This window comes from Neovison vison, chromosome 13 (genome assembly GCF_020171115.1).
Source record: "Neovison vison isolate M4711 chromosome 13, ASM_NN_V1, whole genome shotgun sequence".
Lineage (NCBI taxonomy): Eukaryota > Metazoa > Chordata > Mammalia > Carnivora > Mustelidae > Neogale > Neogale vison.
In genome coordinates this window covers 76367497-76636258 of record NC_058103.1, presented here as the reverse complement: position 1 = coordinate 76636258, position 268762 = coordinate 76367497, and the positions used below count along the sequence as shown (strand labels likewise).

The 268762-nt window shown below is 40.7% G+C and overlaps 5 protein-coding genes and 1 pseudogene across 6 annotated transcripts; 2 read left to right on the top strand and 4 right to left on the bottom strand.

The window, feature by feature from the left end:
• Nucleotides 1-1800: 1800 nt before the first annotated feature.
• Nucleotides 1801-18213, bottom strand: LYSMD2 (LysM domain containing 2). Of its 2 annotated transcripts, none has more exons than XM_044230934.1 (3): nt 17903-18213; nt 3884-4215; nt 1801-2352 (listed from the first exon to the last, which is right to left on the bottom strand). In XM_044230934.1, the coding sequence occupies exons 1-3, from the start codon at nt 18173-18175 to the stop codon at nt 2310-2312; spliced, it is 648 nt and encodes a 215-aa protein (XP_044086869.1). In that variant the 5' UTR covers nt 18176-18213; the 3' UTR covers nt 1801-2309. The 2 variants fall into 2 exon arrangements, with proteins under 2 accessions (XP_044086869.1, XP_044086870.1); XM_044230935.1 differs by lacking the exon at nt 17903-18213 and adding an exon at nt 17671-17741.
• Nucleotides 18214-39806: 21593 nt separating this feature from the next.
• Nucleotides 39807-88743, top strand: TMOD2 (tropomodulin 2). Its single transcript, XM_044230924.1, has 10 exons — nt 39807-39893; nt 54473-54666; nt 56147-56303; nt 60816-60938; nt 64649-64735; nt 68768-68898; nt 70966-71073; nt 79684-79827; nt 85806-85950; nt 87835-88743. The coding sequence occupies exons 2-10, from the start codon at nt 54541-54543 to the stop codon at nt 87867-87869; spliced, it is 1056 nt and encodes a 351-aa protein (XP_044086859.1). The 5' UTR covers nt 39807-39893; nt 54473-54540; the 3' UTR covers nt 87870-88743.
• Nucleotides 88744-105221: 16478 nt separating this feature from the next.
• Nucleotides 105222-181792, top strand: TMOD3 (tropomodulin 3). Its single transcript, XM_044229757.1, has 10 exons — nt 105222-105399; nt 135987-136185; nt 141856-142012; nt 160327-160449; nt 161878-161967; nt 169494-169624; nt 171323-171430; nt 174743-174886; nt 175777-175921; nt 179474-181792. Exons 2-10 carry the CDS (start codon nt 136060-136062, stop codon nt 179506-179508), a joined length of 1059 nt encoding a protein of 352 aa, XP_044085692.1. The 5' UTR covers nt 105222-105399; nt 135987-136059; the 3' UTR covers nt 179509-181792.
• On the bottom strand, nt 107959-108041 carry LOC122894821 (annotated as a pseudogene).
• Nucleotides 181793-186120: 4328 nt separating the features above from the next.
• On the bottom strand, nt 186121-197205 carry LOC122894569 (RNA polymerase-associated protein LEO1-like). The gene is made up of 9 exons (XM_044232361.1): nt 197193-197205; nt 194963-195057; nt 193541-193686; nt 192332-192416; nt 191153-191247; nt 190510-190644; nt 188614-188749; nt 187609-187768; nt 186121-186176 (listed from the first exon to the last, which is right to left on the bottom strand). Exons 2-9 carry the CDS (start codon nt 195041-195043, stop codon nt 186121-186123), a joined length of 894 nt encoding a protein of 297 aa, XP_044088296.1. The 5' UTR covers nt 195044-195057; nt 197193-197205.
• Nucleotides 197206-199594: 2389 nt separating this feature from the next.
• On the bottom strand, nt 199595-244279 carry LEO1 (LEO1 homolog, Paf1/RNA polymerase II complex component). The gene is made up of 12 exons (XM_044230315.1): nt 244175-244279; nt 234426-235178; nt 232056-232160; nt 228415-228509; nt 227292-227437; nt 226227-226311; nt 212668-212762; nt 211960-212094; nt 210751-210886; nt 208440-208626; nt 206505-206602; nt 199595-199832 (listed from the first exon to the last, which is right to left on the bottom strand). The coding sequence occupies exons 1-12, from the start codon at nt 244230-244232 to the stop codon at nt 199728-199730; spliced, it is 1998 nt and encodes a 665-aa protein (XP_044086250.1). The 5' UTR covers nt 244233-244279; the 3' UTR covers nt 199595-199727.
• Between the last annotated feature and the right edge of the window lie 24483 nt (nt 244280-268762).

Below are 268762 nucleotides of genomic sequence, written 5' to 3'. Positions count from 1 at the left end.
CCCCATCCTCTCTAGAGTTGTAAAAATAAACAAAACCAAAGCCTGACACCTACAAAAACTAAACTTGGTATGTTCTAGAGAAGTCATTACTCCCTGGTGAGCAATAAGAGGGAACTAGAAACACCTCTGCCCAAATTATCCTTGCCCAACTCAATGAGTCAGACACTTTTAATGTCATCTTTGATAACATGACTGATCATTCGCCCATGTCCTATAGTCCAAGTAGGCTGCTTGTTCATCAGGACAAAAAAAAAGTCTGGCTGCAATTAAAGCATTTTATTCATTCATTTTTCTATAATTTATCTAGATATCTATGCAATCTATTTTAAAATAAGACATTTATGTAGGGAGTTTATTGTAGTTTTCTGACACACAGACCTTCAGTAACCAAGACAAAAGAAAAGGGAGCTCATTCGCCTTGTTTCAGAAATGAGGACACTGGTTCACGAGGACACAGAGCATACTCAAAGTAAGATGAGCAAGAAGTGGTTAAAAGTGGGCCTAGAGGCCTCGAACCCGGTTTCTTGTGGCTCAGTCTGCTCCTCCAAGGCAGCACTAGAGTACTCTGGTCTCAGACAGTTCAACTGTGGCCTCAACAAATCCAGAGTTTTTAATTACTTGAAGGAGAGAGATGTCCTGGCCAGAAAGTGCTAAGAGTAGACCTTAGGCAACAAAGAAATACTCAGAAGAAGCTTTTTAAGATTGTGGTCTGAATTTTACATTTCTGCTTATATTCTATCTTTTGGACAGCATTTTTGGATTTATGTCTTTTGGATTACTCTCAAATTTCAGATCATGTCACGTTAAACAGCATGATAATTTTACATTTTTGAAAGTTCCTGTGCCTCCGGAGGCCTAGACCTTGTCTTATGTACACAGTGTTTTCCCTTCCTTTATTTTTCTGTTTTCTCCTCTTCCAACTAACCCCCCATAGTCAGGTAGTAGCAAAACATGATCAAGAGATCACACTATATCAAAGATGGTAAAAGCATGAGAAAAAAAAACCCCAACACATCAGGGAGTGTGCATGTTATGAACAAACAAGAAATTCGAGACAAGGGCAGATGACCAGTGCTTCCCATGCGTGCACCTGTTGGTCACCCTCCAGGGCTGGAAATGTGCAGTTCTGGTTCTGGAAGCTCTGCTCCATTGATGCCTAAAGGCACCTGTTTCCTGCTTAGTGGAAGACCTGGAGGAGCAGGACAAGGAAGAGAAAATGAGGGGAGAGTCCCGTTTTCGCCCACAGAAAGCAAGATTCCTTTGGGGATACAGGGGAGAGATAAATATAGGGAATTTTTGTGGGAGCTCAGTGATTTCTTTAACCTGGTATTTGAATAAAAACTGAGACCAAAAAGAGTTTAACTCTAAGTAATATTTTGCTTAAGATTTATGGCTGTAAACTGTACATATGATAAAAGACAAATTATGTGAATAAAAATTTAATCCTCAATTCAAATGAACACAGTGACTATGAAACACTCTATAAAGTGACATAGTGAAATCTAAACTAGAATTCACCAATGTGTCAAGAGCATGGCATTTTAAATTTCTCCTTCTCATTATATTCTATGTTTATACCATATCTCAAACAAATCAGGAAAAATATTATGAAAATGTAAAGGTTACTAATACCCATGATCGATTTACTTTTACATTACTGAAACATTTTCAAAATTCCAGTTATAATAATAAAAGCATTTAAAATGGAGAAGCTGTCACCATTTCAAAAACAATTTAAAAATCAATTTAAAAATCAATTTTATTTTTCCATTTGTTGAAAAAAAAAAACGAAGACTCAAATATGAAAACATAGTTTATTTTCTCGATCAGGCTTTTGTAGTTTATTTTTACAAAATAGCAGACAAAATTTGGTTCTTTATATTAATACAGAATATGTAATGCATATCGAAATATATAGCACTTAAGTTATAAACACATAGCAAAATCAGCATCACTTTAACAGCAACCATGTATGTCACATAATTAGGACTTCTCAGAAGATCAACATTGTTTTCAGCTTGAAGATGTATATAGTCTTTGATGCTTTATGTTAACTAGTATTTACAAAACTAGTCTAAAATCTACCATCACCTACAAAAGTGATGAGCTTTAGGATACAATTTTGCTCTCATGCCGTAATAGGGACTTAGAATTATAGAAAGCCAGAAGGAAATAATCACGTCAGTGCAACTGCAGAAGGTGGACCTACTAAATTGCGATTTAATGATGCACGCTTTCAAATCTTCGGTTGTTGGTTTCCTTATGATCCAGCTCTCTCTTAATCCAGGTTAGATGATTACCCCAATCATCTAACTGTGATAGAGGGAAGCTGCATAGGGGCTTTCTTCATCTCTGAAAAAAATACATTCAGTATAAATCAGTGCTTAAAAATGATATTCAAAAAACTAATATACAGGGGCGCCTGGGTGGCTCAGTGGGTTAAGCCACTGCCTTTGGCTCAGATCATGATCTCAGGGTCCTGAGATCGAGTCCTGCATCGGGCTCTCTGCTCAGCAGGGAGCCTTCTTCCTTCTCTCTCTCTCTCTCTGCCTGGCTCTCTGCCTACTTGTGATCTCTCTCTGTCAAATAAATAAAATCTTTAAAAAAAAACTAATACACACACTTATTACATAAGTTAATATCCATTTGCCAAAGAAGGGTATATCAATTTATAATATTTTATATATCAATTTATAATATTTTGCATGTCCTAGAAGTTATATGTGATGCAAATACTCATTAGGATGGACCTTATTATCTGCATTTTATTGGCATCTCAGTTATTGGAATAAAGAGGGGTACTTGTAAAAAAATACATATTTATTCTTATATATTTAAATTTTTCTATTCCATTTAAATAAAACATTTTAAATTATACAATGATTATATTTATATTTGTTTATATTTTTTATATTCCACCTTTTCCTCAAAAGGACTCGATGTGTCTACAACAAAAAAGCATACATACGATAAGATGAGTTAGATAGAAACAGAAAATCAGGACTAAGGAAAGGAGAACAGTACGAATATATTAACCATAAGAAATACTGTAGTAGCTGAACTGAACATCAGTTTTAGTTGTTAGCTTCCTAGAGCCAGGGTTAAAAAGGAAACACAATAGCTTGTGCCATTCTTGGATTCAAAAAGGAAAAAGAAAACCAATTCTGTAGGGAGAGAGAAAGATTTGCCCGAGGACCAAATTAAAGAACAAAGCAAACAGCTCACGTGAAAAACACCCAGGAACAAATAATGGACAATGTCTTTGACAAATTACATTAGGATCAGTATTTCACAAGGAGCTGCCCTTCCCAGGGAAGTCCTTCCTTTGATGGGATAAACTAGATGTTTCTGCTTGGCTGCTATCCTGACTTGCTTGCTGGATAGACACACTACTAAAGCAAAGAAGCAAACTTTTTATAATAAATAACAAGGACAAAAGCAAGTATACTGCAACAGATCATGCCCTATGCAGAATGCAGGAGCTCTTTTTACACCTCACATATTGAAAATCAATTTCTAGAATTAAAATAGTTTTTTTTTTAATTTTTTTTTAAAGATTTCATTTATTTATTTGACAGAGAAAGAGAGAAAGAGAGCACAAGCAGGTGAAGTGGCAGGCAGAGGGAGAGGGAGAAGCAAGCTCCCCAACGAGCAGGGAGCCTTATGCAGGACTCCATCCCAAGACCCAGGATCATGAACTGAGCCCAAGTCAGACGCTTAACTGACTAAGCCACCCAGTTACCCCTGAAATATAGTTTTTAAAGCAAAAGGAAAAAAAGGAAAGAGAAGAGCAAAGAGAGAAAACAAAACACTACAAAACTTAGCCAAGCAAGGACATCGTTAAGAGTATTCAACCTCTGACATTTTGCCAGCATATTTTTACCTGCTCTCTTCTTTTAGTTTCTTGGCTGCCTGTGTTGACAACTTAATCTGCAAGTCTAGTCTCTGCAGGAAATCTCTAGCTGACACTTCTTCAGGCTGTACAGGCTGAACATCGGATTCTTGAGGACTGGGAGGAGAAAGGTCTTCCCCAGCTGCCACGGGCTCTTCTTCATGAGAAAAACTGCTACCAACAGTTTCACTTTCTGGAGAATCTATTGAGTTAAGTCCATTAAACAACAAAGGCTTCTCTGATATAACTGGGATGTTCAAAGTTTTCTTCAGAAATATACAATCATTGGTAAACAGTTTATTTGCCCTTTTAATCTGTTCCATCTAAAATATAAAAAAGGAAACACAGAGTTAGATATAAGTAAATCCATGAGTAGGGTTTATTACATAAACAGAACTAAAACTATCCAGGTTTAGAATATGTGCAATGCTTTCTCTGGATTTGAGTGTCTTGATTTGGGTTTAGTCATTTCCCCAGGTACTCCTGGTTATTTCAAGAGTAGTCAGGAAATTCTTTTCCACTTTTAAAAAGGAAAGACTCATTTTCCCCCCACTATAATATTTTCCCTGTAAGGCAGCTTTTACCTTAAATCCCTGAAGTTAAAGAATGTGGAACTTTAAGCTCATCTAATAATTTCTATTCGTGTTTTAACATTTCTGTGATTTGATTTTTTTAAAAAAAACGAATACTATTCTTTTACTTACGGAGTGCTTCTGGGGTCTCTGGAATTGTGTCTGGTAAATATAACGGAAACAGGAGCTGGTACAGGGATAAATACGAGCATTTGCAAGAATGGTGTGGACTGGGGCTGCAGGCATTAAGAAAGGCCTCACAGAGAAGGTGGGGTTCTGATTTTGATTCTTTCGACTTTAGATGGGCCTTAAAGAACAGGTAGAAGTGGTGCAGGTAAGGAAAGGAAGTGGGGAGTGCATTATACACACTATGTCCTATTTCCACCCAAGGAGCAGGCATTTGAAGATCCACTTTACAAATAAAAGAAAAAAAGTCAGAGAGACTACGGGCCATGGAACGGTCATACATTGGCAGGCAAAGAAGCTAGAATTTAATAGTTACCACCCCACCCCCCGCCTCACCAAACTCTTTCCTAGCCTGCGGATGCCTCCCACAGACCTCAGCGATGGGGATGGGAGGCGGTGGTGGGAAGGGAGAATGGAATCGACACAGGGTCTCCTGTAACCTCCCCAACAGTTCTGCCATCCAGACACTGTCATCTCCTTTTTGCAAATGAAGTAATGGAGACTCCAGAGGGGTGAGTGGCATGCCCAAGTCCACAGCGCTGCGAGTCTGCTGCAGAACCTGGGGCCTGCCGTCTCCCAGGCTTCCAGCCGGATACTATCCTGTGCTGGGCTCTGCATGAGCCCCGCACCCACTCAGTCTCTGCACAGCTCGGTCCGGTGAGGCAGGGAACCAAGACGGTTTGGAAAGATTGCTGAGTTGAGCGCGCATGCTTGGGAACCTGACAGACCTGGTTTCAAACCCCAGCTCCACTGACACCAACCACCTCCACGTGTGTCAAGTAGGTGTCGCCCACCCTTCACAGGGGTGTTACACACACGCGCACAGAGGAGACGGAGAGGTAGGTAGGTAAGCAGGCAGATAGACGCAGAGACAGACAGGATGTCTATGAGAGAAAGAATACTGAGCAGAGCCGCTGGCAGCTGATGATACTACTCTGTATTTTCCAGTGAAGAAGTTAAGGCACACAACAGATGACTGATTTGACCAAGTGCCTAAAGCTCTTGAAATGTGTGAGCTGGAGGGGCACCTGGGGGGCTCAGTTGGTTAAGAGTCTTTTGGCTCAGGTTGGGATCTCAGGGTCCTAGAATCGAGCGCCGTGGTGGGCTCCCAACTCAGCATAATACCTGCTTTTCCTTGGCTCTCGGCCCTTCTCCCCTCATGCTCCTGTGCCCTCTCTCTCTTTCTCAAATAAATAAAATCTTAAAAAAATAAAAAATAAATGTGATTTGGGATTTCTTTTTTTTATTTTAAAGATTTTATTTATTTATTTATTTGACAGACAGAGATCACAAGCAGGCAGAGAGGCAGGCAGACAGAGAGAGGGGGAAGCAGGCTCCCTGCTGAGCAGAGAGCCCAATATGGGGCTCGATCTCAGGACCCTGAGCCGAAGGCAGAGGCTATAGCCACCCAGGCTCCCCATGAGCTAGGATTTCTGTTGGACTCTGAATTCCCTACAACAGCAGGATAAAAGTACATGACTAATGGGACCAAATTATGGGATCTTTTAATACCAAATTGTGAGTGAAAAAATTAGATTCTACATCAAAGAGCCTGAAAAACAAGAGTCGATCACTAAATGAACCCTATATCTCCTGATTTCTTACTATAAGCTGAATCTACACAAATGGTACACACAAAACTTTTTTTTCCTTTTAAAGATACTACATTAAAGTATATTCTGTGTGAAGTGGGGTAGTCTTTTGTGTTCTAGCTTCTGATTAAAGGAGAGAAGGTAAGGGTGAAGAAGAAAGGCATGAATAGGCCAGTGCATTTAGGAGACAAAATTTAAATCTGAAAATCCTAAGTATCTCTGGTCTGGTCAGGCTTTTATTTAAGAGATGTAAATAACTTGAATACCTTATCATAACAGGTTCAGGTGTATTCTACTCTGCCTTTAATACCCCTTATTTATTTTATTTTATTTTAGTTTTTTTACCAGCTAGCATCTACCTCCTCCATCTTAGTATGTAGGCTTCCAATGGCACCGAACAACTCCCCCCCCACACACACACTCCAAGGGGAGCATATGACTCATTCTTGCCCTTTGGAGCGTCACAATGTCCTGGCTTTCATGATAGGTCACAGTCCCACAATTCAAAGACAGAGGCAGACTTTTGCTGTATCTGGGGGGGTTGGGGGGGGTTCTGTATTTTTTCTGCTGGAAAGAGCTGCCATCCTTCCACCTCACGGAACCTGAGGCCATCTGGAAGGAAAGCAATCAATCCTCTGAAGCGAAGCCTAAAGCCAGAAATGCCTAGGGCCTTTCAGTTCCATGACCCAATAAACACCATTTTTTGTTTTTTGTTTTTTGCTTAAGCTAAACTGAGTTAGGTCTTCTGTCACTTGTAAGTCAAATAACCTTCCTTGATAGAGTGCTCTTTGAAATGCTTATTGGCAGGGGCCTATAATTTTCTGACAATAATGATGGGGACAGAAACTGACAGGAACACCAGATCTGAGTGCTGAGGCAGGGCTGAGAATATCAAGCATAAATTGTGATTTCCTTCAGGACAAGCACTTTTATTTCTATATCTTCTCTGGGGGTAACAAAGACCTGGTACACAGTAAGTACTTAGGGTAGAAGGATGGAAAGATGGATGGATGAATTAATTAAAACAGATCAGAGGAGGGACACCTAAGTGGCTCAGTCATCGGGCATCTGTCTTTGGCTCAGGTCATGATCCCAGGGTCCTGGTATCAAGCCCTGTATTGGGCTCCCTGCCTGGCCAGAAGCCTGCTTCTCCCTCTCCCATTGCCTCTGCTTGTGCTCTCTCTCTCGCTGTGTCTCTCTCTGTCAAATAAATAAAATCTTAAAAACAAAACAAAACAAAACAAACAACAACAACAACAAAAAAAAACAGGTTTGAGGAATATGTATAAAGTTGGTTAAGTGTCTGCCTTGGCTCAGATCATGATCCCAAGGTCCTAGGATCAAGGCTCCCTGTTCAGTGGGGAGTGTGATCTCCTCTGCCTCTCCCCCTGGCTTGTGCTCTCACTCTCTAATAAATAAGTAAATAAATATTAAAAAAAAAAAAATGATGAACTCAGGGAAGTAACCAGAAAGGGACCATGAGTCATCAATTGTGTTAGTGACTCTCCCTTTCAACCCATCCCCCGCCACCCAATCCATCCCCAGCTCTTCTTGAGCCTGTTCTGAACCCGAGAGGCTGACCTCTTAAAAACTGCTTTACCTAAGCCCCGTTGTCCTTGGAATTCCAGTGGATGTTCCAAAGGAAGTCATCAGCAGAAAGACACAGCACCATGACTCCAGGGGCTGCACTCTTCTATAGCAGAGTTGCTGTCAGGTAACCATTCCCTCGTCCAAGGCTCCAGCCCTCCTCGTGTGGGGAACACCTTGTCTTCTTCTTGCCCTTCAAGCCTTGGGGTAATGTCTTCCTGCTGTTGCTAGTCTCAGGTGCTTCACCATCCCTTGTTGGTTCCCTCAACCCTCATACTTCTGTAAATGTTCCTTTAGGAAATTCTCTTCGCCCACACCCCCCATGCCCACTATCTGTTTCCTGTCAGAACCCTGACCCATACATTTATCATTCAAAACAAGACAGCAGCCCACCCAGCCAGGTGAAGGGCCAATGACAGGGACCACAAGACGAGGCGACTGAGTCAACAGCTGGGTGTGGTCAAGGAGCACAGGGAATGAAGGGCAGGATTCCCTAGTTCTTGTGATCGACCCATTGTTTCACCCATAGAACTGCCTCTTTAGCCTACGAGCTTCCTGAAGTCAGAGACTACGCCGTCTCCACCTTGGTGTCATCAGCAAGCATTTAAGGTGTACATTCACCCTATAGACTAGACGGGATATCCAGACATAGCATCAATGTGGGGACCAACCTAAGGACTGGTAGATCTGAGTTTGAAGATGAAATGAGCCTAATACAAGGTAGTTTGAAACAACGGCTCCAGGGCCATACTTTCTGGGTTCAAATCCTGGCTTTGCCACTTTCTAATCATTCACAATTCTGTTTTATTTCCTGTAAAGTAAGGATAATAGTACCTTCCACACAATATGATCATTATCAGGGTTACACAAATTAACTCATGTATTTAGGATAATAGGATAATGCATAGCCCCCAGGAAACCCTCCAAGACAATAATGATAATAGCTTCTATCTTGTTATTAAATTTGCTTAAAAGTGAGAAAATAACAAGTAAGGGCAGATTCTAACATGTATTTAGCAAATGAGAAGGAAGGAGGTAGGAATTTCTCACAATAAAAAATATTTCTCCTACAATGTAAGAAAATATAAAAAAAAATTTCACCAAACCAAGCCCAGATAATTAGCCTCATATGCTGTCACTGCCCTGAGGTGTGTGAGCTATATATTGTTTCCCACCCCCACAAAGGTGATAAATCTGATCTTAACTTATTCTCCTTTACAAGTGGTGGCTTGAACCTACAGAACAGGCTGCAAACTCTGGACTTATAGTAAAGTTAAGGAATAAATCAGTCATGCAAAAAAGCCAGGTGCCGGGGGTGGGGGGAGCAGCATTCCAGTGAGAGAGAGCAGACGCAAGACGCCAGCACAGGGAGGAAAAAAAAAAAAATAGTGTGGCTGAAGTAATGAACAAAACTCTAGACCACATAGGGCCTTGGATGCCAAGGTAAAAAAGAAAAAAAAAAAAATTTTATTTATTTATTTATTTATTTATTAGGATTTTATTTATTTATTTTAGAAAGCTGGATGGGGAGGGGAGAGAGAGAGAGAGAGATGCATGAGTGTGGGGAGGGGCAGAGGGAGAAAAATCCAAAGCAGACTTCCTGCTGAGCTCGGAGCATGACTCTGGGCACAATCCCAGGACCCCAAGATTATGACCTGAGCTGAAATCAAGAGTCAGACACCCAACCATCCAAGCCACCCAGGAGTCCCCAAAATTGGTTTTTATTTCAAATGTGAGGAGAAGCCACAGGAGGGTGAAGAAGGGGAGCAACGCAATCTGATTACAGTTACAGATCATTCTGGCAGCTTTGTGGAAAATGGATTAGCAAGAGGCACTAGTGGAAACAGGAAGCCTAGTCATGGAGAAAACCTCACCAGCACAGATAAGAGACGAGATAATCCTAACCAGTGAAATGATGTTTTAGGAAAGTTTTACACTTTTATCTGAACATAGATGGGTCTAATGCTCTGGCAAGGCCACCTCACATAAAGCTAAGAAAAGTCATGCTCCAACCCAAGCAAAGAGCTGGAAAACTCGAACTTCCCCACCTGCCCTCTGTTCAACACTTCCTAATACCCAATTTTTATTTTATTACTTATTTATTTACACAAGGACAGAAGTAGTTCAGATGCTGTCCTGTGAAAGTCTGAAATTCCTCTGAACTTTTGTCTCCTAGATTTAGAACTAGAAACCTGGTGTTGAAAGATCCTGTTAAAAGTTAAAATTTTTCAGGTCAACCGGGTGATTTAATAGGTTAAGCATATGATTCTTGGTTTTGGCTCAGGTCATGATCTCAGGGTCATGAGATTGAGCCCTACGTGGGACTCTGTGCTGGGTGTTGTGGAGCGTGCTTCAGATTCTCTCTCTCCTTCTCCCTCCGCCCCTCCCCACTTCTCTCTTTCTCTTTCTCTCTCTCAGGAAAAAAAAAACTTAAAAATTTTCAATACAAGGAGGCGGTGTCTAGCAGAGTTCTTCTGTAAATGAATGAGCTTCCTGGAGAAATAAAGAGGCACCCTCATTAAATCTCATCCAGTGCACACACACACTTGTCAGGAGCTACAGAAATAACTTAAACACTGAGGCTCCGGAACGACTCTTAACCCTGGAAGTCCACCGTTCCCGAGGCTCGGTGATTACGTGAATGGTCAATGTCCCAGTGTGTTCTAATTCTAGCACGCTTAACTGCCATTGTTACAGAAGGCCATCAAGTTTTGTTGTTAAAAACACACACAGAATAACTATAGCTACTTCAAGTTTTGGATATCACAAGGATTTGATTTGTTATAGGCTTTGAAAATTGCAGTTTTCTGGCACAGTCCCAATGCAGACCTGGGTTGTGTTAGGAACACGTAAAGCAGGGAACAGTACATTAGAACTCTTCGAAGACATTATGATCCCTTTCCTCCATCCTCCCCAACATATACTCTTTCCTCCACTCTATTGCTAGATTTATCCTTCTGTTAAAAAAAAAAAAAAAGATTTTATTTATTTATTTGACAGAGGGAGACAGAGCAGGAGAGCACAAGCAGGGGGAGCAGAAGACAGAGGGAGAGAGAGAAACAGGCTCCCCTCTTAGCAGGAAGCCTGACATGGGGCTTGGGCCCAGGACCCAGGGATCAAGACCTGAGCCAACAGCACTCGCTTAACCAGCTGAGCCACCCAGGCACCCCTATAGTTATCCTTCTAAAACAATGTTGGATCATACCAGGCCTTGGGTGGATGGTGGAGAATGGATTACTTTTGGGGAAACTGAAACCCAAAACCAAAACAGAACCCAACTCCTTGGGCCTTTTTAAAAAATTATTATTCAATTTATTCAAACAAAAAAAAAAGTTCACCTATTTCTCCCACCCCTCTGTCCAACATTTCCTAACACTCAATTAATGTTGAGAATAGACAGTCTGACCTTTTTAGAGCAACACAGAATTACCCTCTATTTCTTGTGGGCAGACGAGTGGGAGGTAGGTATAGCAATTGAATTGTTTTCATTTCAAAAGTCTCTCTCTGGGGTGCCTGGGTGGCTCAGTGGGTTAAAGCCTCTGCCTTCAGCTCAGGTCATGATCCCAGGGTCCTGGGATCAAGGCCCGCATCAGGCTCTCTGCTCATGGGGGAGCCTGCTTCCTCCTCTTTCTCTCTCTGCCTGCCTCTCTACCTACATGTGATCTCTGTCAAATAAATTTTAAAAATCTTTAAAAAAAAAAAAGTCTCTCTCAATCAGTATTGAATAACATGATTCAGTCAAATTGACTGGTCCTCAAGAAACAGATTACAGAATAATGAAGAGCTAACAAGATGGCCACTAGATCAACCATCATGACATTGGGTAGAACGAGCACCACTGATAAGTTAAAAACAACTTCTTTACAATGATTCCCCCATAAATACATTTTGTGAAGGTGAACTCAGTCTGGAAGGAACTCACAAAACTTCCCCCTACAAAAGTATCTCAACAGGAGCTGCTGGGCACAGCCAGGAACCTTCCACAAAGGCTACTCTGTTCAGCCTCATCAAGCCACTAGCCTAACAGTGGAAACAGCGTTCAGAATTTCTGTTTCTACCTCTCCACTCCTTAAGAAAGACAAACCTTTCCAACATTTCAGGATACATAATAACTAACATTTACCCAGCACTGTGTGGCTCCCAGAATACAGTCATACATACATACAACTTTCATTTGATCATTATTTTACAGAAAACTAAAGACTTACATGTGAAAGGACTCTCTCAAGGTCCTTTTCCAGGAAGTGCTAGATTTGCCAGTCATGCCCCTGTCTTACTCTCACTCTTCAGTCCTAGGGGTTGGTGGCAGTCGGATTCCTTCACTGCCATGTGCCAACAGGGACAAGGATTTACTTCTTTCCCACACTATCTCAGAAGAAATAGGAGATTCCATTTATATTAAATGCCCAGAAAAGGCAAATCTATAGATTAGAATGTATTTTGGGGGCTGCCTGGGGCTAGAGAAGGAAACAGAAGGAAGGTCAGCGGCACAGGGATGTTTCCAGAGCAACGCACTGCTCTAAAGCTGGACTGGGGTGATGACCGCACGACTCTGTAACTCACCGAAAGCTCTTGAACTGTACACTTAGAATGGGTGAATGTTGTGGTATGTAAATTATATATCAGTGAAACTGTTTTTTGGGTTTTCTTTTAAGATTTTATTTATTTACTTGAGAGAGAGAGAGCCTGGGGGGAGGTGAGAAGCAGACTCCCTGCTGAGCAGGGATTTGGACATGGGGCTCCATCCTAGGACCCTGAGATCATAAGCTGAGTGGAAGGCAGAGGCTTAACTGACTGAGCCACCCAGGCACCCCAAAATTGTTTTATAAAAAAGAAAACATGAGGATTCTTGGGATTCTCCCTCTGTCCCACCCCACTAAAAATAAAATAAAATAATAAAAAAGAATACGTGAGAATCTATTAAATGCCAAGCTACTAAAGGCCATTTTACCATACTTCTCATTACATGTTGCACTATTAATTTATGGTTCTCTTGCCTTTGATCAGCAAGGATCAACAATTTCTATCAGCAGCAGGGCCTAAAGTTATGAACACAAAAGATGTACATATACTTACATTTCTAATTCACAACCTTGACCCTAAAATGACAATCATTTCACCTTGTCTCAGCAAGGTGACATCCATTCAGGGAAGTATGAAGAAGCAACTAGGTTTAGCAGCTCACTGGAAGAAAGTGAGAAGACTCTGGGAATAAAACCGGACAGTAAGTAATTGAGGGCACTGGAAGCAAGGTGGCCTCTGGAGAGGGGAGAGGATAGGCAAGCTGCCAGGAGGAAGCAAAGAGACAATGAAAAAGTTAATGCAAATAATAGGTCTCCTCACTGCCTCCTGCTCACTTTTGTTTGTATGCTGTTCTCTAGATGTTTTTTCAGGGTTTCCAAACAAAAAGTTCACAGTGGCTGCTTAGAGCCATGAGCTTCCTCCCAAAGTTTGCATGCAACTGAGAGGAGCTAGGATCACCACAAACATCACAGCTAAATCTAGAACACTGGGTTAGGGCAAGGACCTTAAGTCTCAGGAGAGAGAGGCACAGCCAGGGAAATTCCAGCCCAAGCAAATTCAAGTCTGAGATCTACATCATATTTAGTAGTTTCTCACCTTAGCCCAAATAGCTTCTGTTTCCCAGACCACTTCCTCAAATGCCTCTTTGGTAGAGATGCTCAAAAGTAAACCTATGCTTATTTCAATGTCAAGATTCTCCGCCAGTAGAAGGGGAGAAAACCAGCACCAGTCTTGCTGTAGGCTTGAGAGCCAGCCTCAAATGACACTTCGCAAATCCAGTCACTCAACCCCTACGTGGGCTCTGTCTTTCAAGGTCTGCTCAACTCCAGGGCCCAGCGACTTCACTCCAGGCAGGCCGGCGGATGAGGTCCATACATATGGGGAGGGCCTGCGTGTGCCAGACTCGGGCTAGGCACGGAATGTACAGAGATGAGTTAGATAAGCAACCTGGCTTCTCGAGTAGCTACAGGCTAGTGGAAATCAGCAGTAGACAAAACTCATCACGAATAACAGGAGAAAAGCATGTATCATCCTGTAATCCCTGCATGTAGCACAAGGACTCAAACAAACCAGGCTCAATAAAACCAAGTAAAAAAAATAATAAAAAAATGCTAGTTATTAATAACTAAAATGACTTTAAAAGGGATATGGGAAAGGTCCTTTAGATATTTTCTAAGGCACTGGCTGAACAACCTCGGTCCATCAGGCATCAGGCCTGGCCAGCTCTCCAACATCGGCATTCTTCTTTCCTATAGAGAAGCCTTCTGGATCCCTGGGCCCATCTCTACAGCAGAAATACTCAAATGAAATAGTAAACAAATAAGCAGAAAATATGTAGTCTATATATAGTATCAACAAATCATCCAGAATCCAACCCCTTCCCACCACTTCCTTTTCCGCTGCTTTGGTCCAGGCTGCCATCCTCTCTCCTGCATTATTACAAAGCCTTTATCCTCTCTGGTCTCCCTGCCTTGGCACTCCCTGGGCTATAGTCTGTTCTCAAAGCAGCAGCCAGAGTGATCCTCTTAATGCATAAATCAGATCATGTCATTCTTCTGTTCAAATTCCTCCACTTTCCAACTCACTCAGAGAAAGAGCTGAAGTTCTTACAATGGCCTTCATAGCCAGAAGTGATCTGGTTCAAATATACCCTATTGCATTATAAACACCAAGTACACTATTCCTGGAACTTGCCAATTATGCTCCCACCTCAGGGCCTTTGCATCACTTGCTTTTTCTCCTGCCTGGAATGTTCTTCACAGATATCTGCACACCCTCCACCCCCTTGCCGCCTCCTCCGTGAGGTCTTTGTGGTCACACCATTTTAAATTACAGCCACCTCCATTAGCCCTCCTTCTCTCCTTTCCCTGCTTTATTTTCTTTCATTTTGCTTATCAATATCTGACCTATAGGGGTGCCTGGGTGGCTCAGTGCGTTAAGCCTCTGCTTTCGGCTCAGGTCATGATCTCAGGGTCCTGGGATCAAGCCCCGCATTGGGCTCTCTGCTCAGCAGGGAGCCTGCTTCCCCCTCTCTCTCTGCCTGCCTCTCTACCTACCTGTGATCTTTCTCTCTGTCAAATAAATAAATAAAATCTTAAAAAAAAAAATACTGACCTATAACATATTTCGTTTGTTTACTTACTGTCTCCACTAAGATATAAGTTCCATGAGGGCATGGATTTCTATTTATTCACTAATGTATCACCAAAAAGATAGAAGGTGGGAAAAAAAGGAAACTAAGATGAATAATAAATACTGTTGGGAAGACAAGGCAGGGAAGGGGAAAGGGGATATGGAAGAGGGCTGTAATTTGACAGAGAGTAGTCAGGAAGGCCTCATGGAGGAGACATACAAACAAGAACTTGAAGGCAGTGAGGCAGCAAGTCACACAGCCAAGATCAGCTACATAATTTGCAGGGCCCAGTGAAAAGTGCAAATGTGGGGCCCTTGTTCAGAAAGCATTAAAAATTTCAAGATGGTGGGGCACCTGGCTGTCTTAGTCAGTTAAGCATCTGCCTTTGGCTCAGGTCATGATCTCTGGGTCCTTGGGACTGAGCCCTTTAAACAATAATTTAAATATGCTTATGGCCTCGGCAGTCAATATTAGAAACTTAACTAATTTAACTTCTTTCTGTTCGATCAGGGAAAGAAAAAAACATCTCTCCCTTTTTAGGTCCCACATAAAATCTCAATTTACAATGAGTAAATCAAATTAATAATTGCCTCCAATAATTAAAGCACTAATGTCACTTCATTGTTACAGTAACAATTATCACTTCCACTGTTTCCACATAATCAGTGGAAGAGTCTCTAAAAATTTCATCAACTATAGTTCAGGACCTAAAGTAAATGATATACATGTAATAAACCAGTGGTTCTCAATGAAGAGTGAGTTTCTTCCTAGGGAACATTTGGCAATCTCTCAATGGGGGTTGGGGGGCCTACTGGCATCTAACAGGCAGAGGTCAGAGATGCTATTAAACATCCTATAATGCACAGCACGATTCCCACAACAAAGAATCTGTAAGTATGTATGTAAGGCCCATAATATCAATAGTGCTGCAGTTGAGACTGTGGCCATACATTATAGTTCCCAATTATACCTGAGCTTAACATCTTAAAATCAAGTCTTTTTGAAAGTAGTGAAAAATCTAGTTTACACCTTAACTATAAAGGGTGACTCTTAACTATAAGGTTAAGAATAACAGGATCTGGGACGCCTGGGTGGCTCAGTTGGTTGGACGACTGCCTTCGGCTCAGGGCGTGATCCTGGAGTCCCGGGATCGAGTCCCGCATCAGGCTCCCAGCTCCATAGGGAGTCTGCTTCGCTCTCTGACCTTCTCCTTGCTCGTGCTCTCTCTCACTGTCTCTCTCTCAAATAAATAAAAATCTTTAAAAAAAAAAAAAAAAGAATAACAGGATCTACAGTGAGCAAAAACATGATTAGAAAGCATCTGATCAAAGGTAGAGAGCAGCTCTGAGCAGATGTTTAGGAGCTCTAAGCCACTCAGGTGCAGCCAAGTAGGGCACTGGCCTGGAGAGACAGCTGTGGGTAGGGACCAGGGAAATAACACTTCTCTAGAGATCATGGGATCCTGGTACAGTCACCCTGGCCCAGTAGGTATGACATACAGAAACCATACAGAAGAGACCTTCCTTTTTCAACAACCAAGATGCTAAGAGAGCTCTTGATAAGACTAGGATAGAAACAAGGGTGGAAATCAGAAGTAGTATCTAGATAAAAGCACATGTTTTATCACTGTGCTAACTCAAGCTGTTCTCAATGAAAAAACATACTCAGATAATACCCTTACCTCTCACCCCTCTTCCCATCTGTAAAAAAAGTTAATTACACCTACCTCCAAGGCTCATTAGGAAAACCAAATTGAATAAAAACAAGATGGAACAGGACAAATGTAATGCCTGGCACACAGCAGGCATTCAGCAGAAGGTAGTTACTGATATGCCCCAACTCTGCTTTCCTCTGGCCCTCACCCAATCCAGGTCTTATTGATGTACATAACAATGGCAGTTCTATGTACACATTTAGAAACTCCCAGGCAGATGGAAAGGGACTATCCATAGCATGATAATATCACTATATGCCTGCACAGCAAGATCCCTGGTCTCAAAATGTTTAAATAAGACCTGCCAGGTAAACATACAGTACCAACCTGAAGGTGCAGAATAAATTAGCCTCTGTCATTTTGTGAAGGGCCAGAAAGAGTTTCACTTTAAGAGAAAGATACAGATAAGATCGCCTTTCTTCCCATCAGTGTCTAAAGTGTTTCAGGAAAGAACACTGAAAACTGATACAGAACTCAAATGTAAAAAGGCCATCACATGGCTCAGAGTTAATTATAAGTAATTTTAATGAGACAATATGCTCCCTCGGGTTTCCATGTTCTTCCCAGAGGTGTAATGCAATATACCTAGGACACACACACTTATAAATTTATAATAAACACAGCTCTCCAGCTCACCTAGACCCCAGTTCTGGGCTGCTGCTTGGCGACAGGTGTCACATTCACAGTTGCCCGTGAGCCCAGGGGTGTAATTTCACTTCTAAATAAAGCAGCATCATCGATAAAACCAGAACCATCCTGCGGAAACAACTGTACCACCCCTGACTCATCGCCGCGCTTGTTTACAGACAAAACAAAATTCCCTGCCCGAGTCCACACCTCAGCTCGGCTCTGAGTAAATATGCACTACGGCAGTGTGATCTGGACTGAAACTCGGGTGAACATGGCTCCCTGGTCGGCTCTGGTCTGCCTCGCCGAGTCCGGGCAGGACGCCGGGAACTCGATGCACTTACCTGGGGAGGGAGCTTGGGCGGCCTGCCCATGTGGCCGCAGAACCATCTTCGGTGACCGCGGCGGCGGCCCTCAGTGCGCGGTGGGCGAACGCCAGGGGCCGGAGAGCCGCCCGCGCGACCCCCGGGCACCCCGCCCTTCCCCCGAGCCCCCGCCCCCGAGCCCCCGCCCCCGAGCCCCCGCCCCGAGCCCCCGCCCGGCCTCCGCCCCGCCGCCGCGGCGCACCCTGCTCACCGTGACTCCGTACTTGAGCGCGATGCCCTGCAGCGTATCGCCGGCGCGGACCCGGTGCTCCACATGGCGCTCAATGACGCCGGCGCCCAGCGGCGCCCGCACGCTGGCCGTGCTGCCGTACGAGCGGGTCTTGGTGCGGGCCAGACTCAGCGACAGCTCGGCCTCCTCGGACTCGGAGCCCGAGCGCGAGCGCGGCGGCGGCGAGGGGGCCGAGGGCCGGGGCGCCCGGGGGCCGCCTTCCCGCAGGGACAGCGCGGGCGACGAATCCGCCATAGGTCCCGCGGAGGCCGCCAGGTCGCGAAGCTCGCCAAGGGGGCGGCGCCTCGTGCGCCGCCGCCTCTTCTTCCTCCTCAGAGGGGCTGCGGCGGGCCGTTTCGCGGGGGCGGCGGGCTGGAGGCCGCGACGGGGAGCTGCGGGCCGGGCATGGCGGGCGCCCCCCTCCTGCGCGTCCCGCCTTCCCCCGGCGCACCTGCAAGCGAAAGAGCGAGATGAGATCCCGCGGCCGCCGGGCCGAGCGCCGCGGCTCCACTCTGCTCGCCGGTGCGGGGCCCTGCGGTGCGGGGAAGCGGGGCGCGCTACCGCCCGCGCCGCGGGGGCTAAGAGGGGCCCACCCTCAGGCGTCCTCGGCGCCGCGGAACCCTGCGGCACGCCCGCAGATGCTAGTGAGAGCCCTGCCCCCACCAGGGCGAAACACCAGAGCTTCGCTCTGCTTCCTTTATCGATCCCCCAGCAGGCGCCCGCTTTCTCAGACCTCCAAGCTCTCCCACGAAGGGTACTTCCCTCCCCCCACCCGACTACCCTGATGACCTCAAAGTCCACGTCACAGAAAACATTAAGGCCATTAAGCACACAGTTTCTCCAGGCCCATCTCAACAGCCAGGAGGGTCCGGCCTTTCAACGTTACAGCAGGAGGGATAGGCCTTTGAACATTACACCAGGTGGGTCACCTCCAACCAACCCTCCAGCTCTTTGCATTTCACTCCTCACTGCACACGCGTGCCAAACTGAGTCCTGACCTGCCTGGAACGAGTGACCGGTTACAGTCAATTCTCCGGGCTCACTAGCTACATCCCATTCTCGTGGCTCACTAAAATTTATTATCTGCACCCATCCTTTTTTCTTACCCGTTTCCTCTTTAAGACGCTGAAATCATAACTCCACAAAGTATTATCATTAAATCCACGGTGGACCTCATCTGTGTTCTTCATCTGAACACTCCCTCCTCAGCATGCTGGCTTCTGACAATATTCTCCATAGAGTGGGTATGCATTTACTAGAGGCTGCCGCCACGATTTCTGTTGTACTCTGGACAGCTCTACGACAGGAGGTACCCAATATGCAAGTCAGGAGACTGGAAGTTTAATTCATTGGCTGAAGTTTCTCTGTGTCGCAGAGCTGGACAGAGGGAAAGGCACTGGAGCTTGGAGACACCACAAAGGATAGTAGAGGAGCAAGTGGTCCTCACATCACACTCCCACTCAAAAATTCTTCAATGGCTCCGTGTGGACAGCAGCATTACAACTCACATTGGCACCCAAACTATTCTTTCTATTTTTATTATCCATGCATTGGTCATATCCCATCTGCAACTTCTCCTGTACACATCCCGCCAGACAGAGCCAGTTGAACCTGCCCCTCTTGCCTACCTTCCTGTGTGCATATGCCATATACCCCCACCTATAATGCTACTCTTCTATATCCTGTCTGTATTTTTTTTTAATTTAAGGCTCATCCCAAATGATACATCCTCCAAGAAATCTTTCCTGATTTCCAGATGTCTCCCTCCCTTAGCCACCCAATCGTTATTGTTTCTCCACTGAACCCCAAGGCAGTTGGTACCTCTTGTTTAGCACTTGTGTTTTGTATCATGTACTTATTGCCTCTACATGTTCTCCAAGGAGGCGTAACTAGATTTTACTCATCTTTTTAGCACCAGCAGTGCTTAGCCCAGAGCCTTCAATAAAGCATCAAAAGTAGCTGAATGAAGGTGTGGTAAAAAGATCCCCAAAGCTAAATTAGATTATTTAGCAAGACTGTGCCATACATGAACTCTTGAGTGGTATCCATTGTGCCCATCCCAGGAACTATAAGAGAGGAAGAATGCCCGAGTTTCAATATATTATGAGATCAGGAAATACTTAAAGAAATTGTCCTCAAAGAATTCACAGCCTAGTATTGAGAGCGCATATACCATGTCTTCCAGTGAGGAAAAGTTTACAAGAACTGGAAGTTTTTATTTGAAGAGTAATGAACTGGATTATGAGAGGTGTGCTTTGGTGCTCTTTGGGAAAAGTTCAATGATCAATTAATTGGGGAAACACTAAAAAGCTATATTTCCCTTTTGGAGGTTCACAACGCATATTAGAATACTGAAGGTTCTAGAAGGCCTGTAGTAAAGTAAGCTATTATGTTTGACTTAACACTGTATTTCCCAAACTCATTTGACCACAGAACCCTTCTTTCTCAGAATTTTAGCAGTTTGGGCTGTGCTAAATTAAAGGGGTGAAAGACAAGCCTATATAAGAAACCAGGAAGACGACTTGAGAAAATCAGAGAATACCAAAAGATAGAAGAGTTGGTACCTAAAATAAGGGGCAGAAAATGAGCCAGTTGGAAAAAGGCTAGATGATGATCACTTAATTAATTACATTATAAAATGACCAAGGCCTCTGTAAAAATTCAAAAAAAAAAAAAGTACCACCAAAAATACAGAGAGATTCAAAAGCCATCCCATCCCCCTCTCATAAGGATAAGTTTCTAAGACGTCCTCAGTTATTTCCAACTTTTCCTCCCTTAAGAAATCCTGGATCATAAAACACCTCCAAAACGCCATAAAATGCTCTGAAATAAAGCTTAAACAATTCTCAGAATTTTCTCCATGATTCCTCTTTAAGATCTTCACTAGAATTTCCTATAGATTTCAGGAATTAATCAGTTTGAATTAATACTTATTTGATATTTTAGAGTTAGGGTCCTTTGTGAGGTATTTTCCTTAGTTACTGGGGCTATTTCCAAATATTTAATCTTCCTTTAAGTTTTATATTGAATTCTCTATAATCTAAATAATGTAAGTCAATATCTACAGTTTATGGCTTAGAATGAAATTTTTTAAAGGTTTTATTTACTTATTTGACAGAGAGAGAGAGAGCACAAGCAGGGGAAGCAGCAGGCAGAGGGAGAGGGGAAACCAGGGAGCCCAACGTGGGTCTCAATCCCAAGACCTTGAGATCATGACCAAAGCCAAAGGCAGATGCTCAACTGAACGAGCCACCCAGGCACCCCAAGAATGAACTTCAATATTGGTGTTTTGTGTATCTACATATAACACAGAGCAAACCTCACAATTAATAGTGAAGCATTAGAAGCATCTCCTTCGGGGGTGCCTGGGTGGCTCAGCTGGTTAAGTGTCTGACTCCTGATCTCAGGGTTGAGTTCAAGTCCTGCATTGGGCCCCATGCTGGGCATGGAGCCTACTTTAAAAATAAATAAACAAAATTAAATTTAAATTTAAATTTAAATTTAAAAAAGAAGAATTTCCTTTGAGGTCATGAATAAGAAAAGGAAGCTTTTTTTTTTTTTTTAAGATTTATTTATTTATTTTAGAGAGAGACAGAGAAAACACAAACAGGGGTAGGGGCAGAAGGAGAGAATATCCAAGCAGACTCCCAATGAGTGCAGAGCCTGACGTGGGGCTCAGTCTCACCATGAATGAGATCAGAACCTGAGCCAAAACCACAAGTTGGATACCCAACGGATTGAGCCACCCATGCACCCCAGAAAAGGAGGCCTTCTATCACTGCTTTTATTTAATTCTGTAGTCCCTAGCCAATGCAATAAGGAAAAGGAGGAGAAAGGGAAAGGAAAATTAACAAGAAATAACCTGTTTATTGATAATAGATAACACTAAAATGTTTACAGGCAATACAAATAACATCTACACTGGGGACTGTTCAAACTTACATTATTTAGATTATAGAGAATTCAATATAAAACTTAAAGGAAGATTAAATATTTGGAAATAGCCCCAGTAATTAAGGAAAATACCTCACAAAGGACAATATGAAAATATCAATTACATCAACCAATCAGAAAATATAATTGGGAAAAGATTATCTAGATACCAAAAAAATTTTTTTAGGAATAAAGAAAAGGAAAGCATGCTTTGCATGGAAAAATTATAAAATTCTACTAAAAGATACAAAAGAAGATGAAAATAAAAGCAGAGATATACCATGTTTATGGATGGGAAGATGAAAAATATAATTTCCTTCCCAAACTAATATATGAACTCATTGCAATTCCAAAAAAATCTCTATGGGATTCTTCAAAGGACATGACAGTCTTATTTTAAAATAAGATCAAGAGCTAAGAAGAGCAAGACATTTCCTGAAGAAGAATGAGGAAGATGGACTTACCTTCACACAACCATCAATACTTACAGTACAGCAATGAGACCTATACCACGGCAGTAAATACTGCCAGGACAGACAAATGTAACAAAGGGACAACAAAGGAAGCCCAGCAACAGGCCCATCCAAATCAGAGAAAGTTAATCTATGGCAATAAATGCTGTTGACACTGTTACCATGTGAAAAAATAATCAAGTTCAATCTCTCCTCTACCATACCGAAACCAGTTACAGATTGAAGACATAACTGAGAAAAAACACTTTAACACTTTGAGTACAATATCTTTATAACCTTGGGATAACAAAACATCTCTCCCTTTTTAAAAAAGATTTTATTTATTTGACAAAGAGAGACACAGCAAGAAAGGGAAGACAAGCAGGGGGAGTGAGAGAGGGAGAAGCAGGCTTCCTGCTGAGCAGGGAGCCAGATGCAGGGCTCCATCCCAAGACCCTGGAGTCACAGCCTGAGCCCAAGGCAGACGCCCAATGACTGAGCCACCCAGACACCCCACAAGACATCTTTTAAGCGAGATACCAAATTACAAACCACAAAGAAAAAAGACCGGTGAATTCTGTATACCAACATTAAAAATTTCTGTGCCTTGGGGTGCCCGGGTGGCTCAGTGTGTTAAGCGGCTGCCTTCAGCTCAGGTCAGGATCCCAGAGTCCTGGGATCGAGCCCTGCATCAGGCTCCCCGCTCAGTGGAGAACCTATTTCTCCCTCTCCCTCCGTCTGCCACTCTGCATACTTGCGCTCGCTCTCTCTCCATCTCCCTGCCAAATAAATAAATAATCTTTTAAAAAATATTTCTTGGGGCGCCTGGGTGGCTCAGTGGGTTAAAGCCTCTGCCTTCGGCTCAGGTCATGATCCCAAGGTCCGGGGATCAAGCCCCACATCAGGCTCTCTTCTCAGCAGGGAGCCTGCTCCCTCCTCTCTCTCTGTCTGCATCTCTGGCTACTTGAGATCTCTCTCTCTCTGTCAAATAAATAAATAAAATCTTTAAAATATATATATTTCTGGGGGCACTTAAGGGCATCTGGGTGGCACAGTTGGTTAAATGTCCAACTCTTGGTTTCACTTCAGGTCATGATCCCAGGATCATGAGATCGAGCCCCATGTTGGGCCCTCACACTCAGTGCAGAGTCTGCCTAAGATTCTCACTCCCTCTCTCTCTCTCTCAAATAAATAAATCCCTTTTTTAAATTGCCTTAAGATGTGAATAGAAGGGTATGAAATGGAAAAAATATATATTTGAATACATATAGCTGACAAAATATTACTATCTAGAATATATTAAGATGCCTATGAGCTATAAAAAGACAAATACTAGAAAAATGGTCAAACATTTTCAGAAGATAAAACTCAAATGGCCAACAAACCTAGGGGAAAATGCTCAATGCTACCAATAAGCAGAGGAATTCTATTTAAAACTACAATTTCATAGGCACGAGGTTGGCAAAAATTGAACAACTGGACAATTCTAAGTACTGGTGAGATTGTCAAACAAAAGGAAATCTCAGTGTTGGCAATATAAACTGGTGCCACCACTTTGAAGAGCTATGAGACAATATCTAGTAAAGTTGAAGAAGCACATATCCAGAGTTCTGGCTCTAGCAAGCTAGAAGGTCTAAAACTTAAATGAAGTCCTCCTACTACGAGTATTTTCAATTTAGGTTAATTTTTTAAGTGAAATTCATAACGAAGCTGGCCATTTAAAGAAGGGACAGCTTTATGCATCGAAACAAGAAGAACCTGAAAGCTAGAACCATAAATAACTTGCCTAAATTAATATATGAAGACATAGAAAGTCTGAATGGTTCCAATAACCGTTAAGAAACCAAGCAGGGGGGGCCTGGGTGGCTCAGTGGGTTAAGCCGCTGCCTTCAGCTCAGGTCATGATCTCAGGGTCCTGGGATCGAGTCCCGCATCGGGCTCTCTGCTCAGCAGGGAGCCTGCTTCCTCCTCTCTCTCTCTGCCTGCCTCTCTGCCTACTTGTGATCTCTCTCTGTCAAATAAATAAATAAAATCTTTAAAAAAAAAAAAAAAGAAAGAAACCAAGCAGTATAGGGCACCTGGGTGGCTCAATTGGTTAAGTGACTGCCTCAGGCTCAGGTCATGATCCCAGGGTCCTGGGATTGAGCCCCGAGATATGTGTCCCAACTCTCTGCTCAGTGGGGAGTCTGCTTCTCCCTCTCCCCCTGCCTGCTCCCCCTACTCCTGCTCTCTCTCTCACTCTTTCTCAATAAATAAATAAAATCTTTTTAAAAATGGATGTAAGAATCTTAGATACTATGAAGCCAAATCTAGCAGTGCATACAAAAGATAATCCATCATGAACAAGATGACTTTATCCCAGAAATTCAAGGGTGACTTACTATTAAAACGTTAACAGATTTTAGGGTAAAATAGATAGAACCAAGTAATGAATCTAAGAAAATATGAGCAAGGCCTTTTAAAGAAATAAATCTTAAATTTATTAAAATACATTAAAGAAGACAAATTTTAAAAAAAAACTATGCCATGTAGTTTTAGTATAGATAGTATAATAGTATAGACAGGAAAATTCAAAATCATAAAAAAAGTCAATACTCTTCAAATTGATCTGTATATTTTATGCAGCAGCAACTAATATCCCAATATGAGTCTGCAAGAAACATGACAGGATAATTCTAAACTTGATATCAAAGAGCAGAGAACCATAGACAGCGAAAATGCTGAAAGGGAAGGGCACCTGGGTGGCTCTTGAAGTTAAGCATCTGCCTTCGGCTCAGGTCATGATCCCAGCTCCTGGGATCAAGACCCAAATTGCGCTCCCTCCTCAGTGGGGAGACTGATTCTCCCTCTGCCCCTCCCCCTTCTCATGTGCACAAAAATAAGTAAATAAAATCTTAAAAAAAAAGAGAGAGGAAGAAGAAAAGGAAAACTGCCCTACCAGTTATCAAGAATTATTATAAAGCTATAATATTTAGGACAGGGTGTTATTCATGCTGGGAGACTAATGAATACCAGTAGTGCACCCAGAACCAAAATCACAAATGTATGAGAACTCATCCATGACACAGGGAGCACTGCAGATCACTGGGGAATGGTGTATGAAATACATGATGTCAGGGCAAAGGGTCATCCACATGGTAGAACTCCTACCATACACAAAATCTAATTTCTGATGGATTACAGACTTCAAGATGAAAGATAAAACTCCTTAAACTTACAGAAGAATATATAGAAGATATCTATATGATCCCAGGATAAGAAAATACCTCTTTAGCAAGATAAAAAAGCATTCTCCATAAAGAAGATGGGTAAGCATGACAACTTTAAAATTCAGAACTTTTGCTAACAAAAAGAACCTTAAAGAAAAATTAAATTAGAAACTAGAAGAAAATACAGGAGTCCCAGGAAACAAGAATACTTGACTGGAATCTTTGATTTATACTTTATCATTCGAACTCCAGCTAACTTTTATGTGAAAATCAGGAACCAAACAGATTCTGAAATCTAGGTATTCTTCCTTATTTTAACTCCGCTATCTGAGCTTAAAAACTGCATAAACACTGATAACAAGGAATGTTTTATTTACAACATACACAATCAACTGCATGTTAATATCTAGAGTATTTGAAAAGCTAATTCCTACATAACAGAGAAAAACAAATAACCCGCTGGCAAAACTAGAATTTTATAGAAGAATAAAAATCCAAGTGTTGACTAAAAATATGAAAAATGCTCAACCTCATTAATAATCAGAACATTTCACCTTAAGGTCACAAAGAATAACCATTTTACATTCACCAGGCTGGGAAAAAAATTAAGTTTGGCAAGACCAGTTACTGGTGAAGATAAGAATTCTATGCAGTAAAAAAAAAAAAAAAAAAAAAAAAAAATTCTATGCAGTGACGGGACAAGTAAAATTGGTACAACTATTTTGAAAAACCCTCTGCCATTATCTTGCAAAACTGCACATGTTCATTCTTACTAACCAGATATTCCAATAGTAGAAACTGTATATGTTCTATTGAAAACCTTGCACCTACACACCAGGAAAGGTGTGAGAATGTCCATTGTTCAGAATAACAAAAAACTGGAAGCAATCAATTATTTATCAAGAGTAGAATAAATAAATTGTGCTGAGAGCTTCTCTGAGAAACAGTTCACGTGCCATACAATTCATCCATTTAAATGTGGTTTTTTTGTATATTTGTACTACATCACCTTTTTAAATTGTGGTAAAATACGTATAGAAATAAAATTAACCACTTAAACCATTTTTTAAAAGATTTTATTTTTAAGTAGGCTCTACATGCCATGTGGGGTCTGAATCAAGAGTTGCATGCTCTACCAACTAAGCCAGCCAGATGCCCCCCACTTTTACCTTTTTTAAGATTTTATTTATTTATTGGACAGACAGAGATCACAAGCAGGCAGAGAGGCAGGCAGAGAGAGAAGGGGAAGCAGGCTCCCCACTGAGCAGAGAGCCGGACGCAGGGCTCCATCCCAGGACCCTGGGACCATGACCCAAGCCGAAGGCAGAGACTTTAACCCACTGAGCCACCCAGGCGCTCCGACTTTTACCTTTATTAAGTATACAATTTAGTAGCACTAATTACATTCACAATGTTGTGCAACCATCACCACCAGTTTGTTTTCCAAAACCTTTTTTACTAACTTCAAACAGAAACTTAACACCTAAGCAATAACTCCCCATTCCTGCCTCCTCAGTCCCTAGTAACCTCTAATCTACTTTCTGTTTCTATGAATTTGCCTATTCTAAATATTTCATGAGTAGAAACTTAAAATATTTGCCCTTTTGTGTCTGGCTTATTTTACTTAGCATAATGTCCTCAAGGTTCACCTGTATTGTAGCATGTTTCAGAACATCATTCTGATTAACCTAGAGGGTATTACGCTAAGTAACATAAGTCAGACTAAGACAAATACCATAAAATTTCCTTATATGCAGGATCTTAAAAAAAATAGAACTTAGAAGAAAAATAGAGAACTGGTGGTTGCTAGAAAGGGGGGAGTTGGGGGTATGGGTGAAGTAGGTAAAGGGGATTAGGAAGCACAAATTTCCGGTTATAAAATAAACAAGTAACTACACTTCTCACAGTGAACACTGAGTATAGAATTGTTGAATCATGATGTTGTACACCTGAAACTAATATAACATAGGCAACTACATTTCAATAATAAAAGTCTTTTTAAAAGAACTTCATTTCTTTTTATGGTTGAATGATATTTCATTGTATGGATATATCACATTTTGTTTGTCCGTTCATCTGTTGATGAACACCTGGGTTGTTTACAGCTTTTGGCTATTGTAAATAATGCTGCAAAGAACATTGATATGTAAGTATCTGTTCAAGTACTTGCTTTCAATTTCTTTGGACAGATACTCTCGAGTGGAATTGCTGGGTCATACTGTAATTCTATTTAGCTTTTTCAGAAATCACCAAACTATTTCCCACATCCTTTGCACCATTTTACATTCTCACTGGTTATGTGTTCCAAATTCCCCACATCTTTGCCAACAAATATTTTTTCCCAGGTTATGGCTTACTTTTTCATTCTTTTAACAGTGTCTTTCTCAAAGCAGAAGTTTTCAACTTTAATCAAGGGCAACTTAACCAATTTTTTTCTTTCATGGGTCTGCTGGTGGTGGTGTATCTAAAAAGGCTTTGCCAATTTCAAAGTTACCTACATTTTCTTCTGTTATCTTCTGGAAGTTTTATAGTTTGTGTTTTGTATTTAGTCTTTCTTCATCAAATTTTCTTTGCTTCTTGTCAAAGATGAGTTAACCATGTTTGGATGAGTCTATTTCTGGGGTCTCTATTCTGTTCCACTGATCTATTTGTCTTTCAGCAATGCCACACTGTCTTGATAACAGAAGCTTTATTGTAAGTCTTGAAGTTGGGTAGTATGAATCCTTTGACTTTGTTCTTCATCGGTATTGTATTGGCTATTCTGTCTTTTGTTTTTCCATATGAATATTGAAATCAGTTCATTGACATCTACAAAGTCACTTGCTGGGATTTTTGATTGGGATTGCACTGAATCTATAGATCAACTTGGGAAGAACTGACATCCTAACAACATTGAGTTTTCCTATCCATGAACATGAAATATGTCTCCATTATTTAGACCTTCCTTGATTTCTTTCATCAGGAGTTTTGTTGTTTTCTCTTATAGAGTTATTATATAAATATCTAATCTAAGTATTTTTCTTTCTTTGCTTTTTTGGGGGTGGGGGTACTAATGTAAATGGTGTTGCATTTTTTAATTTCAAGTTCCAATTATAGAAAAGCAATTGATTTTTGTATACTAACCTTGTATCTACAACCTTGTTATAATCATTTATTAGTTCCAGGGTTTGTTTGTTTTCAATGATTTTTTGGGATTTTCTACACAGACAATTATATCTTCTATGAACAAAGATGGTTTTATTTTTTCTTTATCAATCTGTATACACATTTCACCCAACCCTGCTGTCTTACTGCATTAACTAGGGCTTTTAGTCAATGTTGAACAGAAATGGCAAGAGGAGACAACCTTGCCCAGTTTCTGATCTTAGGGAGAAAGTATCTCCCTTCTCATCATTAAGTATGATGTCATCTGTAGAGTTTTTATGGCTGTTGTTTATCATATTAAGGAAGTTCCCCTCTATTCCTGTTTTACTGGGAGATTTTTTTTATCATAAATGAATGTTGGACTTTGCCAAATGCTTTTCCTATACCTATTGATATGATTATATGATTATTTTTCTTTAGCCTCTTCATTTAATGGATTACATTAATTGATTTTTTGAATATTAAACCAGACTTGCATACCTGGAATAAAATCCCACTTAATGCATAATTCTTGTTATACATTGTTGGATTCAATCTATTAACATTTTGTTGAAGATTTCTGCATCATTTTCATGGGAGATATTGGCCTGTAATTTTCCTTTCTTTTAATGTCTTCTGTCTTGTTACTAGGGTGATGCTTGGTCTAATAGAACAAGTTAGGAAGTATTCACTGCACTTCTATTTTCTGGAAGACATTACAGAGAATTGGTATCATTTCTTTCTCAAATGCTTGGTAGAACTCAGAGTGAAACCATCTAGGCCATGCTAAAACTAATAAAGACTATAGCAGAAATAAATTAAATGGAGACTAGAAAAACAGTAGAGAAAACAAAGAAAACCACAAGTTGGCTCTTTGAAAAGATCAACAAAATTGGCAAACCTTTAGCTGACTGACCAAGGAAAAAAGAGAAAAGAGTCAAATACTAAAATTAGGAGTAAAAGAGGGGATATCACCATTGACCTTACAGAAATAAAAAGAATTATAAAAATCATGGAGAATTATATGCCAACAAACTAGATAACTTAGATGAAATGGATAAATTCCTAAAAAGACATAAACTAAGGAAACTGACTCAAGAAGAAATATATATTCTGAATATTTGTAGAAAAAGCAAACAGACTGAGGTAGTCATTTTTTTAAAATTTCCAACAGATGGTACACCTGGGTATTCTCAGTTGGTTAAGCATCTGCCTTTGGCTCAGTTCATGAGCCCAGGATCCTGTGATCAAGTCTTGCAACGGGCTCCTTGCTCAGCAGGGAATCTGCTTCGCCCTCTGCCTGCTGCTCCCCTTGCTTGTGCTCTCTCCTCCTCCCCCTCTTTGATAAATAAATAAATAAATAAATAATCTTTTAAAAAGTAAAAATAAATTTCCAACAGGATTAAAAAGGTTTATACACTATGACCCACTGGGATTTATCCTAGGAGTGAATAGCTAATTGAACATCTGGAAATCAATGTAATATGCCATATTAATAGAATAAAGGGGAAAACCCCAAGTGATCATCTTTACAGATACAGGAAAAAAGTCTTTGATGAAACCCAACACCCTTTCATGATAAAAATATCAAACAAAGTAGGAATAGACAGAAACCTCTTCAAGCTGACAAGGGTATTTATGAAAGGATACCATCAAGAAAGTGGAAAAAAAAAAAAGAAAGTAAAAAAATCCAAATCCACAGAATGGGAAAAAATATATGCAAATCACATGTCTGATAAAGGATATATAACCAGAACATATAAAAAAAACTTTTATAGATCAATAATAAAAAGATAACCTAATTAAAAAGAAAGAGACATTAAGAAAATAATCTCATTTACAACTACATTAAAAAGAATAAAATAGGCTCAGGGGGTTAAGCCTCTGCCTTCGGCTCAGGCCATGATCTCACGGTCCTGGGATGGAGGCCTGCATCAGGCTCTCTGCTTAAGCAGAGAGTCTGCTTCCCCCTCTCTCTCTGCCTGACTCTCTGCCTACTTGTGATCTGTGTCTGTCAAATAAATAAATAAAATCTTAAAAAAAAAAAAGAATAAAATATCGAGGAGTAAATTTAACCAAGGAGGTGAAATATCTGTACTCTGAAAACTAACGCATTGATGAAAGAAGCTAAAGATGACAAAAATGGATATGTTAACCTTAAGGATTGGAAGAATTAATATTGTTAAAATGTTTATAAATTGAAAATGTTGGAGCACCTGGGTGGCTCAGTGGGTTAAACCTCTGCCTTCAGCTCAGGTCATGATCTCAGGATCCTGGGATCGAGCCCCGCATCGGGCTCTCTGCTTGGCGGGGAGCCTGCTTCCCCCCACCCCGCCTGCCTCTCTGCCTACTTGTGATCTCTCTCTCTCTCTGTCAAATAAATAAATAAATAATCTTTTAAAAAAATAAAATGTTTATAAATATATACATTTTAAAATGATTATAAATTTATATATTTATAAATGTTTATATATATATATATTTAAAGGTTTTATTTATTTATTTGACAGACAGAGATCACAAGTAGGCAGAGAGGCAGAGAGAGAGAGAAAGGAGGAAGCAGGCTCCCTGCCAAGCAGAGAGCCCGACGCGGGACTCGATCCCAGGACCCCGAGATCATGACCTGAGCCGAAGGCAGCGGCTCAACCCACTGAGCCACCAAGGCGCCCCAATGTTTATATATTTTATAAATATGTTTATAAATAAATATAAATGTTTACCCAAAGCAATCTACAGATTCAGTGTAATCTCTATCACAATGTAACAGTATCTTTCACAGGTCTAGAACAAAGAATCCTAAAATTTGTTTGGAACCACAAAAGACCCCAAATAGCCAAAGCAACCTTGAGAAAGACAAAGCTGGAGGTATCTACAATCCTAGATTTCAAGCAATGCTACAAAGCTATTATAATCAAAACAGTGTAGTATTGGCACAAAACCAGACACACAGATCAATGGAACAGAATAGAGAGTCCAGAAATAAACCCATATTTATATGGTCAACTAATCTAGGACAAAGGAGACAAGAATATCCAATGAGGAAAAAACAGTCTCTTCAATAAATGGTGCTGGGAAAACTGGACAGCTACATACAAAGGAATGAAATTGAGCCACTTTCTTACATCATATTCAAAAATAAACTCAAAATGGATTAAAGACCTAAATTTAAGACCTGAAACCACAAAGCTCCTAAAAGAAAAAAAGGCAATTAACTCTTGGACACCAGCCTTAGCAATATTTTTCGGGATCTGTCTCCTTAGACAAGGGAAACAAAAGCAAAAACAAACAATTGAGATTACATCATGCTAAAAAAGTTTTGCACAGCAAAGCAGACCATCAACAAAATGAAAAACTAACTTACTGAATGGAAGAAGATATTTGTTCTTATTTTTGTTTTGTTTTTTCTTAAGATTTTATTAATTTGGTTTTTTTTAAGATTTTATTTATTTATTTGACAGACAGAGATCACAAGTAGGCAGAGAGGCAGACAGGTGGCGGGGGAAGCAGGCTCCCTGCTGAGCAGAGAGCCCAATGCGGGGCTCGATTCCAGGACCCTGGGATCATGACCTGAGCCGAGGCAGAGGCTTTAACCCACTGAGCCACCCAGGCGCCCCTATTTATTAATTTGAAGGAGAGAGAAGGAGAGCGACAGCATGAGAGGGAGTAGAATGGGAGGGAGAAGCAGACTACCTGCTGAGCAGGGAGCCCAATGCAGGACTGGATCCTGGGACTCTAGGATCATGACCTGAGCAGAAGGCAGTTGCCTAACCAAATGAGCCACCCAGGCATCCAGGGAAGAGATATTTATAAATGATATATCCAATAAGGGGTTATTATCCAAAATACATTAAGGATTTATACAACTCAACACACACACACACACACACAAAGAAAGGAAGGAAGGAAGGAAAGAAAAGAAGAGAAAGAAAAGAAAAGAAAAATCTGATTTAAAAATGGGCAGAGGGGGTGCCTGGGTGGCTCAGTGGGTTAAGCCGCTGCCTTCAGCTCAGGTCATGATCTCAGGGTCCTGGGATCGAGTCCCGCATCGGGCTCTCTGCTCAGCAGGGAGCCTGCTTCCTCCTCTCTCTCTCTGCCTGCCTCTCTGCCTACTTGTAATCTCTCTCTGTCAAATAAATAAATAAAATCTTTAAAAAAAAATGGGCAGAGGACCTGAGGACATGTATTTCTGAAGAAGACACACAGACAGCCAATAGACACAGAAAAAGATGCTCAACCTCACTAGATGCTCAACCTTGTCTTGATTGCAAAGACAAATCAAAACCACAAGGAGCACCTCACACCTGTCAGAATGGCTAGTACCAAAAAGGCAAGAAAAAGGGGATGCCTGGGTAGCTCAACTGGTTAAGTTCTGCCTTTGGCTCAGGTCATGATCCTGGGGTCCTGAAACTGAGCCCCACATCAGGCTCCTTGCTCAGCAGGTAGTCAACTTCTCCCTCTTCCTCTGCCCCTCTCCCCTGCTGGTGCACTCTCTCTCTCTCTCAAATAAATAAAATCTTCTAAAAAAGAAAAAGAAAAGAAATAACAAGTGTTTGGCAAGGATGTAGAGAAAAGGAAAAACATGTACACTGTTGGTGGGAATATAAATTGGTACAGCTACTGGGGAAAACAGTATGTGGAGTTTCCTCAAGAAATTAAAAATAGAAATACCACACAATCCAGTAATTCTACTACTAGGTATTTACTTGAAGAAAACAAAAACACTAGTTCAAAAAGAATATGCACCCTTAAGTTTATTGCAGCAATATTTTACAATAGCCAAGATATGGAAGCAATCTTAAGTACCTGCCAATAGGTGAATGGATAAAGACTATGTGGTATATACACACAATGGAATATTATTCAGCCAACAAAAATGAAACTTTGTCATTCATGACAACACGAATAGGCCTCTAGAACAGTATGGCAAGTGAAATGTCTCAGACAGGGAAAGACAAATACTGTATGATTTCATTTTTATGTGGAATTTAAAACACAAAACAAAACAAACAGAAACAGACATAAATACAGAGAAAAAACTGATGGTTGCCAAGGAGAGAGGTGTGGGGGGGAATAGGTGAAACATGTAAAGGGGATTACAAAGTACAAACTTCTAGTTATAAAATAAATAAGTCACAGGACATAGGGAAGACAGTCAATAATACTGTAATACACATGCATGGCGACAGACAGGAACTACATTTGTGGTAAGCATTTCATGTATAGAATTGTCAAATCGCTATGTTGTACACCTGAAAAAAACTGGGCAAAGGATTTAAATAGACACTTCTCCAAAGAAGATACAAAAATGGCCAATAAGCACATGAAAAAAGGCTCAATATCATTAGCCATTAGAGAAATGCATCTCAAAATCACAAGGGGATATCCACTTCCATTCACTAGGATGCCTGCGGTGAAAACAAAAAAAGCCATTAAGAAGTGATGGCAAAGATATGAAGAAATTAGAACCCTCATATATTTCTGGTAAAAATGCAAAATGGTTCAGCTACTTAGGAAAACAGTTTGGCTGTTCCTCAAAATGCTAAGCTTTATGTTTAGCATGTTCCATATGACCTACCAACACTATGCAAAGGTATATACCCTAGAGACACGAAAACATGTCCATACAAGATGTACACAACTATGGCTTGTGGCCGTAATATCCAAAATGAGGAATTGACCTAAATGCCCACCAACTGACAAAGAAAATGTGGCATATCCATACAGTGGAATGCTATTTGGCCATAAAAAATAAGTACCAACATATGCCACCACATGGCTGAACCATGAAAACAGTATGCTAAGTGAAAAGGCAGTCGCAAAACCCCCATATTATAGATCTCACTTTTGTGAAATGTTCAGACCAAGAAAATCCAGAGAAGACAACATAGATTAGTGGTCCCTAGGGTCTGGCAGTTTGTAGGGAAGGGGAAGGGTCAGCTCATGTATATGGGTTTGCTTTTTGGGATTTTGAAAATGTTCTAACATTAGCTTGGGTGATAGTTTCATAACTCTGTGAATGTACTAAAAACCATTCAACTGGGGATGCCTGAGTGGCTCAGTTGGTTAAGCTGCTACCTTCCGCTCAAGTCATGATCCTGGGGTCCTGGGATCGAGTCCCACATCGGGCTCCTTGCTTAGCAGGGAGCCTGCTTCCTCCTTTCTCTCTGCCTGCCTCTCTCCCTGCTTGTGTGTACTCTCTCTCTCTGACAAATAAATAAAAATCTTTTAAAAAAAAATCTAAAAAACAAAAAAAACAAAACCATTCAATTGTATGCTTTAAAAGGGTGAATTTATGAGATATTAAATATATCTCAATGAACCTATTTTGAAACATGTACAGAGACTGGTTTAATAATGGTCCCATGCCCAGCTTCAACCATTATCAATTCGTAACCAAGTTTTTTCATCTATAACTTGATGCTATCACCCTACTCCACTCTCACATTGGCTTATTTTAAAAAACAAACCCCAGATATTTTTTCTTCTTCAGATATTCAGTGTGTTTTCAGTAATATTCAGTAGCATCTTTCTAAAAGATAAGGGCTCTTTTTTAAAAAAAAAATACAGTACCATTATCACATCTAAAAACTTAGTATCTTCATATAATCAAATATCTTGTTTCCATGTTGTCCCTCAATTGTCTCATAAATTTGATTTTTTTTAGCAGCTTTTCAAATCTAGATCTACATATTGCATTTCATTATCTCTTATGTTTCTGTGTATCCATAAACCTTCCCCCTCTTTGTTTTTCTTGCAATTTATTTATTGAAGGATTGGGCTGTCATGTAGAGTTTCCCACATTCTGGATTTGCTGATTGCATTACTGTGATGTCATTTAACATGATCACTATTCGATAGTGATTCACTTTTAGATGCTTGCTGCCAAGTACACTATAAATGTGACTTCATATTCATCAACATAGTTGCCACACCTTAGTGCTTACCAGACATCAGATCCTTGTAGCATACTTGACACAAATTATCCCATTTAACCTGTAAAACAACTCCATGTGGTATTATTACCCCAGTCTGGAGATAAAGAAAATGAGGCTTAGAGAGGTTCAAAAAAAGTGGTCCCAGTCAACCCCCAAGGCAGTGAACATCTTGTCACAGCCAAGGTGTGTCTGATGTTACAACCCATACTTCTATCCATTACATGACAATATCCCCATCTTTTGCCTGTGGCTGTGGTTGTTTTTGTAAACTCTAAGTAGTCCTTCAGTCCACCCAAAGAACTTACTTTTACGTATTATCTGTAATACTTAGGATGCTTTCAGCTTCAAGCAAACATCTCAAAGTGACTCAGCAATAAGGGCATTTGTAATTTCATGGAAGAAGAAATCCAGAGGCGCCTGTGTGGGTCAATGGGTTCAGCATCTGTCTTCAGCTCAGGTCTTGATCCCAGGGTCCTAGGATGGAGCCCCTGCACAGCAGGAAGTCTGCTTCTCCCTCTTCTTCTGCCCCTCCCCCCTGCTTGTCTTTCTCTCTCTCTCTCTCTCAAAAAAAAAACAAAAAACAAAAAACAAAAAACATTTTTTTTAAAAAAGAAAGGAAAAAAAAAAAGAAATCCAGAAGTGGGACAGCAGCAGGTCTGACTGATTTGGTGACTTAACAACATCACAGACCTAGGTTCATTCTATCACTTTACTCTGCCATCACGGATGTGTTGGCTCTGTCCTAAGGGTCAAGTTTCAGGTAACACAACCAGAAGCAACAATACCCAGTAGAGATGGTGGCATGTTCCTGTATGTCTCTGTTTGTTTGTTTGTTTGTTTTAAGATGTTATTTATTTATTTGACAGAGAGAGATCACAAGTGGGCAGAGAGGCAGGGAGAGTGAGAGGGGGAAGCTGGCTCCCCGCTGAGCAGAGAGCCCGACACGGGACTCCATCCCAGGACCCTGAGATCATGACCTGAGCCAAAGGCAGAGGCTTAACCCACTGAGCCACCCAGGCGCCCTGTATGTCTCTGTTTAAGAGCAAGAAAAATCTTTCCCAGAAGGTTTTCAGCACACACCTCCTCAGGTTTCAGTGACAAAACTGGGTCATATGCCCACCCCTAACCTCTCACTAGCCAGTCAAGAGGATCTTATTCCCCTTACCTATGGTAGTTTAGGAGTGTACCTCTGAGATGGTAATAGGATCACCTTCCTTGGTGGGTCAACACCTATAAAGGCTTTTGCAAAGAAGAAGAGGGGTGAATGGATGTTGAGTGGGCAAGCAACAGTATTTGCTTTATGTTCCTAATGAGCTATGCTACACAGTCCATTGTGAATAACACAAATACTTCATTATAAGTGCCACACAGTATTTTTTACTTTCTATCAAGTGACATTTACTTTTGAGCTATCAGCTTTCTTGCCTGCACAAAGACACTAGGTAAGATTATATGTGAGGTCACCTCCAGCTCCAGCTGTTTCAATTTTACATTTTGGAAAAAGCAAGTTCAAAAATTAAACTTACAAGATATGGGGATGCCTGGGAGGCTCAGTGGGTTAAGCCACTGCCTTGGGCTCAGGACATGATCCCAGGGTCCTGGGATCAAGTCTCATATCGGGCTCCTTGCTTGGCATGGAGTCTGGTTCTCTCTCTGCCTCTGCCTGCCACTCTGCCTGCTTGTGTTCTCTCTCTCTCTCTCTCTCTCTCTCACAAATAAATAAATAAATAAACATACAAGATATGGTCCAGAAATGATGATGGATTTCAGCTGCCAAGTCCTAGGCATGGCTGATGTCCTTCTAGCCCTTGAAAAGTTTTAGACATGGGTATTAGATTTAAAGAACTAAACAAACTGGAACTGATCATATCTTTCCATTAAGTCTTAACATTAAAAATAGGTTAAGTATTCTACCTTCCTGCCTCTTCTGTTAACATCTACTAGCTTCTAGCCCTCATGCTACAGACAGTTTAATTAGAAGATCTTTTTCATAACTTACTTCCTTTCGCTTGGTGTCAGCATCCTTCTGGAGCTCATACAAGGCTCTGTGACTGTCAGAGCTCTTCTACCTTTGCTTTCACTGCCAACTATGACCTTAACTTAAGAAATCATTTCTATCCCTGCTACCTTTCACAGACTTCAACTGAAGTAATTCTCCACTCATTTCATCACACACAGGCATTTTCCTTGTGGAGAACCACAAGAACACCAAAAAGAAAGACGGTACACCACTGAGTATTGTCGTTATATCAACCTTTTGTTACTCTTTCTTTCAATATGAATAAAATTGCTTTATTTGAGTTTATGCCTACCATCAGTTTTCTCTAGGAAAACTGTAGGCTTGATTTGTAAGTAGTTCATTCTTATTTAACAGAGGCTATGGTTTGTGATAAATGCACAACATGAAAAAGTGAAAGATATTATAGATCTGCCAGGACATTTGGAATAACAAATGACAAGAAAACCTGGAAGCGTGATTTAAGTGGGTTTGTTCATTTCATTTCATTATTTCCAGATCAGATGTGCCATTCTAGTGAAGAGGCCCAGGGTACAATCCATTACCACCATGGAAAGTGGGAAGCCCCTCCTGTGTGCCATTCTTCATCCCACTAGTCCCAAGAGCTTTAGAGAATTAACTGTTTTCTGGGCAAGGCATGGCCCTGTTTGAAATGTACAAAGGAAAGAGTGCTGAGAGGGCCTCTTTGGGGAAGCAGAGAATATGCAGGATGGAAGGAGAGGAGATCAGCTTAATAATCAACTAGATGACCTTGAGCAAGTCCTATCACCTCTCTGTACCTCTTAGAAATCTGGGGAAAAGCCTTACTCTGTATCTCACAGATTGTTGCCAAAATCAAGTGAGAACACAAATAGGAAAGTATTTTCACAAATGCAAAATTGTGTTATTATTTTCGAATATGGATTTTCCTCTGCATTTTTCTTTTTCTTTCTTTCCTTTTTTTTTTTTTTTTTTTTGCCACATGATAACTGACGGGTCATGCCAGTTATGAAGCATTCACCCTTTGACTGTTTCAGGCAGATTACACCAGCAATATTATATCCATCCCTTTGGTTTATTTTCCTTCCATCACATCCCTAAGATGCAAATCTCACCATAAGGTGAACTACCGCACAGCAGCTACTTAACAGAAGTCAACATACTTAAACTGTCCAGATAAATGCTATATATGAGTTGTGCTAGAAGTATGCAAAAGGGGTTCAAAAAGGACTGAGAGCACATCTAATTAGAGAAAGCTTCTGAAAGATAATCCCATCATGCCACGTATTTCAGGAATTTCGGCCTTAGTCTCGTGTGACCCCACCCCACTTTCATGCTTCAGAGACAAGAGCATATTTTCTCTATCTTCGTAGCTCCCAAAAACCCGGCAGAGAGGACCTTTCAGAACGTTCGGGGATGAAGTGAACCTGCTAAACGCGAGGTGGGTTTTAACATTTATCTACCCAGCCCAATGAAGCTCACCTATTTTTAATTTAGTATTATAGATGGGTCTTTCCAGGCAAGACATGTGCCCGAGAACTCCCCGGTAACTCCCAAGGAAGAAACTTCATTGCGGATGTGTTAAGTGCCCAACACAGCTGCTTTCATATACGCACCTAATATGGGGTTAGTCCTCAAAATATATCTTCAGGCTTTAAGTCCACTTTACGGATGATGATGCCGACACTCGGCATAGGCTGCATTGTGCAGTCTAACATCTAGTAGAAGCCACTGCGTGTGCATGAGCTCTTCAACACCCTGACCCCCAAACTTTAAATCATCCTCGCTCAACCCCACCTGCTTACCTCCCTCCTTGCAGGCACCTGCCCTAGCTACTCCTCCTTCCCGTGTCCCCGCCCCAGGCCCCAGTAAAACCGGTAAAAACTAGATCTTAAGGCGTGCGCGTAAAGATGTTCACTCACCCAACTGCTCCTCACAGGCTTGAAAAGCCTTTGCCACCCACCCTATCCGCAGGCCCGAGCTTCTCAAAAGAGGCAGCACAGCGTTTTCCCAAGGCTGAGGTTCTCGTCGCCTGCAGGGCGGTGACGGGGTCGGGACGTGGATTCCGGGCGAGGACACCTGCAGGGGAGGTCCCGGTAGGGGGTCCCGCCTCCGCGCGGCCGGGGCGCGCCGCCGCGAACTACGCTTCCCAGGCTGCTCCGCTGCCGCCGCGCGCCCCGGCGCCGCGCCCGGCCGGGAGCCGCCTGTTGATCGCGCGCTTGCCCGGGCCACTGCGCCGCCGCTGCTCGGCGGTCCCCGCCCGCTACCTCGGGGCAGACGGACGCACGGCCCGCACCGCCGGCTACGGGATGGGCGCACTGACTGGTGAGCGCGCGGGGGTGGGGGGCAGGCCCGGGCGGGGCACGGTGTGCATACCCCGGCCCGCGGTGCGGGGGTGGCCGCGCCCTCCCGGCGGGCTGGAGGATGCTCCGCGGCGTCCGCGCCTGACCCGGCGGGCGCCCAGAGCCGGGGCCGCCGGTGGCCTCCCTCCGCGGCCGGGCGGGCTGTGCGGGGCGGCGCGGGCGGGAGGCGCTCCCGGGGTGTGGGTCCCGCGCTCCGCACTGCGGCTCCGCAGCCTCGGCAGCCCGGCGGGCCGCTGCAGTGAGGGCGCGGTCTCCTGCCTTCCTCGCGCTGCGGGGCTGGGTTTTTCCACGCTGGGCTTTGTTCCCCTCTTTCCTCTCTCCTGTGACTGTTGGACAAGCTCCTGGAGCCCGGTGCCTGTCACCGCATCGTTGCAGCGGGCGACGGGGAAGGGTGCATTCCGGCTGGAGTCTTACGACCCCTGGAGCTGTCACTCGCGGGGCGTTTCAGCCTCTGGGAAAGCGGCATTCGGGGAGCGGCCTGATGCGGGTCATCGAGACCTTTATTTTTCCTGGTTAAAGTCATGGTAGCTTGTGCTCCCTGAGCCTCCCTAAATTGTCCCTGTTGATCCGCAGAAATGAAGATGGATTTTAAAATAATAATATTAATAAAAAGTTCCTAATGGGAATTTTTACTTAAAGCGTTACAAGGTGGGAAGGTGATGCAGGCAAAATGCAAATTAGCGTTGAAAGAGGCCTCGAGTGCTATGGCATCATCTTGCCCATTAAACAGCCAAATCACAAGGCACTTGGGAAGGGAACGAAAAGAACATCAGAGGAGGTATTTTTCAAATCAGGTTCCTGTCCTATATCTACCATTAAGGAGCTGAGGGACTCTGGGCAAGCCCCTTGACCTGAGTCTCTCTATGCATGTAAAATGGGGCGTTTGGGATGCCGGATTTCTAAATCTCTGTTCTTCCAAGATTCTCATATCAGGGCACTGAAGAGATGAGGTTGCGTCTGTTCAACACCATTACAAAAAGCCTGATTGTGACAGAACGAGCGGCTTTACCCTAGTAAGGAGGAAAGATTTTTCAGGGCTCTGGCAATCTGATTTTTTTTTAAAAATAAAGCTGATTTTTCTCTATCTACTTTCTTCAGTCAACCTAATAAATATGTATTATAGCCACTTTATTGTTTGCAGAGCTGTAAGTTGGTGGGCAACATGGTTTCTTTGTGTTCGTTTTTAATTTGCTGAAGGTGGAAGTCATGAGGTGGGTGGTTAATGGAGAAGCAAATGCCTCCCCCAGTCTGGGCTCAAGTGGTCAGATGTGGTCAGCAAAGACATGGGAGAAAGCCCCAGCAAGAAGTAACCAGAGAGCATATGCGCTGAGGAAAGAGAGGATGAGTACTGATGGGTCATTGTTTGAATAATACACAATGAGGAATACCAGAACCAGAAAACCAGTGCTAAGCAAACCCTAACATAACCAGTTCCCTAACCAAACCCTAACATAACTCATCCATGGGTTCAAAACCTTTGAGTGAGAGGTTGTTGGAGAATAGGATTATCTCACCATGGATTACCTCGAGAAAATGTGTCCTTACAATGGAAAGATGAGGAGGTCATCACCTCAGCCTAGTGATCAAGCTTACCAGCATCTATTAAGAGTCTCCTGTTGGGATACAATAAGATCATGACTTCACCTATGTAGTGTTCCTGCCAAAAAGACTGGAAAGTTGAATTTGGGAGGGTGGGGAGTTTTGTAGATTAAAATACTCAAGTGGTGTAACAACAATTTGAGATGAGTAAACTTTGGATCCTAGATCAGGAAAAAGAAAAAAATACACACACACACACACACATATATATAATCCTTTAACAATATATATATTGCTATAAGATTATTTGGAGACAATTGGAAAATTTTAACAGGGACTATATATTATATAATATGATGGAATTACTTTTCATTTTCTGAGGCACAATAGTGGTGCTGTGGTTATGTAGGACACTGTCCTCCTTCGTGTGAGGTGCAGGTATTAGAGGAAATGTGTTGTGATATCTGCAACTTTCAGCTCGTTCAGGGACAAGTCTAAGGGTGGGGGAGCAAGCTCAGGAAATGTGGCAAAATGACAGTGAACTGAAGAGAATAGTATGCAGGTATTTGTTGTAATGTTCTTTTGTATTTTCAGTAAGTGTGGACTTTTTAAATTAAAGTGGGAGAGAGTGGGGCACCTGGGTGGCTTAGTGGTTGGAGCCTCTGCCTTTGGCTCGGGTCATGATCTCAGGGCCCTGGGATCAAGCTCTCTGCTCAGCAGGGACCCTGCTTCCCCCTCTCTCTCTGCCTACTTGTGATCTATCTTGCTCTGTCAAATAAATAAATAAAATCTTTAAAAAAATAAAAATAAAAAAATTAAGTGGGAGGGAGCAATGAAATTAGTATATAAAGAGAAAGAATTGTAGAGAACTAGTTGGTTAGTAACACACAGCCGCAGTGAATCTGTGGCTTTGAGTTACCAGGATTTAAATCCTATTGGAGGTGTGAGGGGGCTTAGGGCAAATTCTCTTTCTTGGTTTGTTTCTGCTACTCTCAATCATTTATTCTTTTTTTTTTTTTAAAGATTTTATTTACTTATGTGACAGAGAGAAAGAGAGCAGAAGCAGGGGGAGTGGCAGGCACAGGGAGAGGGAGAAGCAGGTTCCCCACTGAGCAGGGATCCTGACATGGGGCTCGATACCAGGACTTGGGGATCATGACTTGAGCCAAACGCAGATGCTCAACCCACTGAGCCACCCAGGCGCCCCACAATCATTTATTCGTAAGATACTGCATCCGCTGGGGCACCTGGCAGGCTCAGTAGATAGAACATGCATCTCTTGATCTCAGGGTGGTGAATTCAAGACCCATATTTAGGTGTGGAGCCTACTTTAAACAAAAGAAAGAAAGGAAGGAAAAAAAAGAAAAAAAAGATACTGCATCCTCTAACTCCAACCTCAAAACATTAATAATTCCCAAACCTTTGAAATGTTAGCTCTACTCGAGAACCATCTTGAAAGCACTGTCCCTTTCCTCTCTACATTCAAGATGTCCATATAAAAGGAAGTTCCCAGTAGTGGTTCTTTTTATTTTGAGTTAGGGGAGTGTTAGGGGAAAGAACAGATCCAGACTTTTGACAGAACAGAAGGTTTAGGGTTTCCTCTCATTCTCTTTATTTGTAAATCACATGCACCGAAATGGTTTCTTATAGACTATAAGTGGTTCATAGAGGTTCGTAGAAGGCATGTGCAGAAAAGACTTCCTGTTGCCAGGCCAGGAAAACAAAATCAACTCTTAAGATACAACACAGTTTTATACAGAGCCTTTTGCTATAAAGAGACTTTGCTATACCTGAAATATACATATTTCTGCTTTTACGTTTTGCCTCCTGTTTCAGCATCAATGCTACCCCCTCTCTTTAAGTATGTTGCTAGGTTTCCCCTATTGACCTCTGGTTGGAGTGGTAAGGAGAAGGTCAGTTCTAGGACTGTGGGTAATAGGAGCTCATGAAACAGGACACAAGGCCAGCTGCGCTAAGCCTAGAGATGAGTAAGGAGCAAATCTGAGGCACCAGCCCTACGAGGCCTCTCATCAGAGCAGTTGGAGGGGTCTAGAGTCTGGTAAGCTGGGCTGCTGTTCAGCCCGTACATGCAGGGATAGCCATCCCTGTTGTTTAGAGCTGACAGCCATTCTGACTGGGCAGTGCCCATTCCATACCATTCACTAAGTCTTTTGCATATCATCTTGATAAGTAGTCATGAGTCAAGGTGCTGCGCATAGTACCAGTACGGCACAGCAAAACATTGATCAAACCTGGCTGGAATACAGAGGGTAGAGTAAGAGACAAGGTAGGTGACTTAAAGGCTACATAAGCCGGCAGGAGCCAGAAGGGCACAGGAATCAAAAGACAAAAAGTAGAGAACCCATAGTGCTGGCCCAGAAATGAGAAGCCATCAACTTCCAAAGGCAGGGTGAACCAACGGACACAGATACCCACGTACAAGGCAAGGAGATGGAAGTCGGGAAATGGGAGCGCCTCAGAAAACAGAGAATAGGGCCAGACAAAGGGATCAAGCAGCAGTAGGAAGTAGCACTTGCCAAGAGAGTGAGAAACCAAGTAGCAGTCTGGGCAAAGAGTCTCAGACTTCTATGCTGAGGAGCTTCTGCCCCCATCAGGAAGCTTCTTGGCTGCTTCCTGCCAAGGGGGAACCTTCTTCCTCCTTTGGTCAGCCTCTACATAGTGGCTTACTACACCTGGCAACGCTGACTCAGGGCTCTTAGAAGATGCTACCTCTCTGTATTCAACAGATCCTAACAAGGATAATAGAGGGAACAGGTACCCCAAATGAAAGACTATTCCCAGATCAAGGACAAAAGAGAAATGGCTTTGACTGAGGGTTTGTATGTGTGTTGTACTAGGCACAGTTTAATAAATAGGGCTGCTCATTTTGACTTTGCTTCCAAGTCTTTGTGTGTAGGCATTGCTCCTAGTGCACACATTATCACATTAAGCATCACCTCCACCTTCTGAGATGAATACTGCTCTTTAGCCTGTTTTACAGAGGAAGGAACAGGGGCTTGGAGAAGTTTCACTTGCACTCAGACCTGTAATGATCACACCCAGGGCTGGTTATCTCCAAGGCCCCTGCTTTAAGTCTTCTGAACCCAGAGGAGGGTGGTTCACTGGTGCGCACATTGTTCTAAAAGGAGACTGTTTTCGGGACGCCTGGGTGGCTCAGTCGGTTAGGCTGCTGCCTTCGGCTCAGGTCATGATCCCAGCGTCCTGGGATCGAGTCCCACATCGGGCTTCTTGCTCGGCAGGGAGCCTGCTTCTCCCTCTGCCTCTGCCTGCCACTCTGTCTGACTGTCTCCCTCTCTCTCTCTCTCTCTGATAAATAAATAAAATATTTTTTTTTTAAAAAAAAGGAGACTGTTTTCAAGCAAAATTTGAGCCATGGCAACTTTTGCGTGATAAGTTTGGGAAGTTAAGACCTAATAGTCTCAGATACAGACTCTTCATTCTGGTAAGATCTGTTCCTCATTCCCCCTTCAGCTTGTTCCCTTCGATTGACCTGTCGTACTTTTTGCCTGAGATTCCTTCTTATCTCACCCCACTCTCTGTCCTTCATCCTCTGCAAGTACTCCCAGAATATGGCAGGAGCCAATTAGTTTTTTAAAAAAAAGAGAGAGAGAAACAGACATGACTGGGCCATCTCCAAATAGCTTGATTTTGGGGCACGTGGGCAGCACAGTCAGTTAAGTGTCTGCCTTTAGCTTAGGTCATGATCCCAGGGTCTTGGGATGGAGCCCCACGTCTGGCTCCCTGCTCAGCAGAGAGCCTTCTCCCTCTGCCCCTCCCCCTGCTTGTGAACACACACACACACACACACACACATTCTCTCTCTCTCTCAAATAATAAAATCTTTTTTAAAAACCCAAATAGCTAGATTTTAAAACATAGGCTGTGTGGGTTTTTTTTGTTTGTTTGTTTTTTTAATATTTTATTTATTTATTTGACACAGAGAGATCACAAGTAGGCAGAGAGGCAGGCAGAGAGAGAGAGGAGGAAGCAGGCTCCCCGCCGAGCAGAGAGCCCGATGCGGGACTCGATCCCAGGACCCTGAGATCATGACCCAAGCCGAAGGCAGCAGCTTAACCCACTGAGCCACCCAGGCGCCCAGGCTGTGTGTTTTGTATACATTTTGTATTTACCCACAGCTAGAAAGGAATTAAATATATAGGAAAAACTCATGTCTTGTTGGAGAATATGATGATATGTTGATTTTGTTCTAATTTACTAATTTTAGAAAAACATAGATACAGCCCTCATGCACTTTGGTTCCCTGATTATTTAAAAATAATTATGAAATATTAAATATTTATAATAGAGAATAATAAATTCTCATTTCCCTATCCCTACTTGGGAATAAATCATCACCACTATACTTGAAGCCCAAGTCCCCTTTCTCCAGGCAATACCCCCTCCCCCGCCAAGTACGCAGTCCTATGTAGCTTTCCTAGAAATGTACATCCTCTGACATAACTTATGGCACTGTTTTGCCAGTTTAAAAAACTTTTCACTAGTTTTTCACTGGGTTTTTCAGAGTATTTTTTGTTTACTCTTTTGCAAAAATTAATCTCTGGTTTGGACAGGGTTTAATAAATAGAGCTGCTTGTTTTGACTGTGGTTCCGAGTCTTTGTGCCAAAGGCTGGCCACTTGGTGTGGTATCTGATTTTCCCTCTTTCATCCTGCAGTTACACGAATAAGGCAGTGGAAATTGAAGCAAAGAAAGCTATACTCCTTGTTTTCCTTTCTAGAGACTGTGTCTTTGGGTCACGGAAGAGTTATTAGGGCGCCCAAGCATTCTACCTTCAGCTCTAGTCCTTACTCCTGTCTTCTGTGTTCCTAACTGCCTTGGTGTACACTCCCACCTGGACTCTGGGAAGCCTTGCTGGGCACTTGCTTCATTCCAGCATGTGCGTCAGTATCTTGTTGCCTGCTGAGCGCTTGCCGTGAGACAGACACTCTGCCGGAGGTGACACCGCTGCAGTGCTTTGTGCAGACTTTCTACTGTGGTATCGCCAACAGGAGGAGAGAACAGATGTGAACCCTTGTGGGGCCCAGGCGGGAGCTATAGCAGGCCAGTCAGCCATGAGCCAAAAATCTGTAGTTTGACCTTAAAAGCTCTGTGAATGCTGCATTCTTCTCCACAGTATGTCTGTATTTTGTATTAAACAATAGTAATTGGCTCTCCCCCAAATCTTCAAGTCAAAGTTGTGCTCCAGGAGGATGCACTCCTTTTTTTTCTCCTCTGGCTTTGACACCCCCTCATTTATGCAATTTGTCTTAACAGGTACTGTTACATAGTATTAACATGTTCTTGTAACTACTCAACCTACTAAACTGTAAGCTTGGTTGAGGCACAGGGTATCATTTATTTAGTTCACTGCTGTTGTCCCAGCAGTATCTGGAAATCATGGACTTTCAGCAGATACTTGTTGAATGAATATATAAACCTGAGCTTGCAAAGCCTAAGAATATAAAGAATTACCATGTTGACCCTGTCCTCTGGGAATTCATGGTATAGTTGAAAGAGAGAACCATATATGTAACAAACATGAAAAAATAATGAGAGAGCAAGAGATGGACACCAGATTGGTGACATAGGCAATGTGAATTTAGGAAGAGGAGCAATTTCTATGGTCTTAGGTGGCCTCAAAAATTTCCATGACACAGAGTAGAGTCACTGCATATAGTGGAATGAGCTCTGGACCGGGGGTCACTTCACCTCTGTGCTCATTTTCTTCATTTGCATTTGTGGGATGCCTACTTTGGGTCAAAATTTGTGTTGGGTTGCCTGGGTGGCTCAGTAGGTAAACTGTCTGCCTTTGGCTCAGGTTATGATTCCAGGGCCCTGAAATGGAGCCCCGCGTCTTGCTCCCTGCTCAGTGGGAAGCCTGCTTCTCCCTCTCCCCACTGCCGTGCTCGCTCTCTCTGTCTTTCTCTCTCTCCCAAATAAGTAAATAAAATTAAAAAAAAAATACGTGTGTTGGGGAGCCAGAATTATAACAGTGACTAAAACTGATACAGTCCCCATCATCCCAGAGATTAGCAAGGAAGATGGAGATAAAACAAGCAATGGTAATAAAGTCAAGAGCAGTGATCAAGGGGTATGCCATAGGGGAGAGAAGTGACCCAGACCTTGTCTTGGTTTCTGAACAAGTCCTCCCTGAGGAACTGAAGATTACACGAGACCAGAAGATGAATACGACAGTATTCAGCCAAGGAGGGTGGGGGTCACTAGTACTCTGAGCAGAGCAAGCGGCATAAGGCACGATCCCGGAATTGGAAGTGGTCCAGGAGGCTGGAGCCAGGAGGAGATGGGGAGTGTGGTGCAGGATGAGGCTGATGAGGAGGACAGGGGCCAGACTGTGAATCTGATCCTTATCCTCCAGGCAGTGGGAAGCCCTGGAGAATTTTAAGTAATAGGGCAAAGTTGTTTAAAAAGGTCACTTTGGCTATTTACATGGAGAATGGATGGAGAGTGGGTAAGGCTGGATATGGCAGAGCAGACAAGTCTGGTGGATGGATTCTGTTTAGGTAAGGACAGAACTTGGTGATTAATGGGGAGGGGGAGGAGACAAGGAAAAGATGGTGTCAAGGATGGCTCCCTGGTTGATGAGAGTCCTCAGAGGTGCTTGAGGGAGCCAAGTGAAGTTGTTGGCAGCTAGAAATATTTGGATCTAGCCCTCAGGAATGAGGTCTAGGACAAAGATATGGATTTTGGGGGTCTTTAACATATGGATTATAGTTAAAAGTTTGGAGGCAGTGAGTTCCGCCAGGGAGAATGATAGTGTGTGAAGAGAAGTTCTAAAACAGGACTATGGGGGTGCCGGGGTGGTTCAGTGGATTAAAGCCTCTGCCTTTGGCTCAGGTCATGATCCCAGGGTTCTGGGATCGAGTCCCACATTGGCTCTCTGCTCAGCAGGGAGCCTGTTTCCTTCTCTCTCTCTCTGCCTACTTGTGATCGCTCTCTCTGTCTCTCTGTCAAATAAATAAATAAAATTTTTAAAAAATAAAAAAATAATAAAACAGGACTATGGAGGATGCCAGCATTTCAAGTGGAGGAAGAGGAATTGCCACAAGAAACTGAGACAGAGTGACCAGGGAAGTGAGGAAAAACCGTCTCTGCCACCAGACTGGGTGATCTCTAAGGCCTCAGTCACCTCTGACATGCTGTGGTCCTGCAGAGCTGGGATTTGAGCCAGATCTCAAAAGCAACGCACATGGATAGGCCATGAGAACAGAGAAGGGCATTCCAAGGAATATTACTGTATCAGCCAAAGGCCCAATAAGAAACAGAGGACACACTCAAACTGAATAATTTGAAGAAGTTTTAATAAAGAGGCTATTCACAAAGTGGTGGGGTGGGTTTCGGGAATGCAGGACAGCAGAACTCAGGCACGGGCCACAACAGAGACCCTTCCACCCCAGGCCCAGTTCCGCTGAAGGGGAGAGCAGCTGAGAATGAGGAGCTGTGGCCTTCTGGACCAGCTTCCTCTCCCTGCCCTCTGGCTTCTCACCAGGACCAGCTGTTGGCCAAATGTGCGCCTGAAAGCAAGAGAGCCCATGGGGGCAGTTTGAATATGTTATGTTCCTGGGGCACGGAGCAAGGCAGAGAGTGGATGTAGAGAGGCAAACAGAAGACATCCAAAACAATTATCTTGAGAAATGGAAATATATGGGGAAGAGAGTGTCTTCGTTTTCTATTGCTGCTGTCACAAATTCAGTGGCTTCAGGCAACGAGGATTTGTTACATTGCAGTTATGGAGGTCAGAAATCCAAGACTGGTGTCACTGCCTAACGTCATGGTGTCAGCAGGTCTGTGCTCCTTTCTGAAAGCTCTGGAAGAGAATGCATTTCCCTTTTCCCCCCCAGCTTCTAGAGGCCAGCCGCATTTCCTGGCTCTCCGCCCCTTCCTCTGTCATCTTCAGAGCCAGGAATCACATCACTGGACCCTCTGCTCCTGTCATCACACCTCCTCTGGCTCTCCTGCCTGCCTCTTCCATCTTTTTTTTTTTTTTTAATTTATTTTTTCCAATTTATTTATTTTCAGAAAAACATTATTCATTATTTTTTCACCATACCCAGTGCTCCATGCAAGCCGTGCCCTCTATAATACCCACCACATGGTATCCCAACCTCCCACCCCCCGCCACTTCAAACCCCTCAGATTGTTTTTCAGCGTCCATAGTCTCTCATGGTTCACCTCCCCTTCAAATTTACCCAAATTCCCCTCTCCTCTCTAATGCCCCTTGTCCTCCATGCTATTTGATATGCTCCACAAATAAGTAAAACCATATGATAATTGACTCTCTCTGCTTGACTTATTTCACTCAGCATAATCTCTTCCAGTCCTGTCCATGTTGCTACAAAAGTTGGGTATTCATCCTTTCTGATGGAGGCATAATACTCCATAGTGTATATGGACCACATCTTCCTTATCCATTCATCCGTTGAAGGGCATCTTGGTTCTTTCCATAGTTTGGTGACCGTGGCCATTGCCGCTATAAACATTGGGGTACAGATGGCCCTTCTTTTCACGACATCTGTGTCTTTGGGGTAAATACCCAGGAGTGCAATTGCAGGGTCATAGGGAAGCTCTATTTTTAATTTCTTGAGGAATCTCCACACTGTTCTCCAAAGAGGCTGCACCAACCTGCATTCCCACCAACAGTGTTCATCATCATTAGCCCTCAGGGAGATTCAAATTAAAACCACATTGAGATATCACCTTACACCAGTTAGAATGGCCAAAATTAACAAAACAGGAAACAACATGTGTGGAGAGGATGCCTCTTCCATCTTTTAAGATCCCTTGTGATTCTGTTGGACCCACCCGAATAATCCAGGATAATCTCCCTATTTTAAGATCCTTTATTTAACCCACCCGGTCCCTTTTGCCATGTAAAGTAGCATATCCCCAGGTCCCAGAGGATTCCAGCTTGGACATAGGTAGGGGGTCATTATCCTGCCTGTCACAGGGAGCCAATAAGCCTTCTGGCTGGAGTAGAGTAACTCCCTGGGAAAGTAATGAAGACCGAAAGCAGAAAGTGCAAACTGAAGCCAAATTGTGGGAGTTTTGGATGTTAGACTGTCTGAATTTCATTCCGTAGACAAGAGGGAGCCATTGTAAGTCCTCACCCAGAGAAGTGGCTTTTTAGCAGTGTAAAGAGAGATGACCCGATTGTGGTGTTCTGGTGGCTCAGAGGGAAGAACAGAAACCATTCAAGATGCTGTTAGAGTACTTCAGGCCCAAAGGACAGAGGTGCAAAACAAGAGTGACAGGAAGAGGGGTGGTGTGAAAGGTTCTGTGCAGTCAGAATCTGCAGGAGATGCTAACCAGGTGGCCATGGAAAGAGGGGGGAGAATCAAAGGGTGGTCCAAGTTTTTAAAGTGAGTGACTGGTAAATTAATAATAGGATCTAGAAAATCAGGAGAGTAAGTCAGTTTCATAGAAAAATGTGAAGTTAGGATGATAGCTTTAGAATCCTGAACTAGAAGTACAAATAGAATCTTAGCAGGCCTAAGATATCACCAATTTAAAACACACCAATATTTTATGTACCACTAAGGAAAAAATGCTGCCAACTAAAATATGATACATGCTTCCTTAAAAACATAATTTTCAGAGCGCCTGGGTGGCTCAGTGGGTTAAGCCGCTGCCTTTGGCTCAGGTCATGATCCCAGGGTCCTGGGATCGAGTCCCGCATCGGGCTCTCTGCTCAGCAGGGAGCCTGCTTCCCTCTCTCTCTGCCTGCCTCTCCATCTACTTGTGATTTCTCTCTGTCAAATAAATAAATAAAATCTTAAAAAAAAAAAACACATAATTTTCAGGGCACTTAGTGGCTCAGTCGTTAAGCGTCTGCCTTTGGCTCAGGTCATGATCCCAGGGTCCTGGAATCAAGCCCCAGGTGAAGCTCCCTGCTTGGTGGGAAGCCTGCTTCTCCCTCTCCCACCCTCCCTGTTTGTGTTCCCTCTTTTGCTATCTCTCTCTGTGCCATGTAAATAAGTAAATAAATAAATCTTTAAATATATATAAATATATAATTTTCACTTTATTGAAAGAATAGTTTTAGACTTACAGAGACTTTTTTTGAAATCTTTTAACTTACATACAACAAATTGCATATATGTAAAGTGTAGAGTTTGCTAAGTATAAACGTATGCATGCACCTGTGAAACCACCACAATCAAGGTAGTGAATAAGCATATGTAAAGCTCAGAATTTTCTTTATGTCCCTTCATGATCCCTCCCTTTACCCATCTCTACCTCTCTCTCTTCCATCCCCAACCAACTATGACTTTGTTTTCTGTCATATAAATTACAGTCTCTAGCATTTTAGATACATGGAGTCATACCCGATGCATTCTTTTGGGTCTGGCTTCTTTCATTAGTTTAATTATTTTGATGTTCATCCACGTCGATGTGTGTTTCAGTAGTTTATTCCTTTTTACTTCCCAGTAGTTTCCGTTATGTGGATATACCATGTTTTTTTATCCATTCACCCACCAATGATCATTCAGTTTACTTATAGTTTTTGGCTATTTGAAATAAAGCTTCTATGAATAGATTTTTTTAATTATAGATCACACCAGGCATAGAAAAGGAAGATACAATTGAAATGAATTGGTTAATATTCTTAAAAGTTCTTCACCTTTTAGAGTGTAACTTTTTGTATCGCTTTTTGATTCACAATAACGAATGTCTTTTTTTTTCCATCCAGTATCGTCACTGCACCATCAAGAGTGGTCATTTTTTTTTTTTTAAACCTGTGAAAGAGCTAAAAGCCATTAATGCTGAGCTTTTAAGCCCACTCAGTAATTATGTGGCACTAGCTTAAGCTGCATCTTCCTTTGGGAGCACTGCTAAACATCTCTGAGTTGCCACCTGTCTCACTCCCTCCCCTTTAGGTTTCAAAAGAGTGGCCCACTATTTTTACAAGTCCCTGGATTTTTGTTTTGTTTTGTTTTCCGAATCCCTGACACCCATTCTTCTTGTTTTGAAGCTGGTGCTTTTGCTATTATGCATTCATAAGCAATGTCAGGGACATCTTGACTGCTGTTGGGCCCACAGTAATTGTAGGATCATCAATTGTAAAACACATCTGAATTTCAGAATGTTAAATGTGGGAAACTGTGTAACATCAAGTCCATTCAGAAGGATGGTTCAGCCAGTTCATTTGATGGTTAAGGGCCTGGCAGATTTTGGTCTGTGCCCGGTGTCACATGATAAATTAGTGGTAACTGGGACCAAAACAGAGTACCCATGATCTAATTGGTCTCTGACTTTCGTGAGATGGTTTTGGGGGGAGAGTTCTGTTTATTTGTTCATTTTACTGTACTATAGCAACGGAAGATTAAAAGAAGGTTGGCCAGTGGAAAAGACAGTTACATTGTACATAGAAAAGATATCTAAACAGAAAACCACAAACTTGAATGTAGTGAGCAGTTGAATTAGAGAAGGAAGCAACATTCTAATAACTGTTCAGTGGCTCACCTTCAACAGGTCTCTTCCTATGCCAACCCATTCTTTATTCTTACCTTTTGAATTGCTTTATGTAAAAAACTGGCTTCTCAGATGATTCCTCTGTTTTAAACATCTGTAGTGGCTCCCATTTCCAACAGAATAGATAGAGGCCAGGTTCCTTGGCAGGGATTATAAGGAAGGCCCTTCACAAACGTCCCTTTCTTGACTTTAGTTCTTTCCTCTCCCTGTCTCACACCAACCATTCACCAACACACCATCATCCACCTTCTTATCTTTGTGACTTTGTTTATGCTGTTCCTTTTTTCTGGAATAACCCTCCCCCACCCACATCCCCACTATGGTCTCTTCCTTCAAGGCTCAAAGGCAACCTCTTTTTCACAGTTTCCCCTTAACCCCCCTCCCCGATTTTACCCAATGATTACTTCCTTGTGTGTTTTTAGACCTATTTTATGCTTTACTTCTATTGTAGCACTTATCAAATGGCATTATCTCTATTTGTGTGTCTCACCGAGCTGTGGTCTTCTTGAAGAAGGGGTCACGTCTCGTTCATCTTTAGGTTCCTGCTTTCTAGGTGTGTGCCTGGCAAACAGCAGGTGCACAGCAAATACTAATTGTCTTAAAAGATCTGATTGAGTTTAATATTGCCTAGGGAGAAACACAATCAGCTAAGTGCCTTGCTATTTCCTAAATGCAATATCATCCTTCTAGAGGAGAGATGGAAAATCCTTTGCAAGAAAGATGGGATTGAGTAAGAATTACATTCCGAATGGAAGTTTAGCAGTGAGGTAGTATAAAAGAAGGGGTTGAAAGGAGAGCAGACTAGAGGTTTATCGAACTAGGCAGCGTGACTAAGGACACAAAAAAACACGGGACTAGAAAGAGAACAGGAGACAGGGGAAGAACAAAAAGAGAGGAGAAGTGTGGAGAGACTATGCAGTCAGGATGTTAGGATCTTACTGAGATTAATTGCAGGGAGTTACTGGACAATGCTTTCTCACATGGACGTTCCAAACTCTCTTTCCTGAATGAGCCCCATTTTGTATTCTTCACATCACTCTCTCCCTGAAAAGACACAAGTATGCTTCTTACGAAGACCTTACAATTAGCTCATTGTTTTTCTCTGTTTTCTATGGAAAGCTGGAGGAGGCAGAGTAGTATGGTGGAAAGGCACCCTGCACGCTGGGAACCAGGAGGTCTGGCACATGGCAGCTCTGGAGCCCCGAGCGAGGCACTTAGCCACCTTTGCCTCAGAATCTTTGCCTGTCAGATTGGATAGTAGTATCTGTCCAGGCTTTCTTTCTGAGGTGTTTGTAAAGATTTAAGTAAGTGAAAGAATACACATGGAAACCCATTCTAAGCTGTCAGGTCACTCTGCAAATGGAGGTGGTATGACCGTTTTGTGGAAACCTTTGTCCAATAAAGACTCCATTGGCAGATAGCACAGGCTTTGTCTCCTGTGAATAGGTCCTGTTTGCTGAGTACGATCATGGTGTTTCTTTCTGATTGGTAGTATTCTGAAGTCTCAGGAGGCTGGCCTTTTAAATGTCTGCGGCCCATGAGAAGGACATATAAGAAGCCATGGCACTCCCTTTTCAAAAAGAGCTGGAGAAATACAAGAACATTGATGAAGATGAGCTTCTTGGCAAACTCTCAGAAGAGGAACTGAAACAGTTGGAAAATGTTCTTGATGACCTGGATCCCAAGGTTCGTGAGCTACAATGGAAACATCGTGGTCAGTGGTAGTAGGGGATAAATGGTGTAGCTTGGTCCTTAAACAATAGTGTAGAAATCCCTTAGCTCCATATACAAATTCCTTGTTCTTTCCCTGATTGGTTCTTGATCACTTACTCTGACAGATTCATAAAGAAACTCAGTAGCCACATCTACAATATGGCAAATTTCTCAAAAACCAATTTAATGTAAATGGTAAAACATATTTTCCATTGCTTGAGAAAGACTACTTTGACTTAGGGCAAATCTTACAAATTTCTTCTTTGAGGTCTTATACCCTACTAGGCACAGAATCCCTAGGGGTAAATTATATCACTCGCACTTCATAAACGAGGGGAACAGATGCGAAGAAGTAATTTACCGAAGAGCTCATACTAGTAACGTCAGAGATGCTATTTAAACCAGGCCTTAACCCCCCAAGTAGATCTTTTTTATACTTCTTTTTTTTTTAATGCATAAATAACTAGAAATCTTTGGTGATCTCAGAACAATGGAGATGTTTGAATTATAACAACAAAATCATGTATTTAAGTGGAGATTCTAATATTTTTATGAGTTCTTGAAAAACAAAGTAGCTTGTTACAGTGTTTGTTTCGCAAGCACTTTCTTCAGTCCTGATGGTATTTTCTTATAATTAGAATCCGAGGCATCCAAAGTAGTGATTTTACTATAAAGAAAAATATCACTAAAAATTATATATATGATGTGCTGATATGCCACACACTTTGGGTATTTTATTTACCTTTAAAAATGTTTTTATCTTTGATAGACATTGGGGAGTGTGTGTGATGTAATGAGCACTGAGTCTTAGATAAGACTGACAGACCTGTACCCTTGAACCAAAGAGTATGGATATGTTATTTTTAAATTAAAAAAAAATAGATTAAAAATAAATAAATAACCCAAAACACAGCCTTAAAAAAAAAGTTTTTATGTTTGACCATTAAGGAAGGAATCGCTCAGCTCAGTCAAGCAGATGTCAGCATCTACCCTAATTCTTGCTTATGTGCTGGGTGATTTCCCAGGAAAGAGGCTAGAAATAAGAGAGTATAGCCATGTTGGCTTCTTGTTAGTGTCTGTATGCCTGCTTGGGAGAACCTTGGATAGAGATCTGGCCAAACCCAAGTGTGATCTACGAGGAAGGAGGCCATGGAGGGTGCCTGGCCTTTTGCTACCACATTCTAGAATGCAGCTCTGAAGACCCAGAGATGGCTCTGACTGGCTATATTCTGCCTGTGTGCATAGCAGGGGCTCCCTCTCAGCACAGGAGGTTAGAGTAGGTAGGGCCTCAGGGACATGCCAGAGTCCCCAGCCCTCAGTGCACACCTGCATCTCTGCACAAGTGTCCTTCTCCCTGCCTCCCCCTTAGACAGCAGGGCTGGGGTGGGGTCCAAGTCCCAGAGTGTCAGTAGGGTGAACACCGTCCTTCTTGCTCACATCTCTGTTTCGTTAGAGCGCACTGCTGCCAGCTGGATTCCGACAGAAAGACCAGACCCAGAAAGCAGCCACCGGCCCGTTTGACCGTGAGCACCTCCTCATGTACCTGGAGAAGGAGGCTTTGGAACAGAAGGACAGGGAAGACTTTGTGCCCTTCACTGGAGAAAAGAAAGGTAAGGACTCCAGGCACCACGTCCTGGGACTAAGGTACTCCTCATGTCTTGTCACAGGGGGTCCAGCAAGCGAACTGACCTAGAAGTGGGAAAGAAGCCAAGAACTGGATTCCTTAGTAAAAAGAATCATGGCTGGTAGAGACACGTCAGTATACTTTTGTCCAGACCTATAGATTGTGCACCACCCAAGAGTGGACCCTGACATAAACTATGGACTTTGGATAATAACGATGGCAACGTAGATTTCATCAGTTGTGACAAACGTTGCGCTCTGCTGCAGGATGTCATGGGTGGGGGTTGTAAGCATGGGAGAAGGACTATATGGCAACTCTCTATACTGTCCTCTACACACCTAAAACTGTTCTGAAAAAATAAGGTTTGTTAGTGACCAAAAAAATTCTATAAGAATAATATGAGAATATAGATGCTAATTAAATTAATGCTCAAGGTACTCAAATTAGTTCTATGAAAAATATCTGAAGCCCCAAAGCAAAAGCTCTGGCAGTGTGAGGTGTTGTGCCTGAGAGAAGGTCCGGTAGGCATTGGTGCGTTGCTCTTAGCCCGAGCCTTTACCAACTGCAGATGTCCACTCCGGGCCTTTCTGTTCCATGTCTAGGATAGCTGTGGCACCAGACCCCTAACCTAAGATGCTACTGTTAGAGACCAATGCAGTCAAGCATTCCCTCATCCAGCATTTACCAAGCACCTGCTCTGTGCAGAGCCATGTGCCAGGTGTTGGCACCACAGTGCATAGGTTCCTGCCTTGGCCTCAGGGAGTTTCTGGTCTAGTGAGAGAAGCTCTGTGATTGTCCTGGAGAGGCTCCAAGGAGCAAAGGGATGTTCCTCCATGCCGGGACTGAGCTCAGAACCAAGACAGGGAAAACAGTCCGCCTTAGCTCCCAACCCCTGGGCTCCCCTTGGGACGAAAAGTAGTTACCAAGAGCCTGTGTGGTTTCCTCAGCTACAGAGAGGGACTTGGGCCTGCAGATCCTAACAGAATCATCTATAACCTCATGGCAATGACAGTCTTTTCAAAATGCAAATCAGATCATGTCGCTTCCCTGCTCGAAGCCTCAAAGCCTCACTGTGGTCCTCAGCGCCTAAGAAGAGCTCGCCTTACCCACTTCTCTGATCCCCTTCCCCTTCCCCTGCCAAGCCTCAGCCCCGCCATCTGCGTTCAGTTCCCCAAAACTGCCAAGCTCTTTTCCCACCCCGGGGTCTGCTCATGATCTCTTCCCTCTGACCCACGTCCCCAGTTTTCACATTCTGTAAGCCTGAGTGTGAACACCAGGGCTTCGGGCTGTCTTTTCCTGACCCTTCTGTCTAAAACAGATCCCTTCTCTCTGCTCTGACACTCATGGATTGCTTTCATAGCGCTACGTTCATCGTTTGGTTTATTTACTTTGGGTTTTGCGCGTTTCCCACCTCAGATGAGGTCTCCACTGTGGGATTGTGTCTCTCTTGTCCCCCAGCATGGACGCTGGCCCAGGGGAGGCTCTTGAGAAATACAGGTTCGAATGACCGCTCCCTGGGAGCATATGAACCGGGCCTTGGGCAGCAGGGGCACGCTTCCTCAGCGGGCATGAGTCCAAGCACTGCTGCCTTCTGTTACGCGACATCTGGCTCTCCTCTGAATCGTGCTCGTTTGATGGCTCATGCACCACTGATCGTGTCAATTTATTAAGAAAGTGACGTTGGACAGTGAAATATTGGGCAAATAACTAAGGATTGCCATAGAAATACGGAGCTGTCTCTATGGCAGTATAGCTGCTATTGGACTGAGTTCACTGTGAAAAAAAAGTTACAATGTCAAATCTTCAATAAAATCCCAACAAACATCCAGTATTAGGGTAGTGACAATAATAAGGGGAAAGCTTTGTCTCTTCTTCTCCGAGTCAAGGTCTGAGGAACAATCACAGTAAATTATCTCTTGATCCAGATTAATCTGCAGGAGATTCACAGAGGAGCTAGGAAAGCAGGGGCAGTCTGAGTAGTAAATGGGGAGACAAAAGGGGTACACAGTTGCCCGGTGTAACTTAGGAGAAGGTTGGAAATCAACACTGTTGGGCAAAATGCTTAGAGAGCAAGTTTTCCAAACGGAGCAGAGGCAATAGAGTAGAACATGCAGACCCCCCCCCAACCAGAAGGACCAGTGGGTGATCTGGAGGCAGTGGAAGCTACAGTAAAGGTCTCAGGGGAGGGGTATGCAACCTCAGCTCTGAACACCGTGTGTACTAAGCCCTCAGGTGCCTGGGCTACGTTTTACTCTCTGCAGTAGCTTTATGCACTTAGAACTTGTTTGGTTGCCCGCCAACCCCCCCGCTCCCGCTGGAATGGATGTGCAGCAGCAGTTGCCCTAAAGTTCAAAAGCTGTGGGCCCCCTGTGCACATGGTGTTGAGGGTAATCCTGAACACTCATGGGAAGGTGGCATGTAGACATCTCGGTAACTCTGGAACCAAAGTCATTGGAGCCACAAAGAAAATGCTTCAGGTTGTAGATACTCTGAAAAAGAAGTCTGGGATAAACCCCAGTGTCTGAAATGCTGTTGATTGGTTATTTTCTTTTCCATTTTCTATCTTCTGGCCATTCTCCTTGTATTTTTCATTAAGCTCCACTGTATTTTCTTTCTTTCTGGGAAAGGTGGCAGTTTACATGATGGGGAGGCAGGAAGCAGGGTGATGGTCAGTGGAGGAGATATTGTGGCCAGGATACCCCAGTCTGACCACAAGCAGTGATATTTCCCTGGGGTGCCCAGTGCTGCCTGGTCCCTGATTTCATGTCTAGCCATTTGAAGATCTGATCAGCTATCAAGAAGTCAGCAGCCCCTGCAACCAGGGACAACTGTTGGAGAGGACTTATGAAGGAGAGTTACTGACTTTGGGTTTGACTTTTACCTTTCCAGTGGGAGTGGGGAGGGCTGGCCAGCCAGAGAGATCTGGAAACAGTGTTGGTCTCCATTGGCTGAACCGGGAGCCACCTCTGTGTTCTAACCAAGATGACAAAGAGAAGGCAGTAGAAGGGTGAGTCTATAGGGAACTCCAAAGATCAAACTGGAGGAGACCAATTTCAAAGATCAGGCCAAGAAGTAAGAGCAGCTCCAGAAAAGAAATGAAGAGTGAAAAGCTGGCAGGAATTGGGAAGGAGTGTAAGCAGATTTGGAGTATTGCTATGGCAACTCTGGGATGTCCTAGGTTTCCCTTTATGAGTCATTGCACGCGTGGGATGTGGGTACGTTGCACAGGCTGAAAGTTAGGAGCAGGTAATATGCCATCCTCCCAGCGATGTGATCTTCAGAGGTTGGGGCTGAGGAGGTAGGGCATAGATGTCAGCATATTCAGAAGTGAGGCCGGGGCAAAACAAATGGAATCTGACTGCGAGGACGAAGTGGGAGGTGAAGGCAGAGTATACCCATGTGGGAAGCACATTGTACCTTGCTGTTCACAGACCGCTACAACTTCTAAACACATCAATCCTGAGTTCTCCTTTTATATCTGACTTCCTTTGGTATGTCTGGAGAGTAGCTGTATCCCCGGGTCACTACGCTACTCTAAGTGACCCCAGATAGAGCATCCTAGTGGTCTACAATCTCAGTCTAGCAAGGAAAACTCAGAGAGCTCTAGTTTGTCCCTCAGGAACCCCTGGGGCTGTGTGGCTGACTCTGCCTCCAGTATTTGCAGGATCCAAGGAAAGAATACAAATAGAAGCCCATGTGCCATTTTTAATAAATGTTTAAAAACTAGTAAACTGTTAAAATATGTTCTATCCCGTTACACATACACCTAGAAGCCCAGGATGCTTGGGCTTCCAAAAGTTCCATGCAAGCATATAGGTCTGTCCTACACTGCTAGAGCCTCACACATATTTGACACCCAGCCTACAGATTGAAGCTTCATTCATCTCACCCACAAATAAACTCCCCTTGGCCTGGGGGTGTGTACTCCTGCAATGTGACTTGCCTTTGGGAGGATGGACATGGGGAAGGGATGCATACAGGCCCTGGAAGCAAGTTCAGGGGTCTTTGAGCAGGGAATTCCAGGGTCCTAGATGCCTGGAGCGGAGCCTAGCAGGTGGGATTCTCGGTGGGAATGTCCCTTTGGCCCCATGACTTCTCCCTTGCTGTGGGGAGGAGGGAGATTGCAGGAGAGGAGGACCACAGTGGGCCCTATAAAGCATGGGGCCCATGGCAGGGCCTCTCTTGCCCAGGTCTAAGGGCAATGCTGGCAATCCATAGTAGAGAGGTAGAAACCACCGTTTCCTTCTACATTTAAGGACCATAGTCTCCTCACATCTCTGTGTTGCAGAATGCAGGATTCCTCCTCTGACGTTCCCTCCCTTTAATGGTGGATTAATGATACTGACATTATCCCAACAATGAAGGAATCCCAGTTGGGTGTGCAATGGGCTTAAGGTTTGGCTCTCAGTGGCTCTCAGAACTACATTGTCTGGTCAGTCCTTTTACCCTGCCTTGGTCAGCAGCACAGTGTGGTTTTTGTTTTCCTTCTGATTTAAAGGGAGAGTCTTCATCCCCAAAGAAAAGCCCATAGAAACTCGTAAAGAAGAAAAAGTGACCCTTGACCCAGAACTGGAAGAAGCTTTGGCCAGTGCCTCCGACACCGAACTCTATGATCTTGCAGGTTAGTCCTCAGCTCTGGGACACTTTTCTGTCTGGCTCTGGACCTTCAGGCACACACTGGCAGCAGCCTCTGAGCTTCTTAATAACTACTCATCAATATTGCTATACCGGTGGACTTCGGCTTGTATGTAGCCATAAGACTGGACAGAAGTGACTTCACCTCCCTAAGCAAATCTTACTTTGCTGTATCTCAGCTGTAAAATGTAAAATCCTGTCTCAGCTATAAAATGCCCTAATAATACCCTTCCTACGAAATTCAAGAGTTAGAGAAACCAAAAAGAAGGAATCTAAAAGAGTGTTGTAAACTTAAACAATGAAATAATAGCCCTTCCTCTAAGAAGCTTTCACATTTGGCATTTTATCACATTTTACCATCACAAAGCATCCGTGAAGTTCCTGCTCTTCCCCACGGTCACTGTTCCATTTTAATTGCCACGAAGAGGGCTGTTTGCCTAACCACAGAGCAGGAGTTATTTACCATTATACCCACACAGTAATGAAAGCCACATTCAGCCCGATCTGCTCATCTTTGTCTAGCTTTCTAAACAGTAGCAACAAAATAATAATTGGTGTTATTATTTGAATTGGTTACACATGCAGAGAGACAAAACACACATGGTATAAAAGAATGGATAGACAAGATGGCGCTAGACGTGGTAGACAAAGAATGGGTAGACTAGATGGCACTAGATTAGGGGTCTGCAATCTGCGACCTGCCTCCTGGGCTTGTAAATAAACTTTTATGGGAACATAGCAACAACGACAAAAGAATATGTCATGAAAGTAAGTTTCTCACCCTAATCGAGTCCTCTACCATTTCTACTATATCACTGGAGAAAGATCCCATGCATCTACCAGCATATTTATGCATTCATGGGATGTGTTTTTTTTCCAAGTGGGATGTAAATTTAGATTATTAGGGTCATTAGGTCACTAGAGGTTAAGGTGCTTTAAAAATAGACCATAGTTGGGTACCTGGGTAGCACAGTTGGTCAAGTGCCCGACTCTGGATTCTGGCTCAGGTCCTGATCTCAGGGTTTTGGGATCAAGCCCTGAGTTGGGCTCTATCCTCAGTGTGGAGTCTGCTTGAGGTCCTCTCTCCATCTCCCTCTACCCCTCCCACTTGTGTGCTCTTTCTCTGAAAAAGAAAGAAAGTAACCCCCCCTTTTTAAAAGATTTTATTTATTTATTTGACAGACAGATTACAAGTAGGCAGAGAGGCAGGCGGGGCAGGGGGATTGGGGAAGCAGGCTTCCTGCTGAGCTGAGAGGACCCTGGGATCATGACCTGAGCTGAAGGCAGAGGTTTTAACCCACTGAGCCACCCAGGTGCCCCAAGAAAAAAACCTTTAAAAAAATAAATAAATAAAAAACAGTCCATGAGCATTAGCAAGAATCCTCACATCTTTATTCCATGGAAAGACATTTGTAATAATAATCCATCCTCCCTCCCAGGAGAACCAGCTATGCCTTATTCTAATAGCATGCCTACTATCTCAGCTACATCTTCATTCCTACTGTGATGACGTCAGTGGTCAATACAAGTTCACATATTGGAACCTCTCTCAGAAATCACCACAGGATGGGGTGCCTGGGTGGCTCAGTCATTAAGTGTCTGCCTTTGGCTCAGGTCATGAGCCCAGGGCCTGGGATTGATCGAGCCCTAATCAGGCTCCCTGCTCAGTGGCAAACCTGCTTCTCGTCCTCCCACTCCCCCTGCTTGTGTTCCCTCTCTTGCTGTGCCTCTCTCTGTCAAATAAATAAATAAATAAAATAAAAGAAAGAAAGAAAAAGAAATCATTGCAGGAATTGAAGCACCTGCATCACACAGTTAAGAAGGCACTTTGCAGTGACCTTTCTTCTGAGCCCTATGGTTGCTGTGGAGAGATCCTGTCATGGTTACTGCTCCTCTCAAGGGTTGTATCATGGTTTCTACTAGAATTCCCCAAAGGGAGAATGCAGGGCTGGGCTTGAATTCCCAGGAAATGCTTAAGAAAGGAGAAAGAGAAAAATACCAGTCATCTGGAAGAGTCTAGATTCTGAAATTCATACAATAAAACCAGGGGAATACTCCAGATAGAAAACTGTCTTGTTCCTCTCTGCTTACCCTCACTTCCTCATCAGATACTCCCTTAGAACTCAGGAGGAAGCCCACCTGGGGGGTGGGTGACAGCACCTATTCTAGGGTGGATCTTTCTGGAAGGTTCAGAGCAGCCCCATGAGTGAATGGGCTGACAGCCAGTAAGGTTTAGGTAAGAAAGAGTGCCAGTACCCTGTGCATGTTTTCTGGCTGGTAGATAGCAGAAAGACAGTCACCAAGGGAGCAGCAGCTGACTTCCAAGACAGCCCTTCCTACAATAGCTGGAGCTCAGCGTGGTCACAATTCTGAGGGTCTAGAGAGTCCAGCTGGTCAGTGCACATAGGAGCCGTCGGTTTGGGGCTAATCTAGTAGCCAGATTCACAGGGAACGGATGAAACAAAAGTTAAAAGTTGGCAGTGGGAGCCAAATTATAATTAGAAGTTGCTTAGTGAGTATAGAGCCAAAGCAAGATATATTTGGATGATCCGTGGCCTGTGTTTATTAAATAGGGTGTCTCCTCTCTAGGCAGTGCCAGATACATAGTGACAAATTCTTATTTATTTAACAAGAATTTGTAAAGTGCTCAGAACAGTGTCTGACGCCTGTGAAGTGATTTCCCCTTTGTAACACTTAAAGTATAATTATTTTTCCCTACCTTACCAATGGCGAAGCATACTCAGAGGCATTTAGAAACTTCCCAAGTCACACATTATTATGGGACAGAACCAGGATTCCAGCTCTGGCTGACTGCTCCCGAGTGCCGCCCTTAACCCTAGACTTGCGGGCTCTTAAACATTTGCCCTTTACTGGGCTGCTGCTGGCTGCCTCCCTTCTCCTGATGTGTAGATTACAGTACAGCTGAGGAGCTCTGAGGTATTCCTCTGCCTCCTGCTGACAGATGACCTGCTCTGGGATCCTTCTCCAGGCTGCCAGTCTCTTTTGTATAATTTCATTATCAAAGGCCATGGTTGCCTTTCAGCCTGCCTGGAGCACATTCTGGCCGGGTGCTGCTTCTTGTGTCCTTTGCTGCCTCCTGGTGTAAGCTCCCCATAATACAGGAGCTGCAAAATCTCGGTATGCTTATCTGACCTTTTACGGCTGACATCTGTTTCCTTTCCCATACCACAGTGCTCTAAACCGGAGAGAACAATTGCTGTTGGTACTGAGAGATTGGGCTGGCTTTCCCTGAAAGAGGCCCATGATCTTTCTGCTGTTTGCTATAATCTGTATAATGTTAGATCCTACAATATCCTTAGACTCAGTCCCACACTCACATTTTACAGACAAGAAAACAGAAAGGTTGAGTCGACTTAACTAGGAGGTTTAAGCAAGTTTTCAGTAACTTGAGGGCATAACTAGACCACTGCCCTGCAGATGACTCTCCCTGTATAGCCACAGAAAGACATGTGAAGATTGCTAGTGGCAATGGAGAAGGATTGGAAAGGGATTTTTAAAAATATGTAAACTTATTGAACACTACATGTGTCCCACACACTGTGCAAGGCAAGGGGGTTCCGGAGACATACTTTACAATATGAAGAGTTGATATTCAAGGGGGCAAGTTAACATTGTGGACATCCTAATATGCCTTCCCACGCTTATGATACATTTACTGATTATCTTTGTTTCTAGCTGTGCTCGGGGTACACAATTTACTCAACAATCCAAAGTTTGATGAAGAAGTGACCAACGCTAAAGGTGGCAAAGCACCTGTGAGAAGTAAGTTGATGTGGAGTCCATGGTCTGTGAAACTTGGGAGCTCCAAGAGTTTGTTGGTAAGAGGGAGGCCTATTGACTGGGCTGCCTGTTGAATCAGATTTCCACTCTGTAGATTCCATAGGTGGATTCTGTCAGTTCGCCAAGGGTCAGTCACTGGAGAAGTGTACAGCTTATTAGGTTCTCTCACTGACTCATTCATTAGTCATCTACTGAATACCTACCGTGTGTCAGGAAGGTTCTAGGCTTAGGTACAAAGATAAAAAATGGCCTCTGCCCAAAGGAACTTCCCTATCCAGGGTTAGGATGGACCAATAAAATCAGGTAATTTTGCTCCAGCATGATCCAGGTGCTGTAAAAACTTACAGAAGATCACAGCTCTTCTTAGATTAATTGTATTTTATTCTCTTTGAAGGAGTTTCAGCAGGTGCTTTCTAGTCTGAGCAGCATGTTTACAAACCATCATTTATACTGGGCTATTTATCCAGACCATAAGCAATGTTATTTTTCTTTTTTTTCTTTTTAGCTTTTCATATGTGCAGATGAAAATGATTATCCTTTTAAACTTGGATATCAACGGGTAACATTCTGACAGCACGTTGGCTATTAAAAGTCTGATGCATCATCTTCTGGGCCTTTGTGCATATACATATTATTAAGTCTTTTTAAGACTATTATTTTAGGGAAATTTTAGGTACACAGCAAAATTGAGCAGAAGGGGACGCCTAGGTGACCCAGTTGGTTAAGCGGCTGCCTTCGGCTCAGGTCACGATCCCAGCGTCCTGGGATCGAGTCCCACATCGGGGTCCTTGCTCAGCAGGGAGCCTGCTTCTCCCTCTGCCTCTGCCTGCATCTCTGTCTGCCTGTGCTCACTCTCTCTGACAAATAAATAAATAAAATCTTTAAAAAAAAATTGAGCAGAAGGCACAAAGATTTCCCATATACTCCTTGCCCCCAATTCATGCACAGACTCCCCCAGTATCTACCTCCCCCATCAGAGTGGTACGTATATTACACTTGATGAACCTACCTTGACACATCTTTACCACCCGAAGTCCATTGTTTACATTTGGGTTCACTCTTGGGGTATGGACAAATGTCTAGTGACATGTGTCCACCATTATTATAGCATCATGCAGAGTAGTTTCACCATCTTAAAAATCTCCTCTGCTCACCTATTCATCTTTCTCCCCCCTAGCTCCTGATGACCACTCATCTTCTTATTCTATAGTTTGCCTTTTCTAGACTGTCATATGGTTGGAATCATACAATGTGTAGCCCTTTCAGATTGGCTTCTTTCACTTAGTAATATACATTTAAATTTCCCCGATGCCTTTTCAGGCTTGATAGCTCATTTCTTTTTAGCACTGCATAATACCCTATTGTAAGGATGTGTTTATCCATTCATTTACTGAAGGACATCATGGTTGCTTCCAAGTCTTGGCAATTATGAATAAAGCTTCTGTAAACATCCATGTGTGGATTTTTTGTGTGTATATAAGCTTTCAGCTCCTTTGGGTAAACACCAAGGAGCATGATTGCTAGATCAAATGATAACAGCATGTTTAGTTTTGTAAGAAACCACCACTATCTACCATTGTGGTTGTAACATTTTGCATTCTCACTAGCAAAGAATGAGGGTTTCTGTTGCTCCACTCTTAGCTAGCATTTGGTTTTATCAGTGTTCCAGATTGAGGTTATTCTTTTTTTTTTTTTTAAAGATTTTATTTAATTTGACAGAAATCACAAGTAGATGGAGAGGCAGGCAGAGAGAGAGAGAGAGAGAGGGAAGCAGGCTCCCTACTGAGCAGAGAGCCCGATGCGGGACTCGATCCCAGGACTCTGAGATCATGACCTGAGCCGAAGGCAGTGGCTTAACCCACTGAGCCACCCAGGCGCCCCTAAGTGAGTAGTAGTATCTCATGATTTCCATTTGCACTTCTCCAATGACACATTATGTGAAGCATCTTTTCAAATCCTTGCTTGCCATCTGTAGATCTTCTTTTTTCAGGTGTCTATTAAGGTCTTTGGCCCAATTTTTACCCAGATTGTTGTCCTATTGTTAAGTTTTAAGAGTTCTTTGTGTATTTTGGATAATAATCTTTTATTAGATCTGTATTAATTTTAGTGAGGTCCAGCTTTTCAATTCTTTCTTTTCATGGACCAAGCCTTTGGTGTTTTATCTGAAGAGTCATTGCTAAACCCTAGGTTATCTAGATTTTCTTCTGAGTTGTCTTCTAGGAGTTCAATGGTTTTGCATTTTACATTTAGGTGATACATTTTGAGTTAGTTTTTATGAACAGTATAAGGTCTATGTCTAGATTCTTTTTTTTTGGCATGTGGTTGTCTCGTTATGCTCGCACCATTTGCTGTAAAGACCATCTTTTCTCCATTGTGTTGCCTTTGCTCCTTTGTCAAAAATGAGTTGACTGTACTTACATGGCTCTGTTTCTCGGCTCTCTCTTCTGTTCCATTGATCTATTTGTCTAGTCTTTCACTACTGCCACACTGTTTTGGTTACTGTAGCTTTATAGTAAGTCTTAAAGTCTGATAGTGTCACTCCTCTAACTTTGTTTTTCATTTTCAATATTATGTTGGTTGTTTTGGGTCTTTTGCCTCTCCATATAAACTTTAAAAGTAGTTTGTCGATAAATATGAAAGAACTTGCTGGGATTTTCACTGCAATTGCATTAAATCTATAGCTCAAGTTGAGAAGAACTGACATCTTGACAATATTGAGTCTCTCCCAGTATCTCTCCATTTAGTTCTCTTTTATTATTTTCAATAAAGTTGTATCATTTTCCTCATATAGAGCTTGTACATATTTTGTTATATTTATGTGTATTTCCATTTCCATTAACTTTTTTTTCAAACTGTGTTTCTCTTCTTTTATCGGTACATGTAGGTTTGTCATATTCTTTTAATGAATAGGTAGCACCTTATTAGGTGATATGCTTAAGTTATTTAGCCATTTTCACATTGGTGAACTTTTGTTTATCGTGTTTTGCTGTCACAAGCAACAGGTCAGTGAACAACCCTAACATATGTCTTTATGTGTCCAGGCTATTTTTTCTGTAGATTAGACCTCTAGATACATAATTATTGGGTCATAGAGTACAAACATTTTCCATTTTGATAGGTGAGGCCAAATGAGTCTTCTAGAAAGTTTGCATCAGTTTACCTTCTCACCAACAACATAAGACAATGTGTTTCCCTCCACATTGCTGCCAATGGCACATGTTATCTCTCTTCACTTTTTATTTTTTGCTACTCAAAAGGTATTTCATTTTTTTATTTCACAGATTAATGACTTTTTATATTTTTGGTTGAGTGGCAAAGACTCTTCTGATCATATTATTTGTTCATTTCTAATTGACTTCTCTACTGATTTGTAGGAGCTCTGTGTATATTGAGATATTAACACTGTGTATGTTTAATATATGCTGCAAACATTTTCTGTTAACTGCTTTTGAGAATTGTTCCATTTTGCCTTTCTATCCGTTTCTCTTTCCATATCTTTGTCAAAATTAAACCTCCAAAATGGGTATCCGAGAAGGGTGGGTATAGTCAGAGGCCAGAGGGGACACCTGGCTGGCTCTTGATCTTGGGGTCATGAGTTTGAACCCCATATTGGGCATGGACCCTACTTAAAAAGAATAAGTAAATAAATACATTTTTTTTAAATATTCCAGAAGAACAGTATGGTTTTGGAAATGAAAAGACTGTTTCTTTTTTGCATCTCAGATCCTGTGGCTTGATTATTATAGTCTGAAAGTGCTCCATATACAGCAGCAATAACTGCCTCTTTGAAACTGTAACTCTGAACCATACCATTCCTATGCTTACTTTGTTGAGAATAAGCTGTACTATCATTGATATTAGAGTATTATCAGAATCTGAGCATAAGAAGGAAAGTGCGTTTTGGGGGAAGTCATCTCCGATTTTGGCAGGAGAGCCCCTACATTTTCTTTTTAAAATTAAAATTTGTTTCAAAAAAAGAGCAAAAATAAAATTAAGTTAAAATTTATGTGTTAGATGTGGTCAAAGGTGAGAAGGTCAAACCAATATTTGAGGAACCGCCCAATCCTACCAATGTGGAAGTGAGTCTGCAGCAAATGAAAGCCAATGATCCCAGCCTGCAAGAAGTCAACCTCAACAACATTAAGGTATTTCATTATGGTTACTCTCAGTCACTTGATGTATCATGAAGTTAGAAAATTTAACAGTGATGACCAATGGCCTGCTTTCACACCTGGTTCCAATCCCTTGTAGTCCCCAATTATGACACAAGATATTCTGTTGCAAAGAAGAAATTTTTAAAAAGTGATTTCTGGAATTCTTCAGAAAGAATCATTGTATTTGTGTTAAACATATAATATTGGTTATCTACTGCTGGGTAGTAAATTACTCTAAAACCTGGAGGCTTAAAACAACAAATATTACTTCACACAGGTTTTGAGTGTCAGGAATCTGGACTTAGCTGGGGAGTTGTGGCTCGGGGTCTCAAGTGAGGCTGTTAGTAAAGCTGTCATCAGGGGCTGTAATCATCTGAAGGCTTGACTGGGGTGGAAGGATCCACTTTGAAGATGGCACACTCAAGCGGTTGTTGGCAGGAGGCCTCCTTTTCTCACCACATGCATGGGTCTCTCCATAGAGCTGTCTCAGTGTCCTCATGTCGTGACGATGTGCTTCCCTCAGTGCATGCGGTCAAAGAGAAAAAGAAAGAACAAACAGGAAGCCACGGTGCCTTTTTATGGCCTATTTCCTAAAGTTACAGTTGTTACTTCTGCTTTATTCTCTTTGGTAATTAGTCATCACTCTCAAGAGACATGGAAAGAGACATGTCTCTCAAGAAACATGGACAGAGAGGGGAAAGAAGGGTGTGTGCGAGATAGATAGGTGGGTAGATGGAGGGAGAGAGAGAGAGAACATTGCCTGTATCTATTTTGTTGCTTCTTTTTGGGCCAACATCTGCCATTTAGTAATAATAACTGGCTTACATTGAGTACTCACTCTGTGCCATACCCTTTGCTAAATACTTGAAATTCATTACGATAGTTCCCTGTTGTCTATGGTTTTGCTTTTCGTGATTTCAGTTACCCTCAGTCAACCACAGTGCAGAAGTAGGTGATCCTCCTGATGTACTGTCAGAAGATCAGGAGTAGCCTAACCTTATATCACCGTGCCTATGTCATTCACCTCACCTCACCTCATCACATGGGCATTTTATCATCTCACATCACAAGAAGAAGAGTGAGTATAGCTATATTTTGAGAGAGAGACCACAGTCATATAACTTCTATTATAATATATTTTTATAGTTATTCTATCATTGGTTACTATTGTCAGTCTCTTACTGTGCCTAACTTATACATTGAACTCTATCATAGGTATGTATGTGTAGAAAAAAATACATATATTGTTCAGTGCTATCCATGGTTGCAGGCATCCATGGGGGTCTTGGAACACATCCCCCATGGATAAGGGGAAACTACTGCATCTCATTTAATTCTCAGTGCCACTTAAAGGGGTTAAGTTGCTCATGGCAACAGAGCTAATCTGTAGGCATCCAGGACTCATGTCAACCTCTAGTGCATCCCATGTTGCCTCCCTCCCAGTGGTCAGGACCGTGCTGAGTGCTGTGAAAGAGGGAGTAGGAATCATTTGGTCTTTATTCTGAAAGTCTTCTATTAGGAGCAAAACACTAAATAATTAACTACAACATGATGTGGTAAACCCCCAAGTGTTATGGAATTGCAGGTGAAGAATTTTTTCATTTTGCCTAGGGGAGTCAGTAAACAAAGGAGGTGATATTTCAGCTAGGAATGAATCAAAGAAAAGGACAATAGAATTTCCAGGTGAAGGGAAAAGCATACCTGAGGGTGTGGAGGAGAGAAAGAGCATGATATGTTTAAAGATTGGCAAGTAGGTCAGTCTGGCTAGAATCTAGAGAATGAAAGAGAAAAGGAGGGAAGTTGGGTATATGTATAATTTCTTGGCTAAAGTGAACAGAAAGGTGATGCTAGAATGTCTTATTGTGTTAGATTCCCTTCTTAGACACTAAGTGGTGCTACTGGCCAGAAAGGCTCCGTGGCTCGAAGATGGTTAATGAGTCTTTTAGAAAGGATTTAGCTATCTAAACCCATAAGGTATTTAAAAGCTGTGGGTCCTTGACTTGGGGTAGCTGGGACTACAGAACAGTTTATCAACTGTCTGTGTCTTCTTCATTTTAGAACATTCCAATTCCAACCCTGAAGGAATTTGCAAAAGCTCTGGAAACCAACACTCATGTAAAGAAGTTCAGCCTGGCTGCAACCCGTAGCAATGACCCCGTGGCGATCGTAAGTAAAATTTTAGAAAAAAATTTTTTTTAGAAATATAACCTAAGGGTACCTGGGTGGCTCAGTTGGTTAACTGACTGCCTTTGACTCAGGTCATGATCCTGGAGTCCCCAGGATCAAGTTCCACATTGGGCTTCCTGCTCAGTGGGGAGTCTGTATTTCCCTCTGACCCTCCCTCCTTCCCCTCTCTCATTCTCTCTGTCTCCCAAATAAATACAATCTTAAAAAAATATATATATATATAAGATGAAAGTATTTAATTCAATAGAAACTATCTTTAATTTGTTTTACCAATTAACAATTTTTAGATCTGATAAATATATTTTCTACACAGTTAAACACCATCAGTTATAATGAGACAATATTAACTAAAATTTTGTGAGCGCTACACTTTTAGGTGAAAGAAATAAGATTGGATTTGTCATTTAGCTAAATAAACATTTAGATTTTGCTCTGTGCTTAGTACAAGTTTTCTGAAACTTTTGTATCTATGTGAACAAACTGGCACAGTCCATGGATATTATAAGACCCCCAAATCCTATAGGAAGTCAGCACATATAAAAGGATATTTCATTTTAATCTTTGAAATGGATTAGTCTGTTTCAAAAATACTTTAAACAATGAAATCTTAAAACATTTTTTTAACGCTGTTAACCAGAATGTGAAAAGAATAACCAATCAAAAGCCCTGTTCCTGGGTGGGAGGTTGGGTGAGCCTGGTGGTAGGTATTAAGGAGGATACGTATTGCATGGAGCACTGGGTGTGGTGCATAAACAACGAATTTTGGAACACTGAAAAGAAATTTTAAAATAAATAAATTTTTTAAAAATAAAATTTAATAAAATTTTAAAATAAATAAAACTTAAAAAAAAAAAAAAGTCCTGTTCCTTCCATGCATTTTAGGTAATTTGACTAAATAAGGACGCCCTGGACCCAAGTAAGCACTACAACTATTACCACATCCATGTTATTACTATTAATAGCTAACATTTCTTGGGCAATTAGTAAATGTCAGCAGTAATCTCTGTGCTTTACACACATCAGCTAACCTAATCCTCACAGTAATATTATGAGGTATGTACTATTATTAGTTCCCACTTTAACAAATGAGCAGTCTCAGGCTCAGAGAAGTTAAGTATCTTTTCCAGAGTAACACAGCCAATAAGTGGTACCACTGGGTTTTTCTGGTACTATAAGCAGGATGCTTCAGCCATCAAGCTATACTTGATGTACACATGTACACCATGCCTCCCTGTCATACAATTGCTAAAATATGTCTGTTTGGGGCAGCCTGAGCATCAGGCTGTGGTTCTACAAACGTCTAATGCTCAGCCCTTGAATCAAGCTGGAAAAACAAGTTTTCTTGACTTGATGTGATTTAAAGTAACATGTCTGTTGGAAGACCTAAAATAGGGTTAAAAATAGGTAACTTGTGGGAGGTTCCTGGGTGGCTAGTCAATTAAGCATCTGACTCTTTGGATTTCGGTTCAGGTCATAATCTCAGGATTGTGAGATCTAGCCCCAAGTTGGGCTCTGCATTGGGCGTGGAACCTGTTTAAGATTCTCTCTCTTTCCCTCTGCTCCACCCCTAAAAAATAAAATAAAATAAAATAAGATAAAAAAAATAAAATAACAGACCACATGAAAGTAGGGGCTTACCTATCACAGTTCTGGCACAGAGTACATGTTCGAACACCACTTGTTAAAAGAATGAATGAATATGCCCTCCAAATTCTCAGCAATTAAGAATATTTCCATGCTGTCAACAGCATATATAAGTATTTATGTAACAGGGACTAAGCTACAGAACTGATGTTTTCACCAGCAGTTATTACATATGTAAATGTGTAAGTTGAAAGCAGTTTTGAATTTGAAACCTGTAATTAAAATAGAAAAAGAGAGGGTGCCTGGGTGGCTCGGTGGGTTAAAGCCTCTGCGTTTGGCTCAGGTTATGATTCCAGGATCCTGGGATTGAGCCCTGAGCTTTCTGCTCAGCGGGGAGCCTGCTTCCTCCTCTCTCTCTGTCTACTTGTGATCTCTCTCTGTCAAATAAATGAATAAAATCTTAAAAAAAGAAAAAGAAAAAGCAGAACCAGATCATCAGTAAAGGTGAAGTTAACAATTTAAGGATTTTCATCAGTATGTGATTTATATAGCCTCTGTTGTTTGGTAGATTTGTTTTCAATAAAGCAAAATATTCGCAGTACATTTTGTATCTAAGTGACTAAAGGGATGAATAAAGAAATGATTTTCATCTCTATATAATACGTTGCATTAAACTTGCAGGGATGGAAATAGGTTATAGTCCATTGTCAATACACCAGTCTAACTCTTTTACCCCGTCAAATAGATAACTTGCTAAAGGACTAAATAAATTCTAAATCTAGTAAACTCTTCCATACTGTTTCTAATGCAGCAACCATGTGTTGATTGCATACCACGTGACAAGCACACCACACAATTGAAAGGAATAGTTGCGGTCCTTAGGGTGTGAAGTGACAAGCCTCTCTGGCCTGATTCCTGGATGGGATCCTATGGTCCAGCCCTCACCTGGTAGCCCGCAGATGGTTCTCGTTTCAGCCGTGCCAGATTCAAGAAAGAACCTTTCTATAGGTTGAAAATTGGTTGATTACCCCAGAGGCAACAGAGATTTTCAAAAGGTGATTATGACTGAACAACTCACTGTAAAGAATTAAAGATGGGGGCTCCTGCCTGGCTGGGCTGGCTCAGTTGATACAGCATGTGACTCTCGATCTTGGGGTTGTGAGTTTGAGCCCCACTTTGGGTATAGAGATTACTTAAAAAAAAAAAAGAAAAAGAAGAAGAAGAAAAGAATTAAAGATCAGTGTTAAAGCAAAGAGTTTCAAGAAATTTTTCTCTTTAAAATTCACAAACAGAAGGGTGCCGGTACGACTCAGTCAGTTAAGCATCTGCCTTTGGCTCAAGTCACGATCCCCAGGGCCTGGGATCCAGTGCCGCATCAGGCTTCCTGCTCTCAGGATAGCCTGATTTTCCCTCTCCCTCTGCCCACCTCACTCATTCTCTTTCTCTGCCCACCCTGCCCCATGTCAAATAAATAAAATCTTTTAAAAAGCTGCAGAAAATTAAGTTCATAAACAGATTCAGTGAGGCACTTGTGGGATTATTGTGAACATATGCGGATTATGTATATGTGAGATGGCATTATCCCCATTCTACAGATGAGGCAACTGAGGCTTGAGTAACTTCACTAAGATTACAAAGCATGTAGACAAGCCAGGAAGTGCATTTAAGGAACCTGTAAGCAAGTTCACTTCTGTGTAGCCACATCTTTAGCAGGGGGCAGAAAAAGTCCAGATACATTAAAAAATGCTTTTACTATTAACAATGATGCCATATAAAGTCATGAGTTTAGGATGGCACTGTTCATAACAAATAAAATGAGAGCCACAGATGTAAGCCACAGGTATGATTTAAAATTTTTCTAGTAGCCACATTAAAAAAAAAGAAATAAATGGAAATCATTTTAATAATGTATTTTATTTAAACCAATACATCCCAAATATTATTTCAAAATATAATTTGAAAGTGTAATAAGGTATTTTCCTTACTTTTTTTCATACCACATATTTGAAATCCAGTGCAAATTTTCTATTTACAGCACGTCTCAATTCAGACCAACCATTTTCCAAGGGCTTAAGAGCCACATGTGTCTTGAGGCTACCCTGTGGATGGTCCAGATTTGGACAATGCAGGACACTAGCTTTCCATATAATCCTATAAAGCACAGAAAGCAAAACCTTCTCTTTAAAAATGTATTTCTAGGGGCACCTGGGTGGCTCAGTGGGTCAAGCTCTGCCTTCAGCTTGGGTTGTGATCCCAGGGTCCTGGGATTGAGCCCCGCATTGGGCTCTCTGCTCAGCAGGGAGCCTGCTTCCTCCTCTCTCTCTCTGCCTGCCTCTCTACCTACTTGTGATCTCTGCCTGTCAAATAAATAAATAGAATATTTTTTAAAAATGTATTTCTACTGTAACTATTTATATAACATTTAAGAAATCTAGTCTTTGTTTTACTGATGTTATCCGCAGCACATGTAATAGATGCTTAAATATTTGCTGAACTGAAATTAACTTGGGCCTGCAGCCCAGGGTTATGTTTGGCTGGGTCTCCTCTGTTTTGTTCAGTATGAGAAAAGTGTTTTCTCAGTTTAAAAGAAAGTGGCAAGATCCTGGCTACTTGCCAGGAAGTCCTGCAACTTTTTTTTTATAAAGGCCTAATTGCTTCGACATTTTGTTATTCTAATAATGAACACAAATCTTGAAGCCCGGAGTGTCCATAAGGAAAAGCCTGATGTATTTCCATCTGATGCTGTAATTAAAATGTGTACATTTAATTCTAATTAAGGACCTAGCAGTGAATAAATAACGCTTTAATTTACATGGTGTACAATGATGTCAGTCCAAATCTTCGAGCTTTTTTTGCAGTTAAAGCAACTATTTGACTAATACAAAAGGATTATTCTTCTAGTCTGGTGCTTCTCAATTTGGGGTAATTTTGCCCTCCAGGGAACATTTGGCAGGGTCTGAAGATATTTTTTGGTTGTCATGACTGGGAAGAGTGCTGTTGGCTTTTAGTGGGTCTCAGAAGCTGCTAAACATCCTGTAGGACACAGGATAACGTCCCACAACAAAGAATCCTCTGGTCTCAAACGTCATTGGTGCCAAGGTTGAGAAATCCTGTTCTGGTCCCAAGTTAGATTCCTTCTCTTCCTTCTTCCTGTCTTTTCCACCATAAAAACAATTAAAATAATTAAGAAGTTCCTTGTTGCATTTCCCAGAGCAATCAGTATTAGCAATTTGTTTTTCATTCTTTTAATTGTTGTCTTTATGACTTTAATCAAAGTGGTTCTCAATCCTGAAATAAAATCTTTTCTTAAAAAAGAAAAAGGCGGGGGGCACCTGGGTGGCTCAGTCAGATAAGCATTTGCCTTCAGCTCAGGCCATGATCTCAGGGCTTTTTAAAAATACAGAAGTCCAGGGATGCCTGGATGGCTCAGTCAGTTGGGTGTCCTGCTGCTTGGTTTTGTCTCTGGTTGTGGTCTCAGGGTGTTGGGATTGAGCCCTGTGTTGGGCCATGTGCTCTGTGTAGATTCTGCTTGTCCCTCTCCCTCCCCACAACCACCACCCCCTCCCCCCCACTTCTACTCTCTCTCTCTTTCTCTCTAAAATAAATAAATAAATAAATAAATAAATAAATAAATAAAATCTTTTTAAAAATTATATAGCAATCCAATCTACAGCCCAAGATTCTGATTTAATTCATCTGGGGGTGGTGTATATATTTAAAGCTTCTAGATCCTTCTAACATGCAGGCAGAATAGAAAACCTGTGATACACATACTTTTTTGTTTTTGATTTATCATCTTAGGTAATTTTTGTTTCTCCATTAGAAAAGCTGAGAGCGATTCTATACTCTGCCTTCATCCTTCTCCTTTTTCTTTCTCAAATTGTAGCTCTTCCATTGTTTTCACATATTTCAGCTTTATATATGTTTATGCCCTTATAGTCTATGTTTTGTATATGGATTAATTACAAAAATTTAAAACTTTTCACCAGTATTTACAGTTACCTGGCTATGTAAATGTATAAATCTCCGTTTTCATGGGCCTTGGTATCTACTGACTAATGCTGGTCTGAGTCTTGTTCCTTTGTAAGTAACTTGTTTTTTCTTACTAGATACTTTTAGGACTCTCTCTTTTCCCTTGGAGTTCTGAAATTTCACTTGTATGTGCCTGAGCATCCAGTGGGTTCTTTCAGATGAAGACTCATAACTCTCAACTCTAGGAAATTTGTTTCCTATTTAATTTTTTTCCCTTCTCTTGTCTTTCTTTTTTTCTTTTGTCCTTCTGAAAGTCCTGCTAAATGAATGTTGAACTTCTTTGTCTTTACCCATACCTTTTAATTTGTCTCATATTTCCTAGCTTTGTCTTTTTACTCTACCTTCTCAAGAATATCCCCAGATTTATGTTCTCACTCACCAACTTGGTCTTTCAGCCATGCTCATTTTGTAATTCTGGATGTCCATTACTTTTCCTTATTTCAATGTAATATTTGAACTTCTCAGAACATTTTCTTTCCTTTTTTTTTTTAAAGACTTTATTTATTTATTTGACAGACAGAAATCACAAGTAGGCAGAGAGGCAGGCAGAGAGAGAGAGAGAGAGAGAGAGGAGGAAGCAGGCTTTCTGCTGAGCAGAGAGCCTGATGTGGGGCTTGATTCCAGGACCTTGGGATCATGACCTGAGCCAAAGGCAGAGGCTTAATCCACTGAGCCACCCAGGCGCCCTCAGAACATTTTCTTATTCAAATTCCTCTTTTTTTTTTCTCCCCACAATAGCCAGTATTTACTTTATGGATACAGTGTATTTTCTTTCTTTTTCTTTTTTGGTGGGAAAGAAGAGGGAGAATAACAATTAGAAATTTTACATTAGTTTCTGTTCCCTGAATAATCTCTGTTCTCTCTATGACATATTGTCCATTTGGCTAATGTGATTTTTCTCTTCCATGAGGTTGGTTTTCCTACTTTGTCTGGCAGTCACTGGTTGCCAGACTTGCAGAGAACGAGGTGGTATTGTGTAAACCTGGATCATTTCCTCGAAGTTGTGTTGATCTGTTTCGCCAATAGACCTCTCCCTTAAAAGGGAAGCCCTTTCTGTTTCCTATTTGTCACCATCCAACAGACTATGTATTTTATTAATTTATCAACTGCCTTCTTAGGACAGAGATTTTTGTTTTCTCTGCTGCTGACACATTGTAGTAGCCCAATAGTCTTTTGTGGATGAATGAATGAATGCTTTTTTAAGCAGGCAGGTGGATTGACTGGCAGCGCCCTCTGAAGGGTGAGGAGCTGGCAGGTGGCTGGGAGTATCCCACAAGTCACAGCTAGGGGGGCTTCACTCTGGGAGGGGTTCATTCCTGCACATGGCTGCCTCTCCTCTCCATTTCTCCACATAGTATCTGATGGGAGGTGTGAAGGTGCCTCTGTTTCTGCACACCTTCCATCTCAGGTCCTAGCCTCACAAGAGGCTCTTCCTGGGAAGGTTTTCATTGACAGTGGTCCTGGCAGGTGTTTCTTTTCCAGGAAGGTACAGGGAGGATGTGCTTTCCATCTGCTCTAGCTGTTCCAGTCTGTTCTTTTTTAAAGATTTTTTTTTTTTTTTGGACAGGGAGAAGAGGGATCACAAGTAGGCAGAGAGGCAGGCAGAGACGGAGGAAGGGAAGCAGGCTCCCCACTGAGCAGAGAGCCCGATGTGGGGCTTGATCCCAGGACCCTGAGATCATGACCTGTGCTGAAGGCAGAGGCTTAACCCACTGAGGCACCTGGGTGCCCCCAGTCCATTCTTAAGACAGTTCTTTAATGAGATGCCCTGGTCGGGACTTACCTCTGGTGTCTCAGGCAACAGCTTTTTTGGTGGTCATTTCTCCACCAGTCTGTCTTTTTTCTATATTTCAACAATTCTTCAAGGTAATGGCCCTCTATTTTTTGTTTTTCTTGCACTGTGAGAATTCGGTCACTTAAAAATGGTATCTTTTCTTCATGCCTGTGGCAAACTTTGGGTGTAAGGGGAATAGGCAGGTGCATGTATATATCTCTTGTTTTGAACTAGAAGTGTCCAGTGGATTTGCCACTCTGAATGGTAATTATATTCCAAAAGTTATTTTTGAGGAATTCTAATTTATAGATGACCTGAAATAATATGACTAAACCAGTAGCGCCACATGCTAGTCAACAATAAAGTTTTCTAGTCAACAGTAAAATAATTCTGAGGTCAGGTCCTTTCTACATTTCTTCTAATGTTTAAATGTCTTTTTCTCAGGGTGCCTGGGTGGCTCATTGGATTAAGCCTCTGCCTGTGGCTCAAGTCATGATCTCAGGGTCCTGGAATTGAGCCCTGCATCGGGCTCTCTGCTCGGCGGGGAGCTTGCTTCCCCCTCTCTCTGCCTGCTGCTCTGCCTACTTGTGATTTCTCTCTCTGCCAAATAAATAAATAAAATCTTTAAAAATGAATAAATAAGTGTCTTTTTCTCAAAAAACAAAAAAGGCAAAAAACAGAACCCGCCCCCACACAGAAAACAAACTGATAATGATAATAGATGGTAGTGGGATTTTACTTAATGTTCTTAACCCAACAAAGTTAAATACTTTGTAATCCTTTTTTAAAATTAAATTAAATTTATTTATTTGTCAGAGAGAGAGAGAGAGAGAAAGAGAGAGAGCACAAGGAGGCAGAGTGGCAGGCAGAGGCAGAGAGAGAAGCAGGCTCCCCACTGAGCAAGGAGCCTGATGCGAAACTCCATCCCAGGACCCTGAGCCAAAGGCAGCCACTTAACCAACTGAGCCACTCAGCCATCCCAACACTTTGTAATCCTATGTCAGGATTTTTTGTTTTTTGTTTTTGCTTTGCAGGTATACAAAATTCATAAGCCTGGGCTGCTGGACTGAATTATTCTTAGTTTGATTTAACTAAGTTTTTCTTTAAGTGTATAAAAAAACCTCTGTGTTTAATTTGGGGCTGGGGAGTTCAGTAAATCAACTTTTGGAAGCATTAATGGTTACTTTTTGCATAATAAGGCTTTTGCAGATATGCTGAAAGTGAATAAGACCTTGAAAAGCCTCAACATCGAATCCAATTTCATCACTGGGACTGGGATCCTGGCCCTGGTGGAGGCATTGAGAGAGAATGACACCCTGACCGAGATCAAGATCGACAACCAGGTATGACTCACAGGGTGCATGTGAATTGGGGAGCCACACGGCAGTGATTTCAAAGTCAAATTCTGTGACTCAATTTGATGTTCTGGCTTTCCTGTAAGTTACAACATCTGGGGTCCGGTGGAGTGTGTGTGAGACTGCATGTTAGTTACAAAATATGATATATGGTAAGACAGAAAGGGCCAGCTCTCCCCCAGTCCTCGGCTAGTCAGACACCAGGGGAGACAGGAGGTGGGGCCACGAGTGTTGACAGCCATCACCACCCTTGCCTCCCACCAGGAATCTCAGCCAGTCCTGTTCCAGCCTTGCTGTTGCATCTCACTGGGGCTGTGGCAGATTGGCCATGCCCAGAAACAGACTCCTTGCTCTCAGCTGGAGGTTGCCAGAGCTGGGGGTGGGCGGGGGGACAAGAAAAAACAAGCAGAACTAGACTCCTGCAGACTGGGGCTGGCCGTCGAGCCTCTTTGGAGGAATCCAGGTTCTAGAAGATGGTCTGGCTTAGAGGAGAAAGCCACACCCACAGTGCAGTCACAGTCTCAGCTCTGTTGCAGTGTCTCTTAGGTTCCCATCAACAGCCAAAGCAAGCTGCTTGTCCCTACGGCCATATCCTCCCAGATCCCGAAGACCTTTTCCCAGCATCCGCCTGCCATGTTTCTACTTGCTCTGCAGCCTTCCGCTGGCTCCTGCTGTTGGATGGCAATTAGTTCTCAGCACGATGCTGTGCCCTGCCCCTTTCCATACAGGGAACTGCCTGCCATGGGACTCAGTGATTCTGAGAGGCCTAGACACTGTTTAGTGGGAAGAAAGGGCCCTGCAATGGAACAGTTCTCCTATGGAGTGGTGGCAGGGACCGTGGGGGAAGGGCCTGCTGAGAGTGCCCCCTGCATGTCTGGAAATTCCCCAGTCTAACAGCTGATAGAGCTCCAGGATTCTACCCAGGACTTATTCCTTAAGTTTGGAAACCCCCCCATGAATAGGTCCCATGAATAGCTCTACTTCCCTTTTTTTTTTTTTTTTTTTTTTTTTGCTAATGAGGACATGTGGGCTGCTGCAGTGCAGGTCTTCCTCCCCACCACTCCTCCAGAAGCTTGCTGCTGGGGGAGCAGGGGAACATACAGAAGACAGGCGCTCCTTTCCTCTCACCCTCCCCGGAAGGGATGCATCCCCAAAGCAGCTTTCCCAAAGGATGATATGTGAAGAGGGTATGCACACCCAGCCATACACCCTCAGGAAGCTCGAAGCCGTTATCCTGGTGTGTGTCCAGCTGCTAGTACAGTTAAGAAGAGGATTTGTCAGGGAGTGGGAGAGTGGGAAAATGAGCCAGAGAGAAATATGAACTGAGAGAAATGCAGTGATAGCTCAGGAATATTTACCAAATGAACTAGTATTAGGAAGAAGTGAAATGAGCTCTTAGCATATTATTTCCAGGACATCTACGACAGAGGTGGATATGTGTATTTAACTTCTTATGTTGGTTTAGGTCATTATGAAACCCCATATCTGACCTAATGTTCCAGATACTGTGTTCCTGATTTCTTGTAAGATACCACCTGGTTAAGATGGCCATTTAAAATATAGTTAAATTTGAATTTCAGATAAATGACAAATGATTATTAGTATAAGTATGTACCATGGAATATATTTGGGACACACTATGCTAAAATATATATATATATATATTTCTTTTTATTTACTGAAATTATTTGTTATTATTAATCAAAATTCAGTTTTAACTGAGTGTCCTGTATTTTTATTTGCTAAACCTGGCAACCTGATGAATGAGATGGAATCCCAAACATTGAGAATAGAGCAGCTTTTCATAATGCATGTGAAGAAGATCCTGAAATACAAAGCCTGAATTTTCTGTCTTAAATCTCCTTACATCGACCTTATCACCCTTCTTCAGTCCTCTGGGATGGAAGCATGTCATTTTTCCACTTTATTCCCCAATATGCCTCTGAAATAGCTTCTTTGCATTTGTGATAAGTAAGAGGATTGAGACTTTCTAGAGCAACTGGAAAAATTCTTTGCTTTATTCCAAGAAAGAGGAAATTCAGAGTCAGAACTTGATTTCCATCCAAATTTTGTTTATTGACTCATAGGCTATTAGAAGTAGACCTCAGTTTTCTCATCTGTGTAATGAAGGGTTTGAGATAAAATAATCTGTAAGACCGTTTGGTCTCAGCAGCTCAGACCAATTTAGCATCCTTTGGAGTGGGTAGCTGCACCGAAATGATGGCCTGCTGAGAACCTGTCACTGGGGCAGGCTGCCGTGGCTAGGCTCCAGGTAAATAGGTAATGATTTAATCAGATGCCCCATGTGAGAGGAACAATCGGTGACGCATATTAATGAAACAGATGGGTAACTGCTAAATAAATTTGAGTAAACAAAAAAGGTCATTTGAAAAAAAAACCAGAAGAAATGTATGCTTAAACTTTTATTTCCCTTTCTCCTTTGTATTTAGTGACTTATAAAGAGGAAACAAACAAATTATGAGAAATTTAGACCTCCGTTTGTTGACCTGGGTTTATATAACACAAAAGACCTCAAATAAAAAGACTCAGGCTGGGACGCCTGGGTGGTTCAGTTGGTTAAGCAGCTGCCTTCGGCTCAGGTCATGATCCCAGCCTCCTGGGATCGAGTCCCACATCGGGCTCCTTGCTCGGCGGGAAGCCTGCTTCTCCCTCTGCCTCTGCTGCCACTCTGTCTGCCTGTGCTCGCTTGCGTGCGCTCTCTCTCTCTCCCTCTCTCTCTCTCTCTGGCAAATAAATAAATAAAATCTTTAAAAAAAAAAAAAGACTCAGGCTGAGAAAGAAAGATGCCCTATGTTAAATTACTTTCTCCCCTCCATTTCTCAGCCCCTCCCCAGTATGCTTTTCTGCAGCTCCTACATCCCTTATATAGCCAGCAGCAAACCATCCTGCATGTTACCCAAGCACAAGACTCCGAAGGTGTGAGAATTGTGAGGGGTAGTAAAGGGACTTTTACGTCATCCCTCCCCATCAGCCACATCCAGCATGAGCTCCTTCTGCTCTTGGATAGCACTACTTGGCTCAATTCAGGGGCATAGGGCATAGCTAAGGGGGCCCCAACTGTAGCTCAGGTCTCAATCTTTAGCACAGCCCACTATTCTAAAGCATGTTGTGAGCTAAAGTTGTTCATGGAACTGTGAGGTCAGGATCCCTTTTTTGCTGCCTCTCCCTCCTATTAGCCTGGAATGCTAAGCTCTAAACTGGATACCCAGAATTGTTATTGTCTAACTGGAAATACCACATTTTGTTAATTTCTTGGGGGAGAGACTGGTTTGACAGGTTGCTGGGTGAAAAGAAAGAAAAGGAGCAAAGAATTAAACCTTTGGACTCACCTAGAACACAAAAATTTTTCCCTAAACTTTTCTCCTTCATCTACTCAATACTTAAATTTTCCAAATTTAAAAGGTATATTTTAAAATATAATAAAAAATATAACAAACAACCAAAACTGCAGGATCCTGGGGCGCCTGGGTGGCTCAGTGGGTTAAAGCCTCTGCTTTCGGCTCAGGTCTTGATCCCAGGGTCCTGGGATGGAGCCCCGCATTGGGCTCTCTGCTCAGCAGGGAGCCTGCTTCCTCCTCTCTCTCTGCCTACTTGTGATCTCTGTCAAATAAGTAAATAAAATCTTAAAAAAAATTTTTAAACTGCAGGATTCTGGCACAGAAATAGACTTGGCAGAACAATGGATTCCAGAAACACATCCAAGTACACCTGAGAATTTTGTAGCAAAGTTCCTGTGAGGAAAGGATAAAGTAGAAGATAGTGGGACAATTTCATTAGCATTTTGAAACAAGATTAAGCTAGGGCTGTATCTTGACTCTTATACTTAAATTCATTCCAGATGAAATGAAGATTTAAATATGAAAATATATGGAATCATAAAATGGAAGAAATCAGAAGGTTTTTCTGATAGAAGAGATCAGAAGAGCCTAAACATGATATAAAATCTAGGAGATTGATACAAATTTAGCCATATGAAATGAAAAGAGAATCAAAAAGAAAGTCAAAAGACAAACTTAACAACACATTTGACAGAAGGGTAATTTCCTAATATATAAGAAACTTACAAATTAATAACAAGAAAAAAGGAACCACAGGCTGATAAAAAAAAATACACAAATGACAGAGATTGGTATTTTCTTATTTATTTATTTATTTATTTGACAGATGGAGATCACAAGTAGGCAGAGAGGCAGGCAGAGAGAGAGGGGGAAGCAGGCTCCCCACTGAGCAGAGAGCCCCATACGGGACTCGATCCCAAGACCCTGAGATCATGACCTGAGCCGAAGGCAGAAGCCACCAGAAGCCCAAGATTGGTATTTTCAAAAAGAGAAATACAGGGACGCCTGGGTGGCTCAGTTGGTTGGACGACTGCCTTCGGCTCAGGGCGTGATCCTGGAGTCCCGGGATCGAGTCCCGCATTGGGCTCCCAGCTCCATGGGGAGTCTGCTTCGCTCTCTGACCTTCTCCTCGCTCGTGCTCTCTCTCACTGTCTCTCTCTCTCTCAAATAAATAAATAAAATCTTTAAAAAAAAAAAAAAGAGAAATACAGATGCATAAGAAAAGTAATTGTTCTTATTCATAATTTGAGAAATGCAAATTAAGGCAATTAAATAAATACAAGTGAAATACAAATCTTCACCTGTTAGATTGACAGAGGGGGAAAAGATTGATAATATCCCGTGTTGGCCAGCATAGGGAAAACAGTAAATCTGAAACACTGTAAGTAGGAGTAAAAAACTGTCATACTTTTGAGGGTAAGTGAGTATCAAAATTTGAAACCTGTTTACTCTTGGGCCCAGCCCTAATTTGCCTTATAGACACACTTGCAGAAATGTCCTAAGATATACTACGTGTGCAAGGGAAATTCACTGAAGCATTGTTTGGAATAGTAGAAATGGCAAGTAGAAATGGAAAAATAAAAATATGTTTCAGAACAAAATGCTTGTATAATCCATTTATATGAAAAAGCATACATGTACATATTAGGCAGATATATGAATGCATAGAAAATGTCTTTAAAAACTACATACTACATGCCAAACTGGCTTTCTCTATGGGGAATGGAAATACTGGGGGAAGGGAGCTTTTGTATTTTATACACTTCTTGTATGCTTTTTCTAAGTAAGCCTATATTTTTTAATTTAAAAATTTTTAATAAATATGTTATGGAAATTTTTTTGAATTTTAATTTTTGTTAAATTTTGATTTTAAATTCCTTTATTTGTATGCCCCTGGGTTTTCTTTTTAGTTCTATTTATTTTTTTCTTCTATATCTCAACTTCCAAAAAAAAAAAACAAAAACCCAAACCAACCAAGAAACCTCTTTTCACCAACTTAAAAAACTTGGGGATTTATCTACAGCCCAATAACCCCTTCAGTGTTTGTTAATTCCAGTGGCTATGGTTCAAACCACAATAAGTTTCTTCGGGAACTCCCACTGAGATGCTGGTGAGAAAGAATGGCCAGCTGGTTGATGACCTTTAATTATTTTTGGAAATGGATTCCAGAATAGAAATTTTAGTAATTGGATTGATTGCTGTAAGACAGTTTCAACTACTTAAAAACACCCTTTGTTTTTAAAAAAGAAAAAAAAAAAAAACCTGTGTTTAAACTGTAGAAACTGGGGTAAATTGGAAACACAGAATATTTAGTTTTGCTTTAATTTTACATGCGGAATCATTTTTTCCTTCATAAATAATTTGCTTAGTCTTTTCAGTTCAGCATTCCAGCAGATTTGGCTGTCTGTTGGATTTTGCTTCCAGACAAGGAGCAGGTCTCAAGTGACTGTATGGGAGAAAATATCTCCAGTGACTTTATTCCTTTCCATGTGAGACTTTTGTCCCTTTCCCTTTTTGTCCAGCAAGTAGCTATGCATCTCTCCCATGCAAGTAACTGTTTCCTCTTTCTTCCTGATCGTCCTGTGTCTGTTCCACACCTGTGACCAGAGGCAGCAGTTGGGAACGGCTGTGGAGATGGAAATTGCCCAGATGCTCGAGGAGAATTCAAGGATCCTCAAGTTTGGATATCAGTTTACCAAGCAAGGGCCTCGAACGAGGGTGGCAGCTGCCATCACAAAGAATAATGACCTAGGTAATGCAGCCCTAATTTGTGCTGTTAGCAATTAGAAGAGCAGGATGACGGTTGATTTCTCCACTGCAGATATGGTATCTCACAGACCTCATTCCACTGGCCTTTCGTGTCAGCCCTGGATCAAAGGCACATTGTTACGTTATCGGAGGAATTCTCATCAATTTCACAGTGTTTCGGTTTTATTGTAACATGCTCTCAAGAAGAACTGTTTGTTCTTTTTTTTTCCAGACAGCCTTTGATTGTTGGTTGGTTTTCTTTATGTATTTGGTTCTCCTTTCTTACACCTATTACCCTATGTTGTTATCTGCACCAGACGATGGATACAGTGACATGGAGATTCCCGGTTCACTTATGTTTGACCCCTGACTCTGCTCTTGCACTTGGGTTTAAGTACAGTTATGTCTGATACTTTGGTGATGTCCATGTGAAATAAACTAGTGGAGCTATGTTATAAAGGTTAAACTTAGAAGTAGCTTTTTCAGGTAGCCCCTCATTAATTTTTCCTGCTCCTTACTCTTTGCTGAGGATCCTTGACATTTCTTCTGTTAGGATGAGAGGGGGTCAACCGCAGCACAGAAGACTGGGACAGACTGGGAAGGCTTGTTCTGGGCACAGCTCAGTCATCTGAAGCAGCATGGCAAAAGGACATTCAGGAGTAGACAGTCACTTGGCAAGCAACCAGCCAATAGCAGAACTCTGTCCACAGTTTGAGGTTCAGGGACAGATGTTAGACCTTGAACGGGAGAACTGGGCACAGTGTTCTACCAAGAAGTGTTCTGGCTACAGGGAGGATTTGGGTTGTAGACCCGACAGAAACCAGGAGCTGGAACCAGAAGGGGCAGGTAAAGATAAATGCACATTTCCCTGCCCAGACATCCTCACCCAAAATGCTGAGCCCCAGGTGAGGTAGGTTGTGTGGCCTCTAGAGGCTGGCCAGGCATATGGCAGTTCTTCCCGTGGGGATGTGGAGCATGAGGCGAAGGGGGCAGCCCTGCAAACAGGGCTTTGGGGAAGGATAGAGACAGCAGTCAGAAGACAACTAGGAGAATGGCAGGGAGTCCACAGCTGAACAACACGGGGACCAAAAAGAAACGGGCAAAAGAAGAGGCTGGAAGTAAATGGAAAAACGATCATGAGCCCAGGAGGGGCGGTGGTGGGCAATAGCTTTTGTCTCATTTTCTGCGGGCTGGGCTATTTAAAGTGAAGAGTTAGAGCAGGACCGCAGCCAGGGCACCTTTTCTGCGAAATCGAGGAAGGTTACAGTAACCCTCTTCTGACCCACCAGATAGGCCTGCAGGTGGAGAGGTGAAAGGGGGACATGGGTTGCAGAAACTGGGAATGGGCCATTGGGGAACCCTGATTTCTGAGTTTTCCTGCCATCTGATTCATCCCTTCCTTGGAAGCTTGGGGGGTTTTATATAAAATGGGTTTAGAAACTTGGAACATTGTTTGCAGCTCCTCCTGGTTGTCAGGCCGTAAGCAGCATTCATAGATTATAAATGTGTCGTCCTGGGGAGTTAAAGGCAGCTGGAGGTCAGATCGCACAGAGGCTGAGCTGTGCTGTGGATAAGTGACCATGGAAATACTCACCAATTCACTGTTTCATGGGTCTATTCTGGACCTGCTACTCCGTAGAAATTTCTAACACTCAAGTTCCCAAATATCAGACATGGCTTTATTTAAAATATGAATTCCACAAGACACTAGGTAATGTAGTAATTTCCATTTATATCATGTAGTGGGTAATTGAGTATTGAAATTTAAGAAAACCATATCCTTAAACAGGTGGGATTGCTGTTAGTGTGATTAATGTTGTTGGTCTGGAATTTAAGGACAATTCCTTCAATTTACCTTTTCTTTTTCCTGTCTTTATTTCTCACCTAGTTCGTAAAAAGCGAGTTGAAGGAGACCGAAGGTAAACTTCTACAAGAGAAAGCAGAGTTGTACCATGGTGGCCACTGAAAAAGAAGCAAGCAAAAACTCATCTCCTTCCCCGTCAGGACCATTTTACCCAAGGTTGTGCATTTCCGTTAACCACCCAGCTAATCATGTAATTGTTGTTCTTTTTTAGCACTACTTATTTATCTTGGATTTTTTAATATATACAGTTGTCTCATTTGCTCATGGGCACTTCTGGCCACTCACACCAGTGGACCTCAGCAGACCCTAGTGGGTAACAGCAATTGAAAATTACTTCACCACTTTCATATTGGGTTGTCTGGCTTTCTTATGTGAATTTTTTTTTTAAATCACTGAAGGGAGTTTAGTATATACATGTATTTGTAACTGTGATTACGATAGAGGCCTATCTCTGTTTACATGCACAGCTTTGAGTTAGGCTAAATACATCAGAAGTACTCTTCTGACCACATAAGAAGTTAGTATTGCCAATCTTTCACTGGATGAGAAAATGTGACCAGCTTGGCACAAATTCTCCCCTAGTTCCAGAAAAATCACTAAATGCACATGCCCCACTGTTTGAAGATCAGTGGAATCATCTTCCTGAAAGCAAGGCAGCATTATGATACTTTTAATACAACATCAGCATATAAGTCTGAAGTAGTAACCCATGAACAGTCTTTAAGGCAGACTTACAGGCAGCAAAATTAATCAGCACACCTACTTTTATTGATGATTCAACACAAATTCGATCTTTAACATTACTCTATTAGATAACTTTTTACAAAGCTGTTTTAAACTTTTCCAGACGTGATGGGAAATTTTTAAATTTTAGAAACAGGGCGGCTTTTAAAACAGTACATTCCTCAATAAAACAAAAATAATTGCACCTTAGTCAGAATCGTCTGATACATATGACTGAGTCATTTTGGCTAATTTAAAAGCATTTATTGCTTTCCCTTTAGTGTGACGAGATCACAGAATGAAATGTGAGTGTTCCCGTTATGTATACAGACATTTATCCGTACGGCATGCTCTATCCAGACGTTTGCAGACATCAGGGGTTAAAATGGGAATGATCGCTTCTCCAGATGTTTGTCATCTCAAGGACGAAGACTGTGAATGTACAGCTGAGATGATTGTGTGGTTGTGTGCAGTAGCTTCTCATCTAGCATTGCAACAGTATGATGCTCAACTAAGGAAACTCGGGACTTCAGCCTTTGGCTCAAGCTCCCAGGCCTCTGATGGCAGACGGTGCCTGAGGCTGTCGTTGGTGGCACTCGGACTCTGCCTCAGGCACCTCGCCCTCTCTCCCTTCTTCTCTCTTCTCCCGGGCTTCCTTCCAACTCTTTCTCTTTTCCCTTTTGTCTGAAATCCTGAGCCTTGTAAAGGCGACCTCCCTCTACCTGGAGCTAAAGAGAGTGCTGACTCAGAAGAAGATGGGCCCAAGTCCAAATGTGTTCAGTGACTGAGCATTCCTGAGTTGCTCGATAGTAGTAAGACAAGCTAATGAGAAAACAATGAGTGTATTATTCCAGTTAGCTAGTAAAACGTACGGAATCTGGCTAGGAGGGAGAGCCTTCATGACATTGGCTGTTTTAACTGATTTGTAAGAACTCACATCTCTAAAATCCTTTGAGACATCTCATTTTCTTGACAATATTTTACATTTTTTGAGGGAATAATGAGCAGAGATATTGAGCAGAGATATCAGCAGATGTTGATAGATTTTGAATCCTCAAATCCTTTAATTAGCTTTTGACTGTATCTCTCTCTATAAAAGACATAGTAAATACCTTTTGGTGGTTTTCAATTTGATTTTTCCTTCCCTATTACTCATACAGGTGTGGTATGTTGGAGCCAACTCATACAGGCTTACCAAGTATTAAATTTTCTTTCTTTCTTTTTTTAAAGATTTTATTCACCTGTTTGACAGAGTCACAGTGAGAGAGGGAACACACATAGGGAGAGTGGGAGAGGGAGAAGCAGGCCTCCAGCCAGGGAGCAGGGAGCCCCAGGCAGGGCTCAACCCCAAGACCCTAGGACCACAACCCAAGCCAAAGGCAGACACCTAACAACGAGCCACCCAGGCACCCCTCAAGTATTAAATTTTCAAGAATTTTTGCAAACTCATTAAATACAGCCATTATTAAAAATTAAATAGCATGCACTTGAAATTAGTTTGTTTATTTTTAAAACAAAAGTAATACTCAAAACTATCTTTTAGTTTTCTTTACTCTTGAGATTCTTCAGATCTATAGTGTGTCTGTGTGACAGAACTATTGTCTAATGATGTACTGTTGTGACTCTCTTCCCAACTCAGAAGTTTAGGGCTTCTTGTTGGTTGTTGGAACTTGGCCATGGTGGGAGTACTTTTACTATGAAAATTAGCAAATGTTACCAATCAGATGTTTGCCCTCCTAGGTTGCTGGTTGATAAACATTCATCAGCACACCACAGAGTAGAATATACACAGTTCCTTTTTAGTGTACACGTTTTGGTTACCATGTTGCTATAGGGAAGTACCTTTCTCTTAAGTGTCTTTCTCCTGTCCCTTTAGATTTGTTGCAGATACATTAAGTGCCAAGTCCCTGACATGCCCTTCAAGGAATACTTTTTCCTTTCTTTTCTCTTTCATTCTCTTTCTTGCCTTCACCTCTACAAAGCCCTGTGTCCTACAGAGTGTTCCCTGAAGCCCTCAGGACTGGGGCTAAAGCAGTTCCTGACAAACTCTGGCAGAAAGCAAGAAAAAAAAAGTCAGAATTTGATGGTGACCATGCTGTGGTTGTTGATAGTATTAAAGCAAAATAGTGGGCTATTAGCAAAACTTAGTCCTGTTTTTAGCTAGTGAAATAGTTGGGTCACAGGTAATAGAGTTTATAAAATCAAATATTTATTACTAATCAGTTTATCTTTTCATTAATTGTGTTTTTAAAGTAGCTTGAAAGGTGACATTTCCGTAAGTATTCACATATTAAATATTGGAAGATAAACTTACATTTTGGGGACCCTATAAATCATTGAATTAGCCTAGGACTTCATTTTCCCCATTTGCCCAAAGTGTGTAAGTAGAAGCTTTTTCATAATCCTGCACATGATGAACCCCTTACCATCCATCATGGTGGTGCATAAGGTATATAAAATATTTTTATATGTATGCATTTTGCCAAATACTGTGTTTTGAGATATTTGGCAACATCTGGACAACTGATTGAAGGGAGACAGTCTCTCCCCAGACCACCTCTCTTCCCCTTTGGGGCTTATACAGGCCCATGCTAGTGTCAGATCACTCATTAGGATATGTGGGCTCCTATCACTGGCACCCATCTGAGCATATGTGGAGGACAACTCTTTAGGAGAGAATTTTGGAAGTCTAGAGATCGTATAATTAGTCCAGCACTACAACTCCCCATCTGCCCGAAGCATGTAATGGAAACTATTTTATCCTCATTAACACAATTACATCCTTTCCTTTCCTCTTGGAAGGGCATAATGTAAATAAATGTGTGTGTGTGTGTGTGTGTGCGCGCGTGAGTGTGTGTGTGTGTGTGTGGCCAAATACCTAATTATCTAATGAGGTATGTGGCTACATCTGGACCACTGATTGAAGGGAGATGTGCTCTCCCCAGCTCCATTACCCTTGTCCTTTTTAGCACTGCTGCAGGCCCAGGTTCAATGCAGATCACCGCCTGGAGTTGGCAGCTGAGGTCACCAAGCACCAAATTTCACAGCATGTATAGAAGATAACTCTTAGGGAATAATTATTAGAAGCCTGGAAATCATTTTATTGTTCCAGCACCAAACTCTTCATATGCCTAAAGTGTGTAAGTACAAACACGTTCATTTTCATCAACGTGATTATTACGCCCCTTCCTTCCATCGTGGTAGGGTAGGTTGTATATAAATACTTTGTACATAAAGATCACCAAATACTCTAAGTGGTATTTGGCTAAAGCTGGACGCCACATTGATGGGAGATGCTATCTCCCAGTCCCTCCCTCTTCCCTTACCCTCTTGGAGCTGCTGCAAGCCTAAGTTAGAGAATCGCTAGCCCGGAGGGGCACGCACAGCTCACCCATCTTAGAACACCAGTTCATCTTACGATAAAAGCCCATCTCCATTTAAAAACTCAGAAATCATCCCAATGCCTATAATCCTCAGAACAATTTCCCTAAGGGAAGCTTGGTACAGCAGACCAAAAAAACAACTGCTTCTCTTCCAGACAGAAAGGTGGCCCCTGGCAGGGCACCAGCATGAGGGAAACCAGTGTGCTCTGAAGAACTACCATGAGAACATTTCAGACACTCAAACTTGAAACCAGTGTGAAGCTTCAGCATGCTTTCAATGTGGGAGAGGCATTTACATTTACATAAGAGTTTGTAGATACTTCCTTTTGTCAGAGATAATGATGTACTTAGCCCTCTCCCAGGCAGTGTAAAGCAGACTGAGAAAGTGTAAGAATTCTGGATTAATACAATTTGAGATGTATTTCTGGGTCTTGGGGGCAGAGTGCCTTTTTGCAAAGTGGATACCATCTTTTTAGTTCAAGTTTTGATAGCATCAGTGGAAGTGGGCAGGGGGCAGTAAGTTACAAATACTACATTCTGTGGTATGTTTCCTCTACTGAGTTGGAAATGTTTCTAGTGTCAGATTTTAAATCGTGATCCTGAAGCTTCCTTCCTCTCTTCCACTAATGATGCAATAATAGCGGTTTTCATTTTAATGAGCAGAGAACGAAAAAGAAATGTTTTAGCTCTGCCTTCGGGTACCAGGTTCCCCTTACTGCTCCTCACTTCAAATATCCCTGCCATTTACCAGACCCCCCTCAGAGCTCAAGGATTGGGACACAAGGTGTGAGAATGCTTGGCAGCACCCGGCTGAGCCCTCTGGATGAAAGGGCCCAGGGTTGGGCCCTCCAAGAACAAGCTTGAGAAAGAAGAGTACCCAGAACCTCAAGATGGATTTATCGTTTTCTTGCCCCCAACTCTAGATTAGATCAAATTTTGTTTTGTGGTTCAGAAGTTATTAAGTGGAGGGGCTGGGTAAGGTGGGGAGGAAGATGGAAATTGAAGGTCTCCGTTTGCTTAAGGGGAGAAGTAAGCTCTGCTCAGCTCACCGCCTTCCTGTCTGCCCATAACAGTAATGATTAAATATCCAGGAGATGGGTGGAGAAAGTGCTTCAAAGTTTAAAGTTGTTACCTGGCTCTGGGTACTGTTCTAGGAAGGCCATACACTTAGCAGAAGTCATCCCAGTTTTGTGATGCATCATTGACTTGGGAGAGGATGAAGGAGACTGGACTTTCCTCTGACATCTTCCATGGTAGTCATTTTGAGCACACCGGCTCTGTTAGTTGGTATGGTGGAAGGGCACCATACTAACAGACTCAGAGGCTGACTCCCAATCCCATCACCAACACTTAGCAGGTATATGATCATGGGCAATTCATTCAATTGCCTGACAATTATAGTCTACATAGGGGGAAGAGCACTGGATTTGGAGTCAAGACACCTGGACACTTGGCTCCACACTTTCTTAGCTGGGTGACCTTGTGGCAAGCCACTTAGTCTCTCAAGCCTAAGATTCTTCAGCTATATTATAATGGGAATAATATCTTCACTAACTACCTCACAGATTTGTGGTGAGAAAATAATCAGATAATGGGATGAAAACACTATACTGGAAAGGGCTATACAGAAGTTGGAGATCATTTTCATCATCTATTCACTAATGTTTTCCACTGCTTCTTAAATCTGTTTTTTTTTTTTTTTTTTCCTTCCGAGCATTGAGTATGAGCAACCACAGCATGGAGATGACATAGGGGACTGGAATTATTTCATTTTTAACACAGAGATGGGAGAGGTAGTTGACGGGTGGGTGTTACATACCAGTGATGTGTGTGTGGTAGAGCATTTCCCCTGGGTTATCTTGACAGTACCTGGGCGTGGTAAGGATCCTTGCAGTGAGTCTAAGGCTGGACACTTGGGGGAGCAAATAGTGATTAAGAATTGAGGGGAGAGTCTGGGCCAGTGCTGCTCTCCTGCCAGGCTCTGACACCACCGGGCTAATCTATGACTTGAGGTGTGGACAGGAGACCTAGGAGAGAAGATTATCCTTAAGGCTCTAGCAACTTCTCGACAGGCTCAAGTCCTGAGAGCGAAGGGGAGAAAGTGTCACCTGTGAGATCAGCTCTCCCGGGCAGCAACTGCCTTGTTATCACCAGCAACCTTTGCCCTAGTCAGTATTTCTGTGCTTAGAAAAATACTGAAACATGGTATCACGGGGCTTTCATAAGCACGTGGAGGCAGGGACCATCTCATCAAGCTTTGTGTCTCCAGTAGCATCTAGTGAGGTGCTTTGTATATATCAGGTGCTTCATAAATGTTGCTTGAGTTGAACTGTCCTCCTTCCCCACAAGAATGATGCTCCATTGGTCATCACATAATACTTGGAAAACAGTGCTGACCCAGATGCCAGCTGTGTGTGACTTTGGGCAAGACTTTCCATCTCTCTCGTCTTTATTTCATCTGTAAAATGAAAGTGAGTGGATTAGATGCTCTCTAAGATCCTCCCAGCTCCCAAGCTTTACAATAACCCTGTGATTCTGAAGTTTCCATTGCCTCTGAGCATGCATGAGTAATGCCTCCACTGCAGTTCCATCTCTCTTCAGAAGGTTTCTTAGCCAGAAGAAGAGGTCTGAACATTCCACAGACAGTTATCTGTTCCTCTTTAGCGGCTTTTACTGTCTTCAGGGTAGTGCTGGAGGAGCAGCCTTCTCTGAAAGGAGATTTTAAAATACACAATATTTTCTCCTCAAAATTGGCGGAGAAGAGGAAATGCAAAGAAGGAAACTGAGTGCAGTAAACACAGCGGGTTTTTCACAGGCTTTTGCTTAAAGTGTGTGTGTGTGTATGAGAGTGCGTTTCTGAGCACATATTGATAACACGGAGAAACCAATCGGAAATACACTGTGCAATTGAGGCAAGCTGGCCCAGGTTTTAAAATTTCCCATGGATAATCTAAATCCAAATAGATAGGAATTGGCCATATGGTGGAATGAAATGAATAGAAAATGTGCTTTTTAAGGAAATTTTTAGTACCAAACATTGCCAGTGACAATCTTTAGTTAAGAATGAAATTATTCTGACCTAAAATTCTTATCTCTGTCATTTTGGTTTTTTAAAAAAAACCACAATATTCATGGAATTATATTAATATTTTAATTAAACATTTATCTTAATTCTGTTTCATCTACTCGAGGAAAACAAGCAGCATTTTCATTGCATTTAAAAATGTAAAATACTTGCATGCCACCAATCGTAATATCTTACCAGTTTGGATGCCTGAATGTGTGACCTTATGTGTACCTGTGTTGTTTTGAAGAGAACAAAGGAAATAATACTTTGTAAACTGTTTAAACTTATATTGGCGACATTTATTTGGCTAAGCAGTTATTGAAAAATTCATATAGTTTCACTTTTCATTTTGAAACTTTTCAATCAAAGGTAGACATTTATTCATTAGGGGATTAAAAACTAATTTGCCTTTTAAATGTGAAAGTGGACATTGTGGGAAATAAGTGTGTGATAAAGCAAAATGTATGAAGTATGACATCCTCTTACTGGGATAATTAATAAGAATCCCAATGGAACAAACAGGTGCAATGTTTGACCCTTTGGAATTAACCAGCCAGACCTAATGGTAAGGTAAATGTATACGGCTTTAATTCATCAAGATCTTTCTGCTTTCAAAGATATGATGTATTCATTTATGTCTGGAATGAAGTTTCCAAGTGAAAATTTACAGAACATTAGGAATTAATAAACTTTCCTTTTAAAATGAAAGTAAAGACTGATTTAATCTGGCTAATTTTTAGACAGGTTTTCTTTTTAAAATGAATAGTTGGCACTGTGTTCTCATATTAGACGAGTACATTTTCATAAAGGACTATAAAGTGTCCTTATTATGAAGAAGATAAGAAGTATGGACAATGAGAAGTAGCCAGAGAGGGAAAAACCCATATTAAAATATGTACACACTTGACTAAACAGTTAAAAATTGTTAGAATAAATGGGAGCAGGAATATAGATAATCCCAATGGGTTCATTGTTTTACCTTGATTTTCTTGTGTTAACTTTGGATTTAGGGTTTGTGTGGGTTTTTAAAAAGCTATGCTGGGGGTGGGAGGTTGGGGTACCAGGTGGTGGGTATTATAGAGGGCACGGCTTGCATGGAGCACTGGGTGTGGTGAAAAAATAATGAATAATGTTTTTCTGAAAATAAATAAATTGGAAAAAAAAAAAAAGAAAGCTATGCTGGGATTGGTAGCCCAGAACACTAAAAATAGCAAAGTTATAAAGATTTGCCCTGGAAAAAAAGGAAAACCTATTTTTCCTGTCCTCCTGCTGAACTCTACCCTCTTTGTCACTTAGACTGTTGGAAAGGTCCAAGAAAAAACACAGAGGGCCTATGTCTAACTTCTGTTTTTGCTGCTCCACACCTTCTTGTGCACAAGTACAGTAATTATTTGTTTAAAGGACTCCTTCAGGCTGTGGGCCTTTAATGAATAGGAATTACAAACATGCACTTTGAAGTCCAACTTGCCTAGTTCAAATCTCACTTGTTGTATAAATTTGTATAGATTTCATAGCCTCCATTTCTTCACCAGTATAATAGGAATCCTAATCCCACGTGACAGTAGTGACAGTAGTACTGTTATGAGGATTAATGTGTAAAACACCTAGGACAGTGCCTCACATGTAGAAGGCACGTGGTATTCCTATCCTAAACTGTAACTTAAATATCCATGAATATTAGTGCCAATAAAGCTGTCCCATTGTTCCTGACAATGTCAGGAATTTAAGCAAGACTCTTAGTTATTTTTGTGTTTCTACTGTCAAAGCCTTCTGGCAAACAAGCCCTCCCTCCTCACTCCAGTAATTGAATATAAACAGGATAGAGCTGACTCAGGAGTTACTCCTAACGTGCCCTGTCATTTAGCTCTGCTTCTTGTCTCTTCCTTGATGTTTTCATTTGTTTGTACCTGCTCTGCTTTCTTGGACCCTCCTTGGCTATTGGCAGTCTGGATTCAGGAGCAACTCCTTGACTTGTGGGTCTGTCTTGTGCTGGGCTTGACTCTGTGAGGGACCTCCTTCTCTCAGATTGATTATTCAGCCTTCCTCTTATGGCTATGAGAAGTAATGTCCCATGCCTCCTCTGCCCCAGTACTTACCCATGTCCTGGTTCCACCAGCCAGGGAACATGATGAGACGCCCACAGCCTCCAGCAGGTGTCCCACAGGTCACAGGATCTCAGTAGGAGGAATTAGATGTAAGTGTTCTTGACTGAGAGTAGGCTGTGCAGGGGGCCCAAACAACCTAAGGAGATGAAATGGGAAAATCAGGCCGCTTCATGACTCAAAAGACCTACAATTTGTAAGTCTACAATTTGGAGAACCTCCTCCCCCAACACATACTCCCTCAACTTACCAATTCTCAGCAAAATTTTAGTGTTTTTTAGTGCTTTAGTCGTTTTTAGGCACTTAGAAATGAAACAGTGGTCTTTAAGATGGAGCACAGATTCATTTAGAGAAAATCAAAAATCATGAGAGTCCAGGGAAAAGAACACACTGTAATTTTCAGCAAGACGTTTGACAGAGTCTCGCAACATCCTTGAGAAATGTGGGTTGCATAATAGTGAAACTAAATAGTGAAATGACTGTTTTAAACAATCTTTCTTGACTCTTAATCATAAGTAAATGCTGACGAATGGAAGAATTTCAAACAGAAGGGCTTAGTAGCCGCCACACAGCTCTTTCCTTGATATGTTCAGATCAACAGTTCATCAGGAATTTAGAGGTATACTAATGGAATACCGAGTCTTCAAAGGAATGAGGAATTCTTTGAGAGGTGCAAAAATATCTGGACAGGCCAAAGTCTAAGCCTGTATATAATCAGGTAAAATTTAATACAAGTAACAATGTAGTTGTCAATTTTTAATCCAAAAAAATAAACTACGGAACATAGAATGGGAAAAATATCAACTGCCATCTGTGTAGATAGAGACTTTGGTCTCGGCTAAAAGCTTAACTGCAAATAAGAAGTAGAATGTCCTACCTAAAAGCTAACTCTATCTTAAGTCACATTAGACAAAGAATCTTGACATTTGGCCAAAAGTCTCCTATTTGGGCACCTGTGTGGCTCAGTTGGTTAAGCGTCTGCCTTTGGCTCAGGTTGTAATCTCAGGATCCTGGGAACAAGCCCTCATCAGGCTCCCTGCTCAGTGGTGAGTCTTCTTCTCTCTCTCCCTCTCCCCCTCCCCTGCTCATGCCTTCTCTCTCTGGCACACTCTCTCTCTCAAATAAGTAATCTTTAAAAAAAAATCTATTTGTCTTGGGCTCTGGGCCTCAGCTTTTGGAATGTGTACTTTGATATTATTTCCATTATCGTTGAACTTTGGTATGGTAAGTATTTATGTGTTTATAAAGGTTATTCTTTTTTTTTAAGATTTTATTTATGAGAGAGAGAGCGAGAGAGAGTGTGTGCACAAGTGGGGAGACGGGCAGAGGGAGAAGCAGGCTCTCCCCTGAGCAGGGACCCTGATGTGGGAATCATCTCTAGACTCTGGGATCATGACCCAAGCTGAAGGTAGGTGCCCAACCAACTGAGCCACCCAGGCACCCCTATAAAGTTTATTCATATGGCTAATCAGTCAACAGTATCACTGATAAGAACTAAGTATGTAACTTGGATTTGCTTTTACTATATGAATAATCATTTTCAGATACAGGCAAGTGTTCTAGATATAATCTGAGTGAAAAATCTCTGTATTATTTATTTGTCAAAATTCTGTGTAGGTATAAATATGTACTAATTATTGGTAAGTAAAATGCTGTAATAACTACTGATTATGAAAGGTTTATGTTCAAAACTAATTTAATAATCAATTCAAAATGATTAAAAATCATTAACAACTTTCAAGTAGATAAATGACAGTAACTACAAATACAGAGAATGCATTACCTAGATAACATAGGAAGAACAGTAAATTTTTTTTAGTCAGCAAATGTTTATAAAAATTTAAACAATATAAGGAAGCATAAATAGAGGTTACTTCATATGATAACTCTGTTCTTTGTAGAAGTGTTTGGTATAACCAACGTTTATAATTTAAAATCAGAATTTAGGGGCACCTGGGTGGCTCAGTGGGGTGAGCCTCTCCCTTCGGCTGGGGTCGTGGTCTCGGGGTCCTGGGATCGAGTCCCGCATCGGGCTCTCTGCTCAGCAGGGAGCCTGCTTCCCCCTCTCTCTCTGCCTGCCTCTCTGCCTACTTGTGATCTCTGTCTGTCAAATAAATGAATAAAATTTTAAAAAACAAACAAACCAGAATTTAATTCTTACTTAATTCCATTTAGGACATGGATCTTGTTCATCCCCTTACATCAGCTGAATTTGACTCTATAGTGTCTGCAGATGAGTCTTAACAGCTGACAATGCTGAGAAATTATTGTTTCTGTACTACAGTGTAAAACTTCACCATTTTAGCACTAATATTTTACACAATAATATTAAAATAATTAACTTTTGGCATAAAATTCGAGGTTTATTTGTGTACTAATTATTGGTAAATAATTATTATTATTCGTTGGTAGTGATATTTTCCAGCAACCTTGGCTTCAACTGAAAATTTTAGTTCTCAGCTCTTTGGTGTTTGGCTAAGATGTATATTCAATGCACCTCCGGTGAAGGCATAATAGGATATGAAAATAAGAGGAACAGCAAAATTAATTCCTGCTGATGGCATTAGGGAAGTTGGAGAAAGAGGCATTTGAGATGGACAAGGAAACACGAGAAAGCTTCTGACTGACAGAGGTGGGTGATAGGTAAGGACATTTCAAGCTAAAGAGCTTGCTTGAAAAAAAAAAAATAGAGTTTACTTGAATCCTTTCTATAAACTTGTATGTCCCAACCTTGGTGTTTGTATTCTCTGATTCCTACCTCCCACTTTAACCAACTCCAAGCTCCCAGAAATGAAATCCTTACCTCTTAGTTTCAAGTTTACATCTTTAGCTTAAGTTTTCTTAGCTCTCCTGTAAAATACACATTTAAGGGGCGCCTGGGTGGCTCAGTCAGTTAAGCATCTGCCTCTGGCTAAGGTAATGATCACAGCGTCCAGGGATTGAGTCCAGCATGGAGCCCTGCATGGAGCCCTGCATGGAGCCAGCTTCTCTCTCAGTCTCAGCCCCTCCCCCTGCCACACTCCTGCTCCCTCTCTTGCTCTCCTTCAAATAAATAAATAAGATATTTAATTTATATGTGTGTGTTTAAAAGAATGCATAAATATATCAGGGACACTATTTGCTAAAGGAACGCCAGTGCTGCTGGTGTTGATTTGCATATATTGAGTCAGTGTGACATGCTTTATGAGTTACTCTGGCTGGAAGCTTATTCATTCATTCATTCATTTATTTTTAAAAATTTATTTATTTGACACAGAGAGAAAAAGCACAAACAGGGGAAGTAGCAGGCAAAGGGAGAAGCATGCTCCCTGCTGATCAGGGATCCCGATGCAGGGCTCGATCCCAGGACCCTGGGATCATGACCTGAGCCAGTGATAGACACTTAACCGACTGAACCACCCCCGTGCCCCTGGCTGGAAGTTTAAAGATAACAGTAATTAGGGCTTATAGTACATTAAGTAGAGTTACAGTGACATTTTAACAATCACATTCACTCTAACCAAACCCCGAAAACTAATAGGAACCATACTCTGTCCCTTATTCATGTATTTTACTTAACAGTCTCAGATTTGTTCTTGACAATATGCTGAACTTACCGTTTTCCATTATTCAAAGTGGGATTCACTGCATGAGGAAGGGTTGCCATACCCCTTCTGTTTCTATTACCTTTCACTGAATAGGCAGTGCAGCAGGCAGCTCTTGCTAGGTGAGTCTCTAGGAACAAACAAACCTAGATCTCAGTTTACTTCTTGTGCACATTACATGTCAGCACCTGTGTCTCTCTCAGGCCCCGCCCCATGTGACTTCTCATTCTACAACCCAGGCAGGTGGACCAACTGCCATTTGGGACATGTCACACTCTTCCTGGAGAGAGAGAGTAAGCACACTAGTGGGAAACACCAGTGATTTTTTTTTTTAAGATTTTATTTATTTACTTGAGAGAGAGATTGCACAGAGGGAGAGTGAGAAGAGGGAGAAGGAGACTCCTCGCCAAGCAGAGAGCTTGATGCAGGGCTTGATCCCAGGACCCCAGGACCATGATCTGAACTCAAGGCAGATGCTTAACCGACTGAGGCATCCCAGAAATACCAATGACTCTTAAAGCTTCTATTCAGAGCTGTCCTGTTGTCCCTTCCACTCACATCTCATTGGCTCAAAAAAAGGTCCATGTATATAAGCTTTGAGATTACAGTATAACAAGATCTGTGTGAAGAAAGAAGGAAAAATGTATTACCAGATCATAGCCAAGCCTGAAAATGTCTATAGGACATTGCAAGTCACATAGCAGTGGGTAGGGCTATTCTGTCCTGTAGAGGAGAGCCAATATTTGGGGAAAATCTCTCAATCTACCACAGGACTTCAGTGGCTCTTTCTTTTCACTTATGTATATCAATCTAATTTGTAGGGTTTTCCTTTTCTTTTTCTCTTAAAAATGTGTTTTGCTAACTGTAAGCTAGTAATGACAACCCGTAAAGCATAGTCTTTTTATTATTTAGATTTTTATTTATTTATTTGACAGAGAGAAAGAGAGCAGGAGAGGGAATGCAAGCAGGAGGAGTGGGAGAGGGAGAAGCAAGCTTCCTGCCGAGCAGGGAGCCCCATGCGGGGCTCGATCCCAGGATCCTGAGCCAAAGGCAGACATTTAGTGACTGAGCCATCCAGGCGCCCCAAAGCATAGTCTTTTTTTTTTTTAAAGGTTTTATTTATTTATTTGACAGAGAGAGATCACAAGCAGGCAGAGAGGCAGGCAGAGAGAGAGGAGGAAGCAGGCTCCCTGCTGAGCAGAGAGTCCGATGCGTGCTGATCCCAGGACCCTGAGACTATGACCTTAGCCGAAGGCATCGGCTTAACCCACTGAGCCACCCAGGCACCCAAGCATAGTCTCTTTTAAAAGAGAGCTCTGTCTCCATTTCAGGATGAGCTTCACTGTGTCTTGTCCTGTGGAACCAACCCTCTCACAGCTGGTGTTTATATCTGCATGAGGTCACTGGCTGGCATTTACAGGCAAACCCTCTTGTTCTGTGTCCTCAACTGAGAAGAGGAGAGGGAGGGAAGGATTCAATATTCATATTTACACATATTTATTGAATCTCCAGCCTGTGTCAGGCACTGTAGCAGATGCAAGGATAGAGGGGTAAACAACACAAAGCCCTCCATGAGCTTACACTGAGTATACAAGCAAGATGATATTAGGTAGTGACAAGTGCTCCGAAGACAGTAAGCAAAGGAGAGGAAGGCAAGGTAGGGTGACCAGAGGAGGTGACACTTGAGCAGAACCTTCATTAAAATGATGGCACGAGCCATGAGTATTTGGAAGGAAAAGCATTCTCCGGTGTAGTGCAAACATCTTGAGGTGGGAATGTACTTGAAAATATGGAGAAACCTCTAGGAAACCAGGGTACTGGAGCAGAGTGAGAGAGTATAGTAGGAAACAAAAAAGTCACATAAGAACTTGTAGGGGTGGTAACTTGGGGATTTATTCAAAATGTGTTGAGAGACCATGAGTGGTTTGGAGCAGGAAGGTGACATGATCTCATTTGTTTTTAAATCAGAAACAGTGTGGAGAATCACAGCAGTGGAAGCACATTCTATTTTTTAGTTTTATTCAACACCAGGATATGAATGTTAACACCACTGGTCCCATGTGTAGTATTTTAAAATTATTTTTTAAAGATTTTTTTTTTTTTTTACTTTAGAGCATAAGGCAGGTAGAGGCAGAGGGAGAGGGAGAAAGAGAAACTTTAGCAGACTCTGTGTTCAGCGTGGAGCACCACTCGGGTCTCTATCTCATGACCCTGAGATCAAGACCTGAGCCAAAACCAAGAGTCACTGACTGTACCACCCAGCTATTCCCCCGCCCCCATACTCATATGTAATATTTAAATCACATGGGGTTAGGAGATTCATGTCTGTGAGCCCTGTGGTTATAATACATTAATATTTGTCTGAGGAAAGGGGGAAAAACCCAGCACTGGATCACATTATTTTAGAAAAAGCAACTTTTAGACACTTGTTGGGAAAAATTTTAAATGAGTAACTTATCTAAAAGAGAAAATACAAGGGCCCCTTGGTTGCTCATTTGGTTAAGTGTTCAACTGTTGATTTCAGCTCAGGTCATGATCTCAGGGTTATGAGTTTGAGCCCTGTATGGGGCTCTGTGCTCAGCTTAGTGTGGATCCTGCTTGAGATTCTCTCTGTCTCCCTCTATACCTCCCCTATGCACATGTGTGCTCTCTCTCTCCCTTAAAAAGAGAGAGAGAGAGAGAGAAGGATAAAATACATTGAAGGTATTCTTAACACCCCATATTGGAAGACCAGAGAGGAAACACGTCATAGATTATCAGATACGGAATTAAAAGCCCTCCATGCTTAAAGACACAAACTATATCTCGACGGCTGTAGTCTGCTTTGTTTGTTCAAGAACTCAACTTGTTCAGGAAATTTTGTCAGTTTTCCCAGGAGTGATGCCCCAGAGGTGTTAGAGGAAATTATAGGACACTTGCTGGTAAGCCAAAATTCCTATATATTAATATATAATGAAATATAGAACTATCAAATGAATTCAGATCAAATGAATCTCTTATCCAGTCAGAGTACAATGTTCCTGGACTGTGTGAGAGAATTTTTTTTCATGTACAGTGGACACCGTCACAGATTATATTACCTTCAAGAATTTGATGAGTTTAGGAGATACATCAGTCTGATCAACAGTGGAAAGCGTGCTAGAATTTGAATCAGAATACCTGTGCTTTATTTCTGGATCTCCAATTATGATTGTGTGACTTTGTGCAAATTACTTAACTTTTCTGAGTCTTAGCTTTCTCATCTGTAGAAATGGAAGATACAAATATATTCTTTGTAGGATTATTTGGAGGATTGGATGAAATAAATGTGCTGGTACAGTGCGTGGTGTGGATTAAGTACTCAATATTAGTTGAACCTGAATTCTGTAGGAAGTTGCTCTCAGAAAGCTGCTATATCCAAGAATATTGGAGAAATCCATAAACACTAAAATGCTACAGAAAATAAGGTGTAGTGGCTATGAGATTTAATGTCAACGGTCTTCTAAAAGTACTTGCATCCTACAAGGTTTTTTTTTTTTCCTTAAAAACTCCAAATCATGAGTGATTTTCATTTCGGGGATTAATGGATACAACTAGCATGAAATTCCAAGGTGTTTACTTTACCTAGGGTTCTTCCTGCTCTGAAGGGAACACGTAAATGACAGGGAGGATTAACCATTAGTCGGTTTCCACACTAGGAGTAGCTGGAATGTACCCTCAAGCAGGCGCTTCGTCCTCTTCCTGGTTGCGTTCTTCAAAGATGGTGTATCAAAGCCGAGCATGACTCCTGGGAATGGTTTAGTCATGAAGAGCAGGACAGAAAAATTACCAATGAGCAACTACCAATGAACGGAAGGCATTGCTGTTCCCTCTCCACAGAGTCCTGCACAAAAGGCAGCTACTTTATTGGCCACCGTAGCACCACCCTCTGAGGTAGTCCCACTTTCCTTGTCCTTCCTTATAGGCTACCCATCTGTCCCAGTCCCCTTCTTTGAGGGGACTGGTTTTTTCTCCCACTCATACTAACCCAGCTTCACCACCTGGTGCAGAGCTTGAGGCTGGAATGGGAAGATGGGTTGCGGCCCAAACTGTCCGGGTATATAGGGGCTATCCCTGAGACATCATCCCTTGTACATGCCCAAGGAAATCCCTAGGGTCGCTACGCCCTTGAGATGACATCTGTGTGATTTCTGCCCCTTTTGTGACTTCGCCTTTGTTTACTTTTCTATCAGTTTTTCACGACGAGCTTAAAGGGCTCGATGTCATGTCCTTGCATTAACAAGCAAGGGTAGGATATAAGCCCTGCCTTGTATGCCTCTTCAGTAAAAGTCAAAGTAAAGAGGAACTCTATCCCAAAGAGCCTCGAGTTGCTGTTTATAGCTCCCAAAGGGTCCAGGGTAGAGATTTTCACTAGTAAAGATCCTTGTCGCCTGCTGGAGTAAGGCTTGCTATCCGCAGCTGCTTCCAAACATCCTGCAAATTGCAAAAACCAGGGTCAGCTCAGAGCGTCGCCCTCCTTGCTGGAACTACAACTCCCAAGATGCCCCGCAACCCGGGAGTGCGCACGCGCGTCCGTGGCGGAGGGGGAACCAGCAGCACCGACAGAGCCGTCGGGTTGGGGCATCCGCGAGTGGGTCGGGCAACTCCCAAGGAGAAAGAAGCAGGCTTACGGGCGGGTCCCGGGAACCGAGGGACAGGCCATTCCGGCAGGTCTGTGAGGAAGGTCGGCGGCCCCAACGGGAGCCAGTCAGGTAAGCCTAGCCCGGTGCTTTCCAGGAAGTCCGTCTGCGGGCGCAGGCAGGGAGTCGCACCGGCCATGGTGGCTGAGGAGGGAGAGGTTGCTGCCCTTCAGCCGCCAGCCCCGTTTTCCTAATCCTACCGGTTTCTCTTGGGAGGAGCGTGGAGACATTGGGGGCTGCTTGGAGGGGGGCGAACGGGCCCGGGTAGGGGCCGTGGGGCGCGCTGGGCGTGGCCCGCGCTGGAGGCGCGCGAACCCCTGGTTGCTGATGAATCACTCGGGGGCCCAGCCTCCCCGGGTTCGGGACCGGCCCCTTCCCCTCCCGCCGGAGCCCGCGCCTGCCGAAGCTGTGTGAGCTCGGGGTGCCTGTCCGCCCCTTCTACTCCACGGAGGGGTAGCTGAGGGGCGATCCTCTTAAAAAGGCTTTCTCAGCAACACTCCTTCAAAGGCTTCTGCTAGTTGAAAGTTAGAAAGAAAGAGGAGAAACGGAAAAAAACCAAAAAACAAAAAACCCCAAACCCGATCCTTAGGTCACACCCTTTTGCGGGCGGGGAGGGGGGTTTAAATCTGGCTTGTCTTGGATTTGCCGTTTTTGATCAATATCCTCTGCCCTGAAATAAATTCCTGGCTCCTGTGCGGTACAGCTGGATCCAGCTGTGAAGTTTGTGTGTTGATTTGTTTGGAGGACGTGACTGGGTCCTTGTATTTCTGCTTATGAAGTTGGTGTGTTTCCTCTGCAAGCCTGCAATCTAATTACAAACAAATGGGAAAGAGCTTTTTTCTTTCTTTCTTTCTTTTTTTTTTTAGTGTTTAGTTAAGAATCGCATTTCCAACGTGCCCTTGGCTTCTCTTAAAACCAAAAGTCGTCTGGTAATGAACACTGCAGTAAAACTTATCCCAGGAGGTCATACTTGCACAGGAAATAAGCCTGTGGAGATTTAAGTTAGCTCTGTGCGGTCTCCCTTGGTTTGTAACATTTTCATGCAGCTCATGTTTCTTTTTCTGAGAATCCTTCAGATTAATTTTTTGGAGGATTGGTTTGATTGATTAATTAATTAATTTAATATATTAAATATATTAGGCTTGGAAAAATAGTTTTGTCCAGCCTCATCTATTTTTGCTAGTCTCTTCCTTCTAGTCTTTGGCTTTTATCCTTCCCCTTCTTTCAGAGTGGGAAGTCATTATATTTACAATCCCCTTCCTAACTCATTTCTAGGAAAGAAAAAGAGAATTAAAATGCGAAACCCAGTATATTCTAACTCTATAAGATTCCTTATTTTCCCTCTGGTAAGGATTTCTTGTTTGCTTATCTTTATTTTTTTAAGTAATCTCTGCTCCTCACCTGGGGCTCCAATTCACAACCCAGCGATCAAGAATCTTGCGCTCTACCCAGCTAGCCAGGTGTCTGGAGTTTGTTATTAGGGACACCTGAGTGGCTCAGTTGGTTAAGGGTCTGCTTTCGCTAAGGTCATGGTTCCAGGGTCCTGGGATCCAGCTCCCATTCTGCTGCCCTGCTCAGTGGGGAGCCTGCTTCTCCCTCTGCCCCTCCCCTGCTCATGCTCTCCCCCTTCTGTCAAATAACCTTAATTAATTAATTAATTAATTAATTAATTAAAATGAGGTTATTAGACCAGATGATCCCAAGATTATTCTAGCCCTAAATATCTCTGATTTTTAATATTCATTTATTTTATTCATTCAGGAAACATTGGCCCCATTTGTCATTCCAAGTCCTGTGGTAGATCTGAAGGAACAAAAATGATTTCCCGAGAATGTTACTGTCCCAGTTCTCAATTTCTTTTAATCATGTTTTTATGACTAATTCTAAAGTTTTGTGGTCTACCCTCCAGGCCAAATTATTCTGCAGTTAATAACTTCACCTGAAGGTAGCCCTCAGGCTATACTCTCTCTACAGTTTTGAGTATGTGACAAATCTACATAGAATACAGTACAATTTTGTAAATTTATTTGGAACCTGGGGCGATCTAGCTGTATGAAAATCAGTTAGCAATATCATAGGGAGAGTGAGAGGCGGTGGGGATAAAACTACACCGGGATAGAAACCAAAAGAGGGAGAGGAAGAGATGAGAAAGAAAGATGAAAGAGAACTTGGTAAAACCAGAGAAAAGGGCCTCGTGGGTTTTCAGGTATCAGTTGGATGTACTAATATATGTTACTAATATAGTAAATCTTGTTATTTAGGCTCTTATTTTTTATGGTTCCAGTTAGCTGGCAAACTATTCATCATGCTTTTTGCTTTTCAATTGTTCTTAAAGTTAAGTATGTATGGGCTCTGTCTTGATTAAATAGTTGAGGAGGGTATTATTTTCTAGGCTGTGTGAAGTGGCTAAAGCATTATTTTCTATTATATCAGTGATATATTATATATTATATCAGATATATATTATATCAGTGACTTTCCTTGAAGACATTTGATTTATATATCTTATTCTTTTTGTTTGTTTGTTTTAAGGTTTGTTGTTGTTGTTGTTTTTAAGTAATCTCTATACCCTGCAACCCCTAGTTCCAGTCATGTTCCGCCAACCAAAACAGCCAGGGACCATCACTTACTCATTTTTGGGAAAAGTTTTCAATTAGCAATAATCGCGACTCGGATAAACCTCATTGGCTATGATACTGCCACTGCGCAAAGCTCACTTACTCATTTTTATAGCAGATCAGCACAACTATAAATCACAGCTATAAGATCATATTGAGAGGAAAATACTATAAAAAAACAGAAAAGTCTACTGGATTTCTGACAGTCCGCTAGGTACCTACTGAAATTGTGTAGGATCAATCTAAATTTGCTATTTATGAAAATTAAATTTGAACATATATTCTGATAGCTGTGTCTGTAATCCATTTGGGTATTTGCAGTAATGAAGGAATAAAGATGTGAGTAATTGAGAGTGGCAAATAATTGAAAATGTAGTTGTCTATTATGTCATATTCTAGAATTTCATTTGAAACAAAATGATTAACTTATCTTGAAGCAAAGTGCTACTTTGTATTTTTATTGAGGTATCAGTAACATTCAATAAAATGCACATATGTTGAGTGTCCAGTTCAAGGAGTTCTAACAACTTTATACACTGTAACTTCTAGCAAAATAAGATAGAAAACATTTTTATCACCATAGAAAGTTCCCTCATGCCCCTTTCTAGTCATTCCTCACCCACACTCCTCCACTAAGGCAACCACTTTCAGCCTCGTGTTTCTGACACCATAGATTTGTTTTGCCTAGTCTTGGACTTGACATAAATGGAGTTGTACAGTAGTATATGCTTTTTTGTGTGTCTGGCTTCTTTTGTGTTCTATAATGTTTTTGAGATTGATCTGTGTGTATTGGTACTTTTTTTAAAAAAGATTTTTCCAGAGAGAGCGTAAGCAGGGGGAGGGGCCGAGGGAGAAGGAGAGGGACAAGCAGACCCAGCTCAGAGCTTGGCAGGCCTAGTGGGAGGTGGGGGGGCGCCTTGATCCCAGACCGTGAGATCATGACCTGAGTGTTTAACAGACTGAGCCACCCAGGTGCCCCAGTTGGTACATTTTTATTGAAGAATGTATTCCATTATAAGAACATAACCTAAGCTCTTTATCTGTTTTATTTTTGATGAATGTTTGGGTTTTTTCCAGGATTGGGTTATTAGAAATAAAGTTGTTATGAACATTTCCTTTACAAATCTCTTGGGGATAGATGTTTTCATTTTTCTTGATAAGTACCTAGGAGTGGAATTACTGAGTCATAGGGTAGATGTATGTTTAACTTTACTAAAAAACTGCCACCAGTTCTCCAAAATGGTTTATGTATGAGTTCCAGTTGCTTCACATTTTTTTTATGTTGCTGAATTTTAGTGCTGTCAGACTTTATTTTAGCCACATTAGAAGCTGTAAAATGGTACCTCGTGGTTTTAACCTGTTTTTTTTTTTTTTTTTGTAAACTTTATTTACTTGTCAGAGAAAGAGCATGCATGCACAAGCAGAGGGAGGGGCAGGCAGAGGGAGAGAGAGAAGCAGGCTACCTATGCAGGAATCCATCCAGGAGGCTGGGATTATGACCTGAGCCAAAGGCAGCTGCTTGACTGACTGAGCCACCCAGGTGTTCCTTCATTTGTTTGTTTGTGGGGTTTTTTTTGGACAATTAAGGAACTTCACTAGGTAGTAATTGACTTCTCTTGTAAAGTATCTGTTAAAGTACTCTATTTTTTTCACTGGGTGATTGATCTTTTAACTGTAGTTTGTAGGAGTTCTTTATATATTGTGAGTACAAGTCCTTTTCAGATGTACATTTTTTACCCAGTCTTTGGCTTTTCTATTTATTTTCTTGATGATGTGATGAGCAGAAATTTTTAATTGTTATGAAGTCCATTTTATCAGTTTTTAACTTTATGGTTAGTGTTTTTTGTGCCTGTCCCTAGGGTTGCAAAGATATTCTCTGTTTCTTTTCCAAAGCATACTTGTTCGAGGTTTTACATTTAGGTCTGTGGTCCCTCTCAAATTAATTTTTTTGTAAAGATGGGAGGTAGGAGTTTAGGTTCATTTTCCCTTCATACAGATATCTAGTTGTGCCAGCAACATAGTTAAAAAATTTTTTTGCCTTTCTCCCTTAGATGGACTTGGTATCTTAATTGAAAATCAGTAGGGCTACTTTTTATTTTCATTGTGCTTTTATTTGTAGTGTCTTAAGCGTGGGCCCTGTATCTTTAAAAGGAAAAAGAAAATATAAAAACCTTTTATGCACTTCTTCCAGAGTGCAGCTACCCTGAGATTAATCCAGGGCTGGCTACCTTATATTTTTTGATGCAGGACTGCCAATAATGAATTTGAATTTGAAATGGCTTTCCTGTAGGTTGAGGTGATGGAGGCAACCTTAGTTTCAGTAGCAGTTACACCATGCCCATAAGCCAGGCTGATACTGAGGAGAAAGGAGATTCAAGCCCAGAGAGATCTCCTCTATTAGAGCAAGCTATAAAGAGCTTAATATTTTCTTGTTTATTGATTTGCTGAAAATAGATAGAACTATATATAATCCATGTGTTTTAGTTTCCATCTTTTTACTCCACTACTCTAGTCCTGTCCTTTGTGCAACACAATTCCTGACTTTGACTTGAAACAATTTCTAAGGAGACAGGTTGGTTTTTTCTTCTCCCAGATTTTACTGGCCGATATAACAATATCAAAATAATAAAAATATAACAAATATAACAAAAAATATAACAATATTATTTTTTAAAGAGTGTCACCTCAACTGTGAGGTAGGAAAGATGTTGGGATTTGGAGCCGATGGCCAAGAAAGAATTCTCGAAACATCTTTGGTGCAAAAAGGTAGTTTTATTAAAGCATGGGGAAGGACTTGTGGGCAGAAGGGGCTACACTAGGGTTGTGAGGAGTGGCGCATTGTATACTTTCAAGTTGGGAGGGGGTTAGAGATGGGGAAGCCTCTAAGGAATTTTGGAAGCAAGGTTTCCTAGCTGTTGTTAGGAAAAGGTCATTTTTTACTGTCTAAATAAACCTTAGTCATGAGACCCTTCTGGTGTATATCAGTGGGTTATATGGGGGATAACTGCCAGAATATATCTGGGGGATAGAGATAAAGCAAGTTTCCAAAGGAATTTTCATACCCTAAGGTAGACCCCCAGGATTCTGGGGGTGGGGCTAAGATGCCTTTTGCCCCTAGCAAGGCATCAACATCCAGGCAGCTGAGTTCCTAGAGGAATGTTACTCTGCCTATCTCAGGGACTTGTCAGTGGACTGCAAGTAGTAAAGAAGTATGGTTTTTCTTTTGCCTTTGTTTTCCATGCCAAACTGTATTACTCCAATGTAACTATTTGAATTTTTCCTCATTTCCTTTTGGGCTTTGTTCATCTATATCCATATTTTTATATGGGTTTATCATGGTGTATCTGTCTTTTCTGTTATGACACTGAACAATAATCAGGAAACACTGTCTCCTGACAGTGACACATGTGTGTGTCACAATGACACATGTGTGTCATTGTTAGTAAAGAGAAAGCTGGAGATGGAGAAAAGAGCAGTTAGGGGACTTTTTAGTGGGGAATCTTGAATCCAAAGCTTAAGTAAAATAGAAGCAAAGTTAACATTTTCAAAGACAGGTTACCTTTCTGTGGAAATACAGGACAGCTCAGGTTTCCTTATTTTCTCTCTTTAATATATAACAGCTTTATTGAAATTCACACACTATCCAATTCACCCACTGGAAGAGTACCAGTCAGTGAATTTTAGTATATTCAGAGAGTTGAGCAACCATCACCATAATCCATTTTAGAACATTTTCATCATGCTGAAAAAGAAACCCCTTATGCATTAGCAGCTGCTGCTGGCTTTCCCCAGCCTCTCCTGTCCCCTACCACCCCAGGCAGCCATTAATCTGCTTTCTGTCTATGTGGGTTTGCCTATTCTAGACATTTCATAAAAATGGAATCATACAATATATAATCTTTTGTGACTTATTTCTTTTGCTCTTATGTTCTGAATAGTTTGAGAGTCATTGAAATACAGAGAAGCAGCTATCACTCACAGATGTGCACACTTTTTGACCTATAAAGATATATACTCCCTCAGGTACATATGCTCAAACACCTACACCTACTCACTAAAGAACACAAACACACCAAGACAAACTTGCAAACTAAGGTACCTGATACACAGAGATAACCCTTTATAAATAAACAGTTGCCTATCAGAGCATATCTGAGCACTAATATCATTACAAGTACATGCAAGTGAATACAGTTCCTGAAGTGGGTGAGGAAAAAAATGGATGAAAATAGGGCAAGCTGAAAGAAAATGAGGGCTGAGGACAAGAGTAGAGGAGAATGTAATGGCAGGTTGAATTTATTTCACGTGTGTTCTCTGGGTGTTTAAGACACTTCCCAGAGCTTTTAGTTGTTTTAACCAGAAGCAACAATCTGACGTTTATATATTATTTAAATATGTATATAGGCATATAGGTAAGAGTCTTGAAGTTCCTGAGCCTATTGCATAGAAGACCCTTTGAGCAGGAGGTTATTAATTGTTATTATAAGGTAAAGGGATTTCTATATGGAAAACTATAACCAACAAAATATTTTGGTTCCCTGGGTGCGTTTTTTTTTTTTTTTAAGTTTTTTATTTATTTATTTGACAGAGAAAGAGATCACAAGCAGGCGGAAAGACAGGCAGAGGGAGAGGGAGAAGCAGGCTCCCCGCTGAGCAGAGAGCCTGATGTGGGGCTCGATTCCAGGACCCTGGGATCATGACCTGAGCAGAAGGCAGAGGCTTAACCCACTGAGCCACTCAGGCGCCCCTGGTGTTATCTTTTTAATTAAGAGTCATTATGGAGTATTTCTTTGATATGCATGCAGTGAAAAGAGAGGAGGCCCCTTAATGTATTACATTATAAGTCCAGTGTCTATTCAGGCAACGCTTACCCTGGTGCAGGTATTGCAAAATTTGAAATAATCCCAAGATTTATTTTTGTTCATGGTGGGTGATCATTAATCCAAGTTAGTATTCTTAAAGACCTCTTTCTTTGTTTCCGCTTTAATAATGCCACTGGAGTGTTATACCTCCTTAGTGAAAGTATGGGAGTAGGTGAAGGTGAGTTGGTGGGGGGGCAGAATGCTTAATTAGATTGGCAAATATCAATAAATATGTGATTATTTGAAAGTCAAATGCATATTTTCATCTCTCCAAGGCCTTGTAATTCATCTGCACACCCTTTCCACCTGCCTTTGCTTTGCCACTTTGAGCCCTCATTATTACTCTTTGTCAAGCAATCTTTTTTTTTTTTTTTAAGATTTTATTTATTTATTTGACAGATAGAGATCACAAGTAGGCAGAGAGGCAGGTAGAGAGAGGAGAGGAGGAAGCAGGCTCCCCTGAGGTCCTGACCTGAGCCGAAGGCAGAGGCTTTAACCCACTGAGCCACCCAGGCGCCCCAGCAATCTTTTTTTAAATCCAGTTAACATAGTGTATTGTTAGTTTCAGAGGTAGAGTTTAGTGATTCATCAGTTGCATTTAACACCCAGTGCTCATTACGTCAAGTGCCTTCCTTTATGCCCATAACCCAGTGACCCCTTCCTCCACCCACCTTCCCTCCTCTATAGTTAAGAGTTTCTTACAGTTTGTCTCTGATTTCATTTAATCTTATTTTTCCCTCCCTTCCTCTACGATCCTCTGTTTTGTTCTTAAACTCCACATATGAGTGAAATAATATAATTGTCTTTCTCTGATTAACTTATTTTGCTTAACATAATACCCTCTAGTTCCATCCATGTCATTGCAAATGGTACAATTTGATTTGATTTGATTTTGTCTTATTTTATTTTTGATGGCTGACTGATACCCCACATCTTCTTTATCCGTTCAACAATTGATGGACATCTGGGCTGTTTCCAGAGTTTGGCTATTCAAACAATCTTTCTGCTCTCCTAAGACATGGTACTGCATCCCAGGTGAACTCCTGGGTATAGTTTGCTCTCGAGAGAGAGTAGTGCTTATCATTGCATTCAGCTCCTTAGCCTTCCCCCTTGCCATATCCTCTTCTCTTTTTGTCTTTCCCCATTGCCAACACCTCACTTCTGGCATATATCTCCTTCTGAATAGAATACCAGGGAAGGAGCACCTGGGTGGCTCAGTGAGTTAAAGCCTCTGCCTTCTGCTCAGATCATGATCCCAGGGTCCTGGCTCTCCATTCAGCAGGAAGCCTGCTTCCTCCTCTCTCTCTGCCGGCTCTTGGCCTACTTGTGATCTTTGTGTCAAATAAATAAATAAAATCTTTAAAAAAAAAAAAAAAGGATACCAGGGAAGCCTCTTCAAAGAAATGTTGTTTGAACTGTCCCTGAAAGATATGAAAGGATTTGAACAGGAGAAAAGGGGAAAAGATATAATGAGCAGTGTGATCTGAGGGTTGGAGGCAGAAAAGCAAGGAACTGTACTACTTTGCCAGAATACAGGGTGTGTGAAGATCACTCCTTCCCTTTTCCTTTCCTGTCCTTTTGCTGGCTCCTTTCCTATTCCTTCCCCACCCCTTGCGTGTACTTTGATCTCTTTGCTTAGTATATGCTTCTCCTTTCTAGCTAAATCTGTCTTCCCTTACCACCCACAGTGATCTCTGATCTTTTGTAGCACTATTTACCAGTCCCATTCTTTTATCAGTTAATTTTATTTTGCTTTGATTTTTTTTTAAGTAATTTTATGTGCATGTCTCATTTTCCCAAAGGTGTATTAATGCATTAGCCAAGGTTTTTAGGTCTCAGGGGAAACGACTGACACTTAAGCTAGGTTTCCAGAAGGTATGGTGGCAGGGTTGGGAATTGCAGTGGATTGTTTTTAAGACAGCTGAATTCCCTTACAGCTGGGTTCTCAGCTGGGAATCCAGAGCTGGCACTTGGAAAGCCTTTGTACTTCCTCCTCCGCCTGCAGCGTGCATGGACTCTCTTCAGTTTTCTGTTGTGCCTCTGCTCCATTGTAAGGACACTAATCTGGATTTTTTAAAGACTGCATTACAGTATTTACCTTTCTTGATCACTGAGGTTTCTTTGGTGCCCTCTTAAATCTTGCACCCAGGGCAAGTGCCTTTCTCCCTCATCCTTGCCCCAGCCCTGCTTCATTATCTCCTTTTTGGACTGGCTTTCTCTTGTTTTTTGCTTTCCCCTTAGCTTCAGCCTATGACTTAAACTTGCTGTGATGCTGCCTCCAGACCAGAGACATATGATCTCTCAATTCAGGTTTTGTTTCCCAGCTTTCCGTATTCCTGGTGAAGAATTGGACTGCTCTCCTGCTCTGGGTAGGGATATCCATCCCTTGCACCAAATATCTGTGAGGGAGGGGAATTGATGGTTGCTTAGGCTGTATACTAAACAGGATCTGGGGTAAGGTTGGTCCCAGACAAGGGGGCTTAGGGTTGGTCATCCCCAAACATGCTTATTTTGGTACCAGAGGTCAGAGGTACCTGTGTCTTTAATTTTTTTTGTATCTGCGCTGCATGTGGCAGATTAACAGCTAAAAAGTAGGTGTGTCTCTTATGTAGTGTCTGTTTATTGCTGTGACTCTGACCTTTTGACCATTAGAATTAACCTTGGAGATAACAGACTAATCAGAGCAATATTTGTAATATTTAACATAAATTACTGAAATTTGTTTTATCATTTGAATGATATCTAATTTTAGAACAAGTTAACTATTTTTAAACATATTAGAAATTACTTTTCTAGTTCAGAAAGAAAAGGGAAATAGAGTGTTGATAATCTATTGAGTAAAAAGTGATAATAGGTCTTTATTGTCTCTAACCCCTGGCCCAGTTAGGATATGGTTAAATCAGGTACTCCCATCATTGATCTCAAAGCTTACTGATCCCCAGGGATGCCTGGGTGGCTCACTTAGTTAAGCGGCTACCTTCCGCTCAGGTTGTGATTGAGCCCCACATCAGGCTCCTTGCTACATGGAGAGCCTGCTTCTTTGCTCGCTTGCTCTCTCTCTTTGACAAATAAATAAAAATCTTAAAAACAAAAAACAAAAACTTTCTGATCCCCCCTTATTATACACGTATTTAGTGTCTCTTGTGTTGCAGGCAGTATGATGATATAATATAAATAATGACATAAAATAGTGTAAAATATAAAATAATATAAAAGTACCTGCCTTCAAAGTGCTCAGAACCTGAGAAGGAAAGAGATATTTTGATAAATTTTGATAGAAATGTGGGCAAGGTGGTAACTTGGCACCTATCTTCTACTGTTCTCTTTGTATACATCCATCTCTCACTTTTATGTATTCTTTTTTAGTCTTCATCTTTCTTACCTAATCTCTGCAATTAACTGCACTATATGGATTACAGCATAGTAATATGAACTAATGAAGTTTTCCTTAAAATGAACTTTGAGAATAATTAATGACTTCATTAGCTAACATTTAGTGAACACCTGCCAATAAGTATTCTAAGTGATTTATTTGTATTTATTCATCTAATGAATTAATACATATATTAATTCATAGAATATATTAATATATATTCATATAATATATAACATAGAATATATTAATACATATATTAATTCATCTAATGAATTAATATATCAGGCACATGAGATAGGTACTATTATTATTTTTGTTTCACAGATGAGAACACAGGGACAAAGATAGTTCACTATATTGTCCAAGGTTACCAATTGAAATCTTTGTGGGAAGACTGAAATCTTTTCAAAACTATTTTAAATGCCATTTTTGGTAAAATGTGTTACAAAATTTTTCCTAATCTTCTTTCTTCCTTCTTTTCTTTCTTTTTCTTCATGATAAGTGTACTATTTCATTTCCATCATCCATTTCACCCATTCCTCTCCCTGCCCTTCTGGTAACCATCTGTTCCCACCAGCATCCTAGAATACAAACCCCACGTGGGGAGATTTAATTGTTGCACATTGTAAGATTTCATTCTTTTTATGGCTGTATAATATTCCATTGTATACCACATCTTCTTTATTCATCTGTTGATGGACACTTGGACTGCTTCCATATCAATATTTTTGTATCCTTTGGGTAAATACCTAGTAGTACAATTGCTGAGTTGTAGGGTAGTTGTTTTTTAATTTTTTGAGGAACCTCCATGGTGTTTTCCATTGTGGCTGCACCAGTTTGCATTCCCACCATGCAAGAGGGTTCCTTTTTCTCCACATCCTCACCAGCACTTGTTGTTTCTTGTGTTGTTTGTTTTTTTTTTAAATTTTAGACGTTCTGGCAGCTGTGAGGCGGTATCTCATTGTAGTTTTAATTTGCATTTCCCTATGATGAGTGATGTTAAGCATTTTTTCACGTGTCTGTGGCCATCTGTATGTCTTCTTTGGAGAAAGTCTGTTCATGTTCTTCTACCCATTTTTTAATTAACAATTATTTGTTAATTTTGGGTGTTCAGTTGTATCAGTTTCTTATGTATTTTGGGTACTAACCCTTTATTGAATATGTATTTTGCAAATATTTTCTTTTCAGTGGGTTGCCTTTCAGTTTTGTTGATTATTTCCTTTGCCATGCAGAAGCTTTTTATTTTGTCATAGTCCTGATAGTTTATTTTTGCTTTTGTTTCCCTTGCCTCTGGAGACATATCTAGAAATGTGTTGCTACAGCTGATGTTAGAGAAATTATGTTTTGTGTTCTCTTCAAGGATTTTAATAGTTTCAGATCTCACATTTGGTCCTTAACCCATTTTGAGTTTATTTTTGTGTATGTGAAAGAAAGTAGCCTAGTGGCGTCTTTTGCATGTAGCTGTCCAGTTTTCCCAGCACCATTTGTTGATGAAATGAAATTCTTAAATGGAATCCTTCAAACTTAGTTTAACCAAGATGATTTGGAGGATATAAAATTGAGAATTCATTGTGTGCATTGGGTATTATTCTGTGCTACTGATTTGTCTTCTGAGGTTTTTGATTTATAGGCTGTTAGTAATTGCATTACATTGTTCCACAATTTTGTGTTTTTTTTTTTTTGGTTGGTTTTTTTTTTATAGGTTGTCCTCTTTTGCCTCTAGCTGTGGCTTCTTGTTGCCATTTACTCTCACTTTAGTAATTTGTTTCTGTTACTGTGTAGTGTGTTGTAACATAAAAGCAAAACCTTGGTAGAAAGTGTTTTATAGAGGCAGCGTGATACAGTGTAAAAACCATGGATTTTGGGGTCAGGTTCAAATCTCACATCCACTGTTGAGAAAGAAGGTATATCCTTGGGCAGGCACTTTATTGTCTGAGTTGCAGTTTCTTCATTTATGATATGGGGATAGTAATATTTTTCAGAATTAGTATGAGGTGATGTATATAGTAAAGTACCTGGCATATAGTAGGTATGCAGATAAAAGTTGATTCTTTTTTTTTTTGCTTCCATATCAGGATATGGCATCTGGATTCCTTGTTAATTTGAGAAACTCAGGCAAATGAAAGAAATATGTTTTTAAGATGTAAGATACAGTCTTAACCCACTGAGCCACCCAGGCGCCCATAAGATACAGTCTTATTCTATCACTTAAAAATCAATTTCAGGGGGCGCCTGGGTGGCTCAGTGGGTTGGGCCACTGCCTTCGGTTCGGGTCATGATCTCGGGGTCCTGGGATTGAGTCCCGCATCGGGCTCTCTGCTCAGCAGGGAGCCTGCTTCCTCCTCCTTCTCTCTCTACCTGCCTCTCTGCCTACTTGTAATCTCTCTCTGTCAAATAAATAAATAAAATCTTTAAAAAAAAAATCAATTTCAGGGGTGCTTGGGCAGCTCAGATGATTAGGGATCTGCCTTCAGCTTAGGTCATGATCTCCAGGGCCTGGGATCCAGTCTCACATTGGGCTCCTGGCTGACTAGGTGGGGAACCTGCTTCTCCCTCTCCCTCTGCCTTTTCCCCTGCTTGTATGCTCTCTCTTTCTCTCAAATGAGTAAATAAAATCTAATTATATATATATATATATATATGCATATATAAGAAAATATATATACATAATATGTATATATATACACGGATATATACACATATAATTTTTTCCCACAGTTGATATGATAATTGTTAATTTGAGAAATATTATCCTGAACTTTTGTTTTGGGTCCTCTCAGCAACCTCCCCTTATCCTTGCATTAAATTGCTTCTTGGCTAATAGCAATGATTCCTAAGACATCCCTTCTTTCATCAGTTCTGTTTTTTTTCTTTTTCCTTTTTTTTTGAGCTATCATCAGTCTTAAATATTAGTTTTTCTTTTCCTCCCCACTCCCTTCCATTTCTCCTTTCCTAGAAATTATTCCCATTAGCTGTCTGGTCCTCATTATTTCAGTAGTTTTATGTGGTTTGGTTTTTATAGTATGTGTGCATGTATTTTTCAAAGGTTATTTTTTGTAGTTTTTATTATTTATAAGGAACTCTCCTATCTTAGTATCATGAAAAATTTATTTTTATGCCAGGGGTTTTTTTTGCCTTCTGTCTTAAAGTCCAAATAAAAACCTGTGATACCCTGTCTTACTGGACTGTTGGGTGCTTCACCACATGCAGATACTCCAGCTCAAGTCACTAAATCTGTTTTAAACAATTTTATTGGGATATAATTTACATACTCTAAAATCATCCATTATAAGTGTGCAGTTAAATAATACCAAATAACTTTTCCTATCAAAAACACTTCAGTGCTCAATGTGGTCTAGAAGATGATAGTCAACTTGCCCTTTTCTGTTCACAAGATCACATAGCTGGTCTGTGTGGATGTTGCTCCTAGCTGCCATGTGGTTATTTACAAGTATCACATCTCTTGTTATTCAGGTATTGGCTTCAGTTATTCATTCTAAATATTCTAGTAACTTGTTAAGAATGAGGTTCTCTACACTTGGGACTTAGGGTCAAGGTTGTGATGGGGTTAGTGCCATTGTCTTGAAGAATGGCTCCTTTTTTGCCTAACTGTTGACTCATGGAACTCATTCTCTCTTAATATTCTCCACCTGAAGAGAATTATACCCTAACTCCAGGATCTACAATCTCTTTGATCAGTTCTGTAGTCCGCTTCTCCCCTTTGAGACATCAAGACATATTGTGGGCATGTGCCTTTTCAGACATTATAACTGCTTTTCCATGTTAGTCTGAAAATTAATTTAATTGCTATAGCAAATCTTGTTATATCCCCAGGCTCCTGAAATTAATTAGAGCAAAACTGGTGGTATCTCTAAAAATCAAAAGTGTGCTGTGTCTCTGAAGGTGTATGAAATGTCTTCACCATATTGGAGTGAGGCATGGTCTGGAGGAGCCTGTGTTCATACGGGTCCGGGCACCAGACCCTTGAATCAGTGACAAATATTGGGGCCAAATGGTGTGAAGCATTGTTGACCTTCAGAGTAGAAAAGAGACCAAGTAGGGTTGGAAGAGCTAGGAAGGGCTTCGGAGAGGTTGGACTTCAGCTAGTGTTTGTAGCATGTACAGAATATGGATAGAATGGAGAAGTGAAATTTGAGGGTGGAATAGGAAAGATTGTTGAAGAGAAATACACACCACTGTATGAAACAAATGAGGCAAAGGGGTGTAGTGAACTTATTTGTGAGACCCTGAGGAAGCCAGTCAGGTTAGAGCAGAGGATTCCTAGTAATTCTTAGTGAAAGGAAGGTGGAGTTTTACCAAAATCACCTGAGAAACTATTAAAATACAAACACCTAACAAATCAAAAATTTTAAGCAAAAGAATGAAATGTAAAAGCACTGTTAGAGGAAGCATAGTTAAATGACTGTAAGCCAGATCGTTAGAGTGGGAGAACGAAAGCTTAGACTCAGACTAGGAGTTTTCTTGTCCCTGGGAGAGAGGGCTTGGTAAAAGCATTGTTTTTACTTCCTCTCTTTACAAGCCTCCAGAAATTTCGCTAGGTATTGGAATTGTTCCTGGAAGGGGCAGGGTCCAGAAACACAAGGCTTTGAAGGCCTGAGCAGAACTTCAGAAAAGTTAGTTATTCTCTTGATGTTTCTTTAGGGAAAAGGAAAAAACCTCCTGAAACTCTTTAAATGGTTTTAATATTGGTCTCATAGATTGTTAGTTTTTTTCTTAATTAATATTCTGAAATTCTTTTACCAGGACTCTCATGGCTAATGCTTTTTGTTGTTTTGCTTTTCCACCAAAATACTTTCGCTATTCCTGGGTGTGACATGCATAATTCAAAAGTCAAAGACAGTGTTTGTTACTATTTTTTCATATACAGCATCACAGTGCAATAGCTGATAGGTTCTTTAAGTTCAAAATAAAATAAATGCATATGAAACATAACTCAAAAGAGACCATGGGTATATAGTGACCTCTGTATATATACAGAGAGAGAGACTCTCCCAAACTTAGTTTTCCAGTTTGTCTTTGGTTCTTGTGAATCTTTCCAGAGTTATTCCCAAGACACCCATTTTTAAAAGTTGAATGATCTTAGACTCAGATCTGGAAGCATCTTAGGAGTCATTTGTTAACCCTTAGAGTTTCATTTCGTTTCTTCTCTTCCCTTTTCTTTCTCCTTCCCTCTTTCTTTCTTTCCTATTTTATTTATTTGAGAGAAAGAGAGCACAAGCAGGGGGAGGGGCAGAGGGAGAAGCAGACTTCCCACTGAGCAGGGAACATGATGAATGATGGCAAAGGGCTCAATCCCAGGACTCTCCTGGTAAACCATGACCTGAGCCACAAAAACCCTTGCAGTTTCTTGTGCTAAAGGAGAAAAGTGGACCACATTTGAGGAATGGATGTAGATGAATAATGGGGTTGGGTGACCTCTCTAAAAGTTCCTTAGAATATCACTGTCTGAAATTGAACCCTTTATGAAGTTTGTTTCCCAAAGATCTCTTTCCTAAATTCCAAATCCTGATCTATTTTCCTTACTCTTAAGTCTTAAGAGTAATATCTTAAGTCTTGGTAATATCTTCCAGTACTGTCATACTTTTGAGTGTCTTGGTTTTAAAATTTAATAAAAATAGCGACAATAGTTAGGTACTTTTAAATTTAAAAAGAGAAAATGAAATAAAGAACAAGGCAGAAATGAATGTGCTACTTTAGAATTTTTACTGTATTAATAAAATTTATATTTTGTGATTAAAATTGTTTTGCTTTCATATAATTTATGTTATCTTGGGAATACATGTTTTCATAAACCATGTCTATTTTATTACAGGAAAATAGGGAATGATAGAAATTTGCTTTATTTGGTGACTTTTCAGAAAAGCATTTATTTATATGGTCATTCCGCTTTAATTTCTTTTTCTCTATTACACAACGTTGGCCCATGTTTGACTTCATTATTTACTTTTCTTTTTGTTTAATCTGTCCTGGTTTTTCAAGTCCCTTTCCTGAAGTATTTTACTTCATTGTTTTTGTGCTTATCTAGCATGATTCAGCTTTTCTTATATTTCCTTCCTACTTCTACATTGTTCATCTTGGCAATGATGAGGGCAAGTTACTATTTTTTTCCAAGGTTGAGTTAAATAGGGTTTCCTTAAGTTGATGGACTATTAGAGCTAGAAAAAAACCGGAGGCCCACGAGCCCAGGGTTAAAGTGAACAAGCTTCGTCCTCTTGCCACTTCTCATCTGTTGGTAGTGGCTTGCTTAAGGACTGAGGTGGAGTCTATGCTCCCTGAGGAACAGGCTGTTTGATTTGCAGTGTCCACTGTGCACGTGGATGAGTCCATTGTCAGAACTGGGGCCATGATTGGGTTATTCCTTATCTACCCAAGCAAACTGAGAAGGGAGGTGACTTGCTCATAGTCACAGAGCTCTTTGTTTTTTGTTTTTTTTTTTTTAAGATTTTATTTATTTGACAGAGATCACAAGTAGGCAGAGAGAGAGAGGGAAAGAGAGAGAGAGGAGGAAGCAGGCTCCCCACCGAGCAGAGAGCCTGACTTGGGGCTTGATCCCAGGCCTCAATCCCAGGATCCTGGAATCACAACCTGAGCTGAAAGCAGAGGCTTAACCCACTGAGCCACCCAGGCGCCCCAGTCACAGAGCTCTTAAGCCCAGTTCAGTGCTAGGAGCTAAGTGCTAGGCATTTTCTCCCTAAGAATTCTGATATTCCTTCTGGATTTTTTGGGTCGTTTTTCCTCCTTGAGTAATAATTGAATTCTGGGGGCACATGGATAGCTCAGTGGGTTAAAGCCTCTGCCTTCAACTTAGGTCATGATCCCTGGGATCGAGCCCTTCATTGGGCTCTCTGCTCAGCGGGGAGCCTGATTCCCCCTCCCTCTCTGCCTGCCTCTCTGCATAGTTGTGATCTCTTTTTCTGTCAAGTAAATAAAATCTTTAAAGAAAAAAAAACTGAATTCTGTCAGGTACTTAAGTTTGTCACAGTTTATTGTATCTTCGGGAAAGACTCAGAAGTATTTGTCAGGGAGTCTAAAGATAGGATTGTCCTTATTTTGGCAGAGAATAGGGGCTGGAGTTACATAGTCTATCTAAAATTGAGAATTTTCTTTTCATCTATTTTTAAGACTGAAGACTTTCCCATTCAGTTTTTAGAACTTCATACTATTGTATCCCTATTATAATCAGCCAGACTCCCCCTCCTCAGAAAGGAGGAAAAAGTAGAATTTTATTTAGAAAGAATGCATTTTATTTGAAGATCAGGTTTTGGTTCAAAACAAAATCTGGTCATGAAGGATTAAAACACTAGCAGCATGAGACACAGGATAAGGAGATACTTTAAGATTTTTTTATTTTAGGGGCACCTGGGTGGCTCAGTGGGTTAAAGCCTCTGCTTTCAGCTCAGGTCGCGATCTCAGGCTCCTGGGATCGAGCCCTGCATCGGCTCCCTGCTCCCTGACGAGCAGGGAGCCTGCTTCCCCTCTTCTCTCTTTGCCTGCCTCTCTGCCTACTTGTGATCTTTGTCTTTGTCTGTCAAATAAATAAATAAAAATCTTAAAAAAAAAAGAATTTTTTATTTTAGACATTTGTCTACTGTAATGCTTGCCATTTTGGTCAAGATAGTGTATTATTTTGGGGCGCCTGGGTGGCTCAGTGGGTTAAGCCGCTGCCTTCGGCTCAGGTCATGATCTCAGGGTCCTGGGATCGAGTCCCGCATCGGGCTCTCTGCTCAGCAGGGAGCCTGCTTCCTCCTCTCTCTCTCTGCCTGCCTCTCTGCCTACTTGTAATTCTCTCTGTCAAATAAATAAATAAAATCTTTAAAAAAAAAAAAAGATAGTGTATTATTTTGCAATTACAAATAATACAATAAATACAAATAACAATAGTACTCTATACTGTGTGCTCACTAGTATTTTTTTAACATTGATTTGGGAAATCTTCATATAAAAAATACTCTCTCTGCCATTTTCCACATCTTGTAGGTTTGTTTTGGTGGTTTAAATTAGTTGTGGTAAGCCCTTAGAGCACTTTCTCCCATGTTTTACTAAAACCTTACCTTTTTACAGTCTATAGAAAGCTGGGGCAGCTTTCATACAGAGTATTTCCAAGCCTTCTTAACTGTTAATCAGCAACCATGCAGGTGTGGCTAACAACCATCATGTATATCTTTATCCAGGCACATTTTGTTGATTTTTCCCAGGATAGTTTCTCATTTGGCAGTATATTTTTCTGTGTAAACCCATTTTCAGTTTAACAGCAGTTTGCTTCTTAATCTTTATTATGGCACAGTTGTTGGTATAGCATTGCTAGAGAATAGGGTTCTGCATACCCTTGGATGAAAAGGTAGAGTGGAGAAAGAAGAGACATCCCAGTGATGGCTTCTTTGCAGTGTGCTGCCCAGGGTACACTCTGGTGTCAAGGGGGCAGGAGAGTCTGAGAAGGAATCAGATTTACTTTTGCTGTATACCCAACTTTTCTGGTCACCACTTTTGAAAACAGAGAGAGGAACACTGTGTCAAAATTGACACTATTAAGTAGGTACCTACATTTAACATTAAGTCTATGATTATTAAAGTCTTTATGCCCTATTTGTACCATCTTTGATTCCTGTGATGTCTTAAATTCCATTTGGAGAAGCATTTATAAAGTGGGGAGGGAAAAAAACAAGAATCTGTTCTATAAATTTTCTCAAATTCTTTTCCTCCTGTCCCACGGTCCCTTTCTCTATCCATGTCCTACCCCTCCAGTTCATTGCTCCCCCTTCCGCAGGACAGTACATTAAATATAATAATAGGCACTTCATAAATGCATACAAATATATTAGAGTATTTGGTGAGGTTGAAAAAGGAGAGCTTTTCAGTATGAAGAGAAGTAAAGAATCTGGTCTGAAGCCCAGGAAATTCAGAAGGGATGAAACTGAGGAAACATGTTACCATTCACCTTTTATTCACTGCATAAAATTCAGCTTGCTCTCAGCATGATTTCTTTTATACCTAGCCTAGTTTATTTTAAGATTTTGTGTATAGTTCAATGCTTACTAACTTGGTGGATTAAGAAAATTCTTGGTAGAGGAGGAATGAGTCATAACGATACTTCCCTTTGGGAGAGAAAGAGAAAGAAGGCCCTCACCATTATATACTTGGAATGGATTCAGCGTTTTGATTGATGGCTGAGCACTGTTAAGCTTCCCCCAAACTACCTCATCTCATATTTGGTTTTGTCCACAGTATGACTGGTAGAAGGCTCTTTTAGGTTAACCAGCAAAGATAAAGAGCTCTGTAACCTTCTTAACTGGAGAGACTTGTTCATATGATGTAATTGCTATTTTAAGATTTTTTGAGTTTGCAACAATTTTTTAAAAAGCTTCAGCATTTCCTAACCTACCCAATCTATTAAACCAAAAAGAAGAAGGAGGAAAAGGAGAAGACTGAAAAATACTTGGTTCTGAGAAACTGGGTGTGCTAAGGGTGTGGCTGTTTCGGCATTCACCAGGGGTGTGTGCAGAGTGGGTTCCTCTCTTACCTTGCCCTGTATTTCTGATGCCACAACAACACCAAGAAGTATAAAAAGAGAGGAGGTGGGCCAGGACTGGGAGCTGGCTTTGCTGCTTTGAACCAGAGAAGGAAGTGGGGTACATGGGAGCCACAGAGTCTCTCAGTTTTGTCGAGAGGTGGTTTTTGTAGTTGTATGAGTAACGTGTGAAGTATTTTCTTGTAATAGTCACAGAAATTATCTGGCTGCTTTCTGCTTTCGGGATGCCCTGAGTGACCTGCTTCTAATTAAATCTCTTCTTTTTTCTCGCCCTAACAAGTTTTTCTGGGTTGCCTTCAGACTTCACATTTTATTTTCTTTCTTTATGAGATCTGTAGATCTCATTTTTCGAAATTTGCAGTGGTGTCAGTAGCAATGGCAGGAAGGATGGGGCTACTTAGCTAATCTCATATATGGGTTGGTTTCTTTTCATGGAATTTTTACACAGAATAATCAGCTACCATTTTCTCAAACGTCTGTCTACAAAGCAGCTACCTCACTGAGATGTGTCCTCATCTGGGTCAATCATAGCATCCCAGGAACTTCACAAAATTATTTCATGTACTGTCTTTTAGGCCTCATTGTATAAAAGATGTAGTGAGCAGAAGGATGGATTTAGCATCCAGTTTTTTCTCTTTAAAAAACGTCTTATTTGCTATAAAAGTAATACATATTATATATAACTAAAAATAAAATGGTTTTACTTTTTAGAAGGTAAACGCCATGCATAGTACTTTGGATGCATTGGACACAAAGTACATGTTCTGGTTATAATTAATGTTATCAAAGACCATTAGCTCATAAAGGGGAAATGATCTTATGAGACTCTTCAGCTCCCTTCTAGCTGAGGAAGCAGCTGCACACTGTCCCTGACAGATATTCATACTCAGCCTCTGCTTTGATAATGCCAAGGAACAGACGACTCTCTTTTACTCCAGCCTTCTCTGTCACAGGGAATGTTCCTCAAACCAGCAGAGATGAAACTCAAGCCTAGTATTTAAATAAGAGAACATTTTAGATGCTTTAAATGTTAAAATCTCCAGACAGAGTTAATTTACTTTAAAATTGTTTCTGGATTAATTCTGAAGCCAGAGTCAAACAAAAAAAGGCAATGTTGATTTGAATTTTTTTTTTTTCTTGAAAGCAAATTGAAGCAGATACTTAGGAGTTATTGGATGGTGAGCTGTAATCCAGTTTAAATGATTAGATGGGTATTGTCTAGAGGGAATATTTTGATCCTAACTACTATTAGCTACTATGTATCAACACTGAAATACTTTTATTTGAATTAAACACAAATAATGACTAAAAGTTTACTTTAGCATGAAAGGATAAAAAGACTATAATAAGATAATCAGTCAGTAGCCAGTATCTGAAACAAGAAGATAAAGCTAAATAATACTAAGCTATAATAAGTGAAAGCTGTGCTGGCTAGGTATAGCCTGAACAAGGAGACCAATTTTCTATATAGGGTTTTGGGAAGTGTGGAATTCTGGAACTGGCAAATTTTTCCAAGGCCAAAATGACATCATACAGAGAAGCATGGTTATTTGGGTGAGTCTGTTCATTGGTTGCCACTGAGGAGTGCTTAATGGAGTGAGTCTCTTCCTGATTGGCTGATCTTCAGAAGTGAGAAGCTGCCAGTGATTGATTGGCTTGCAAAGGCAAATCCTTGGTTTTGGTTTTTGGGGTTTTTGATGACTGTTTGTTACCATGGCTACAGAAAAATCAGCCTTTTCTGTTTGTGGGAACTTTAATCCTCAACATCAAGTACATGTCATTACTTGCACAAAGCAAGTATATTATTTGATTTTTTGATATGTAACTTAAAGGAAGAAAATTTTAAGTGAGCAGCTTAATAAATTTTATGCATGTGTATATACTTGTATAACTGTCACTCAGTTTAAGATATAACTATTTTCATCACCTCACAATGTTCTCTAATGTCCATACCTAATCAGTAACCCCCCAATAGCTATTCTGATTTCCATCCCCATGGATTATTTTTGCCTCTTCTTGAATTTCATTTATAATAAAAACATGCAGTGTGTATTTCATGTCTAGCTTTTTATATTTCTTTCAACATAATACATGTTAAGTTCACTCGTGTTTTTACATGTCCAGAACTTTATTACTGTGAGTGTTCTATTTAAGACTGTACCACAATCCATTTGTGTATTCTCCTGGTAATGGGCATTTGCATCATTTCTAGTTTGGGGATATTATGAATAAAGCTGCATAAGATTTTTGTTTATCTTATTTTATTAACAAACACTAGTATCCCTTGGACATAAGAAATTCCTGTGTTATGTTATGAGTGTGTTTAGTTCTGAGACACTGCCAGATTGTTCTCCAAAGCGATTGAATCCATTTGCATTCCACTAGCAACTTATGAGAGTTTCAGTTGTTTCATGTCTTTTTGTCAGCACTTGGCAGTTTCATCATTTTTTAGTTTAGCCGTGCCGGGTGTGTGTGTGTGTGTGTGTGTGTGTGTGTGTGTTTAAAAAAGGCAGATTGGTGGGGAGCATCTGGCTGGCGCATTTGGGGGAGTATGGGACTTGATCTTGGGGTCATGAGTGTGAACACCATGTTGAGTGTAGAGATTACTGAAACAAATAAATACAACTTTTAAAATAAAAGGCAAATTTTGAAGAACTTAGGCCTAGCAATTTAGCATGAAAAACTTAAGAATATGGAGTGAGCCATATTAATCGAGGATTTAAGTTTTCTATTTTGGGTGTAAAAAAGAAATAAACATTTATTTTTTTTTCTTTTAAGTTTTTTTAAAATAAGATTTTATTTGAGAGCAAGTGAGCACAAGTGGGGGGAAGGGCAGAGAGAGAGGGAGAAGCAGACTCCCTATTCAGCAGGAAGCCTGACATAGGGCTCTATCCTGGGACTCCAGGATCATGACCTGCACCGAAGGCAGACACTCAACTGATTGAGCCACCCAGATGCCCCTTGATTTTTTTTATTTCTTAAATAGCTTCCTAATTTAGGAAGATCTGATCCAGGAAGAACCATCCTAAAACAAAGTTACTTTCATATAAAGTTAAGAGGTTAGTGTAACTCCAGTTTAACTTTTTCTTTTTCTTTTTTAAAGATTTTATTTATTTGAGAGCATGAGTGAGAGAGCACAAGCAGGGAGAGCAGCCCAGGGAGAGGGAGAAGCAGGCTTCCCCTGAGCAGGCAGCCTGATGTGGGGCTTAATCCCAGGAATCTGACTAAGCCACCCAGGTACCCCAACTCCAGGTTAACTTATATGACTTCTGTAAGTTCACTGTTAGCATTGAAATTAATTATATTGGCCATTTTTTATTACTTAGCATGTGCCACAGTCTGTTCTCTATTGAGGATACAGGAGTGAACAAAACAAAGGCTTTGCTTGAATATAATTTAGATTTTAGTGACAGAATACAGACAGTGAATCAATAAATATGTAATGTCAAGTAATAACATAGAGGGAAATACAGGGTAAGAAGAGGTTGCCTCATGCACCGGTGTGGGGAGCTGTGGGGTTCATCTTTTATATATAATAAACAGAGAAGACTTCTCTAATCAGTTGACACTTAAGTGGAGACCTTCTGGAAGTGAGGGAGCAGGTTATTTAGCTGTGTTAGGGAAGAGTGTGCTAGGCAGAAGGAACATTAAGTGCAAAGGCCCTGAGGCAGTATTTGCCCAGTTTGAAATGGTTGAAAATGAGTTGTGGCTTGCAGGGAGATCATGTAGGGCCTTCTAGACCATTTGGCTTTTATTCTCATTTTTTATTTTATTTTATGCCATTAGAAGATTGTGAGCAATAGAATTAATGTGATTTGACTAATTATCACATAAAAATCTGTATACAAATGTTCACTGATACTTTATTTGTAATAGTCAAGAACTGGAATCATACCTGATGGCTATCAGTATCTAAATGGTTAAACTGTAGTACATACATACCATGGAATACAATAAAAGGGAATGAACTGGGCCTCCTGGGTGGCTCAGTCGGTTAAGCATCTGCCTTGGGCTCAGGTCATGATTCTGGGGTCCTGGGATCGAGTCTCACATCGGGCTCTTGCTCAGCAGGGAGTCTGCTTCTCCCTCTACCTGCTGCTCCCCTGCTTGTGCACACGCGCGCTCTCTCTCTGGCAAAGAAATAAATAAAATCTTAAAAAAAAAAAAAAGAATGGGGCACCTGGGTGGCTCAGTGAGTTAAGCTTCTGCCTTTGGCTCAGGTCATGATCCCAGGGTCCTGGGATCGATTCCCACATTGGGCTCTCTGCTCAGTAGGGATCCTGCTTCCCCCTCTCTCTCTGCCTGCCTCTCTGCTTACTTGTGATCTCTGTCTGTCAAATAAATGAATAAAATCTTAAAAAAAAAAAAAGTCTCTTTAAAAAACAAAAGAATGAACTATTGATACAGCTACTTGGATGAATCTCTAGAGATTTATGTTTAATGATGTCAGTTCCTAAAGTTGCATATTATATGATTCTATGTATGTAACACTTTTGAAACCAAATTTTAGAAATAGAGGCAGATCAGTAGTTGACCAGGGCTTAGAGAGAATACAAGTAGAGGGAGGGGAGGGGCAGAGGGAGAGGGAGAAGCAAACTCCCTGCTGAGCAGTGATATAGGGCTTGATCCCAGGACCCCTGCCACCTATGTGATCCTAATGCAAAATATTGGAAAGAAAATAAATTAGAAAGAGTAATTGTGTAACGTTTTTTAAAAATCATGACAAATTATTTGCTTGTTTCACTTTTTAGATTTAGCTCTTTGCAAAAGATGATACCAGAAATTATATTAACAAAGACATGTGCCTTAGTTTAGCATAAAAATGTATTAAAGGCCATAGCCAGCCATTGTTTTATTTAGTAATTTACAGTTGGTTTTTTTTTTAGTTCATTGGTTATTATTCAAAAATTTGTCCAAAAATTGTTTGTTCAAAAATTCGTTCAAAAATTGTGAACAGTTCACAGCGTGGATCTCAAAGTCATTATGAAAATATTAACCAAGAATTTTTTTTTTTTAACCAGACTGAGAAATAGAGGTGTTGCAGGACCATATTAAACTCTCAGAAAAAATAGGTATAGAACAAAAAAATAATACTAACTACTAACTGAAATTAACATCCCTTAGTCCATCTCTTGTCCTTATCCCTTACAACCAATCTGTGCACAAGTCCTTTTAGTTTGCTTCCAAAATGTGTCACACATTTATTCACTTCTCTCCATCTCCGCAGCCACAACCCTACAACTATTGTTTCTCACCTAGATAGCAGAGTCCTAGACTGGGAGAGTGGCTAGGGACTTTTTGTTCCAGGCTCAAAAGTCACCTTTCAGAACAGCTTTCTGAACCACTTACAGTAACCTTCCTGATCCTCATCTCCCCTGTAGCAAGTTGTCTGGGGGCTTTTCCTTACAGTATTTGTTGTTATCTGATATTATCTTGTTCCTTTGTCATTTTTTGTCTGTATGCCACCTTCAAAATGGAGCAAGGAACTTGTCTGTGTTGTATACTGTGCATGTCTATTGTCTGGAACAAGTCAATTCCTGATACAGAGGATGCTCAAAATTATTTGTTGAGTGAACAGTACATATACTGGAAAACAAATATTCATCTGGGATCTTCAGAGAAAACTTTCTGATGTGGTAGGGCACCTTGGTTCAGTACCCAGGGATCCTAGGAGAAGCCAGTGAGGAACAGACACACAGTCTTGAGCCTAGTAAATCTGAACAGTGAGGCTTGGTGCCTCCTGAGGACGAAACTCATTTCTTTACCCAAAAGAAAATGAAATTTTCATCAGGGTTTATATTTAATTACAGAGCTCTGATGACTGACAGTTAGATGTGTTTGTTTTAACTGGGGAAGATTAGATAGTGGAGAACTCTGAATATCAAGCCAAAATGGGCTGACACTGAGGGAAGAGAAGGTGAGTAATGCAGAGGCTGCACAGGATTGACAGAAGTATCAAAAACGAATTGTCAGTGCTTTTTGAATTATGGTAAAGAGAGTAGAGTTAGGGAGCTGGAGGAACTCTAGATATCTGGGGGAGGAAGAGGGAACTACTAAAAAGGGCAAAGGGAGATGATATATGATCCAATTCAGTCAAATTTGGTTTAATTATCTGGCATCAGGTGCTGTCCCTGGTGATGGCAACCCAGAAGAATGAGGCATAGGAGGGAATGTCTGCTCTTCGGGGGCTTACAGTGTCTAGCAGGGAAGACAGATGAATGATGACTTCTAATGCAGTGTTATTGTAGGTTTGATAGGAGATAGATATCTTTAGGAGTTGCTGGTCAGCCAGTCTATGCTTAGGATTTCACATGGTGGTCCTCAGCTTTACTTTTATAGAGACCTGATCTCAATCCACCAATAAGTGCCTAATCTCCTAAAAAGTGGCCCATACTAACCACACTCATAAGAGATTGGTACATAAGCCAAAATACCATTTAGTAATTTACAGTGAGGAAAGCTATGTGAATAGCCCCAGTTTTAATAAGATTACTTGGTGAACATGTAGAAGAATAAAGGAAAATAATTGAGTGATGTAAATGTCAAATGGTATCAGGCTTTGGTTGTCTGATGCTGCTTCTCCATACCAGCACTGTAATTGGAATGAGAGCAAGCCAGTCACATCTGTTGGTCAGGATGTCATGACTCCCTTGTGCTTACTGAACATGGCCAGATCTTGCTTGATGACCCGCATTTTCTTTACACTTGCATTCTTACTGGCTTCTTTAGTTATGTTACCACCATTCGGTAGTAAATTATTCTATCTGCTTCTTTGGGAAATAATCTCTTACCATTGTATATTGATAAATATCAGTTAAACCCTTAAGTCTTGAAGATACTTAGGTACAATCTATGGTTAAAATGAAGATATATACAAGGATAATGGCAACATAGCTAAGGAACCATTAGGATCAACAATTAGCTAACAGCTAACCTGTTAGCAAGGATGAGCAATGTGAATCATCATGCGCTGAATCTTCTAGGAATGTGAATTGATACAACCAGTTTGAAAATAGTTTAACATTACCCAGTGAAGTTGAGTATTACTATACGCTTTTCCCAGCAATTCCCATTCCCAGGTTTCAATAACTTGGAGAAACTCTTGCACATGTATACCAGGAAATAGGTAACAAGATTGTTTATAGCAGAAAAACAGGGGAAAGAGCAAGTTCAGTCAAGTGTTCAGTTATACAATGAAATACTATACAAAAATGAAAATGTAAGAAGTACAGCTCTAAGCATGGACTCAAAAAAAGTTGACCAAGTCGCTAAAAGATATATGCTGTAGGAGTCATTTGTATAAAGTGCAAAAAAAAAAGAACAGACCTAAACCTGTTAAGAATGTGTACATGTAATATAAAGCTATAGGGGAAAGCAAGTGAATGGTTAATTCCAAATGCAGTCCAGTAGCTGCTTCGTTGGGGGAAGGAGATGCAGCTGGAAAGGGGAACATGTGAGTCCTTCTAATGTTCTCTTTCTGAAGCTGGACACTGTTTGTGGGTATTTATTTTATTATTCTTTTTTAATTTTGATTTTATTATTCTTTCAGCCATACTATAAACATGCTTTGTGGGACAGAGTTTACTCTGAGATAAAGAGCGGTGTGTTGGAGTAAGCTCTTCAGTCATTCCAAGGACTATTGTGTTCCAAACCTATAGAACCTGGGTGACACAACATTGCCTTCGCCTCTAACATTATCTTGTCCATTATAGTGCCATAGTAGTAGGATGACTATTGAATTTATGGCCTATACTGGAACACTTTTGAAAGTAAAGGGAGCGGATACACAAAATAATTAGGGTTTTTTTTTTATATTTATTGACTAAGAGATTGGCTTTATTATATACTGTAAACCTCAAAAATAAATTCTGTTGAATTACAGTAAAAACTTTTTTATAATGATTGTCTAAGCATTAAAAAACAGTATATGCTAAATAATTACTCTTGGTATGTGCTCATATGCTTTTATCAATTTCTTACCCTTATCTGTCTCAAATACCATGTCATTGGTATTTTTATGAAGGGACTATTTTTTCCAAATGTTCCTAATTTTTTTTTTTAAGATTTTATTTATTTATTTGTCAGAGAGAGAGAGAGAGAGAACGAAAGAGCGCACACACAAGCAGGCAGAGTGGCAGGCAGAGGCAGAGAGAGAAGCAGGATCCCTGCTGAGCAAGGAGCCTGATGTGGGACTCGATCCCAATACCCTGGGATCACAACTTTAGCCAAGGGCAGCGGCTTAACCGACTGAGCCACCCAGGCATCCCCCTAATTTTTCTTTTTACCCCCCAAATTGCCTGCCAGTTTCTTTGAAACTGCATTTGATAGTTAATATATTTGAAAGTACTTATACCTTCTATTAAATCTCTGCAGAGTGTATTATTTTTTTTTAAAAGATTTTATTTATTTGTTTGACACAGAGAGACCATGAGAGAGAGAGAGAACATAAGCAGTGGGAGTGGGAGAGGGAGAAGTAGGCTTCCCACAGAGCAGGGAGTCTGATGTGGGGCTCCATCCCAGGACCTTGGGATCATGATCAAAGGCAGATGCTTAATGACTGAGCCACTCAGATGCCCAGAGTGTATTATTTTTTTTAAAATTTTATTTATTTGTTTGACAGACAGATTACAAGTAGGCAGAGAGGCAGGCAGAGAGAGAGAGAGGAGGAAGCAGGCTCCCCGCTGAGCAGGGAGCCCGATGCAGGGCTCGATCCCAGGACCCTGGGACCATGACCCGAGCTGAAGGCAGAGGCTTTAACCCACAGTGCCACCCAGGTCCCCCAACAGAGTGTATTATTTTTAATTGAGAAAGATATACCCTGAAGATACCTCATAAGCTTAGTATCTTAAGTTGGAAGTATCAAGTGGACATTTACCAAACTTAGTAATAACAACAATGATAATAATTTGATTAAAAAAAAAAAAAAAAAACGAAAAAATCCAGGATAATTGCTAAACCAAATGAGATGCCTAGTAGAACAGGTGGAAGCCAGACCTGTCTTGGGCAGTTACACAAAATGCCTGCAGTTTAACATCTGCATCAGTACAGTTCTGTTAATTTGCTTGTTATTGGACCCAGGTGGCTGCTAGTCAGGTCAGGAGCTGACAGATCCCTGCGGTGAACCTTCCTTTCTTCTTAGGGGATGAAAACATGTAAAAGGATCCATAAACTGTTACTGGTTTGAGGAGGAAAATATATTTGTTTAAATATTAGGTTGGGAAAACTTGGGAGAAAGGAGTAGTAAAAGAAATACATCCAGACTTCAAAGTACTGGGGATTTTGTAGCCAAGAAAAATTGAGCCAAATCACAGTCTAAGGATTATTCCTTGTTCACATAGGAACATTTTACGAAACAAATGATCCACATTTACCAACTGAGCCACCCAGGCGTCCCAAATGATCCACACTTACAGCTAGAACTTACAGAAATACTTTATTTTTACTTTGCACATTTTGTGGGATTTATTCAAACTGTCTTTCATAGGAACAATTCTGCTGTACCTGGAAAAAGGCTGCTTGTTGAGCTTTACCTCATTTAGGAAAGATTCACACGATGAAGAAATGCAAAGCTCCTTTCCTATAATGAGACCCTCATGACCACCCTTGCCAGTCAGTGGGTGACATATCCCAGCATGGTTTGGAGTTTTTTATAGAAACATTTTTAAAAAGCTGCATTTTTCCATTAAAAGCACCTTTCCAAAAAAAAATTTTAGAACAAAACCCATGTTTTTTATTTTGTTTCGTGTTTTTGTTTTTGTTTTTGTTTTCTAGTGGCAACTGGCCACTCCTTACTGGGGGAGTGTGTTAATATCCCCCCTTATTAATATTGAGTCAGAAGATAGTGTTCTGTACAACTTATAGTAAAACAAATGCGTCGTAAACATAATGTGCTTAAGCAAAGTACTCTGGTAGCAATAATTTGAAAGTCATTGATGGGAAAAATTTTATTTTGGCACACATGAGTTCTTTCTTCCTAAAACTTAGTTATGAGAAATCCTAAATTCTACCAAATGGATGTTTTATAGATTTGAATTTTTATATTCCCTCCTCCTCCTATTTTTCCCAGTTGATTTTGTTTTTCAGCAACAAAAAATAAAAGGTAAGGATATTGAATGATCCATAGACAAGGGTAGTGTGTAATAGATGGCCAAAGAATATACAACAGCTGGAAATTACATTTCACTCAACCTAAAAATAGATCAGAGTAGGTGGAGATGACTTAATATTTGAAATGTGTATGTTCTTTCTCTCTATAGTTTTAAGGAAAAGTGGAAATCACTCCTGACTATACTGCATAGCAAAATTTAGTGATTTCCTATACTGCAAATCATGGCACTACCATTCCGGAAGGACTTAGAAAAGTACAAGGATCTAGATGAAGATGAGCTCCTTGGGAATCTATCAGAAACAGAACTGAAACAACTGGAGACTGTTCTGGATGACCTTGACCCTGAGGTAGGTGGTAATGAGATAACTTCAGACCCTTTGAAACTAAATAACTTCCTTTGAGCAGTTCTCTTTCTCATGACTTTTCTCTGGCACTCTCTGCCCCCCCCCATTCTCTCTTTATCCAGATGAACTTTTTCCCTCTTCTCAGTTCCCCCACTTCTGCCCCCTCAGCTCCACTGACCTGCCTGTTCTGAACTACTTTCACCACCAACCTTATTCTCAAGTTTATGAAGTTGGTCCTGTAAGAAATTTTTTCTCTGGTGCCTAGGTGGTTCTGTTGGTTAAGAGTCTGCCTTCTCCTCAGGTCATGACCCCTGGGTTCTCGGATCAAGCCCCACATCAGCTCCCTGCTCAGTGGGGAATCTTCTCCTCTCTCCTCCTGCTCTTGTGCTCTCGCTTGCTCTCTCTCTTTCTCCCTCTCAAATAATGTCTTAAAAAAAAAAAAAAAGAAAAAAAATTTTTCTCTCTGGGCAGGGAGGAACATTTTTGAAGCAGATGATTAGCTCTTTGATGTCTGCCAACCTCTGTGCCTCTTCAGAGCTTCTATACTATGATGACCCTGTGTAGTGTCTCTCCAAGGTTCTTCGTGACCTTAAATCTAACTGTACCTTTCTGAAACATGCTGACCAAATTGAGTAAGTTTCTAGCCCTTAGTAGACTAGATCTAAGTACACAGCAATATTGCAGTCTATGTGGAGCAGATCTGAATATATGTATAAATGTTTTAATTTGCGGAGTGGGTGTTATTCATCTTATAAGTTACACGGGGCTAAGGTAGAGCCCCTTGACTTCTGAACTGTTATTCCCTGGTAGGTATGTGGGGAGGGGGGTAGTCATTGAAGGCAGAGCCCAAAGTTTATGGCTGCTTAACTTGATGGTAAGGGTTATTTGCTAGGCTTCTTTTTACTACATGTTTCTTTGAGACATTGATTTTTAGTGCCTTTTAAGAATGAGGCAGAGGTTGTTTTATAGAATTTTTCTTATTATTACAACACATTTCCTGCTGGCATGTGTTTGAATTTTTACTGAGAATTAACTCTTTTTCTCAGCATTACTTGAGGACTTTAATAATGTATCTATGCAGATCAAAACTCTTAACCGGTGAACTATCCTCTCCCGAGTGTAATAAATACTGCGTTCTGTGGAAAAAAACAAAACAAAACAAAACAAAACTCTCAACATAATTGTTATCACAAGGAAAAGTTTGTGGTACTCCTGAGTCTGGGAGATAACTCAGGATAACAGTACTGTTTTGATCATGTCACAGCAATATCTTCTACAGGAAGTTCACCCTGTTAGACCTGTTGGAATCAAGTGATTGTACAACTGACAGGAGCATTAAGTGCTCACCTAGCCCAGTGTTTCTTAACCTTGACACTATTGACATTTGGGGGCTTGAATTATTCTTTGTTATGGCGGTTATCCTGTGTGTTTAAGTTATCCTGTGTCCTGATCTCTACTCACTACATGCCAATAGCACAGTCCCCTGCTTAAAAATGGGCCTGGGGCTTTGTTTTAATTAGCTGGGGTAAGATTACAGACATGGAGAAATAGTTTAATTCTTAGTTTCCAAGAGCAGGAAGCACACAGGGCTGCCCGGGAAAGCACCTGGATTGGTCAGGAAGCAGAAGCAGCAAGTGGTCCAGAACATTTCTTATGGTTTCCGAGGGAAGGAATGGGTGGCACATGGTTGGCAAGTTTGAGCAAGTTTAGTATTGGATAATTTGAGTAATTTCAGTGGGCTTTGGGCCAGAGGAGTAGTCTCCAGTTGTCTAGTTAACTGGTTCTGGATGATTCAGGGTGTGTTGGAAGGGGATATTGGCTTGTTGTGCGAGAGAGAGAAAGGACGTGGTTGGGGTTTGGGCTCTGGATTGGATAGTTTTCATATGGAAAGCACACTGTTGGGTAAGGGCAGGAGAGTTGTTTGCTATCCCTAGGAATTAGCTAGCCCAAGGAGGGATAATCTTTCTAACATTAGCAAGGCCCCCAGAGGCAAAGAATCATGAAATCCAAAAAATAAAAAAACGTGATTAATACTTCCTCTCCTTACTTCTGACAACCAAAAATCCTCTCCGTACTTCTGACAACCAAAAATGTTTCTGGACATTGGCATTTTCCCCCTGTGGGAGCACCTTGGTTGAGAAACACTGGGTTAGCACTTGCCCTCTGTTTTACAGGTGGAAAACAAAAGGTGGGTGACTTGCCTCAATTTCTGCAGTTAGAGAAAGAACTGAGACCAGATCTCTCATTGCCTCATTGCTCCTGGCAAAGTCTAGTGATCCTTCTGTTCAGCTGCAGTAAGGCGCCTGTTAATGCGTGCTCTATGCTATACATGTGAAAAAGCCCATGGTTTATATTTTCTTGTTTGCAAAACCGTGGCCTGCTTCTTAAATGGGGAGGCTTGAGTTCTAACTTTTAGATGTATTTTTCCAGTTCCCCAACCCCAGTTGCAACTCCCCCAACCTCAGATACTATTAGTTGAAACTAGAAGAACAATGATGTTTATTGACAACATGCCACATGTTGGGTAAAATTTGGGGGAAGAGTGCCCGTGAAAGATGAGGTAAGAAAAGAGAACAAGGGTAGTAGCAGCTACTCCAGGCAGAGAAACCCCTCTGGAACTTACAAAGTCTCAGAAGATAAGGAAGAGAAGAGTGGACAGAGGTTGTATATGGTTCCTTGTTATGTTTTGGAGGGCCACTTTATTTTCCTTATGCTGCATTCAGTATATTTACTTGCCAACTTACTGCATTTTCTCAAAACACCAATCTCTAAAGATAGCCAGATAGCCAGCCTAGGCAAAAGATACATATTTTTTTAATTTCCAAGGCTTGGCATATATAATTACAACAAAATTCTATGAGGGAGAAACCTGTACTTTTTAGTGGCAGTCATTTTAATGAGATCTTTACCTGTTTCTTGAGTAATGATGATACTAGACTAAATAAGTCATTAGATAAATGACTAAAGTATACTTCCAATAAAGCATGGTTGTTGGGTTTCTAGCCTACAAAGCCAGTTACCTGTCATTTATTTTGTGTTCAGAGACTGTATTTAAGGCACCATGATTCCAGCTGACATATCACTTAAAACTTCCATGTTTTGTGTGGGCTTGAGCATACCTGGGAATAGTGCAACTCCCTTACTACCACAGTGAAAGAGCAGTATGCATTATTGACTGAGATGGAGAATAACTTTAATTAATTTGCCTTAATGAGCATTTTTCCTTAAAAGTATTCTCAGGGGCGCCAGGGTGGCTCAGTCAGTTGAGCATCTGCCCTTGGCTCAGGTCATGATCTTGATGTCCTGGGATGGAGCCCCACATCAGACTCCTTGCTCAGTGGGTAGTCTGCTTCTCTATCTCCCCCTCCCCCGTTTGTGCTCTCTCTTTCTTTCTAAAAAATAAAATCTTTTTTTTTTTTTAAAGATTTTATTTATTTATTTGACAGAGAGAGATCACAGTAGACAGAGAGGCAGGCAGAGAGAGAGAGAGGGAAGCAGGCTCCCTGCTGAGCAGAGAGCCCTATGCGGGACTCGATCCCAGGACCCTGAGATCATGACCCGAGCCGAAGGCAGTGGCCTAACCCACTGAGCCACCCAGGCGCCCTAAAAAATAAAATCTTAAATAAATAAATAAATAAATAAATGTATTCTCAAATCTTTATTCAGTAAATATTTGGAGAGCAACTAATAGATTCTGGTACCTGCTAGGCTTAGGAATATAAGAGTAAGCAAAACAAATGGGTCTTTGCCCTCATGATGCAGGCTGGGAGGAATGGGAGGGGGTAGGCATTAATTGAATAATCATGCCATATTAATATAAGAGCATATAATGGTAGGTCAGGAAAAACTTCCTTTGGGGAAATGGAGCTGCAGTCTTAAAAACGAGTAGTAAGGGGCGCCTATGTGGCTCAATTAAGTGTCTGCCTTTGACTCATGTCATGATCCCCTGGTTCTGGGATCAAGCCCCAAGTCAGGCACCCTGCTCAGCGGGGAGTGTGCTTGTCTCTCTCATCAGACTCTCCCTCCTGCTGATGTTCTTACTCTCTCTCAAATGAATAAATACAAAAATCTTTTTCAAAAATGAGTAGCAAAAAATGGTGGACTGAGCATTCTAGAGAAGGCTTCTGGTAGAAGGAAGTATGTCACAAACACAGGGGAGGAACAAGGGCTAGAGTGGCTAGAATGGGGAGGATATGTGAGGTGAGGCTAGAGAAACGTCATGGAATGTGAGAGTGAGGTATGAAGAGTATCAGACAACTGATCTGGGGAGACCATTTGAGAAGCTAAGGTAATATTCCATGCCAGCTTGATCATAGCTTGGATCAAAATAATGGTGTTGGAGATAGAGGAAGGTAAACAGATGAATAAGCTTTTTAGGAAGTAAAAATGGGTAGAACTTGATGGTTCATTGGGAGTGGATTCTTCAAGTGTAGCTCTCTTTTTCGAAGTTGGTAGGTAGAAATCTTGTTTGTTTATTTATGTTCTCTTATACAATTTAATGTTACAAAAACGTTTTTAGTGGAGGGTTAGGAACAGACCTTCTTTGTGTTTCATATTTATAGGTAAACTTTCGGTGTAATGCCTACCGTTAGAGGAGAACACAAAGGTGGACTTTATGACAATTACTATGGATCTCAGCAAATGGCCATAATTGAAGTGCTATATTTTCTAGTTATAAAATGTACATTCCCTATTATTATCTATGTAAGATCTCCCTTTATAATGAAAATTATAACATCCATGAGATTCAGCATTATTGCCAACTTTGGGATGTGTTACAAAAGAAGATGGCCCTTTTGTATGACTTCTCAGGCTGCCTTCCATTTCCAAAGCAAAGGAATATCTAGGAATAGTGAGACAAAGCCATATTACCACTTTGCCTTTCACTGAGCAAAAGAATGGAGCTCATGTTTTCTAAACACTGCTTGTTATTCCTGGACTTAGTAAAAATTCAGAAAATTTTCTTGTAAGAGACAACTTTAGTCTATCATCTACCCCCCTTCCCCACTCTTGAGTCCCTCCATGCACTCAAAAAGACTGTACCCACAGGGAAACCCGGGGATGTAGCTCTTGATATGACTACTGAGCTGTGCCTTGGTGCATGAGTAGCAATGATGGTGGATTGCTGCAAATACATCCTAGTACTGATGTGTACATACATGCATGAAGAAGTTGAACCTTTCACATTGTGTTTAGACACAAACACGTGAACATTAATGTCCTGATAGCTTACTATACAGCATACATGGTTTTATACAAAAAAGTCTTTACTGTGATATATACATTGTATGAAGGAATACGATGTATATATCATTTAAAATTCTTCTGTAATAGAATTATTTTCCATATATGCTGAGCAGTTATTAGTCATTAAGAAAACTTTTTTTAAATTACCATCTAGGACATTTAAAAAATAAAGGGTGTTTCCTTCTAGTAGAGTACTTCTGAAGAAAATGTGTATGTGCTTATTTTAATAACGTGATTGAATTCTACCTAATGAAGAAAAACTTTGTGTGAGACACTTTTACATTGCTACCCTAAAATCCTCTAACGAGGTGTTTAATGTCTGTATCACATTCCAGTCTGTAATTCTTTCTTAAATGGGTACTCTGTGGAAGCATATAGTATTGGCATTCTTGGTGGTCATAATGGCTGATTCGTTCTCTTTGGCAGAATGCCCTTCTGCCTGCAGGGTTCCGGCAGAAGAACCAGACGTCAAAGTCCGCCACAGGGCCATTTGATAGAGAACACCTCCTTTCATACCTGGAAAAGGAAGCATTGGAGCATAAGGACAGGGAAGACTATGTGCCCTACACTGGAGAAAAAAAAGGTAAACACAGAACTTTGAAGTCATTTTTTGGTAGCTCTTGATTTTTCTTTTTATAGGTAGGTAAGTCTGGAGAAGTAATATTTGTAGAGATGCATCATTAGTAGCTTTAAAGATGGGACACTGTTGACTGTTGACTTAAAAACTTGTTAGGTAATTTGGCGCTTCATTTGCATTTTTCATCAACTTGGCCAATAAGTTCCTTTTTAATGATTTGTGAGGTTTTATAATACAGTGATTTTATATAGCACTCTAGTTCTCTACTGTAACAAATTTAAAAGTGTGCCGAGGTAAAATTTTAAATTCAGTAGTGTATTGCAGAATGCAAATGATGACAAAACACTTCTCTGTTCCAACTCCTCTCTCTAAGGAGACGTGCCATCAAATAATTCAGACCGTATTTTCTTTTTTTTTTTTTAAGATTTTATTAATTTATTTGACAGTAGAGATCACAAGTAGGCCGAGAAGCAGGCAGAGACAGGAAGGGAAGTAGGCTCCCTGCTGAGCAGAGACCCTGATGCAGGGCTGGATCCCAGGACCCTGAGATTAAGACCTGAGCTGAAGGCAGAGGCTTTAACTCACTGAGCCACCCAGGCGCCTCAGGCCATATTTTCAAAGACCCTTTTTAAAGAATATCCTACAGCCTTCCTTAGTAATTCATAGCTATAATTGTCATCGCTTCATAACCGTTACTTTCAGGGAAGTTTTCTAGTCCAGTTCCCTCCCATTGCAGAGTTGGACCTTGGGCAAACCGACTGGAGACTGAGTACAGATATATATCTTAAAGTTCTCTATATAACACAATGTGAAGTAGGTTAAGTTTCTCCACTTTCAATACAGATTGGCTTAAGAAGCCACAGTGTTCTTGCACTCTCTTGTTGAGGGTGTGAAACATTAGGGAATGATGGCAGCAGTTGCAAGATCTGAAGATGAGCTTTTCCAGGGACTGTTTTTACATCTGAATTTTTAGTAGTCCAGACCAGAAAAAGGATAAGAGCATAGTGCTTTCTCCTGGTTAGGCTTTAGCGTTTAACTTAGGAAGGAAGCCCTTGTCAAGAATTAGTCTGTTACATGGCTACCCTTTAGTGGCAGGGGAGGCTGGAAAATTCATTTTAGCATTCTGGTCTCTGTAATAGCAAAAGGCTAGCAAGTGACTTTTGAGTAGGTAATTCATGAGGTCTGCATTAAGCCTTTTAAAAAATTATCTGTCATCCCCATTTCCTCTGCTCTTTCACTAGACCCCACTTCCCCCTTATCTATAATTCAATACACTACTGTAGCTATTTGTATTAGAGTTCCCCAGAGAAATAGAAGCAGAACCAGAAGCCTGTGTTGAGGAGAGGATGAGATTTATTGTAAGGAATTGGCTTGTGTGATTATGGAGGCTTATTAAATCTGAAATCTGTAGGATAGGCCAGCAGGGTGGAGACCTAGGGAAGAGTTGCAGTTCAAGGCCAAAGGTAGTCTGCCAGCACAATTCCTTCATCTCAGAGGAGATCAGTCTTTGTTCTGTTAAGGTCTTCAGCTGATTGGATGAGGCCCACCACATATGACTTTACTCAAAGTCCACTGATTTAAATGTCAGTCTCATCTACAATACACCTTCCCAGAAACACCCAGAATAATATTTGACCAATTATCTGGGCACTGTGCCAAACCACATTAGCTCATAAAGTTAACCATGTTATTACTGTTCAAGATGGGAGTGTTTTGTCCCTCAGATATTTAGGGCCAGAAAAAAGGATTAAGAACCAATTAATGCATAGTTTGAAGTATGGAGAATCACAGAGATGAGTAAAAGCATCAGTTCTTTGTGTTTTTTACAGAAACAACTATTGGATATATTTTCATCTGAACAGCCGTACCTATAATAACACAGTATTTATAACTTCAGTCCTGTTTATATAGGAAAACATAGTTTTATGAGAATAAATATTGATTACCTTTAACTATTATGTGTGTTTCAAGTAAACTCAAGGGGTATAGTTATGGAGATAGAAGCAGAGGAAAAGATGTGAGAAAAAGAGATGTCGGGAAAAAATGTGGAATTTGAGGACAAGAAGAGAAAATAAGAGATGTGAAAGAGCTGAGTTTGTCCTGAGCTGACCCAGGAAGCTTTCCATTATGCTCTTGTTTCATAATCTCCAGTTGCCTAGGGAAAGATCTTAGAGGATTAGAGGACGTAGGAAAGAAGATAGAGAAGAGTTGTGGAAAACAAAAAATATCAGAGGGGAGAAATGATAGAGGTGAGGAATATGAGTGACAAGTCAAAAAACACTATCTTCAACTGGAGTGTAATAACTTTTGTTTCCTTTTTTAACTTTTTAAAATTTTATCTTATTAGATTTTGGATAGGTATGAATAAACAGAAATAGTTGGGTTAAAAAGCAGGTAATTTTGCATTCATAATCTGTGGGGGGTTTTGAGGGGTTTTTTTTGTTTGTTTGTTTTTTAAGATTTTTGAGAGAGAGAGAGAGAAAGTGCATGTGTTCTCATGCATGCACGTACTCATACATGTGAGGGGAGAGGGAGAGTCTCAGGCAGACTCCCTGATGGCTCAGAATCTGAAGCAGAGCTCAATCTCATGACTCTGATATCATGCCTGAGCCAAACTTAAGAAACACCTAACCAACTGAGCCACCCAGGTGCCCCTTAGTGTTTTCTTTTTATAATACATTGAGTATTTGGGGGGCATCTGGGTGACTTATTCTTTTAGGGTCTGACTTCAGCTCGTGTCATGACCTCAGGGTCCTGGGATCAAGTCCTGTGTTGGGCTCTGTGTGCCGTAAGGAGTCTGCTTGTCCCTCTCTCCCTACCCCACTCACGCTTGCTCACTCATTCTCTGTCTCAAATAAATACATAAAATCTTTTTTAAAAAATACATTCAGTATTTTTACTGTTTCTTCTAGCTGTGTTTGTTTGTTAAATACTGTTTATGGGCAGCTATGATCAGTGGCTAAGACTGGCATTTTTAAAAATAATGAACTTTATTTTGAAGCATAACATTCTTAAAAGCAAATGCACAAATCAGAAGGATATAGCTCAGTGGATTATATAGTGAGCACCTACATAGCCGTGTAGTCACTACCTGGCTTCTTCCTACTCACTTTTCCCTTCTGAGAGGTAATCATCATCTGAGCTTCTAATACAGTAAATTAGTTCTGCCTATTTTGAAAATTTCTGTAAAAGGAACCATACAGTCTGAGTATCTGCTTTGCCTACTATCAGCAGTCCCACTGATGGAAGCAAATGCCACCACCCTAGATGGGGTGGGTCGAGCCATAAAAGCCTTACAGTGCCTTAGACCCCAAGAGGCACAAACTTGTCTTCAGCAATTGGGAAACTTTGGTTGTAGAACTCTACTTTGAACTACAGCTCAAAGCCAGCTCTCGTGTTCTCAAATCCAGCCTCGACTCCAGCCTTCAGTTAGTTAGCTTTGCTTATCCTTTGTCACTAATTTGTCTTCCTTTCTTTGGGTCTCATTCTCAAGCTCTTGATCACATTCCAGAAGATTCTGACAATAATTCACCCACAGCTTATTAGCATACCTCCCAGTTGAGCTAAATGTGAATCCCCTCTTTAGCTCTGAAAATCCCAAAGCTTGTTTTTTTGTTTTTTTTTTTTTTTCAGTGCCTCTCCTATGACTTTTTACCCTGAACACCTTCATTGAGCCCCAAATTTCTTAACTTACTACACAGGAGATAGACTTTCAGATTGAGGATGCATTCTAGGCAGTAGAGGTTCTCTTAGTTCTTTGTAAAAAAGTTGGCAAACCTGTTAAGAAACAAAAGCATGCACTTTTTTGGTGTACTTGGACTCGTTAGAACTTATAAGATGTGCCATTAATCTCTCAGTTGTTGTTTTTTTGGTCACACTAGGATGACATGTTGCAGAGTTGAGTGCCAGTGACAGGTGCCAGGGCATGTTTTAGCAAAGTCACTCAGCATCAGGTTGTATCAGTCACTCAGCACCAAAATCATATAGTGATCTCACATTGTAAATTATTGTCACATGGTTAATATTGTCAAAAAAATTATTACTCAGTTTTTTGTATTTTATTTTTTAAGTAGTCTCCACACCCAGCATGGAGTCCATTGTGGGGTTTGAACTCATGACTCTGAGATTAAAACCTGAGCTGAGATCAAAGTCTGATGCTTAACTCCCTGAGCCACCCATGAGTCCCATCAGGTTTGTTTTTTTTTTAAGCCAAGAATTGGGAACCACTAAAATGATTATCCAGTCACTTTTTCATACTCTGAGATTAATTAAATGATTAATTATACTTGTTGTTCACCTAAAAGACACACCTTCTTTGTGGAGCTGAAATTACACAGGATTGGTGTGACAGAAGGGAATCCATAAAACTGGAAATTGGACATTTTGGGATTTTTTTCTTTTGGCCATGAACAAAAACTAAACTCACGCCAAATTTTGTCTTTCTAGACCACCTCAAGATGTTTTAAAAAGACATGACAGACTAAGAAGGACACTTGAGAGTTGGATTTATAGATAAACAAGTAATTGCATTTTGTGATTTGTGAAAGGATTATAATTGTCCATTTTACAGAATTTAAAGTGTATGTCAACATCTGTGAAGGGGGAATTAATCCTCATGAAGTGGAGTTCAAGGCATTTTGTCTTAGGTGCATTTGGGGAACATTTTGTCCAACACTAGTAAATGTTCTGCTTTTAATACTGTAGTTTATTAGCAAAAAGAAGGTAAGGCATAGCTGACGAAACATGTATTAAAGATTGTTTTTAAGTGCATCATGTATAGTAGAATTCACAGGATGCATCTGTTAAGTTCATAGAAGTTAAATAAGCTCTTGCTGGGTCTCATATGGTATCAAGAGTCTGGGCAAGTATTAAAGAAAAAGGTCTTTCTTAGGAGTCTACTATTTTCAAAATGTTGAGAAATTAAGTATGTAAGAAAGTCAAAACAACGTAATTCCAACATACATCCCTTATATTTGAAAATAAAATATTAGAATATTTGGGAGCTTTTTACCCTTTTTCCTTGAAATTTTACAGAATATGTAACTGTAGTAGAGACCAAGACAAGGGTGAAGGAGAGCATTCATCCAGTTCTTTCTTCCTCTTGAGAATGGTGAAAATGCACAGTGCTGACTGTTTAGCTGGTGATTGTTTCCCACCGTATTTTTATATATCTTGAATATTCTGTCTCTGAGAGAGAAGGCGTAGATCCTTGCCATGAATTTGACAGTTGGAGAAATAATTTGCCCTACTCTTTAATATTTTTTACTGCCTCTCATTTTGCTTTTCGTTGCCAGGAGTCTTCCTCTGCATTTCTGATAGCACACTTCACCCTTAACCTAGCCTAAGTTTTCCCCCCTGAGCGTCCCTTATTTCACTGAAAGACCGGAGCCAGGCTGCATGCACTGGCTATCCACTATATCCACTACTGCATCCACTATACTCAGGTGCACCAGAGAGTTCCTTTTGAGCCACTGGCTCACCCACATGGGGCTCCTCCCTTCCTTGCCAAGCCTCTTGTTTTCCCTGTTGGCCCTCAGAGTAGAGTGATTTATGCCTTTTCCCACGCCCCCCTCCCTGCGAAGAAAATGCCCTTGGGTTTCTTTCCCACAAATCCTATAGGCCCTACCTTACCCCACTTATTACTGAAGGCAAATTTAACCAGATTATTTTAAACTAAAAACTTCTCATACCCTTTCCAAGTTAATTATTCGCAATTACATTGGCTTTCCAGAAAACTTAACTGTATTCACTCTTACGCTAAAGGAAGCTTCCCCCACCTTGCTGAATACATGATTTCTTTTTTTTTTAATTAAAGATTTTATTTATTTATTTGACAGAGAGAAATCACAAGTAGTCGGAGAGGCAGGCAGAGAGAGAGAGAGGGAAGCAGGCTCCCCGCTGAGCAGAGAGCCCGATGCGGGACTCGATCCCAGGACCCTGAGACCATGACCCAAGCCGAAGGCAGCGGCTCAACCCACTGAGCCACCCAGGCGCCCCTGAATACATGATTTCTTTTGAGAAAAGGCAGACCTCATCTCTTAGTAAACCAGAAAGATCGTGATTATAACCTGCCTAAATCAGCAAGATTATGTAACTGCCAGTGGGCAGTTGGTTTTCACTAAATTCAAGATGTAGATGGGATCTTATTTTTCTGTTCATGTCTTATGAGTCTAAATGTACCTTATATGGACCTCCAAAAAGTGGTTTTCTCTGGCACTGAAGCTGGTGTTTGAAATGAGCTCTTTAAGTTAGCAGTGCAGATGCTGGGGTCTCCTTTTCAGACCTCTCACTGTGTCTTTTCAACAATTCACTCACTAGCTCTTTGGGGTAAGGAGTTAACCAGATGGCCCATTCATCACTCATGTTAAGACCTCGTTTTATGGGAAACTTTGCCTAGATAACCAAATCCAAGGCCTGGATATTCCTTTCTAACATTTTTTATATGATTTACATACTTTTCAATACTAGTATTAATTATTCTGGAATCATATACAGTGAGGCTCTCCTACTAGTTTCTGTTTAGGATTGGCAAATGTTCTTGTTGAATTGACCATTTGTCATTATAAAGTGATCTTCTTTGCCCCTGGTAAAATATTCTTTACTCTGAAATCACACTGTCTAATATTAATACAGCCAATCTTTTCATTAGTGCTAGGATGTTATATCTTTTTTGTTGTCCCAGCAGTTCTTCTCTTTTTCCTCCTTTTTCTTTTGTATCTTCCATGTCCCTATTTAACTTTAGAACCCATGAAATAGAATAGCTTTTAATATCCTTACTTGCTAATTTTACATCTGCCATTGCTCAGTTATGATGGACTATTTTTCCTTCCTTATGGATCGAATTTTCCTGCTGCTTACCATAGTGGTCATTTTTTTAATTTTATTGGATTCAGACATAAATTTTAACTTGTTGGGTACTAGATATTTTGGTATCCCTGTAAATATCCTTGAGTTTCATTCTGGAACATGGTTAAGTGACTTAGAAACAGTTTGATTTTTAGTGTCTTATTTTTACGATTTGTTGGGTGGGACTGGAGCAGTGCTCATTCTAGGGCTAATTTTTGCTCCACTAGGAAAGACCCTTCTGAGTTCCCTCCCGAGGGCCCTGTGATTTATGAGGTTTTGCAGTCTGGCTCCTGGGAACAGGTCTTACTCCCAGCTCTGCATGAGCACAGGCACTATTACCTGGCATTTAATTTCCTTGGCCCCAGGTAGTTTCCTCACACATGTGCCAACTAGTACTCTGCTGAGGATGAAAAGGTAGCTCTCTGTAGAGCTCCAGAGTTTCATCTCTGTAACTCTGTCCTCTCTGGTATGCTGTTCTGCAGATGCCAGCTGATTTGGTCTTCTGTCAGCTCTGGCTCCTAGTTCAGAACATTTCCCAGGCCCTGCCTGGGTTCCCATTCCCTGTGCTGTGGCTGGACACTTTTCTCTAGGCAAGAAGCTGAACGGTCAGAGGGCTCTCTTTGTTTCTCTTCTCTCAGGGATCACTGTCCTAAGTTGCCTGATAATTATTAGTGTCTTGAAAACTTTTGTATAGTCTGTCCATTTTTGGGCTTCAGGCATATGGGTAAATCCTGTCTTTATTATTTCACTTTGGTCAGAAGTAGAAGTCTCCAGAATCATCTCTCCGCAAAGTAAAGATCTCTTACTTTCCTTATAGTGTCTTCTAGCTCATTATCTAGTATGCACAAACTCACTAAACATTTGTTGAATAAATGAGCATTTATTGGTGATCATATTACAGTATTAAGCAGCTATCATGTGTCATTGGATGAAAGCAAAAATGCCTTTCCAGGATTAGTCAGTCCTTTATTCTTTAATTTGGTTGATTGGAGGTTGGTGTGCATCTGGTCAAAAGGCATATCCCAAAGCCCCTTGGACATCAAAGTGGCCTAATTACCTCGTTTCTGTTTTGGAACAGGTAGCTTACAAACAAACAAACAGTAAAATTAGCTAGGGCCTTCCACCTCTGTAGAAATGAAATAAATAAGAGCCATCTCTGTTTCTTGTTACTATACCTTTTATATGCTCAGCAAGGCTGAAGCTATGACTAAGATAATTCTTAGCATTTGTGGTAGCTATAACTTGGTATCATAGCAAAAGAGATGAGGACTAGTGAAGAAAGGTCTGGCAATAAAATTGTTAACTTGGTTAGCAATATCTCTTACTGATTTTGTGACAATAATAAGAGTCTTGGCAAGGTTTTCCTTCCCTACTGCCCCCCTTGGCACAAACAGGAGTTTGGCTCAGTGCCATGCATTTCGATTGCTATTATATGAATTCTTATCTTGGTTTCTTTTATTTCCTTAGCTGTCATTGGTAGTTGCATAAACATTACTGAGCTATTTTAATATTCTTAGCAACCAGGAGTCATAGCCCTGTTTTTGTTTGTTTTGTTCCATTTGAGGCAGGCCGGTGGGGGGGGGGACATGTCTTATCATACTTGTCTGACAGATTTTTTTCTGATCTAGTCATTGTTTATTTTCTTATTTTGCTTCAATATAAAGAATTATAGTTTCAGTTTTTAAAAAAATTCCAGTTTCGGACTTTGCTATGTTAAACAAGGAAATTAATGTCATTTAGATTGAATGCTGTCTACTGAAGGACAAAAATGAGCAGTTATTTCCTCACACATTTATGTTATTTCAAATAAATGCACATATTTAAAGTTGTAAGTCAGGGCTTTTTGACCATAGTTCAAGGAGATGGAAGTTAAATTAGACTAGTCCAGGGTAACTCATCCTATTCTTTTCAGAACTCTAATTATACGGATTAGTAGTTATTAATTTGAGTAGGTAATTATCAGAATCATCTAGGGAGCTTTTTTAAAAATAACCATGCCTAGCCTATTTCCATTCTTGAGTTTAAGAGCCACTAACAAAGATACCTGGGACTATATAGTTTTCAGTCTTCTTGGTTTGTTATTTTGTTTTGGAAAACTCCATCTCTGTCTCTATCACACACACATATGCAAGAAATCCCAAGAGAAATATAAGAATATTAAGAATAAGAATGTAAGAATAAAAAATTAATGGTATCTATTATGTTTGTTATATACCAATTCCTTATATATGTTAAGTCATTTTACCCGAATGAGATGGAGAGTTCTTTAAAGAAATAATCTGTTTTGAAAAAACACAAAAAGAATCAAGATGATCATACTAAAGTATGATACTAATAAGCTTAATAGTTTTATGTAAAAGCAATACCAAATTTGTGGTGCATTTCCTTACTGTCTGCAAAAACACCCCCATACAAAACACCTCTGCATCTAACAGAAGCCTAACATTTCACTCATCCTGTGAGATATTGAGGGCACAGATCAAACTAACCATTATAAAGGTCTATTATATTTGTTGATGTCTCATAGTCATTAAGATTTTTAGCTTAAATCTAAATGATAAAAGACTTAATTAGGGCACACGTTTAGAAAGGCATTTTCTGTTATATGGGATCAGTCTAGCATTTTGCTAATGATATATTTCTCAGAAAACAGCTGGTTTTGGTTAAGAAGCCCAAACCTGCAGTCTCACTTAATGTATCCTAGAACATTATCTTTTTTCTTTATATTTTAGGGGGTGAATATAAATTCACTTTGGAAGACAGAAAACCTATATTTGATATATCAGCGCTTTCGTGGTTTTTTGAAATCTTTATTAAGATGCAGTCCACACCATAACACTACCCGTTTGGAGTATACAATTTAATGGTTTTTAGTATATTGCAGAGTTGTGCAACTGTCACCACAGTCTTCAGGTTAGAACATCTTCATCACCCAAAAACAAATGATGTACCTACCCATTAGCAGTCAGTCTCACTCACTCACTGGCAGTCAATTTCTCACTCTATTTCTAGCCCTAGGAAACCACTGATCTACTTTCTATCTCTTTAAATTTGCCTGTCTGGACATTGTGTATAAATAGAATCATGCAATCTGTATTTATGGTGAGCTTTTTTCAGTTAGCAAAATATTTGGGGGTTTCACCCCTGTTGTGGCATGTATCAGTGCTTTGTTTCTTTTTATGGCTGAATCATATGTCATTGTATGAATAAATGTCATCAGTTGATGGACATTTGGGTTGTTTCACTTTTTAGCTATTATGGATAATGCTGTGAATATTTGTGTACAAGTTGTTGTGTAGACACATGTTTTCATTTCTCTTAGGTGTATGCTTAGGAATAGAATTACTGGGTCATATGTTAACTATGTTTAACAATTGAAGAGCTGCCAAACTGTTCCACAGTGGCTGCACCATTTTATATTCCCATCAGCAATATATTACAGTTACAGTTTCTCCACATCCTCGTCACTTGTCTGTCCTTTTGATTGTAGTCATACTAGTAGGTGTGAAGTGATAATGTGTTGTTGTTTTGATTTGCATTTCTCCAATGACTAATGACATTGAACATTTTTTTTCATGTGCTGTTAGACATCTGTGTTTCTTCTTTGGAGAAATGTCTGTTCAAATCTTTTGCCCATTTTGAAATTAGGTTTTTAAAAATTATTTTGCTAGGTCCTTTGAGGACAGAGAAACAAAAGCAAAAATAAAGTATTGGGACTACATCAAAATAAAAAGCTTCTGCACAACAAAGGAACAACATAATTAAAAGGCAGCCTACTGAATGGGAGAAGATATTTGCAAATGATCTATCTGATGAAGGGTTAGTATCCAAAGTATAGAAAGAACTCACACATCTGAACACCCCAAAACCAAACACTTAATTAGAAAATGGGCAGAAGACATGAACAGACATTTCTCCAAAGAAGACGTATAGATGGCCAACAAACACATGAAAACATGCTCAACATCACTCATCATCAGGGAAATGCAAATTAAAACTACAGTTTTATCACCTCATACCTGTCAGAATGGCTAAAATCAAAAACACAAGAATCAAGTGTTGGCAAGGATGTGGAGAAAAAGGAACCATCTTGCACTGTTGGTGGGAATGCAAATTGGTGTAGCATTATGAGTATGAGGGTTCCTCAAAAAGTTAAAAATGGAACTAACCTATGATCTAGCAATCACACTACTAGTTATTTACCCAAAGAATACAAAAACACAAATTCAAAGGAATATATCCACACTGAAGTTTATAGCAGCATTATGTACAATAGCCCAAGTGTCGATCAGTAGATGAATGGATAAAGCAGATCTCTCTCTCTCTCTCACACACACACACACACACAAATATTACTCAGCCATAAAAAAGAATGATATTTTGCCATTTGCAATGACTTGGATGGAGTTACAGAGTATAATGCTAAGTGAAATAAGTTAGTCAAAGACAAATACCGTATGATATCACTCATATATGGAATTTAAGAAACAGAACAGTTGAACAAAGAGGAAAAAACAGACAAACCACGAAAAAGATTCTTAACTATAGAGAACAGACTAATTAATGGTTACCAGAAGGGGGGTGGGTAGGGGCATGGGTAAAATAGGTGATGAGGATTAAGTAATGCATTTGTTACGATGAGCACTGAGTGATTAAAATAAAACCTTAGGGGCGCCTGGGTGGCTCAGTGAGTTAAAGCCTCTGCCTTCGGTTCAGGTCATGATCCCAGGGTCCTGGGATTGAGCCCTGCATCGGGTTCTCTGCCTGGTGGGGAGCCTGCTTCTTCCTCTCTCTCTGCCTGCTTCCCTGCCTACTTGTGATCTCTGTCTGTCAAATAAATAAATAAAATCTTTAAAAAAATAAAATAAAATAGAACCTTAAAAAAATTCCTGATGTTTTACATCAGTCATTGACTTACTATTGATGAGCTTTCTTTATATGTTCTGGATACAAGTTCCTTATCAGGTACATGATTTAAAAAAACATTTTTTTTAACCTTTCTGTAACTTTTCTCTTCACTTTCTTTTTTTTTTAACTAATTTTTTTAAAAAGATTTTATTTATTTATTTGACAGACAGAGATCACAAGTAGGCAGAGAGGCAGGCAGAGGGCAGGGGGGAGCAGGCTTCCTGCTGAGCAGAGAGCCCGATGCAGGACTCGATCCCAGGACCCTGAGATCATGACTAGAGACAAAGGCAGAGGCTTAACCCACTGAGCCACCCAGTTGTCCCTTCTCTTCACTTCCTTGGTGGCTTCATTTGCCCCACAAAAGTTGTAAATTTTGGTTTTGTTTGTTTGTTTATTTATTTATTTATTTATTTATTTATGTCATTTGCGCTTGTGATATCATATCCAAAAACCTTTGCCTAACACAGGGTCATGGAGCTTTACTCTTACAGCTTTTCCTTAGATTGTTATAGTTTCAGTTTTTAAATCTAGGTCTATAATACATTTTGAATTAATATTTCTGTATGGTAAGAGGTAGGGGATTGACTTCATTCTTTTTCATATAGCGATGCAGTTCTCCTAGCACCATTTGTTGAAAAGACAATTCTTTCTCCATTGAATCGTCTTGGTACCCTTGTAGACCTTCAATTGACCATAAACATAAAGGGTTTATTTCTGGACTCTCAGTTCTATTCCATTGATCTAGATGTCTTTCCTGATGCAGCATAATATTGTCTTGATTACAATAGCTTTGTATTAAGTTTTGAAATTGGAAACTGTAAGTCCAGTTTGTTCTTTTTTTTTTTAAGATTATTTGGCTGTCTTGGATCCCTTGGATTTCTGTGAGTTTTAGCATTACCTTCTCACTTTCTGCAAAGAAGTCAGCTGAGATTTTGAAAGGGATTGTTTAGGTCTATAAATTAATTTGGAGGGTCTCCTTAGGTACTGTTAGTTTTCTATGATTAGATTTTGTATATGTGCATTAAAAGATCATTGTTACAGTGTTAGTGTTAAACTAACCATGAAGAAATATGAAGTAATTATTTTCATATTGTTAAAATGTTGTACAGGCTGAATACGCCTACAACAAAAATGTCTATATACAGAGAATTTATTTTAAAGAGGAGTGCCGGGTGAGGTACCAAACTGTCTCAGAGCTATATAACTTAACAGTAAAATTCTGTATCACAGGAACATTTCCGTAAGTCCTTTGAAATTTTGTTGTTTTGCTTTATTGTTTTTTATGATGAGATACGTTTTGTATTTGTAAGTATTAGCAAAAGTTTATGGGAAAAATTAGATATTAATAATGCTTCTATGGAATGTAGATGAGGATAACAAAAATAAACATTTTAGATTTTTATAATGCTTTAGATTCCATTGGTCCCTAGAATAAGACATGGGCAGCTATTTGATAGCTTGTGTAGTTTTGTTTAGTAAGTGAATACCATAACCTAGTGTTTCTCAACCTTGACTGCTATGCATTAGAATCCCTAGAGAGCTTTTAAAAATCCAGCTGTCTCATATAGCTCACCAGACCAATTAAATCAGAATCGCTGGAGTGGGACTTAGACATCAGAATTTTTTAAAGTCCCCCAGGTGAATCCAGTGTGCAGCCAGTCTCTAAAACTCCTTCCATAGACTGTTGAAAATGCAGGTGAGGGCTCCTGGGTGGCTCAGTGGGTTAAGCTGCTGCCTTCGGCTCAGGTCATGATCTCAGGGTCCTGGGATCGAGTCCCGCATAGGGCTCTCTGCTTGGCAGGGAGCCTACTTCCTCCTCTCTCTCTCTGCCTGCCTCTCTGCCTGCTTGGTCTTTCTCTGTCAAATAAATAAATTAAATCTTTAAAAAAAAAAAAAAAAGAAAAGAAAATGCAGGTGAGATTGAGCTCAGGATAACGTAATTATCCTGAAATGACAATTAAAGTCATGAATTCCAAGCCACTTTAATTATACTGTCAACTGGGGCGCCTAGGTGGCTCAATTTGGTTGGGCATCTGTCTTCGGCTCAGGTCATGATCCCAGAGTCCTGGGATCAAGCCCTGCATCAGGCTCCCTACTGAGCAGGGAGCCTGCTTCTCTTCTTTCTGCTGCTCCCCCTGCTTGTGTTCTGTCAAATAAATAAAAACCTTTAAAAAAAATTATACTGTCAAACCACTGAGAAAAGTACTATGGAGTTATCAGGATGTAATGATTTGGATTTGCCTTTCCCAACCAAGAATAAAAGATTATCTAATAATCATCAGAACTCCAAAATTTGGTACGAAGAAGATCAGTTATGGATACCATCATATATATAGCTATATGAGGGGGAATGTCTCCTGCTAAAAAAGTTAAGTTTGAAAGCTACCACTTTATTGGAAGAAACACTGGATTCGGAGTTTGGGAACCTGTGTTCTAGTGTTCACTTTGCCGTGTAACTTAGAACCAGGGTATTTAAATTATGCTTTATAAAATTATGTAGTTGAACTGGAGGTGATCACCAAATTATTTATTCTACAAATTGGCTTGCCTACTGTACACTAGGCAAGGATGTAGAGATAAACAAAGAACAAAAACCATGTCCTTGTAAATTTTACAGAAGACAAATAAGCAGAATGTGTCTGTGTAGCTATAGCAAAATGTTCAGGGAATCAAGGAAGCACAGAGCTGTCCTGCATCCAGTTTAATATTGGAAACACTCTGTGGTTGGCATTTTCAGTAACAATTCACAGATCCCTTCAGCCTTACTGGCAGAACCTGTCTCTGAAATAGAATGAAAATGCCACCCCTGCAGTTGGACATATGACCAGTTCTGGCCAGAGAAACCTGAGGAGAAGTCTGCATGGTTTTCCTTGTAAAGATTTCCTTATAAAAATTATGTCCCTCCTTCTTGCCCTGACCTTGTCGCATGAGGTCTTGATACTTAGTATTGCAGAAATCATCTTGAGACTAATCGCCTGAGAACAAAGGCCTTTATGCTGATTATAACCAAAGAGAAGAATGGAAAGATCCTGGGCCTTGATGTCAACACTGAGCCACTGAACCAACCCTACAACCACCTATGTGTGGACTTACTGAGATTATAAAAATACTTATTGTTTGAAGTCTTGCTGCTTTCAAAATGGTCTGTGGGTCAGTATTGGCATCATTTTGGAGATTAGTTAGATGCAGAAACTCAGATCCCATGTGAGACCTACTGATCAGAATTTGTACTTTAATAAGATCACCAGGTGAGTGAGGTGCACATTAAAGCCTGAGACACACCAGTTTAAACCACTTTTTTTTTTTTTTTTAAGATTTTATTTATTTCTTTGACAGAGACAGAGAGAGCAAAAGACGGGGGAAGTGGCAGACAGAGGGAAAGGGAGGAGCAGGCTTCCCACTGAGCAGGGAGCCAAATGTGGGGCCCGATCCCAGGACTCTGGGATCATGACCTGAGCCGAAGGCAGATATCCAACTGACTGAGCCACCCAGGCACCCTTAAACCACTTTTAATTGAGTATTATATTACCTGCAGTTAAAAACATCCTTACTAATACAAATATATTGTGGATTGACCATATGCCATTTTTAAAATAATGCTTAACCAGAAAGACTTCTAACCCAAATGTAGAAAGTTACAAGAGACTATTGTTCTTATGTACTAACCCAGACAAGCAGTATAAGTACATCATTATCGTTTTTAAAAATCTATCAGAGAACTTGAGGACACAAACCTAAATGACTTTAGAAAGTGACAAGCCCTCCATTAGATCAGTGACGTACTTCTCTCTTGGCTGACTGAAATGTATGGAGAAGCAGAAAACCATCATAGAAAGGAATCAGGAGAAGTCAGCCTAATTTTTAACAAACTTCTAATGATTGTGTTTGGATTAGGTGATAGATTAGAAATCCAGAGAAGTGCTACAGCAGTGCTATCCACTAGAACTTTCTGCCATAATGGAAATGTTCAGTGTCTGTGCTAACCAGTGTGGTGGCTACATGCTAGCCAAATGTAGCTATCAAATACTTGAAATGTGCTTAGTATGACTGAGGAACTGAATTTCTAATTTTAATTAATTAAATTTAAATTTAAATAATCACGTGTGGCTAGTGGCTACTATATTGGACAGTGCAGCTTTAGAGATGCTAAGATTGCACTACCCCCACTTCTTTCCCTTAGGTCTTCATTTAGTGCTAAGGATATTAGAAGAACAAAAGCAGTGAAGCAGAGCTGAGAGAAAATTCCTGAGGTATATCAGCTCAGAGAGGCAGGAGGGCTGGGAGAAAACCCTTCCAGGCCAACCCCAACTTCACAGAGTGTAGAGTAGACTAGGTGAGGGGCCTGAGAGATCTGCCAAAGCCCAGAAATCAGGGGGTGGGACAGGAAAACAAGGGCAGCTCCCCATTCAATCAGAAAGTTGGCAGCCTGGGCTTCATATCAGTAGAAACTCACAGTTCATAGTTCAAAAAAGGAGGGAGGGAGCACAGATCTCCAGAACCTCATGAGGGTTGTAATCTGAGGATTTCCTGGAGAGAAAGTCCTGATCCTATATTCAGAATGTTTGAAGCCAGTGAGGAACTGACTCAAACATGCCTCTAAGAAGAGATATCATTTCCTTCAGTCTCTGCTATACTTCTATATAAAAATGCCTAGCATGCAGCCAAAGATCTTAAGATACATATTCCCCATACTCAAGAAAATAACAGTCAATATAAGACTTAGACATGACACAGATATTGGTGTTATCGGCTAGGGACTTCAAAATAACTATAACAAAAATGCCAAAGAATCTAGTGGACAAGGTACACAGCATGCATAAACAAAGGAGGAATTTCAGCAGAGATGTGGAAACTATTTTCTTAATAAGAAACAAATGGAAATGCTCACCATAAAAAACATAATATCAAGAATTAAGGTCCTTCAGATGACTTAGTAGAAAATAGCTGAACAGTTTTGGCCAGATTGCTAGAAGCAGTCTGTTGTGGAAGGATTCCTTTTGGTTGCACGGGTTGAAGTGTATTTTGAATAAGAAGTACCCAACACTCGCTATACTACTTATAAGCCCAGAGACATTCTTTTGATAGAGCACTGCATAGATTCATCACGCCACATAATCTTGCATATTTCCCTGATAGTTTTCCTAATGGAAAAGAAATTGGCACTTGTGTGAAGGTATGCATAGACTTTTCTAGATCATTTAGTGAGACTTTTCACTTGTCTTGGGAGAGAAACCGGAGGCATTCTTGGTAACCCAGTGCCCACCGTGTATGAGTATGTCATGTTTGGTCAGCTTGTGCTGCAGTTACATCATTACCATTTTCCATTTCCTTCATGTTTTCACTCTTGCATTGAACATGTGGTAATAAAATACTAGTTTTCACATAATAAAGATTTTAGTTTTCTAAAAACCTGTAAGTTTCTTAACAGGTAACCTTTTTAGCATCCATTGAGGCTTAGAAGAATAGTGACTTAAAGTTTCCAGATACCCCTTAGGACATACAGGAGTTTCTTTGCAATTAGATCTTAAATTTCTGGGCTCATCAACTTGATTGTTCCCTTGACCAACAGTTTGTTGCTTAAGAGTAAGAAAGTGGATTCCGTTTTTGTTTTATTTTTTTAATCTCTAAAAGTTTTACAGATTTCTAAATTTTATTCCTACATTCATCGTTTGATTCAATATTTGTTGAGTAACTCATAATTACTCTCAAAAGAGCCTATTTTTATTTTCACAAATAGAACAGTTTCTCAGTTGGTTTTTTTTTTTTTCCTCCTTCATTCCAGATTGTACAGCCAGCCCTAGTATTGCCCTGGAAACTTAAAATACGTATTGAAAATGAAACATTTTTTTTTTTAATGAATGCATTCATGTATGTTTTATTTATTTAAAAAACAATATTTGAGGTGGTTGACATTGAAAATCATAAGTACAATGAAGCTAAAACAGGAGTTTTTTACATTAATAAGGAAAATAATACCTATATAGCCAAGATAAAGAATGCTGTTTGAGCCAGACACTCTGCTTTTTTTTTTATGAGCATTATTTCATTTAGCTTCACAACAGTTCCCAAGTGAAGCATCATTATGCCATTTTATAGGTAAAGATTTTCCCAAAGTGTTTTCAGACTCCTAATCTTAGAGCAGGATAGTAGATGAATTTTCTACCCACCACTCCTCTACAAAAAAAAAAAAAAATCTGAAGATCGGGGCGCCTGGGTGGCTCAGTCATTAAGCGTCTGCCTTCGGCTCAGGTCATGATCCCAGGGTGCTGGGATCGATCCCCGTATCGGGCTCCCTGTTCTGTGGAAAGCCTGCTTCTCCCTCTCCCCAACCTTGAGTTCCCTTTCTTGCTGTCTCTCTCTCTGTGTCAAATAAATAAATAAATAAATAAATAAATCTTTTAAAAAAAAAATCTGAAGATGAAACAACAACATTATTGTAGGTGTTTATCTTGACTTTTTCCCTCAGCTTCACTTGTACATACTTTTCATAATTTTTGTTAAAAGAGTAAAATGGTAATGAGTAGTTAATAGAAATATTGGAATTAACAAACTGCTTTATTTTATAGGGAAAATATTTATCCCCAAACAGAAACCTATGCAGACTTTCACAGAAGAAAAAATATCTCTTGATCCGGAATTAGAAGAAGCTTTGACAAGTGCTTCTGATACAGAATTGTGTGATCTTGCAGGTATCTCCTAAAACTAATGGGTGAATGAGTGGGGAAGGGAGGGGAAGGGAGAGGAATGCCAGCACTTATATCATACTGATGCTTCCTTTGCCTAGTAAAGTGCTGTTGAATCAGTAGACCACATATTTGGCTTTGTCTTTTATTCTATAAATCTGGCAAAGACTTTCATTTTTTAAAATGCTCTCAATGGTGAAATTTTTATGTTAATGGAATGTATTATTTGACATCTTTTCCCATGTTACATTATTTGAAAGTCTTTATAAAAAAATCTTCCACCAGTTGGTGTGCAGCTAGAAGCTGTCCCATCTGAGCGTTGAAAAAGTCTCTCAAGGGTCAACTACTGTCCCATTTTACCGTTACAACCCCAGGGGCATTTGGCTGGATCATTCAGAAGAGCATGCAACTCTTGATCTTAGAGTCGTGAGTTTGAGCCTCACCTTGGGTGTCAAGATTACTAAAAATAAACAAAATAAACTTTAGGGAAAAAAAGGAAGACCCCAAGTTGAGTAACTGGAAAGCAGACAAACAGTCCTGAGCTATCCTTACCACTTTCCCTACTTTCTGAAGTGTATCTGGAACACTCCAGACCTCCCTGTTGTTTTCATCATTGCTGGTTTCTTACCTGGACAGGTATCTCCCCGACCTGTCTCTGCATGCACCCATTTACCAAGGTAGAAAAATATGACATGTGGGGGGATATCTTAGCACCAAGGAACCCCAGAAGCTAACATGTTTGAAAGGAAGAGTGATGGTTCTTTGGGAAGGACCCAGGAAGGGGACAGTCAGTGTGCAGTGCCAGAGCAGGTGTCTGATTCCTTGGGATGCCGAGGACTATTGGAGTTGTAAATGGTGCTTTCCTCAGAGGGGAATGGGCCAGGGGCATACTGTAGCTTCTGCCACATGTGTGCAAAGGGGCATTAAAACCGAAAACCAGATTTCTCCTGTCATTTTTGAGGGATGCTGCTTTAATCTTAAAAGATGAGAATTCAGCTATACTCTTAGCTAAAATATGAATGTAAATGAACATGAGATTAACAAATGTAAAAATGGTGACGTTGAAAATCTGCCTTAGATTGCATTGTTCCTAGAACTCTTGTGAGGATGGGCAGCAAAAATAGATCATTTCAGTAAGAGAGATCTTAGCCACCAGATGGAGCTAAGTATAGAATTACATTTAGGGTTAGGCTGGCTTCAGTTGCGTGTCTGAATTCCTAAATATGGGGAAATCTAAATCCAAATAAGGGGTGAAGTAATCGGGGTATTAATGAGAAAGAGGTTATGGATGATTTTTTAATCACATTGTCTCCTTTTTTGGCTGCAAAATAAAATGTTCAGAAAATGTTAAAATCAGAAATTTTTGGTTGTAAAATCAATTATTTATGTTTGAAACTGATGGAAATAAAAGTAACTCTTTTTCTATATTTGTAGCTATTCTTGGGATGCACAACTTGATAACGAATGCCCAGTTATGTAATATAGTGGGAAGCAGTAATGGTGTCGACCAAGAACATTTTTCAAGTAAGTACTTAATAATCCATTGTGAATTCCAATCCTTTATTAAATGTATTTTGTTTTCTCCATGTATTAACTTCAATATATACATGCCGAATGTTTTGTATATGTACCTGAAATTAGATTAGATAGTATTGATGTAGAAAACCATTGAAAATAGAATATTAAATATTTTATTTTTAAAGATTTTATTTATTCATTTGAGACGGAGCACAGGCAGGGGGAGGGGAAGAAGAAGAAGCAGTCTCCCTACTGAGCTGGGAGCCCGATGTGGGCTCAATCCCCAGACCTGGAGATCATGAGCCGAGCCAAAGGGAGATAGATGCTTAACTATCTGAGCCACCCAGGCACCCCTAAATATTTTATTCTTAAAGTGTCAACAAATGTAATTGGAACTACTCTCACCTCACCAAGTAATACTAATAGTAAATACTATAAAAACTAATCAAACTTGGCTTTTGTTGACATTTTTTTATTTTCAGTGTTACTGATTTTCAAGAAATCTATAATGTTGACAAAAAAAAAAAACTACATTATAAATCATATTCAGGAGAAATCACAGAACTACTCAACCCCTAAACCTCTTAATTTGATACTAATACTAAATAGCCTAAGGCCAGGCTTTTTTTAAAAAAAATTCATTCATAGGGTGCTTTAAAAGGACCAAAATAATACATACTTTAGTAACACATTTGAACAATACCCAAGTAAATGAGGTAAGAAGTAAAAGTGTCTCTGTTCATTGCCATCATGCCTTCTGCTCCCCCTACGCCCTGATCTGTTAACAATTTGGTATATGTCCTTCTAGACTTATACTGTGTTCATACAAACTTATATATATATATGTATATACATATATATATATATGCATGTTCTATACATATATCTGTACATACATATTACACATAGCCTTTTGTTTTTTATGAAAATGGGATCATACTGGAGCTATTTCTAGTAAGTGAATTTTTCAATAATATTAGTGTTGTTGTTTTTTTTTTAAGATTTTATTTATTTATTTGACAGAGATCACAAGTAGGCAGAGAGGCAGGCAGAGAGAGGGGAGGAAACAGGCTCTCTGCAGAGCAGAGAGCCCAATGCAGGGCTCGATCCCAGGACCCTGGGATCATGACCTGAGCCGAAGGCAGAGGCTTTAACCCACTGAGCCACCCAGGCACCCCAATAATATTACTTTTGACCATTAAACAACACAAGTTTGAAATGTGTGGATCCACTTATATATGGATTCTTTTTGATAATTACAGTATAGAACTATAAATATATTTTCCTTGTGATTTTCTTTTTTATTAAGTGTAGTTGACATATAGTGTTATATTAGTTTCAGGTGTACAGCATACTGGTGGAACAATTCTGTACATTACTCAGTTCTCACCACAATAAATGTAGTCATCATCTGTAACCATACAATATTATCATGTTATTATAATATTGACTATATTCCCTATGCTCTACTTTTCATCTCTGTGCCTTATTTATTTTATAACTGGAAATTTGTGCCTCTTAATTCCCTTTATTTCGCCTGTCCCCACACTACTTTGCCCTCTGCTAACCATGACTTTGTTTTCTATATTTAAGAGCCTGGTTGTGTTTGTTTGTTGTTCTGTTATTTAGATTCCAGGTATAAGTGAAATGATATGGTATTTGTCTTTCTCTGTCTGATTTATTTCACTTAGCCTAATGTCCTCCATGTTCATCCATGTTTGCTACAAATGGAAAGATATCGTTCTTTTTTTATGGCTGAGTAATACTCCATAATATTACTTATACACACACACCATGTTTTCTTTATCCATTCTTCTATGGATAGACACTTAGGTTGCTTCCATATCTTGGCTATTGTAAATAATGCTGCATTAACACAGGGGTGCGTGTATCCCTTTGAAGTAGCGCTTTTGTATTCTTTGGGTAAATACTCAGTAGTGCAATTGCTAGATCATGTGGTAGTTCTATTTTTCACTTTCTGAGGAACCCCTTACTATTTTCCACTGTGGCTGCCCCAGTTTGCATTCCCACCAACAGTGCAAGAGGAGGGTTCCTTTTTCTCCACATCCTTGTTAACACTTGTTTCTTGTGTTTTTTTCTTTTAGCCATTCTGACAGGTGTGAGGTATCGTTTTGATTTGCATTTCCCTGATAATGAGTACTGATGAGCATGTTTTCATGTTATTTAACTTCCATGTATTTGTGGTCTTGCCACATTTTTTTCTTGTGATTGACTCCTAGTTTCATAGCATTGTGGTCAGAAAAGATGCATGGTATGACTTCGATCTTTTTGGATTTGTTGAGGCTTGTTTTGTGGCCTAATATGGGATCTGTTCTGGAGAATGTTCTGTGTGCACTTGAAAAGAATGTGTATTCTGCTGTTTTAAGATGGAATGTTCCAAATATATCTGTTAAGTCTATCTGGTCCAGTGTGTCATTCAAATTAATTGTTTCCTTGTGGATTTTCTGTTTAGATGATCTGTCCATTGATGTAAGTAGAGTGTAAAAGTCCCCTGCTATAATTGTATTGTTATTGATTAGTTCATATTTGTTAATGACTTTTATGTATATGGGTGCAGAAATATTTACTCTTGTCATATCTTCTTGTTGGGCTGTTCCCTTTATGATTATTCAGTATCCTTCTTTGTCTCTTGTTAAGTCTTTGTTTAAAAAGTCTGTTTTGTCCAGTATAAGTACTGCTACTCCCAAATTCTTTCTGACATCTATTTGCATGATAAGTGTTTCTCCATCTTCTCACTATAAGTCTACAGGTGTCTTTAAGTCTAAAATGGGTCTCTTCCAAGCAGCGTATAGATGGACCTTGGTTTTTTACCCATTCTTCAACTGTCTTTTGATTGGAGCATTCAGTCCATTTGCATTCAAAGTAATTATTGGATAGATATGCATTTATTGTCATTTTATTATTTGTTTTGTGATTCTTTCTGAAGATTTATTCCTCTGATCATTTCTTGTCTCTCATAGTTTGCTGGTTTTCTTTAGTGATCTCTTTGGATTTTTCTCTTTATTTTTTGTATACCTGCTAGGGGTTTTTGATTTGTGGTTATTATTAGGTATATAACATCTGCATAGAGTCTATATTAAGTTGATGGTTGTTTAAGTTTGAACCCATTCTTTACTCCTCTCCTCCCCACCTTTTAGGTATATAGTGTCATACTTTACATCCTTTTATTTTGTGTGTTCCTTGACTGATTTTTTTTTTTTTTTTTACAGAAATAATTTCTTTGAACTGCTTTTTGTGTTTCCTACTTTCATATTCTCATTTTTGGTCTTTCCTTTCCACTCAAAGAGTCCCCTTTAATTGTTCTTGCAGGGCAAGTTTAATAGTAATGAACTCCTTTAGTTTTTGTTTGGGAAACTCTTTATCTCTCCTGTTCTGGGTGATAGTCTTTCTGGGATAGAATATTCTTGGCTGTAAGTTTTCCCCATTCAGTACTTTGAATATATTATGCCACTCTCCTCTGGCTTGAAGAGTTTCTGCTGAAAAATCCCAGTAGCCTTAGGTGGTTTCCTTTGTATTGTAACTGTCTTTTGTCTTGCTGTTTTTAATATATTTTCTTTATCACTATATTACTGTATTACTAATTAGTATATATCACTATATATTTTAATTACAATATGTCTTGGGGTGAACCTTCTTTGGTGATTTTGTTGGGGGCTCTCTTTGCCTCCTGGATCTGGGTTTCTGTTTCCTTCCCTGATGAAGGAAGTTTTCAGCTATTATTTCTTCAGATAAATTCTCTGCCCCCTTTTCTCTCTTCTACTTACCCTATAATATGAAGGTTATGTTTGATGGAGTCACCGAGTTCCCTATTTTTGTTTTGTATAATTCTTTATTTGCTCTTTTGTTCAACTTGATTACTTTCCATTGCTCTGTCATTTAGGTCATTAATTTGTTCCTCTGCTTCTTCCATCTTGCTGTTCATTCCATCATGCATGTTTCTCATTTTGTTTTTTGAGCTCTTTATCTGTGGTATGTTATTCCTCACCTCTATGACAGTGGTCTCACTGGTGTTCTCCACTCATTTCTCAAGTCCAGTGAGTATCCTTATGATCATTGCTTTAAATTTTCCATCAGGCATGTTGCTTTTACCTGTTTTGCTTGGATCTCCTGCTGTGGCCTTGTTTTGTTCTTTCATTTGGGACAGATTCCTTTGTCTTCTCTTTGGTCTAAGTCTCTGTGCCTGTTTCTCTGTGTTAGGAAAGTCAGCTGCATCTCCTGTTCTTCAGGGTAATGGCTTTATGAAGAGATCTTGTAGTAGAGGGCCTAGGTGGCTTCGTTGTTGGGCATCTGCCTTCTGCTCTGGTCGTGATCCTGAGGTCCTGGGATCAAGCCCAGTGTAGGACTCTCTGCTCGGCGGGGAACCTGCTTCTCCCTCTCTCACCCCCATGCTTGTATTCCTTCTCTTGCTGTCTGTCAAATAAATAAATAAAATAATTTAAAAAAAAAAAAAAAAAAGACTTGTAGTGCCCTGCCATGTAGTGTGTCCCCTGTTCACCAGGGCTTGGTGCTTCTAGGATTATCTCCAGTGTGTGCTGTGTGTGATCTGGTGTTATGTGCTGGCTACTTTATCCTTATCTGGCCACTTTATCCTAGGCCAGTTGTCTACAGAGGTTCTCTTTGCCTTTTGTGGGCATTTGGTTCCTGCCTGAATGTGGCACATTTTAACTAGATGTGCTCTGATCTGCTTGTGAAATGAAACCTCTTACCACTACCACTGGAACTGAGGTCTTGCAAAACACATGTATCAGGAGACTTGGTATTGGCAGGAATTTGGGCTGGTCTTCTGGGCGAGGGGTTCTGCTGTTCTGGGATTGAGGCAAGTGTGGCAGGGGAAGGGCGGATCTGCCAGAGAGTGAAGGGGCAGGACTTGGTATAAGAAAATTAGGTAGTGAGTGTTGATCCTGTGCTTATGTTGAGAGGCAGAGGAGGGAAATTGCACCTGCCAATTCCTTTGTTCCTTGAGAGGTTTCTCTGTGAATGCTGCTTCTCTGGGTCACACTCCGAGATGAGCAGCTAACCTCCCCACTGTGTGCTCTAGGCACTCTTTGTTTCCATGCTGTATGTCTACAGACTCTTTGCTTGCTTTCCTTCCAAGAGCAGCCCCAAAGTTCTCTGAGGTCTACGACAGCCAAGTACACTGACCTTTAAAACTCTAGGCTTTAAGCTTTGCTGGTTGCAAGAACTCCTGAAATTCAGGGCCCTCCTAACTTCAGGCCAGTTGCTTTGGGGATTCATTTTTCCCATGCACTCCCCTTTGTGCTAGTCTATCTTTCACCCTTTGCAACTGTGGCTTCCTTCCCGCTGCAGCCGCCATGATCTGTTTCTCTCCCAGAACAACTCTCTGCACTTCCTACCTTCTTTTGATGTGGCCTCTTCTCTGCCTTTAGTTGTAGAATCTGTTCTGCCAGACTTTTCAGGTCAATTTCTGGAGTATTTAGGATGATTTGATAGTTACCTAGTTGTTATTTGTGGGACAAAATGAATCCAGGGTCCTTCTACTCTGCTACCATCTTCCCCTTGTGGTAACCTTTTACTTATTTCTCTGTCTCCTATGTTTCTCTAAACTATTATTTTCTAGTGCCTTACTCAGATTCAGGTACAGTTTTTTGTTTTGGAGGGTTTGGAGGGGCAAGAGTGCTTCTTAGTGATTAAATCACATTAGGAAGCCTATGAAGTCTAGTCATTCCTCTTTGGGGAATATGCCAAAATTCATCAGTGTGTTGAAATGTTAGTAGCCTGATCCATCACTTAAAGTCTCCCATAAGCCTTTCTTAATGGTTTCAGCATCCCATTTACTGGATCCATTACTTCATTCAGAAGCAGTGCTCTTTAAATGCACATACTCTGTGGAATGAGGAAGAAATCTTTTGGTTTTGTAAAATTCGGAATTGAGATAGAACTCATTCAGGTTTTTTTTGTAGTGAGGAAGCTCTTCTCTAGCCCCCTTGATCTACAATCTTGAAGAGGATTACCTTGCTGAACTTAGGTGAGAGGAAGCCCACTCTGTCTTTTAGCAGAACTCTGGGAGGAAGCTTATCCTTGTATAGAACCAAATCCTGCCTCCAGGTAGTCTATACCTGTTCTAACCTAGCCTTTCAGAACAACTTGAAATTTCTCTATTCTTCTACAAGATAAATCTGAAAAAAATGAGCATACTTTCTTTTAATATATACATTCAGGCCAGATATATATATCCAGTTCTTTCCACTTTCCTCAGGAAAATAATTTTCAGACCATCATCTAAATTGATATCATGATGCTATGTGTGTCTATGTGTAATAAATTTGAAAAGAACAAGGTACTCTTAGAGGGAATTTGTTCAATATACTTTGACTTTTTTTTTTTTTTTTTTTTAAGATTTTCATTATTTGAGAGAGGCCATGGGAGAGAGAACCAAGAGCAGAGGGAGAGGGAGCAGGGAGCCTGATGCCTGGCTCGATTCCAGGATCCTGGGATCATGACCTGAGCTGAAGGCAAATGCTTAACTGACTGAGCCACGCAGGCGCCACCAGTATACTTCATCTTTTTTTTTTTTTTAAAAGATTTTATTTGTTTATTTGACAGAGATCACAAGTAGGCAGAGAGGCAGGCAGAGAGAGAGAGAGACGAGGAAGCAGGCTTCCTGCCGAGCAGAGAGCCCGATGTGGGGCTCAATCCCAGGACCCTGGGATCATGACCTGAGCCGAAGGCAAAGGCTCTAACCCACTGAGCCACCCAGGCACCCCAGTATACTTCATCTTAAGATGAATTTTGCTCCTAAAAGCTAGAGGAGGGCAGAAGGGAAGAACTAAGCCAGGCAGTGACCCTTTCTGTCAATCTTTCTGTCAGTTGCTCCTAACTTTTTTGGGTCACTTGCCATGAATCTGATGCTATAGGTTTTCTCCCCAGAAAACTTATCCATTAAAATGTTTGCTTGTTACATGTGTTCATAGACCTTCACATACACATCAAAGTGTACTTACACCTCATTAGAGGATTCAAGGCTCCTGGGTCCTCTTTCAGCTTTGCTTAGTAGTATTTTCACCATGGATATGGATATGGTTTACATGGTGAAGGATTGGGGGATAGGAGTGAAGGAGGGCAGTAATTTGGGGGATTTCTGTCTCAGTAACTCTTCTGTGTACCATTATCTGTCTGTCTCCCCCTTCCCTATTCCTACTCATCCTTCCCTTTTTCCCACACAGTACTCACCATAAGAGAAAGAGGTCACATGTCCTTCATCACCTTACTCCTCTCACTGAGGCTGTGTTTCTTTAAGTCTGTGATTTGTACTGCCTTTATAGTAATTACTAGTTAAATCTCAGAGAAAATGATAAGAAAGGATGGCATTTTATTTGAGTTCTTTAAATGTGTGTTAACACATGGAGGATCTATTAGAAATTGTGGGAGAAAATTTTCTGGTTAGTTGTATTGAACGTGCGTGTTCGTGTGTGTTGTTTGTGTTAAGTTCATAAATGCATTCGCTGTAATAATGTCAGCCAGTGAGACTCTTGTTCTTTTTGTTCCTACAGATGTGGTAAAAGGTGAAAAGATTCTTCCAGTATTTGATGAGCCACCAAATCCAACCAATGTTGAAGAGAGTTTAAAGAGAATTAAAGAAAATGATGTTCATCTTGTTGAAGTTAATTTGAATAATATAAAGGTATGTGTGCTAAGCAAACAAAGTTTTGACGTGCTTGAAGTAAGTTAGATTTAGGATGAGAGTTGGGCGGTTTTGATAAAGTGTGATTTTATAGTTCTGCGAGGTAAAGTTTTTGCTCCTAACAGTATGCTAGATTCCTTTATATTTTAGAAATTAAAGTACAATATTTTTCTCACTTGCTTTTTTAAAAGTATCATATAAAAAATGTAAACCTTACACACTGTCAACATAAATCTTTCTGGCTTCCAAAGTACTGCCTACTTCTAAGAGCACTTAGTCATTCGGGGTTTTTTTTAAAATCCAGTTTCTTGGGGTATTCCTTGTATTGAACCAGATTCTGCTATCTACTGAAATTCTGCCGATTCTGTGTACAGTTTGATGAGTTTTGACCAATGCAGAAGTTGTACAGCCACCACCATAGATGTGGAACATGTCAGTCCCTTTTATTGTCATTCTCTGCCCCCAGCTGTAGCCCCTGACCACTTGTTTCTGTTTTCTTCCCCTTCATTTGCCTTCCCCAGAATGTCCTATGAGTAGAATCAAATAGTTTGAGCCTTTGAGTCTGGCTTCTTTCACTTAGCATAATGCATCTGGGATTCATCTGTGTGGTTGTGTATGTCAGTAGTTTGTTGAAGAGTATTCTGTTTTATGAATATGCTGCAATTTTTTTTATCCATCCCCTACTTGATAGACATAGGGATTCCCTCTGGTTTAGAATGATTATAATAAAGCTGTTAAACACATCTGAACATGTGAACATATGTTTTCCTTTCTCTGGAGTAAACAGCAGTGGGCTTTCTGGGATCTTGAGTTTTTAAAAAAATGCAGTGCTTCCTTGGAGTAAAGAAGAAATGAGTTAGGAGGGCATAGGGATGATTAATTACCAAAGAGTAAATTCAGATTATCTCTTGAGTATTATTCATTGTATAATAACTGCATTAAGAATCCCTCATTTAATTTTATCCTATTTTTAAGAATTCCTCATTTTAAATCTTGATTTGTCCAAATTAAGGGCTGAGAGAGCATCTGGGAATTATAAGAACCTAGGGAATAAGACCTCTGTGCTCCTTTAGCAGGTGTGCCTTCCTGTGAGCTGAAGAAAGCAAGCCTTAAGAAAAGCTAACATTCCTAGTTGATCACTAATTTTAATTTTTAAAAACTTCAGTCCTCACATAACTAAATCAACAGGTAATGATCTGGAAATAACCAGACTACAGGGAATTGTAGTGTTGGTAATAAAGGGAGAAATTAGTGCCTTCTAGAACTATATCTTTCCACATTTCAGGTAGTGTAGGGTTAATCTCTCTTATTATAGCTTAAACTAAGTGAAATCTCTCCCTTTGTAGAAAAGTGGACCCATTTTGAATACTCAGGTGTTGGTGTCTTATAATCCAAATAGTTAAGTGTAGAATAATGAAAGTTTCCTTAATCAAAATGCTAGAGAAATGATGATATATACTCTCCTCTAGGTCAGCATCTTGTGCAAATGTACCATAATAGAGAAATCAAGTAACTATGAAGGAGGCTGTTTGACTTCCTTTGTAGAATAAATGTTTTGTTTATATAATTTTTTTCTCCCTACCCCCTTGTATAATTTGAGTACATTTAATGAAAAATAAGTAAGTACAAACACATTTGATTAATGGACTGAACTTCTTAAAAACTAAAATGTCATATTTCACATTATTTTCTTCCAAGAATATCCCAGTTCCAACTCTAAAAGATTTTGCAAAAGCTTTGGAAACCAACACACACGTGAAGCATTTCAGTCTTGCAGCCACGCGGAGCAATGACCCCGTCGCTGTTGTAAGTAAGCTGCTGCTGGTGGTCGTGAAACAGTGACTATGGGATGGTACAAAAGTGGCTCAACCTATCTGACGATGAAGATTTACTCTCTTTTCGGTTGATGTTTAGCTCACTGTTAGGCAAGACATCATTTACTCTTTTATGTTTATTTTTTCTTGCATTTCTTCCCTATAATTTTAAAAACCGTAAGTGAAGTCATGCAATATATACTGTTTTGTAACTTAATTTTTTGCTGAACAATATATCTTAGAGATCTTTCATATCACTACGTAAAGTTCAACACCATTCTTTTAACATCTTCAGGGGATTCCATTTATGATCTACAGTGCTGGATTTTGTCAAATGCTTTTAAATGTGTGTATTGAGATGATCATGTGGTTTTCGTCCTTTATTAGTATGGTATATTCATTGATAACTTTTGCCTGTTAAGTCAACCTTGCATTCCTGAGGTAAATCCCACTTGATCATGGTATGCACCTTTATCTGCACTTGGCTTTGAGGATGTCACTACCTTTGATTCTCCTCTTTCCTCACTGAATGTCTCTTCTCTGGTTCCTCCCCATCTTGCCCACCTCTAAGCATCTGATTGGCCGGGGGCTCAGTCCAGGTCTTCTTTGTCCACTTTCTGGGTGATGTCACTCTGTTTCATTGCTGTGTGTTATCTGTGTATGCTTCAGACTCCCAGGATTGTTATTCCCAGTTCATACCTCTCTCCTGAACTATGTACTCATGTCCACCTCCTTAACCCCTTGCTTGGCTGTCTAACAGACATCCCGTATGGTCCCAAACTCCTGTCTTCCACCCATACCTGCTCCTCTACCATTTTTTCCTGTCTCACTAAATGACAGCTTCATTCGTTCATTTGCTCAAGACAGAAGGAAATGGAGTTACCCTTGACTTCCCTTTCTCACAACCTTAAAGGCATATCCAAGCTTGTCTTCCAAATATTCCAGAATCTAACCATTTCTCACCATTTTTTCAACTACCGTGCTGGTTGGTCTAACTCAGCATCTTCTCTCATCTAGATTGTTGTGATCACCTCCTCACTGAGCTGCCTGTGTCCATCTTTCCCACCTCAAAGCCAGCCTTTTTTACATAGCATCAAAAGTGATTCATTTATTTGAGACAGAGTGAGACAGCACGATCTGGGATGGGGCGGGAGGGTAGAGGGAGAGAAAAGCACACTGCCTGCCGAGCAGGGAGCCCGTTGTGGGGCTCAGTACCCCAACCCTGGGATCATGACACAAGCCGAAGACAAGTGCTTAACCAACTGAGCCATCAGGATACCCCCAAAAGTGTTTTTTTAAAAACTTGTTTAGATAAAATCTTTTAAAAAAAGAAAAAATGGGGTGCCTGGGTGGCTCAGTGGATTAAGCTGCTGCCTTCAGCTCAGGTCATGATCTCAGGGTTCTGGGATCGAGTCCCACATCAGACTCTGCTCAGCGGGGAGCCTGCTTCCCTCTCTCTCTCTCTGCCTGCCTCTCTGCCTACTTGTGATCTCTGTCTGTCAAATAAATAAATAAAATCTTTATTAAAAAAAAAACTTGTTTAGTTACCTCATTCTTTTTTTTTTTTTAAAGATTTTATTTATTTGACAGAGATCACAAGGAGGCAAAGAGGCAGATAGAGAGAGAGGGGGAAGCAGGCTCCTCACGGAGCAGAGAGCCCGATGTGGGGCTCGATCCCAGGACCCCAGGATCATGACTCAAGCTGAAGGCAGAGGCTTAACCCACTAAGCCACCCAGGCGCCCCTAGTTACTTCATTCTTATACTCAGAACCCTTCAGCAGCTCCCCATTTGTCTAATAATAAAAATCACGATCCCTCGGTAGTCTTATAATCCTTTACTTGCCCCATTTTTTTTTCTTTTTAATATTGAGAAAGAGAGGAAAGGACAAAAGGAGAGGGAAAGAGAGAATCTCAAGCAAGACTCCCCAGCTAAGCACAGAGCCTGACGCAGGGCTTGATCTTACGACCCCAAGATCAGACCTGAGCTGAAACCAAGAGTCAGGCTCCACTACTTCACTTTCTTTCACTCAACTATAGACATACAGCCTCCTGCTCTTCCTCAGACATGCAATGCATGCTTCTGATGCAGGGCCTTCCCCCTGTTTCTCCTGCATTGTTTCGCCTTTCATATTTCACATGAAATATCGATGTGAAATGATGTTTCACATCATTTTATGTCACCACTTTGAGCCATTGCTCCAGCATCACCTTCCTGGTGAGGCCTTTCCTGACCACGCCTGTCCCCAGCACTCTCCGTCTACCCTATTTTCTATCTCTGTAGCTCTGTTTACCATCTAACGTTGTAATTTGGTTATTGTCCACTCCCTTCCCACTAAAATACAAATTCCGTCAGGCAGAAACTTGTATGTTGGGCGCCTGGGTGGCTCAGTGGGTTAGGCCGCTGCCTTCGGCTCGGGTCATGATCTCGGGGTCCTGGGATCAAGGCCCGCATCGGGCTCTCTGCTCAGCGGGGAGCCTGCTTCCTCCTCTCTCTCTGCCTGCCTCTCTGCCTGCTTGTGATCTCGCTCTGTCAAATAAATAAATAAAATCTTTAAAAAACAAAAACAAAAAAAAAAAGAAACTTGTATGTTCTATTTCTAAATCTTCAGAGCAGTACTTATTCAAATAATCAGCCACCAGTAATATTTGAGGAAATGTATATACATTTCATTTGTATGTACAATTGTATGTACAATACAAAGGGATAAGGGATTTGTTCCACATAGGTAGTTGTCACTAATGAAACGTATGCATGTAGAGATACCTGTCCCAAGTTTTTTCTAGTATCTCTGCTCTCTTTTCCCATTTCTTTTAACTTGACTCTGTGTTCTGGTAATCTGTGAGCATTTCTGACCTTCTGCCTTAGGCATCCCTTCCCATCTCAACCTCAAAAATCAGTCCATAATTTATCTTCACTTTTGCTACACAATAAACCAGCTGCAGTAGGACCCAAGTAAGAAAAGATGTTCCAACGAGACCTTGATGAAGTTAGTCCTACGCAGGAACTGAGAGAAAGTGTGAGAGACAGGACAAAGGAGGGAGTGGGGTATGAGTGAACATAACGGTGTGAAAAGCAGCAGAGAATATTACCAACAGAGGATTACGTGTGACAAATCTAAATACCATGACAGGGCATGGTATCTGAAAAATAGGTATAAGGCCTATGAAGTTGTGTGTCAGCCTAAAACAGTCTAATGAGAAACATCAGAGCAGTTCTGCTAATTACTGTATTTGTTTACAGCAGGTAGAATATATGCTGGTACTGTCAATTTTTATCTCTAAATATTTTCTTTATAATTTCTAGGCTTTTGCTGATATGCTGAGAGTGAACAAAAATTTGAAGAGCTTAAATATAGAGTCCAACTTTATTACAGGTGTTGGGATTCTAGCCCTGATTGATGCTCTAAGAGATAATGAAACCCTGTCAGAGCTCAAGATTGACAATCAGGTCAGTGTTCTACAGCAGTAACTGAGGAAGCTGTGGAGGGGTTGGGGACTCAGGAGGCAGGTGGAAGGGGGGCATTTGGGGAAGGTGGTGGCCTGAAAGGGGATGAGGACATTTGAAGCATCCAGAATATTAACATTCTGAGTATGGGTTTGAACATATTCATAGAGTTGTGCAGCCATCGCCACTAATTTCAGAACGTTTTCATCACCCTTCCTGCCAGCCCTGGCAACCATTAACCCTTCTGTCTCTGCACATTTGCGTACAAACGGAATGATACAATATGCGGTCTTTGTGTCTACCTTCTTTCACTTAGCGAAATATGCTGCAGGTTCATCCATGTTGTGATATGTGTCGGTAGTTACTCTTTGATGCCTAAATAATCTATTACATGTGGGTTGTTTCTACTTTTTAAATATTGGGAATAATGTTGATATGAACATTCATATACAAGTTTTTATATGAACATAGGTTTTCATTTCTCATGGGTACATACCTAGGAGTGGAATTGCAAAGTCATGTGGTCAATAACTCTGTGTTTAACTTTCTGAGGAATGGCCGCGTTGTTTTCCACAGCAATTGCACCATTTTGCACTTGTACCAGCATGTGTGAGCTTCCCAATTTTCCCACATTCTGGCCAACACTATAATCATCTCATAATAATGGGTACGAAGTGGTATCTCCTTCTGGCAATCCAGTTTTTTTGGTGTCTGTATAAACATATACTGAGCTTCAAAATTTTGTTTCTCCTGTGTAAGTATGTTTAAGAATTGGGAAAATTCTTAATGTTTAAGAATTGGCAAAATCATCATTTATCTGAATATCTTAGTCTTGACTTACCTTGAAAAGTATTTTGATCTAATTTATTAATACTATTCTTTAATTATTCCAGAGGCAGCAGTTGGGAACAGCTGTAGAACTGGAAATGGCCAAGATGCTTGAGGAAAATACAAATATCCTTAAATTTGGATATCAGTTTACACAGCAGGGACCCCGAACCAGGGCAGCTAATGCTATAACAAAAAACAATGACTTGGGTAAGACAGATGCATTTCATATCAAATTTCTGAATTGTGTCATTAAGCTAATGTATTAGAGGGACTTTTTTTCCAGTAAGTTTCAACACGGAATTTTGGGCCTTTGTTTTTAAAATCTGCACAGCCCTTTTTATATTGATTGAATTAGAGTTCAGTTTAAGCACAGTTGTAGTGATTACTGGGTTTGTGGGTGAAATTCTCCTGAAACAAACGTTTCACAGCTTTAAGCTAACAGTTTTCTACTAGAAACATAAATGCATCCTGGAACAAAAATTTTGTTTTCAGTTACAAGTCACCTCTTGGAGCTATTAAAGATTTCAGCATTTCAGGAAAGTTTTTTGCCCTTTTTATCAAACAGGCCTACATAGAAATTTGTTTTTACATATAAGATATGGCTTATAGTTTCGATCCAAGTTTTATAGCAGGTGGCATATAAGTGTCTGCTGTCCTCACCGGCCTCCCGAACATAGCCATTACTGGACAGTTTGTCTTCTCGCTGCAGACTCCTACTGAAAATACTGCTGAGGCTTATGTTTCTGTTTGAAATAAGTTTTTCCAGCCAAGGCTGAATTAAAGAATATGATGCTTATAATTTTGTTTCTACATGTTTCCAGTAATTGGCTCTTCTTTTAAGTTTGGTGTTTGTTATTGAAATATTTTTAAAGATATGTTTAGACAAGAATTAAAATAAGACTTCTTAAAGAGAGTAACACTTCAAAGTGATGCAGTTCTTTTAAACTTCAGCCATATTTGTGTTTGTAGTCTTTAAAGGTTTCTAAAGGAAAGAAGTTACAGCTTCCTTTTCTCAACCCAAATTACTGTGAAAAGTGTTAGTTCAAACCCTGTCTATCCCTTGATGACTTCGTTTCTCACAGAAGATTTTAGTCTCTTGCATTTTAGAAATTTGGTGTGTTTGGTGTGCTGTTGATTGTCAGTGTAACTTGCAAAGGCATGCTAATTACATGGAGAATCAACAGTATACCAAAAGATGCGAGAACACATGGAAAATACTTCCTGGGCTGCTTCATGTTGACACTGTGCTGCTGAGTGGGTGTCCACAGCCATGTGTAATAGAGGAGGTGGAGGTAGAGGCCACATTGAAGGTGTGGTCTGACATGAAACCAAGTGAGAGAAAGCAAACAGCTTTGTGTGGGTAGCTCTGGAGACCCCCCCCACCTCATGCTCGCTCTTTCTGAGCCAAGCCAGAGTTTCAGACATGAGATGAGAATAGGAACTTTCCTGGAGTGGGGAAGTACATGGATAAAACCTCACATTTGGGATCACGGTAGTTATTTATATGCTGAGGACAGCATGCAGTCTGTAAAAATGGACTCTCATTGCTGGCCGCTGCCTCCAGAGTAAACTTGCAGAAGTACTTGCTTCTGGAAGCTAACACAGCAGATAAAAAGGCAGTGCTGGTAGTAGGCACTAAAATTAGATGGGAAGAAACAGTTTCTTCGGATTTTTTGGCAGGAGCATTTGAGAGCCATTATTGACCATTGGATGCTTGATTAAAATGAACTTAAAAAAACCCGTATTTTTTATTCTTCTAGAGATTGGATGTGAGGTTAGAATTTATTTGCAATTGATCATAAAGTATTGAGAACTGCTATTAGTGGAGTGGGTTTTAGAAAGAAATTGCCAAAGAATTATTAATAGGTGGGACACCTGGGTCGTTGAGTATCTGTCTCGGTTGAGGATCTGCCTTCGGCTCAGGTCATGATCCCAGGGTCGTGGGATCGAGCCCCGCAGCAGGGAGCCTGCTTCTCTCTCTGCCTGCCGCTCCCTCTGCTTGTGCTGACAAATAAATAAACCCTTTTAAAAAATGAGTTCATAGGGCCAAATTTATGAGCCTCTCATCTAGCAGCTGAACCGAGAAACTGCTGGTAGCAAGTAGGCACTGAGTAAGGAAGAGTCCGACCTGGTCCTTGGCCCCGTCTTCTGCCGTGCATGCTCCCAGCACCCTCTGCTTGTTTCCCAGACCTATGTTTCGGTCTTGGCACACAGGTCAAGGCGCCAAGCATCAAGACCCTGTGCTCGTACCAGCAGTCTGGCATGTAGCTGCCAGAAAGACCTCAAAGATCAAAATTTGAAACATACACTCCCCAGGCATCTAGTTTTTCTTCATCTTGCACGTGGGGCTATATCAGATTTTTAGTGTTGATTCTGATGTCTTACCTCTCATAGTTTCCTGTTTGTTGAAATAATCCTACCTACTCCCATCTCTCCAGCTACGAAGTGTCCTCGCTGCGAGCAGCAGACAGGGTCCACAGCACACATGCAATATTTATGTGAACTCTGAGTCTCCTATTACTGTCCTCACGTCAGCTAACCACATCATTTCCAACCTTTTTGGTCTGCTCCCTTCTGTCACAGACCTCCTTTACATGTGTTACTTATGACATGCATTTTAATATCTGAAATGCTCTGCCAATAATATGTAAACCCTGCTGCAATTCAACATTCACTTGGAAAGAATCTACCCAAAAGGGTTAATTTGGCTTGTCTTTCAAGAAAGTATATCTGTATTTTTCAGAGATCTATATATATGAATCAGGTTTGTATTTGAGGACTTAAGTCCCTTATTTTTTTCCCTTAATATTTCAGTAAACATGCAAGACTTGCTTTTTGTTAACATGGACTAAAATTAGAGTCGGGGTTGTATTTAGCTAAGTAGAAGAACGCTCATGGGAGCTTGATACTTCAGTTCTCCCAGGTTTTGCTTTCTAGCTAGCACCCATCCAATGGCTGGACAAGCTTTTTTGCACATCATTTGAATGTCTGCTTGAAGACCCTATCCTGCCATCACCGAGTATGGCCTATAGTTTGGGGTCACCAGTCTGTGAAGTGGCCGAGGGCGCCTGAGACATAAGCACCTTTCTTTTGCTCCATCCACTAGACTAGTTCACTGATCACTTTGGTGGTCAGAGCTTATGTTCACCAGATAGGATCTCACCACATTACTAGGGGCTGAGGCGTGCATCACTTTGTATTTTGTTATTTTGTTATTTTGTCAGAGCCCAGTTGATTTTGTAGGAGATACTAGAAGGAAAATTTGGAGAACAGTAGCAAGTCACTTACCTTTAAAATGATAAAAATATTTTTGTTCTTTCACAAACTAAGGAAATGGGTTGTCAGAAGAGCATGCAAGTCGTTATTTTTAATACGTTCTAATCCCAGCTGAGTGTGACTTCAAAATTTAACATAGTGATTTATAAGTCATTGTCGTAACAGATATCAGTTTTTTTAAAATAACAAATAAGACAGGCGCAGTGATGTGAAGGTGAACGTGGAGCAGTGCTGTAGACTTCCCTGCTCCCGTGGGAGCTCAGTGGAGTGGAGGACATGTGCTTCGCATGCCCAAGCCCCTCAGTTCTCAACACATGGTAGTGATGAAGGATGTGAATTTATTTTAATGGCTTGTGAACAACAAATGGATATTTCATTTCTCTACAGCTCTAACTGGATCGTACAGAAACTTGTTCCTTACAAGCAATTAACACTGTACAAAAGTAACCGGGATTTTTAACACACTTTCTTTTTTTCTCACAGTTCGCAAAAGACGAGTCGAAGGAGACCACCCCTAAGTCCACCAAGATCCAATCTTTGGGAGACTTGAAGAGGTCACTAGGAGCTTATGGTGGTGTCAGATGTAAGATTTTCCTGGGTAGAAGGGAAGAGACTGGAAATCTTTTTTTTTTTTTTTTTAAACTACATGTATCTTTTTTCTAGTTTATGTTGTTAACAGTTTCAAATTATAAAATCAATAGTTGGTGGTATTTTGTATTTTATAACATTTCTTCTTTTCTGCTAAAATCAATTTTAATTTAGCTTAATTAAATGGATCGTGAGGAGTCATGAGTTAAAAAGTACATTTGTGAAAGAAGTTTAGGAAATCATTTATATAGAATACTATGAACGGTTTAAGGACCAATCTTTTTTAAATCATAAAGGGACCTAATAGAAGAATTGCCTTTGCACCTGTTAGGTACAAGACCCTCATCAGAGCTTTCTTTCCTTATCCCATCGCATGGAGCCCTTTCCCTGTTTTAGAATACATGAACTTGACAAGAGTGTGCTTTCTGTTTCTACCAAGAAAGCAAAATGCCAGAATTTTAAACAGAGGACTCAAAACCTGGTCCTCTGTTCAGGAGTACAAGCCCATCTCTGGGAGAGACAAAGGGGTCTCCTGCCTCCTGCCTCTTGCAGGTCACCACGCTCGCCTGATGGGTGTAAGCCGGCAACATCTAGACTTATTTATAACACAGTCACCAGCTTGGCCGGGTTACGTACTTTGTTTTAAAGTAGAGTGTGTCTAAATTCATTATAGTTTTTTATTTTAATTGGGATAATTAAATTTTTGTGTAATTTGAAATGTTGTGAAAGCTCATAGTCATCTAACTAGGCAAGCTGTTTTCTGCTCTGTAAAAGACATAGAGCCAGCTCTTGGTTATTTAAGAAAAAAGAAGGCTGTTACTAAACACGTGAAATCAAAGATGATAAAGGTGATGGAATCTGCGTCTGAGGCGCATGCAAAAAGGTCACTGAAACCGATGATTACTCTAAAGTAAGGGAGCATCTGGCCTGAGCAGGCATCAGCTGTCGCACTGCATTGTGAGAAATCGTGCGTGCTCCGCAGGATTGCAGAGATGGTCATGACTCACCTCGTGATGCTTGCTATGACCCAGTAAGGGAAACTGTCCTTCATAAAGCTAATGTTTATTACCTTTCATTGTATACTGTTTTGTCCACATTGTGTAAAAGTAATCTCTCATGAGAAGAGTTTCTTCCTACTGCCCATGGTCACAGCGTTCAAATGATCACGTGAACAGTGTACTCGTGTAGGCTGCCTCCTGCCCAGGCGGAGAGACAGGGGATTCGGACCTGGATTCCGGCTCTGTTTCAGGGCTGCCCCTGGAGCAAAAGACGGCAGAGCCATCCCAGCTACAAGAGACAGGCAGGAAGAAATCGGGAGTATCCTGACCACCAGAATTCAGGCCTGGCTGGATCATTTACAGGGAATAAAGGGAAGAATCCCATTTAAGAGTGGGGGATAGGTAGGTTGATTCTTTAAAGAACGGTTTTTGAAATTGAGTTATAAAATGTCACCCCTTTGACTTGGGCTGGACGGTTTAATGAGCCAGGCAGCATCTTGTGTACTCGCTGATAAGCCTTCTCGATGGGTGAATGCTTCCCTCGTAATAATTGGTTGTCTTTATTTTTTTGAGTCAGTATTCAGTGTTTCAAAGGGGCCAAAGATTGACTTTGCACTATTCCCTTTAAGTTAGAAACCACTGATACTCTTTTTTGAAGTTAGCAAGTATTTCTGTCTCTTCATATACAGCTTTGGAGATGTACTTGATTCTAGAGACTGCTCACCTGCCACAGGGTGGGGAGCGAGCACGCAGCAAGGGTCCCCACTACGCTAACAGCAAGGCCTCCTTGCTTGCACTGTCCTTAAGTCGGTGAATTGAGAAGTATGTTACCCCTTCTACCACATGTTGTTTAAATATAGGTTGGTGGGGCCCTACCCAGTATGTATATTGTACTTATCAGTAATATCTTTTTCATTTATGACTTACCGAAGTATGAAGCAGTGTTTTGCTTGTACCATAACAGTTCGTTATAAAGTTAAAGAAAACATTTTTTCATAATTATCTTTAAAGATGACCATTCATCCAATTGAATACAGAAAATCAAGAATTATAAGGGAGAAAACTGATGTTTACTTTGATCTTTAAGATTCTGGCACCTCTTAACCATTTAGTAACTTACAGTATTTCTACATAGCTTGAAAATTTTGTAATATGGGGCACCTGGGTGGCTCAGTGGGTTAAAGCCTCTGCCTTTGGCTCAGGTCATGATCTCAGGGTCCTGGGATCGAGCCCTGCATCGGGCTCTCTGCGCAGTGGGAGCCTGCTTTCCCCTCTCTCTGCCTACTTGTGATTTCTCTGTCAAATAAATAAACAAAATCTTTTTAAAAAATAAATAAATAAATGTTGCAATAGATTAGGGTTCTGAATAGTCTTAATTTTTAAACCAAAGATTTTGTAAGGCCTTAAAACATTCTGTAGGCTAACCAATTTAAACATATCTGGTTATCAAATCAAAGAATACTCTTTGCACTTTTAAATTGCTTTTTTAAAATCTTTTAATTTCCCATTTTGTACAATTTTACATTCATATTTTTCTGAAGTTGATTTTGCAAGTATGTCTACATGAAATTGTATGTATTGAAAAAAGCAATATTAATACTGATATTAAAATGCATTTTGGTGCTATAAACTTGTAGCTTAAATCTAGTAGAAGTCTTAAGTATACATTAAATACATTTCGTAAGGGTGCCTGTCATTCAGAAGACCAGATAAACATCCTGTGTTTAAAAAAAAATAGTGGATTGTTAGAGAGTTCAAGGAGAATTATCTCATTAAATTGCCAATTCCTGTTATTTGAATGAAGTAACCCACACACTCATTTTGTGCAGTAGGTGCGCTCTGGAAAAGTTAATGTAAATAGAACTTTGTAAATTGTTTTTCCTTTGACAGTATCTGATGTATTTTCACTGAAAAAGGGGGTTCCATGGTATAATAAAAATTAGAAAAATGCTTTGATAAAATGTTAGTCATGTTCTGTTGTACATTTTATTTCATCCTTGCTGCCATTAAAGTAAGATGAGATTGATGAGGTGTCATGAAATCTGCTATTTGGGGTTCTGTACTCGCAGGGCAACTCTCCCACGCCCTTACCTTTTGGTGTCAGGACGCACAGGCACCTCCCCGCAGACCGGAGGGTGATACGCTCTCCCGGCTCCCCAGCAGCTGCCATCCTCTGCGAGTTCAGTCTTGTCCCTTCACCCATTCATCACAGTGCCCCTTGACTCTTTTAAAACCATGTTTTTCTAATATTACTGATATAATTAACATATAACTGTATTAGCTGAAGGTAGGTAACATGATGTGACATAGTCTAGTTCGCAAAATATCTACCCCAAGGTTAGTTAACATCTGTCCCCTCACACAGTTAAAAACAATGATTTTTCCTGCAGTGAGAACTTTTAGGATCTACTCTCTCAGCAACTTTCCAGATCTGTAATAAGGCATTGTTAACTGGGGTCACCGTGCTGTCCTCAGGGTTTAGGGTTTGTTCATCAAGCTTCTAGCTCTGACCACCTCCACCGTGTCTTCTACACCCCACCCCTGCCTCAGGCAACCACCAGGCTATTCTAGGCCTGAGGTCAGTGTTTTTAGATAGTCAAATAAATGAGATCATACAGTATTTGTCTTTCTCTGGCTTAGTTCACTTAGTATAATGCCTTGATGGCCACTTCACTTGTGCATAGTATTAGCTGAACACAAGGCTCCCACGGGAACCAAATACACAATGTACCAGAACCACTCCTGTTGCCCTTGGACAAGGGTTTGAGTTCTTGGATCTAACAATCTATTAAACTGTCTTCACTGTCAGCTCTGACAAGTCATCTTTCTAGATCATTCTCACTGTAAGACTTGCTTACGAAAGAAATGCTTCACTAGGGGCGCCTGGGTGGCTCAGTGGGTTAAAACCTCTGCCTTTGGCTCAGGTCATGATCCCAGGGTCCTGGGATCGAGCCCCATATCAGGCTCTCTGCTCAGTAGGGAGCCTGCTTCCTCCTCTCTCTCTGCCGGCTTCTCTGACTACTTGTGATCTCTATCTGTCAAATAAATAAATAAAATCTTAAAAAAAAAAAAGAAATGCTTCACTATTTTTAAATTCAGAAAATGTATTTATAGGCAGAGTTTATATTTTTACATCATTGTAATTTGGTCCTTCTATTCTGCATTAGAATTTAGCTCCATAAGTCTTGTTACTCAAATATTACTGATATTAAATATACTGATAATTAAATAAAGCTTGATTCATAACAGTGAAGTTTCTTTTGAAGACTATATACTATAGGCATTTAGAACTTCCATCATACTGAAATAATTTCAATAAAGTTTATCAAAAATTCTATAGACTTGATCTTGAAATTTCCCATTAGTTCTTATGTTCTAAACTTTCTAACGTAACCCTTCAGGGACAAGCTTATTTCCTATAGTTATTCTATCCCAGTCTGTTACATTAAGCCATATAAAATTGTCAATACTTGACCATCTTTACACTTAAAAATAATGATTTCCTATTGTTGAAATACCTTCGGTACCTGGTCTGGTCTGGCCATAAAAGTGAATTGACAAGGGACGCCTAGGTGGCGCAGTTGGTTGGACGACTGCCTTCGGCTCAGGGCGTGATCCTGGAGTCCCGGGATCGAGTCCCACATCGGGCTCCCAGCTCCATGGGGAGTCTGCTTCGCTCTCTGACCTTCTCGCTCGTGCTCTCTCTCACTGTCTCTCTCTCTCAAATAAATAAATAAAATCTTTTTAAAAAAAAAAAAAAGTGAATTGACAAAAGCAAAGAAACAGAGTCTTATGGACCTGATTCTGAGCCAATCCTACCAGTAAACTAAAGATGATTTTTACAGCAAAGCACTCTCTTAGCAGTTACCAAATCCACCAAGCAAAAGAGAAAACCTGTGAAATGTGTTTTAATGGGTTTGAGCAATCTTTTAGGGATAAGTGTCCGATAATTTAAGAATTTCAGAATTCTGAAACATAGGGGAATGAAAACCTTCCCATTGCATCTTTAATGTTGGCTGGCCTCCCAGGGATGCCTGTTGGGCTCACTCTCTCCTGCATGTCTGGATGCCTGTCCTCTTTGGAAGTCAGGAGGCTCAGGCCCTTTACCGTCTGGCACCTTCAGCTCCTAGGAGTCTGAGTGGCACTGGAGACACAGTGTCCTCATGACCAACAGAGTTGCCCCTGCTCTTTTAGGGACCAAATGAGAGTGGCCAACCATATGTGGGTCCAATATCACCAAACGTCTTTTGTCCTTCAAATGTGAAGCTTTCCAGGGCGCCTGGGGGGCTCAGTCGGTTAAGCCTCTGCGTTTGACTCAGGTCATGATTCCGGGATCCTAGGATCGAGCCCCGAATCAGGCTCTCTGCTCAGCAGGGAGCCTGCTTCTCCCTCTCACTCTGCCAAATAAATGAATAAAAACTTCTTTAAGAGTGCTTATATTTTTACTTGGGAGGAAAAAGCTTTGGATAGAAGTATTTCTTTTAATAAAGATTTTATTTACTTGAGAGAGCATGTGAGCAGGAGGAAGGGGCAGAGGGAGAGTTACAAGCAGGCTCCACACTGAGTGCAGAGCCCAACACGGGGCTTGAACCCACTACCCTGAGATCATGACCTGAGCCGAAGGCAGAGACTTAACCAACTGAGCCACCAACGTGTCCCTGGATGGTCTTAAAGTTCTTTAAACCTCAGCTTCCAAGTCTATAAAGTGGGACTAACAACATCTGCCTCCTGGTTATTCTGAGGATTAGAACCAGTAGGGCCAGCATGGTGCTTGGCAAAGCATTCGGCATCCAGTGACCCCTCCCGTGGTGTGCCTGCTCTGACAAGACCACAGGGCCATGTGGTCAACAGAAAGTTTGTGCCATACCTATGGAAATAAACGACAATCCACAGATGGGCCGCAGACCCAGCTAAGCAGGTCAGGAGGACATCCTGAAGAGGCGATACCTGACTTGAACTTCTAAAGCCCACCTCGGGATCCAGCAGGGAGGATGAGGTGGGGCAGAGCAGCCAAAATGCACAAAAACCCAAGACCCAGAATAGTTAGGGAAAAATGGATTTTCTGAAGTTGCAGACTTGCTTCTGAACATTTTTTATTCACAACTAGGATTATGCAAAAGCGATGCAATTCATCATTTCAACCAAAACAAGTCATGTCATGATTGCTTTAAAACAAACTGTTGGAAACAATATACAGCTGTCTGTTGAATAATGGGTTTAGGAGTACCAACTCTCTGCACAGTCGAAAAGCCAAGAATAACTTTTACCTCCCCAGAAACTTAACTGCTAATCATCTACTGCTGACCAGAAGCCTTACTGATAACACAGTTGATACATATTTTGCTTGTTAAATGTATTATATATTCTTATAATAAAACAAGCTAGAAAAAATTTGTGAAGAAAACCAAAAGGAAGAGAAAATACATTACAGCACCGTACCATATTTATAAAAAAAAAAAAAAAAGCTGTAAGTGGACCCGCGCAGTTCAAACCTGTATTCCTCAAAGATCAGTACAATGTATACATGAGGGCACGTTTTATACTTTAGTCATTTTCTTCCTCTTCACCCCCCACTTTCCTCTTTCTGGAGGCCTCATCTCCTGAACAGATACGAAAGGCAAGATGTAAAATTCAATATCGAATGTTTCTAGGAATTTTGTCTACCATTGTTTGAGCTATCCTCAATAAAATACTAGCAAACTAAATCCAAAAATGTATTTTAAAAAATTAATTCACCCACTGACCAAGTGGAGGTTCAATATTTGCAACTCAGTCGGGGCTTCTGGGTGGCTCAGTCATTAAGCGTCTGCCTTCGGCTCCGGTTATGATCCCAGGGTCCTGGGATCAAGCCCCGCATTGGACTCTCTGCTCAGCCAGAAGCCTGCTTCTCCCTCTGCCGATCTCTCATGAATAAATAAAATCTTTTTTAAAAAATTAAAATTAAAAAATAAAGCGGTTCTGAGCTGATGGGGGAGCCAGCCCTTCACATTAGAAGGCCACCCCAAAGCAACAACCCATGTCCACGACACGAGCCGACTGGGCCCCACAAATCAGGGCTTCTCCTGGGCAACGATCAGGGCAGGAGGGACACTTCCTCCTCACTCTACCCTGGCTGACATTCCAATCGTATTACTTGAAATATGTTCCCCTGCTTCCTCAGTATTTCACTTCTTCTATCTAAAATTCAGTATTTTAAAGCCTGTAGTTTTCTGTAGTTTTCTTCTTTTTGTTTTTTTTGTTGTTGTATTTTACAATTTTATTTATTTCAGAGATAGAAGAAAGCATGAGTGGGGAGAGGGAGAAGCCGGCTGCCCACCCGGCAGAAAGCCCAACAAGGGCCTCGATCCAAGGACCCCGGGATCATAACCTGAGCTGAAGGCGGACACTTAATGGAATGAGCCACCCAGGTGCCCCCAACATTCTTAAAATTTTGATGAGAAAGAATATATAACTTTCAGACATGCTTAAATGACTTCAATTTGAGAGGTTTTGTTCTGAGAGAGAGTCATCACTTTTAAACACCCAACAGCTTTTATGCACATATTAAAAACCACGAAGTTTAGGGGTGCCTGGGTGGCTCAGTGGGTTAAAGCCTCTGCCTTCGGCTCAGGTCATGATCCCAGGGTGGTGGGATCGAGTCCCACATCAGGCTCTCTGTTCAGCGGGGAGCCTGCTTCCCCCATCTCTGCCTGCCTCTCTGCCTACTTGTGATCTCTGTCTGTCAAATAAATAAATAAAATCTTAAAACAAAACAAAAAACTACAACATTTAAATACGCATCAATTACACAAGAGGGCAAACTGCTCATTACATGTTTTCTTCCACAAGGACATAAATTATTTAATTGGTTTTATTTTGGGGGTGCCTTATTTTCCTAGCTAAGCTTTTCTGTGGGAAAATGGCCCTAAGAAAAACAGTAAACATACAAGTCCTCTGTACTGTTATCCTCACTAAATCACAGCGGGGCAGGGAGTAAAAGCCCACCAGCCCCTGCAGCCCTCAGAAGACATGTTACCTCCATGCCCAGCTCACCTTGGAGCTCCCGTTGGTAATGGTTTTTAATGGCTTCAGCGTATTCCTCCTCCTCACAGGCACTGCTGGGGTCCTGGCAGGGGACACTCAGCCCCTGCTGGTTCTGCTTCTCCCACAGATGGATTGTCTCATGAGTAGAAGCCCTCAATCGTTCTTCTTTCTGTAAAGAAGCAAACCTTTTTAACTGAAAAAATGAACTACCTTTCTGCCCACTTGAACTTAGATTTACTACATTTCTTGTCTTCAGAAAACAGTTCTCTCCATGCCACACCCGCTACCTCAAACCGTGATCACTCAGTGCAGCTGATTTCCAAGGCGTGAAGGCCCCCTCATGCTAACCACCCAGTCAGATCTGGCACACACGTGGCCTCGGGAGCTGCAGTGTCCCCCCTGCTGCCAGGCAGAACCCAGAGAGCAGCAAGCAGCCTGAGGAACCTCAGCCATGCCCAGTGGACGCCTGAGGGAGGCTGTGTCTGCTGACCCGAGACACACACCCAGTGCGCACTGGCTCCACCGAACGACAGTGGTGGGCAGATGGTCCCGTCTGGGCCCCTCCCCGCCAGAGAGCTTCCCCACAGCTCCTGATGACAGGATGGGGAGGCGCTGGTAGGGGAGGATCCCTGAGCCCCAAAGCAGAACAGTCACATGCGTCCTCCGCCTGGCCATTCACACACTGGTGTTCACAGAGCTGGTGTCGAGAGAGTCAGGAACATCTTTTCGACCTTCCTAGCTATCTGGCTAACAAAGTTTTATGATAGCTGTCAAAGGTTACATTTTTTAAATTATCAGATTTCCCCTGAAATCTCATAAACTGAACAGAGAACACGAGTGTCTGGTTTGCTGTATCTTACCAGTGGCCACTGACATGCCACACTTGGGTTGAAGCTGGCTCCCTCATAGGAGCAAGATAAGATGGTTGTGGCCACACAAAATTGTGAATTAATATTCTGGAAAGTACAGCTCTTAATACCCCAAAAATCCCAGGATAAAGCTTAACCGACATACTTTAATCACCTCTGTGCGCTGGCATTCAGGGTCACGGCCAGCCATCGGTAAGAGTCTAATCCTCTGGGTCTTCGAGCATCTCTTCTCAAGCGGCAGGGTCATCTTCCTGTGTGTGGCACAGTCTGTAGAGTGAGGTCTGCTGGGAGACAAGAATACCTCACTGTAGACTAAGAACAGTCAGAGGCGGTTCTATCAACGCACCAACAGCCACAGACAGTGACCACTACCCCTTCAGCGGAGGGGGAGGCCAGGCCACGGGTCCTGGCACTCTGAGCCTCCTCACTCTCTGCTTCCTCCCTCTGTCCCATCTGCAGGGAATGAGATGGGGCAACTTGCAAGTGGAGGAAGGAGGAGAGCAGGAGGTAAGGTCAAAGGCTTTTCCAAAGAAACAACCCCACCCCCCCACCCCCAGACGACATTCAGAGAGAAAAGAAGGGACAGGAAATCTCAATTCTGTAAGGGTGGTGCAGAGGCCAGAAGTGATTCAAGAATGAAACAGGCGTCCCTCCATCTGAATATGATTAGAAGGAAAGTCAAAGCAAAGAGCCTCAGGACAGCACTGGACTGGGAGTCCCTGGCGCAGAAAGCAGTACATTATATCAGAAAGAAGAAAGGGAGATCCTTAGGAGAGCGTCCCTGAGACGGGAGGGAGATGGGACGTATGGAATGTAAAACACCGAGCACAATGGAAAAAAGCAAGCCATAGAATCCTTTGTCTCTTACACCTCCATTCGAGAAAGCTCGGGAAGAGGCTGGATTTGAACAGCATTTCTTACACCAGGTCTCTGCACCGCATGACATCGTACGTGTTATTTGACTTAACTGACACTCATCCCTGTGAGGTCAATATTATCTCCATTTTATAGATAAGGAAACTAAAAATTAGAGTGAGGGGCACTTGGGTGGTTCAGTCAGTTAAGCTTCTACCACAGGCTCAACTCATCGATCCCAGCAGCCTGGGGTGGAGCCCCACATTGGGCTCCATGCTCAGTGAGGAGCTTGCTTCTCCCTCTTCCTCTGCCTGCCACTCCCCCTGCTTGTGCTCTCTCAAATACATAAATTTCTTTAAAAAAATTATAAAGTTGTGTGACCATTATTACAATCTGATTTATTTATAAAGGTTTTATTTATTTATTTGAGAGAGAGATGGAGAACACAAGTTGGGGTGGGAAGAACAGAAGGAGAGGAAGAAGGCTCCCTGCTGAGCAGGGAGTCCCACAAGGGACTTGATCCCAGAACCTGGGCATCATGACCTGAGCCGAAGGCAGACACTTAACCGACTGAGCCACCCAGGCACCCTACAATCTGATTTTAGAACATTTCCATGACCTCAAAAAGAAACCTTGTGCACACTGTTAGTCGGCTAAATGCCCCACTTGGAGGACAGCCGCATGAAAGACAACAGCACGGGGTCCTTCGGGGAAGGCGTGTGCAGGAGCAGAGCCAATAGCATCCAGTGAAAAGGCTAGATATGGAGCACCCGTCGGCCTGGGGTCGAGCCGCAGCCCCTGCGGTCATCTCGCCCTTTTCTCTACCGTGTGCACACATCAACAACAGGCTTGTGCTTGGCCAGCCTCCCAGCTAAATTCCATGGAAGGCAAAGGACATGGGCCAGCCGAGCACCGAAGACCAGTCTCCTAGGCCTCCTATCAGGTGCACTGACCACCGTGAATTCATTCACTGGTCTTTTGGTTTATATGGGGGTCTTGGGTTGGTTTTGACAGCGTGGACTGGCTCCCTGAGAAACAGCGATCTGTGGTAGAGGTGAACCAAACCACGCGCCTGGTGAGCTGCACCTTGAAATCATGTCTGTCAGAGCTGAGTCAGTTTTCTGCACGACTCTCCGCCTTGCTGCTCGTTAACTACCAGTAACAACTGGTCAGCATGAACAGTTACCTAAAGGTGAGCTTGGATTTAAACACAGCTTGTCCCTGTAGACCAGTGTCTTCTCGAACGAACAGGTGGTTGTGGTTGCCCTGCATTGGGGCTTTGTAGACATCAAACACTTCACTGCCTAGATGCAGGGAGAGGCTGCAAACAAGAAACTGTTCAGTACTGGGGTGGACAGTCGACAAAGCCCACAGTTTCCATTCTCCCCTATAGGCTTTACTGAAAATGCTATGGAACCGTGTCCTGAATTCATGAGAAAAACAGAAGTGCTGTAAATAACATATTCCCTTTTAAAGCCAAAGGTGGTAAAATTCATCCTTCAACTTGAAATATAATTGTTTTGTCATTTTCCCAATCTCTACCACTTCATAAGACAGAAACACTTTGTTCCCAAAATACCAGTGTGCCCAATAGTACTGCCCAATAGTAGCTCCTGCAAGCGAGCTAGCATTAGGCTTTCCCCCCAGAAGGCTGCTACCATGAATCTGATCACACCCTGGGCCCACTTCTAAGGTGTCATCTCCGAGGCCTAGATTTGTTTAATTCTTTAATGGAAGATGGCCCCAAAGTAAGGTCCTGCACAGAGAACCCCGTTCTTCCCAGGCATTCCTCTGGGTCTTCCAGGGCCCTCCGGGCATCATGGGCTCACCTCCCATCTGACCACTTGACCACCCGAGCGTTGCTTTCCTTAATTTCATTTCCTTCCTCGTCCCGGCGTTTCCTCCATCTTATCGTATTTTCTACCTGGTTCAAAACACAAAAGCATTAGAAAACCAATGTAACAATTGCGTGTTCTTTTTCCCTCCAGTGACTTACAATCATGTGCCAAGAGCTAGTATGTGCTGCTAAAGGAAGCTCACAGGAGAACTAGTGCGTTAGGCAATGCTGAAACCCTCCCACTACAAACACCGAGAGATACTGGTTAAACTATTTTGTTTAAATCTTTTGCAAGCTCGTGGCAGTGGAAGCAGAATCCAAGTATAATGCAGGATGGAGGGATTACCACACACACCAGGAGCTCCAAAGAAGAGAGGGTGAGGCTTTGGGTCCACATGGGATAGACAGTTAAAATGGGGACCTGTGCCTATCGCAAGTACACCTGAAGGGCTGTGAACCCAAGGAAAGAGGGACTAGTAAGCCTAACCTAGTAAGACAGGGAAGTCCTGGGCATTAAATGAAAAATTAAAAGATAAAATAATATAACGTTAAGAAATCAACAATTCCAACTTGAGACTTCTACTTTGCCCTGTTTTTTAGTTCAAATGTGTCCTACCCATATAGGAGGCAACTCCAAATCACAAAGGTAGCATAAAAATTGGTTCTGCCCCCACAGAAGCTCATCTCCACCTGAAGCAAGAAGACAAGAGCCCTGTGAGAACACCACAGTGTCCTGCCATCCCAGGTCTTCTTGAGAGGAACCGCCTGCAGACAAGGCCTCTCTTTGTGCGTAGTGGGAATCCCACAGAGAGCCTGAGGGAATGCTACTGAGGAAGCTGCAAGGACCTACCAACGATAAAATGCACAGGCAGTTCATATACCTAAAAATATTTATCCTAAAGGAAGTAGCTAACAATTTTCAAGAATTTTTATCATTACTTCCATTGAAAAATTATAATTGGGAGGAAAAGTTTAGAAAAATGAGAATTACAGGGATTTTTAAAAAAGGGTATGTAACTTCTCCCGTAAAAATATTCTCAAAGACATTTCAGTCCTTGTTCTAAAGAGTAAACATAAAAGATCATTTCATAATCTCATCTCAAATAATTATTTGTTTTACTTAACAAAAAACTTGAAAAGAAAAAAAAAAGAATCAAGTATAGAATAGTACCTTTAATCTTAACCTGGTTCTATCTTCCTCGTCAAGCACTTTCTCACCTTCAAATTCATCTTCGTAATACTGAGGATCGAAAGGTCTAAAAACCGTTTTTTTAATCTCATATTAGCCATTTTTGTAATGAATATTATTAATGCTTATAAAATAATCATCTTTACAACATGCACCAATATGTTAAAAGTCACAGAGACAAACAACTTCATGTAATATCTTAAGAAAGTATGCAAATTAGTGTACTTTCTTGAAATCTGATTTTAAAATATCGGAAATAAAATCCAAGTGTGACTAACAATTCCAAGCCTTGTTTGAGGAAATAGGTCTTCTAAAATATAAATAAGACATGGTCTTATCTTTCTACTTTTTTTTTTAAAGAAAAGTATCCTGCTAATTACTCAAGAGCTTATACACATGAACCTTCACAAAAAATACCCATCAATACTATTTTGTTGTCCAAAATCATTGTCTCTTCTAGTCATAGTGGCTTTTGCACTGAACATTTATGATTTCTCTAGCAAACTTTCTCCATCTCATTTTCTGATTTTTCAGCTTTACACTAGTGAAAAACACCTTTGTCAGCTATCATGTTGGCTTATTTGTAAGTGACAAATGCTAGAAGACTCATTCACATTAGAATTCTCACATTGAGGGACACCTGGGTGTCTGAGTCAGTTGGTCAGGCATCTGCTTTCAGCTCAGGTACTAATCCTGGAGTCCCAGGATTAAGCACCGAATCAGGCTTGCCCCTCATCAGGGAGTCTGCTTCTCCCTCTGACCCTCCTCTCTCTGGTACACTCTCTAATAAATAAATAAAATCTTTAGGGACACCTGGGTGGCTCAGTCAGTTAAGCATCTGCCTTCGGCTCAGGTCATGCTCCCAGAGTCCTGGGATGGAGACCTTCGTCAGGGTCCCTGCTCAGCAGGGAGCCTGCTTCTCCTTCTGCCTGCTGCTCCCCCTGCTTGTGCTTACCCGCTCTCTGACAAATAAATAAATAAAATCTTAATAAAATAAAGCCTTTAAAATTAAAATATCACAGCAGTAACTCATCATTCTTTACCACAGCACATCCTAAATTTACTTTTCCAGAGGTATATGAGGAATCTCCCATCTTTATAATTACCCAACTTATGATAAGGAAAAACATTTATATCTCACATATTTTAAATTAATATCTTGAATAAAAAAACTTTAATCAGTCCTCTTACTTGGGTTCTATGCTGAGAAATTTAGGTAGTTTAACGAAGTACAATTCATTTCCTAAATCAGAGTTGATACTGGGGATTTCTACTTCTATTCTGGTTTCAGAAATCGGCTCTTCCTCCTGTTGGTCCTGAGGCACTCCACGTTCATCCTAAGAGAGGAATCAGGATGTGAGAGCTTGAAGTGAAACTGAAAATGCTCTAACTCTTCTAGAGTACTAGGAGATACAGATGTGACTGAAAATAAATTCAGATACCACTTCAGAAACAAAAGAGTTAGCAACCCCTCTAGGCCTCTCCCTAAAATTTCATCCTCTCCCCCAAAAATATCACCATGGGAAACAAGATCTCTTAGCCGGCATTACTAGAAAAAATATCAATTTTGTCGACATATCTGGTTTGCATAAGACAGTAAATGACAGAACTGTAAAGATGTACAATCCCCCAGTATGAAGTAACTTTTTTAAATCAGAGAAGAAAGTTAAATAGCACACGCTTTCTGGCACAGATTTGTGTTAGGAAAAACTTAAATCAGAGACGCCTGGGTGGCTCATTTGGTTAAGCGTCTTCCTGAGGCTCAGGTCCTCATCCCAAGATCCTTGCTCAGCAGAGAGCCTGCTTCTCCTTCTGCATGCCCCTCCCCCTGCTTGTTTCTTCTCTCTCTCCCTCTAGGTCTCTGATAAATAAATAAAATCTTAAGAATCTTAAAAAAGGGGCGCCTGGGTGGCTCAGTGGGTTAGAGCCTCTGCCTTCGGATAAGGTCATGGTCTCGGGGTCCTGGGATCAAGCCCTGCATCGGGCTCTCTGCTCAGCGGGGAGCCTGCTTCCTCCTCTCTCTCTCTCTGCCTGCCTCTCTGACTACTTCTGATCTCTCAAATAAATAAAAAAATCTTTAAAAAAAAAAAAAAACTTAAAAAAAAAAAAAAGAAAGAAAAGAAAAGGAAAACTTAAATCAAGGGGCACCCTTGGTGGCTCAGTCGTTAAGCATCTGCCTTCAGCTCAGGTCATGATCTCAGGGTCCTAGGATTGTGCCCCCATCAGGCTCCCTGCTCAGCAGGGAGTCTGCTTCTTCCTTTCCTCCCTGCTCATGCCCTCTCTCACTGTCTCTACCTATCTCTCTCAAATAACTAAATAAAATCTTTAAAAATAAATAAATAAATGAAAAGAAAAACTTAAAGGTTTTCAAATTACGAGTCCTCACAGTTTAGTCCCAAAGTTTGGCATCAACCTCATTCTGAGCAGTTCTTTCTGTACCTGCAAATATCCACAATTCTCAACATAACTGAGAAAGTCACCCATTCCTCAGGTGTTTCAGACCACTACTCAATTATCAATATCCTCTCTCCATAGAAACCAGACACTTCAGCTTTTGAAGCTTTCTTTTTACTTCGAGCAACGGGACCTGTTGAGGTTAGTGATTATACTCACAGCAGGCTGCCCTGGAATAGATTGTTCACTGTCCCCATCGCTCTCTGAAGAAATGTCATCTATGTCTCCAAACAGATCCATGGTCCTACTGTGACCTTCAATGCCAGGAGAAAAACACAAAGTATTAATTTCTCTGAGGTTCTTCATATGGTTTTTAGCCATCACTTCAACACTGTCCCAAGATTCAGAAACCAAATCTCCACAAAGCCAACCTTGAATTTTCTCCCTGAGCCTAGCCCCCAGAAGCCTGACAAGTATCTATGGAGAAGGAAGGTGGCCAGTTTGGTTGGTGGAAGGCAAAGCTGCTGTGATAGCCAGCTTTCAACACAGTTCCCAGTGGTTCCTGCCTCTGATAGTCCGGCCCTTGCAGTCTCCTCCAACATGTGTCACAGTTGGGTCTATGTGATCAATAGAATACAACCTCACTTTTAAGGCGAGGCCAAGACATTGTGGCTTTTCCACCTCCTTTCTCTCCACAGCTCACTGCTCTGGAGAAGGCAGCTGCCATGACGTGAAGATACTCAAACTGCTAAGGAGAGGCTCATGGGGCAACTAACTGAGGCCGCCTGTAAAGAGCACAAGTGAGCCATCTTAGAAACAGATCATTCTGGGGCGCCTGGGTGGCTCAGTGGGTTAAGCCGCTGCCTTCGGCTCAGGTCATGATCTCGGGGTCCCGGGATCGAGTCCCACATCAGGCTCTCTGCTCAGCAGGGAGCCGGCTTCCTCCTCTCTCTCTCTCTGCCTGCCTCTCTCTGCCTACTTGTGATCTCTGTCTGTCAAATAAATAAATAAAATCTTTAAAAAAAAAAAAAAAAAGAAACAGATCATTCTGTCCCAGGCAAGCCTGTAGATAAAGGATTCTCAGCCAACAGCTTGCCTGGAGCTTCATCAAAGACCATGAGCCACAGCTACCCTGCTAAACCAGTCACGACCCTCAGAAATTATGGAATATTAGATGTTGTTTTCATCTGGCCCTCCCAGGGTAGAAGCTGAGTAGCTGGAGAAGGTGAGGGGTGGTATGCAGGTCACACAAGATATGTTTAATCCAACATTCTTCTCTCCCTAAGCCTTTGGATTCCCTCCACATAATGCCAGGGAAGCTTCATTACAAGTAGGCCACCAGTAGGTTGTAGCTAACCAGCTCTGGACCACGTCCTGCTGTATGTGTTAACACACCAGATCCTGAATACGTAAGTGCCCCAAACCAGTCCATTTGGCCCAAGCTATTGTTATAGTCTGTCCTTCATCTCACATTCCTAGAACAGAGTTCCACAGTATTCCCTAGGCTTTTCCCTTTATCAGCAAAGCCTTATAGTTCTTCTGGTATATAAGCATTTCTTCTTCAGCTAGGAGTTCTTGCTTTGTCAGGGTAGGATGAGATCCTAGTGATGGGCTGACTGGTAGCAAGTGGGGCAGACAGCATGCAGTTGGCTGAGTCTTGAGGAGAATGGAAACTGCCACAGCTAACATTATTACCGTGTTTTCAAGCAAGGAAAGCCCAGGTTCCTCAGACACAGGGAAGCAAACTGCTTCTCGCAGGCACAGAGTGACTAGCAAATCGAGTTTTCCTGTTTCATCTGAGTCCAAAGAGACATCCCACCCTCAGCTTCTTTCTCTAGCAATGTCGTTTCACATGAGAGACTTTGAGAGGCTATGAATTCAACTAATGTTGCAATTCTGCAACCGCACAAGTGAATGTTTAATATTCAGCTACCTCAGCCCTCTGCCTCGGAGACAGGAGATTCGTTTAAGGCTGTGAGGAAAGCTCACTGGTTCTCTGGCCCTGACCTGAGCTGAATGTTTAAAGACCTAAGCTTGTAATATTCTTCCATAAGTGCTCCAGGGCATTCCGAAGTACCCACCCCTCACCACAGTCCGCAGTATCGTCACTACGCCTAACAGCCACTTGAGCCCTCAACCAGAGGGGTGATCGGATGCACCATGCCACCAACCATGCGTTACCAGCATCCCGTTTCATTGGCGAGGAGCTCAGACCTGCATTCAAACCCAAACTCATCTACAAATCACATCTTTGAGGATTTCTCTCCTGGACTACCCAGTCAGGTCCAAGTTGGGGAACAGAAAACACACCAACAGTCTATACAGATAGAATTAAATGTTTTTAAAAATTGTTTTTTTCTTAGGTTTCCACCTCTAGAAATGAGGGAATGAAGGAAGAGGTGGACTTACTAAACATAAAAACTTAACAGTATGGAGCTGAAACTCATACCTGAGGAAGAGAAGTGTCCAGCTGGCACTGATGCCTCGGGCGGGGCAGCGCGGGGAGATACAATGAAGCTGGCTCTCCAAGTGCTGGTAAAGCTGCAAACTGGATGAGCTGCTGTGGGAAGGTACTGCCTCTGCTGAGGTGAAGGTGTTTGTGGGCCCCCTTAGAAAAACTGCAAGTTGACAGGAAGCTTCCAGAAAGTTCCATAAATAAACAGGAAGGAGCAATCTCTTCTTTGTTATTCAGTCTTCCAGTCTCCCTCCAGCGCCCCCTAACAGGGGGCAGCTGGCAAAGATGAGATGTGCTTGCAGAATCTTGGCCCCAGCACCACCAAGCTTGGTAAAAAAAGGGTGGGTTTGGAGATGAAAAGACAAGAGCTTAATACGAATACATGTTTCTACTAGTTAAAAAAACAAAAACAAAGTATATTGCCTTAAAAAGGACAGGCAGAATGAAGGCTCTTAAAAGCCAGGCATAGTTTCAATAATTTGTTAAACCAAGAAACAGCAAGAGACTGAAGGTTTTGATGTTAGGGAAGTGGCACACGAGGAAAAAAAAAAAAAAGTGGCACCTTGGTGATTTGGGACCTTCTTTTTCGATGTCACTTTTCTTTTGCCATAGTCAGGTTTCAGGTAAGCCTCCCACAACCAGCACTCCCAGACTGTACCAACAGCACTAGAAAGGAAGTTGGGTAGACTCCATTCATAAGGGAAAGATTAATTAGTCTAGTCTATGTAGAAGAAAATCACAGAAAAGACAAATATGTGTGTGGTAAATTTAAAACATACCTGCACAGGCGCCTGGTTGGCTCAGTCAGTTTCATGTCTGTTTTGGCTCAAGTCATGATCTCAGGGTCATGAGATCAAGACCTGAGTCAGGCTCCACGTTGAGCAGGGAGGCTGCTTGAGTCTCTCTCCCTCCGCCCCTCCCCTAACTTGTGAGCACATGACCCCACCCCCCAAAATAAATAAACCCTTTAAAAAGATTTTAAAAAATAATACATACCTGAAAATTCTTTGCCATTCCAACCATCAAGAGGAGTTAAATTTCTTTCCCTTTGAATATAGGTACACATGAGTGACTCACTTTAATCAACAGGTGTTGGATTTGGATGTGAAAGGTAATACAGCTTTTATCTGGCTCCCTCTCTTAGGATGCTCAATTTTGGATCCCAGCCATTATGCTGTGAGAAAGTAGGGCCAGGACTGAGATGCAAAAGTGAGACACTTACCTTGAGTGAAAAATATAAGGGATGCCAAAATCTCAGTGACCTAGATGACCACACTGCAATACGATGGTTTTTATTTATTTTAAAAATACATTTGCTTATTTTAGAGAGCGTGAGTGTGCACACAAGCAGGAGGAGGGGCAGAAGAAGAGGGAGAGAATTCCAAGGTGGCTCTGGCTCCCTGCTGAGCACATGACCACATGGCTCGATCTCACCACCCTGTGATCATGAGCTGAGCTGAAATCCAGAGTTGGCTGCTTAACTGACTGAGCCACTGAGGAGCCCCAATACAATGTTTTTTAAAGCCTCTTGTGAAAGACCCAGGAATACATTATCAAATTTTTAAGAAAAGCATGGATCCATCCAGCTCTGTACTTGCACAATTCTCACTTGTTTTACCCTAATTTCAGCCATCAGGTCCTGTTTACATAAAATTCTGACATTTTAATCATTATGGATTTTTGCATTAGTTCCATTTTTTTAAACATCATATATCATGGTATCATTTATCTTGATTACTATAATGGGCTGAATAGAGACCCTCCCACACAAGGTTTGTATCTACCCAGAACGTCAGAATATGACTTTACTTAGCAGTAGGGTCTTTCCAGATATAATTAAGAAGTCTACTGAATAGGGTTGGTCCTAAACACACTGCTTGGTGTCCTTCTATAAGGAGAGGAAGACCTGGAGACATACAGAGACACAGAGCAAACAAAGGGAAATAAGCCATGTAAAGACCAAGGAAAGAACAGAGTTCTGCTGCCAAAAGCCAAGGACTGCCAGGAGGCCCCAGAAGCTAGAACACACAGCAAGGCAGGATTCTTCCCTAGAGCTTTCAGAGGGAGAGTGGCCCTGCCAATACTTTGATTTAGGATTTCTAGGCTCCAGAACTGTAAGAGAATACATTTCTGTGGTTTTAAGCTACCCAGTTTGTGGTACAGTGTTATAGCAGCCCTAACAAACTAAAACAAGCACAAGAAGCTCTTTCTGGGCCCTTAAACTCAGAACTCCAGAGGAATGCCTCACTTGCCTCACCTGACCCTGACTGGGAGGCTTCTTTGTGGGGGGTAGGGGAGGGTGAGAGCTGCAGGAATTCACTAAAACTTAAGACTTCCTGTGAAGTTTAAACAAAATCAACTTGCTTTATAGATAAAGTAGATTTCCTGACAGAGACTTGCTTTAAAAAAATTTTTATTACAATTAAAATTACACAAAAGCAAATCAATTCATTTCAATCAAAATAACTCATGTTTACATCATATTTAATAAACTGTACAAAAATACATAAAATGTTTTCACATTGTGCTTCAATCATCATCTTCTTCCTCTTCATCACTGATCACATACTTCTTATGCTTTTTACTCGCTTTATCATCATCTTCTGCTTTTCTCTTTCCAGAAGGTTCCCCTTCCTAAACAAATAAAATTTTTAAAAATCTGAAAATCAATAGAAAATATTTCTAGGAAGATTTATCAAAAATACTCTGAGCTGAATGATCCTCTGAAAACACAAAATAAAGTAATTTTTAAAATAAGAACATTTACCAAATGAATAAAACCAGTGGTGAAGGTCATGGCCAGTTCCCAGTACTAGAAGCATTGAAAAATGACAACTATCCAGAGCTAATTACAAACTAACTACAAAACAACCCAACTTCAGGACCGTAAGGAAGACCTAAGAAATTATAAGCAATCTCTTGGAAGGGAGGCCTTGTACATGGAGAACGGCATACAGGGAAACTGGGAACTAGGTCTATCCTGGGAATAGTTGGGGCTCTCCAAAGAAGTCTGCCTGTTAGAACCACTGATCCTGTTGAATATTTTTACGTGATTGGGTGATTAAACTTTTCCTCTGCTTCCTCAGCATTTCACCTCTTTGTTATCTAAAATTCACTATGTTAGGGGCACACTCTGATGGCTCAGTAGGTTAGGAGTCTGCCTTCAGCTCAGGTCATGATCCTGGGGTCCTGGGATAGACCCCACATGGGGCTCCCTGCTCAGCAGAGTCTCCTTCCCCCTCTCCCTCTGCCCTCCTCCCACCTGCTCGTGCACTCTAATAAAATCTTTAAAAAAATAAAATAAAATTCAGTATTTTAAAGACCATTAATTTTTTAAAATAAAGATTTCCTATTTTGGATATACTAAAAACTCACATCATAAAAGTTTATAAAAATATTTAAAGAAGTTAAAGGCCTATTACAAGAATTCGCATTACTTAAAATCATGTACCATGTTCTAATAGAAACAATTCAGGAAGTTATCTAAAAACAATTTTTACAGAAAGATTTCAAATATATCAACATCTAAATAATATCCAATAGTGACTAAAATGAATTGGTACAGAATATGACACTCCAGAACTGCCTTAAACGTCTTCCTCATCAAAATTAAACAGGGTGAAGAGTCAAAGGCTGAAGTTGGGGAAAGCCAGGCATCTCTGCTACGACCAGAGAAAGTTTCTGGATGCACATGCTGGTGCATCTACTTCTTATAATGGTCCCCATGGCTGGACTTCTGAGGAGCAGATACCATCCCACACTTGCTTCCTGCTTTATTATCCCAAACGCATCCCCACAGACCTGAAGTGCCAAGGAGAATTCAAAGGGGAACGTTATGAACTCAAAAAGAGAGTCAGAAGTCCTCCTGCACTTCCTTCCCAGCTGGCAACAGTCAAGTTACCCAAACAGCAGTGCTGGAAGATGGATCCCACCCCAGGTGTGAGTAGTGCTCCTTCCTACCTCCTAGCCTGGAGCAAACCCAGACGCTTCCCTTCTCTCCCAACCCAACATCAGCACAGGCAAAGAGGACATTCAGTCCCACCATTTGTCTTTTCACTAATTTTCAGCCAGAAGTCTTGAACACTTTACCTGCAAGCCCCCTGAGGCACTGTTCCCTACATAAACCTCAGTTTATCCTTCAGCTCTAAAATTCTCTAAGGAGTTTAGTTTGAGTGAACTGAAGAACTGGCATGGTACTTCTCACAGGTGGTAGAGCCTGAAACCGAGACACAGACTCTTAACTGCAGACAACAAACTGACGGTGACCAGAGGGGAGGGGGGCAGGGAGTTGGGTGACACAGTGATGCGGATGAAGGAGGACGCTTGCTGTGATGAGAACCAGGCATTGTATGGAAGTGCTGCATCATTAAATTACCTGAAACTAATATTACAATGTATGTTAATAAACTGGACTTTAAAGAAGAAGTTTAAATAAAAAAGTATAAGGTGGTAGAGCCTGTTCTAAAGGATGCGGGACAGGGCCCAGTGGCTGGAGATGGTCAGGGCCCTCCAAACAAATCCAAATGGCACCAATCCTAATCCACGGTCGGGGCTAAGACGCTCCAGAATTCTGCTTGGGAAATCCTGCCAGGACTGATTTCCCCAGCAGCTACAGGCAAGCACAGTAAAGCACAGCAAAAGCAGGTAAGACTTAGTGAATGCCATCCTTTAGGGGACCTCATATTATGCAAGTAAAAATGTGGGATTCTACTCTACTGAACTGCAGTGGAGTAAATCCCGGCGCCATGTATAAGTGCAACAAATGACAGAAATATTCCCATTAGACTGAAGTATACTAACATAGCCAGGAACGCAAGTCTATATAAACACAGGAACAGCAGCCCAGTTTTGAAGGAATTGTCTTCCAACAATTTAAAACTAATTGTAAATAACTGTAATTGTTTTTAAAACTCATTGACTAATTTTTTCATACTAATAAGCCAGTTCCCAGAGTTTATTTAACACAAAACATACCTAAGAATATATATAAATGCAAGTGTCTTCAAGTATGAGAGGCTAACACCAAGAATGTCAAAGGGTTCCAGGGAAATATATTCAGAATCTCAATCATGGGAAATCCTATCCTGGAGGGCACCTGGGGCTATGCTGGATCCAAGTCACCCATGGTCCCATAAACAGAGAACAAGGACCTCAAACAGGTAAAGGCAGGGTTGCCAAGGTGGGGAACGCAGGATCGGTGAGGGAAAACTGGGAGAGGAACCAGACCACTGGGTACCACCGTCTAAGTAATCCTCAGCAGGTCACCTCCTCCACCTAAGAAAGCTGAGGACTGGCCATGATCCCTTCCTTTCCATTGTCTTCATGTTTCTTTCTACTTGGGTCTTTCCTTTTTCCAGTTTCTCCTCTTCCCATTTTTCTACCTTTCAAGTTATTTAGGTTTTCTAAAGTTGTTTATTGCTTACAAAAGTAAGAGAGGATAAAAAAGCTACTTTTTCCCTTTCTTATAACTTAACCCTGTTGGGGAAGGGAAACAAGGATTTCCTGCTCCGATACTACATGTCACTGTGCTACCCACTTTTGTACCTGTTATTTATTATCATCAACAACTTTGCAGGCATCAAGCATAAATGCCACTGAAGAACAGACATAGAAATGTGAGATGTCTTGATCAAGGCTATATAAGTGGCCAAGAGTCAATAATCCAGTTGATTATAATCCAGACTCGTGCCCTCCCACCCACACCCCCCCCATCACAGAAAGCTCTGCTGATAATGGTAGTTCTCTGGGAACTTAGACTCTGCAAGTTCCCCAGCATCTCACCCAGGCTCCTGCTGTCTGGATGGGGCTTAGCGTATAAACAACTAGGAGGCATCCACAAGAGGCATTTGTAAGTCAGGAGGCTATAGGTTTTCCCAGCCTAGAAGGCGGCTACATGATGGATCACATTTAAAAATCTCATTTCCAGGGAGCCTGGGTGGCTCAGCTAACCCTCTGCCTTCAGCTCAGGTCACGGTCCCAGGGTCCTGGGGTTGAAGCCCGCATCGGACTCTCTGCTTACCAGGGAGCCTGCTTCCCCCTCCCCCTCTGCCTGTCTCTCTGCATACTTATGACCTCTCTCTCTGTGAAATAAATAAAATCTTTTAAAAAATAAATAAATAAAAATCTCATGTCTGAGAATACTAGAGAGAAACAGAAGTTCCATGGCAAATCTCAATTTTCATTCACAGTTTCCGCTTGCCAAGAAATAAAATAGCATCTGCTTAGATGAGGCTTCCCGTTTGCCAACAGTGCCACACACTATAAACCCATCATTAAGATGCTTCCTATATAATTTAAAACAAATATGTTGCAGAATAATAAGACAATTTCTGTCTAGTTATCTTCCACAGCACACCACTTCAAAGACTGGGAAATATTAAATATTGTGACTAACAAACAATAATGCAACATAGTACTCTGCTTCACATAAGAGCCTCACAGAAGTTTATAGTTCACAGAAAACCAAAACGATCAAAATATATTAAAACCACGTGTAAAAGAAATGCAACATCTATATGCCCTTCAATATGACAAAACAATCCCTCCCTCCCACTGAAAATAATTAACAAGAACAGGAAAATATAAACAACTCAATGTGATGGCAAGAAAATAAGGCATAATTACAAGCCAAAAATCAAGTTCATGAAACCAAGAGATAAAGTAGAACACTAATGCAGGCTTTCTCCCTGAAGACCTTTACCAAACTGTGAATATCAACTTTGGTTTTTATGCTCCATGGGTGCTGAGTACAGAAGCAAACGCCAGTTGGAGCACTTTAATAGCAGACCCCAAAGGACTACACCTTTAGTATAAAGGCAAACCAGAAATAAGCCCAGGCCCACTTCTTTGAGGCAATGATCTGTGGATTTTTTGGTAAAGGGCCAGATAATAAATGTCTTGGGCTTTGGTAAGACACAGTTTCTGTTTTAACTATTCAACTCTGCCCCTGTAGCAAAAAACATTCATAGATAATACATAAATGAATAAACACGCCTGGTTTCTAACAAAACTTAATTTAAAAAAATGTTTGGCAGGTTAGTGAGCTGTCATTGGCCACGAACAAGTTTGTATGAGCCAAGCATAACGTAGAGAGCTGCTGAATCAATACGTTCTATACTTGAAACTAACGGAACATGGTGTGTCAGCTGTATACCTCAATTTAAAACAAAAAGTTGGCGTGCTCAATTTTCTCATATACACAAGTTTGTGTGTAATTGTATTATTTGAAGAATGAACAGGATTTTGGAGAAAAAAAAAATAACCTAGAACCAAGTAATATGAGAAAGCTGCTTCCACAGAATGAGAGTTAAAGTCACTGGCTGGATCACAGGATATCTGTCATCATTACGAAACAGAAAAAAGTAATCAGTTCTAGGAAAATTCATAACCTCAAGTCAGAATTCTCACTTCCAGGTAATCTAAAAAGACCTCATTCCAGATAATCTAAAAAGACCTCATTTAAAGTATACTTTAAAGTGATCCCAGGTAGCTGAGGTGCCTGGGTGGCTCATTTGGTTAAGTGTCTGACTCTTGAATTGGGCTCAGGTCATCATCTCTGGATTGTGGGATCAAGACCTGCCTTGAGCTCTGTGCTGGGTGTGGAGCCTGCCTTAGATTCTCTCACTTCCTCTGCACTCCCCACTCCCTCTCTTAAATACATACATACATACATACATAACATGAAGTGATCCTAGGTGGCTGATATTCAATGCACCTAGCAGAGGCAAATATAAATCTTCTTTATAGGAATGTATCAATCTAGACACCTCAAAAATCCCCTTTGACCTGAGCTAAGTAAATCAATCACTTAATCCCAGGACACCAAGAGAAATAAGTCATCAGGAAATAGAGCCAGTAAATGGGCAATAAAATCACACATGTAAAGATTTCAGACACTAGAATTATCAGACATAAAAGACTATATACACAGGTTTTTAAAGACCTAAAAAGGAAAAACTGGAAATATAAGCTAGGGGAGAGTTTTAAAATGACCAATTTGAAAAAGAAACTACAACTAAGCATTTTGTAAATAGCCAATTTGAGAAAGAAACTAAACCTCTACAGATGAAAACTAAAAATAAAAATTCAATGAAAGAGATAAAAAACACGAGACACAGGTGAAGACAGGGGCAGTGAACCAAAAGAGGGCTCTAAAGAAATAGCACAGAATGCAGAGACAAACACAAGAAAATATGAAAGACAGTTTGAGAGTTGTAGAGAACAGAGAAGGAACAACAGGCATTTAATCAGTTTCATAAAGAAAGGACAGAAAGAATGGTACAGAATATCTGAAAAATTGACAACCGAGAAATTTTCAGAACTAATGATGAATTCACATTCAGAAACAAATCCCAAACAGAAAAATAAAAGGAAATACCAAAGAGATGTCACAATACAATTCAAGAACACCAAAGGTAAAAAGAGATCTAAAAAGACTCAACTAAAAGAAGTCCTGGGGATGTAAGGTATAGCATGGTGACTATAGTTAAAAATACATTATTGAATATTTGAAAATTGCTAATAGCATAGGCCTAAAAAAGGACCTTAAAAGTTCCTACCACAAGAAAAAAAGCTTGTAACTATGTCTGATGAATGTTAACTAGATTTACTATGGTGATCATTATGCGATATATATAATTATTGACATAATCATTATATTGGACATCTAAAACTAATGTTACATGTCAATTACACCTCAAAAAAAAAGACTTAAAATTTCTCAGCACCTGTATTCTTATCATTTGGAAAGGATACTATTAAAAACATAAATTAAAATATTTTAAAATTACTTTGAAATAATTTTTTACTATTTTGATAAAATTTAATTTAATTAATACTACTCCAATATTATTTTATCTAAGGAAAAAAAAGATTTTTCTACCGTAAGAACTGTTTCTATAATTAAAAAATAAATATTGAAAATAAACAAAAACAAAAGAAAGAGAGAAGACATAAACCCCCTGATCTACCCCCACTGAATGATTTCTAGTTTCTAGTCAAGCCTTGGTAGCTCAGGATCCCGATGTTTCCTCACAAGCCTTTCCATTCCCCTGGGATGCCCACCGGGCCAGTGTGCCCTGCAAGCTAACACTTTCTTCCATACCCAGTGAGAGGTCTCCTCTGAGCAGCCTTGCAACCTCCGCCTAAGCACAGGGGTCAGACCCTCCTCTGGCCGCTCCTGCTCCTGTCACTGCCTCTATTTCACTGACTTTCAGCAAAGCAGACAGACATCTTTCTGTGCCTCTGGGCGGGAGTGGACTCAAGGACACAGGGTAAACCCCTAGCATTGAATACATTTGTTTTTACCTCATCACTGGTCAGTTTCTTGGCTTTGAGTAATCTTTGAGCCTTATCTTCTTCTGATCCCTCATCACTGTCTGATGAATAGATTCTGGCTCGTTCCTCTGAAAGCAAAGGAATTATTTGTGAGTAACTTTCAAAGATGGTGATCTGTTCATTTTTGGATTTTTCTTCTGATGATTATCTTTAGTTCCTTCTGTACCTTTTCCCAGAAGAAACAAATCCTTAAAAATTTTCTGATTTAAAAATAAATGTAAGATTAGTATGCTGAAGTGAAGTACTTACCCTCTCAAAATACAAGAATGGTTCATCTGACCAGTTTTAAGTATGAAAAAGGCTGTGTGCAAGGTCACTAGAAACACAAACACCAGTAACTCTTCCAGAACAAGCTACTGACACCCAAGTCATTCTTTCATGAGGGATAACTGTTAATTCCAAAATAAGCTTTGAAGATAAAAAACAAGCGGTGGCTTCCCAGTCCTGTGAAGACCATTTGTTGCCAGATGGACATTTCCAAAGGAGATGGACATGAATAACAGTCTACGTGGATGTTCCAGCCCTGGTGAAACTCAGGATGGAATCAAGCACAGCTGACTTTAGACCAACCCATGGGCAAGTGAACCCGGAATCTTCCCTGGGACTTAATGAATGTTAATGAACCAGTCAGGCTTTTAATCTCTGAAGAACTGAATATTATCTCTCTCTCTACCTAAAAGCATCCTCAATTTTTTTGTTTTTATTCAGTTTTTATGTGCATTATTTCCACAATTAATCTCTACTGTGGGAAATCAGCACTAACAAAAAAATTGTCTCTGTACTGTAGGGCCAAAATAAGTTAACAGGCAGGCAAGAATGGTGTGATAGCTCCCGAGAACAAATGCAGTCACTGCAAGAAAAGGAGAAAAGAGTTTTATAGGATGGCACAGGGGAAATTCGAGTGTTCTTAAAATCGGTCACTCAGTAAGGACCAAACGAGGATGCATGGTCCCCCGTGGTATACCTTACACTGTACAGTGGTTCCCAGAGCTCTATCAGGTTAATCTAGGGAGGACTGGAGTTTCATTTTACAGATGGGGAACATGATCTGCAGAGATATGAAGACACTTGCCTGAAGCTGAGGACTGATAAGAAGAGTCACAATGGTTTTAGGTTACGTTTATGTAGTACTCGTATGTGCCAGGCACCGGGCAAAGTACTTTACATGTATTATGTCACTTAATTCTCAAAATCACCTCACTTTCTAAGTACTATCATTATTAATAGGTTGTTGTTTTTTTTTTTTTTTTCCTGAGGAACAGGAGGTAGGTATAATTTTCCATAAGTCATCCAACTGAAGAGCGGAAGAACTGCGAGCTGGCAGAGTCAGGTCAGGGACCAGGTCAAGCCTTCTACCCCAGCTTCCGTCTGCAGGCTGCAGGGAAATCTCTGGATGCAGTGTTGTGGTTGAGACCAATGCCTCAGGAGTCCGATGACCCTGGTTCAAGAACTGTCCACTTACCAACTCAACACTTACCATCTTACCAATTTACCCTCTCAAAGTCTCTGTCCCCCCCAGTAAGAACGAGACAGCAGTTCTTCCAGGCTCACCTCGAAGAATTCTGCAGTATCTAGTTCAGTAGCCCTTGAAATGCATCACTCATTAATACCGGTTTCTCAAAAATAAAAAGTCCAGGGGCGCCTGGGTAGCTCAGTTGGTGAAGTGTCCAACTACTGATTTCGGCTCAGGTTGTGATCTCAGGGTTGTGAGATCAACCCCCATGTGAGGCTCTGTGCTGGGTGTGGAGCCTGCTTAGGATTCTTTCTCCCCCCCTGCCCCTCCCACCACCAGCTCTCTCTAAAAAAAGAAATCAATAAAATATCCAGTGATGGCATTCAGAGTAGGCCAAATGCAAAGATAAATTCCTGAACCCCAAATTTATGAAATTAAACTTCTGCACACACCTCGAATGCCCCCTTTATATCGGTTTTTAATGGCAGCCAAGCTGATGGACTCCTCGCCTTCCTCCTCCTCATCATAGCGATCAGGTTCTAGGTAACTAGCACTCAGCCCCCGCTGGTGCTGTTTCTCTCTCATTCGGCGCTGCTGAGATTCCCGACGAATAGAAGCCCTCAAACGTTCTTCTTCTTTCTGCAAAGAAGCAAATAATACACTGAACTTTAAAAAATGAGCTAGTTTACTGCCCACTTAAACTACTTTTACTAGAAAGAACCTGTAAATGCCCAGCCCAGCATAACACCTATTTCTGCAGTCCTCCCCAAGCCACACCCGTTACCTCAAACCGTGATCACTCAGTGCAGTTGAGTTCCAAGGTGTGAAGGGAACACAGGGTGAAGGGGCAGAGGGCCCCCTCATGCTAACCAACCAGTCAGATCTGGCACACACGTGGCCTCGGGAGCTGCAGTGTCCCCCCTGCTGCCAGGCAGAGCCCAGAGAGCAGCAAGCAGCCTGAGGAACCTCAGCCATGCCCAGTGGATGCCTGAGGGAGGCTGTGTCTGCTGACCCGAGACACACACCCAGTGCGCACTGGCTCCACCGAACGACAGTGGTGCGCAGATGGTCCCGTCTGGGCCCCTCCCCGCAGAGAGCTTCCCCACAGCTCCCGATGACAGGACGGGGAGGCGCTGGTAGGGGAGGATCCCTGAGCCCCAAAGCAGAACAGTCACACGCGTCCTCCGCCTGGCCATTCACAGTGTTTACAAGGTAGTGACAGAATATGAGAGATCAGGGATATTACAGCATTTCTTTGAATTCCTCATTTAATTGCTATTACTGCACACAACTCTATGTTGCTAGACATTCTATGCAGGGCAACTTTTCATTAAAGTTGTACAGAGTATAGAAGAAAAATCACTGTTGGTACAATCGGGATTAACAACAACTAGCTCATTCCTTATGCATTTCCATGGAAACTGGGGAAGTGGGGGAGGACCTGGGGTATCTTTCAAGGTGGTCCAGAGGGTTCTTCCAATAATGCTGAGACCAGAGTCTGAAGGTTCCTGTAGCTACCTTGGCTTGAGGAGAAAAGGCTAGGAAATGGGGCAAAAAGTAAGGCTCCAAAGCCACTGTGCTGTGCCCCCACACTACTGGGTTAGGCACTGCTATGAACCTGGTTTAGTTAACCTGCCTCCATGAACAAAATATGAGAAGGAAGAGAAAGCAGAGGCCCAGGGCCAGGCCATCAGCAGAGTCTGAGAGCCAGAGTGTCTTTGCCTCACTGTGCTCTGGTGCACTCGGGAATGAAATCCCATGAAGCTGGCAGGGCAATGCGTGAGATCTAGCAGGTATCAAAGAATGAAACTATTCGGCTGCATACGGCTTCTTACAGCAAGTGCTGCACGAAAGGCCAACGGAGTCAATACACACATACACCCTCCTCACTGAGGGACGGTGCCCTGCACGGATGCGCGCCTCACCAGCAGCTGTGGCAACTCAGAAAGGCACGACATTATAAACGGACCTTTGCCCGATTCTCCTTAGGCATGTTCCCACTTAAACTTCTTGTCTGTATTTATTCTATTTTAGACTACATCGCTAGCATTTCTACTACTTTATGACACAGACACAGCTCAGTGAATCACCTCTGAAATTCTACACCAATGTTCAGATCCCTTCAGACCCCAGTTTGTTCCTGAACCGTCGGGACCTGGTGAGTGAAACCCGAGCCCTCGCGTCTGTTTTGTGACCATCACCACATCACTCTTGCTTGGCAAATGCTTCGGGAATTGATCTGGCTCCCTGCCCACGTCAATGTGAGGGGAAAAAAGGTGGCTAAGGGATGAGAAACAAAGACTTGGAAAATGCTATTCTTAACATACAGCTATACCTCATTTTATTGCACTTTGCAGATACCGTGTTTTATTTTTTTACAAATTGAAGGTTTGTGGCAACGCAGCACCAAGCAGGTCCATACACATAATTTTTCCAGCAGCATCTGCTGTGTTTCTGTATATTTTGGTAATTCTTGCAATACTTCAAATTTTTTCATTATTCTGTTATGGTGATCTGTGATGAGTGGTCATGACTTGAAAAGCTCAGATGATGGTTAGCAAAAAAGCTTTAAACTAAGATATGTACTTTTTTTAGACATAATACTATTGCACACCATGTTATAAACATGTTTTATATGTACTGAGAAACAAAAAAAATCATTTTATTCTACTTTACTGCAATATTCACTTCACTGCAGAGGTCTGGAACCAAACCTGCAATTTCTCTGAGGCATGACTGTACCAAAAATCTCAGCAAACGAACCTTAATCATCTCTGTGCGCTGACATTCAGGATCACGACCAGCCATCGGTAAGATTCTAATCTTCTGTGTCTTTGAGCATCTATCCGCAAGTGACAGGGTCATCTTTCTGTGTGTGGCACTGTCTGTAGAGTGAGGTCTGAAGGAAATGAACAAAAATGTCTGTTTACCAGATTTATCTGTGAGTAGTCACATCATCAACATCACCAAAACGAGAGACCAGACACCATTTCCTATTCTCCAGCAAAAAATAGGCAAGGACGCTCAACTGCATATACTAGGTGAGGGCCTGCAAACCTTCTTCATCCTGTGGCTAGCTGGAACATTCTTATCTTACAAGTGAAAAACAAAAGCTGGAGTAAAAGTCTTTACATGGCACGATCACCCTCCAGAATCAGTAAATACATGGTTGAAGGAGCATTTACTGAAAACTAAGTGCCAAGCAATGTGCTCCATGTTTTACAAGTGAAATGACTTCACTGTCACAGCTACTCTATAATTATTCCATTTTATGTATGTAAATGAGCAGAGAGGATGAGAAAGTTGCACAGGGTCACACAAGGGGAAGTAAGATAGAAATATGGGTCTATCTGATTCTGAAAGCCTCTACTTCTGACCACTATAATCCTCAAAAAGCTAAGTCATAACCAAGATCACTGAAGATAAACATTACCCAAGGAGGATGATTGGCTTCGAATCAAGAAAAAGAAAATAAAAACATCTCAGCGTAGTGCTTACCCATCTAAAGACACATCCCTGCAGAGCTACTGGTGCTGCAGCCTCAAGAACAGGATGACCCCGGCCTCCACACCCATCTCACTGCCTTTCCTCTGACTGCATGCACACTACCAACCTCCAGCTACCAGTTAGTCTTCCAGATCAATTTAATTTAACAACAACAACAAAAAAACATGCTGACCCCCAAGTATTCTAGGCCTCCTGGCAGTTATAGTCATCACTGGAATTAATAAATTAACACTGTGGTTTACAAAACAGTCTCTTCTAAAAGTTTTTTCATCATGACCTAGTTCCCTGTGAAACAGCAACTTTTAGTGCACTTGACAGAATAGCATCTGAGCCTTCAGAGCTAAGAACCAGACACTAGTCCTTGGTGAACTATATAGACGGTCATGTCAAATCAGGAATCAAGTATTTTGGACAGTATCTATATTCACTGCTTTTACTGTAAAAACAGTAGTTTCTAATAGTTACCTGAATGTGAGTTTGGTTTTAAAAACGGCTTGTCCCTGTAGACCAGTACCTTGTCTTATAAAAAGATGGTTGTGATCTCCCTGTAGTGGAGCTTTGTAAACATCAAACACTTCGTTGCCTAAATGCAGAGACATGCTGAAAAGAAGGAACACTTCACACGTTAAAGTCATAAAGCTTTATTCTACCATTCCACTTTATTTAAATTGTGACTCAACTGCTACTTTCTCTCCTTTCACAGAGTTCAGAAGGAGAGGAAAAAAGGAGACATGATATATATGAGGAACCACCTACACAGAGTAATGTACATTGTATGTTTCTGGTTTACAAACAAAGCCTGCCGAGAAGGAAAGCATGCTCTAATGGGTACTCAGTCTCTACCACTTCCCCAGGGAAAGGTAGTTTTTCTAACTTGTTATCTTACAGTGAGCAGCTGGTAATGGGAAGGGGAGCTGGTATAACATTTCCAAACTATTATGCTGTGGCCGGAGAGGATGACCACATTTTTGGCCTATTTCTAATGTCTTTCACCAGCCTGTCCAACATTCAACTACCTATTTATTCTCTCAGGTCTTCTGTGCAATGCCAGAGACCGAGCAGTGGAAACCCTTTAATAAGAGGTATCCCCCAAATAAGGTTTTCTTCTGAAGTTTCACCTCTCCTAGCCACATTCCAGGTATTTCAATGTTTTTCATGGCATTTTGAGCTTACCTTCCATCTGACCACTTGACGATCCGAGCGTTGCTTTCTTTGATTTCATTTCCTTCCTCATCCCGGCGTATCCTCCATCTTATTGTATTTTCTACCTGGTTCAAAACACAAATGCCTTAGAATGCTGTAGTTTAATGTTTCTTTTTCCTCAAGAGACACATAATCATAGCATTTCTGTCACACACTTAGTGACAGAAAAACAGACAATACTGAAACCCTCTTGTTATAATCAACTAGAGAGGCTGAATAAATTAGCAACAGGAAAAACAATTAGCTTAACTTCTGAGCTCCTAGTGTTGGAATCACAAAGGAAGCTGAGTGCCAGAGCATTTGAGCTAATGCTAAATCCACAGCAGCCCTGGGATATGTAAAGAAAGAGCTCATAGTAAAAGCTATGAGGACAGAAATAAGACTTGAGGCCAAAGGAATTAGCAATTTAGACTTGAGGCTCCCTCTATAAAGAAGGTTTCTGGGGCGCCTGGGTGGCTCAGTGGGTTAAGCAGTGGCCTTAGGCTTAGGTCATGATCCCTAGGTCCTAGGTTCGAGTCCTACATCGGGTTCCCCCCACTCTGCAGGGATCCTGTTGCTTCTTCTCCCTCTGCCTGCCACTCCCCCTGCTTATACTCTCTGTCAAATAAATAAATAAATAAATAAAATCTTTTTAAAAAGAAAGAAAGAAAGTTCTCCTATAAAGCTAAAAACCAAATAAATGTAGGACCAAAAACCTTTGCCCAGGGAAATAGGGAAGTTCCCCAAATATGGGGAAGGAAAAAAGCAGCACCCAAGAAGATTAAAAACCCAGTTGTTTTTTTTTTTTTTAAAGGTTTAAACTCTAACTTTATCTTGACTGCATGTGGTAGAAATACCAGGCGGTTCTGGAAAACATTCAAGAGCCTCTAAAATGAAAACCTACTGAAATTAAAAACTCAGTGGGAATTGGGCACCTGGGTGGCTCAGTTATTTAAGCATCTGACTCCTGATTTCAGCACAGGTCATGATCTCAGGGTCCTGAGATCAAGCCCTGTGTCCGGCTCCACACAGAGCAGCGTGTCTGACTAGATTCTCTCTCCTTCTCTCCCTGCCCTTCCCCACACCCCCTTAAATCACTCTCTCCGTGGGACGCCTGGGTGGCTCAGTTGGTTGAGCAGCTGCCTTCGGCTCAGGTCATGATCCCAGCGTCCTGGGATCGAGTCCCACATCGGGCTCCTTGCTCGGCAGGGAGCCTGCTCCTCCCTCTGACTCTGCCTGCCATTCTGTCTGCCTGTGCTCACTCTCTCTCCCTCTCTCTCTCTCTGATGAATAAATTTAAAAAAAAATCTTAAAAAAAAAAAATCACTCTCTCCCTAAAATAAATAAATAAATCTTTAAATGGTAAGCTAATCACTGACAAAGCAGGAAAGACTATCCAAGAGAAAAAGTCTCTTTAACAAGTGGTGTCAGGAAAACTGGACAGCAACATGCAGAAGAATCAAACTGGACCACTTTCTTAAACCAAATGCAAAAATAAATTCAAAATAGATAAAAGACCTAAATGTGAGACAAGAAACCACCAAAATCCTAGAAGAGAACACGAACAGAAACCTCTCTGATCTAGGCCACAGCACTTATTAGACAGGTCACCAAAGGCAAGGGAAACAAAAGCAAAAAATGAACTGATGGGACCTCATCAAGACAAAAAGCTTCTGCACAGCAAAGGAAACAATTAACAAAACTGAGGAGTAGCCTACGGAATAGGAGAAGCTAACTGCAAATGACGTATCTGATACAGGGTCAGGATCCAAAATCTATTAAGGACTTACCAAACTCAACACCCAAAACACAAATAATCCAGTTAAATGGACAGAGGACATGAATAGAAACTTTTCTAAAAAAGACATCCAGATGGCTAAAAGACCCATGAAAAGATGCTTAACATCACTCATCATCAGGGAAATGCATATCAAAACCACAATGGGTATCACCTCGCACCTGTCAGAATTGCTAAAATAACACAGCAAACAACAGGTGTTAACAAGGATATGGAGAAAGGGGAATCCTCTCACACTGTTGGTAGGAATGCTAATCTGCAGCCACTCTGGAATACTTTTTAACTTTAAAAATACCCTATGATCCAGTTATTGGATCATAGGATACTAAGTAAGATACAAGGGGTATTGAAAGGGTACACACACCCTGATAATTATAATAGCATTATCAACAACAGCCAAACTATGGAGAGAGCCCAAATGTCCACTGACTGGTGAATTAAGAAGATGCATATAGAGTCTGGGCAAGATGGCAGAGGAGTAGCGGACTGAAATGACATCAGGTGGCAGTTAAGCTAGATAGTTCTCAAACCATTCTGAACACCTACAAACTCAACAGAAGATCAAAGAGAAGAGCAGCCAATTTTAGGAACAGAAAATCGACCACTTTCTGAAAGGTAGGACGTGCAGAGAAGTGAATCTAAGGCGATGGAAAGATAGACTGTTGGGGAGGGGCCGGCTCCCGCCAAGCAGTGGCACAGTGGAGCACAAAGACAGAACTTTTAAAAGTCTGCTCCACTGAGAGACATTGTTGCAGAGGCTACGTGGGGGTAGAGACCTCACAGGGACAGTGGGGCCTCAGGTCCCACAGGGCCACAGGATCAGGGGTGTCTGAGTGTGGCAGAGCTGCCAGGTATTGGAGTGGGGAAGCTGACTACAGACACAGAGCTGAGGAGTGAGCTCTCAGCTTGGGGTTACCTTGAACTGTGAGCCTACGCACAGTTGGACCACTGCTCTTTGAGCAGGGACCCCACAAGTGGCAGACCCAGGAAGACTCACCTTCCTCCTCTGGAAGCAGTAATCTGCTGGGTTTGGAGACTCCAAACGGGCCCATGTGTCAGAGACAGAAACGCTTGGTCACAGGCAGGGTGAGCCCAGAGCGTGGCCTGAGACCAGGGAGAGGGAGGGATTGATGGCTTTTTTCTGAGGGCGAACTGAGGAACAGGCCCCGAGCTCTCGGGCTACTAAGGCCAGAGATTGGGAGGCCGCCATTTTCATTCCCATCTTCCAGAGCTCTACAGAAACCGTTCAGGGAACAAAAGCTCCTGAGAGCAAACCAGAGCAGATTACGTAGCCTGGCTCCTGGCTCCTGGCTCCTGGCACCGCTAAAGTTGGTGCAATTCTGCCTCAGGCAAAGACATCTGAGAATCCCCTCAGGCAAAGACATTTGAGAATCCGGGAAAAAGAACCCTCTCCCAGAAGATCAGCAAGAACATCCAGCAAGACCAAGCTCACCAATCAAGGAGAACAGCAGAATTCCAGAGGAGGGGAAAGCAAAGCATGGAATTCATGGCTTTCTCCCCGTGATTCTTTGGTCTTGCAAAGTTAATTAAAAAAAATTTTTTTTTCTTATTCTAATTTTTTTAACTTTTCCTCTTTTGTCTTTTAACATTTTTTAACTAGCTTACCTTAACAATACCTTTCTTTAAAAAAAATCTTTTTTAACCCTACATTATTATAGTCATATTTTACCCTTCACTGTATTTAACCTTATTTTTTGTACACATATAGGGGTTATTTTTCTTCCTAAAAAATTTTGGGGGCGCCTGGGTGGCTCAGTGGGTTAGGCCGCTGCCTTCGGCTCAGGTCATGATCTCAGGGTCCTGGGATCGAGTCCCGCGTCGGGCTCTCTGCTCAGCAGGGAGCCTGCTTCCTCCTCTCTCTCTCTCTCTGCCTGCCTCTCTGCCTACTTGTGATCTCTCTCTGTCAAATAAATAAATAAAAATCTTTAAAAAAAAAAAAAAATTTTGGGATTGGGCGCCTGGGTGGCTCAGTGCGTTAAGCCGCTACCTTCGGCTCAGGTCATGATCTCAAGGTCCTGGGATCGAGTCCCGCATCGGGCTCTGTGCTCAGCAGGGAGCCTGCTTCCTCCTCTCTCTCTCTCTCTCTCTCTGCCTGCCTCTCTGCCTACTTGTGATCTCTGTCTGTCAAATAAATAAATAAAATCTTTAAAAAAAATAAAAATTGGGGATAGAATTTCTTCTAATAGATCAAAATATGCCCTAAATCTAGCACAGGGCTTTGTTCTAGTCTCCAGCCTGACCACATTCTCTCCCCCCGCCTTTTTTTTTCTTCTTTTTCCAACCAACTTATCAATTCCTTTTTTAGAATATCTTTAAAATTTTTCATCTTTACAGTTATATTCCATCCCTTCCTCACGTTTACCCTTATTTTTGTGTATACATACACACACACACACGTTTTTCTTTCTTTAAAATTTTGGGAGGTAGTTTCTTCTAAGAGACCAAAATACACCCAAAATCAAGTGGGTGGAGCTGTTCTATTCACCAGTCTAATTTATATATATATATATATATATGTATATATATATATATATATATATATATATATTTTTTTTTTTTTTTTTTTTTTTTAATTTCTTTTTAACCTCCTTTCTTCTCCTCCCCAGTTTGGGGTCTCCTCTGATTTGGTTAGCGTACATTTTTCTGAGGTCTTTGCCACCCTTTTAGTATTTTATTCTCTCATTCATATATTCTTATCTGGATAAGATGACAAGGAGGAAAAACTTACCACAAAAAAAAAGAACAAGAAGCTGTACTGACAGCTTAGGGACCTAATCAATACAGACATTGATAATATGTCAGATCTAAAGTTCAGAATGACGATTCTCAAGGTGCTGGCTGGGCTTGAAAAAGGCATGGAGGATATTAGAGAAACCCTACCTGGACAAATAAAATCCCTTTCTGGAGAAATAAAAGAACTAAAAATCTAACAAAGCTGAAATCAAAAAAAAAAATTAATGAGGTACAATCAAGAATGGAGGCTGTTACTGCTATGATAAATGAGGCTGAAGAGAGAATCAGTGATATAGAAGACCAAATGATAAGGAATAAAGTAGCTAAGCAAAAGAGAGACAAACAACAACTGGACGACAAGGGTAGAATTCGAGAGAGAAGTGATGGCATAATACGAAACAATATTAGAATAATTAGAATTCCAAAAGAAGAAGAAAGAGAGAGGGGGGCAGAAGGTATATTGGAGCAAATTGTGATAGAGAATTTCCCTAATACGGCAAAGGGAACAAGCATCAAAACCTAGAAGACACAGAGAACCCACTCTCAAAATCAATAGAAATAGGTCCACACCCCATCATCTAATAGTAAAACTTACTAGTCTTAGTGACAAAGAGAAAATCCTAAAAGCAATTCAGGACAAGAAGTCTATAACATACAATGGGAGAAATATTACATTGGCAGCAGACTTATCCACAGAGACCTGGCAGGCCAGAAAGAACTGGCATGATATAGTCAGAGCACTAAACGAGAAGAATATGCAGCCAAGAATATTATATCCAGCTAGGCTATCATTGAAAATAGAAGGATAGATAAAAAGCTTCCAGGACAAACAAAAATTAAAAGAATTTGCAAACCAGCCTTACAGGAAATATTGAAAGGGGTCCTCTAAGCAAAGAGAGAGCCTAAAAGTAGTAGACCAGAAAGGAAGAGAGACACTATACAGTAACAGTCACGTTACAGGCAATACAATGGCAATAAATTCACATCTCTCAATAGCTACCCTGAATGTAAATGGGGTAAATGCCCCAATCAAAAGACAGAGGGTATCAGAATGGATTAAAAAATCAAAACGCATTAATATGCTGTCTGCAAGAAACTCATTTTAGACACAAAGACACCTCCAGGCTTAAAGTGAGGGGGTGGAAAACAATTTACCATGCTAATGGACATCAAAAGAAAGCTGCGGTGGCAATCCTTGTATCAGATCAATTAGATTTTATGCCAAAGACTATAATAAGAGAATGAGGAAGGACACTATATCATGCTCAAAGGGTCTGTCCAACAAGAAGATCTAACAATTTTAAATATCGATGCCCCTAACATGGGAGCAGTAAACTATAAACCAATTAATAACAAAATCAAAGAAACACATCAACAATAATAAAATAATAGTAGGGGACTTTGACACCCCCCTCACTGAAATGGACAGATCACCCAAGCAAAAGATCAACAAAGAAATAAAGGCCTTAAATGACACACTGGACCAGATGGACATCAGATATACTCAGAACATTCCATCCCAAAGCAACAGAAAACACATTCTTCTCTAGCGCACATGGAACCTTCTCCAGAATAGATCACATCCTGGCTCACAAATCAGATCTCAACCGATACCAAAAGATTAGGATCATTCCCTGCATATTTTCAGACCACAATTCTCTGAAGCTAGAACTCAATCACAAGAGGAAATTTGGAAAGAACTCAAATACATGGAGGTTAAAGAGCATTCTACTCAAGAATGAATGGATCAACCAGGAAATTAAAGAAGAACTGAAAAAATTCATGGAAACAAATGATAATGAAAACAAAACTGTTCAAAATCTGTGGGACACAGCAAAGGCAGTCCTGAGAGGAAAGTATATAGCCATACAAACCTTTCTCAACAAACAAGAAAGGTCTCAAGTACACAACCTAACCCTACACCTATAGGAGCTGGAGAAATAACAGCAAAGAAAGCCTAAAACCAGCAGAAGAGAATTAATAAAGATTAGAGCAGAAATCAGTGAAATAGAAACTAAAAGAACAGTAGAACAAATCAACAAAACCAGGAGCTAGTTCTTTGAAAGAATTTGTAAGATTGGAAAACCCCTGGCCAGACTTATCAAAAAGAAAAGCGAAAGGACCCAAATAAATAAAATCATGAATGAGAGAGGGGAGATCAAAACCAACACCAAAGAAATACAAACAATTATAAGAACATATTATGAGCAACTATACACTAGCAAATTTGGCTATCTGGAAGAAATGGATGCATTCCTAGAGACATATATACTACCAAAATTGAACTAGAAGAAATAGGAAACCTGAACAGATCCACAACCAGTACGGAGATTGAAGCAGACATCAAAAATCTCCCAACAGACAAGAGCCCAGGGCCAGACGGCTTCCCAGGGGAAGTATACCAAACATTTAAAGAAGAATTAATACCTATTCTCCTGAAACTGTTCCAAAAACTAGAAATGGAAGAAAAACTTCCCAACTCACTTTATGAGGCCAGCATTACCTTGATCTCAAAACCAAACAAAGACCCCATCAAAAAGGAAAATTACATGCCAATATCCTTGATGAACAGAGATGCGAAAATTCTCACCAAAATACTAGCCAATAGGATCCATCAGTACATTAAAAGGATTATTCACCATGACAAGTGGGATTTATTCCTGGGCTGCAAGGTTGGTTCAACATCCACAAAATCAATCAATGTGATACAATACATTAACAAAAGAAAGAACAAGAACCATATGATACTCTTAGTAGATGCTGAAAAAACATTTGACAAAGTATGACATCCTTTCTTGATCAAAACTCTTCGAAGTATAGGGACAGAAGGTACAAACCTCAATATCATCAAAGCCATCTATGAAAAACCCAGAGTGAATATTATTCTCAATGGGGAAAAACTGAGAGCTTTTCCCCTAAGGTCAGGAACACGGCTGGGATGTCGATGATCACCACTGCTATTCAACACAGTACTAGAAGTCCTAGCCCCACCAATCACACAACAAAAAAATTAAAGGCATTCGAACTGACAAAGAAGTCAAACTCTCACTCTTTGCAGATGATATGGTACTCTATGTGGAAAACCCAAAAGAGTCCACTCCAAAACTGCCAGAACTTGTACAGGAATTCAGTGAAGTACCAGGATATAAAACCAATGCACAGAAATCAGTTGCATTTCTATACACCAACAATAAGACAGAAGAAAGAGAAATTAAGGAGTTGATCCCATTTACAACTGCACCCAAAACCGTAACATACCTAGAAATAAACCTAACCACAGAGGCAAAGAATCTGTACTCAGAAAACTATTAAGTACTCATGAAAGAAATTAAGGAAGACACAAAGAAATGGAAAAACATTCCATCTCATGGATTGGAAGAACAAATATTGTGAAAATGTCTATGCTACTTAATGCAATCTATACATTTAATGTAATCCCTATCAAAACACCATCAATTTCTTTCAAAGAAATGGAACAAATAATCCTAAACTTTATATGGAACCAGAAAAGACCTCGAATAGCCAGAGGAATGTTGAAAAAGAAAGCCAACGTTGGTGGGCACCACAATTCCAGACTTCAAGCTCTATTACAAAGCTACAATCATTAAGACAGTACGGTACTGGCACAAAAACAGATACATAGATCAATGGAACAGAACAGAGAGCCCAGAAATAGACCCTGAACTCTATGGCCAAATAATCTTCGACAAAGCAGGAAAGAATGTCCAATGGAAAAAAGTCTCTTCAACAAATGGTGTTGGGAAAATTGGACAGATACATGCAGAAAAATGAAACTGGACCATTTCCTGACACCACACACAAATTAGACTCAAAACGGATGAAAGACCTCAATGTGAGACAAGAATCCATCAAAATCCTTGAGGAGAACACAGGCAGCAACCTCTTCGACCTCAGCCGCAGCAACATCTTCCTAGAAACATCACCAAAGGCAAGGGAAGCTAGGGCAAAAATGAACCATTGGGACTTCATCAAGATCAAGATCAAGATCATCCTTTGCACAGCAAAGGAAACAGTTAACAAAACCAAAAGACAACTGACAACAGAATGGGAGAAGACATTCACAAATAACATATCAGATAAAGGGCTAGTATCCAAAATATATAAAGAACCTATCAAACTCAACACCCAAAGAACAAAATAATCCAAACAAGAAATGGGCAGGGGACACAAACAGACAGTTCTGCAAAGAAGACATCCAGATGAACAACAGACACATGAAAAAAAATGCTCAACATCACTCAGCATCAGGGAAATACAAATCAAAACCACAAGGAGATACCACCTCACACCAGTCAGAATGGCTAAAATTACTAAGTCGGGAAATGACAGATGTTGGAGAGGATGGAGAAAGGGGAACCCTCCTACACTGCTGGTGGGAATGCAAGCTGGTGCAGCCACTCTGGAAAACAGCATGGAGATTCCTCAAAAAGTTGAAAATAGAGCTACCCTATGACCCAGTAATTGCACTACTGGGTATTTACCCTAAAGATACAAATGTAGTGATCCAAAGGGGCACATGTACCAGAAAGTTTATAGCAGCAATGTCCACACAGCCAAACTATGGGAAGAACCTAGATGTCCATCAACAGATGAACAGATCAAGAAGGTATATAGAGGATGCCTGGGTGGCTCAGTGGGTTAAGCCGCTGCCTTCAGCTCAGGTCATGATCTCAGGGTCCTGGGATCGAGTCCCGCATCGGGCTCTCTGCTCAGCAGGGAGCCTGCTTCCTCCTCTCTCTCTCTGCCTGCCTCTCTGCCTACTTGTGATCTCTCTCTGTCAAATAAATAAATAAAATCTTAAAAAAAAAAAAAAGAAGATATATAGATATAAATCTTCTTTATCCGTATATAGATAGACGTATATACATCTACGGATATATAGATGTATATAGATAAATACACATCTATATCTATATACATCTATATATATAGATATATAAAAATGTATATATATACACACACACATCTTCTTTTATATATATATATATTCTTTTTTTTTTTTTAAAGATTTTATTTATTTATTTGACAGAGAGAGATCACAAGTAGGCAGAGAGGCAGGCAGAGAGAGAGGAGGAAGCAGGCTCCCTGCTGAGCAGAGAGCCCGATGCGGGACTCGATCCCAGGACCCTGAGATCATGACCTGAGCCGAAGGCAGCGGCTTAACCCACTGAGCCACCCAGGCGCCCCATATATATTCTTTATACACACACACACACACACATCTTCTTTATCCGTTCATATACAATGGAATACTATGCAGCCATCAAAAAATGATACCTTGCCATTTGCAACGACGTGGATGGAACTAGAGAGTATTATGCTGAGCGAAATAAGTCAGTCAGAGAAAGACAATAAACATATGATCTCTCCGATATGAGGAATTTGAGAGGCAGAGTGGGGGCGTTGGGAGGTAGGAAAGGAAAAAATGAAACAAGATGGGATCAGGAGGGAAACAAACCAAAAGAAACTCTTAATCTCACAAAACAGACTGAGTGTTGCTGGACGGGAGAGGGGCATGGAGAGGCTGGTTGGGTTATGGACATTGGGGAGGGTATGTGCTATGGTGAGTGCTATGAAGTGTGTAACCCTGGTGATTCGCAGACCTGTACCGCTGGGGCAAATACTACATGTTAATAAAAATATTTTAAAAAGAAGATACAGTTTAATACACACACACATACACACACTGGAGTATTATTCAGTAATCAAAAAGAATGCAATCTTGTCATTTGCAATGACATGGATGGAGCTGTAATGCTAAGTGAAGTCAGTCAGATAAACACAAATACCATATTATCTTACTCATACGTTGAATTTAAGAAAGAAAACAGATGACATATAGGAAGGGAGTCAAGAAAAAAAAGAAAGAGGGAAACAAGCCATAAGTGACTCTTAACTCTAGGGAACTGAGGGTTGATGAAGGAGGTCGGTAAGAGATGGGTTAGATGGGTGATAGGTATTAGAGAAATGGCACCTGTAATAAGCACTGGGTGCTATATGTAAGGGATGAATCACTGAAGTCTAGTCCAGAAACCAATACTGCAACAGGGTCTTACTGGTTCCCTTCCAGTTTTTTCCTTTCCTCTTTATTTCTCACTAAATAAACAACTATGGGGGCACCTGACTGGCTCAGTTGGAAGAGCATTTGACTCCTGATCTCAAGGTTGTGAATTCCAGCCTCACACTGGGTGTAGAGATTACCAAAGAAAATAAATTAAGAAAAAAGAAAAAGAAAAAAAAGTAACAATGAAGTCAGCTGATAAAAGAAATCAATATTCATTAATTAACTGTGATACCATTATCTGAGATTATTTCAAAAGTCTGGGTAAGGTATGGTAGGGAATATAGAGGACACAAGATTGTCCAACCTGATAACCACTGAAGAGTGTGATGGGTACATGAGAGTTCATTATATGGTTCTCATTATATTCGTAATGTGTTAAAATTTTCCCTAATAAAAGGATAAAAACAATCTATACTATTTCTACCCTCCCTTTCACACCAAAAAATATGCACATATAGGCCATTAGTAACTGAGAAGCCAGTTTGAAAAATGCTATTATATAAAGTGATTCAAACTATAATGATGCTATGACAGGATACACTGCTAGGTCTTAACCCTATCGGGATGAAAGACACAGTGAAGTAGGTTTAAAGATGGAAGACCTCATAGAAATACATAAACAATACCTGGTTCCTTATTGTTTATTTATTTAAATTAAGTTTATTTATTTGTTTGTTTGTTTGTACTCTTTACACCCAGTGTGGGGCTCAAACCCACGACCCTGAGATCAAGCCTCACACACAATTCCAACTGAGCCAGCCAGGCACCCTGGTTCCTTATTCTTCAAAGAATTAATTACACCACCAACTGACTAAGAACAGCTACCGTAGAGGCACCCATGTGGCAGTTAGTTCAGCATCTGACTCCTGGTTTCTGCTCAGGATATGATCTCCTGGTTGTGAGATTGAGCCCCACACCAGGCTCTGCACGAGGTGCCGACTCCGCCTCAGATTCATTTTTCCCCTCCCACCCCCAACCACTCCCCACTTGTGTTCTCTCAAAAATAAATAAATAAAATCTTTTTTTAAAAAAGTAATGATCATCCTAGTCTTGGGAACATTGCTCAAAAAACAAAGGGTCCAAGGTTATTTTCCATCACATACCAAACCTTCTGTTACATATCGACCTTTTGTACTCTAAGCACCAAGGTTTCATTTTTTAAGATTTATTTATTTATTTAAGGGGGATAGCAAGCACATGAGCAGGGGGAGCGGCAGAAGGAGGAGACAAGCAGACTCCCTGCTGAATAGGAAACCCAATGCAGAGCTCAATCTCAGGAATCTGAAATCATGACCTGAGCTGAAATCAAGAGTAGGATGTTTAGGGGCGCCTAGTTGGCTCAGTGGGTTAAGCCTCTGCCTTCAGCTCAGGTCATGATCTCAGGATCCTGGGACTGAGCCCCAGACCACACCAGGCTTTCTGCTCGGCGGGGAGCCTGCTTCCCCCTCTCTTTCTGCCTGCCTTTCTGCCTACTTGGGATTTCTCTGTCAAATAAATAAATGAAATCGTTTTTTAAAAGAAAGAAAAAGAGTAGATGTTTAGCTGACTGAGCCACCCAGGTGCCCCTAAGCACCAAGGCTTTGGTGACAGAAATGAGAAATGAGAAACTCATTCCTCATCTTTGATGCCTATACTAGTCTGATATTATATGGCCTGAAAATAGATATATTGATGTTGTTGCACCCTAGCAGCAGGTAAGGCAAAAATGCAAACAATCAATAAAGAGTAAATAAATACAGAACTACATTAATTTATATAAATGATGAGAAATAATGAAAAGCAGTAGAATACTATCAGAGGCATTAAAACAGGCATGAAAAATTCACAGTGCTAACCCTCTATCAATAGATACACATGCTTGAAGGAAAAATATTAACAGATGAGCAAATGTGGGAAGAGAAGAGGCAAGGTAAAGGACAGCAAAAAAAATAACTAATAGTCTAATAACTATGCCTATTAATTCTGTGTCCTGGAACAATTTATTGGGGTCTATTTCCATTTTCTCATTTGATTTATATTTCCATTAAGAGGAATGAGTAGTGAAATTTCATTGAAAACTTTGAAGCCCACACATTTTGTATAGAAACCATCTTATATAAGGTTCTTTAGATACCTGTAGATCTATCACACTTGAAAAGATGGAATTATTCTAAAAATTTGGCCCCTGAATTCTAAGAATGCCAGACTGCCACTTCTTAACATTCAAACACCGTACACAATGTCCACTGAAAACTGAAATAATTACAGGAAATTTTTTGGATTTAAGAATTCAAAAAAAAGCATAGCTGCAAATATCATACCATGAGTTCAACTGCTTCTCATTGTCTGGTACAACTCAGTTCTAAAGTATCTGCTTAACCTTCATCCTCCTTGATTAAAGGAAGATTAGAGGCCCTTTGTGGACAGACAGCCAGTATAAGGTATCAAAGAGAAACATTAATAGGAACGTAGTATAATAAAAAATCTCTAATAGCCAACAAGAGGAACTGGAAGGCACTAGTAATAGATTCTCCTTTTGTATATGATTTTTTTAATCTATAGATCAAAGAACCTGAAGGATTTCCTCTTGCAGGAAGTTGCTAGAACATAACCCAGAGTACATATGGAGGTAGTCATTATAAACACCAAACCACAATGCTACTTATTCTGAAGGAAGAAGCTAATAATTTTTTTAAAGCATCAGAATAGTAGAACAGTGAAAAAGATGATGGAAAAGTGCTATATATTTTACAGAGACCTATACAGAGAAAAAGCTATATATTTTCTTCCTAAAAACATTCTGAAAACACAATTTATTTGTTTATAAAACAAAAAACATAAAAAATTCTTTTTAAAAGTTCAAGTCTCAAGTGACTATCCCCAGGTTTTACTTTATAAAAGAAAAAACTAAATGAGTACAGCTTGGAAGAGTACCTTTAATTTTAACCTGGTTCGACCTTCTTCATCCAGCATTTCCTCATCTTCAAATTCATCTTCATAATATTGAGGGTCAAAAGGTCTACAAAATGTTTTTAAAATAAACTTACTAATCATATTTTTAAGGAATATTACAGCTATGTAACAGCTCTCTTAATAGACACCATTATACTAAAAATCATAATGTAATTAAAAGTCATAATCTTACAAGATGGAATCGGGAGGGAGACAAGCCATCAGAGACTCTTAATCTCACAAAACAAACTGAGGGTTGCTGGGGGGTAGAGGGAGAGTGTGGTTGGGTTATGGACACTGGGGAGGGTATGTGCTATGGTGAGTGCTGTGAAATGTGTAAGCCTGATGATTCACAGACATGTACCCTTGGGGCAAATAAAACATTATATGTTAATAAAAATCATTCTTAATTATTTTAATTAATTAATCATCAAATATTTTCATGTTCAACTTTAAGGTAGTATTCAAATCACTACACCTTCTTGAAAATTGGTGTTAACACATACTGCTTAAAAGGCAAGGGTAAATATTTGAAATATTCTTCACTCTTATGTAAGTCTTCCAAAGAACAGGCCACCCATGCTCTAGCTTTCCACATCATTTTGCTTGGAGGAAAAAAGAAATTTAAATCTCCCAACAGCTTGCATGTGACTTAGTGAATAACAGCCATCAACACTAAATGTCCCAAACCATTAGGTTTTCTAGATCCACGATGGCAGCTACAGTGAGCAACTGCAGTTTCTCTAGCAAAGTCTGCCACTCTGGATTTCAGCTTTTGCGGGGCTGCACTGGTCAAAAACAACCAAAGGTTTGTGATGTCTGCTAATATAAGGAAGTATCAAACTGCCAAAAACAATTACAAGCATTAAAGGTCTCCTTTACCAACAGTCCATACATTTTCCATCACTGGATACAGTTGATTTTTTTCAGGGACACATGATGAGTTTTCCATTTCGTGATTAGCCACCTTGTGTAAAATCAGAAAAATAGCAATAATCCACATATTTCTATCCAACATCTAGAAATACTTTTAACTGACCCTCTTACCTGGGCTCTACACTGAGAAAGTTGGGCAGCTTAACAAAATATAAGTCGTTTCCTAAATCAGTGTTTACTTTGGGTATTTCTACTTCTATTCTGGTCTCAGGAATTGGCTCCTCCTCCTGTTGATCCTGGGGCAATCCATTTTCATCCTAGTAAAAGAATCAATTTTAGAGCTCAAAAGAACCTTAGAAATGGTCTAATCTAGCTCAACCTCCACACTTTAATAACTTAGGTAGACAGGAAGCATATTGAGGCTTTGGAACTAAAGCAGCCCTTAATCTCTACCCTCCCACACAAGCCCCCACTAAAAACCACAAGGGAAACAAGATTGCTTTGGAAAGCATCAATATAAGATCTCTTCTGTGATAAATCTGTGTTCCAGATATTCACCAACCAAAGTCACTCTATCAATTAAAATCAGAGAAGATTTTCAACACAGCACACTTCTTGGCAAGAACAAGAAAAACAAATCAATGATTCTCAAATCACAAATCCTTGCAGTCTTGTCTCTTCAAGTGTGGCACCAACCTCATACTGGGCCATTATTTCTTTTTTTTTTTTCTTTCTTTTTATATCCAGTTTCTCCCAGTGGTAACATTTTGCAGACTATATAGTACAGTATCACAACCAGGAGACTGACCCTGATACAATCAGATACAAAACATTCTCACCACCACTAAGATTCATATCACCTTTTTCTAGAGCTACCTCCACTTTGTTCTTGCACTCATTCCTTCTTATGGTAACCATTTATCTCTTCTCCATTGCTGTAATTCTGCCATTTCAAGAATAATGTGTCAGTGGAATCACATTGCATGTAACCTTTTCAGGTTGGCTTTTTGTCACTCTGCATACCCTGGAATTTCATCCAAGCTCTTGTGTATACAAATACTTCAATCCTTTCCACTGCTGAACAGTACTCCACGGTAAAGAAGTACCAGGGCAATTTTCCTATTCCTCCTCATAAACAACAGTTCCTTACCTAAGAAAGTCATCTGTTCCTTGTATTTTCATACTGCAAATCAGTTAGCAACTTCCTCTCCTTGGCATAATAGCAACCTGAAATCTCTGAAACATTTACTTAGGCTTCAGTAAGGGCCCAGTTCACACTGGTAATTTTACTTACAACAGGCTGCCCTGGAGTAGGTGGTTTATCTTCTCCATCACTCCCTGATGATATATCATCTGCACCTCCAAACAGATCCATGGCTCCACTGCTATCTTTAATATTGAGCAAAAAGTTACAGTATTAGTATTTATAACCAAGGTTCTTCAAAGCTGTAACTTCCACACATTCCCAAGGTTTCTGGACCAGGCACCAGGAAAGCACTTCAGCACAACTCTGAACCTGGCTCTCAAAGATAGGACCAGAGTGCCTATGGAAAGGAAAGGGGGTCAATTCAGTGGAAGGTTAAACTGCATAGATGTCTTTTCCCCTTCATTTAGTGCAACCTTATTCTTTATTTTCCTTTATTCCCCAGGAGCCCAAATGTCTTCCTACAGTCTAGATATTCACATTTGGGGCACTCAATACACGCCTATTCTCTATATACTCCCTAAGTTTTAAAACTGCAGACCCCGGTCTACCAATGTGAGGCAGAACTTCACCTAGGTTTGACAAAGCAACAATAATCTGTAATAAACCAATAAACCAAGATAGGTAGAAGAGAGGGTAAAAAGAAAGACAGGAGGGTGGTCAGAAAGTAGACTGCTTGCAACTGGGATTATATTAAAGCTAAAATTATTGGCAATGACACAGTCTAGGATAAAACAGGAGAGTGAGCTATTAAGACAAGGGGGCAAACAGAACACTAAAAGGCAAGAGACAACCTATTAGAATGGCCCAAATCCAGAATACGGACAACACCAAATGCTAGCAAAAATGTAGAGCAACAGGAACTCTCAGTCACTGCTCAAAGGAATGCCAGATGTTATGGTCGCTTGAGAAGACAGCGTGGCAGTTTCTTACAAACTAAACAAACCCGGGGTACCTGGGTGGCTCAGTGGGTTAAGCCTCTGCCTTCAGCTCAGGTCATGATCCCAGGGTCCTGGGATCGAGGCCGGCATTGGGCTCTCTGCTCAGCAGGGAGCCTGCTACCACCACCACCACCACCCCTCTGCCTGCCTTTCTGCCTACTTGTGATCTCTCTCTCCAGGTCAAATGAATAAATAAAATCTTTAAAAAAAAAAACAAAAACTAAACTAAACTAAGCAAACCCTTCCCATATGCTCCAACAATCATGATCTTTAGTATTTACCCAAAAGAGCTGCAAACTTAGTCTACACTAAAACCTACACACAGATGTTTACAGCAGTTTTATCCATATTTGCCAAAACTTGGAAGCAACCAAGATGTCCTACAGGAGATGAATGGATATACTGGTACATCCAGACAATGGAATATTATTCAGTGCTCTGAAGAAGTAAGTGGTCAAGCCAGGAAAATACATGGAGGAAATATATATTACTGAGTAAAAGAAGCCTATCTGAAAAGGCTACATTCTGTATGATTCCAACTATATGACATTCTGGAAAAGGCAAACTGTAGAAACAGCAAAAAAAATCAGTAGTTGTCAGAAGTTAGGGGAAGGGAGAGATGAACAGGGAGAACACAAAGGGTTTATAGGGTAGTGAAACTACTTCATATGATACCAGATGTGATACCATAAAGATGGATACATGTGATTACACATATATTCAAACACACAGAATGTACAACACCAGAGTGAACCAGAGGGAACAGTAATATAAACGATGGGCTTTGGATGATAATGATGTATCAATGCAGGTTCATTAATTATTCTTTTTTTAAGATTTTATTTATTTATTTGACAGAGAAAACAAGCCACAAGTGGGGTAAAGGGCAAAGGCAAAAGCAGGCTCTCCACCAAGCGGGAAGCCAGATGCGGGGCTGGATCCCGGGACTCAGGGATCATGACCTGAGCCAAAGGTAGACGCTTAACCAACTGCGCCACCCAGGTACCCCTTGGTTCGCTAACTTTAACAAAGGTACTACTCTGGTGGAGAATGCTGTTAATGAGGGAGACTACACACGTATAGAGGTGGGAGGTATATGGAAATCTCTGTATCTTCCCCCAATTTCACAGTGAACCTCAAACTGCTCTAAAAACAATAAAGCCAAAACAATTTTTAATAAATAAATAAATAAATAAAGTGGCAAGGAAGGCCAGGGTACTCAAAGTTCATCTATATGAATAGATATAGATGTACCCCCTGGTTGTTTTTGTTTTTGTTTTTTATATTTTTATTTACTTATTTGTGTGAGAGAGAGAGAGAGCGCGAACACGCACATGCACAAGCAGGAAGAGAGGCAGATAGAGGGAGAAGCAGTCTCCTCGCTGAGCAGGGAGCCAGATGTGGGGCTCAATCCTAGGACCCTGGAAGCATGACCTGAGCCAAAGGCAGATGCTTAACTGACTGAGCCACCCAGGTGTCCCTTTTTTTTTTCTTTCTTTATTTTTTTAAAGATTTTATTTATTTATTTGGCAGAGATCACAAGTAGTCAGAGAGGCAGGCAGCGGGAGTGGGGGGGACAGGAAGCAGGCTCCCTGCTGAGCAGAAAGCCTGATGCAGGGCTCCATCCCAGGACTCTGAGATCATGACCTGAGCTGAAGGCAGAGGCTTAACCCCCTGAGCCACCCAGGCGCCCCCCCCCCTTTTTTTTTAAGACTTATTTGAGAGCAGGCATGCATGTGCATGGCAGGACAGGGGGAAACAGGAAGAATCTCAAGAGACTTCCCACTGAGCGTGGAGTGCCAGCAAGGGCTTAATCTCAGGACCCCAACATCATGACCTGAGCCAAAATCAAGAGTTGGATGCTTAACCAGCTGAGCCACTCAGGTGCCCCTCATGTCCCTTCTTGATTCATTTTTTTCTCAGTTCTTATCACCATCTGACATACTATATATTTAATTTACTTCTTGTGTTCTCAGTCTCCCTACCCTACCCTGACCCCACCAGAATGGGAGTTCTTCAAGGGAAAAGGTCTTTATTTGTTTTGATCATTGCTACATTCCCAGTGCCCAGAAGATTGCCAATACACAGTAGAGTCTCAATAAATAACTGAGTAAAATGAAAGAAAGAATGTATCTAATTCTCATGACAACCCTCTATCATTTCCCTTTTATACATCAGAAAATTGACTCTCTGAGAAATAAAATCTTAAAAAAAAAAGAAAAGGGTTTTGTTTACCCTTAAAACAAACCTACCTTACCTAACCATGCATTTTGATGAATTCTTCATCTAACCTACAGCTTAAAGAATCAAGTTCTTCATGTATTATTATCCTAGTAAGCATTTAGGAATAAGTTGTCCTGAAACTATCAGTATTCAAACTAAAGAATGGAGGTTACCACCTCAACCAGAGCCACAGCCTCCCACATTCAACTACCTGTAATACATTCAACTACCTGTAAACGAAGCAGGGAAAAAAAAAAAGAGGGGCTCCTGGCTGGCTCTGTTCATAGAGCAGGAAACTCTTTATCTCAGGGTCATGAGTTCAAGCCCCATGTTGTGCAAGGAGCTTACATTAAAAAAAAGAAAAAGGTGGCTCTTCTTCAACTGATTAAACATAAACAGTTTCTAATATCCATATAACTTCCCCGTGTACACTATCTATATCCACACTCTTCTCTGTGGGTCATGCAGTCTGAGGTAAATGCCCAGAGTTGGCAGTGCACTACAGTTAAATGCAGAAAGAAAAACAGACATTTATACATATGTACATAAAAGTAGTATCTGGAATACCTTTTGGTACCTCAGTGTCACTATCTGCTTCTGAATCAGAGGCAATTGCATTCTTGCGTTTCATTCGTAAAACTTCATCTTCACTATCACTGCCTCTTGCAGATTCTGTAAGAATAGAATTAGAGGTTCTTCATAATCACAGTCATTTCTTAACTTTGAATTCTGTGTTTTAGAAGCACACTGGGGATAAACAAACTATTGTATTGCCATGCAATGGAAAATTACTCAGTAACAAATAAGAAGGAACTACTGATACATGTAACAATTTGGATGAATCTCAAATGCATAATGCTAAGTGAAACAAGTCTAAATGAAAGAAAAAGGCTACATACTATATGATTTCATTTTTCTGATGACATTCTCAAGAAAACAAAACTGCAGTGATAAAACAGATCAGTAGTTGTCAGGGGACAGGGATAGAAAAAGAATTTGACTACAAAAGGAACAGGATGAGGGGTTTTTTTTAGGGGGATTCTTTATTTAGAACTGATCTGTGGTAGTGGTTACACAAAACTAGATATGCATTAACATTACTAGAACTGCACATACACATACAGAATGCAGTTAATTAAAAATATAACTCATTAAAGGAAAACTGTTTTCTATAAGCAGAAAAATCTGACAGAATGAGAAGAGTAGTATTGAAACTTATGACCAAATTTATAGGACTCATTACAAAAGAGGTAAAAACATTGCAATGAAGGAGACAAATATAGTTTACCCTTGAACAACATGGGGGGCAGGAGCACAAAACCCCCAAACACACAAAGTCAAAAGTACACGTTTGACTCCCCAAAAACAACTATTTATACCCTACTACTGACTGGAAGTCTCCTTGATAATGTAAACAATAGATATTTTGTGTATGTATTACACACTGTATTCTTACAATAAAGTAAGCTAGAAAAAAGAAAATATTAAGAAAATCATAAAAGTACATTTACAATAATGTACTGTATTTAATGAAAAAATTCACATATAAGTGGACGCACATTGTTCAGACCCATGTTGTTCAAGGGTCAACTGTATGACATTATCTCTGGATGGTACAACTGTTTATCTAATTGTAAACTTCAGGAAAATCACTGTCAATCCAGGTAAGAGTTAAGCAGACTGACCAGCTATAAGATTCTCTACCATAATCCTAGTCCAATGTTACTCTGCTAGTATTGGGGAAGTAATGCATGACCCTTAACAATTCTGCTACCAGAAAAATTAACTCTACCCAGAACTAGTTATTGAATGCTTACTGCAGCCCAGTAGTCTAGATAGATCTATATCCATCTCTCAAAATTTCTGGCCTCCTCTCCTAAATAATGCCAAAATGTGGTCCTGAATATTATCCTGTGAGGTATTAAAGGGTTAAAGACCTCCTCCCCCATATATAAGCTAAGATAGGATCAATATATAATTATAATCAAATACCTATGGAAATGAAGCAATCCAAGAATCCCTTGAGAAAGAAGTCTATCCTGATCAAGATGACTTTTACAATACAAACAAATAAGATCTCTAAATCCCTTTAATATTTTATATGAAGAACGTGTTAACGTGAGAAAACAGTGTAAATGGACATTATAAAAGGGGGTCAAGAGGCTAAAGTTTGGCTACGTGTTTCCTGTAGTCTCTAAGGAATGAATATTCTGACCCAAACACATCTTTCTAGGAGGATGCATGTATTAAGCAACCATAGCACTGAGGTCAGCCAGCCATGTTTTCATTCTCCAAATGTTATACTGCCTAGGCAACCTCCTGATATTATCATTTGGTATCCAATGTCAATTTTCCCCAAGGGCAAGGATACAACAAGAGAAATAACTGATGCTCCTGAAACAAATAATTTTGCAATTTGATCTTTATAAATTACTTTGTTATGCATTTGATTAGTCTGAGTGAACTCTTTGGAGCCTAATTACCTCTGGATGATCAAATTTTGGATCTCAAAAAACTGAGCTGAAACATGGTATTTACACCTTAGTACAACTACCCTATGGAGATGTTTCAATGGCATTGTTTTTTTCCCCCCAGCGAAAGATACTCTCACCTGAGGCAAGCTTCTCAGCTACCCACCAGAATGGAACCAACTCTACTCATTATCTAGTTACTTAAGCACCATACATCTTTCTCCAAGGCTGTCCTCCTTAAATTTTTTTCTTCCTGATCTATTATCAGATAACAAATGAAGGGGGATAAAAATAACAAATGCATTACAAAAAATTTTTAAAGCAAAATGTATACTTAGGAAAGACTGAAATGGAGGGACAGAAGAGAAAAATAGGGCACTAAAGGTGGGAATGTAGAAAGAATAAATGGGTCACTACTGCATCTGGGTGCTTCTACTAAACCATTCGGTTCCCCTAAATGCATTACCTGATTTACGATCCTGTTCCTCGTCATCATCTGAATGCCTTTGTTCTTCATCTGAGGCCTGTGGCCTTTCATCATCAGAATTTTGCAGTTTCTCCTCATCAGACATCTGTGGCCGTTCTTCATCATCAGAATTCTGTTTCTCATCCTCATTATCAGAAACTGCTGGCTGTTCGTCCTCAGAATTAGCCTTCTCCTCCTCAGACAGTTGTCTCTCATCATCTGAAAGCTGAGGCCTATCCTCATCATCTGTATTCTGCATTTTCTCATCATCATCAGAATTCTGCAGTTTATCGTCATCAGATCCTTGTCCCCTCTCCTCATCATCAGAATTTTGCATCTTTTCATCATCTGACTGGTCGCTTTTATCTTCTCTGTCCCATTTTTCATCATCTGAGTGTGCTTTTTCAGAACCTTCTGCTTCTGAGTGATGGCTCCCTCCATCTGACCTCTGACCTTCATCTTCATCATCATTATGGGCTTCTGATCCACTGTGCTGATCTACATCTGAGGGCTCATTGTCTTCGTGGTCAGAACGCTCAGAAGCTTCCGACCTATTGTCTGATCTTTCAGAGTGATTATCACTCCCACTGTGATGTGAAGCTCCCTCATCCTCACTGTCATCTCCAAACAGTTCCTTATTACTTGGTTTTCCTGATTCACCCCCTTCATCTTGATCGCTTTCACTTGCAGAGGCATTACTGCCAGAAGCAGCATTCTCTTGATCAGAATCGGAGTCTGATCCAGAATCAGAATCTATGAAAGCATATAAACACATGGTGCTGTCAGTGAAAAAAGGCAGAGGAAAAAACACCAAAAGTCAACCTCAACATGAAAGCAATGAAAATACATGTTAAAAACTGTCAGAATCAATTTCATCCCCACTCAGAAATCTAACCGAAAGTTGCAGCAACCGGAGGAATGCTTAACAAGAAAAAACAGCTGGGGCGCCTGGGTGGCTCAGTGGGTTAAGCCGCTGCCTTCGGCTCAGGTCATGATCTCAGGGTCCTGGGATCGGGTCCCGCATCGGGCTCTCTGCTCTGCAGGGAGCCTGCTTCCTCCTCTCTCTCTCTCTCTGCCTGCCTCTCTGCCTACTTGTAATCTCTCTCTGTCAAATAAATAAATAAAATCTAAAAAAAAAAAAAACAGCTGAATCTCAATAAAACTTCATGGTGTTTTAACTTACCCCGTTCCTCCACCCCAATCCCCAGCTCCCCAGCTCAATAATGCCTTAAAGACAGCCCAAATTTCTAGTACAAGAACTACTACAGAGGAAACAGAGGCACCTCATTCACAAAGAATCATGGTTGTTAGTTTTGATCTGCCTGGTGGATCACTGAAGGACTGGCTCAAAGGGCTGACTTTAGATCACTTAGAACTTTCTCAGATGAGGCAATTACCTGGGAACATTTGTCTAAAACATTTACAGGTGAATGTATTAGTTGCCTATGCCTAGGACAATGGACAGCAGTTGGGATAAGTAATAAGCTTAAAAAGCTTGGGAGGAAAGGCTGGAGAAAAACATAATATGGGAAGTAAGGGCTTTTAAAAGCTCCCACATATTATTAGATATCTGGGAAGTCCACACACTTGCCCAGGACTGTGCATATGCTCAGGAAAGAACTGAGAGGGCAGTAAGATCTCATGTGTGGCTGACCTTCAGGCTCTGCACAAGCAATAAATGAAGGCATAAACAGGTTTTAAACTGCCTGGTTGAGTCTCTGCAAAGAACGGGAGGTTTTGTTTTGTCTTGGATTTGTTTGTCGGTTGATTTTTGTTTTGGTTCTAGGCATTTAAGGAAATTTCTGTCCAATCACAAGTTAATGGGACAGATTTCAGAGGCCACACACAGTAGAGATCGTGGACCTTACTGAATTAGTTCCAAAGAATCACTACAATAAACATCAACAACAAATCCTGAGGAGGGGAGAGAATGTGGCTTCCTGAGTTGCCACATTATAATACTCAAAATAGCCAGTTACTAAGAAAAAAGTAAAAGGAAATGTAAAGAAACAAGGAAGTACAGCCCATATGTATGAAAAAAGGCTACAAACTGTCCCTGAAGAAGCCCAGAAAATGAAAATGATGTTTTACCAAATAGAGAATATCAATAAAAAGACAGATATCTAAAAAAAAAAAAAAAAAGATATTATTTTAAAAGATCCAAACAGAAATCCCGGAGTTGAAAATACAATAAATGAAGTGAAAATTTCACTAACAGAGCTAAACAGCAGATATAATTAGAGAGAAGAATCAGCAAACTTTAAAATAGGTCAATTAACGGGCTCTCCGCTCAGCGGGGAGCCTGCTTCCTCCTCTCTCTGTCTGCCTGCCTCTCTGCCTACTTGTGATCTCTCTCTGTCAAATAAATAAATAAAATCTTTAAAAAAAGGGGGGGGGGCGCCTGGGTGGCTCAGTGGGTTAAGCCACTGCCTTCAGCTCGGGTCATGATCTCAGGGTTCTGGGATCGAGTCCCGCATTGGGCTCTCCGCTCAGCGGGGAGCCTGCTTCCTCCTCTCTCTGTCTGCCTGCCTCTCTGCCTACTTGTGATCTCTCTCTGTCAAATAAATAAATAAAATCTTTAAAAAAAAAAATAGGTCAATTAAGATCAAATGAGGAACAGATGAGAAAAAATTAAGAAAAATGAACAAAACCTAAAAGATCTGTGGGATACCATCAAATGTACCAACATATACATAAAGGGAGTCCCAGAAGAAGAGAAAGGGCAGAAAGATTATTTGAAGAAATAATGGCCAAGCACATCCCAAATGTGATGAAAGACATTCAAAAAACCTCAGTTAATGCCAAAGAGGATAAAGTTAAAGAGATCCACACATATATACCTCATTATCAAAATGTTAAAGACAAAGACCAAAAAAATTTTTAAAAATTTAAAAAGAATGCTGAAAGCATCAAGAAAAGCAACTTGTCCCACACAAGGAATCCTGAATAACAATGACTTCTCATCAAAATCATGACCTATTCAAAGTGCCAAAAGAAAGCCTGTAAACCAAGAATTCTATTCCCAGCAAAACTATACATCAGAATGAAAGTGTTATGACTGACATAAGAAATAGATAAATTGGACTTTTTCAAAGTGAAAACCTTCTATGCAACAAAAGACATCAAGAAAGTGAAAAAACAATTTTAAAATGGGGGAAATATTTGAAAACCACATATCTGCTAAGTGTGTAGTATCCAGAATATTTAAAAAATGTTTACAACTCAACAAAAGGCAACCCAATTTAAAAAACGGACAAAAGAGGGTGCCCGGGTAGCTCAGTTGGTTAAGTGACTGCTTTCAGCTCCAATCATGATCCTGGAGTCCCAGGAGTGAGTCCCACATCAGTTTCCCTGCTCAGCAGGAAGTCTGCTTCTCCCTCTGACCCTCCCCCTCTTGTGCTCACTCTCTCTCTCTCTCCCTCACCCAAATAAATAAATAAAATTAATGTTTAAAAAAAATAGTCAAAGGACTTGAAATGACATTTCTCCAAAGCTATATATACAAATAGCCAATGAGCACATGAAAAGTTCCTCCAAAACCTTAGCCATTAGGAAATGCAAATCGAAACCACAATGAGATACCACTTAACACCAACAGGGACCGCTACATTAAAAAAAGAAAAAGTAAAAAAAAAAAAGAAAAAGTATGCATGTGCCTGGGTGACCCAGTGGGTTAGGAGTCCAACTCTTTTTTTTTTTTTTTTTTTTTATTTGACAGAGACCAATCACAAGTAGACGGAGAGGCAGGCAGAGAGAGAGAGAGAGAGAGAGGGAAGCAGGCTCCCCGCTGAGCAGAGAGCCCGATGCGGGACTCGATCCCAGGACCCTGAGATCATGACCCGAGCCGAAGGCAGCGGCTTAACCCACTGAGCCACCCAGGTGCCCCAGGAGTCCAACTCTTGATCTCAGCTCAGGTCTTTATCTCAGAGTGATGTTCAAGCCCTGTGTTGGGCTCCATGCTGGGCATAGAGCCTACAAGAAAAGAAAGAAAGAAAGAAAGAGAGAGAGAGAGAGAGAGAGAGAGGAAGAAAGAAAAAAAGAAAGAAAGAAAGAAAGAAAGAAGGAAAAAAGAAGCTAACTGTTGGCGAAGATGTAAAAAAAAAAGAAACCCTCGAACATTGCTGGTAGTAACGTAAAATGGTCCAGCTGCTATGGAAAATGGTTTACTTACTTGCTCCTAAAAAAGTAAAAGAATTACCATAAGTCTCAGCAATTCCAACCCTGTGTATATATTCAGGAAAACTGCAAACAGGCACTCAAATACTTGTACACAAAGGTTCACAGCAGCACTATTCAAACAGTCAAAAGATAGAATCTGTAAATGTACTAAATATCATGGAATTGCTCACTTTTAAACAGCTACTTTTGGGGTGCCTGGGTGGCTCAGTGGATTAAAGCCTCTGCCTTCGGCTCAGGTCATGATCCCAGCGTCCTGGGATGGAGCCCCACATCGGGGAGGGAGCTGATGGGAGCCTGCTTCCTCCTCTCTCTGACTGCCCCTCTGCCTACTTATAATCTCTGTCTGTCAAATAAATAAATAAAATCTTTTCTTAAAAAAAGTTATGTTATAGGAGTTTCACCTCAATAAAAACAAACTGGCAAAATTAACACATTCCCAGATAAACAAAAACAGTTGGTTGCTAGCAGGCCTGCTTCCTAAAGGAAGCCTTACTAGCTGAAATGAAAGGACAACAGACAGTAATTTGAATCCACATTCGGAAATAAAGAACAATAGTAAAGGTAACTAAATAGGTAATCATAAGTCAACATCAATGTATTTCTGGTAACTCCTTTTTCGATTCGGTTTAAAACATAGTAACATAAAACAATAATTATAAAACCACATCCCTGAGAAGACAATGTATAAAGAGGTAATTTGTGACAATAACAACATAAGGACAAGAGAGAGTAAACAATGTAGAGAAAAAATGTTTCTGTATACTACTAAAATAAAGTTGGCATTAATCCAAAATAGATTATTATAAATTAAAATGTTAACTGTTATCACCAAAGTAACTGCTAAGAAAAGTAAAAACTATACAAAAGAAAGAAAGAACGAAACAGGAAGGAAATCAACAGTACCCTAAACGAGAATCAGTCTTAAAAGACAACAATAATGCAGGAACTGAGGAACAAAAAAGATATGACATATAGAAAATAGTAAAATGGGGGCACCTGGGTGGCTCAGTCAGTCAAGTGTCTGCCTTTGGCTCGGGTCATGATCCCGGGGTACTGGGATTCAGCCCTGTGCGGGGCTCCCTGCTCAGCAGATTCTGTTTCTCCCTCTCCCTGCTAGTGTTCTCTCTCTCAAATAAGTAAATAAAATCTTAAGAAAAAAAAAAAAAGAAAACAAAATAGCATTAGTCTTTATCAGTAATCATTTTAAATGAAAATGGATTAGCTTCTCCAATGAAAAGGCAGAAATTGGAGAATTTTAAAAGTGATCCATATATATGCTTTCTACAAGGGTCTCACTTAAGAACCACATACCCAAATAGGCTGAAAGTGAAAAGATGGAAAAAGATATTTCATGTAAAAAACAACCAAAAGAGAGCTACAGAGATCATACTAATATGAAACAAAATAAATCTTTTTTTTAAGGTTTTTTATTTGGGGCGCCTGGGTGGTTCAGTCATTAAGCATCTGCTTTTAGCTCAGGTCTTGATCCCAGAGTCCTGGGATTGAGCCCCACACTGGGCTCCCTGCTAGGCGGGAAGCCTGCTTCTCCCTCTCCCTCTCCCTGTTTGTGTTCCCTCTCTTGCTGTGTCTCTGTCAAATACACAAATAGAATCTTTAGTTGGAAACTTCAATACCCCACTTACAGTAAGAGCCAGAACTAGAAAGAAGATCAATGAGGAAATGGAGGAACCAAACAGACATACAGACATCAACAGAATACTCCACCACCACCAGAGTATACATTCTTCCCCACAATGCACATTGAACATTCTCTAGGATAGACCCGAAGTTAGGACCCAAAACAAATCTTAATAAATTGAAGAAGGCTGTATCTTTTCTGACCACAATAGGATGAAATGGAATTCAGTACCAAAGGTAAATCTGGAAAATGAACAAATATACAGAAATTATACAGTGCACTCAAACAACTAAGGGCTCAAAGAAGAAATAAAAATGAAATTAAAAATATTTTCAGATAATGAAAATACAGGATACCAAAAGGTAAGGGATATAGAAAAAACAGTGCTAAAAGGAAAATCTGTAGTTGTAAACACCCACATTAAAAAAGAAAAGGGGAGCCTGGCCAGCTTAGTCAATAGAGCATGCAACTCTTGATCTCGGGGTTTTGAGTTTAAGCCCCATGATGGGTGTAGAGCTGAAAGAAAGAAAGAAAGAAAGATTGATTTTCAGACTGATAACCCAACCTTTCACTTTAAGGAACTAGATAAAACTAAACCCAAAGCAAGAAGGAGGAAAAAAAAAAAAATAAAGATTAGAGTAGAAATAAATGAAATGGAGAAGAAAAAAAATAAAAGGATCAATGAAACAAAAAGTTTGTACTTTGAAATAATAACAAAACTGACAAACCTTTAGCCAGACAGACCAAGAAAAAAAGATGACTCAAATTACTTATAGCTGACATTAGTCAGCTAACATTACTGACATTAGTACCAACCCTACAGAAATAAGGATTAAAAGAAAATACTACAAACAATTTTATGCCAGCATATTAGATTATTTAGATGAAATGGATTAATTCCTAGAAAAAAGACTACCAAAACTGATTCAAGACAAAATACAAAATCTGAAATGACCTATAACAAGTAAGGGTTTGAATCAGTAATCAAAAAATTTCCAACAAACATGGGGCAGCTGGTTGGCTCAATTGGTAGAGCATGTGACTCTTGATTTCAAGGTCCTGAGTTCAGGCCCCATGTTGGGTATGGAGGCCACTTTAAAAAAAGAAAGAAAGGGGTGCCTGGGTGGCTCAGTGGGTTAAAGTCTCTGCCTTCGGCTCAGGTCATGACCCCAGAGTCCTGGGATCGAGCCCGCATGGGGCTCTCTGCTCAGCAGGGAGCCTGCTTCCTCCTCTCCCTCTGCCTGCTTCTCTGTGATCTCCATCTGTCAAATAAATAAATAAAATCTTTAAAAAAAAAAAAAGAAAGAAAGAAAAAAGAAAGACGAAAGGAAGAGAAAAAAATCCAACAAAGAAATGCCCAGGACCAGGTGGTCACTGGTGAATCCTACCAAATGTTTAAAGAATTAATGCCTATCCTCAAAGTCTCCCAAAAACTTGAAGCAAAGGGAACACTTCCTAACTCATTCTAAAGATGTCACAGAAAAAGAAAACTACAGACCAATACCTCTTACGAATACAAATGCAAAAATACTAAACAAAATACTAAGAAACTGAACCCAGCAGCATATTAAAAGGATATACACCATGACCAAGTGGGAGTTATCCTAGGAATACAATGGCAGTCCAACATTAATATGACCATACTAACAGAGTAAAGGAAAGTGAGCATCTTAATTGATGCAGAAAAGGCCCTTGACAAAATCCAACACCTTTCATGATAAAACTACTCAACAGACTAGGAACCGAAGGTAATCTCCTCAGCCTGATAACGGGCATCTACAAAAACCCACAGCTAACATAGGTAATTGTGATAACATGGATGCTTTCTCCCTAAGATCAGAAACAAAACTAGGATGTCCATTCTCACAACTTCTATTCAACACTGTACAAAAAGTCGTAGCTGGGGCAATTAGGCAAGAAAAAGAAAACCATCCAAATTAGAAAAAAAAAAGTTAAAACACTCACCGTTTATAGAAGCCATGATCTCCTATGTAGAAAATCCTAAAGAATGCGCGCACACGTGCGTACACACACACACACCACTTACAGCTAATAATCAGGAAGGTTGCAAGATACAAGAAAATCAGTTGTATTTCTATACACTAACAATGAAAAATCCAAAAATGAAATTAAGGTAACAACTTCCCCTGCAATAGTATCCAAAAGGATAAAATACTTAGGAAGAAATTTAACTCAGGAGGTGCAAGATTTATACAATTAAAGCTACAAAACATTGTTGAAAGAAATTAAAGACACCGGGCACAATTATACATAAAAGAAACACGATGGGCCTAGGTAGAGATTCTACCCATTGCTATGCAAAAAGTTTGTCAGGTGTAGATATTTTCCACAGCTGTCTTAGTGCAAGGACATAATGAAATAGGTTAGGCCTAACAGGAATTACCCTGTCACATCCATACTACCTTCAAGATCAAAGAGCAACCTTCAAGGACAGATTTAGAAGTAAATCCTATAGCATCCTATTATCTAATGATAACATGGAAAAAAGCAGCAACAGACTCACAAGAAAGTAAAATATAAAGCCCAGAGAAGCAACCATCTCCATACGTCACTTCCCCATACACTGAGTTTGCAATAGGAGAAAGTGCAGGGTACACTTACTAAACTATTGCTTCTACCCATCCAAGTACTTATCAAATAGTATTAAACATCCAGGTAAGCCGGTGGGGCAACGGGAGACAATCTTTTCATCATTCTATCCCCAAAACCTAGCAAAGTGCTGGAACATGATAGGGGGCTCAATGCATATTTATTGAATGAATGAACTTTATAACAGTGAGTCACGGGAGAGCTCACATAAAACTGTGCCTTGAAAGGCAAATGGGATACAGACAAGTAAAAATAAGGGGGGGGGAGGGGATGAAAACATTAGCAAAGATAATAGAACAAGAGTTAGTACACAGGATTCCATACTTCCGGACTCATCCTGATTAGAACCTCCCAGACGCGCGTCTCCATAGAGCCCTCATTTTACATTTCCACTAGTACTCCCTTCACAACACTCTTAAAAACTTAAAAATAAATAAATAAGGAAGAGTTAGAGAAAAAAGAGCAACCACAATAACGCATTTTGCTGAGGGGAAAAGTAGATACGTTACTCTGAGCCTGGAAGGTTGCAAGAATTCTGAACTTGGATCTTGGGGCCATTCTTACTTCAAATAACTCCCATTCATATTTCAAACTCAAACTATCTACGGTCTTTATGCCAGAAATATTTCCATGCACCAATAATCATTTCATCAACAAATCCTTTATCTCTCTAAATCAAACGCTGATCCCCCATACGCTCTCCAACCTAATACCACAGACTCAGGGAATTCCAGTTTCTGCAGAGGCTCTCAGAAGACACGCTGTCTCCGGTGCGTAACGCCTCTGTACAGCCCGATCGCCGTATCCCGCCAGTCTTCCTCATCCCAGACATTTCAAACTCCGCACCACGCCACACCCTGGCTTCAATCAGGTGGCTTTCCCGAACCCCTCAGTAAACCCATCCACCTCGCCCCGGTGTTCCCGAGCACCCAATGCCCATTCATTCACGAAGAGCCCTTACTTGCGCTAGTCTGTGCAAGACAGGACGGAGCAGGACCCCAAGATTCCGAGGCGGGCTGCGCAGGTTCGTCCGCGCCGCCACCCTTGCCCCGCGCCCCCCTCCGCCCCACACGCTCCCAGGCACCGCATGCTCCACGCACACCAAGAACCCCGAGGCTCACGCTGTTTGTCCCTCCATTCCCGCCAGCCCTGGGAGGCTGGTACCGCCGGGAGTGCAGGGGGCGCTGAGGAAGGAGTGGAGGAAGCGGCACCACTGGCCCGCAGTGCCCGAGGGTTCGCAGACCCGGAACTGGACCGCCGTCGGCCTCCCGCCGCAGAAGCCCCTACACGCACCCCTCCCCTGAAGCCCAACCGATCCCACCTTTACGCTCAGCATCGCTGTCGGCGTCGCTCCCAAAGAGGTCCTCCATATCCGCCATTGCCCGCTCGTCTGCCGCTGCCTCGGCTGGGGGCGGCTCCGCGACTGTTTTTACGGCACGGAACCAACGAAACGCGACAGTGTCGCAAAGATTCGCTAAAAGGCTGCTTTCGTCCTGTGACCTGGTTTCCCCTGCAATTGGAACCTACCCTTGTTCACTGTTATTATACGTCCACACAGGGGACAAGTCCCGCCTTTTAGTCTATATCTGTTTCTGTTTGCAAGGACTCTCGCCGAGGGTAGAGCGTCCCCCGTCTGGGTGTCCGCGGAATGGCTGGTGCTCGAGGCGCTCTGCCGAAGGGCCCTCAGACCGAGTTAAACCTGCCAGGATTCGGGCCTGAAGTCCTTTGTTTCATATTGACAATGTTGACCTCAAAATGTTGAGAGCGCCAAAGCGCGTTTCGTGTAGGTTCTACCAATTGCTATTTACCGTATTAGTCATTAAAAGCAATTAAAGTAAATATATTCAAATATTAAGTTTAAATTCAAAGTGTTTAAATAACTAACATAAATAGCATTTTTAAATATTTTTTCCGAAACCAAAAAATTAGCAGAGTGGAGTCGTTTTACAGTTTTTAAAATATCTTTAATGTCTGACTTCAAAGAAAACAGCTCAATTCTCATAGCTGCTTCTACGTTCAGTCTGCTGAGAAATGTTTTGGTTGAAGCATTTGGATGAAGAAAATCTGGCCCCAAAGAGATATGTACGTAATTAAGGAGAGGGAGGATCGCTCAGGCTTCTTGAAAGGGTTTTCCTCAGACCACTTCCTAAAAACCGGCAGCTATAAGAGCAGTGTATCTCAAAAAATTTTCCATCTTAACCCAGTACACAATTGATAAAATGAAATAAGTATTTCACAAAACAATACTTCCTTTACCGCTAAAATACAGTCTGAGATTTACTGTACTCTTTTATTCTATTTCAGCTTTTGTTTTGTTTCGGTTCTAATGCCCGCAAGCGGTACACCCACTACATTGCTTTCATGATTTACTAGTGGATTGCAACCTGCAGCTAGAAAAACACTGTTCAGAGGGTTCCATTGTGTTTATTTTGCTGGCAAAAAGTTTTATTTTGGTAGGAAATGTGGCTATAATTGTACGTTATAAAATCAGACTGTAAGAGAATTTTCATAATAGGTTAGTGCCAGGTAAACCCTCTTTATAGAAGCTTAAAGAAATGAAGTGACTTGCACATGTTTAAGAGCAGGTCTTTTTAAGAAAGCTTATATTTTGGTTTTTAAAAATGTACATTTTGTGTTAAATTATTATCTGATTAGTCTCATATAAGAGTTTTCGTGTTGGACAGGCAACAATGGATTTTTAGTTTGGAGATTATGAGGTATGTTTTTGTTGCAAATAATGACCAGGGTCTTTGGGCAAGGGTTCATATGGGCAAGAAGTGGGACCTGGTATGTTATCAATCCTAGAGCTGTTGTGTATAAAGTGGAAAATGTAAGACTGGGTAGATGGGATCACTTTAAAACTTTCTGACTACTGGAAAGATAAGTATTTGATTGTGATTCAATTTCATTTTCATTCAGAGTACTATCTTTGAAAAGTGCACTTATTAAATCTCAACAAATTGAATTATAGTGAGGCCGACTGAATCACCATGCCTATATTCATGACTAACAGAATTTTTGTTTATTTCATATGACTACTGCAAAACAAATAACTTCTAGTACTTTAACTTTTTGTTGTTTTGTTATACTTTATGCTGATCATTGTTCTTCTATTCATTGTCTTTCTTAGTACAGAATACAATATATTCAGTTAGATTTTAGCCAAATCAATCACAGTCATTGATACACTGCTTGCCTGAGGCTACACTCAGGTCACTTTCACTGATGTTTAGAGTATTAAAATGATCTTTCCACTTACTGCCAAAGACAGAGAAGTTCATCCCATTGGGCTTGTGTTTGATTCATTTAAATTTAGGTGTTAAGATTATCTCTTGATTTGCTTCCAGGGATAGAGAACTTCATCTATTTGATGTGTGATTAAATAAAAGAACTGCAGAGCAACCTTACCTTGTTTCCAAATTTTTAAGAGGTTGTCTTTTTTCCCATTTTCTGCCTTTGTGTGGTGAAGATAGATCCTCAAAATTGTGACCTTTGAGACAATACAATACCCCCAAAGAACAGAGATTCAACCAGATTGATTACATAACACAACACAATTATTGTATCATTACAAACATTTTTACAAGGTAGCAATACCTTCAAGATTTATAAAATATATACAAACATCAAGTTGCAAAACAGTACAACATCTTAAAGTGTTAGAGGGAAAGCAACAGCTTGACTAAACAATGCATTAATTGAAATTTCACTCCATTTATGGTAAACTGCCATGCCACAGGAGGATCATGTGACTTATTTCTGAGTACTGTGGAAGGAGCTAGCCTCTAAAAGGAACAGGTTGATCTGAACTAGAGAGGAAGAGAGAAGTGCTAAGTTTCTGTCTATAGCAGTAAGTTAACAATGGGGCAGCTTCTTTCTTCCTCTCTCTCTTTCTTTCTTTCTAAGATTTTATTTATTTATTTGACACAAAAGGTAGGCAGAAAGAGAGGGAGGAAGCAGGCGCCAACCCCAGGAACCTGTGATCATGACCTGAGCTGAAGGCAGATGCTTAAGGAGTGAGCTGCTGAGGTGTCCCTGGGGCAGCTCATTTCTTGGAAGATGTGGAGTATTCACTCATAGACTGCCTTTATTCGATTCTTTACTGAATGGGGGCCCTGCAGTTGGTGCTATAGGAATGTAAAAAAATATATATATATACCATGTTTGCTCATATTTTATAAATATAATATTTATATATTTTTTAATTTATAAAAATAAATGAGTTTGAGAGAAATGAAATATATAGGCTAAACATCTGGGGAATTTAAATTTTAGAAGTAAATTATAAAACATGTATAGTTTGGGGCACCTGGGTAGTGCAGCCCATTGAGTGCCAGACTCTTGATTTCTGCTCAAGTTGTGATCTCAGGGTCCTGAGATCCAGTCTTGTGTCTGTCTCCACGGTGTGTACACAGTCTGCTCGAGATTCTCTCTCTCCCTCTCCCTCTAGCCTCTCCCTCTCCCCTTTCCTCTCTCTGTTCTTCTCCCTCTCGAATAAATAAATCTTAAAAAGAAAAACAAAACTTGACATACAGGCGCTGAAGAATGGAAAGTCAGAAAACTACCAACATTCATGGTTGTTAGTCAGGAAAGGTCTCTTGGTCTGAATGTCTGTGTCCCCTTAAAATTCATGTTGAAATCCTAATGACAAAGTGATGATATTAAGAGGATGCCAGGGAAGTTTGGGAGGTGGTTAGGTCACGAGGGTGGAGCCTTCATGAGTAGGATTAGTATTCTTATAAAAGAGGCCCCACAGAACTCCCTAACTATTTCCAACATGTGAGGACAGAGCAAGGAGGTCCTGGCCATGAATCAGGAAGAAAAAAGAAGCCTCTTCACCAGAACACAGTCATACTGGCACCTTGATCTTGGACCTTCCAACCTCCAGAAGTATGAGAAAAAAATTTCTGTTAGTGTGAGCTCCCCAGTCTGTGGTATTTTGTTAAAGCAGTCGCAATGGTCTCAGACAGGTTGATTCAAGCTAGATTACTGAAGTAATGGGAAGGAACCCAGTTTTCAGGATATAAAATTGAGCAGAATGTAAAATTCAACCAAGCAAAACTTCTGTTAGTTTTAGTATATGTGCTGCCGAAGCGAGCGCAAAAACTTCTGTTAATCAAATCTATTCCCTGATATACATGACGTTCCAGAACACTATAGATAAAGAGAATATTTATCAGCTGACATAGAAAGGATCTGGGATTAAAATGACATTGGACTTCTCAACAATGCTTCTGAAAGTTAGGAAACAAAATCCTGAAGGGAAATGATCCATTCTCAAATTCTATACCAGCCAACATATCATTAAATACAAGGCAAGAATAATGCGTGTGTATGAATTCTATGCAAGCCAGCCTCTATGTAAGCAGTCTAACTGCCCTGAGGCTGCCATGCTATGAAGAAGCTCAAACTAGACACACACGAGACCAAAAGGTGAGTCTCTCTCCTTTTTTTTTTTTTAAAAGATTTTATTTATTTATTTATTTGACTGACAGAGATCACAAGTTGGCAGAAAGGCAGGCAGAGAGAGAGGGGGAAACAGGCTCCCTGCTGAGCAGAGAGATGGATTGGGGGCTGGATCCCAGAACCCTGAGATCATGACCTCAGCCGAAGGCAGAGACTTTAACCCACTGAGACACCCAGGCACCCCAGGAGAGTCTCTTAATAACAAAGAAATACCTTAAAGAGAGAGAAAGAGAGACCTAACCAGCCCTTAGCTGCTGTAGAATTCCTGTTGTTCCAGCTCCATCTGAATACAACCTCAGTGGGAGACCCCAGGCCATCAATGCCCAGCTGAGCCTTTCTGAAATTCCTATCTCACATAATCTAGAATACAATTAGTGGGCGTTGTGGCAGAGTACTACTACATTTTGAAGTGGTTTGTTATATAGCAACTGGAAGAGTTACTAAAACATTTTACAATCTATGAATTGTGACCCTCCAAAATGAAGAACTAAACAAGGAAGAGAAAGTTTTAGGGGAAAAGGAAACTCAATATTGGAAAGGGGCAAAAGTTAGGGTGCTTGGGGGGCTCAGTCAGTGGAGCAACCGATTCTTGATTTCAGGTCTTGATCTCAAAGTCATGAGTTCAAGCCCCATGTTGGGTGTAGAGCCTACTTTAGGAAGAAAGAAAGAAAGAGGAAAGAGGAAAGAAAGAGGCAAAAAGAATCCCTATTATCCTAGAAGGCTGCTGGTCCTGAATGGAGCAAGAGGACAGAAGTCTCCAAGAGAGAACAGCCTGAGAAGAAAATGAAGCTAATAGAATACCTGCTAGATTCACCCATCAGTAGGGATTTAAGTGCCTTCTCTATGCCAGAAACTATTGTAGGCACTTGAGATACAACAGAGAACAAAATAGACAAGCATCTGTTCTCAGAACTTGCATTTTGGTGGAGGATGCGACACAATATAGGAATATACTAATAAATTTATGAATACATACACTTTCAGTTTTGTATATTTATATCTGATGTGTATGAATATTTTGAATGGATATTTTTCTGTAATTCATATATAAAAAACTTGTACCTGACACATTAAAACTAAGCAAACAGAAAACCAAGACAATCATTACCTCCAAGAAAAAGAAAATGAATGTACATAAAGAGAGCTATGTAGCTCAACTGGTAATAATTAAAACAGATAACACATAATACCTAAGACTTGTTCTAGGTATGGTTTTGAGTACTTTTTATATAGGTCCACAGTCTTTTATCTGAAACTCTTAGAGCCATATAGTGTCAAAATTCAGATACTTTCCCAGATTTTAGAAAGGGAATAGAGCACATATATAACGTTTATTACTCAAAGCATCCAATTATGTCTAAGGAATATCCTAACTCAAAATTAAATTTCTATGGTAAAGTGTACAGAAATCCAAACTGAGAGGGATAAATAGAACTTTAACCATCTTTTTTTTTTTTAAGATTTTATTTATTTATTTGACACACAGAGAGAGAGATCACAAGTAGGCAGAGAGGCAGGCAGGGGGCGGGGGGAGCAGGCTCCCTGCTGAGCAGAGAGCCTGATGCGGGGCTCCATCCCAGGACACTGAGATCATGACCTGAGCTGAAGGCAGAGGCTTAACCCACTGAGCCACCCAGGTGCCCCAAACTTTAAGCATCTTTAAGTCAGTTTCAGGAAGCATTTGCCGTCAAATGTTACACACTTTCCATTTCTGAGCTTTTTAGTTTTCAGGATTGTGAATAAGGGTTTCTGGGCCAGAACTAAGTATTCAATCCTATTATATTCTTATTTTATACATAAGGAACCTGAAGGAAACACAGAGAACCTAAGCAGCTTTACCCTTGGTTACATAGCTTACAAGACTAGCTTGGTCATAATTATGTAAACACTGAGTTTAGTAGTACTATTGGACTTTTAAAATGTCACACACACACTCTTAATTTTAGTGGAGACTATTTTTATGTTTTAATATGGAAAGATTCAAGACACATGAGTTCAGAGGAAAAAAAATATTCTGAATAGTGTGTATATAAAGGTACTATCAAATTTTAAATGTGTGTGTGCAACATGTAAATGGATACAATGCCTCTAGAAGACTGCAACAGAAGCCGAAACATAGATGAGAAGCTAGGGGACTGGTGGAGAGAAGAGAAACCTCACTTTTCACTGTGTACTTTTCTTTTTTCTTTCTTTTTTTTCCCCCCAAGATTTTATTTATTTGACAGAGAGATGGTGAAAGAAAGAACACAAGCAGGGGGAGTGAGAGAGGAGAAACAGGCTTCCCGCCTGCTGAGCAGGTCATGATCTCTGCCCTGTAAGGTTAAGTCTCAAGTTGGGCTCCCTGCTGGCTATAGAGCCTGCTTAAGATTCTCCCTTTCCCATTCCGTGGGTTGCCTCTTTGTTTTTTTGACTGTTTCCTTTGCTGTGCAGAAGCTTTTGATTTTGATGAAGTCCCAAAAGTTTATTTTCGCTTTTGTTTCCTTTGCCTTTGGAGACGTATCTTGAAAGAAGTTGCTGTGGCTGATATCGAAGAGATTACTGCCTATGTTCTCCTCTAGGATTCTGATGGATTCCTGTCTCACGTTGAGGTCTTTTATCCATTTTGAGTTTATCTTTGTGTACGGTGTAAGAGAATGGTCGAATTTCATTCTTCTACATATAGCTGTCCAGTTTTCCTAGCACCATTTATTGAAGAGACTGTCTTTTTTCCACTGTATATTTTTTCCTGTTTTGTCGAAGATTAATTGACCATAGAGTTGAGGGTCCATATCTGGGCTCTCTACTCTGTTCAACTGGTCTATGTGTCTGTTTTTATGCCAGTACCATGCTGTCTTGGTGATCACAGCTTTGTAATAAAGCTTGAAATCAGGTAACGTGATGCCGCCAGCTTTATTTTTGTTTTTCAACATTTCCTTAGCGACTCGGGGTCTCTTCTGATTCCATACAAATTTTAGGATTATTTGCTCCAGCTCTTTGAAGAATGCCGGTGGAATTTTGATCGGAATGGCATTAAAAGTATAGATTGCTCTAGGCAGTATAGACATTTTAACAATGTTTATTCTTCCGATCCAAGAGCATGGAATGGTCTTCCAACTATTTGTGTCTTCTTCAATTTCTTTCATGAGTGCTCTGTAGTTCCTCGAGTACAGATTCTTTACCTCTTTGGTTAGGTTTATTCCCAGGTATCTTATGGTTCTTGGTGCTATAGTAAATGGAATCGATTCTCTAATTTCCCTTTCTGTATTTTCATTGTTAGTGTATAAGAAAGCCACTGATTTCTGCACATTGACTTTGTATCCTGCCACGTTGCTGAATTGCTGTATGAGTTCTAGTAGTTTGGGGGTGGAGTCTTTTGGGTTTTCCGTATAAAGAATCATGTCATCTGCGAAGAGAGAGAGTTTGACTTCTTCATTACCAATTTGGATACCTTTTATTTCTCTCTGTTGTCTGATTGCTGTTGCTAGGACTTCTAATACTATGTTGAACAAGAGTGGTGAAAGTGGGCATCCTTGTCTTGTTCCTGATCTCAGTGGGAAGGCTGCAAGCTTTTTCCCATTGAGGATGATATTTGCTGTGGGTCTTTCATAGATAGATTTGATGAGGTTCAGGAATGTTCCCTCTATCCCTATATTTTGAAGTGTTTAATCAGGAACGGATGTTGGATTTTGTCAAATGCTTTTTAGAAGATATTTGTAAATGACAGTACAGACAAAAGGTTGATATCCAGGATCTATAATGAACTCCTCAAACTCAACACACACGAAACAGGCAAACACATCAAAAAATGGGCAGAAGATATGAACAGACACTTCTCCAATCAAGACATACAAATGGCTATCAGACACATGAAAAAATGTTCATTATCATTAGCCCTCAGGGAGATTCAAATTAAAACCACATTGAGATATCACCTTACACCAGTTAGAATGGCCAAAATTAAAAAAAACAGGAAACAACATGTGTTGGAGAGGATGTGGAGAAATGGGAACCCTCTTACACTGTTGGTGGGAATGCAAATTGGTGCAGCCTCTTTGGAGAACAGTGTGGAGATTCCTCAAGAAATTAAAAATAGAGCTTCCCTATGACCCTGCAATTGCACTCCTGGGTATTTACCCCAAAGACACAGATGTGAAAAGAAGGGCCATCTGTACCCCAATGTTTATAGCAGCAATGGCCACGGTCGCCAAACTATGGAAAGAACCAAGATGCCCTTCAACGGATGAATGGATAAGGAAGATGTGGTCCATATACACTATGGAGTATTATGCCTCCATCCGAAAGGATGAATACCCAACTTTTGTAGCAACATGGATGGGACTGGAAGAGATTATGCTGAGTGAAATAAGTCAAGCAGAGAGAGTCAATTATCATATGGTTTCACTTATTTGTGGAGCATAACAAATAACATGGAGGACAAGGGGTGTTAGAGAGGAGTAGGGGATTTGGGTAAATTGGAAGGGGAGGTGAACCATGAGAGACTATGGACTCTGAAAAACAATCTGAGGAGTCTGAAGTGGCGGGGGGGTGGGAGGTTGGGGTACCAGGTGGTGGGTATTATAGAGGGCACGGCTTGCATGGAGCACTGGGTGTGGTGAAAAAAAATAATGAATAATGTTATTTCTGAAAATAAATAAATTTAAAAAAAAAGAAGACATCCAGATGGTCAACAGACACATGAAAAAGTGCTCCATATCACTCGGCATCAGGGAAATACAAGTCAAAACCACAATGAGATATCACCTCACACCAGTCAGAATGGCTAAAATTAACATGTCAGGAAATGACAGATGCTGGGGAGGATGCGGAGAAAGGGGAACCCTCCTACACTGTTGGTGGGAATGCAAGCTGGTGCAACCACTCTGGAAAACAGCATGGAGGTTCCTCAAAATGTTGAAAATACAGCTACCCTACAACCCAGCAATTGCACTACTGTGTATTTACCCTAAAGATACAAACGTAGTGATCCGAAGGGGCACGTGCACCCGAATGTTTATAGCAGCAATGTCCACAATAGCCAAACTATGGAACCAAGATTTCCATCAACAGATGAATGGATAAAGAAGATGTGGTATAGGGGCGCCTGGGTGGCTCAGTGGTTGGGCCGCTGCCTTCGGCTCAGGTCATGATCTCAGAGTCCTGGGATCGAGTCCCGCATGGGGCTCTCTGCTCAGCAGGGAGCCTGCTTCCCTCTCTCTCTCTCTCTGCCTGCCTCTCTACTTGTAATTTCTCTCTATCAAATAAATAAATAAAATCTTTAAAAAAAAAAAAGATGTGGTATATATACACAATGGAATACTATACAGCCATCAACAAAATGAAATCTTGCCATTTGTGACGACGTGGATGGAACTAGAGCATATCATGCTCAGCGAAATAAGTCAAGCGGAGAAAGACAACTATCATATGATCTCCCTGATATGAGGAAGTGTTGATGCAACATGGGGGGTTTAGGGGGTAGGAGAAGAATAAATGAAACAGGATGGGATTGGGAGGGAGACACACCATAAGTGACTCTTAATCTCACAAAACAAACTGAGGGTTGCTGGGGGGAGGGGGGTTGGGAGAAGGGGGATGGGGTTATGGACATTGGGGAGGGTATGTACTATGGTGAGTGCTGTGGAGTGTGTAAACCTTCACAGACCTGTACCCCAGGGGATAAACATATATTATATGATTATAAAAAATAAAATAATTTAAAATTTAAAAAAAAAAAAAAGATTCTCCCTTTCCCTCCCTCTCCATCCACACTCCCCCCACCCCCAGTCTCTCCCTCTCTTAAAAAAAAAAAAGTATTGGTATGTAAAACTAATTACCTCATGGAAGAGTTTTCAGGCTACCAAGAAAAAGACAGAAATATACATCTCATAGTAAAATAAAATAAGCTGTTTTCCAAAATGGTAGCAGCCCCTTTCCCAAATCCCTTTCCTCTCAGCATTGTTAATCTAACTCACTTTTTTAAGATTCTATCGTCAACTCCAGAGCACTAGTCAATGACTGTTCCCTATGCAAATGAGAGTTTGGACAGCAAATAGGAGCTTGCAACTTGTCCCAGTTTACTTCCTATGAAAATCTGCCTTATGTTGAGGGGAAAAAGAAGAAAAATAATGAGTCAGGTAATGACTCGTTTCTTAGGACTGAAGCAAAAGTTGCCCTTTCGAAACCTTTGCTCTTGAATCTCAGTTGATTTAGAGAGTGGCTTCCTTGAATAGGTAGGATTTAAGTTTCTCCCTGAAGCTTCAGGGTTACCAGGGAGCTATGTCCTTAAAAGACCTATGCAGCGAGCACACGAGGTTGATGCACTCAACACTAGAAGAGCCAGAACACCGACTACCTACTGGGGGAAGGAGTTAGAAGAAACAAAGAAAGGAAGACAGGGAAAGAGGAGGCGGGGCCCTGTGCTTGTGGGTGTTAGTAGAGGAAACCGAGTAAGTAAAGCCATATGCGGCAAGGATACTAAGAAGCAAAATGAGAAACACAAGGAAGGAGAAAAAAGAAGAAGAAATAGATTATAGAGGCAAAGGGAAAGGAGGAACCATCCACAAGAGAAGAGAATGGGGGGGGGCATTCTTTTTAAAGAACAGAATAAAACAGGACAAAGGTAGGGAAATATTGAAACAAAAGTGGGAAAGCACTCCCAACATTATAACGGAAGAGGCAGACAAAAAAAAGTAGGAGAGGTGCCAACCAGTATGTTTACAAATCAAAAGGAAACCGGTAAAACAGATTCGGCACAAACCTAAAACAAAACGGTTTACAATAAAGCCAATCAATCTCTTCACTGGATTTCCTTATTCAGTTGGTTCTTTTAGAGTCAGGTGAGAACACAGTACAAATGCGAAGATATCTCACTGTCGAATGGGAGATCCTGGCATGCAGGCTGTATCTGGGTTTCAACATACTTCCTGTAATCTGCAGACAGATTACCAAAAGGAGATACACTGTCTTTCCCATTTGCAATTGCAATTATTTAATTCCCGTATTAAAACCCTTAGCAGTAATATGGCAAAAGGCCACAAGATGGTGATGGTATACCCTGGAGAGACCTCATTCTTCAGCAAAATGAGGCGCGCGTGCGCACGCGCACACACCCACACACCCTTGTCGGCTTTTCCTTAACAAAAAATTGGTTAGTGGAGGGAGAGTGGCACGAAGAAGAGATCTGGGGGCGCCTGGGTGGCTCAGTGGGTTAAAGCCTCTGCCTTAGGCTCAGGTAATGATCTCGGGGTCCTGGGATGGAGCCCCGCATCGGGCTCTCTGCTCAGTAGGGAGCCTGCTTCCAGCGCTCTCTCTCTGCCTGCCTCTCTGCCGACTTGCGATCTCTGTCTGTCAAAATAATAATAATAATAAAAAGAGATCTGAAAAACATTAACTTTAGATAATCATAAAAGCACTTCCTTTAACAACATTTAGAAGTACTTACCTATTTGGTTTCTCTGTTTTTCCTAATTAAAAAAAAAAAAAAAAAAAGCAGTACTCTTAACACTGGTAAACACCAAGAACACCAAGAAAACTCTTTCTGTATCTGATTATTATGTATCTATTGATAAAGTGATACCTTTGAATAAAGTAACTATTACTTTCGGGGAAATTTCAGTTTTTTTTCTTGGGCTCCGTAAATTGAAATATTCCTGGAATCCAGTAAAGATTTTATTTCCTTGACTGAAGTTTATTTTCTTATTCATTAAGGAAATGACAAGCAGAGTTAATCCCATAATGGGTGACATTTTATGTTGATGATGATTCCTGTTGATGTATGTGTCCCTTTAATTTTCCAACTTGCAAACACACATATGCCTACTTTTTATCTGCCATTTAACACAGAAACAAAATTTGGAAGGGGAAATAAGGTAGAATCCTGGGTCTAAAATGCTAAAGAAGAAACTAATGGGAAAATAGTGTAAAGGTATTTGAGAGCTATGAGACTTTATTTCCAAAAACAATAGTAGTCATAGTCATTAGAAGTATTTTTTTTCTTTTCAGCAGGAAGTAGATTCTTAAAAACCTTAAGTTCCAAATACTGACCTGAATCTGATAATGTGTATCAAAATACCGTAAACATATTCTTACCTTTGACTCTGTAATTCCATATCAAGATTTTATCTTGGGAAAATAAGAAATTTGCATGACAATGTTCAAGGGTATGTATTATAGCATTATTAGAATTTTTTTCCAATTTATTTATTTTCAGAAAAACAGTATTCATTATTTTTTCACCACACCCAGTGCTCCATGCAAGCCGTGCCCTCTATAATACCCACCACCTGGTACCCCAACCTCCCACCCCCCCAGAATTTTTTTTTAAGATTTTATTTTTTTATTTGACAGACAGAGATCACAAGCAGGCAGAGAGGCAGGCGGGGAGCAGGGTAGGCAGGCTCCACACTGAGCAGAGAGCCTGATGTGGGACTTGATTCCAGGACCCTGGGATCATGACCTGAGCCGAAGGCAGAGGCTTTAACACTGGGCCACCCAGGTGCCCCTGTATTATAGCATTATTTATAGAAATGAGAAATACTGGAAACACCATAGTAGGGAATGGATCAAGTAAATTATCAGACATCCATAAACTGAAATTTTTTAAATTATGCAATCATTTAAAATTATGTTTTTCAGGGCATTATCAGATACTGGTGAAAGTAGTATAAAAATAAGACAACCTTTTGAAAGGGCAATTTGGTATCATCTATTTAAATTGTAAATGGGTGTATACACTTTGAGTCAACATTTCCATGTTTAGATATTTATCCCGAGAAAATGACAGATATGTAAATATATATGAACAAAATGTTTACTGGAAGTTTGTTTATAATAGCCAAAAATGGTAACCTATCAAAACACCCATCTGTGGAGGATTATTTAAATGAATTATTATGCAGTGGCAAGGATTAAATAAGTGAATGTATATTGAAGAGAGGATCATTATATATTGTTGGATTGCCAAAACCAGTTAGAAAATGGGATTTTTTTTTTTTTACTGTATGGGGGTTCCTCAAAAAATTAAAAATAGAACTAGTATATGATTCAGCATTTCCACTTCTGGGTATATATCCAAAGGAAATGAAATTGCTATCTCTAAGACATTTACACCCCCATATTCATGGCAGCAGTATTTACAGTAGCCAAGACATGGGGAAAAAACCTATGTCCATGAGCACATGAGTGGATAAAGAAAGTGTGGTAAATATACAATGGACTATTATTCAGCCATAAAAAAGAAGGGAATCCCATCATGGCCAACATGGATGAAACATAAGGACATTATGCAAAGTTGAAATAAATCAGACAGAGGAAAACAAATACTAAATGATCTCCCTTATATATTAAATAAAGAGGAGGAGGAGGAGGATGGGGAGGGGGAGAAGAAAGGGGAGAAGCAGGAAAGGGAGGAGGGAGAGGAGGAGGAGGAGAAGGTGGAGAAGAAGAAGAAGAACTTATAGAAGCAGAGGAGACTGATGGCTGCCAGAGTCTGGGGAGGTGGGTAAGGGCAGGAGGAGAGGTCAAAAGGCACAAATTTCCATTTATAAGATGAATAAGTCCTTGGGATGTAATGTAAAGGATGGTGACTATAGTTAAAAATATTGAATTGTGGGATACCTGGGTGGCTCAATTGGATAAATATCTCCCAGGGTCCTGGGATAAAGTCCCACATGAAGCTTCTTGCTCAGCAGGGAACCTATTTCTCCTTCTGCCTGCAGCTCCCTTGCTTGTGCTCTCTCTCTGACAAATAAATAAAATCTTTAACAAAAATATTGAATGTAGGGGCATCTGATTGGCTCAGCTATTGAGTATACAACTCTTGATCTTAGTGTTGTGAGTTCAAACCTCACATTGGGTGTAGAGATTACTTAAAAGTAAAATAGTTTTGGGGCGCCTGGTGGTTCAGTGGGTTAAGCCGCTGCCTTCGGCTCAGGTCATGATCTCAGGGTCCTGGGATCGAGTCCCGCATCAGGCTCTCTGCTCAGCAGGGAGCCTGCTTCCCTCTCTCTCTCTCTCTCTGCCTGCCTCTACTTGTGATCTCTGTCTGTCAAGTAAACAAATAAAATCTTTAAAAAAAAAGTAAAATAGTTTTTTTAAAGTCTTTATTTATTTATTTATTTATTTTTATTTTTTATTTTTATTTTTATTTATTTATTTGACAGAGAGATCACAAGCAGCAGGCAGAGAGAGAGGGGGAAGAAGGCTCCTCACTGAACAGAAAGCCTGATGCTGTGCTCGACCCCAGGACCCTATGATCATGACCTGAGCCAAAGGCAGAGGCTTAACCCACTGAGCCACCCAGGTGCCCCAAGTCTTTATTTATTTGAGAGAGAGAGAGAGAGCATGGAAGGACAGAGAGACAAGTAGACTCCCCACTGAGAGCACAATTCCAAGACCCCAAGATCATGACCTGAGCTGAAGACAGATGCTTAACCAACTGAGCCACCCAGGTGCCCTAAAAATAAAAATCTTTTTATTTTTTTTAAGATTTATTTATTTACTTATTTGAGACAGAGAGAGAGAGAGCACACACACAGAGGGAGAGGGAAAACCACTGACCAAGGAGCCCAATGCAGAGTTCAATCCCAGGACTCTGGGATCATGACCTGAGCCAAAGACAGGCACTTAATCAACTGAGCCACCCAGGTGTTCCTAAAAATAAAATATTTTAAAAATACATTGAATTGTATGTTTGAAATTTTCTAAGAGAATAAATATTAAGTACTCACCACAAACACACACACACACACACGTACACACAAATTGTAATATTTGAGGTGATGTATGGGTTAACTAACCTTATTATGGTAATCATTTTGCAATATATACACATATCAATCATTTCATTGTATACTTTAAACTTATACAATGTTACATGTCAATTAAAGCTCAATAAAAACTGGGAAAAGAGAAAATTGAACATATTTTTTTTGGCAAACAAATATTCAAATATGCACATAATCTCTAGGAAGATATACATAGTGATATAATGGTAAAATTTCAACGTCCAGCTCTCCAGAACATAAAGCCTTGATAAGTGATATTTGCTAATTTCCATGGTGTAAATGCTCCTGCCATGGCTGACTTCAAGCTATCATTATGGAACACGGATCTGGGACGAAGTGCACACGATTAGCTCAATGAGCCTGTGTGAGCATGTTCCAGCATATCTCTATACCTCTGGGTGGTGACATTATGAGAAGGTGTTCAATATTCTATCTTGTATATGTCTGTGTTCATTTTCATTTTTTATAATGAAATCATACTGTTGTATTCAGCAGCAACAACAAAATGCCATTTGGAAAAACAAAGATTTTCTTTTAAGATTTTATTTATTTATTTGACAGAGAGCACAAGCAGGGGGAATGGCAGGCAGAGGGAGAAGGAGAAGCAGGCTCCCCGCTTGAGGAAGGAGCCTCATGTGAGGCTTCATCCCAGAACCCTGAGATCATGATCTGAGCCAAAGGCAGACATGTGACTGACTGGGCCACCCAGCCAAGGCACTCCCAAACAAAGATTTTTAAAAGGATACTTAGGGGCACCTGGGTGGCTCAACTGGTAAAGTGTCAGACTCAGGCTCAGCTCAGGTCTTGGTCTCAAGGTTGTGAGTTCAAGCCCTGTGTTGGGCTTCATGCTTGGCATGGAGCCCACCTTAAAAAAAAGAAATACTTTTTTTTTTAACTTTTCAGTATTTCCCATGTTTTCTACAAATGCTTTTATAAATGTGTAATGCTTTCGCAATCAAAAAACACATCACTGCATATAAAAATACTTAGCCCTGCTATGACTGCTTAGAAAGCAGTTTCTTCCCTTTAGGATTGCTATTACTACGATCAGAGCATATGACTAACTTCAAATGTGAGTAAGTGGAATCTTTCATGTTTTTCCTCTCTCTCAAAGGAAAAAGGAGGAATTAGTTTTTATTTATGTGGCCCAAGATCTTGAAATATATATACATATTTCCTGACTTGTACTAGAAAAATTTCTGAATCCCTTTATCAGTTATTGCCACAGACCCTACCTTTACTTTTGCCTAGATTTTTGTTAACAACCTTTAGCTAACTCTTTCTTTCTCTCTTTGTTTTCATTTCTCTGCTCAGTACAGTCCATACTGCAATTAGGACAGATTATGGAGATCTACGTGCGTGTTGCCAAAAGACTAATCATCTTAAAATATGGTTTTCCTTTTTATTTTGCTGAAAACTCTTTAATGGCAGGTTGCAAAAGAATATTTACAACATGATCCCATTGGGTAATGATTATATAAACTTATTTTTTTTTAAAAGATTTTATTTATTTATTTGTCAGAGACAGAGGGAGAGAAAGCGAGCGAGCACAGGCAGACAAAGAGGCAGGCAGAGGCAGAGGGAGAAGCAGGCTCCCTGCCGAGCAAGGAGCCCGATGTGGGACTCGATCCCAGGACCCTGGGATCATGACCTGAGCTGAAGGCAGCTGCTTAACCAACTGAGCCACCCAGGCGTCCCGTGATTATATAAACTTATTACTATATATACAGAAAAGAATCTGGAAGAATATATACCAAGTTGTTAGCAAAGCTTTTCTCTGGGAGTAGTGCAATTATAGGGGAATTTTACATTCTAACTTTTATGCCTCTGAGATGTTTTAAGAAAAACCTGGATTACTTTTCTACCTTAAAAAGAAATAAAATGAGAGGGGTGCCTGGGTGGCTCAGTGGGTTAAGCCGCTGCCTTTGGCTCAGGTCATGATCTCAGGGTCCTGGGATCAAGTCCCGCATCGGGCTCTCTGCTCAGCAGGGGCCTGCTTCCCTTCCCCTCTCTCTGCCTGCCTCTCTGCCTACTGTGACCTCTCTCTGTCAAATAAATAAATAAAATCTTTAAAAAAAGAAAAGAAAAAGAAATAAAATGAGGAGGCAATTTGTTTCTGAATTCTCACTGCCCAGAGGATGAAATCTAATCTCCTCTCCTTTTGTCCAAATGTCTAACATCAAAATCTACCTATACAGTAAAACCCACCGATTCTACTCCATCTCCTTATTAAAGATTATGCACCTTTCTGAATTTCTACAGTACTTACTGATTTTGACATTTATCTTTTCATTTTATCACCCATCAGGTCATATATTTTACAAATTGTTTCTGATTTAATTTGTAGGTGCTTAAGGATGGAGTTTATGTTTATTCTTTATTGCCTTCTTCCACACAAAGTCTATATACTAGCTTTCTGTGGCTGCTGTAACAAATTATCACTTGGCTTAAAACAACAGTAATTTATTCTTTCTTATTTCTGGAGGCCCGAATTTCATCAGTTCCACTGGGTTGAATAAAAATGTCAGCAGGGTTATTCTCCCTCCAGAAACTATAAGGATAGTCTGTTTCTTGCCTCTTTCCGTTTCTAGTGGCCACCAACACTCCTTGCCTTGTGGGCTTGTCACTCAGTCATTGTCTCCACAGTCACATTATCTTCTCTTCTCTTGTGTGCCAAATTTCCCTGTCTTCCTATTCCAAGGATACATGTATTTGCACACAGTGTCCACCCAGATAATCCAGAATAATCTCTTCATCTCAAAATCTTCAAGCACACCTACAAAGTCCTTTTTTGCCGTACAAGGTAACATTCACAGAGTCCAGAGATTAGGGCAAAACAATCTTCCATGGTACCATGACTCAGCCTACCACAGGTATGTGTCAGAAGGAGTTCTCTTAGTATACAGGAAAGCTCTTTGTGAACCTCAACCCTTTTTTCTTCACGGAATTCTTACCACTTTGTGGCATGATATAGAAAAAGGAGCTCAAAATTCTTCAAACTGCCAACTCTAAAGCCTTGGTGCAATGTCTATCAGACCACTGGGGATGAAGAGAGGTCTAAAATCAGTAGGCTCAAGCATGAGGAGAAAACACCAAAAGTCCATATTTTTGGCTACTGAATACACCAAGATCAGTAGTGATAGCCTAGGGAGGCAAAGCACTCTAAGAGAATTTGGTGAAATTATTCATTGCATATCCATATAATGTGTTATTATTATACACAAAGTAATACAAAAGAGTTAGAAGACAACCTGAGTCAAAGCAGATAATTGCCCTTGCAATAAACAGTTAAATGGAGGGAAAAAATATGACAAACTAGCCTAGATTTTTGATAATGCCCTACTTTGGGACAGATTATGAGAATTTGGGCTAAGATCAACACAAAAGAAGCAGTTCGGTCTCCTCCTGTAGTTACATAATTCCTATGTGGAGTGAAGAATTGGGGCCATCTCTCTGCAGATGAAAATATGATTTTATTCAATATGCAAAGTAAGTGTAGGGGCGCCTGGGTGGCTCAGTTGGTTGGACAACTGCCTTCGGCTCAGGGCGTGATCCTGGAGTCCCGGGATCGAGTCCCACATCAGGCTCCCAGCTCCATGGGGAGTCTGCTTCTCTCTCTGACCTTCTCCTCGCTCATGTTCTCTCTCACTGTCTCTCTTTCTCAAATAAATAAATAAAATCTTTAAAAAAAAAAAAAAGTAAGTGTATATGTTCTAGAGAAAATGTCAATATCTAATAACTTCAAAACTGGAGACTCATTCTCCTCTTTTTCCTTTCCAAGTCTCCTGAGCACTCCATCTACATCTGCTCACTCCATATCTTCAATGAACTCTGCTTTCACCTCCAAAAAAACCCAAAAACAAAACAAAACAAAAAAACTTCAAAACTTAGAATGCCATTTGGGCAGGATAAAAATTCAGGTGTCCATAGACCTATATGAATTTGCTTTGAGAGTAGATTTTATCTCTTGATACACTAGTACAACCTAATGCATCATGTTGGAAAATTGAACATTTTCACTCTCTTGTCCTTTAGATGATAAAAGTAAACATCTTTCTCTTCTATAAAGTAGAAAATAAAGTAGGTCTCATGCCAGAAAGGACTACTAGGAACTTTAACTGTTTTGAAGACTGTACTATATAAAATATATAAACCTTTATTATGCCTCAATTAAACATATATAGAGCCTCTCCTAAATGCAAGTCCTCCATGGTCACTTAGTCTATAAGTCACACAAAGATATGGAGTGTAGATATGGAGTAAAGATATGAAAATTAAAGATATGAAAAATTAATGGTACTTGTACCTAAGGAATTAATTTCTGGGGCTTTTTTTAAAAAGATCTTATTTATTTATTTATTTATTTGAAAGAGCAAGAGAATGCATGAGAGGGGAGAAGTCAGAGGGAGAAGCAGACTCCCCATGGAGCAAGAAGCCTGATGTGGGACTCAATCTCAGGACTCCAGGATCATGACCTGAGCCAAAGACAGTTGCTTAACCAACTGAGCCACCCAGGTGCCTCAATTTCTGTCTTCTAAGAAGGGTATTTAGAATATGTCAGGAAAGGCTATATATCACAGATGCACACAAAGTTCTATGGGGGTCCTTAGCTGGGGGTATTGGCAAAGGCTTTGATGGGAGGTAGCATGTGAAATGTACTTTGCAGGATGTAGGGCTTTGCCCTCTGGAGAGGCAGTGAGAGGATGGACCAGATAAAGGCACACAGATAGAACAGCTTGGGACATTTGAAGAGAGGTGAATAATCCATTCTTACTGGGATCTGGGGTACATAGAGCTTCAGGACATTTGAAGTACCTCCTATGAGAAAAATTCTAGCAGAAAGTTAAAGCAACTGAGGTTCCATTTAAACAAACCTTGAAAGATTAGCAGAGTGCTGTTAGGAAGAGGAGAAAAGGAAACAGGGAAAAGAAGCTGCAAGTGTTGAAGCAAGATGCCCTTCCCCCAGGTATGCTGGATATATCTGTGTATTATGCTGAAAATCCCACTGAAAAGAATGATGAGAGAGGGGGAGTTTCAGTTATGTATTGGCCTGTGTGAACCATGTTTCAGGTAGAGGAGATGGTAACCATCAGAGATAAGGAATGACCTGACTAGGCAGCTCTCCCAGCAAATATAAATTTAATAGACATGATGACAGAAATAGATCTACCCAAAGACTAAAATGGAAGTGAATCTCAGAAAAATTACTTTATTAAAAATTAACTAAAAGATGATCTAATGTTGGGCTGCTTCTTCCTCCTTTTTTCCACTCTCTTCCTTCCTGCACAAATCAGTCCAAAAGTCGTTATAGAGTCCCAAAGTCAGTATAGAGGTAGGGATATGGAGCCATAGTGGTCAAGAGGTCATCAAGGAGGGCATCTGGGTAAGAAAGTGACCTAACTGGGATGAGGAGGGTGTCCCCATAAGTGGTGGGGGATACTAGTGTAATATCATGAGCAGAATGAGAATGGAGTCCCTGTAGTGAGGCAGCCTGGTGCCAGGTGTTGGAGCCCAAGGGCAGTAAGATATCTATCTACTTGAGACAGAGAAGGGAAGTAGGAGAGTGGAGGCCTAGTGTGGGTGCAGAGTCCCAGGTGGGTTAGGGGGGCACCCATGCATGAAGGACACCTGACACAGGTGTCAGAGTCAGATTAGGGAGATGAAGGTGACCATGTAGGCTTCCTCATCCTGGTGGTCCATCGTGGGGCACTAGAGCCCAAGCAAGGTGTAGAAGGTATCTGAGTGGAGCAGCAGCCCAGTGCAGGGTGAGAAGCATGTCTGCACCAGGGGAAAGGAACAATCACAGGAGGCTGTTTATGTGCAGAAGGATTGATTAAATAAGTAGAAATAGTCAGGATAATGAGAGTCAGTTTTCTCGTTGGTAGAGATGGTAGTTAAATATATGAAAAGGGAAAAAACGAGAATGAATTGGTGGGTATTGGATTGGAATTAGAGGTATCAGTGTGAATTCATGACTTTGAATATGTATACATACAGAAATATAGATGCAAATGTGTGTTTATGCAAACATACATAAATATAGATATAGCTATACATACATATGTATTTATGTATATACATACATATATTTCATGTAGTCCTTAGCTCTGTCCACTGAAAGGGCCTAAGAACAGTAACACCTCAATAGCAATGAGCACACCTAATGCTGAAATCTTGGTTTCTAAATGCCATTCTCCACCAAAGGGAGCCAGAGCTCTTTGGAGAAATGGCTGATTCTAGGGCTGGGGCAGGGAAAGTATAAAAGAAGCTTTGACTATCTTGTGCAGCAAGCAAGGCAGTGTAAAAAGAATGGTGGAGACATGTCAGAAGGATAAAGGACCAAATTTGAAGGGACTCCCATTGGCCAAATGTGGAACAGTTTGAGCATCAAAATAATGACAGCATAGGAATTCCATAGCCAATAGGGATATAAATAAAAGAACAAATAGGAAATTTGATGAAGAATGGGATGTTTACATAGCCTCAAAGTACTTCTCCACAAAATACGTAATTATAAAGGGGGAAAATAGTGGCTTTACAGTGGAAAATCCTGGCAGACACCACTTTACTTATTTTTTATTTTTTAAAAATATTTTATTTATTTATTTGACAGACAGAAAATCACAAGTAGGCAGAGAGGCAGGCAGAGAGAGAGGAGGAAGCAGGCTCCCTGCTGAGCAGAGAGCATGGTGCGGGACTGGATCCCAGGACCCTGAGATCATGACCTGAGCCAAAAGCAGAGGCTTAACCCACCGAGCCACCCAGGTGTCCCTGGCAGACACCATTTTAATCACACCATCAGTGATGGAACAAATCAGTCATGTACCACCTCTAGGGGGAAATGACAAGAAGAAGACACAACTCTCTAAGAGCTCTGTTGTGAAGAAGCTAATCTTGGGGAAAAAACAAACAAACAAACAAAAAACAGACAAACCCAAATTGAGGGACATTCTACAAAAGAAGTGGCCTGTAATCTTAAAGAGTGTCAAGGTCATGAAAATAAAGGAAAGACTATGGAACTCTTTAAGACTGAAGAGACAACTAAATACAATGTGTAATTTCTGGACAGGATCCTTTTCCTCTAAGAAGGACATAATTGGGGGGTACTTGGGGGATGCAGTCAGTTAATTGCTCAACTTTTGGTTTCAGCTCTGGTCATGATCTCAGGGTCGTGAGATTGAGCCCCGCATCAGGCTTCATGCTGAGCATGGAGTCTGCTTAAGTTTCTCTGTCAACCTCTCCCTCTACCCCTCCCCAAACCCCTTGCTTGAATACATAATCTCTCGAGGGAGGTGGGGGAGGACATTATTGGGACCACTAAAAATTTGTATGAGAGCTGAGGATTAGATAGTAACATATATCAATGTTAAATTCTGATTTTGATCATTCTACAGAGGTTATCTAGATGAAAGTGCTCATGAGTAAGAAACGCACCCTGAGGTATTTGAGATGACAGGGCATTTTCACAGTTTAGACTGTGCAGGAAGAAGACTCTGAGTCAGAGTTTAGTGTCCAGGATGTTTATTAGGGAGTGCCTTTGGTATTGACACCTGTGGAAGGGAAGAGGTGGAAACAGGCTTGGGCAGAAAGAATACCAAGCTTCATGTAATGAAGGCCCAGCAGCCTCAGTTAACCCCATGAGGGGCCCTGGCACTGAAATGGCCCTTCATTACTGTCCCAAACCAGGCTACCAGGGCTGGGCTTTAAATTCAGGCCTTGATCAGGCATTGGACATGGGCCATTTCCCAAAGGGTGTGAGCTTTGATAAGGCAGCTCTCTGCAGCTGTAGGAGCTGGTAACTGAGGCTGTCTGCTGTCCTCCAAGTAGCCCAGACAAGAAGTCTTGCAAAGGGAAATCTCGGGGGCTCATCGCCATGTTCCTACCCTGTGTTGCTCTCAGATCCACTTCTTCATTTTTGTTGAGAAGTAGCCTATCCAGGTTTCAGATGAGCGTCTCCTCCTGGGAAAACTTAGAAGAGGAAGGTTTGTAGGAAAATCTACAGCCCTCTGCTGCAGCTGTTTTTGGGGTGTTACAGGATTTCTTTTTCTTTAGTGCCCGTGGTTCTTGATCACACCGCTTTGAAAATTGAAGAGACAGTAGACCAAAGAGTGGTGGATGGCAAAGCAAAGATTATTGAGCCCTGGTACAAAGCTCCCCAAGAAGAAGGAAGGGCCCTGAGAGGGTTGCTGATTTGGCATTTAGGTCTAAGGGTTTTTATGGGCTTGTTGGTGAGCTATTTTAATCTGATTAATCCTCCATGCACCTGTCATCCAATCAGGTTTTCATCATCTATCTTTTCTGCGGGCAAGGGTGGAGGGTTCCTTCCAAGATGGTGTAAAATCCTCTTGAGGGTGGTTTCCTCTTAGGGTGGGGGCCCCTTGTCCCCCCCTGCCTTTTTTCCACCTATCCTTCATCAATATTCTTCCCTACTTATTTTATAACAGCAAACCGAACTCCTTCTAATGATCAGGGTAAATACCATGCCAAGATTGGTCCCCTACTTATAGCCCACTCGTTCCTGAATCCTAGGAGCCCAAAGTGCCCAGGCAGCAGTTTTTGTTAGTAAATCAAAGCAACTCTTGCTGTATCATCTGGTAGAAATATTCACCTTTTAGGAACCAGCCCTCACCCTGTGGAGTCCAGGATAGCAGCAACAGGAAGCACAAATTCCCCGAGGGTCCATTGGGACTGAGGATAAGCAGGACCACTCCTACTTCCATATTTTGCCTCACAGACCCATCTGTTCTTCCTGTTGGATACATAGCATCGTATGAAGATCGTATAAAGATCTTTTATTCAGTAGATTTAACATATCCTGAAAGATGGTACTCAGAGAATTTCACCTGAGCTAATACTTCAGCAGTGCCTTCAGCAAGGCATTCCAATGCTCTATCAGGCCAGAAGCTTCAGAGTGCTACCATAAGTGATAACAGTGTCATAAGTTTACTCTCACATCTTTTTTTCCTTGGTCTGATGTAATGTTATGGGAGGTCCCCTGATGGTGGCTCAAACATTGTGTAAGGCTAGGGCGATGCCTGAAGACCAGACATCTAAACCCTTACCAGTAGTATATGTTCATCCCATCAGGATGAATTACTGGCTTTTTCAAGGTAGAAAGATCCCGAAGCAATCAACTTGCCACCAACTGCCTAGTGGGTTTTCTTGAAGAATGATGCTCTAAGGAGCTCGGCATCAATCTTTTGCTGTCAAGTAGGATATTTGGCAGTGGTAATGGCTAGATGAGTCCTGATATTAGTCATGCTATTGAACCAGAGTAATCTCAATCTCTGTCACTGTGGCCACTTCATTCATGTATCCATTGTGGCAGCAATAGTGTGGTCAGTGACAGAAGCAGAATCAACTGGCTGAGTCATTTTATATTCAGGATTTATATCTGCCCATCTGCCATTTTGATTTCTTCCCTATATGCCATGTCTTTTTTAGTTCCTATATTATTGCCTTTTTTTGTGCTAAAAAGATATTTTCCAATTCCCTTGTCACTTCTCTTTTTCTCTCTGCTTATTTAGTACATATGTATCTATCTTTTGAGTTATTTTCTTGGTGGTTACTTGGGCATTATAATTAACATCTTAATTTATAATGACTTCATTCAGATTAATCCCAATTTAATTTCAGTAGTATACAAGAACTTTGCTCCCACATATTCCATTCCTTATACG

Excerpts from the sequence above, each read along its gene's own strand:
- LYSMD2 (XM_044230934.1), bottom strand. The coding sequence starts at position 18,175 with ATGGCGGATTCGTCGCCCGCGCTGTCCCTGCGGGAAGGCGGCCCCCGG. Across the intron at positions 4,216-17,902 it reads CGCTCAAGTACGGAGTCACG|ATGGAACAGATTAAAAGGGC; the intron begins GTGAGCAGGGTG and ends TTTATATTTTAG. Across the intron at positions 2,353-3,883 it reads AAACTAAAAGAAGAGAGCAG|AGATGAAGAAAGCCCCTATG; the intron begins GTAAAAATATGC and ends TATTTTTTTCAG.
- TMOD2 (XM_044230924.1), top strand. The coding sequence starts at position 54,541 with ATGGCACTCCCTTTTCAAAAAGAGCTGGAGAAATACAAGAACATTGAT. Across the intron at positions 54,667-56,146 it reads TTGATGACCTGGATCCCAAG|AGCGCACTGCTGCCAGCTGG; the intron begins GTTCGTGAGCTA and ends CTGTTTCGTTAG. Across the intron at positions 68,899-70,965 it reads TCAACCTCAACAACATTAAG|AACATTCCAATTCCAACCCT; the intron begins GTATTTCATTAT and ends TCTTCATTTTAG.
- TMOD3 (XM_044229757.1), top strand. The coding sequence starts at position 136,060 with ATGGCACTACCATTCCGGAAGGACTTAGAAAAGTACAAGGATCTAGAT. Across the intron at positions 160,450-161,877 it reads AGAATTGTGTGATCTTGCAG|CTATTCTTGGGATGCACAAC; the intron begins GTATCTCCTAAA and ends CTATATTTGTAG. Across the intron at positions 175,922-179,473 it reads AACAAAAAACAATGACTTGG|TTCGCAAAAGACGAGTCGAA; the intron begins GTAAGACAGATG and ends TTTTTCTCACAG.
- LOC122894569 (XM_044232361.1), bottom strand. The coding sequence starts at position 195,043 with ATGGATCTGTTTGGAGACATAGATGACATTTCTTCAGAGAGCGATGGG. Across the intron at positions 191,248-192,331 it reads GAACCAGGTTAAGATTAAAG|GTAGAAAATACGATAAGATG; the intron begins GTACTATTCTAT and ends GTTTTGAACCAG. Across the intron at positions 190,645-191,152 it reads GTCAAGTGGTCAGATGGGAG|CCTCTCCCTGCATCTAGGCA; the intron begins GTGAGCCCATGA and ends TCTTGTTTGCAG.
- LEO1 (XM_044230315.1), bottom strand. The coding sequence starts at position 244,232 with ATGGCGGATATGGAGGACCTCTTTGGGAGCGACGCCGACAGCGATGCT. Across the intron at positions 227,438-228,414 it reads CTACTCCAGGGCAGCCTGTT|GATGAAAATGGATTGCCCCA; the intron begins GTAAGTAAAATT and ends TTCTTTTACTAG. Across the intron at positions 212,763-226,226 it reads GAACCAGGTTAAAATTAAAG|GTAGAAAATACAATAAGATG; the intron begins GTACTCTTCCAA and ends GTTTTGAACCAG.